Source organism: Crinia signifera, chromosome 9 (assembly GCF_055691185.1).
Source record: "Crinia signifera chromosome 9, ASM5569118v1, whole genome shotgun sequence".
Classification (NCBI taxonomy): Eukaryota; Metazoa; Chordata; class Amphibia; order Anura; family Myobatrachidae; genus Crinia; species Crinia signifera.
Window position 1 is genome coordinate 30,147,505 of NC_139225.1, and position 288,358 is coordinate 30,435,862.

Consider the following 288,358-nt stretch of genomic DNA (forward strand, 5'->3'; position numbering starts at 1 on the left):
CTCTCCCGTCATTCATACGCTACTAGCCCATGCCCCTTGGACAGGGGATGGACTACACCATCCGCACGGGTGGGTTGCGTGGGAGAGTTTGAACACCTACGAAGTGTGAATGGTGTGATGTCATCTTACCCCTCCTTTTTCTCTATGACCGTTCTTTAGGGCCGCCACCCTCTTTTATAGAAAGCAATATAAATAGTTGTCAATTAATAAATTTGACATTCATATTGAAACGCCAGCACTTGTGTCTGTCTCTTTATTTTAGTGTTAAGTTTAGATAAGTTTAGATAAGTTTATTAAAGTGTTGGGGCATAAGGATTACCGATGGTACGTTTATTGTCTTTCCTGCAGCAGTCTTTTGTTCAAGAGGATCCAACTTTAAGAGGTTAAAAACAAACCAATGCAGTAGGATATTGGTTAACTTGCTGTAGCTGCCTCTTCTATAAGCTGTAATCACAGGGGCCAATGATACTTTCACCCCCTGCCACTGAGCAATTCTGGAGTTATTCAATACAGTCTTTTAACATGACAGTCTTTCTTGGTGTGGCTGGTTAGATTTGGGAGAGGGTCAATTAAAGATGAATTCCATTTGCCCAGCTTCTTAAAGTGTCCATTCACACAAACTTACATGAGTGTCCATTCACACAAACTTTTGTGTGCTCAGTCTGACCATCAGGGGTATGGGTAAAAACTGGACCAGGACAAAACCCCCGGACGGCCGGACCAGACATCAAACTCTGCATTTTGGAGCTTGTATTGTCCGGTCCGGGGGGTGTCCTGTCCGGGGGAAGTCACCAGGTAGAGGAAGAGGGGTAGAATAAAGTCTCCCTGTATGGTCTGGGCATGTAGCAAAAACCGGACGGTCCGGACCACATGGGGAGGCTGTAATCTCCCCTCCCCCATGTCCCTGGTGATAGCTATCACAGGGACCCCCCCGGACAAGACACCCCCCAACAGGACACCCCCCCGGACCGGACCCTATAAGCTCCGGACTGCAGATTTTGATGTCCTGTCCGGCAGTCCGGAGTCTAGTCCGGTCCGGTTTTTACATAGTCCCTGACCATCAGTGCTGTGCATCTTCACTCTCTCTCCTCTCCTCACATGAGCACAGCAACTTCATGGGTTTTTTCTCTGACCTGCAACTTTATTTAACAAAGTGCAAAAAGCACAATTTGGCTGGGATAGTCCATTCCCTACATCCTGGAGGGGTATTTACCTTTTAACAGGGTCCAGTCTAATTCAAATAGGCAATTTAATGTATGCATACATATATCACATATACTTGTTATTACACATTACATTATCACAGCTATTTAACCATTTGAGTGCCAAGATCTCTGTGAGAGATGTGCAAAATATCCTCTAAAAATACCAGCGTCGCTCACATTTGTTATATAGATTCAAATAAAAAATAATGAGTAAAAAATTATTGTTTCCTATATAAGGCAACATTACCGGTCACTATGATGGATAGAAATGGTTGTTTGGCAATTTTTACACCTATTTTGACAAATTCACTTGGCATTCAAAGTGTTAACACGTGAATATGGGTCAGACCAGTACAGTAGTACAATGGGAAGACTCACATTAGTGGGAAATAACACATCAGACACTGATCGGCTTGTCAGGCTTTTTATTGATGACAGATTCATATAGAGGCCGCTCAGCGACCAAATGACTCCATAGAAAGTGACAGCAAAATGATGTTTCAGACTTGCTGGATATGGAGAGAGGGAGTTGTGAAGACAGAGATTGGGGGTAGGGGGATTACCCGTCAACGGGACAGGCATGGGTAGGGGTATTACCTGTCAACGGGACAGGCTTAGGGGGATGAGCCGTCAACGGGACAGGCTTAGGTATGGGGATGAGCCGTCAACGGGACAGGCTTTAACAAGTTGCATAAACTGTAAAGATTTAGTTTGATGCAATATATTATAACGTGACACAAGTCAAACATAGATAAACAATTTCCCAGGTTATGGGATACAGATGTTATTTTAAGGACTCAGTGAGTCCGATGTCCAGGATCATGATTAAATGTCCACCCTGGGCATCCCGTCCTCCTCGTCCCGGCAGAGGAAGCCAACGGATACAGGCTTGATGTAGATAACCGTCCTGTAAAAACAAACTTTGATCAGTGACTGTTATTGTAAAGACACAAACGTTTGCCATGTACAAGTCCTCTCATTATTCCCTGGTCTGCTGCTATCTAGCGCCTGCACCATGTTAGTGGCCCTTACTGACTACATTTCTCTGTGTGATTCCTCTTTGGACCAATAAGAGCGCTGATTCTGTGGGTGTGACATGACAAGGACGGCCCCATACAGGAAGCCCAGTGCACAGTGATGTGAGATCCCTGTAATGGGGCTACACACAGAGCGATTGTGGCCTATTTTCTAAGTGATCTGACTAGATTGCCTAGAAATTAAGTAGGGCCCATGAGTGTAGGGCCCATAGCGATAGTGATGTGTGGCCCTGTATGTTGCTATCGCTGGGAGATGTAGATATTGCATGCAGTATAAATCTAGGTATCACCGGTATATGGTCATTAGGTCGACACTATTAAGGTTGCCATACATTGGGTCGACCACTGAAGACACATGAAAAAGGTCGACAGGATCAAAAGGGAGACTCAAGCTTTAGGTCAACATTGGGACCGTCAACCATCAAAAGTTCAACATGTGTTTTCCATGTTATATTTGAGCCGACATGTGCCGACAGGCGGTAGGTAGTTTATTCCCTACCATCCACTAGGGCTTGGAGGGAGAATTTAATACTGCCCGAAGCACGTGAGAAGACGTGGTGCACTTTTTTCGGTGTCCATGTTGACTGTGTCGACACTCGGGACAAAAAGTTGTGAAAACCCCATTTTTGTCTGTCGACCTTCCCAATGTCAACCTAATGATTATGTCGATCTTTTGACCCTGTCATCTTTAGGCATGTCAACCTTTTTCATGTGTTGACCTAAGGTCGACATATATTGCATGTATACTTGTTTATCGCATATGTTCTCTCTATTAAGAACGTGGGCAGTGACAGATCGCTCAGCACCCTGTGCTGTGCTGCGCTGTGTGCTGAGCGATCTGAGTGATCTAGAATCATTCAGATCGCTGACAAAAACGCTGCGTGATGTAGCATTTCTCTTCTTATAGTGATACTCATTAGTATAATGGTACAGATGTAGCCCCTGCCATCCTTGGCTGGGCTCGCCAGCCCCTCCCCGCTAGCGATCACCGGCGGACAGGGGCTACACTGAACTGGGATGCGCGTGCGTCTCACACGCACGCGCGTCCCAGTCTCTCGGCGGGGACGCTGCGTGTCCCTGCCCGTCTCGGCTTCAGGGAGACCAGCAGGGTTAGGGGGGCGCTCGGGTGGCGAGGGGTACCTGCGGCGACGGGCGTTGATGGCGGGGGAGGCGGCGGGGAGGTTGCCAGGGGGCGCGTGAGCATCTCGTGCGTGCGCGCCCCCTGGCGGGAATGGCGCGATTGCGGGGCTGGCGTTAGAAATGCCATCCCTGCAAAGATGGACCAAGCCCCATCTGTATATACATGTATGTAATACTGGGATGCGGTCATGTGGTCTACTGCATTATGGTAGAAAGTCATTAGGTCGAATCCATTAGGTCGACATGCTAAAAGGTCGACATGACTCTAGGTCGACATGGGAAAAGGTCGACATGATTCTAGTTCGAAAGGTCATTAGTTCGACAGGTCATTAGTTCGACAAGGTCATTAGTTCGACATTGTCTATGTCGACATTCACAAGGTCGACATGAAGTTTTTCACTGTTTTTTGAGCCAACATGTGCCGACAGGCGGTATTTCATGCCCTACCATCCACTAGGGCGTGGTGGGAGAATAAAATAGTGTGCCGAGCGTAGCGAGGCACCGTGCCCGACGCATTGCGAGCGCAGCGAGCGATGCGAGGGGATGCAGTGCACTTTAACCCCTTCCCGACATTTGACGTACATTTACGTCATGGTCGGGAAGCACTTCCCGACACATGGCGTAAATGTACGTCATGGATTTAAACTGTCACCGCGTCTATAGACGCGGTGACAGTTTCAACATGTCTGCTGTCCCTGACAGCAGACATGTCCGTGCATGCCCCGGGGGGGCTGCGATGCCGCCCCCCCGTCGGCGATCGCTGTGATTGGCTGTTCAGTGTGAACAGCCATTCACAGCGTTTTCCTGTGTCACCGGCGAATAACGTTCGCCGGTGACACGGGATCAGAGGTGATTGGTGCTGTAAAGTACAGCACCAATCACCGCGGGGTGTAAGGGTGACACTGGTGTCACCCCACCTCACCCCGCCCGCCCCCAAAGGCCGTGATTGGTCCGTCGGTCCGACGGACCAATCACAGCCAAGGAGGGGGATTTAAACTAACGGTGACTGCACTGCAGACGCCATTCCGGTCTGGAAAGCGTGCAGTGCGGTCACCGTACCCCCCTGCCGCCATACTGACCAGAATACTTGCTGCAATACTTACCTGATCGCTGCTGATTGCTTCCTGGATCCTGTTCAATAATTGTGCCTTCCTGTGAAATTGTGCTGCTGCAGTGTACTAGCTAGATAGATAGAGAGATAGAGAGATAGATAGAGAGAGATAGAGAGAGATAGAGAGAGAGAGATAGAGAGAGATAGAGAGAGATAGAGAGAGATAGAGAGAGAGATAGTGTCAGAGAGTGCTATATTTTGTGCTGCTGCAGTGTGATATAGTTATAGATAGAGAGAGAGAGAGAGAGATAGAGAGAGAGGCCTACTGACAGAGTGCTATATTTTGTGCTGCTGCAGTGTGATAGTTATAGAGAGATAGAGAGAGATAGAGAGAGATAGAGAGAGATAGAGAGAGAGATAGTGTCAGAGAGTGCTATATTTTGTGCTGCTGCAGTGTGATATAGTTATAGATAGAGAGAGAGAGAGAGAGATAGAGAGAGAGGCCTACTGACAGAGTGCTATATTTTGTGCTGCTGCAGTGTGATAGTTATAGAGAGATAGAGAGAGATAGAGAGAGAGAGATAGAGAGAGATAGAGAGAGATAGTGACAGATTGTGCTATATATTTTTTATATAACTGACTGCTGCCCCCTCCTTTTGTGCTGATCAGTATAAATTAACTGATCAGCAACTTTTTGGGGGCGCAGGTTTTTTTTAATATATAGATATACCTGTCAGTGCTGCTGCTGCAGTGTCATAGAGTGATAGATAGTGATAGATAGTGAGAGATAGAGAGATAGAGAGAGATAGTGATAGAGAGTGCTAAATTTTGTGTCTGCTGTCCCCGCCTTTTGTGCTGATCACTATATCTGAGGTGATCAGCAACTTTTTTGGGGGTACAGAGGTTTTTTTTTTTTTATATATACCTGTCAGTTGCACCAAAGGTTGTGCACCTGCTGCACCTCACTGGTAATCAGTGTCGCATCACTGATCACCTTTTTTTTTTGTGTGTGTGCTGTGGGGTATTTTTTTAATTTTTTTTTTTACACACACTGTGATTTTGTGGGTGTCCTGTGGCCGCTGTGCGCTGATCAGTGACGTACATCACTGATCATCTCTTTCGGCACAGGGTTGATCTATTTTTTTTTTTTTTTTTGATCAAATTCCTGTTGCCTTTGAGCGCTGTTCAGTGACAGACGTTACTGACCAACATCTGTGCTCAATTTTTGGCGCAGGACCTTTTTTTTTTTAACCCCTTCCTTTTTTTTTTTTTTAACCCCTTCATTTTTTTTTTTTTTAACACCTTCATTTTTTTTTTTTTTTATTGGTATAAAGTATTTTTTTTTTTTTCTGCACCACATACACACTACACACTACATACCCCCCGGATTGAAATAAAGTTTGTGCCCCCCCCTACACTATACACGTGTTGAAACATTTCACTACCGGTAACACAAAAATAAAAATGGCATCCCAAATGTCCTCCCAAATGTCCTCCCAAATGTCCTCCCAATCATCCAGGAGAATGTATTCAGTGGAGGAGGCATATGCCATGCTTGCTTCTGACTCTGACACAGCCAGTGATGCAAGCGGGGAATTTGAAGGATTTGCCTTAAGCTCCTCTTCCTCCTCTGCTGATGAGGGACCCCCTCAAAGACGCCCCCGTAGATCAGCTGAGATTCCCCCCCCAATAATTGATCTAGTATGGACCCCACCACCAGACAATTTTGAGCCCCAGGTTCCTGAGTTTTTGGCCATGCCAGGAATCCAATTTGATTCCACAGGTCTCAGAGAAATTGACTTTTTCAAATTATTTTTCTCTGATGATTTTATAAATTTAATGGTGGACCAAACTAATTTATATGCCCAGCAGTTTATTGCTCAAAACCCCACGTCATCATTTGCTAGGTGGACCCCTGTAGATGCAGTAGAGATGATGACGTTTTGGGGTCTGGTGTTTCATATGGGCATAGTAAAAAAGCCAGAAATTAGGCAATATTGGAGTACAGATGTTCTGTACAGTACTCCATTTTACCGTATGGCCATGCCCCGGACTCGATTTGAGACAATTCTTAAATTCATACATTACACCGATAATGCACAGTGCCCACCCAGAGATGATCCCACCTTTGACCGGCTATTCAAAGTCAGGCCGGTCATTGATCATTTCAGTGCCAAATTTGAAGAGGTGTACATCCCTGAAAAATTTATTTGTATCGACGAGTCCCTTATACATTTTAAAGGAAGGGTTAAATTCCGCCAGTACCTTCCCAGTAAGAGGGCAAGGTATGGCATAAAAATGTATAAACTGTGTGAAAGCACCTCAGGGTACACCCACAGGTTTAGGGTTTATGAAGGGAAGGATTCAAGAATTCAACCGCCAGAATGCCCCCCCTCCCTCGTAGGTGTTAGTGGGAAAATTGTCTGGGATTTAGTGCACCCCTTCCTGGATAAAGGTTATCACCTCTATGTGGATAACTTTTACACTAGCATCCCCCTGTTTAAGGCCCTTGGTTCAAGAGGTACAGCAGCTTGCGGTACTGTGCGCAAGAACCAAAGAGGCCTCCCAAAAACGCACATTGCCCAAGTAATGAGAAGGGGTGAAAGCAGGGGAATATGCACCGAAAATATGTTGTTGGTCAAATATAAGGACAAGAGGGATGTCCTTATACTGACAACAATTCACGGAGACAGTACCACCTCCGTCCCTGTACGAGGTACCAGTACCCACACCTCAAAACCTAATTGTATCCTGGATTACAATAGGTACATGGGCGGAGTGGATCTTTCAGATCAGGTACTGAAGCCGTACAGTGCCCTGCGGAAAACAAAAATCTGGTACAAGAAGGTGGCCGTGTATATCATCCAGATGGCACTGTATAACGCTTACGTGCTATTCCGTTCTACCGGCCAGAGGGGGACATTTATGCACTTTCAAGAGGAAGTCATAAAGGGCCTAATATTTGGGAACCAGCAGGCAGAGGGCCCCAGTACTTCTAGTACTGGCCCCCGTATTGTACCAGGGCAGCATTTTCCTGATGAAATCCCCTCCACTGGAAAAAAGGGCAGGACACAAAAAAGGTGCAAAGTTTGCTATAAAAAGGGAATAAGAAAGCAAACTATTTTCCAGTGTGACACTTGCCCCGACAAACCCGGCCTATGTATAAAGGAGTGTTTTAAATTATACCACACATCTATGGAATATTAGGTTCATAATTTCACCGTGCTTCGGGGGTCTTGCTAATGCCACATAGCACCCACCATTCATTCCACCAGAATCTGAGCCGCAAAATCCAAAAATCACTCCTTCCCTTCTGAGTCCTGCCATGCACCCAACTGGTATTTTTTGGTCACATGTGAGGCATTGCCGTACTCGGGAGATATTGGGGCACAGATTTTGGGGTGCTTTTTCTCCTTCATACCTTCTGAAAATGAAAAATTTTGAGCCAGAACTGCATTTTTGTGTAAAAAATGTAATTTTTCTTTTTCACTGCCCACTTGTATCAAAATTGGTGAAACCCCTGGGGGTTTTAAATGTACACTATACCCCTAGATGAATTCCCTGAGGGGTGTAGTTTTCAAAATGGGGTGACTTGTGGGGGGGTTCCACTGTATTGGTGCTTGGGGGGTCTTGCTAATGCGACATAGCACCCACCAAAATTCCACCAGAATTTGTGCTGCAAACTCCAAATATCACTCCTTCCCTTCTGAGTCCTGCCACTTTTTGGTCACACATGAGGCATTGCCGTACTCGGGAGAAATTGGGGCACAGATTTTGGGGTGCTTTGTCTCCTTCATTCCTTGTGAAAATGAAATATTTTGAGCCAGAACTGCATTTTTGTGTAAAAAAATGTAATTTTTCATTTTCACTGCCCACTTGTATCAAAATTGGTGAAACCCCTGGGGGTTTGAAATGTACACTATACCCCTAGATGAATTCCCTGAGGGGTGTAGTTTGCAAAATGGGGTGACTTGTGGGGGGGTTCCACTGTATTGGTGCAACATAGCACCCACCATTCATTCCACCAGAATCTGTGCTGCAAAATCCAAAAATCACTCCTTCCCTTCTGAGTCCTGCCATGCACCCAACTGGTATTTTTTGGTCACATGTGAGGCATTGCCGTACTCGGGAGAAATTGGGGCACAGATTTTGGGGTGCTTTTTCTCCTTCATACCTTCTGAAAATGAAAAATTTTGAGCCAGAACTGCATTTTTGTGTAAAAAATGTAATTTTTCTTTTTCACTGCCCACTTGTATCAAAATTGGTGAAACCCCTGGGGGTTTTAAATGTACACTATACCCCTAGATGAATTCCCTGAGGGGTGTAGTTTGCAAAATGGGGTGACTTGTGGGGGGGTTCCACTGTATTGGTGCTTGGGGGGTCTTGCTAATGCGACATAGCACCCACCAAAATTCCACCAGAATCTGAGCTGCAAAATCCAAAAATCACTCCTTCCCTTTTGAGTCCTGCCATGCACCCAACTGGTATTTTTTGGTCACATGTGAGGCATTGCCGTACTCGGGAGAAATTGGGGCACAGATTTTGGGGTGCTTTTTCTCCTTCATACCTTCTGAAAATGAAAAATTTTGAGCCAGAACTGCATTTTTGTGTAAAAAATGTAATTTTTCTTTTTCACTGCCCACTTGTATCAAAATTGGTGAAACCCCTGGGGGTTTTAAATGTACACTATACCCCTAGATGAATTCCCTGAGGGGTGTAGTTTGCAAAATGGGGTCACTTGTGGGGGGGTTCTACTGTATTGGTGCTTGGGGGGTCTTGCTAATGCGACATAGCACCCACCAAAATTCCACCAGAATCTGAGCTGCAAAATCCAAAAATCACTCCTTCCCTTTTGAGTCCTGCCATGCACCCAACTGGTATTTTTTGGTCACATGTGAGGCATTGCCGTACTCGGGAGAAATTGGGGCACAGATTTTGGGGTGCTTTTTCTCCTTCATATCTTCTGAAAATGAAAAATTTTGAGCCAGAACTGCATTTTTGTGTAAAAAATGTAATTTTTCATGTTCACTGCCCACTTGTATCAAAATTGGTGAAACCCCTGGGGGTTTGAAATGTACACTATACCCCTAGATGAATTCCCTGAGGGGTGTAGTTTGCAAAATGGGGTGACTTGTGGGGGGGTTCCACTGTATTGGTGCTTGGGGGGTCTTGCTAATGCGACATAGCACCCACCAAAATTCCACCAGAATCTGAGCCACAAAATCCAAAAATCACTCCTTCCGTTCTGAGTCCTGCCATGCACCCAACTGGTATTTTTTGGTCACATGTGAGGCATTGCCGTACTCGGAAGAAATTGGGGCACATATTTTGGGGTGCTTTTTCTCCTTCATACCTTCTGAAAATGAAAAATTGTGAGCCAGAACTGCATTTTTGTGTAAAAAAATGTAATTTTTCATTTTCACTGCCCACTTGTATCAAAATTGGTGAAACCCCTGGGGGTTTGAAATGTACACTATACCCCTAGATGAATTCCCTGAGGGGTGTACTTTGCAAAATGGGGTGACTTGTGGGGGGGTTCCACTGTATTGGTGCAACATAGCACCCACCATTCATTCCACCAGAATGTGTGCTGCAAAATCCAAAAATCACTCCTTCCGTTCTGAGTCCTGCCATGCACCCAACTGGTATTTTTTGGTCACATGTGAGGCATTGCCGTACTCGGGAGATATTGGGGCACAGATTTTGGGGTGCTTTTTCTCCTTCATACCTTCTGAAAATGAAAAATTTTGAGCCAGAACTGCATTTTTGTGTAAAAAAATGTAATTTTTCTTTTTCACTGCCCACTTGTATCAAAATTGGTGAAACCCCTGGGGGTTTTAAATGTACACTATACCCCTAGATGAATTCCCTGAGGGGTGTAGTTTTCAAAATGGGGTGACTTGTGGGGGGGTTCCACTGTATTGGTGCTTGGGGGGTCTTGCTAATGCGACATAGCACCCACCAAAATTCCACCAGAATCTGAGCTGCAAAATCCAAAAATCACTCCTTCCCTTCTGAGTCCTGCCATGCACCCAACTGGTATTTTTTGGTCACATGTGAGGCATTGCCGTACTCGGGAGAAATTGGGGCACAGATTTTGGGGTGCTTTTTCTCCTTCATACCTTCTGAAAATGAAAAATTTTGAGCCAGAACTGCATTTTTGTGTAAAAAATGTAATTTTTCTTTTTCACTGCCCACTTGTATCAAAATTGGTGAAACCCCTGGGGGTTTTAAATGTACACTATACCCCTAGATGAATTCCCTGAGGGGTGTAGTTTTCAAAATGGGGTGACTTGTGGGGGGGTTCCACTGTATTGGTGCTTGGGGGGTCTTGCTAATGCGACATAGCACCCACCAAAATTCCACCAGAATCTGAGCCGCAAAATCCAAAAATCACTCCTTCCGTTCTGAGTCCTGCCATGCACCCAACTGGTATTTTTTGGTCACATGTGAGGCATTGCCGTACTCGGAAGAAATTGGGGCACATATTTTGGGGTGCTTTTTCTCCTTCATACCTTCTGAAAATGAAAAATTGTGAGCCAGAACTGCATTTTTGTGTAAAAAAATGTAATTTTTCATTTTCACTGCCCACTTGTATCAAAATTGGTGAAACCCCTGGGGGTTTGAAATGTACACTATACCCCTAGATGAATTCCCTGAGGGGTGTACTTTGCAAAATGGGGTGACTTGTGGGGGGGTTCCACTGTATTGGTGCAACATAGCACCCACCATTCATTCCACCAGAATCTGTGCTGCAAAATCCAAAAATCACTCCTTCCCTTCTGAGTCCTGCCATGCACCCAACTGGTATTTTTTGGTCACATGTGAGGCATTGCCGTACTCGGGAGAAATTGGGGCACAGATTTTGGGGTGCTTTTTCTCCTTCATACCTTCTGAAAATGAAAAATTTTGAGCCAGAACTGCATTTTTGTGTAAAAAAATGTAATTTTTCATTTTCACTGCCCACTTGTATCAAAATTGGTGAAACCCCTGGGGGTTTGAAATGTACACTATACCCCTAGATGAATTCCCTGAGGGGTGTAGTTTGCAAAATGGGGTGACTTGTGGGGGGGTTCCACTGTATTGGTGCTTGGGGGGTCTTGCTAATGCGACATAGCACCCACCAAAATTCCACCAGAATCTGAGCTGCAAAATCCAAAAATCACTCCTTCCCTTTTGAGTCCTGCCATGCACCCAACTGGTATTTTTTGGTCACATGTGAGGCATTGCTGTACTCGGGAGAAATTGGGGCACAGATTTTGGGGTGCTTTGTCTCCTTCATACCTTCTGAAAATGACAAATTTGGAGCCAGAACTGCATTTTTGTGTAAAAAAAATAATTTTTCATTTTCACTGCCCAGTTGTACCACAATTGGTGAAACCCCTGCGGGTTTGAAATGTACACTATACCCCTAGCTGAATTCCCTGAGGGGTGTAGTTTGCAAAATGGGGTCACTTGTGGGGGGGTTCCTAACTTTTAGCATGTTATGGTGCCTAGAAACCTACATGGTGCCTAAAAAATAATCTCATAAAAAGGAGGCTCCAAAATCAAGTAGGTGCTCCTTCTATTATGAAGCCTGTGGTTTGGTCACCGTGCACACTAGGGCCACATATAGGATATTTATGAAAACAAAAGAATTGGGGGAATCAATTTTTAGTCACATTTCTCTAGTAAAATGTACTGTGTTCCTTAGAAAAATGTATTAAAATTGCAAATCTGCAAAAAAAAAGAAATTTTGAAATTTCACCTACACTTTGTTTTAATTCCTGTGAAACACCTAAAGGGTTAACAAACTTCCAAAATGCTGTTTTGAATACTGTGAGGGGTGCAGTTTTTGAAATGGCATCATTTATGGGGGTGTCTCACATACAAGTCCCTCAAAGTCACATCAGAACTGAACTGGTCCCTAAAAAAATCAGTGTTTGAAATTTTCTTGAAAATTTGAGAATTTGCTATTCATATTGTAAGCCTCCTAGTGTCCCAAAAAATTAAAAGGAAGTTGAAATAATGATGTCAACATAAAGTAGACATATGGTCTATGTTAGTTATTCACTATTTTGAGTGGTAAGATTATTTGTCTCACAAGCAGAAAATTTAACATTTTGCAAATCGCTAAATTTTCCATTTTTTCACGATATTTTGGTATTTTTCACAAAAAAACACAGACTGTATCGACGAAAATTTACCACTAACTTGAAGTACAATGTGTCACGAAAAAACAATCTCAAAATCACTGGGATAAGTAAAAGCAAAAAAAAGTTATCCCCACTTAAGTGAGACATGTCAGAATTGAAAAAAAGGGCTCTGTCAGGAAGGCAAAAACAGGCTCTGTCAGGAAGGGGTTAAACTGTGTCCATGTCGACTGTGTTGACATTCAGGTAAAAAAACTGTGAAAAACCCCATGTCGACCTTGTGAATGTCGACATAGACAAGGTCGAACTAATGACCTTGTCGAACTAATGACCTGTCGAACTAATGACCTTTCGACCTAGAATCATGTCGACCTTTTCCCATGTCGACCTAGAATCATGTCGACCTTTTAGCATGTCGACCTAATGGATTCGACCTAATGACTTTCTACCATAATGCAATAGACCAAATGATCCCAACCCGTAATACTAGTAGGATACCAGCCCATCAGCGCTCCGTGTGGTAGACTTGTGTAGCGGCCCCAGCTGCAGCAGATATGGAGATACACATATGCTGTGATGTAGAAACGGTAAGACAAGAGACCTGGATTCTACCCCAGCGACCAGAGTAGGGAGGACGGGTGTATTGTGCTGGGAACCTACCTGGGGGAGGAGTCACTGCTGGCATCTGAGGATTCAGAGCTGGTGCTGCTGTTATCAGATGAGGAATCTGACCACCGGTCTGTCATATAATAGCAGCCACTGGTGGAGCTATCGGTGATCTCAGACGATATTGTGTCATCCGTTATCATGGAGGACACTGGAGACTCCTCACGCCTCTGCACCTCACTCTTGCAGGCTAGAAAATGATAGAAACAATCTGGTAGATTGCTATGGGCAACATCACCTCTTCAGGGGTAAATTTATGGGTCAGGCCGCCCCTAGGCACATCATTTTTGGCTGCCCCTTGGAGACATCGCGCCAGCTAGAACCCCTTAGACACATTCTGCTATACACCATAATGCCCATTATACATTGTGCCACACATGCCCATTACACATTGTGCCCTACACCGTAATGCCCATTACATATTAAACCTCACAAGTTCTGCTGGATTAAGGCTCTGGGTGGGGTACTGAAAACAAGAGGGCACTGTCGAGGGGGTGGGTTAGGGTTAGGCTCAGAGCCGGATTAACAATGGGCCTGATGGAGCTATAGCTCCAGGCCCACTCTCTAAATAGGCCCATTTTGTAGCTGAGGGTCAGGGCTTTCCAATGAGACCAGCCCCGCGTCGCTAGCCCCCCGGGAACCGGAGATACCGCCAGGCAAACCTGGAACGTTTTCCCCATAGGATAACATGGGACCCGCTAATTCCGACCTCCACCCGGTTCCAACGGCTGCCAGTTCCCCCTCAGGCATCAAAGAAACTCGAGGTAGATCTCAGTTGAACCTAAATCGCTGGGCCTTCAATCTGATACCTGGTCCATATGGGTTCATTGGTTCTAATGATATTGCAGGTAAAACAATTTTTTTTTTCATTTCTGAAATGTAATTTCATGGCTGTTTATGTTTGAGGCAGTGGCGTAACTCCCGGAGGCAATGGAGCCTTTTGCCGCCGGGCGTTAGCCATCAGGGGGGGCACAGAGGTCAGGCAATAGCAGGAAACTCTCTCTGCCCTGCCCCTCCTCCCCCCGCTCTGAAAGGGGCTCCGATCCACGCGCCGCTGCCCCCCTCCTACTGCAGAGCAGAGCACTATGATAGCTGACGGCGTCCCATCAGTGGTGCCGCTGCTGCAGAACTACAGTAGTCTGAGCAGCTTGGACGACGGCTCGGCTGTCCTATGATAATTGAAATTGCAGCCTGCGGCACCCTGACTGGCTGGTGCGCAGGCTGCCAGGACGAAGGAGGCTGGATCCCCGAGCACTGACAGGAATGTGCTACTGTGCGGAGTCTGCTGCTGCTGCGGAGGGACAGGAGGAATACTGTATGTACTCTAAGCTCCCACTCACTCGCACCCATTAAGAATGGTGGAATGTTATGCATTAGCTAATTATATATATATATATATATATATATATATATATATATATACACACACACACACACGTGTATATATATGCATATATATATATATATATATATATATATATATATATATATACACACGAATGTGTGTGTATATATATATGTATATATATATATATATACACATACAAACACACACACGTGTGTATATATATACATATATATATATATATACACACGAATGTGTGTGTATATATATGTATATATATATATACACATATACACACACACACAGTACAATATGCTAGACACAATGACTCCGTGTGTGTGCGACGGGGGGGGGGCACCACTATGTATACCGCCTCCGGGCACCTCATCCAAACTTACGCCTCTGGTTTGAGGACAGATTTCTCTGGAACCAAACGGCCCAGTTTCATGGGACCAAAATCATTTGAAGGCTACATGTAAATGGGTCAGTTGGTTCCGAAGATATAGCTGGTTGTTTAAAGGGGGGCGGGGGTGGTTTTTTCTCCCCCTCACACCAGAAAATACAGGGACTAGGCTGGTGTAAAAGGGGCCAGTCCGAGAATGTCCCTGCATGATCCTGGGACCATATTCCCTGCATTTTCTGGTATGAAAGGGGTATTATTTCAAATAGCCGGGACATGCAGTGCTCTGAATACAGCAGGGCAGCCCCCTGCTCTCTGCCCGGCTGTTAATGGCTGTCATTTCTGCCCGGCGGCGACTGTCCCCCAGTTACCATGAGCATATATTCCCCCTTGGCAATGAGCATGTAATCCCACATGGCAATGAGCATGGAACCCCTGGCAATGAACATGGAACCCCTGGCAATGAGCATTTAGGTAAGCAACACTTATGTAGCATAATTTTTAATAGGAATTATGGTGTTTGGCATAATACGTAATGGAGATTATGGTGTGAGGCTTAACATGTAATGGGCATTATGGTGTAAATTTTTAATGTGCGCCTTTGGCGCGCAATGCCCCTATTTATGAAGCATATTGTGCATTATTGCTCAATCTGTTTGGTATAGTGCAGGCATGTCCAAACTATGGCCCTCCAGCAGTGAAACTACAAGTCCCATCATGCATTGCCACAGTTTTGCAATTAGGGAATGCTAAAACTATGTCAAGGCATGCTGGGACGTGTAGTTTCACAACAGCTGGAGGGCCACTGTTTGGACATGCCTGGTATAGCGTGTATTTTGGCTCAATCCATGTGGCAAAATGTGAATTTTGCCTTAATCTGTGTGGCATAACGTGAATTTTGACTCAATCTGTGTGCCATAGTGTGAATTTTTTCTCAATCGGTGTGAATTTTTGTCTCATTCCATGTGGCATAATGTGTAAGAAGCAAGTACAGTATAAGGGGTTACTATTGTGTTGCATGATTTATATAAGGGGTATCTGGTGTGGTAAACTTAGGTTACCACATAAAAGGTGCAGACATATTGTCTACCAAGTTTCGGTTTTCAGTATTTTTTTATGACTGGAGTGCCGCCTCACCCCACAAGTATCTTAGGACATCGGCGTCCTGCGGGTGCACCTTTGGAGTGCACCCGCCAATATATCTCCCTGCATTTTTCTTATGCCAGCCCCCTGCCTTTTCCAGGCATATATAATTAGTTGAAAGTATTTACACAAATAGAGACACACCCATGAGCAGGCCACCCAACCAGAACACTGGTCACACCCCCCACATTATTAGGTGCTGGCCAGAACCCCTATTATTGCCCATAATAGGCCCTTAATAGTTTTCAGCTCCAGGCCCATTTAGACCTTAATCTGGCTCTGGTTAGGCTGGGGGTTGGTTTAATCACTTAGCAGGGCAGTTTAGATTTAGAATGTGGGGCCAGCTTTAGGCGGGGGTGCATTGATGGGGACAGTTAGGCTGCAGATAAGGCAGAGTTGCCCTGCTAACACCTGTAATACGGGACAGGATGGCTCCTTGCGGGTACCACTCAGCCTGTGCTGCAGTAAGTGACGGTGCACCCGCATAGTTATCTGGCTGTATTCCAGGAGCCCTGCTAACACCTGTAATAAGGGACAGGATGGCTCCTTGCGGGTACCACTCAGCCTGTGCTGCAGTAAGTGACGGTGCACCCGCATAGTTATCTGGCGGTATCCCAGGAGCCCTGCTAACACCTGTAATAAGGGACAGGATGGCTCCTTGCGGGTACCACTCAGCCTGTGCTGCAGTAAGTGACGGTGCACCCGCATAGTTATCTGGCTGTATCCCAGGAGCCCTGCTAACACCTGTAATACAGGACAGGATGGCTCCTTGCGGGTACCACTCAGCCTGTGCTGCAGTAAGTGACGGTGCACCCGCATAGTTATCTGGCGGTATCCCAGGAGCCCTGCTAACACCTGTAATACAGGACAGGATGGCTCCTTGCGGGTACCACTCTGCCTGTGCTGCAGCAAGTGACGGTGCACCCGCATAGTTATCTGGCGGTATCCCAGGAGCCCTGCTAACACCTGTAATACAGGACAGGATGGCTCCTTGCGGGTACCACTCAGCCTGTGCTGCAGCAAGTGACGGTGCACCCGCATAGTTATCTGGCTGTATCCCAGGAGCCCTGCTAACACCTGTAATACAGGACAGGATGGCTCCTTGCGGGTACCACTCAGCCTGTGCTGCAGTAAGTGACGGTGCACCCGCATAGTTATCTGGCTGTATCCCAGGAGCCCTGCTAACACCTGTAATAAGGGACAGGATGGCTCCTTGCGGGTACCACTCAGCCTGTGCTGCAGCAAGTGACGGTGCACCCGCATAGTTATCTGGCGGTATCCCAGGAGCCCTGCTAACACCTGTAATACAGGACAGGATGGCTCCTTGCGGGTACCACTCAGCCTGTGCTGCAGTAAGTGACGGTGCACCCGCATAGTTATCTGGCTGTATCCCAGGAGCCCTGCTAACACCTGTAATACAGGACAGGATGGCTCCTTGCGGGTACCACTCAGCCTGTGCTGCAGTAAGTGACGGTGCACCCGCATAGTTATCTGGCTGTATCCCAGGAGCCCTGCTAACACCTGTAATAAGGGACAGGATGGCTCCTTGCAGGTACCACTCAGCCTGTGCTGCAGCAAGTGACGGTGCACCCGCATAGTTATCTGGCGGTATCCCAGGAGCCCTGCTAACACCTGTAATACAGGACAGGATGGCTCCTTGCGGGTACCACTCAGCCTGTGCTGCAGCAAGTGACGGTGCACCCGCATAGTTATCTGGCGGTATCCCAGGAGCCCTGCTAACACCTGTAATACAGGACAGGATGGCTCCTTGCGGGTACCACTCAGCCTGTGCTGCAGCAAGTGACGGTGCACCTGAATGTGCATGAGTCTGATCCACCGGCCACTCTCTCATAGGGGCGCATTTATCATTATATTGCGATGCCGGCATGATGACATTGCCGGGCATCGCATTGCGGTATAATCTGATACCGCCGAAATGTATAATTATGGGGACGCAGGGACAGGGCTCCGAAAGGAGCCCTGTCCCTGCGAAGCCCTGACCCGGAAGCCGGGGGGTCTGCGCATGCGCGGTTATGCGCTGACCCCCGCCGACCTCTCTGACTGCACTGCCGCTCGGGCAGTTGCGATGTGTAGCCATAGGCTACAATGGGCTATCGCCATAACAGAATGGCGATAGCCCAGGGGTGCGATGCCGGGCTGCCCGATGTTGATACATTGGGCAGCTTCGCATCCCCCATAGAAACCTATGGGGGATGCGGCCGGCGGCGGTGCAGGGGGGAATCGCAGCAGAGAACGGAGCTTCCTGCTGCGGTCCCCTTTAATACATTTCAGTGATACATAATATTTGCAGTTAACCCCCGAAAATGGGTGTTTTCAGGGGGTTTAGCCGCAAATGTTACTTGATAAATGGGCCCCATAGTGTAGCTGGAGCCCTGCCATTCCACTGTGTTCCGGCACACACACACACAAACACACAAAATATTTGTTTTCTTTTTTTTAAGGAGGAGGGCGGCATTAACTCTAACTATGTTGTAATGAACTTAGGCACCTGTGGGAAGCTTACCTTCACTGATCAGGTACTCTAGAAGCTCTGCCACGACTGCTGCCGCGTCCTCTGTGACCAGAGTAGTATCCGGCTCAGTGGGATGTTCGCCAGCCACATTGGGTACGGGGGGCTGCACGCTGGTGGGGTGCTTGGCCACTCCGTTCTTCAGCCTCGCAGACTTGCTTGGCTGTAAGGAGCAGAGGAAGAGACATCATGAGCTGTGACTACAGAACTCTCCGCAGTACAAGCACTTTCTACCATGGAAGCAATAGAACAGATTCGGGCAGTGGAACCAGCTGCGACGTCACCATTGCGAATAAATAAATATATATCTCCTATATATTTGGCTACATCTGTCACTCAAAGTGGGTGTCTGTGTCTATAACGCTCTGTTCCTGGACTTTCCTCTTAATGTGTGATTGCCTTCATCTGTGCTGAACACCTTTCTGAGAAATTAACCTGTTTAAAACAGGTGATGGCAATCATACATTAAGGGGAAGTCTAGAAACAGAGCATTGTGTCCCTCCTGGAGAGGGTCATGTTGGGAGGTATGTGACAGAGAACCAGCCCAGTGAGCCCACAGACAGTGCCAGACACCCACTGCCTTCCCATGTTGCCCAGCACTGCTACTCCACAGCCACCAGGTGAGCGCCCCCCTCCCGCGATTTGCGGCAAAACCTCCCCCCCCGCACGCCCCCCCTCCCGCGATTCGCGGCAAAAACACCCGCTCCCCCGCGACCCCCCCCTACCGCGATTCGCAGCAAAAACACCCCCGCGACCCCCCCTCCCGCGATTCGCTGCAAAAAGAACCCCCCCACGACCCCTCCCGCAATTCGCGGCATAACCACCACCCCGCGACCCCCCCCTCCCGCGAATCGCGGCAAACCCTCCCCCGTGACCCCCCCCCTCGATTCGCGGAAAAAACACCCCCCCGCGACCTCCCTCCCGCAATTCGCGGCAAAAAGAACCCCCCCGCGACCCCCCCTTGCACGATTGGCGGCACCCCCCCTGCGACCCCCCCTCCCGCGATTCGCGGCACCCCCCCCCCCCGCAATTCGCAGCAGCCCCAGGATTAAATGGCACATGCAAAACACTGACATGGCTATGGTTGACAATGAAAAAGGTTGACATGAGTTTTTGAAGATTTATTTTTAATTTTTTTAATTTTTTCATATGTCGACATGGACACCAATGAAGTGGCACACTTATGTCAACATTTACATGTATTGACCTTTCTGTGTTGATTTTTTCTTGTGGCGATTCGCGTCACACCCCCCGCAACTCCCGCGATTCGCGGCACCCCCCGTGACCCCCCACCTCCCGCAATTCGCGGCAACCCCCCACCGGAACCCCTGTGAACCCCGCCCTCCCGCGATTCGCGGCACCCACCCCCGCGACCCCCCCTCCCGCAATTCGCGGCACCCCCCCCATGATTCGCGGCAGCTCCAGAATTAAATTGCACATGGAAAACACTGACATGGCTATGGTCGACAATGAAAAAGGTTGACATGAGTTTTTGAAGTTTTTTTGTCATTTTTTGAATATTTTCATATTCATTCTCATGTGTCGACATGGACACCAATGAAGTGCCACACTTATGTCAACATTTACATGTGTTGACCTTTCTGTGTTGATTTTTTTCTTGTGGCGATTCGCGTCACACCCCCCGCAAACCACCCTCCGGCGATTCGCGGCACCCCCCCGCGACCCCCCCCCTCCCGCAATTCGCGGCAACCCCCCACCGGAACCCCCATGAACCCCGCTCTCCCGTGATTCGCGGCAAACATCCCCCGCAACCCCCCCCCTCCCGCAAATCGCGGCAGCCCCAGGATTAAATGGCACATGCAAAACACTGGCACGGCTATGGTCGACAATGAAAAAGGTTGACATGAGTTTTTGAAGATTTATTTCATTTTTTTAATGTTTTCATATTCATTGTCATGTGTCAACATGGACACCAATGAAGTGGCACACTTATGTAAACATTTACATGTGTTGACCTTTCTGTGTTGATTTTTTCTTGTGGCGATTCGCGTCACACCCCCTGCAACTCCCGCGATTCGCGGCACCCCCCGTGACCCCCCACCTCCCGCAATTCGCGGCAACCCCCCACCGGAACCCCTGTGAACCCCGCCCTCCCGCGATTCGCGGCACCCACCCCCGCGACCCCCCCTCCCGCAATTCGCGGCACCCCCCCCCCCGTGATTCGCGGCAGCTCCAGAATTAAATTGCACATGGAAAACACTGACATGGCTATGGTCGACAATGAAAAAGGTTGACATGAGTTTTTGAAGTTTTTTTGTCATTTTTTGAATATTTTCATATTCATTCTCATGTGTCGACATGGACACCAATGAAGTGCCACACTTATGTCAACATTTACATGTGTTGACCTTTCTGTGTTGATTTTTTTCTTGTGGCGATTCGCGTCACACCCCCCGCAAACCACCCTCCGGCGATTCGCGGCACCCCCCCGCGACCCCCCCCCTCCCGCAATTCGCGGCAACCCCCCACCGGAACCCCCATGAACCCCGCTCTCCCGTGATTCGCGGCACCCACCCCCCGCAACCCCCCCCCCCCTCCCGCAAATCGCGGCAGCCCCAGGATTAAATGGCACATGCAAAACACTGGCACGGCTATGGTCGACAATGAAAAAGGTTGACATGAGTTTTTGAAGATTTATTTCATTTTTTTAATGTTTTCATATTCATTGTCATGTGTCAACATGGACACCAATGAAGTGGCACACTTATGTAAACATTTACATGTGTTGACCTTTCTGTGTTGATTTTTTCTTGTGGCGATTCGCGTCACACCCCCCCGCAACCCCCCCTCCCGCGATTCGCAGCACCCCCCGTGACCCCCCACCTCCCGCAATTCGCGGCAACCCCCCACCAGAACCCCTGTGAACCCCGCCCTCCCACGATTCGCGGCACCCAACCCCGTGACCCCCCCCTCCCGCAATTCGCGGCACCCCCCGTGATTCGCGGCAGCTCCAGCATTAAATTGCACATGGAAAACACTGACATGGCTATGGTCGACAATGAAAAAGGTTGACATGAGTTTTTGAAGTTTTTTTTTTTCATTTTTTGAATATTTTCATATTCATTCTCATGTGTCGACATGGACACCAATGAAGTGCCACACTTATGTCAACATTTACATGTGTTGACCTTTCTGTGTTGATTTTTTCTTGTGGCGATTTGCGTCACACCCCCCCCCCACAACCCCCACTCCCGCGATTCACGGCACACACACACACACACCTCCCCCGCGATTCTCGGCACCCCACCCCGTGACCCCCCCTCCCGTGATTCACGGCACACCCCCGCGACCCCCCCCTCCCATGATTCGCCGCAACCCCCGCCCCGTAACCCCCCCTCCCGCGATTCGCGGCACCCCCCCGCGATTCGCGGCAGCTCCAGAATTAAATTGCACATGGAAAACACTGACATGGCTATGGTCGACAATGAAAAAGGTTGACATGAGTTTTTGAAGTTTTTTTTTTTTCATTTTTTGAATGTTTTCATATTCATTCTCATGTGTCGACATGGACACCAATGAAGTGCCACACTTATGTCAACATTTACATGTGTTGACCTTTCTGTGTTGATTTTTTCTTGTGGCGATTCGCGTCACACCCCCCCCACCCCCCCCGCAACCCCCACTCCCGCGATTCACGGCACACACACACACCCCCCGCGATTCTCGGCACCCCACCCCGTGACCCCCCCCTCCCGTGATTCACGGCACACCCCCCGCGACCCCCCCTACCATGATTCGCCGCAACCCCCGCCCCCGTAACCCCCCTCCCGCGATTTGCGGCAACCCACCCCGCGACCCCCCTACCGCGATTCTCTGCAATCCCTCCCCTCCCGCGATTCGCAGCATCCACCCCCCCACAACCCCCCCTCCTGCAATTCGCGGCACCCCCCGCGACCCCCCCTCCTGCAATTCGCGGCACCCTCCGCGACCCCCCCTCCCGCGATTCGCGGACACCTAAGTTGCAATACAGGCATCTTTCATACAATTCTAACCATATTTCTCATATACAAACGTTCACAAATTAAGGGAGCGCAGCCCCTTACGACGGTGTGAAGAGCGCCCGTAGGGCGCGATGAATCACCTAGTATATATATATCTGTCGTCGGGTCGGCACTCCACATGAAGCAATGTAACTCACCCTGGTGCCTTCCCAGGTAGGGACAAATCTCCACCAACGATATGCAGGGTATTTGGGTGGCACTCTACGGATTTTACAGAGAAATCAAACACCTGGACACAGGTACGTTCAGTTCAACGTTTCAATCCTTCCGGATTTTTATCAAGAACACAAATGACAAAAGGTACTCACCAAACTTTTAAAGAACAAACAGTGCAACCATGTGAGCTGCTGTGCGGTGTCCCTCCCCCATTGGGTTGCGGTGGACTGCCGTGTGCAAACGCATCAGCGTCATACTGTACCGGGAGGAGAGTAGGCTCAAACCTCTCATGATAGGTCACAGGAGAGGCAAAAATCTTAAAAACTGGTTGGTGCACAACGATGTATCCAACAAACAGCACACACCATCCAATTTTTTGACTAAAAAGCCAGGTTGCTACAGGTGCACTGGATGTGCCACCTGTAGTCATCTGGAGGCGGGCTCTTTTTTTACCCACCCCAGATCTGGCAAAAAATTCCCCATTAAACACATCCTAGGGTGCATGTCCCGTTACGTGGTCTATATGATCACCTGAGTGCCCGTGCAGTCTCGTATACGTGGGCAAAACGATTTGTACGTTTAGGGAAAGGGCTGGCCAACACCGTTCTGCAATAAGGTTGGCACTCAGTGGCAAAGATGTCGACCAACCCGTGGCCAGACATTTTGTCTTGGCCAAACACTCCCTTGCCACCCTTAGATACCGTTTAATTGATTATGTGCCAGCTTCCAAAAGAGGGGGAGACAGAGAGCGAGCTTTGTTACAATTAGAAACATTTTGGATTCATAAACTGAATTCAATAACCCCATTAGGGCTCAATGAATCAATCTCTTTTTCATGTTTTTTTTTATTTGCCAGGCCAATCCGTTATGTAACTTCTTTTGCATATTGTCATGTCGACACGCATAGTGGACACACGGCATACTTAGTACATGGTTATTTATTTTGTAATGCCGACAAATGTGTTTTTTCATTGGTTGCATGACAGTCACATTTATACACTATGTCACTGCATTCTTCTTGATATACTTCAGCTTATTCTTTTGTGGAGGTGTTGATCCATCCTTCAATTTCTTCTCATGCAGCAGCACGCAGCAAAATGTATACATGTGCTTCATGTGTCATCATTTTAATTTTTTATATTGTCTTACTACAATTATTGATTTCACGTTTACCTTACACGTATATGGTGCGGCTCTTTATTTATGGACACCGCACCTTAGAGACATCCTTTATATATTGTTTTTCTTTTGTCTCTCTTAATTTATATTGCATTTATTCACTGTATCTGTGCCCTGAATTTCCCCCTTGAATTGCACCGGTCTGCCTAGTCTGTTCTCATCCACACCAGCAGATTCAGCAGCAGTGACGCTGTCGGATTTTGACAGCGCCTGCTAACATCCCCCGGCTACAGTTGCGCAGAAGCACCAGCCGCTTGGGGTTATCCCGTCAGACACGGGTTCACTGGACATTCCACGGATGCCAGTTGGAACATGCGCAGTAGAGCACATTTCCCCGTGAGGTTTGAGCCTACTCTCCTCCCGGTACAGTATGACGCTGATGCGTTTGCACACGGCATTCCACCGCAACCCAATGGGGGAGGGACACCGCACAGCAGCTCACATGGTTGCACTGTTTGTTCTTTAAAAGTTTGGTGAGTACCTTTTGTCATTTGTGTTCTTGATACACTACTATACTATTGCACACACACACACACACCCACAAATGTCACTGTACCATCCACACTATCAATGTACATCTTACTCTGTAACTGCTTTTTAATTAAACAAAACAATACACACCCCCTTCCACATCATATGCTCTCTATTTAACACATTTCACCTATAACTCAAGTTGCAATACAGGCATCTGTCATACAATTCTAACCATCTTTCTCACAATACAAACGTTCACAAATTAAGGGGGCGCAGCAACGGTGTGAAGAGCGCCCGTAGGGCGCGATGAATCACCTAGTACACTTATTATTTTCAATCAAACGAGTGCTGGTCTGTCTCCTTCCCTGCTGCAAGGTTGGGTAAGTGCTGTTGCTATATATATATAGAGAGAGAGAGAGATATCCTGGGGGAGGACAGCACTCAATCCCACGGGGCTTTCTTTGCTGCGGTGCCTTCCAATAAATTACAATAATCCACTGAGAAATGGCGGCACTCCGAGACTTGGTAAAAAAACTTATTTTACATAAACATTATAAAGTGCAAGGATAAACCAACGTTTCGGGGAAACTCCTTGTTTTCAAGGTGAGGACCGCCACTCTGCTTCTTGAAAACGGGGAGTTTACAAGAAACGTTGGTTTATCATCTGGTACATATATATATATATATATATATATATATATATATATACCAGATGAAGAAGTGGCACAAGGAGACTCTCACCTACAAAAAGTCTCCTAGTGCCACTTCTTCATCTTGTATACATTTGGGAGGACACCGTCCTCACTCAAGGAGGCACAGGAGCCAGTACATGAGGAATAGGGGTTCAGCGACTTTTATCCTGCACGTATATCAGACTTTTTTTTATAAAAAGTAATAAATATTTATTAAAAATGTGCACAATAGCACAGCATGGGTTGTAATGATACAAACAGTATTTGGAAACATAGGATAGAAAAAATATACGATAGAACCAATATAAAAAATATAAAAACACAAAAGATTTTTTTTCAAAAAATATATAATTTTTTTAAGAATTAAGGTATGAGAGAAGTACTTATCTAAAAGGCAGGCCCAACGCATTTCGTCTGGTTGACTTTATCAAGGGGAACCCTTGATAAAGTCAATAAAATAGAAGTTGTGGCATCAATCATGCAATTGGCCATCGATAGTGTTAAACTATGCAATGGATGTCCATCGATACTTTTACCTATTGATGACCATCCATTGTGTTTAAACACAGGGGTGGGGCTTTGCAGCTGTTAGGGGTGGAGCTATGCTAGGCACTTTAAAAAAAACAAAAACAAAAGCAAAACATCGGTTTTGCTGTGCCATCGATGGAGGGAAACCATCTGGTTGTCCCCCATCGATGCCAAAAGTATTTAATATCGGCCATGGATGATTTGGAATCATCGATGGTCGATGGCATCCCCGTACTGTTGTACACATATTGTATACAGAGCACAGGCCGGGCTGCAGTCACAGCAGCTGCTGCAATCTGAGCTCTCAGGTGATTGGCAGATAATTGGCAGCACGCCAAAAGGAGAATCGTTACATTTGCAGAACTGCAGGGAGGGAGCAGTAACTCCTGTATAGGGGGAATCCACATTACATGCAATGCTGACATATCTGAGCTCCCAGAACACATGGGATAGACATGAGATAATAAGGCAAAGAGGCAAAAATCATACTTGTCTACTCTCCCAGATAGGCCAGTAGGCTCCCATAAATCCCTAATAGCCCCCAGGACAGCAGGTAAGTCTCCTGCAATGCCTTGCCCCTCCTGCCAGCACATCCCCACTTTGTCTGCTGAGCCCCCTTACCCATGCAAAGTGGGTGGGGCAATGACGTGATACATACCTTCAACTTGACCCAAACAAACAAATGCTCTATTCTTGGATGACCATCGGTGTGGTTGCGGTATCGATGGCGATGTTGCATGTAGTCATCGATGGTAGCCATCTACAGTATGTTACTGTGGTTTCACCACCAATGGTCATCCCTTTTATGTGACAGACTGGATCATGGACAAATCAGTACCATGGGCAGTACCATGCTGATTTTAGTTCTACCAGCTATACCCCTATTTATACTGTATTTTTTCAACACACCCTGTACGTTACCTCGTAATTTTTTTGTTTGCTATGTACGGCGCTGCGGACACTTTGCGGCGCCTTATAAATAAACGTACTACTACTACTACTACTACCACAGGTGTTATGTTGCACCATCGATGAAGGCAAACCATCTGATTCTCCCCCATCGATGGCAAAAATGTGTTATTCTACATCAGCCATAATCCATCAATCACAATGAATCATCGATGGTGGTTGTCCATCCCTGCTCTTATTTTAGGATTACTATCACCTTTCTTAACAAGTATCTAGTTCAACCCAGATGACAGCAATCATAATATCAGAGGGAAGCCCAGGAACAGAGCATTGTGTTCCTCCTGGAATGGGTCATGTTGGGAGAAACCCCCCTCTTAGATCCTGCGTTTCCCCTGGTATGAGGGTCACCAGCAGGGGTGCCAGATCATCACTTTAATAAGCGCACATATGAATTACACAGGTCACAGGAGTTCATACCAACAATCATTACATCCAATAAACAGTCAAGATTTTTTTCACACAGTTTCTGGGGCTAAACTTGACTGCTCATTGGACATAATAAAAGTTGGTATTAACTCTGACTCCTGAGACCTGAGTATTTCATATGTGCGCTTATTACATTGATGATCTGACAACCCTGGTCACCAGGGCGCATGGGCAGTTAGTGGCAGTTATAGTCAGGCAGGAGGCAGCTACTGGCAGGAGAAGGAGCACACTGCACACAGCTAAAAATGGGAGAGGGGTCTCCAGGTGGGACCGTGCGACAGCAGCAGAAGTGCTGCCGAACTACAAAGCCCAGCAAGGTGGCGTGATAGACGCTTCAGTGCTGATAATGTGAGAGCCTGTGAGGCTAATGGTGAAACGTAAGTGTTACTACACAACATGCCCACATTATGTACCCCCTAATACTACATACAGGTAGCGTCACCCACCCACGTACCCCTAATACTACATACAGGGAGTGTCACCCACCTGTGTACCCCCTAATGCTACATACAGGGAGCATCACTCACCCATGTACCCTTAATGCTACATACAGGGAGCGTCACCCACCCATGTACCCCTAATGCTACATAAAAATAATGTCCCATCTGATGGTCACCAGCATGCAAAACAATTGAATTCCCCCATAGAGGTGAATAGCAGTGTTACATGGATGTTCAATACAAGTAAAAAAAACTTAAGTTAAAGAAATTTATATACATTGAGAATAACATTACAATATGCCTATCACCCCATATTTATGCTACATAACTGGACAAATCACCCCCATATCTTGCCCAGAAACACCCAATATCAGGTGAGCTCCCCCTATTACGGCCTGTGATGATGTACAACCCATAAATACTGGAGAACAGCACACTTACCTTCCTGCTGGGTGCAGGGATGCACATTTTACTGCATAGACAGCCCATAATGTCAGCTGTATTAGGCAAATAATCCCAAAAATTTGGAGATAAAGCACACAGGGTAAAATAAGCTTCTTCTCCTGATGCTGCCAGAAAGTCTTCTGCCACAGAGCCTTTGTGATGTCAGCATGATGTCATAGAACAAGATGGCCGCTATGCAGAAAAAATTTAAGAGTCTCATATTGTGTTTAGGGATAAGTGGTGCAAACCTATGGATTTACAATTCAGCGGTTTGGAGAGAAATTGGCAGGTGGATGAAGGCGATATGTAACCATTTCAATAAAAATGTGTTTTTATAATGGAGGAAAGTTTTATGTCCTATTGACAACAATGTTACTGTACATGTTGGTAATTTACTGATATATTTTTTGTATAAAAGGCTATGTCCAATTCTTACTTCAGTGTTAGTGGGTATTACTGTATATATCTCAGTGTCTTCTATCCATAACATAACACCGCCATACACTCACCTCTATATACTGATAAAACATTGGGATATGTGCAGCAGTTTTACAGTTGGCAAAAGCAGCACAAAAGTAGGGATAATACAGTTACTAAAAGGGCGACAGAGAAATGGGGGCGTAGCCCGAGACTAAAGGTGCCCATACACTAGTAAGATTTATCTTCAGATCTGGCTGGTTGGAACAAAAACATGGTTATGGATGCGTGACAGTTTGCCAGTTTTCCAGCATTTCCAAACAAATGGTCAACTCTCATGTGCTCTCATCCATAACCATGTTTTTGTTCCAACCAGCCAGATCTGAAGATAAATCTGCGTGTATATGGCCACCGTTAGACCCTGTGACTCCTCCCATGAGCTGTGAACCCGCCACTATGAGCCGTGACCCCACCCCCTTTTGGCACATTTATATGCTGTTAAGGAGGTAACAAAAATTATTAGTTTTTACTAATTAGTAATTAATATTGCCCCCATGGTAATTAGTTTTACCATGGGGGCAATATTATTTAATGATTATATTGAGGGAGGCAAGTAAATGTATAATCAGAGATAACTGTACTTTATTAGAGTATTAGAGATTAACGGGGCAATATTAATTGATCACTAATGTGGGTCAAACAAATATATTTTTATGATAGGCCAATAATTATTATTACAGAAATATAAATGGTGGTCACATTACCTCATATATTTGGCTACATCTGTCACTCAAAGTGTGTGAGTGTGTGTATAACAGGAGGGACACATTGCTCTGTTTCTGGACTTCTCCCTTAATTAATGATTGCCAGCACCTGTGTTGAAGCACCTTTCTAAGCAATTAATAACATGTGTGAAACAGGTGATGGCAATCATACATTATGAGGGAAGTCCAGAAACAGAGCAATGTGTCCCTCCTGGAGAGGGTCATGTTGGGAGGTATGTGACTGACTCACATGACAGAGAACCAGCCCAGTGAGCCCACAGTGCCAGACATCCTCTGCCTCCCCATGTTGCCCAGCAAAGACACTGCACCAGGTGAGCGCCCCCCCGCCACCCCACCCACGATTCGCGCCCCCCCCCTGTGACCCCCCTCCCGCGATTTGCGGCACCCCCCCCCCGCAATTCACGGCACCCCGCGACCCCCCCTCCCGCGATTCGTGGCAAACCCCCTCCTCCCCATGGCTATGGTCGACAATGAAAAAGGTTGACATGAGATTTTGAGATTTATTTTTCATTTTTTGAATGTTCTCATATTCATTCTCATGTGTCGACATGGACACCAATGAAAAGCCAAACTTATGTCAACATTTACATGTGTTGACCTTTCTGTGTTGATTTTGTCTTTTGGCGATTCGCGGCACCCCCCCCCCCCCCGCGACCCCTCCCGCGATTCACGGCACCCCCCCTGTGACCACCCCCTCCCGTGATTTGCGGCACCACCCCACCCTGTGACCCCCCCCCGCGATTCGCTGCCAACCCCCCCTCCCACGATTCGCGGCAACCCCCGCGACCCACCCCTCCTGCGATTCACGGCAACCCCCTGCCCCCGCGACCCCCCCTCCTGCAATTCGCTGCAACCCACCGCGCCCCCCCTCCCGTGATTCGTGGCACCCACCCCCCAACCCCCGCGACCCCCCCTCCCGCAATTCACGGCACCCCCCGCGACCCCCCTTCCCGCAATTCGCAACCCCCCCTTGCGCGATTCACGCCCCACTCCTGCGCTTTGCGGACCCCGCCCCCTCCCGAGATTCACCGACACCAGCGCCCCCCCTCCCGCAATTCTGCCCCCTCCCTCGATTCACGGCACCCCCCATGCCCCTCCCACAATTCACGGCACCCCTGCTCCCCTCTTTCGTCCCCCGTATGCCCACACACCCCTATCACTACCCAGCTTCCTGCTCTCCTGAACCATAACTTCCACCACTGGGGAGTCGCTGACACTGTGTTGCCCACATACCCCTATCATGCCTCATAGCCCAGCCTCCTGCTCTCATGCACCCTAACTCCCACCTAGTAGGAGGAGACACTGACTCAGGGCCACCGCGCTGTACTCCTGTACTGCCACGCTGGACCCTCACCCACTGGCAGAAGCTGCACTGTGTCTCCCACCCTTCTCTTTAGTCCCCCTTATGCCCACACACCCCTATCACTACCCAGCCTCCTGTTTTCCTGTGTTGTGACCTCCGCCAGTGGGGAGCCGCTGACTCAAAAACACCCTACTATACTATTGCACACACACCCACAAATGTCACTGTACCATCCACACTATCAATGTACATCTTACTCTGTAACTGCTTTTTAATTAAACAAAACAATACACACCCCCTTCCAAATCATATGCTCTCTATTTAACACATTTCACCTATAACTCAAGTTGCAATACAGGCATCTTTCATACAATTCTAACCATATTTCTCACAATACAAACCTTCACAAATTAAGGGGGCGCAGTCCCTTATGACGGTGTGAAGAGCGCCCGTAGGGCGCGATGAATCACCTAGTACAATAATAATTGTGGCTCCCATCATACAGACTATTATTGCCCTTGATAGCAAACAGATAACATTGGGGCAGATGTATTAAGCCTTAACAAGAGATAAATGCAAGGGTGATAAGGAGAGATAAACATCCAGCCAATCAGCTCCTTACTGACTTTTTTCAAACACAGCCTGTAACATGGCAGTTAGCAGGTGATTGGCTGGAGGTTTATCTCTCCTTATCACCGTTGCATTTATCTCTTGTTAAGGCTTAATACATCTGCCCCAATGTCCCTTAATCATTTCTTAATAAATAATATTGCTCTCTGACTCTAGTTATACAACTGGGAGTAGGTTACGTACATTTGTAATAAAGTTCCTGCCCTTAGTATCTGTCACTGACAATTGCACAGAACCCTGTCTGTAGTCATGTGAAAGGGGTGTAATTCTCAGTATATGTTGCTGACAATCGCACAGTACCCTGTCTGTAGTCATGTGAAAGGGGTGTAATTCTCAGTATACGTCACTGACAATCGCACAGTACCCTGTCTGTAGTCATGTGAAATGGGTGTACTTCTCAGTGGGCGGTATTCAATGTGAATACCGGCGAGGTGCAGCGAATCCTTTTTAGGATTCGCTGCACATTCGCCACGTTCCGGAGCCTCGCCGGCTCCGGTATTCAACGAGTCAGGGGCTCGCTGCCCCTGACCGGTGAATATGAGCTCCTGCGGCGAATGCCGCGGGGAGCCTGAGGACGGTGGCAGGCAGAGAGATGGAAGTCTCTCTGCCTGCCCCAGAGCGTATGTGGGGGGGAGGTGGGCTCCCCGGGTGCAAGGCAGCACAGGCTGCCCCCCGGGGGTGCCAGCAGGGGACCGCGTATATTCACTACACCCGATCGTAACGATCGGGTGCAGTGAATATATTAATATGTAATGAGCGGCTCGGCTCCGGCGCCCCCTGCTGGCTGCTGTGTAAAAAAAAATATATATATATATTTTTAAATTAAATATATATTCATGTGCTTACAGCACATGAATAAAAATAGCATGCCCCTCCTCAGAATAAAATTCCTGATTTTTTGACACCAAATGTAAAAAACAAAACACTTTATTTTAAAAGTTCACATTCCACTTCTCCATAAAAAGATAGCGATTGCTACTTGGTGAATCATGGCGAAAAAAACCTTCAAATGTATTCGCCATCTGGTCATTGAATAGGGTGATTCACCGTTTAAGTCAAAAATTCGCCAAACAGCACAAATTCGCCATAAAAACATGGCGAATCAGCCTCATTGAATACCGCCCAGTATATGTTGCTAATCCTCTGTAATAGATTTAGTTCTCAAATGGGTTGGGATCATTTGGTCTACAGCATGATGATCGACAGTCATTAGGTCAACACCATTAGGTCGACATGGGAAAAGGTTGACATGGGTCTAGGTCGACGTGGGAAAAGATCGACATGGTTCTAGGTTGAAAGGTCATTAATTCGACAGGTCATTAGTTCGACAGTGTCTAGGTCGACAGTCAACAGGTCGACATGGGGTCTTTCACTGGTTTTTGATCGGAATGTCAACAGACAAAGTGTAAAGTGCACTGCATCCCCTTGCATCACTCGCTGTGCTCGCAATGCTTCGGGGATGGTGTCTCGCTACGCTCGGCACACTATTTTATTCTCCCACCATGCCCTAGTGGATGGTAGGGCATGAAATACCGCCTGGCGGCACATGTCGGCTCAAAACATAGTGAAAAACCCCATGTCGACCTTTTTGACTATCAACCTCAACACTGTCGAACTAATGACGTAGAACCATGCAACCTTTTCCTATGTCGACCTAGACCCATGTTGACCTTTTCCCATGTTGACCTAATGATGTCGACCATCATGCTATAGACCAAATGACCACATCCCCTCGGTATATGTCACTGACAGCTGCACAGTACCACTTATGTATTCCTGTGCAATGGGTGTAATTCGCATTATATGTCACTGACAATTGCACAGTACCACTTCATGTAACAATGGGGCGGGTGGAGTATACAGCATTATAGAAATGGTACTACAGTATGCAGCTGTCAGTGGTGCTTACTGGGAATTACACCCATTATACAGGAATACAGAAGTGGCACTGTGTAATGTACAGTATAGGAGTATATAGTAACGTGCTGCTGGTCTGTGGTTGCAGCTCCCAGCTCAGCTTCTGCAGATATCAGCAACAATGTAACTCAGGGCCGGCGCCACCACCTGGAGGGCGGCAGGGCAGTTCGCCCCTCACCCCCAGCACTGTGGTACCTGTGTAAAAAAAACTTCCGTCGGCATCCCTACGGCGCTGTTATTGTGTATAAGCTTGTCGCCGCCCGGCGGGGTCCCTACAGTGAATAGAAAATAACTAGCGCTAAGCGTGCGGCGTTATTTTCTATTCACTGTAGGGACCCCGCCGGGCGCGACAAGCTTATACACAATAACAGCGCCGCAGGCTTCCCCGGCGGCAAGGACACCCCTACACCAGCACTCAGCAGGGACGCCGGGGACGGAAGTTTTTTTTACACAGGTACCAACCTTCACAGTCACAGTCACGTCACAGTCAAGCCCCGATCGGGTAAGGAAAGTCTCCTCTCCGGGCTTCTCCCAGAGAGGAGCATTTTAAAGTCGGCAACCCTGCTCTATATACACAGTCACTATATACAGAGCACAGCCAATACCACAGTACAGCACAGCACACAGCAGTGTGCCCCTATATGCACAGTCACTATATATAGAGCACAGCCAATACCGCAGTACAGTGCAGTACACAGCAGCGTGCCCCTATATACACAGTCAGTCAGTCACCATATACAGAGCACAGCCAATACCACTGTACAGCACACAGCAGCGTGCCCCTATATACACAGACACTATATACAGAGCACAGACAATAACACAGTACAGTACAGCACACAGCAGCGTGCCCCTATATACAGAGTCACAATTTACAGAGCACAGCCAATACCACACTACAGCACAGCACACAGCAGCGTGCCCCTATATACACAGTCACTATATAGAGCACAGCCAATACCACAGTACAGCACACAGCAGCATGCCCCTATACACACAATCACTATTTACAGAGCACAGCCAATACCACACTACAGCGCAGCACACAGCAGTGTGCCCCTATATACACTGTCACTATATACAGAGCACAGCCAATACCACAGTACAGCACAACACACAGCAGCATGCCCCTATATACACAGACACTATATACAGAGCACAGACAATACCACAGTACAGAACAGCACACAGCAGCGTGCCCCTATATACAAAGTCACTATATACAGAGCACAGCCAATACCGCAGTACAGCACACAGCAGCGTGTCCCTACATACACAGTCACTATATACAGAGCACAGCCAATACCACAGTACAGTACAGCACACAGCAGCATGCCACTATATACACAGTCACTATATACAGAGCACAGCCAATACCACAATACAGTACACAGCAGTGTACCCCTATATACACAGTCACTATATACAGAGCACAGCCAATACCACAGTACAGCACAGCACATGGCAGCATGCCCCTATATACACAATCACTATATACAGAGCACAGCCAATACCACAGAGTACAGTACAGCACACAGCAGCATGCCACTATATACACAGTCACTATATACAGAGCACAGCCAATACCACAGTACAGTACAGCACACAGCAGCATGCCCCTATATACACAGTCACTATATACAGAGTACAGCACACAGCAGCATGCACCTATACACAGTCAATATATACAGAGGAGCACAGCCAATACCACAGTACAGTACAGCACACAGCAGCGTGCCCCTATATACACAGTCATTATATACAGATCACAGCCAATACCACAGTACAGTACAGCACACAGCAGCGTGCCCCTATATACACAGTCATTATATACAGAGCACATCCAATACCACAGTACAGCGCAGCACACAGCAGCGTGCCCCTATATACACTGTCACTATATACAGAGCACAGCCAATACCACAGAGTACAGTACAGCACACAGCAGCGTGCCCCTATATACACAGTCACTATATAAAGAGCACAGCCAATACCACAATACAGTACACAGCAGTGTACCCATATATACAAAGTCACTATATACAGAGCACAGCCAATACCACAAAGTACAGTACAGCACACAGCAGCATGCCCCTATATACACAGTCACTATATACAGAGCACAGCCAATACCACAGTACAGTACAGCACATAGCAGCATGCCCCTACATACACAGTCACTATATACAGAGGAGCACAGCCAATACCACAGTACAGTACAGCACACAGCAGCATGCCCCTATATACACAGTCACTATATACAGAGCACAGCCAATACCACAGAGTACAGTACAGCACAAAGCAGCGTGCCCCTATATACACAGTCATTATATACAGAGCACATCCAATACCACAGTACAGCGCAGCACACAGCAGCGTGCCCCTATATACACAGTCACTATATACAGAGCACAGCCAATACCACAGAGTACAGTACAGCACACAGCAGCGTGCCCCTATATACACAGTCACTATATACAGAGCACAGCCAATACCACAGAGTACAGTACAGCACACAGCAGCGTGCCCCTATATACACAGTCATTATATACAGAGGAGCACAGCCAATACCACAGTACAGTACAGCACACAGCAGCGTGCCCCTATATACACAGTCACTATATACAGAGCACAGCCAATACCACAGAGTACAGTACAGCACACAGCAGCATGCCCCTATATACACAGTCACTATATACAGAGCACAGCCAATACCACAAAGTACAGTACAGTACACAGCAGAGTGCCCCTATATACACAGTCACTATATACAGAGCACAGCCAATACCACAGAGTACAGTACAGCACACAGCAGCATGCCCCTATATACACAGTCACTATATACAGAGCACAGCCAATACCACAGTACAGTACAGCACACAGCAGCGTGCCCCTATATACTCAGTCACTATATACAGAGGAGCACAGCCAATACCACAGTACAGTACAGCACACAGCAGTGTACCCTATATACACAGTCACTATATACAGAGCACAGCCAATACCACAGAGTACAGTACAGCACACAGCAGCGTGCCCCTATATACACAGTCATTATATACAGAGCACATCCAATACCACAGTACAGCGCAGCACACAGCAGCGTGCCCCTATATACAGATGTAGCGGGATTCATCTTTGCAGGGGATGGCGATGGCGTCGCCATCGCCATCCCCTGCCCCCGCCGCCATCTGTGTGTCGGAAGGGGACGCGCGCGCACGAGGTGCGCGCGCGTCCCCTTCCGACGGTGCTGCCCTCGGTCACCCGGTGCCCATGTGACACCCTGGAAACGCTGACCCTTCCGGTGTACCACACCCACACCGGGCGACCGCACCCCCCCCCCCAGCCCCCCTCGAGCAGGAGGCGGACAGTATTGCGTCCGCCTCGCCGCTCGGCTGCCCGGATACTGAGACGCGCGTGCGTGGGGGGCGCACGCGCGTCTCAGTCAGATGGAGCCGCCGTGTTGCTGGCGGATCGCCAGCAAGAATAAGGCCCGCTCCATCTGTACACAGTCACTATATACAGAGCACAGCCAATACCACAGAGTACAGCCCAGCACACAGCAGCGTGCCCCTATATACACAGTCACTATATGCAGAGCACAGCCAATACCACAGAGTACAGCCCAGCACACAGCAGCGTGCCCCTATATACACAGTCACTATATACAGAGCACAGCCAATACCACAGAGTACAGCCCAGCACACAGCAGCGTGCCCCTATATACACAGTCACTATATACAGAGCACAGCCAATACCACAGAGTACAGCCCAGCACACAGCAGCGTGCCCCTATATACACAGTCACTATATACAGAGCACAGCCAATACCACAGTACAGTACAGCACACAGCAGCGTGCCCCTATATACTCAGTCACTATATACAGAGGAGCACAGCCAATACCACAGTACAGTACAGCACACAGCAGTGTACCCTATATACACAGTCACTATATACAGAGCACAGCCAATACCACAGAGTACAGTACAGCACACAGCAGCGTGCCCCTATATACACAGTCATTATATACAGAGCACATCCAATACCACAGTACAGCGCAGCACACAGCAGCGTGCCCCTATATACACAGTCACTATATACAGAGCACAGCCAATACCCCAGTACAGCACAGCACACAGCAGCGTGCCCCTATATACACAGTCACTATATACAGAGCACAGCCAATACCACAGTACAGTACAGTACACAGCAGCGTGCCCCTATATACACAGTCACTAAGATCTTTTTCTTTCTCAAGGGTCAGAGCCATTACATTTGTCTGACTTTGTGGATCATTATTTTGTGTTTGTGTGTTTATCTGTGTACAGGTGGTGATATATTATCTGTGTATAGGTGGTGATATATTATCTGTGTATAGTTAGTGATATATTATCTGTGTATAGTTAGTGATATATTATCTGTGTATAGGTGGTGATATATTATCTGTGTATAGTTAGTGATATATTATGTGTGTATAGGTGGTGATATATTACCTGTGTATAGTTGGTGATATATTATCTGTGTATAGTTAGTGATATATTATCTGTGTACAGGTGGTGATATATTATCTGTGTATAGTTAGTGATATATTATCTGTGTATAGGTGGTGATATATTATCTGTGTATAGGTGGTGATATATTATCTGTGTATAGGTGGTGATATATTATCTGTGTATAAGTGGTGATATATTATCTGTGTATAGGTGGTGATATATTATCTGTGTACAGGTGGTGATATATTATCTGTGTATAGTTAGTGATATATTATCTGTGTATAAGTGGTGATATATTATCTGTGTATAGTTAGTGATATATTATGTGTGTATAGGTGGTGATATATTATCTGTGTACAGGTGGTGATATATTATCTGTGTATAGGTGGTGATATATTATCTGTGTATAGTTAGTGATATATTATGTGTGTATAGGTGGTGATATATTATCTGTGTATAGTTAGTGATATATTATGTGTGTATAGGTGGTGATATATTATCTGTGTATAGTTAGTGATATATTATCTGTGTATAGGTGGTGATATATTATCTGTGTATAGTTAGTGATATATTATGTGTGTATAGGTGGTGATATATTATCTGTGTATAGTTAGTGATATATTATGTGTGTATAGGTGGTGATATATTATCTGTGTATACTGTAGGTGGTGATATATTATCTGTGTATAGTTAGTGATATATTATCTGTGTACAGGTGGTGATATATTATCTGTGTATAGTTAGTGATATATTATCTGTGTATAGGTGGTGATATATTATCTGTGTATAGTTAGTGATATATTATGTGTGTATAGGTGGTGATATATTATCTGTGTATACTGTAGGTGGTGATATATTATCTGTGTATAGTTAGTGATATATTATCTGTGTATAGGTGATGATATATTATCAGTGTATAGGTGGTGATATATTATCTGTGTATAAGTGGTGATATATTGGGGGACATTTACCAAAATGGATTCGTAGAAAAAAGGTGTATTCGTAGGGAGAAATACACCTTTTTTTTACGAATTTGTATTTTCGGGATTTACAATCCCAAAAATACAACAATTCGTAGTCCTAAAGATGGAACATTCGTATTTGTATTTACAAATACGAATGTCTACACCATCGATAGAATACGTCAGAAATCACCATTCAAAAGAATGGTGGTTTCTGATTTACTAAGCAGCCGTACTGATAATACGGCTGCTTAGTGGTGTAAAACACCCACGCAAATACGACAGGAAAATAGAACACCATTTTCATGTCGTATTTGCGTTTTAGCCTGCACGGATCAGTCAGATCCGTGCAGGCTTCAGTGTAAAAAAAAATAGAAAATTTAAATAAATAAAAAAAAAAACCGGCGTGGGATCCCCACCACAGCCGAAACCAGCACCAGGCTGCCAGAGGCTGGAGTCGGTAATTAAAAATCAGGGAACCCGACAAATAGGGGTTCCCTGATTTTTAACAACCAGCCCCAGGCTTCTGCTCTGGGGCTGGTTCCCAAAATACGGGGGACAAAATGAGTAGGGGTCCCCCGTATTTTAAGAACCAGCCCCAGGCAAAACCAGCCAGCAGGGTAATGCCACAGCCGGGGGGAGACTTTTTATGCAAGTCCCCCCGGCCAAAGCATTAACCCTACCGACCAGTCAGCCTGGCCAGGGGCCCTGGGGGAGTGGGGACCCCCCCAATGAAGGGGTCCCCCCCTCCAGGACTTACCTGACCAGGCTGAAGCCTGGTGCTGTCCTCGATGCCCCTGGGCGGTGGGCATCGAGCTGATAGCGGTGTAAAACATAGAACAAACTATGGTACTTGTTTCCTAGCACGGCCACAATCTTGGGCATCGGGGGTAAATTTGAGTGGCCTGCGACGCGACCGACGCGATGCCCCCGATTTTTCCATTGAAATGCATTGAAAACAGTGAAAAATCGGGTCGGTCGCGTCGTGTGCACCTAAAAATGCTTAAATGGTCCAGACGCGATGCCCCCGATTTCCCCATAGGGAACAATGTTAAATGCCTCAATTTACCCGCGATGACCACGATTTCCCATAGGAAACAATGTTAAATGGATCAATTTACCCAAATCAGCATAGGGAACAATGGTAAATGGGCCAGAAACAGTGGAATGTCCCCCCAAAAGTAGTTGACGCCACCCCGCCATCAACGTGAACCCGAAGCGTGGCGAGCGCAGCGAGCCCGCGAGGGGCGGCGGTACGCGTCCTCCGACCTTTTCATGCCCTACTATCCACTAGGGCGTGGAGTGAGAATAGAATAGTGTGGCGAGCGCAGCGAGCCACCGAGGCCCGAAGCGTGGCGAGCGGACGCGGATACCTTCACAGTTATACGCGTCCCCTCGCGGGCTTCCCAGGTGTCCATGGACAAGCGGACACCTGGGAAGCCCGCGAAGGGACGCGTTTACCTGTGAAGGTATCCGCGTCCGCTCGCCACGCTTCGGGCCTCGGTGGCTCGCTGCGCTCGCCACACTATTCTATTCTCACTCCACGCCCTAGTGGATAGTAGGGCATGAAAAGGTCGGAGGACGCGTACCGCTGCGCTCGCCACGCTTCGAGTTCACGTTGATGGCGGGGTGGCGTCAACTACTTTTGGGGGGACATTCCACTGTTTCTGCCCCATTTCCCATTGTTCCCTATGATAATTTAGGTAAATTGATCCATTTCACATGGTTTCCTATGGGAAATCGTGGTCATCGCGGGTAAATTGAGCCATTTAACATTGTTCTAGCGGGCATCGCGTCTGGCCCATCGCACCCGATTTTTTTAGCGGCCACGATGCCCGCGATGGCCCCGATTTTACCCCCGATCACCACGATTAAGATCGTTGTGGCCGTGCTAGGAAACAAGTACCCAAACTATTGTTTTTTACTGTGGCACTACAAGTGCCAGCAAGCCACCCCAGCAAGCTGGGACTTGGAGAACCACAAGTCCCAGCCTGCTGGGCATTAAAGGGCCCGCTGGGTCTTGTAGTGCCACAGTAAAAAAAATAGTTAAATAAAACACACTGACACCCATTTTAAATAAAAGTTTAATACACACATTACATACATACTGATATTTACCTTTCTTGATCCCGTAGGTAGCCCTGGTCCTGATGTCCTGTGTCGTCCTCCAGGTCCATGTTGGCTGTCTGCGTCGTCCTCCAGGTCCATGTCGACGGTCCGTGTCGTCCTCCAGGTCCATGGCGGTGTCCGGGTCCGAAGAAATCCATGTTGGAGCTGTGGAAGGAAATCCTACTCACCTGGTCCTGCGCTGAAGAAGTCTTCTCTTGATCCAAAGTAATCCAGGTAATCTTCACAGCTGTCGGCGCTCCCCGCTGTCTCCGCTGTCTCTGCATCGCGCTGAGGAGAGATGCTGAGATGTTTCATTTTCGGCGCCTCTCCTCAGACTGAATTCTATTGGCCGCCTAGCAGGCCAATCAGGAGCCGACTTTCCCCTGTATTTTGGGAACCAGCCCCAGAGCAGGAGCCTGGGGCTGGTTGTTAAAAATCAGGGAACCCCTATTTGTCGGGTTCCCTGATTTTTAATTACCGGCTCCAGCCTCTGTCAGCCTGGTGCTGGTTTCGGCTGTGGGGGGGACCCCACGCCTTTTTTTTTTTATTTATTTATTTAATTTTTTTTTACACCTTGCAGCCTGCACGGATCTGACTGATCCGTGCAGACTGCCTACAAATAATTCGTATTAGCAGCCGTATATACGGCTGCTAATACGAATTCCTACGACATCGGAGGGTTACAAAGCAGTCGTATATGACTGCTTTGTAACTGATCCTCCGGAACACGACTTTGCATACGACTTAAACAGTCGTATGCAGTCGTAGGGAAAATACCAATACGAAAAACTAGGTTTTTCATATTGGTAAATTTCCCCCATTATCTGTGTATAGGGGGTGATATATTATCTGTGTATAAGTGGTGATATATTATCTGTGTATAGGTGGTGATATATTATCTGTGTATAAGTGGTGATATATTATCTGTGCATAGGTGGTGATATACTATCTGTGTACAGGTGGTGATATATTATCTGTGTACAGGTGGTGATATACTATCTGTGTACAGGTGGTGATATATTATCTGTGTATAGGTGGTGATATATTATCTGGGTACTTGTGAGTTATCTGGGCGTCCGATTTTTTGATTGTATGCCTTAAGTTAAGGCATACAATCAGATGCGATGCGATACGATATCGCATCGCATCGCATCGCATGCGACCATCGGATGCGATGACCCGATTTTTCCATAGGAATCAATGTTAAAATGGACTGAGTCCATTTTAACATGGAATTCAATGGGAAAAAGGGGTCCTTTTCATACCCCTACTATCCAAGTGGGCATGGAGTTGGATATAAACCTGTGGCGAGCGTAGCGAGCCACCGAGCCCGAAGCGTGGCGAGCGAAGCGAGCCCCGCGAGGGGACGGTATTCCGTGTCCCCTCGCGGGGCTCGCTACGCTCGCCACGCTTCGGGCTCGGTGGCTCGCTACGCTCGCCACAGGTTTATATCCAACTCCATGCCCACTTGGATAGTAGGGGTATGAAAAGGACCCCTTTTTCCCATTGAATTCCATGTTAAAATGGACTCAGTCCATTTTAACATTGATTCCTATGGAAAAATCGGGTCATCGCATCGCATCGCATCGCATCCGATGGTCGCATGCGATGCGATGCGATGTCCCGATCCGACCCGATTTAAAAATCGGACGCCCGGATAACTCACAAGTACCATTATCTGTGTATAGGTGGTGATATATTATCTGTGTATAAGTGGTGATATATTATCTGTGTATAGGTGGTGATATATTATCTGTGTATAAGTGGTGATATATTATCTGTGTATAGGTGGTGATATACTATCTGTGTACAGGTGGTGATATATTATCTGTGTACAGGTGGTGATATACTATCTGTGTATAGGTGGTGATATATTATCTGTGTACAGGTGGTGATATATTATCTGTGTATAAGTGGTGATATATTATCTGTGTATAGGTGGTGATATATTATCTGTGTATAAGTGGTGATATATTATCTGTGTATACTGTAGGTGGTGATATATTATCTGTGTATAGTTAGTGATATATTATCTGTGTATAGGTGGTGATATAGGGGGACATTTACCAAAATGGATTCGTAGAAAAAAGGTGTATTCGTAGGGAGAAATACACCTTTTTTTTACGAATTTGTATTTTCGGGATTTACAATCCCAAAAATACAACAATTCGTAGTCCTAAAGATGGAACATTCGTATTTGTATTTACAAATACGAATGTCTACACCATCGATAGAATACGACAGAAATCACCATTCAAAAGAATGGTGGTTTCTGATTTACTAAGCAGCCGTACTGATAATACGGCTGCTTAGTGGTGTAAAACACCCACGCAAATACGACAGGAAAATAGAACACCATTTTCATGTCGTATTTGCGTTTTAGCCTGCACGGATCAGTCAGATCCGTGTAGGCTTCAGTGTAAAAAAATCGAAAAATTAAATAAATAAAAAAAAAAACGGCGTGGGGTCCCCCCCACAGCCGAAACCAGCACCAGGCTGACAGAGGCTGGAGCCGGTAATTAAAAATCAGGGAACCCGACAAATAGGGGTTCCCTGATTTTTAACAACCAGCCCCAGGCTCCTGCTCTGGGGCTGGTTCCCAAAATACGGGGGACAAAATGAGTAGGGGTCCCCCGTATTTTAAGAACCAGCCCCAGGCAAAACCAGCCAGCAGGGTAATGCCACAGCCGGGGGGAGACTTTTTATGCAAGTCCCCCCGGCCAAAGCATTAACCCTACCGACCAGTCAGCCTGGCCAGGGGCCCTGGGGGAGTGGGGACCCCCCCAATAAAGGGGTCCCCCCCCTCCAGGACTTACCTGACCAGGCTGAAGCCTGGTGCTGTCCTCGATGCCCCTGGGCGGTGGGCATCGAGCTGATAGTTGTGTAAAAAATAGAACAAACTATTGTTTTTTACTGTGGCACTACAAGTGCCAGCAAGCCTCCCCAGCAAGCTGGGACTTGGAGAACCACAAGTCCCAGCCTGCTGGGCATTAAAGGGCCCGCTGGGTCTTGTAGTGCCACAGTAAAAAAAATAGTTAAATAAAACACACTGACACCCATTTTAAATAAAAGTTTAATACACACATTACATACATACTGATACTTACCTTTCTTGATCCCGTAGGTAGCCCTGGTCCTGATGTCCTGTGTCGTCCTCCAGGTCCATGTCGGCTGTCTGCGTCGTCCTCCAGGTCCATGTCGACGGTTCGTGTCGTCCTCCAGGTTTATGGCGGTGTCCGGGTCCGAAGAAATCCATGTTGGAGCTGTGGAAGGAAATCCTACTCACCTGTTCCTGCGCTGAAGAAGTCTTCTCTTGATCCGACATAATCCAGGTAATCTTCATGCTGTCGGCGCTCCCCGCTGTCTGCGCTGTCTCTGCACCGCGCTGAGGAGAGATGCTGAGATGTTTCATATTCGGCGCCTCTCCTCAGACTGAATTCTATTGGCCGCCTAGCAGGCCATTCAGGAGCCGACTTTCTCGGCTCCTGATTGGCCTGCTAGGCGGCCAATAGAATTCAGTCTGAGGAGAGGCGCCGAATATGAAACATCAGCATCTCTCCTCAGCGCGATGCAGAGACAGCGCAGACAGCAGGGAGCGCCGACAGCATGAAGATTACCTGGATTACGTCGGATCAAGAGAAGACTTCTTCAGCGCAGGAACAGGTGAGTAGGATTTCCTTCCACAGCTCCAACATGGATTTCTTCGGACCCAGACACCGCCATGGACCTGGAGGACGACACGGACCGTCGACATGGACCTGGAGGACGACGCAGACAGCCGACATGGACCTGGAGGACGACACAGGACATCAGGACCAGGGCTACCTACGGGATCAAGAAAGGTAAGTATCAGTATGTATGTAATGTGTGTATTAAACTTTTATTTAAAATGGGTGTCAGTGTGTTTTATTGAACTATTTTTTTTACTGTGGCACTACAAGACCCAGCGGGCCCTTTAATGCCCAGCAGGCTGGGACTTGTGGTTCTCCAAGTCCCAGCTTGCTGGGGAGGCTTGCTGGCACTTGTAGTGCCACAGTAAAAAACAATAGTTTGTTCTATTTTTTACACAACTATCAGCTCGATGCCCACTGCCCAGGGGCATCGAGGACAGCACCAGGCTTCAGCCTGGTCAGGTAAGTCCTGGAGGGGGGGGACCCCTTTATTGGGGGGGTCCCCACTCCCCCAGGGCCCCTGGCCAGGCTGACTGGTCGGTAGGGTTAATGCTTTGGCCGGGGGGACTTGCATAAAAAGTCTCCCCCCGGCTGTGGCATTACCCTGCTGGCTGGTTTTGCCTGGGGCTGGTTCTTAAAATACGGGGGACCCCTACTCATTTTGTCCCCCGTATTTTGGGAACCAGCCCCAGAGCAGGAGCCTGGGGCTGGTTGTTAAAAATCAGGGAACCCCTATTTGTCGGGTTCCCTGATTTTTAATTACCGGCTCCAGCCTCTGTCAGCCTGGTGCTGGTTTCGGCTGTGGGGGGGACCCCACGCCGGTTTTTTTTTTATTTATTTATTTTTCTATTTTTTTTTACACCTTGCAGCCTGCACGGATCTGACTGATCCGTGCAGACTGCTAGAAATAATTCGTATTAGCAGCTGTATATACGGCCGCTAATACGAATCATTACACCATCGGAGGGTTACAAAGCAGTCGTATATGACTGCTTTGTAACTGATCCTCCGGAACACGACTTTGCATACGACTTAAACAGTCGTATGCAGTCGTAGGTAAAATACCAATACGAAAAACTAGGTTTTTCATATTGGTAAATTTCCCCCATATTATCTATGTACAGGTGGTGATATATTATCTGTGTATAAGTGGTGATATATTATCTGTGTATAAGTGGTGATATATTATCTGTGTATACTGTAGGTGGTGATATATTATCTGTGTATAGTTAGTGATATATTATCTGTGTATAGGTGGTGATATATTACCTGTGTATAGTTAGTGATATATTATCTGGGGATGCGGTCATTTGGTCTACTGCATTATGGTCGACAGTCATTAGGTCGAATCCATTAGGTCGACATGCTAAAAGGTCGACATGACTCTAGGTCGACATGGGAAAAGGTCGACATGATTCTAGTTCGAAAGGTCATTAGTTCGACAAGGTCATTAGTTCGACATTGTCTATGTCGACATTCACAAGGTCGACATGGAGTTTTTCACTGTTTTTTGAGCCAACATGTGCCGACAGGCGGTATTTCATGCCCTACCATCCACTAGGGCGTGGTGGGAGAATAAAATAGTGTGCCGAGCGTAGCGAGGCACCGTGCCCGACGCATTGCGAGCGCAGCGAGCGATGCGAGGGGATGCAGTGCACTTTAAACTGTGTCCATGTCGACTGTGTTGACATTCAGGTAAAAAAACAGTGAAAAACCCCATGTCGACCTTGTGAATGTCGACATAGACAATGTCGAACTAATGACCTTGTCGAACTAATGACCTGTCGAACTAATGACCTTTCGACCTAGAATCATGTCGACCTTTTCCCATGTCAAACTACAGTCATGTCGACCTTTTAGCATGTCGACCTAATGGATTCGACCTAATGACTTTCGACCATAATGCAATAGACCAAATGATCCCAACCCATTATCTGTGTATAGTTAGTGATATATTATCTGTGTACAGGTGGTGATATATTATCTGTGTACAGGTGGAGATATATTATGTGTGTATAGGTGGTGATATATTATCTGTGTATACTGTAGGTGGTGATATATTATCTGTATACAGGTAGTGATATATTATCTGTGTATAAGTGGTGATATATTATCAGTGTATAGGTGGTGATATATTATCTGTGTATAAGTGGTGATATATTATCTGTGTATACTGTAGGTGGTGATATATTATGTGTGTATAGGTGGTGATATATTATCTGTGTATAGGTGGTGATATATTATCTGTGTATAAGTGGTGATATATTATCTGTGTATACTGTAGGTGGTGATATATTATCTGTGTATAGGTAGTGATATATTATCTGTGTATAAGTGGTGATATATTATCAGTGTATAGGTGGTGATATATTATCTGTGTATAAGTGGTGATATATTATCTGTGTATACTGTAGGTGGTGATATATTATCTGTGTATAAGTGGTGATATATTATCTGTGTATACTGTAGGTGGTGATATATTATCTGTGTATAGTTGGTGATATATTATCTGTGTATAAGTGGTGATATATTATCAGTGTATAGGTGGTGATATATTATCTGTGTATAAGTGGTGATATATTATCTGTGTATACTGTAGGTGGTGATATATTATCTGTGTATAGGTGGTGATATATTATCTGTGTACAGGTGGTGATATATTATCTGTGTATAGGTGGTGATATATTATGTGTGTATAGGTGGTGATATATTATCTGTGTATAGGTGGTGATATATTATCTGTGTATAAGTGGTGATATATTATCTGTGTATACTGTAGGTGGTGATATATTATCTGTGTATAGGTAGTGATATATTATCTGTGTATAAGTGGTGATATATTATCAGTGTATAGGTGGTGATATATTATCTGTGTACAGGTGGTGATATATTATCTGTGTATAGGTGGTGATATATTATGTGTGTATAGGTGGTGATATATTATCTGTGTATAGGTGGTGATATATTATCTGTGTATAAGTGGTGATATATTATCTGTGTATACTGTAGGTGGTGATATATTATCTGTGTATAGGTAGTGATATATTATCTGTGTATAAGTGGTGATATATTATCAGTGTATAGGTGGTGATATATTATCTGTGTATAGGTAGTGATATATTATCTGTGTATAGTTAGTGATATATTATCTGTGTATAAGTGGTGATATATTATCTGTGTACAGGTGGTGATATATTATGTGTGTATAGGTGGTGATATATTATCTGTGTATAGGTGGTGATATATTATCTGTGTACAGGTGGTGATATATTATCTGTGTATAGGTGGTGATATATTATGTGTGTATAGGTGGTGATATATTATCTGTGTATAGGTGGTGATATATTATCTGTGTATAAGTGGTGATATATTATCTGTGTATACTGTAGGTGGTGATATATTATCTGTGTATAGGTAGTGATATATTATCTGTGTATAAGTGGTGATATATTATCAGTGTATAGGTGGTGATATATTATCTGTGTACAGGTGGTGATATATTATCTGTGTATAGGTGGTGATATATTATGTGTGTATAGGTGGTGATATATTATCTGTGTATAGGTGGTGATATATTATCTGTGTATAAGTGGTGATATATTATCTGTGTATACTGTAGGTGGTGATATATTATCTGTGTATAGGTAGTGATATATTATCTGTGTATAAGTGGTGATATATTATCAGTGTATAGGTGGTGATATATTATCTGTGTATAGGTAGTGATATATTATCTGTGTATAGTTAGTGATATATTATCTGTGTATAAGTGGTGATATATTATCTGTGTACAGGTGGTGATATATTATGTGTGTATAGGTGGTGATATATTATCTGTGTATAGGTGGTGATATATTATCTGTGTATAAGTGGTGATATATTATCTGTGTATAAGTGGTGATATATTATCTGTGTATAGGTGGTGATATATTATCTGTGTACAGGTGGTGATATATTATGTGTGTATAAGTGGTGATATATTATCTGTGTATACTGTAGGTGGTGATATATTATCTGTGTATAAGTGGTGATATATTATCTGTGTATAAGTGGTGATATATTATCTGTGTATAAGTGGTGATATATTATCTGTGTATACTGTAGGTGGTGATATATTATCTGTGTATAGGTGGTGATATATTATCTGTGTATAAGTGGTGATATATTATCTATGTATAAGTGGTGATATATTATCTGTGTATACTGTAGGTGGTGATATATTATCTGTGTATAGGTGGTGATATATTATCTGTGTATACACTGGCCCTTATTCTGATCGGTGCGGATATTCCCGCATTCTTACGGTGCGGTCCGCACGCCACAGTGTTTTCCCGCGTGCGGCCATCGTCCGTAGAAACGCCCACGTGTCCTCCGCATTCGGACGGACTCACTCTTTAAGAACAGGGCGTGTTTACGGCCGACATACAAAGCATGCGTGTGCGGGAGAAACACTCCGATTCGGCACGGTATTACAGAGTATTACAGAGTATGCTCGGGAATACCGCATCCGAACGGGAGCCAAGCGGTGCTACCGCACGTAAGCGGAGTATTTACGCCAAACAACCCACTATGAAGTATCTTCTGCTATACATCACATGACCCACTTATTCAATTACCTATCCTCATAAAAAACTGCTTATTTGGAATTGGAATCAATTAGATTCCAATATATCCTTACAAGCATGCCTAACACATGCATTGCACACATTAACCCTTACAGCAATTGAAGTGCAATGGTTTCAATTAAAGCACTGACAAGCGTCCTATTAGTGAGTAATGAGTAAAGGAGTCGATTCTATTGGGTTCAGGTGTTAATGGTTGTAGTCATTAGGCGTACGTTCGCCTACCGCATGAACGAGTGGTGTCCGCAAAGCAATAGTACACTTGTGGACACCGCACATTTCTGCCCTTTTTGATCGCGTGCATTCGGAGTGGTTTCCGAATGTACGCCCCCCAACATAAGTGTACTCCCCCGTGTCCGCCCATGTTTCCGCCCCGTTTTGCCCACTTTGAAACTACGCCCATGTGTCATTCCGCATGACGCCCATAATACGCCCCTATTTCCCGACTGATAGCGGTGAACAGTTTTGGACGGGATTTGCCCGAACTGGTACCGAGTCAAGGCGTGGCACATGCGCGTAGCGTTCTCCACGCATGCGCAGACGCCATAAAGACGCGATCCGTAAGTACGCGGTAAAGTCCGCGTCAATCAGAATAAGGGCCTGTAGGTGGTGATATATTATCTATGTATAGGTGGTGATATATTATCTGTGTACAGGTGGTGATATATTATCTGTGTACAGGTGGTGATATATTATCTGTGTATAGTTAGTGATAAATTATCTGTGTATAGGTGGTGATATATTATCTGTGTATAAGTGGTGATATATTATCTGTGTATAGGTGGTGATATATTATCTGTGTATAGTTAGTGATATATTATCTGTGTATAGTTAGTGATATATTATCTGTGTATAGTTGGTGATATATTATCTGTGTCTAGGCGGTGATATATTATCTGTGTACAGGTGGTGATATATTATCTGTGTCTAGGCGGTGATATATTATCTGTGTACAGGTGGTGATATATTATCTGTGTATAAGTGGTGATATATTATCTGTGTATAGGTGGTGATATATTATCTGTGTATAGTTAGTGATATATTATCTGTGTATAGGTGGTAATATATTATCTTTTAATGATAATTGAGTTACATTTTAATATACTAACACCATCAGAATATTGGCCCTGATTCTGATTATCTTGCAAAGCAGTTTTCCGCTGCTTTGCGAGCCAACAAATGCCACTTGCCAGGTGTGTGAATGCCCCCTCCCCCTGCTGGCTGCTGAATGTCCCCACAGGCTTTGAATAAACATCCATTCGCAGGCTTGTGTCGGTGGCTGAAATCATTTGACGGTCACCAACCATCCAATGATTTCTGAAGCGCTCCCTAACCTAAGTCACTTACTGGCAACCTAGATTAGCGGCGCCCTGCTCCGAGAACATCGCGGGCAGCTGACATCCAGTAACATCACCTGCCCAGCCCTAGAAGGCAGGAAGCCACCCATGTTTGCATGGGGACACACAGTGTTTTCCAGGGCATTTTTGTGGGTACGGCCAGGAAATGCTGGACGTTCATATGTGACTTTCACATACAGAATACATACACCCAAGGACTTTTTTGATTGAGTTCTATTCCCCCCAAAAAAGAGTCTTCTGTTCTACTTGTACAATTTTTAGTTTCTGACTCTGGGAGCACCACCAACCACTATAATACATGGGTAATAAGATTCCTCACACCCTTTATCTTTCCTTGTGAACTTGGGTAAATGTTGTAAATCTGACCCCAAAAATTCATAGTATATGATCGTTTGGGGTGATTCAATGCTGTGAGGAACAGAAAGGGTTTGTTAGTTCTGTGTTGCAGAGTATAGCCAGTGTGCAGTTGGGAATAGGCCAAGAACACATGTACGCTACCTTTGCTAGGTTCATTTAATATATGCTACCCTAGAAACCCCTATGACCATATATACATGTATGGTCACAGCAAAGGGTCCTAGTAGCAACAAGAAAACAAGATTGTCATGTTTCTTGTCCCTTCTGTTTGCCCCCTTCAGTTCCTAAGCGCAAGAAGAAACATAATCATGCAGAGGAATTGGTGAATGCCAGGGCGACAGTCATCGTTGGACAACATTTTGAGATGGATACCGCCATGGAGGTCCACAAAGATAAATGGCAAGAAAGATTCCTGGAAGCAGAAAAAGAATCAAAGCAGTTATTCATCAGATGATGAGAATGCAAGAGCGGCTCAATAAGGAGGCACAGACTATGTATATGGCACTGCTGGAGCGCTTAGCTACAACACAGACACACCCACAGTACCATGCCCCTCCCCCTGAGCACGCTCATCCCTATTAAAATAGTGGGCCAAGTTACTATGACCCTGCTGCCACCCCGTCACATTCCCAACACTACTCTATATGCAGACTACTGCCCTAAGTGCTGCCAGGACAGATTTGTTTGCCTACTAGTATTATATAGTGGTTTTATCTATCTATCTATCTATCTATCTATCTATCTATCTAACACATGTTCATTTGTTTAGCTATGATGTGCAAACAGTTGTCAGGTTCCCATGAAAACCAGTTGTTAGTGTAGGACTTGCAGTGAAATGGGGTCCCTTGGCGATGGGCTGCAAGCTTAAATGCATTGATCAATTCATGAACTAAAACCCCATTATTTATTTAATTGATTATTTGAATGTTAAGGTGAGTAGTTTGTTGTAGTGAGTGCTGGGCCCCCTGTGTTTGTATCTAGATAGATAGATATCTTTTTATTATTATTATTATTTTATACAGGCCAGATTTTATGTTACGGTGTAGTAGCACTAAAGCTGGGTACACATCTATACAATCCCTGTCTTCTTGCGACCGTTCGACCAACCGTAGACGCGTCGGACCATCCACAAACAACAGCCGATACGCGCGTACACACCTGTACAATTTTACTTGCGACGTCCGATGTACTCCCGTCCAAACAGTCGCAACAAAAAGATTGTACCACCATACACACTCTCTCGATTTGGCCTTTTGACACGACATATATAAACAAAATTATCATAATGGGCTGGGTTAAGGGCATAGCAAAACAAAAAGGCGTGAGCACAGAACCTAAACAATATCAGTGCTGGCTGTGCAGAGAACACACACGTACGTTCATTCATTCCATTTGTTTTCTACCACTTTCATCATGAGCTTGAGAAAAAGAAAGGTTCGTGCTTGCATTCTTGCTGCTATGGCCACAACATTGCAGTCTATAAAAGAGGAGCAAGAATCGCGTCAGCCGGCAGGGTGACTAGGGACAGATACGGCGACCTGCTATAAAGATGGGGTGCATGTATAATATTATTAATTTAAATAAACATGGGAATAAGTGAACGCTTCTTGTGCTGTAGGAGAGATCATGCAGCTATAAAACGCCCACATGGGCGTTCCAGCTTTGGCAGCATAGTCGCAAGAACGGCCAGCATATCGATCGAACGTGCGTACACACTGAACTTTTGTTCCGATATGGGCCCGTCCTGTCGGATGAAAATTAAACAGCACTGAACCTTCGACCGACTGAGTATGGACGGACAAGACTGTTCTTGGCCGTTTATCGCTTGTACAGAGGGAGTCGGGACGGCGTACACACATATACAATTGAACGGCCGATCGACCCAGAACGGAAGAACGGCCCGACGATTGTATAGTTGTGTACCCAGCTTTACTTTGCAGCGCATTTTTTTTTGTGTGTGTTTTAATATTGTAATTATTTTTTGCTTTGTCTTTTACTATTTGTGTGTTATCATATTTCTGCAGGAACCCTGCGTCAGATGTAGGAAGCCTGGTGAAGTGATAAAGTTGTAACACACAAGGTAACACAGCTCACAATCACCTCCAAACTGTCAAGTTACAGGCAGGACTGTAAAAAATGACAGTTTCACACATACAGTAACAGTGATTCAGGTCTTCTTCAGTGGCACCCGCTTGCCAGGAATAAGAATGCACAGCATGCTGTGATGGCAGGCGGACCGGATATCGAGGAGGAAGCATGCAGTGAGCCGCACCGTGTTCTACTTGAAATCCTGTAGCTTACAATAGCTGCATGTGACTTCCCACAGTCTCCTTCCTGTGCAGCGGTTGCCACTGAATGGGAACTACACTGCTAGTTGTGTGGCACCAGCCTTAGAAGCTGACTTGCTTCCTGAGCTTATCAACATCACCAGATTTGTCACCCAGGCTTTTAGCACCATTACAATGGCAGCACCTATAGTGCACATCATAGCCGGGTAGAAATCATTAGATGGACTGCGACCATCGAATGATTTCTCCAGCGCTCGCAGACACATCGGCTGCCCCCCGCGCGCACCCGCGTCACCGGCCGATTACTATGGGAACACCCAGCATTTCCATGGGAACTCCTATGAATCGCTGGGTGTTCCATGGGGTGTGCCCCCCGGCGCTACCTCATGCTCCCCGGATGCACTGCTAGGTGCGAGTGGGATGGCGAACATGTAGTACTTCGCCATACTCGCTCGCACCCTGTGTCTGCATATGACGCAAAACATCAGTCTTATAAGTCTTATATGTGGAATGCAATGCAGGATCCTTAACAGGTTTTGGAAATAACATCATGGAGGATTCAGTACTGAAAAAGTAATTCATATAAATAAACTTCATTCATGGTTATATATCATGTCTGCACCTATTTGTGTTTATTACAAATAAAATCATTGTTTCTATCTTCAGTATATTAGTGCATCATTTCAGTTTAATAGTGCAACAATCCGTTCTCAGGGTTTAGGTACCACAACACACACTTCAGAAGGTGAGCGCAGGGCCACCCCCATATTCTGCTTTACTTTAGGAGTGTGGACACACTCCAGCCCCGCAGCCCCTTCGCTCATACTGGTATCTAGAGCGCGGACAAACCCACACCTTACCCTTTTATCGGATCAGGTCAGCCGCATTTGCTTAATGAGAGTTGTCTTATTGGAAACACATCAATTTCCAGTATTAAATCACCATAAACATAGATGCAACCTTTCCATCCGCAGGATTTATAAGGTCAGTAGGGGGTATTGGGACCAGGGCGGAGCTTAGCTTACAGTACTTCATCAGTGGAGATAATTACTAAACTTGGTTCTAAGGGATAATATATTACTACTGCAAAGTATTACATTAGAAATGGTCACGCAAATTACAAAAACATAAATATAGCCATAATGAAATATAATACGGTGCATCTAATTTCTTAAATAATAATACTAACGTACTGTATGTACTTGCCTACTCTCCTGGGCAGCCACCCGAATGGGCAGGAAGATCCGCTGCATCCTAGTAATGTGGGCAGGATTATTTATTTATTACCAGTTATTTATATAGCGCACACATATTCCGCAGCGCTGTACAGAGAGTTTTTGAACAATCACATCAGTCCCTGCCCCAGTGGAGCTTACACTCTATATTCCCTACCATATGAACACGCACACACAGACATTGTAGGGTTAATTTTGTTGGGAGCCACTTACCCTACCAGTATATTTTTGGATTGTGGGAGGAAAGTGGAGTACACGGAGGAAGCCATGTAAGCACAGGGAGAATATACAAACTCCACACAGTCTTCTCTCTGAGCTTCTTGGGGTGAGGAGAAAATATAAATAGGTACGTATGACACATTAGGAGGTACATTTGATAATGCATCTCCTAGTGTTAAATCTAATGATATTATAAGTCCTACACAGGGGATTCCTGAGACCAAACTCCACAAGGTTTTCAGACTGTGGATGGCATTAATGTTTGTGCTGGTGTAAGACACCACAAAAATAACCAGGAGGTGCAAAGACTCCAGGACCACGTAATAGAGCCAATGGGATCACATGACCATTAGGTGGCCCTTAAGCTAGGATTAAAGGGCTGTTATAGTAACACTACTGTTTGTAAGCAGCTCTGAGTTTATGGCCGATTTGAAGAAGGGGCACGTAGGAGACATCTCGGTAAAGAGACACCTCCTCCTCATACTTGCCATACTCCCCGAGAGAGGGCAGCCAGCTCCGGCAAGTGGGAGGGGGCGCTTATGGGGAGCATGGCCAGGGTGATTGTATTATTGTTGATACACACAATCATTGTGCAATGCCGGTATTTCAAGTATTGCACAGCCAGGGCCGAGGCTTATGATGTCATTTGCCCACCTTTCCGGGGGACTGGGAGGCAGACCTGATATTGGGAGCCTCCCGGCCGTTCCTGGAGGGTAGGCAAATATGCACCTCCTGCATGTAACTGCGATCCTAACACTGCGACCTGGGATCCAACATTGCAACCAACAGCATTCTCCACACAGCCAGCCAGCTGAGTAAGTGCGGGGTGCAAGGGCAGGAAGTCTGCATGGTGACACACAGACCCCTGGCTGTCCACTCCCAGAGAACAGGAGAGACCTGCCCCTTGTTTCTTGGAGGCGCCCGTTCTCCCCACTCTGGGAAACATCACAAGGTCACAGAATACCGATAATCTGGAACCTGCTAGGTTATCCAGACCCGATTACTAATCCGTATTCAAAAAATTTGGAATCCTTTTTTGGGATGTTATTTGGGATGCCTAGTTCAGTTATTGCAGTTTCAGGTATGCCACGTTCCATCTAGTATATAAACAGGAGCTTCCCGGGTATCTCCCACTGTTGTGCCACGCTGAGCAGCTCAGCCCGTGGCCCAACACTGCGTGCTAAATGCTTATTGTCAAATCTTAGCAATGCTTAACAACAGGGTCAGCAAAAGTCAGCAAGTAAGATCTGTATGCTACAGTATATAAATGTAATTACTTGCAAAATAGCGATCGATAACTGGACTAAATCAATTAGAAAACTCAATAACAAGCCTGGGTATTGTAACAATATTCTATTTAAGATAGAGAGGAAACACAATGGGGAGTATTTTTGGATTTGTAAGTATTGACTTAACAGCCTTATTTCAAGCAAACGTTGAGCGTTTTATAAGTGTTGAACGTGACAACCACCTGTTATCGTGAAACGATTGAGAGGCCGGCTTCCCCTCTGTCCAGGAACGAGAAGAAGCGCGAAGGGAAAATTGCGGCATATAAGTGTTGCACGCTGGCCACAACCTGTTTGAACTGGTCCCATCAGGCAGATGGTTTAGGTCCATTCCCGCTAAGTTGACCAGAACCACAAAAAGCTTTTTCCCACTAGTTGTCCACCAACTGAACAATGCCCAACATGGCTAATATGTAGGGCCTAACGCACAGAGATGCTATGTACACTGTTATGTATGAAATGTATGCTATGTATTCCCCCTTGTGTTGTTATGCGGCGATGCATTGTTCCTAGTATATGCCAGTATAGCTGGCCAATAACGCTGATTCTGATTGAACAGGAGCATTTTCTGCATGACACAGACCTTGCTTTTGGAGCAGAATAGGGATCCGGCCTGGTAGACTGACCACTATTTGATGACATGGTCAATAAATCGATGTGCTAAAGGTCAACACAAGTTTGTCACGCTCTTTTCTTTATTTATTTTCGTTTAATTGGTATTCGACTAAGACAGAGAGCCATGCGCCACATGTCTGTGATTAGTATTTCTGCGATGATGGACTATCGAGTGAGCATCACAGTAGTGGTGATGGCTCCTCCTCAGATGACTGTATACTGTATATGAAAGACATACTGTATTCAAGAACTTTCACATATAGCCCTAGAGCAGGCCAGGCCACAGGGCCGGTGCAAGGCACCAGAGCGCCCCAGGCGAGTCGGGGTGGGGGCGCCCCGGTGCCGGGGGGGGGGGGAGGTTGGTACCTGTGTCCCCGGCGTCCCTGCTGAGTGCTGGTGTAGGGGTGTCCGTGCTGCCGGGGGAGCCTGCGGCGCTGTTATTGTGTATAAGCTTGTCGCGCCCGGCGGGGTCCCTACAGTGAATAGAAAATAACGCCGCGTGCATAGCGCTAGTTATTTTCTATTCACTGTAGGGACCCCGCCGGGCGCGACAAGCTTATACACAATAACAGCGCCGCAGGCTCCCCCGGCGGCATAGACACCCCTACACCAGCCCTCAGCAGGGACGCCGGGGACGGAAGTTTTTTTTACACAGGTACCACAGTGCTGGGGGTGAGGGGCGAACTGCCCTGCCGCCCTCCAGGTGCCGGCGCCCTAGGCAAATGCCTGGCCAACCTGTGGCTCTCCAGCTGATGTGAAGTTACACATCCCAGAATTTTTAGCATTCCCTAATAGAAAAACTGTGGCAAGGCATGCTGGGACTTGTAGTTTCACAATAGCTGGAGAGCCACAGGTTGGCCAGGCCTGCCCTAGAGCAACAGGCTTCAGGGGGAGAAGGCTAGCAGGCAGGACTTAGGGGGAGGAGGCTGGATGCAGGGGAAACAGGCTGGCAGGCGGGATGCAGGGGGAACAAGCTGGCAGGCAGGCAGGACAGAGGGGAAACAGGCTGTCAGGCAAGATGCAGGTGGAGCAGGCTGGCAGGCAGAGTGCAGGGAGAGCAGGCTGGCAGGCAGGGTGCAGGGAGAGTGGGCTGGCAGGCAGGGTGCAGGGGGAGTAGGCTGGCAGGCAGGACACTGAGGGAGCAGGCTGGCAGGATGCAGGGGGAGCAGACTGGCAGGCAGGGTGCAGGGGGAGCAGGCTGGCAGGATGCAGGGGGAGCAGACTGGCAGGCAGGGTTCAGGGGGAGCAGGCAGGACACAGAGGGAGCAGGCTGGCAGGCAGGGTGCAGGGAGAGTGGGCTGGCAGGCAGAGTGCAGGGGGAGCAGGCTGGCAGGCAGGACACAGGGGGAGCGGGCTGGCAGGATGTAGGGGGAGCAGACTGGCAGGCAGGGTGCAGGGGGAGCAGGCAGGACACAGAGGGAGCAGGCTGGCAGGTAGGAGACAGAGGGAGCAGGCTGGCAGGCAGGGCACAGGGGGAGTCGGCTGGCAGGCAGAACAGGCTGGCAGGCAGGGTGCAGGGGAAACAGGCTGGTAGGCAGGGTGCAGGGGAAGCAGGCTGGCAGGCAGGGTGCAGGCTGGCAGGCAGGGTGCAGGGGGAGGAGGCTGGCAGACAGGATGCAGGCAGGACGTGCATGCTGGCAGACCTCCGGTTGAGCCCCAGGCCTGTAATATGAAACATTCACTACAATTTATATGTCATAAAGTAAGAAAATACATACCTCCCAACTTTTGAAGTTGGGAGGTCGGGACGTTCGCGCGGCGAAGCTGCGCGCGCTCCCGAAAAGGGGCGTGGCCTCGAGAAAATGGGGCGTGGCCTCACGGGATGACGCGAAATCCGGCCACGCCCGTTTTCGCCGCTCGTCGTAATATAACTTCAGCCTCATCGCTTCTTAGGAGGCACTGGCAATTCCCCCACACACACACACCAACCAACCCCCCCCCCCCGTCTGTCCGTACTTACCGCTCGCTGGCTCTGCAGGACTTCAGGCTCCACTCAGACGCGCAGAGATGGCAGCTGCTGGATAGGAAGAGGACGTCACTGTGACCGCCCAGCAGCTTGCGCACATACGCTGGAGGCACAGTGACGTCCTAGAGAGCGTGGGGGCGTGGTTTATATCTCCCAACCGTCTCGGGAAGCCGGGACTGCGGTAAGCAGTACCGGGACGACGGGACATCGGCCGTAAATCGTGAATGTCCCGCCGAATCCGGGACGGTTGGGAGGTATGGAAAATACAAGTAATACAAGACGTGTGATACAAACTTTTATTATGAAAAATGCATTTAACCATACTTGCCGACTCTCCCGCATTTTGCGGGAGGCTCCCGCTTTGGCCACCATTCTCCCGGTCCCCCGCAAAGCCCCCCAATCCCCCGGAATTTCAATGCTGAGCTAAAAAAAACGGACTGCGCATGCGCTAGTCCGGCGCGATGTGGGCGGGACTTGGAACTACTACCCGTGCAAGTCGCAACATCAGTGTGAGAGCCGCACGTGAGAGAGCCTGCCCTGTTAGCAGAAACAGCAAGCAGGGAGACTCAGACTACGAGCAGCAGTGAAGCCCGCCCCTCTGACCTCTTCCCCTCACCGCCTCAACTAGGAGCTGCACGCTGGAGAGACAGAGGAGGGGGAGAGACGGGGACCAGCACAGAAAGCAGCTGTGTGGAGACTGGCTGACCACCAGGCCAGCTGGGAGCTCGGAGGAGAGGCTGGGGGAGGAGCAGGACTAGTGCATGTTGTTCTGCCACAGAAGCTCCATACTGGATGGAACTGTGATCTGTTTGTGTTTACTTAGCTTGGCACTGACTGTAATGTGTGTATTTAGGTGACCTATGGTTGTATCTATTACAGCTGGCAGTGTGTGTGTTTGTGTAGTCAAGTACTGACCCATGTCATTGTGTGTGAATGTACTGTGTGTGTATAGCCTAACACTGTTCTGTCTGTGTGTGTGTGTGTGTGTGTGTGTGTGTGTGTGTGTGTTACTCGCAATGATCCCTATGAATTTTAGGCTGGCACTGAGCATTTGTTCATGTGTAGGTAGGATCCCGGTTTGTGTGTGTGTGTGTGTGTGTGTGTGTGTGTGTGTGTGTGTGTGGGACAGTAGTGACCCCTGTGTGTGTATATGCAGGGACTGGTAGTGACTCCTGTGTGTGTGTTTGTATAGGCTGGTAGTGATCCCTGTGTGTGTGTGTTTGTATAGGGTGGTAGTGACCCCTGTGTTTGTGTAGGCTGGTAGTGACCCCTGTGTGTGGTGTTGTGTAGGCTGGTAGTGACCCCTGTGTGTGGTGTTGTGTAGGCTGGTAGTGACCCCTGTGTTTGTGTAGGCTGGTGGTGAGCCTTGTGTGTGGTGTTGTGTAGGCTGGTAGTGACCCCTGTGTGTGGTGTTGTGTAGGCTGGTAGTGACCCCTGTGTTTGTGTAGGCTGGTGGTGAGCCTTGTGTGTGGTGTTGTGTAGGCTGGTAGTGACCCCTGTGTGTGGTGTTGTGTAGGCTGGTAGTGACCCCTGTGTTTGTATAGGCTGGTAGTGAGCCTTGTGTGTGTGTAGGCTGGTGGTGAGCCTTGTGTGTGTGTGTGTGTAGGCTGGTAGTGAGCCTTGTGTGTGTGTGTAGGCTGGTGGTGAGCCTTGTGTGTGTGTAGGCTGGTAGTGAGCCGTGTGTGTGTGTGTGTAGGCTGGTAGTGACCCCTGTGTTTGTGTAGGCTGGTAGTGAGCCTTGTGTGTGTGTGTGTGTGTGTGTGTAGGCTGGTGGTGAGCCTTGTGTGTGTGTGTGTAGGCTGGTAGTGAGCCTTGTGTGTGTGTGTAGGCTGGTGGTGAGCCTTGTGTGTGTGTGTGTAGGCTGGTAGTGAGCCGTGTGTGTGTGTGTGTAGGCTGGTAGTGAGCCTTGTGTGTGTGTGTGTAGGCTGGTAGTGAGCCTTGTGTGTGTGTGTGTAGGCTGGTAGTGAGCCTTGTGTGTGTGTGTGTGTGTGTGTGTAGGCTGGTAGTGAGCCTTGTGTGTGTGTGTGTGTGTAGGCTGGTAGTGAGCCTTGTGTGTGTGTGTGTGTGTAGGCTGGTAGTGAGCCTTGTGTGTGTAGGCTGGTAGTGACCCTTGTGTGTGGTGTTGTGTAGGCTGGTAGTGACCCTTGTGTGTGGTGTTGTGTAGGCTGGTAGTGACCCTTGTGTGTGGTGTTGTGTAGGCTGGTAGTGACCCTTGTGTGTGGTGTTGTGTAGGCTGGTAGTGACCCCTGTGTGTGTGTAGGCTGGTAGTGACCCCTGTGTGTGTATAGGCTGGTAGTGACCCCTGTGTGTGTGTGTGTGTGTGTGTGTAGGCTGGTAGTGACCCCTGTGTGTGTAGGCTGGTAGTGACCCCTGTGTGTGTGTGTAGGCTGGTAGTGACCCCTGTGTGTGTAGGCTGGTAGTGAACCCTGTGTGTGTGTGTGTGTAGGCTGGTAGTGACCCCTGTGTTTGTTTAGGCTGATAGTAGGTTGCCGACACTCCCGGATTTTGCAGGATGCTCCCATTTAGGCGACAGTCCCCCGATTCCCCGCAAAGCCCTCCCAATACCCCTGAATACTCAATTCCCATCTAAAAATCCAGACCGCACAGTGCGAGTCTGTCCGCCATGGGGGCATCATCAGGCCTAATAGGCCTGCCAAGCACCCCTGGCAGTGGTTAGCATGAGAGCCGCCCAGGCCAGCAAAGCCTGCTGGCGGGCCAGCCACTGGGGAGACCTTACATCACAGCTTTCTCTCTGCAGTGGGAGTGGCAGTAGCAAAGGATCCTCCCCTCTTGCCCTGACCCATGCATGGTGGGAGCTGCACCTTGGAGACATCCAGGACGGTGAGAGACGGAAAGCAGCTTGTGCGGAGGCTGACAGCTGGGAGCCCACAACAGAGGCTGCGGGAAGAGCAGGAGTGCCTGGGATGCAAGTTAGTGTTTCCTCAGCAGCTCCATTTATCCCCTTTTTTTGTGTGTGTTTGTACAGGTGACCCTTGTTTTTTGGCTAGTGTAAGCTGGCCCACAACCCATTTGTGCAAGACACGGTCCCTCATCTGCGGGCCACGCAAACTCTCTAGAATCTCATACCTCCCAATTACAGTTGGACAGTCTCGCTAATTGCAGACTGTCCCGCTGTACCTGAGGGGGGCAGAGATCACCGGTAATCGCTGAAGAGATGCAGTGTGCATGGCATCTCTTTAGTGCAAGGAGGAGGCATGCCCCCAAAATGATGAAAATGGGTGTTTCTACATTGGGCCACGCCCACTTTACTGGAGACCACACTCACTTTTTGTAGCCCCACCCCCATTCTGGGTCGGCCGCTCCTCTGGGGCGGCGGGTCACAATATTAACCATGCACAAGTTGGGAGGTATGGAATCTCCCTGAAAGCAGTTTCAAAAGTAGGCAAGTATGCATTAAACCAGCAACAATGTGGAAGAAAATCGCCCCCTTTGATTCCTCATTATATAAATAAATCCTCTATTCCTCAGAATAAGTCCCGCCGGGTACAGAGCAGCAGTGGGGTCAAAATAAAGACTGATTACAAGACAATGTCAGACCAATGAACAACACATAGTTAGTTACATCACCCATTCACTGTACCAGAATGAGTCACATGCAATTATAAGGAACATCTCATAGAGCAGAGGCAGAGCTGTGGGGGAAATACACCGTATGCTCAGCAATTACTGGAGATGAATGGGTGCACCCAGAGCAGTATGCATGCAGAAGGACCCCCCCCCCCTCCCCACACACACACACCACCCCCCACCTTATGCAAGAGCCGCCATCTTTCATGTGATTTGTTGGGAATGATGGTGCTGTTGGTAGTAAGCTGCCTGGCATTGTGCCGGAGCCTTTTCTACCTTTTGCACTGCAAGCAGGTGGGGTGGGTCCTACTGTATGAGGGGGATATTGCACTTGGGCTCCACAGGTGTTACTGATAAGACCAGTATTTCTACAATAACAAGACGCTCAGCTCAGGGCACTGTCAGGCAAAATAACAAAATATTTGTACATTGCTACGGCTAGGAGTGGAGCTGTAAGAATAAGATGAATACCTATGGAGCTGACATTTATTATTTCTGTGCGCTGGTACAGTATACGCTCTCCTGGTAATAGTTCCTGCTGAAGTAACGGCCCAGACATCATCTAACTAGAAGACTACACAGAGAGTAGCGCATCGCTCTCAGGCCGTCTTCTAGCGTCCCAGTTTCCGGGTGGCGTGGGTTTCAGTTTCAGGGAGACGGACAGGGTTAGGGGTAGGAGCAGGGAGGTGGGATCCGGCGGTGAGGACTATCGGCGAAGCGTCGGGGAGCTCCATAATAAGTGGATGCACGCGCTTCCCCTTCCGCCGGCTGCCGATCTGACCGCCAGCCCCTGCAAGAACCACAGGCGCTCCATCTGTAGTTTGGAATGGAAGTAATGATGAATTTGAAGTATTTATGAATTATATTTATGTGAATAACTATGGCCCTTATTCTGGTCGGTGCGGATATATCCGCGTGCGTACGGCCCGCCGATGTTTTGTGTCTGCGCATGTGCAGAGGCGTCTCTGCGCATGTGCGAGCGGGGCGTACGGCCAAATCCCGCATGATATGTGAACACTCCGAACAGGGGGTGGAGAGGGGCGTGAAGGGCTATTTGGGCTCATTACCATATGCATACGCCCCGCGTTTCATGGGCGTTCCCATGAAAACGCTGGGCGTACGTATGGTAATGCGGCGGTGACGCACGTGTAGGGGGCGGATATATGACATCGCCGGATGTCAGCTGCCCGCCCAGATCCCTGCTTTTGCACGGAAAAATGTCCGTCTGGTCTGAGGTTGCGGGAGCTGGTGGAGCACTCGGTCCTGCATTCGATGGTCTGCGACCATCGAATGATGGGGGAGGTTCCCTTAGATGGAGGAGGCGTATTCCGTGAAAAATACACGTGCGGTCCGTTCGGACAGCTTCTTACCGCATACGGACGGAGTTCGCGATCCGTATGGAAGGCGGGGTTTCGCACGCACGGTCCTGGCCGCATAATCGGCTCTGGCCGCACCGATCAGAATAAGGGCCTATAATCTAAAATTCACACATAATATAAGTGCCAATAGCATAGAATTTCTAGATCTAGTAATAAATACAAAAGATTTCGAGCTGCTGGGACAAATACAAACACATAAACTTTAAACAGGTAGACAGTAATAGCTACCTGGACTTACAAAGTTGCCATCTTAGTAAATGGAAACAAAATATTCCCCTTTCTCAGTTCATGAGATTACGCAGGAACTGCACTAATGTACATATGTTTGACATACAATCAAATATATAGAAACAGATTCAATGAAACGGATATCCAGAAAAGTAAAGGCCCATACACACTAGAAGATTTTAATTTCAAAAGACTTTGCCAAAATCTGTGAAAGATATATCTGTCACCAAAGTAGTGCGTACACACTGAGCTATTTTCCCCTAAGAGCAAGAGATTTTCAGGAGGCGAAAGACTTTGCTAAAATCTTTCATTATGGCTATTTACATAATGGGCTGGGTTTGAATTCCAAGGGTGGGAGCAGGGCCCATTTTATTCAGAGCATTTCTGTTCTTGGGGCCTGATTCAGAATTGATTGCTGAGCTGCATATATTTGAAGCCCAGCGATCAGATAAACACCGCCCCACCCGGGGCAAAATACCACCCATGTGCACAGCTGCAATTTCATTTGGTAGAAACCATTCACCATCAAATGATTTTTCCCCCTGTTCGCAGTGCAGAGAAAGCCAGGACTGATTAGCACTGTGATGGCCGTGGGGCAGAAAAAGGGCGCTGATGACTCCCTAATGACTGAGGAACACCTATATTTTCTGGCAAACTCCCAGAAAATGGCAGTAGCCTGCCCCAAAATGGACAACGGCTGTCAATCAGACGTTTGTCAGTATCCAATTATTACTGGCTAAAAAATAAACATTGGTGGGCAGGGGTACCCAGGGCTGGTGCCACCACTATGCAGCATAAGGTATTTGCCTGGGGCACCGGCCACTGAAGGGCAGCACTTGGGAGCAACCCCCCCCCCTCAATCGAGGTGAGTGGTGCCAGACGCAACTCTTCCCCCACCCCCGTGGAGCGACTCGGTGGCTGCCCCCCCCCTCCCTGTGGAGTGACTCGGTGACCCTCCCCGCATAACCCGCCACCCCCATAGACCGACGCAGCGGCCCTCGCTGCATCACCCGCCGTCCCCCATGGAGCGATGCGGAAGCAGCATCACCACCACCCCGTGGAGCATAAACCTGCTTGCACCGGCCCTGTGGGTACCAGTAATAAAAATAAACATTGGTGGGTAGTTGTACCAGTAATATATACATTGCTGGCATGGGCCAGCAATGTATATATTACTGGCTAATATAAATAAACATTGGTGGGCAGGGGTACCAGTAATATATACATTGCTGGCATGGGCCAGCAATGTATATATTACTGGCTAATATAAATAAACATTGGTGGGCAGGGGTACCAGTAATATATACATTGCTGGCATGGGCCAGCAATGTATATATTACTGGCTAATATAGACATTGGTGGCAGTGTTATATTTATTTATTTATTTATTTACAGGTTCTTATATAGCGCAGCAGATTCCGTTGCGCTTTACAATAGTAGACAGTGATAAAACAAACTGGGTAACAACATACAGACTTGGAGGTAGGAGGGCCCTGCTGCAAGCTTACAATCTATAGATTGGGTGCTGTTATATATTTGGGTGCTGCTGCGGGGGAGCTGGACAGGCTGCTGAACGGAAGAGCCGGCTCCCTGCTCTGTGTGACACTGACACCCTGCGCCCGGCGATCTCCACATTCCCCCATGTGGCGGCGTCAGGCAGACTCCAGTCCCGACTCCCTGCACCATTAAACGTAACTATACAGCAGGGGGACAGAGCAGAGGGAGGGAGAAGGGGAGGCAGCGGGGCGGTCCGCCGGGCTGAAAGTGGCTAATCTTTCAGCCCGGCGGCCGTGGCAGCGTACACACCTAGCGATGATGGATGGAAACCCATCCATCATCTCTAGACATGCTGGTAAAACCAGCCGACAAGAGACTTTGCTAGCGATGATGCGGGAGCGCGCATCATCGCTAGTCGGCAATCTCTTGTGCATACACACTGGGCGATTTTCAGGTGAAAATCGGTGAAAACGCCTTTTTTCACCGATTTTCAGGTGAAAATCGTCAAGTGTGTATGGGCCTTTAGTCCTGGAAACCCAAAATAATTCAAAAGAAGCTAATACATAGGTCAGATCTTTTGATGTATAATAAGAAGGCAGAGAGGGACAATAAAACATTATTTTGTCCTTTTATCACCCAGTACAGTGACACCGAAAGAGATATTAAAAAAGTACTTTGTAAAAACTGCCATATCCTTAAATTAGACCCGGTACTAGCCGGTCATCTGCCCCAACAACCAAGCATCATTTATAAAAAAAGCAAGAGATATAAAGGGGGAAATTTACTAAGAATACGAATACGATATTTCATATTCGTGTTCTTAATACAAATGAATACAAATGTATACGGCTGTTTTAGCCATATGCAAATTCGTGTTCGGGATGGTAATTTACAAAGCAGTCAAATATGACTGCTTTGTAAACCCCGATGGCGTATTCATTCGTATTCATTTGTATTAGTGGCCGTATATATGGGCGCTAATACGAATTCGTATAGGCAGTCTGCCCGGATCAGTCATATCCGTGCAGGCTGCAATGTGTAAAAAAATAAAAAATCAATATAAAAAAACGGCGTGAGGTCCCAACTACGGGGCCGTAACCAGCACCAGGCTCAAAGAGCCGGGGCTGGTTTTAATAGATCAGGGAAACATTTGAGTAGGGTGCCGCTGATTTTTTTTAAACCAGCCCCAGGCCCAACCAGACAGCGGGTTAATGCCACAGCCGGGGGGAGACTTTTTATACAAGTCCACCCAGCCAAAGTATTAACCCTACTGACCAGTCAGCCTGGCCAGGGGTCCTGGGGAAGTGGGGACCCCCCAATAAAGCCCCCCCCCCTCCAGGACTTACCTGGCCAGGCTGAAGCCTGGTGCTGTCCCCGGTACCCCTGGGCGTTGGGTACTGGGCTGATTAAAGTGTAATAATTCGAATGAAAAACTATTGTCTAAAACTGTGAATCTATGAGTCCCAGCAAGCCTCCCCCATATGCGGGGTCTTGGAGAACCACAAGTCCCAGCATGCGGGGCATTAAAGGGCCCGCTGGCACTAGTAGTTCCACAGTAATAGAACTAGTTAAAAAAACACACACTGAAAAATAAAAGTTTAATACAACCAAATCACACACATACTGATACTTACCTTTCTTGAGCCCATAGGTAGCCCTGGGTCAGGTGTCCTGGGGTCCTCTTGGGACCGTCGTAGTCCACGGGATCTTCAGAAAATAACAAACCGCAAGTGTCCCCGTAACCATCGCACTGATGGAAAGGCGCCAAATTTCTCGGCTCCTGATTGGCTGCTAGGCGGCCAATAGAATCATTCGGAGGAGAGGCGCTGAAGATGAAACTTCAGCACCTCTCCATCAGAGGACCGATCTTCGCCGGAGGACCTGGGTAAGGAGAATTTACTTTCACAGGTCCCCCACTGGATTTCTAAGGACCCTGGACCCAGGATTGCTGGACCCAGGATCACATGGAAAAGGTCGACATCATGCACAAGGTCAACAGTGAGAAAAGTTAGACATGAACAAGACTGACACTCACAAAAAGTCGACATGGAAAAGGTTGACACATGGAAATATCGTCATGGGTTTTTCAGGTTTTTTTTATGTCAACACCTGATCGTGTGGATCCCCAATTAGTATAGCGCTCTCCTCACCCTTCTCCACTACCCCTGCGCTCAGCCCACTTTGCCGTATAAAGATTGAAAAAGGCCAAAAAATGAAGAAAAGACGACCCAGGAAAAATTCATGTCGGCTTTTTCATTTGTCGACCATTGTCAATGTGGACCTATTGACTGTCTATCCAGACACTCTCGACCTGTCAATGGGATACTGTGAAATGAGAGTTAGTAGCTGACTGGCTAATACTTTATCTCTCTCTCTACTGAATGTGACAATATACACTGACCAATTAGGCTACTGCTGATCAGGATGACCTCATATAATATACTGTAGTTCCCGAGCACAATCCAGCCTGCGATTTATGGGGATCACTCCAATGTCAGTAAAAGACTGTGCCGGTGTAAGTATGGAACAGGTAACTGTGGTCACATGATGTCAGTACAAGACTGTGCCGGTGTAAGTATGGAACAGGTAACTGTGGTCACATGATATCAGTACAAGACCGTGCCGATGTACGTATAGAACAGGTAACTGTGGTCACATGATGTCAGTACAAGACTGTGCCGGTGTAAGTATGGAACAGGTAACTGTGGTCACATGATGTCAGTAAAAGACCGTGCCGATGTAAGTATGGAACAGGTAACTGTGGTCACATGATGTCAGTACAAGACCGTGCGGATGTAACTATAGAACAGGTAACTGTGGTCACATGATGTCAGTACAAGACCGTGCCGGTGTAAGTATAGAACAGGTAACTGTGGTCACATGATGTCAGTACAAGACCGTGCCGATGTAAGTATGGAACATGTAATTGTGGTCACATGATGTCAGTACAAGACCGTGCCAATGTACGTATAGAACAGGTAACTGTGGTCACATGATGTCAGTACAAGACCGTGCCAATGTACGGATAGAACAGGTAACTGTGGTCACATGATGTCAGTACAAGACTGTGCCGATGTAAATAGGGAACAGGTAACCGTGGTCACATGATGTCAGTACAAGACCGTGCCGATGTACGGATAAAACAGGTAATTGTGGTCACATGATGGCAGTACAAGACCGTGCCGATGTAAGTATGGAACAGGTAACTGTGGTCACATGATATCAGTACAAGACCGTGCCGATGTACGTATAGAACAGGTAACTGTGGTCACATGATGTCAGTACAAGACCGTGCCGCTGTAAGTATGGAACAGGTAACTGTGGTCACATGATGTCAGTACAAGACCGTGCCGATGTCAGTATGGAACAGGTAACTGTGGTCACATGATGTCAGTACAAGACCGTGCCGATGTCAGTATGGAACAGGTAACTGTGGTCACATGATGTCAGTACAAGACCGTGCCGATGTCAGTATGGAACAGGTAACTGTGGTCACATGATGTCAGTACAAGACTGTGCCGATGTAAGTATGGAACAGGTAACTGTGGTCACATGATGTCAGTACAAGACCGTGCCGATGTAAGTATGGAACAGGTAACTGTGGTCACATGATGTCAGTACAAGACCGTGCCGATGTAACTATAGAACAGGTAACTGTGGTCACATGATGTCAGTACAAGACCGTGCCGGTGTAAGTATAGAACAGGTAACTGTGGTCACATGATGTCAGTACAAGACCGTGCCGATGTAAGTATGGAACATGTAACTGTGGTCACATGATGTCAGTACAAGACCGTGCCAATGTACGGATAGAACAGGTAACTGTGGTCACATGATGTCAGTACAAGACTGTGCCGATGTAAATAGGGAACAGGTAACTGTGGTCACATGATGTCAGTACAAGACCGTGCCGATGTACGGATAGAACAGGTAACTGTGGTCACATGATGGCAGTACAAGACCGTGCCGATGTAAGTATGGAACAGGTAACTGTGGTCACATGATATCAGTACAAGACCTGACAGAGAGTAGGGGCCCGGGCAACTCTCCCCAGCAGCAAGGTAGTCACTCACCCCCGCCCCTTCACTGTCTGCCGCTTGAGCCCGCTGCCCGCGCGCCGCCCGGCTCGGAGTTCCCAGCTGCCGCGGTAGCACATTGTGACTGCGCAGTCACATCATCTGATCCTCCACTGAGAAGCCAGCTGCTGGGACTCGGGAAAGGAAGCCATAACCGCGGCGTGACGTAATGACCCAAATCTAATTCTCTCTGCACATTTTACATCTGCCCCCCTGCAGTGCACATGGTTTTGTCCATCTAAGAAGGATTTTGTCAGAAAGAGTGAACTAGAATAAGGCCCATAGTGTTGCAGAGTGGGCACGGCTGTATGTTTTGGTACTCAGCAGGGTACCCCAGTAATAGTGCCATCTCCTCATCATTTATCCTCTCTGTTACCTACAAGAGATGGCCATCGCTCGGCCTAGCTGCGCCCATGAGTAACTGCCGGCTGTTCTGCACAAGCTGTCGCCTCACACCACAAACCAATGACATGTTACATAGTTACATAGTAGGTAAGGCTGAAAAAAGACTTGCGTCTATCTAGTTCAACCTGGTATAGATATCCATTGCTGATTTGGTAGGTTCTGGTATTTTACAGACAAATTATATTTCTTATTTGTACCCATGGATGTTTTTCTCCAGTAAATGTTTGTCCAACTTTGCCTTGAACGCATTTAATGAGCCAGCCGTTACCACCTCTCTGGGAAGAGAGTTCCAGAGTTTGACTGTTCTGACCGTAACGAAATTCTTTCTACTAGCTGAATGAAATCTTTTTTCTTCTATGACAGCTTTTTTCTTCTATGACTTTTTTCTTCTATAACATGTATGACAGCGATGTGCCCGGCACTAGCGCAGAGGATTCCGCAATGCACTACGCTTACGCTACTGGCATAAGCTGCCGCCGTGAAACTACACAAGTACCATATTGTTTATCAAAAAAAAACTAAGGGACAATGGCCCTTATTCAGATCTGATCGCAGTACAAATTTGTTCTCAAAATGGGCAAATCCATGTGCACTGCAGGTGGGGCAGATGTAACATGTGCAGAGAGAGTTAATTTTTGGTGTGGTGTGTTGAAACTGAAATCTAAATTGCAGTGTAAAAATAATGCAGCCAGTATTTACCCTGCACAGAAACAAAATAACTCACACAAATCGATTGTCTCTCCATACATGTTACATCTGCCCCACCTGCAGTGCACATGGTTTTGCCCATTTTGAGAACAAATTTGCACTGCGATCAGATCTGAATAAGGACCAATGTTATGCTTCCGTCCTATGGAATGCCCTTCCACGCACAATAAGACTCTCCGCTAGCCTCCAAACTTTCAAGCGTCCCCTGAAAACTCACTTCTTCAGGCAGCCTATCATATTTAAGTACCACACGCATAACCCTCTGAGGCACTTATGTATTATATAGCTTCCCTTCTGGACTTGTAACTTGGTGGGACTGCTATGCTATTACTGGTGCCTGTCCTTGTGTTTCCCTCCTATGTCCCTATAGAGTGTAAGCTTGCAGCAGGGTCCTCCTACCTCCAAGTCTGTCTGTTGTTACCCAGTTTGTTTTATCACTGTCTACTATTGTAAAGCGCAACGGAATCTGCTGCGCTATATAAGACACTGTAAATAAATAAATAAATGTTATGTTTTTGCTAACAGGGGCAATAAAAGTCTTTATAATGGTAGCAACAATTAATATTTTATTATGTGACCACCAATTATATTTCTGTAAAATAATAATGATTTTTTGCCCACATTAGTGATCACTTCATATTGCCCTTCAATCTAATGAAGTATTGCTACTTCTGATTATAATTTGCCCCCCCCCCCCCCCCCAATATATTAATTAAATAACATTGCCCCCATGGTATAACTAATAATGTTTGGTGACTCCTTAACAGCATATAATTGCGCACAAAAAGGGGTGGAGTCACGGTTCATAGGGGCGGGGTCATGGCTCATGGAGGCAGTCACGGAATATAAGCCTCGCACTACGCCCCCTTTCTCTGTCGCCCTTTTAGTAACTGTATTATCCCTACTGATAATAATGATTTTGCCAACTGTATAACTGCTGCACATATCCCAATGTTTTATCAGTATATAGGGGTGAGTGTATGACGGTGTTATGTGCAAAAACGGGAGGTGTGGGTATATCCTGCGCTAACCTTCACTGCTTAATGCTAGTGGGTGTGCTTAAAGAATGATTGACACAATGTGTTAATAAATAAATTGTTTTCTTTATTATAATAAAAAGTAGAAATAATATATATGGTAAAAAAATATATATATATGTGTTACAATGCTAATGATTCACTAGGTAGTCCTATCCACAAAATATATCAGTCAATTACAATAACATTGTTGTCAATAGGACATAAAACTTTCCTCCATTATAAAAACTAATTTTCCTTAAAATTGTTACAAATCCCCTTCATCCACCCGCCAATTGCTCTCCAAACCGCTGAATAGTAAATCCATAGGTTTGGAGGTAAAATCGCAGGCAAAGGTGATTATTTGTACATTTCCCTATTCCCCTTTGAGGCCTGTGAATCAGGACAGTTGGGATGTGCGCTGTTCTGCCCTCACTTATCCCTAAACATAATTTGATACTCTTTTGCTTTAATTTTTTTCTGCATGGCGGCCATCTTGTCCCATGACATCAATATGACATCACAAGTGCTCTGTGTCACAGGGACTTGATCACCTGAGACTCTGGAGTTGTCAGGACAAGACGTGCATTATATGCTCTCTTGATTTATCGCTAAATTTCAGCAGTTACCTCTGATATTATGGGCTGTCTTTGCAGCAAAATGTGCATCCCTGCACCCAGGAGGAATGTAAGTGCGCTGTTATATGTATGGGTTGTACATTGCAAATAGAAGATGATCACAGGCCGCAATAGGGGGAGCTCACGCAATATTGGGTGTATCTGGGCGTTATTTGTCCAGTTCTGTAGCCTAGATAGGGGGATAGGTATATTGTATTGTTATTCTTGATGTGTACAAATTTCCACACTTTTACTTAAGTTTTTTTTACATGTATTGAACATCCATGTAACAAAAATGGGGGCAATTCAAGTGTTTTGCATGCCAACGACAGATGGAACATTATTGTTATGTAAAATTAGGGGTACATGGGTGGGTTATGCTGCCTGTATGTAGAATTAGGGGGTACATGGGCGGGTGACACTCCCTGTATGTAGCATTGGGGGTACATGGATGGGTCACACTCCCTGTATGTAGCATTAGGGGGTACATGGGTTGGTGACGCTCCCTGTATGTAGCATTAGGGGGTACATGGGTTGGTGACGCTCCCTGTATGTAGCATTAGGGGTACATAATGTGGGCATGTTGTGTAGTAACACTCACGTTTAACCTTTAGCCTCACAGGCTCTCACATTAACAACACTGAAGCCTCCGTCTCCCCACCTTGCTGGGCTTTGTAGTTCTGCAAGCCCTTCTGCTGCTGTCGTACATGTAGGTTCCCCCTGGAGATCCCCTGTCCCATTTTTGGCTGTGTGCAGTGTGCTCCTTCTCCTGCCAGTAGCTGCCTCCTGCCCATTCTCCTCCTGCCTGACTAACTGCCACTAACTGCCCATGCGCCATGGTGACCAGGGTTGTCAGATCATCCCTGTAATAAGCACACATATGAAATACACAGGTCCCAGAGTTCATACCAACTCTCATTGTTTCCAATGAGCAGTCAAATTTAGTCCCAGAACCTGTGTTAAAAAAAATCTGGACTGCTCATCGGATGTAATGACAGTTGGTATGACCTCTGACCCCTGTGACCTGTGTAATTCATATGTGCACTTATTAACGGGATGATCTGGCACCCCTGCTGGTGACCCTCATACCAGGGGAAACGCAGGATCTAAGAGGGGGGTTTCTCCCAACATGACCCATTCCAGGAGGGACACAATGCTCTGTTCCTGGGCTTCCCTCTGATATTATGATTGCTGTAATCTGGGTTGAACTAGATACTTGTTAAGAAAGGTGATAGTAATCCAAAAATAAGAGCAGGGATGGACAACCACCATCGATGATTCATTGTGATTGATGGTTTATGGCTGATGTAGAATAAAACATTTTTGCTATTGATGGAGAATCAGATGGTTTGCCTTCATCGATGGTGCAACATAACACCAGTGTCCGTGGTACTGATTGGTCTATGAGCCCGTCAATCACATAAAAGGGATGACCATTGGTTGTTGAAACCACAAATGCATACTGTAGATTTCCACCATTGATGACCACATGCAATATCACCATCGATGGCAACCACACCGATGGTCATATATAATTAAACTAGTCCAAGAACAGAGCATTTTGTCCATTCTGGAGTGGGTCAAGTTGGAAGGTATTTAATTATATATATCTATACAATCACATACATACACACACACACACATATACATATTCATCTAGTGGTCGTCCAATTAGCAGTGCTGCTCTTAATCTATGACTGTCACTCCCCTGCACAGTGGGAGGGGTTCTGATAAGTGCCTTGAGTCCTATTGGAGATAAAGACCACAGACCCGCTACTCATGTAATTATGCTGTGACGGGCGGGGTCTAGTTACTGAGTACCCCCCCCCCCCCTTTGTGTGCTAGTGCATACTACCTGGTGCCTAGGGACATGGTCACTTGGTCCCTCCAGCGAGTGTTACCCTAACAACTGTTATATATTACTGACAGTATATGAAACTTAGTGAATATACAGTAAGAAAGCTGAGCGGACCTTCTCTCAGTCACTATACATTGCTATAATATTATTATACCTGCTGACACCGGTACGAATAGTTATAACAATAAATTATAAGCCACAATGGTGAAGTTACAGCTGGTTCCACTGCTCTGATCTGTTCTATTGCTTCCATGGTAGAAAGTGCTTGTACTGCGGAGAGTTCTGTAGTCACAGCTCATGATGTCTCTTCCTCTGCTCCTTACAGTCTGCGAGGCTTAATAATGTAGAGGCCAAGCACCCCACCAGCGTGCAGCCTCCGACCTCCGTGCACCCCCCCACCAGCGTGCAGCCTCCGACCTGCGTGCAGCCCCCCACCAGCGTGCAGCCTCCGACCTGCGTGCATCCCCCCTCCAGTGTGCAGCCTCCGACCTGCGTGCACCTCCCCACCAGCGTGCAGCCTCTGACCTGCGTGCATCCCCCCTCCAGTGTGCAGCCTGCCGTGCCCTGCGCCAATGTGTCCGGCGATCTCCCAGCTAAGCCCGACCTGACGCGAGAGGCATATGTGGCAGCAGCGGTGGCAGCAGCCATACATGAAGTGGTGGCATCCTACTTCCCTATTGATGGTAAATTTCCCCCAGGTGTTATGTATGGGCTGCTTGTATCTGATCACTTTTCTAATTCTAGTGTTGCAATGTTCTGGCGCACTACAGAGGAGATTGCGCCTCCGCACAGAACTCACACCCTATTACATAGGGCAGTATTCAATGTGATTATTCTCCGTGCATGGCGAGCATTTTTTTTCGCTCGCCATGCACTCGCTGTGTTTTTGCGGAGATTCTCCATGTTTGGAGATTCTCTGTGACGGCACTTTATACACTATTCAATGTGACTGATACTCGCCGCTGCTTGCGGCAAGTATCAGCCAATCCGGCGTATGAGGTGACGCCGCAGGGAGCCCGAGGACGGTGGCAGGCAGGGAGATGGAAGTCTCCCTGCCTGCCCCAGAACGTATGTGGGGGGGAGGTGGGTTCCCCAGAGCAAGGCAGCACAGGCTGCCCCCCCGGGAGAGCCAATAGCGGGTCGGGTATTCACTGCACCCGATCGTGCATATGCAATGATCGGGTGCAGTGAATATATGAATATCTAATGAGTGGCTCGGCTCCCGGCCCCCTGCTGGCTGCTCTGTGTAAAAAAAAATAAAAAAAAAAATAATTTTTTTTAAATTAAATATATATACATATGCTATAAGCACATGAATAAGACAGATTAAAATTCATGATTTTTTGACACCAAAATTAAAACAAAAAAACTTTTATTGTAAAAGTTCACATTCCACTTCTCCATGAAAAGATGGAGAATTGCTACACGGAGAGACACGGCGAAAATCACTTAGAAAGACGGCGAAAATATCACATTGAATAGGGTGGTTCACTTTTTGAGAGCAAAAGTCTCCATCCAACGCGAGAAAAGCACAAACTCGCCATAAAACACGGAGAATTTTTCTCATTGAATACTGCCCATAGACAGTACGGGGTACATATACTACAATGGAAAGAGGTGATGTTGCCAGAACAATCAATCAGATTCTGTCTCTCATTTTTAGATGATACGAGCAGTGTGAGCAGCAGCAGTGGCTATTCGGGACTAATGTATATGCCCCCAACCAGTGCGCGGCCCCCCTTGCCCGGCAAAGTGCCAGCCAAGCCAGACACCAGGCTGGCCCAAGAGACGAATGTGGCAGCAGCAGTATCAGCAGCCATCACGGAGGGAGTGGCCTCCTACCTGCCCTTTGATGGTAAGTTCCCCCCAGGTGATATGTAAGGGCTGCTTGTTACTGATCACTTTTCTAATTCTAGTGTTACTTTGTTTGGGCGCACGCACCGGTGGTGCCAACATTACTGTTATGTTGTACCGTCATTGTGACAGGCTGGTAACTAGTATGTATGTAATAAGCTGGGAGTTCTGTGACAGGCCGGTAACTAGTATGTATGTGATAAGCTGGGAGTTCTGTGACAGGCTGGTAACTAGTATATATGTAATAGGCTGGGAGTTCTGTGACAGGCTGGTAACTAGTATATATGTCATAAGCTGGGAGTTCTGTGACAGGCCGGTAACTAGTATATATGTAATAAGCTGGGAGTTCTGTGACAGGCTGGTAACTAGTATGTATGTAATAGGCTGGGAGTTCTGTGACAGGCTGGTAACTAGTATGTATGTAATAGGTTGGGAGTTCTGTGACAGGCTGATAACTAGTATGTATGTAATAGGCTGGGAGTTCTGTGACAGGCCGGTAACTAGTATATATGTAATAAGCTGGGAGTTCTGTGACATGCTGGTAACTAGTATGTATGTAATAGGCTGGGAGTTCTGTGACAGGACGGTAACTAGTATATATGTAATAGGCTGGGAGTTCTGTGACAGGCTGGTAACTAGTATGTATGTAATAGGCTGGGAGTTCTGTGACAGGCTGGTAACTAGTATGTATGTCATAAGCTTGGAATTCTGTGACAGGCAGGTAACTAGTATATATGTAATAAGATGGGAGTTCTGTGACAGGCTGGTAACTAGTATATATGTAATAAGCTGGGAGTTCTGTGACAGGCCGGTAACTAGTATGTATGTAATAGGCTGGGAGTTCTGTGACAGGCCGGTAACTAGTATATATGTAATAGGCTGGGAGTTCTGTGACAGGCCGGTAACTAGTATATATGTAATAGGCTGGGAGTTCTGTGACAGGCTGGTAACTAGTATATATGTATGTAATAGGCTGGGAGTTCTGTGACAGGCATGTAACTAGTATATATGTAATAAGCTGGGAGTTCTGTGACAGGCTGGTAACTAGTATATATGTAATACGCTGGGGGTTCTGTGACAGGCAGGTAACTCGTATGTATGTAATAGGCTGCGAGTTCTGTGACAGGCAGGTAACTAGTATATATGTAATAGGCTGGGAGATCTGTGACAGGCTGGTAACTAGTATATATGTAATAGGCTGGGAGTTCTGTGACAGGCTGGTAACTAGTATATATGTAATAGGCTGGGAGTTCTGTGACAGGCCGGTAACTAGTATATATGTAATACGCTGGGAGTTCTGTGACAGGCTGGTAACTAGTATATATGTAATAGGCTGGGAGTTCTGTGACAGGCTGGTAACTAGTATATATGTAATAGGCTGGGAGTTCTGTGACAGGCCGGTAACTAGTATATATGTAATAGGCTGGGAGTTCTGTGACAGGCCGGTAACTAGTATATATGTAATAAGCTGGGGGTTCTGTGACAGGCAGGTAACTAGTATGTATGTAATAGGCTGGGAGTTCTGTGACAGGCTGGTAATTAGTATATATGTAATAGGCTGGGAGTTCTGTGACAGGCTGGTAACTAGTATATATGTTATAGGCTGGGAGTTCTGTGACAGGCTGGTAACTAGTATATATGTAATAGGCTGGGAGTTCTGTGACAGGCTGGTAACTAGTATATATGTCATAAGCTGGGAGTTCTGTGACAGGCCGGTAACTAGTATATATGTAATAGGCTGGGAGTTCTGTGACAGGCTGGTAACTAGTATATATGTAATAGGCTGGGAGTTCTGTGACAGGCAGGTAACTAATATATATGTAATATAATTGTACGGGGCACAATTACTACAATGAAAAGAGGTGATGTTGCCCATAGCAACCAATCGGATTCTGTCTCTCATTTTCAGATGATACAACGTCTCTTGACAGCGCGGACACCAGCTCTTTTACGAGCAGTGACTCCTGCCCCTGGTAGGTTGCCGGCACAATCCGCGCGTTCTCCCTGCTCTGGTCGCTGGGGTAGATTTCAGGTCTATTGTCTTACACACATACTGTGATGTAGAACCGGTATCTCCATATCTGCTGCAGCTGGGGCCGCTACACAAGTTCTCTCACACAGCGCTGATGGGCTGGTATCCTACTAGTATGACCTACATGTATATATCATTATACTAATGAGTGTAACAATATAAGAAGAGAAATACTACAGCAGGAGAAATGAAGTCATGTAAATTATGGGGCCCACACACACATAGCGATATTATCAGTGATCTGAGCGATGCTAGATCGCTCAGCACTGATCGCTAAGCATACAGCGCAGCACCAGTGCTGTGTGCTGAGCGATCTGTCACTGCCCATGTTCTCAATAGAGAGAACACAGACGATGACCAGATTTATACTGCGTGCAGTATCTGCATCTTCCGGCAATAGCGACGCACGGGGCCACGCATCACTATGGGCCCCACACACACAGCGTTGCGTGCTTCATTTCTAGGCAATCTAGTCAGATCACTTAGAAAATAGGCCACAATCGCTCGGTGTGTATCCCCATTACAGGGATCTCACATCACTGTGCACTGGGCTTCCTGTATGGGGCCGTCCTTGTCATGTCTTTACAATAACTGATCAAAATTTGTTTTTATAGGAAGGTCACCTACAAGAAGCGGGTGGATGTCGGCTTCTTATGGCAGGAGGAGGAAGACGGGATGCCCAGTTTTTACATCTAACCTGGACATTGGACTCACTGAGCCCTTAACATCGCTAATCCCATAACCTGGGAACTTGTATTTAAAAGTTTAACATTGATTTGACTTGTGTCACTGATTGCATCAAACTAAATCATTACAGTTTGTGCAAGTTTGGTAAAGCCTGTCCCGTTGAAGGCTCATCCCCCTACCTAAGCCAGTCCTGTTGACGGCTCATCCCCCTACCTAAGCCAGTCCCGTTGACGGCTCATCACCCTAAGCCTGTCCCGTTGACGGCTCATCCCCCTACCTAAGCCAGTCCTGTTGACGGCTCATCCCCCTACCTAAGCCAGTCCCGTTGACGGCTCATCACCCTAAGCCTGTCCCGTTGACAGGTAATACCCCTACCCATGCCTGTCCCGTTGACGGCTTATCCCCCTACCCATGCCTGTCCCGTTGACGGGTAACCCCCCTACCCCCAATCTCTGTCTTCACAACTCCCTCTCTCCATATCCAGCAAGTCTGAAACATCATTTTGCTGTCACTTTCTATGGAGTCATTTGGTCGCTGAGTGGCCTCTATATGAATCTGTCATCAATAAAAAGCCTGACAAGCCGATCAGTGTCTGATGTGTTATTTCCCACTAATGTGAGTGTTCCCATTGTATAACTGTACTGGTCTGACCCATATTCACGTGTTAACCCTTTGAGTGCCAAGTGAATTTGTCAAAATAGGAGTAAAAATTGCCAAACAACCATTTCTATCCATCATAGTGACCTGTAATTTTTGCCTTATATAGGAAACAATCTTTTTTTACTCATTATTTTTTTATTTGAATCTAAATAACAAATGTGAGGGACACTGATATTCTTAGAGGATATTTTGCACATCTCTCACAGAGATGTTGGCACTCAAATGGTTAAATAGCTGTGATAATGTAATGTGTAATAACAAGTATATGGTAGGTCGGTGCAGTACTGTGGGCTATAAGGATCTGTGCAGCCACACCATACTATTATTTGGAAAACAGGGGGAGGGGGCCATCGGTGGGATGTAAAAGGGGTGTGATGGGGGTGGGACTTATGGTAATGTCTCGCACCGTGGGATTGGCCTGCGCAAACACATCATCTTGGCCATGCCCCCTGCTGTGCCATGCCAGTATTACAATTTGCATCATTTGGTCCCCACAGACCCGCCACAAAGGGTGGGTGCGGGAGACTGGCAGCATTGCAGGGGATATAAATATTTAATAAGAAGGGAGCGATTCAAAATATAAAGCCAATTTATTAAAACACATATTTAACCATTAAAAAAAATATTAGACACAACATATAATGAAGAAATGACATATACATCATTATATTCAAAAAATAAATAATAAAGAGGTGTATCTCTATAAAAACACACATACATCAAAATTGCAACTCTGGTGTTTAAGCATAAAGGTCCGCACTTTATATTTAAGTAGGATAGATCTGCACCTATTGGATACCTCAGGTCTGTAGTCTCCAATGTTCCACACAATCTCCCTTGTTGGAAGCAACTGTGTAGTCATTGCAGGATGGAGACTAACTAACTAACCTGCTTCTGCTGAGGCCCCATGGGATGCCCACCATTACCTGTATCTGTAGATGCCCCATGGGATGCCCTCTGTTACCTGTATCTGTAGATGCCCCATGGTATGCCCACCATTACCTGTATCTGTAGATACCCCATGGGATGCCCGCCATAACCTGTATCTGTAGATACCCCATGGGATTCCCACTGTTACCTGTATCTGTAGATACCCCATTGGATTCCCACTGTTACCTGTATCTGTAGATGCCCCATGGGATGCCCACCATTACCTGTATCTGTAGATGCCCCATGGGATGCCCTCTGTTACCTGTATCTGTTGATACCCCATGGGATTCCCACTGTTACCTGTATCTGTAGATACCCCATGGGATGCCCTCTGTTACCTGTATCTGTAGATACCCCATGGGATGCCCTCTGTTACCTGTATCTGTAGATACCCCATGGGATGCCCTCCGTTACCTGTATCTGTTGATACCCCATGGGATGCCCACTGTTACCTGTATCTGTAGATACCCCATGGGATGCCCTCCGTTACCTGTATCTGTTGATACCCCATGGGATGCCCACTGTTACCTGTATCTGTAGATACCCCATGGGATGCCCTCCGTTACCTGTATCTGTGGATACCCCATGGGATGCCCTCCGTTACCTGTATCTGTTGATACCCCATGGGATGCCCTCCGTTACCTGTATCTGTTGATACTCCATGGGATGCCCTCTGTTACCTGTATCTGTAGATACCCCATGGGATGCCCTCTGTTACCTGTATCTGTAGATACCCCATGCGATGCCCTCTGTTACCTGTATCTGTAGATACCCCATGGGATGCCCACTGTTACCTGTATCTGTAGATACCCCATGGGATGCCCTCTGTTACCTGTATCTGTAGATACCCCATGGGATGCCCTCTGTTACCTGTATCTGTAGATACCCCATGCGATGCCCTCTGTTACCTGTATCTGTAGATACCCCATGCGATGCCCTCTGTTACCTGTATCTGTAGATACCCCATGGGATGCCCTCTGTTACCTGTATCTGTAGATACCCCATGGGATTCCCACTGTTACCTGTATCTGTAGATACCCCATGGGATGCCCTCTGTTACCTGTATCTGTAGATACCCCATGGGATGCCCTCTGTTACCTGTATCTGTAGATGCCCCATGGGATGCCCACTGTTACCTGTATCTGTAGATACCCCATGGGATGCCCTCTGTTACCTGTATCTGTAGATGCCCCATGGGATGCCCTCTGTTACCTGTATCTGTAGATACCCCATGGGATGCCCTCTGTTACCTGTATCTGTAGATGCCCCATGGGATGCCCACTGTTACCTGTATCTGTAGATACCCCATGGGATGCCCTCTGTTACCTGTATCTGTAGATGCCCCATGGGATGCCCTCTGTTACCTGTATCTGTAGATACCCCATGGGATGCCCTCTGTTACCTGTATCTGTAGATGCCCCATGGGATGCCCTCTGTTACCTGTATCTGTAGATGCCCCATGGGATGCCCTCTGTTACCTGTATCTGTTGATACCCCATGGGATGCCCTCTGTTACCTGTATCTGTAGATACCCCATGGGATGCCCTCTGTTACCTGTATCTGTAGATACCCCATGGGATGCCCTCTGTTACCTGTATCTGTTGATACCCCATGGGATGCCCTCTGTTACCTGTATCTGTAGATACCCCATGGGATGCCCTCTGTTACCTGTATCTGTAGATACCCCATGGGATGCCCTCTGTTACCTGTCCCTGTAGATACCCCATGGGATGCCCTCTGTTCCCTGTACCTGTTGATACCCCATGGGATGCCCTCTGTTACCTGTATCTGTAGATACCCCATGGGATGCCCTCTGTTACCTGTATCTGTAGATGCCCCATGGGATGCCCACTGTTACCTGTATCTGTAGATACCCCATGGGATGCCCTCTGTTACCTGTATCTGTAGATGCCCCATGGGATGCCCACTGTTACCTGTATCTGTAGATACCCCATGGGATGCCCTCTGTTACCTGTATCTGTAGATACCCCATGGGATCCCCACTGTTACCTGTATCTGTAGATACCCCATGGGATGCCCACTGTTACCTGTATCTGTTGATACCCCATGGGATGCCCTCTGTTACCTGTATCTGTAGATACCCCATGGGATGCCCTCTGTTACCTGTATCTGTAGATACCCCATGGGATGCCCTCTGTTACCTGTATCTGTAGATACCCCATGGGATGCCCTCTGTTACCTGTATCTGTAGATACCCCATGGGATGCCCTCTGTTACCTGTATCTGTTGATACCCCATGGGATGCCCTCTGTTACCTTTATCTGTTGATACCCCATGGGATGCCCTCTGTTACCTGTATCTGTAGATACCCCATGGGATGCCCACTGTTACCTGTATCTGTTGATACCCCATGGGATGCCCTCTGTTACCTGTATCTGTAGATACCCCATGGGATGCCCTCTGTTACCTGTATCTGTAGATGCCCCATGGGATGCCCTCTGTTACCTGTATCTGTTGATACCCCATGGGATTCCCACTGTTACCTGTATCTGTAGATACCCCATGGGATCCCCACTGTTACCTGTATCTGTAGATACCCCATGGGATGCCCACTGTTACCTGTATCTGTTGATACCCCATGGGATGCCCTCTGTTACCTGTATCTGTAGATACCCCATGGGATTCCCACTGTTACCTGTATCTGTAGATACCCCATGGGATGCCCTCTGTTACCTGTATCTGTAGATACCCCATGGGATGCCCTCTGTTACCTGTATCTGTAGATACCCCATGGGATGCCCTCTGTTACCTGTATCTGTAGATACCCCATGGGATGCCCTCTGTTACCTGTATCTGTTGATACCCCATGGGATGCCCTCTGTTACCTTTATCTGTTGATACCCCATGGGATGCCCTCTGTTACCTGTATCTGTAGATACCCCATGGGATGCCCACTGTTACCTGTATCTGTTGATACCCCATGGGATGCCCTCTGTTACCTGTATCTGTAGATACCCCATGGGATGCCCTCTGTTACCTGTATCTGTAGATGCCCCATGGGATGCCCTCTGTTACCTGTATCTGTTGATACCCCATGGGATGCCCTCTGTTACCTGTATCTGTAGATACCCCATGGGATGCCCTCTGTTACCTGTATCTGTAGATACCCCATGGGATGCCCACTGTTACCTGTATCTGTTGATACCCCATGGGATTCCCACTGTTACCTGTATCTGTAGATACCCCATGGGATGCCCTCTGTTACCTGTATCTGTAGATACCCCATGGGATGCCCTCTGTTACCTGTATCTGTTGATACCCCATGGGATTCCCACTGTTACCTGTATCTGTAGATACCCCATGGGATCCCCACTGTTACCTGTATCTGTAGATACCCCATGGGATGCCCACTGTTACCTGTATCTGTTGATACCCCATGGGATGCCCTCTGTTACCTGTATCTGTTGATACCCCATGGGATGCCCTCTGTTACCTGTATCTGTTGATACCCCATGGGATGCCCTCTGTTACCTGTATCTGTAGATACCCCATGGGATTCCCACTGTTACCTGTATCTGTAGATACCCCATGGGATGCCCTCTGTTACCTGTATCTGTAGATACCCCATGGGATGCCCTCTGTTACCTGTATCTGTAGATACCCCATGGGATGCCCTCTGTTACCTGTATCTGTAGATACCCCATGGGATGCCCACTGTTACCTGTATCTGTAGATACCCCATGGGATGCCCTCTGTTACCTGTATCTGTAGATACCCCATGGGATGCCCTCTGTTACCTGTACCTGTTGATACCCCATGGGAAGCCCTCTGTTACCTTTATCTGTAGATACCCCATGGGATGCCCTCTGTTACCTGTTTGTACTAGGGACCTTATTCAGACCGATGTTTTGCGTCTGCGCATGTACAGATGCAGGTTGCTTGCACCCACGGCGAACTTCTGGGTGTATGCACCCTACACCCCGAGCGGGGGCGGAGAAGGGCAGGGGGGGGGGGGGCACCGGGCAGCTCCATTAGCATATGAGAATGCCCAGCGTTTCATGGGCGCTCCCATGAGAATGCTGGGTGTTCTCAGGCTAATGAGGCCGTGACGGGCATGCGGGGGGCGGGCAGCTGACATCACCGGATGTCAGCTGCCCGCCCTGTCCTCACACAGGGCGCCCGCAGTTTAGAGTGACTATATAGGTCTCTCTGACCTGCGTGCGCGGGAGAAATCATTCGATGGTCGGCAATCATCGAATGATTTCTCCCCGCCTGCGAATGGATGATCATATAAATCATCCATTCGCAGCTGTGCGGGGGGTGCTGCGTGTGAGTGGGGGGCGGCCGGCACTGCTAGCGGAGGGCGGCGTCTAATGGACTCGCAAGGCTGCGAAATTCGCAGCCTTGAAAGTCAATCAAAATAAGGTCCTAAGTTTGTTGAGAGCCAATTCACCTACCAGCAGATTTTGGGACTGTGGGAGGAAACCGGAGTATAACAAACCGGAGTATAACACCGCAAGTACGAGGAGAACATACAAACGCTGCACAGTTACGGCCATGGTGGGAATTGAACCCATGACCTCAGTGCTGTGAGACAGTAATGCTAACCATTACACCGTCCGTGCTGCCCATTAATAATACATATATATATATTTTAAACAAAACCCAGTGCACTGAAATGTTTTAAAAATGTGGGTAACCTGTGAGGATGGAACAATGCTGTCGGGCATGAGACTACTCTCTTATAGAGGGATTGCTGTCTTATGGGACAATTTTCATATGAGACAACTAGAGATGTGCTGTTTCGGTATAACTCGGATTTATTGGCTAGCCAAAACATGTAACAGCCAATAAGATCCGGATTTGAGAACCGAGTAAAACGGAACCCGCCCATCACTAGAGACAACACACACAGATCCCTGCAGACAGACGCCGTCCTGTGTGGACATTATTCTAGAACATCTTACACAGTAGCCACATAACAGACCATTTATCAGACATGAGGGGGTTTATTTACTAAGATGAGAGGTCTATTTCAGATGGGATGTTGCTATGGGCAACAAATCAGATTCTAATCTATTATCTACTAGAAGGTGCTAAATAAATAAGAATAAGATTCTGATTGGTTGCTATGGGAAACAGAACTCCCATCTTAGTAAATAACCCGCGAGATGCCTTAGGACAAAGCCTGTTCATATGACGGGATATAATAGTGGTTGGGGACTGGTAGTACACAGACTCAGGCACCACCAGGGAAATGGAAAGTATGTTATGTAACCATCACATGACGCTAGGAAGCCAGGACTATATGGCGGCTCTCGGACATGGTGATTAATAGGTCTGGAAATGAAACCCACCCACATGAAAGCATTGTCATAGACATTCCATGCATAGTGCTCGGTGTAATCCCAGTGTTCCCAATACGGTATTATCGCATTCATGTATTTCTGGCCAAAGGTTGGACAATATATAAATCTGAGCTGTGTACAGGACAGTACTCATAGTAATAATCCTACTTGGTCTATCTGTGTTGTGTTAATACTGTGTTTCAGCTGTGAAGCACAATGTAATACGCTGGTGCTACACAAGCAACAGTCACCCAACCAATTGTCTATGGCCTACCTGCGGCTCACATGAGACGGTGCGGCAGAGAAGGAAACCTCTTCCATATCTGAGTCATTTTCTTCAATTTGCTGAAATCCAAAATGACAAAATACAGAAAGGTTATTATTATACGGTGCAGAGAGCTGTCGGTAACGTTACAGGGAGCACACAATGATCACACAAATAATCCAATGAGATCACACAGACAGCACACAGGAAGGAAAGAAACCAGACAGTTATATATCTCTGTATACACCTGAGAGACAGATCACAGCAAACAGTGGTGCAATTCCCTGGGCGGCCAGAGAGACAGGGTCAGGGCTGCTGATTGAGTAAGGATGTGCGAGTGATATGTATAGTGCAGGTTGAGTACCAAGTGGGCGGAGGGCCCTGCCCATAGGGGGTGGGGCCGGGGGTGTTTACTGTGAATAGATTCCGTGGGAGGAGAGAGGTCATGGAGTGAAGATTGTGATGAGGGTCGGAGAGCTTTGATGATCAGGTGAGTTTGCAGGATACTTTGCAGTTCTGCAGGCTGGCAGAGATATCCTAAAACTCCTGCCTATGAGTCTAACTATGACCTATACACAGGGGTATCTAGGGGTTTTTTGAGTATTTTGAGTCCCGCACCCGGATAGAGTTGATTGCTGCTGCCGCTGCTCATCCGCCCCGCCCCTCTGTGTCACATCGATGGCCATTGGTCAGAAAAGTGGGTGCATGCAGCGTGGCGAGATGATGTCTTTCCACACCTACATCATCACACCCACTCGTCTATCTGTCTCTACGCCAGGCTTCCTGTCCGTATACTCTACAGACGGGCAAAGCGACTCACTAAAAAGAGCCGGTTCTGCATTTGATCACTCCGTGAAATGAACAAGTTTTCTGAACTAGTTCACTAGCTCACTTAGAAAAGCTGTATTCAATGAATAGTTATTTCCATTTTGAGTGTTTTCGTAAAGAAAAGCGAATTTCATATGTTAATCTCCACTTTATCTCTCGGAGGTCTGTTAGATTGGGGCAAAGGGACATTTTTCTTCTAATTACTGTATTTTAAAGGCAGAAAAAAGTGACTTATCAAATGATTCTGAATTTAGGTCTTTTACTGCATATGATGGAAATAAAAATGAGTAACAATGGGATTAACATTGCAGAGCTAAATATGTCACTATAAGGTTACTGGTTAAGTTACTGCTTTCCTAAAATATAATTTCTGATTTATTAAACATATCTGATCATTCTAACAAGACCATAACACCTACAATGAGCTAGTATTAGAACCGTCTGCTTTGTGTAAAAATCTAGACTAGTTCTTCTAGTTGCATTCACTCCTCTCAGTCTCAGTAGTTCACGGATTCATACAGTTCACTGAATCAGGTTGGGGGGCCGGGGATGGTTGCAAGCGTGTGGAGCTCCCGTCTCCCATCCTTGGAGCTTCCACCTCCGTAGAGGGGGGGGCGTTACTGTGCTGTGGCAGAGGACCCCTGGAGGACAGAGCGGGGGTGCTGAGTGGAGGATGGAGCGAGGGTGCCAACTGCCCCCAGCGTAGGACGGGTGGCACTGTGGGATCACCTTTAGACTCCCCCCCCCCACCGGTGGTGGGATGCGGAAGGACCCATCCTGGCCAGCAGGAGCCACGGCTGCAACACCCAACGGCAGACAATGTAAACGACCCTGGCCTGCAGAGACGACACAGGAGAGTCCCGGGCTGTAGGCCCCAGCCGAGATCACCGGTGGGCTGAGAGGACCCATCCATCCGCACAGGAAATCCCAGCTCTGGATGAACCCTGCAGGAAGAACCCCAGGAGAGGAGGTATTGGAGGGCAGCAAGGGTGGACTCAGCCCACTAAAGGACAACGTCTGTCCCCCGCCTCACTGACTCTCACTGATTGTCTCCCCCCACACAAACAAGTGCTAGCTCCCCTGGCACCCTGGCTCACCCCCAGCCTCACAGAGGGTCAGCCTCAGGATCCATCTACGCTGGCTGACCCCTGTGGTGTGCTGAAGGGGAGATGTTGAGCCCTGTGAGCAGCAATGATCAAGATGGCGCCGCTGATGGCTGCCTAGGAACTGTGCCGCTCAGCCTAAATATGTCTCCCCTGTCTTGTCCTTCACCCTCCCAGGGTACCTACCTGGCTGTTCCAATGACCAAGTTGCACCGTTGATGGCTGTCTAGGTGCTGCGGAGCTCAGCAAATATATGTGCCCGTGTCTCCCCATGTCCGTGTCCATGACCCTCCCCAGGGTACATAACTGGGGTGCCGGACGGGGTCCCGACAGTCGGGATCCCGACAGTCATTAACCCGACGTCGGGATCCCGACTGTTAAAACACAGACGGCCGGCGGCTATTTTCCCTCGTGGGGGTCCACGACCCCCATAGAGGGAGAATAGAATAGGTGGCGAGCATAGCTCGCCACCGTGCCCGCAGCGTGGCGAGCGCAGCGTGGCGAGCGCAGCGAGCCTGCAAGGGGCTTTGTTGCGCTGGCCACTCTGTCTGACGCCAGGCAGTCGGGATCCTGACGTCGGGATAATGACTGTCGGGATCCCGACTGTCGGTGGGTCATACCACACCCACATAACTGTAAGTGTTAATACATCTGTACTGTCACTGTTTACATGTTACCTACCTGGCTGTTGCACAGCAATCCAATCCAATTCCTATAAACCGTCTATACATTTATTTGGCTTGAACCTTAACACACACTTTAAGCTAGCTTAACTAAAAATAACTCACGCTGACACAATACAGACACGGACACCATAGCACTTAGATTTAAAGGTCATATGACATATATTATGTGGTATGACCCTTCTTCGTAAAGGGCTGGCAATAAGGCGCCACGGATGCGAAGCTCTAGTCACATCAAAAATGGCGGCAACTTAAACGCCCCACATGGGGACGACTGAGACGCCCCATCCGACTAAGGCACAACCCAACGCTGGGAAGTCTCACCACCCCTTCTCTGGCCGGTGTGGACACTCCGCTGACGAAGTGCCCACAGCGCCCCCCTGCAAAGGCAGGACACCCTCGCCGTCTTTCCAAGGGGCAGTGCTTTCCAGCGCCCTCTCATGCCACAAGTGACCACAACACCCTACCGCCCCTGTTCTGATAATGGTAAATGTACCAATGAATGGACTATAAATTGAGATGCCAAGGGCAAGGGAGTGTGGGTGGGTATGGCTGAAAGACTTCTGTAAGAGGAAGTACTTCCTGTAAGGTCCTGCCTATATACCCCTCTCCTAAGCTCACTCCCCTAAGTTCACCCAAAGGCCAACCACAAAACTGAAACTAACTTTAGATAACTAGCAGTCATTAACTCCTTCCTGCCAACCCAAAAAATGTAAGCCTCTTAAGTACGCTCTGGCTTAGGCAGCCCTCGCTTAATCTTGTATGCAAGTATAGCTGGCCAAATAAATCTGATTCTGATCAGTTCACTGACTCATGAGTCCTTGCAAGTAGTTCAGTACTAGTTCGGTAGTTTAGGGATTCATACAGTTCACGGACACAGCCTAATAAGTCAGGCCAGTACCTCTCTGAGCTACCATGTGTGGCACTGCTGTGCTCAGGCAAATGCATTGTATGAAAATGAAACAGAAGAACATATCATAGCACAATAGGCCTCCAAGGAGAATTATTGTTCACTTTTAGTGAGCATAGCTCACTCACTCTTTCAAAAGAACTGTTTAAAAGAACTAGTTCACTCACGAACGACACATCTCTAGTGAACTGCGCTAAAGTGGAGGGCTGGAGGACAGACCAGCAGCAGCTTTGGGTCCACAGCCCCACAGACACACACACAGACAGACTTCTTCAACAAGAAGGTTCACACTGGATCAGATGTTGGCAATGTGTATTTTTTTAAACCTAGACTCACTTCTGTCTCCTCTTCTCCCCCTCTCCCTCCCCCTCTTTTTTAACCTCTCTTCTTTATCCCCTTCTCTCCTCCCTTTTTTTTGGACTGTTGAGATTATATATTGGCGGCGGCACTCAGCAAGACAATGAGACAACCAGCAAGAAGCCAACGTTTCAATGTTTTTACATTTTCGTCAGGGCAGTAACAAACATTAAGAAACACTTACCACCTTTGTAGTGCTCGCCATCACCAGTCCGTCTCTCTGGGTGCCTTTCTACCACAGCCGTGGTTGCGCCCGGAAGTCGTCACCAAGTGCTCCCTTCACCCCCATATTGTTAACTGGAAACATCTAGATTAACATATATGAAGTACTGGCAAGAATGTTAAACATGTATGTATGTATAATAAACGTGCATAATCCTAACAAAACATCACAGGAAACAATGTAATCCCATAGTTTCATTCAGTCCCTGTGGACTGAGTATATCTAATAAAAAATCCATTTTGCTTCCCTTCGCAGAAGTAATTTAGTTCTATTGCCACCCCTCGTAAGGGGTGGTATACGATCTATGATCATATGTCTAAGTGCTGTTGGGGAATGTCCTGCTTGAACATAATGACGTGCTACAGGTTCCGCGCTTGTACCTGACATAACTGCTGCAGGAATCGCCTGCATGTGCTGGGCCATCCTTACTTTAAATTAACAATCAGTCTTTCCGATATAAAACTTGCCACATGGGCATATCAGGACTTAAATCACAAATGTCGTCGTGCAGGACAGCCTATGTTGTATTTGAAAGGATTTGGGCAATGTAGGATGTTTAATGACATCACCTGTCCGCATATACCCACAGGTAACGCATCCCACATATTTGTAGCATCCCAATTTAGGGGTAACAAAAAATGGGCTTGCTTTGTTCTTGCCCATATTAGTTACATCAGAATGAACTACAAAGTCTCTGATGTTTTTACCAGGTAAATAGCTATTCATGATCCTTTTCTGATTAATAGCTGTGAGACTCGCATCAGTAGATATAATGGGCCAAAAAAATGTTATGCCTTTTTTGCCTCTGTACTAGCTGTGTTATACCTAGGTGGCCAAATGTTGGTATATTTTACATTTTTCTTAGGTCGAGTCACCAATGTACTTTCCCTAGATCTCATAAACACCTTTTCTTTGGTTTTCACAAGCTCATCTCTGTCATGTCCTCTCTGGACACATTTTTCTATCATGAGGTTAAGTTGTAATTCTGCATCCTCCTCATCATTGCAGATCCTCCTGACCCTGAAGGTATCAATTGATGTTATTAGTGTCTAGATAACCAATAGGCTGAGTAATGCTCTGGCTAACAAAATGGCTGCTCCGGCTGTGAGTTAGAAAAGGCTTCTCTTTAGTAGTACATGTGCCAAGTAAACAAAAGTTCTCCCGTGTGTGGTGCTTTCCTCAGATTTTTCCGTGACGGAGTATTGGAAGACCAATGAACTGAAAAATCCTATGTTCCCCCAATCCAACCATTGGGTCTGATTCCAATTTGTACGGTACAGAGAAGCAGCTGTCTAATAACATACAACTGAAATGCTAATCCAGCAGGAGGCTCCTGTAAATGACGGACTCCTGACAGCAACTGCGATCAGAGTGCCGCATCCAAGGACGCAGCATCAGATCAGCCCTTGGCCAGTCTGTGTAAGCCAAAGCACGATGGTCGCAGGCCTCGGCCAGTCTGTGTAAGCCAAAGCACGATGGTCGCAGGCCTCGGCCAGTCTGTGTAAGCCAAAGCTCGATGGTCGCAGGCCTCGGCCAGTCTGTGTAAGCCAAAGCTCTATGGTCGCAGGCCTCGGCCAGTCTGTGTAAGCCAAAGCTCGATGGTCGCAGGCCTCGGCCAGTCTGTGTAAGCCAAAGCTGGATGGTCGCAGGCCTCGGCCAGTCTGCGTAAGCCAAAGCTCAATGGTCGCAGGCCTCGGCCAGTCTGCGTAAGCCAAAGCTCAATGGTGGCAGGCCTCGGCCAGTCTGTGGAAGCCAAATCTTACTCAGACTGGTTGACAGAACTGGTAGACCAAGGAGCCGACACAGAGGTTAGCATGTGTATGAGGCACATTGGCAGGAATATAACCAGTATGGAGCTCCGTGGCCGATTTATAATAAATGTTTTGGTAACCACAGCGGCTTTATAATCCTTGCTTGGTGCTGTGGCATTTACAATATCAGTAGGGGTCACAATGGACGAATGAGGGGCACAAGGCCTGTTGTAATCAATGTGTTGGGCACAGCGGCTGATTAAGAAAATACACAGAGACAGCCTTCATCATCATCCCGATACTCCCATATGACAACTGAACATTAATGAACAACGAATGAAAACTGGCAGCACGGTGCCCACACTGCGGAAATAGCAATCACAGTGCACGGTGGCACCCTACGTCCTGCACTATACAGACAGAGGCAAAGGTCTGTTTGGTTGCTATGGGTTACAACACTTGGGATCTGTGCACATTTAGTAAATAAGGCAAAGGTTTTATTTCTCTTACTCTGTTGTTTTCAGCAGCAAATAGCAGCAAGTCTTTGGGGTTATCCTTCAGATTCTCCTCCTGTGTCTGGTACCGCTCCTCACCCTTCTCCTCATCTTCATCATCAGACTCCCCCAGCCACAGACTGCGGGTCCCAGTTGGAACGAGATGTCTGTGAGTTTCCAGCTGTTTAAAGTCATCGGGAACGTAATGGAGTTTCTCCTTCAATTTATATTCTTCCTCTGGCATGTTCGCTGTGCCTTGGCACTAGGCAGAGGTGACAGAGGCCAGACTGGGAGAGTCCTGTTCCTGCAGGCTTGTCATCTGGAAGAGGCAGGGAACAGGTGTAGAAGGAGAGACTGAGTGTGGTGATTGTGGCTGAGTAACATTGCTCACCTGCATTATCACACACACAGAGAGGATTAAACGTCCCCCATCCATTTCTATCCCCACTTATAAGGACAGCGGAACCTCTATAGTATTATTACATTATATAGTGATCATTACAGCACCCTGCACCTGTCACAGGCCGACACACATTAGGTCAACCACTGAAGACTGACAGGGCTTAGGTAGACAACGGGAAGGTCGACAGTCAAAAAGTCATCACAAGTTTTTCACATTTTTTTTCCATAACAGGCAGTATTTCATACCCTACCATCCACTAGGGCAGGAATGGGGAACCTTCGGCCCTCCAGCTGTTGTTGAACTACACATCCCAGCATGCCCTGCAACAGATTTAGCATGGCCAAATAGCAAAACTGTAGCAGGGCATGCTGGGATGTGTAGTTCAACAACAGCTGGATACTGTCATACTCACCCAGCTGGCAGGGCCGGTGCAAGGCACCGGAGCGCCCCAGGCGAGTCGGGCTGGGGGCGCCCCGGTGCCGGGGGGGGGGGGTTTGTACCTGTCCTGCGGCTGTGTATATAAAGCTTGCGGCGGCGGCAGCGGGGGGTCCCTGCAGTCAAGAAATAACGAGCGCTATCCGCCTGGCTACGCGGAAGCGCTTCTGTTGTGAAAACACTGGCCGCACGGCGCACGCTGATTGGCTGAATCTCAGCCAATCAGCGTGCGGCCAGTGTTTCCACAACAGAAGCGCTTCCTCGTAGCCAGACGGATAGCGCTTGTTATTTCTTGACTGCAGGGCCCCCCCGCTGCCGCCGCCACCGCAAGCTTTATATACACAGCCGCAGGACAGGTACCCCCGCGGCATGGGGGGTGGGGGGGTGGGGGCGAAATGCCGCCCTCCAGTGGCCGGCGCCCTAGGCAAATGCCTAGATTTGCCTAGTGGTGGCGCCGGCCCTGCCAGCTGGTCCACGCCGCGCTGCCCCAGCTCACCACCTTCTTTCTGGATGGCTGCTGCTGCTCCCCGGATGGCTAAGAAGCCTGATGGCCCCGCCCCCTGAGCTGCTCAACATGGAGCAAATACAGTAGCACTGCTCCCCTGCCCATCAACACACCCTGCTGGCCCCGCCCCCTGCCCTGGGGGCCATGGAGCAGATACAGTAGCATTGCTCCCCTGCCCATCAAAACGCCCTGCTGAAAACCATACCATCCGAAAACCATACATTCCAGAAAGTGAAAAAAAAATATTTTTTTTTGCTAAAAACTCACTGGGGACATTTGTAACAGCACTACTGAGGACATGATATGTACAAGAAAATGATTGCTTGGCATTCAAATTCAATATCTGAGATAGTACACAAATTTAGTTTCATGTTTTGAAACCTTCTTTTTTGAACAAATAAAATATATTTGTGTATTTTATGTGGTAATAAAATATATTTGTGTGTATTTTATGTGGTAATAAAATATATTTGTGTGTATTTTATGTGTTTATACAGCATACATGCAAGATACTTCAAATACATAATTGAAATATTAAAATATTCCGAAATACGGAATAATCCGTTATCCAAAATTCTCCTGGTCCCGAGCATTTTGGATACGGGATACTCAACCTGTATGTATGTATGTATGTGTATGTATATATATATATATGTATAGACCTGCAGTTTGTTCTGCCACCTTAACCTGCTGAGACGCTATTCTGAGGTATACATTTGATATCCCTCAAACAATATCTGATTCCCCTTCAAATTGGGGATTTCACTCTTATTGTCTATAAGGACATCCACGGAAATTGATGCAGGCTTGCATCCTTTTACCAGGATCTTCAAAGGATCTATTTTTATGAGGCATTTAACTTCATCTATACCTGTATTCTGTATGCATTTGGAATATTGCCCCTGAGGAAGTCGTTTTAACGACGAAACGCGTTGGGTCCGTTTCCTTGCATATATAGAACCGAATCTATCGAATACTCAAAGATGAAAATGAATTTTATATACTGTTTTTTATGAAGTATTGTAATAAAACTGTTGATCAGTGATTCAAAAAGTTGTAAATTCGGTTTTCTATATTGGAAGTTGGTGGTGGAAGTCTATCTGGGGGCGCACTTTGTTCTCTACTATCTATTTTTCCCATTTCTACCTCCCCTGCTAACAGGGAGGAACAACTTAGTTGCTGCCCATCTAATTACCAATACAGCGCATTGAAGGGGTACTCTTTTTTTTCGTGTATGTATATATATATATATATATATATAATTTGAATTGAAGAGGCACTCGTCAGACTTAATAAGATGCAATCAAAAGATTTTTATTCCTACATGTTTCGGGACAGATACTCCCGTCGTCAGGGCCGGAGTGTGTGAAACCGGCCTTCCACTACATGACCCAGACGAGTGCCAGATCTACCGCTCATATATATATATATATATATATATATATATAGGGTGTCCTGGGTGCGGCACTCAGCTTTTCATACATCCACTCGGGGAGGCAGTAGTAGACTACTGCCTCCCCGAGTGGATGTATGAAAAGCTGAGTGCCGCACCCAGGACACCCTATACAGTAAGCGGATCCCCCGCTTCAGTGAGGGCACCAGCGCCAGTCATTGTACTTAATTTGGAGTGCCGGACCACACAATCTTTATATATATATATATATATCCAACCAAGGAATAGGTCCAGCATTCCCCGCAATGTTAAGCCAACCTGCCTGGGTGCCTTCCTCTGTCGCCAAGCCACTGTATATTACAGGCAATAACAGGCGTCACTGTGCGGTCTTGTGTGGATAACAATTATCACTAGTGCATGCCGTTTCGGGCTTGCGCCCTTCGTCAGGACCAACACTCAAACTGAGTGTTGTCCTGACGAAGGGCGCAAGCTCGAAACGGCGTAGACCGTATGCACTAGTGAAAATTGTCCCATCGCATCAAGTGGTGCCTAGTGTAGCACCCAATGTCGCATGCCAGACGTCGGGTGCTGGAAGTGGCTGTGTGGAGCGCTGGCGGGGAGCGGGGTACATACCTGGCTGGGGACCAGAGCGGTGGAGCTGGAGCAGGTGGATGGAGCAGGTGGCGGGACTCAGCAGCACTTTGAAAGACTGGACGGCCCACTAATTGGCCGAGGCCGCTGAGACTGAGAGCTTTCTCAGCCAATCAGCGGCCTCACATTCAGGTGGCTGCTGATTGGCTGAGAGAGCTCTCTCAGTGGCCTCAGCCAATCAGAGGGCCATCCAGTATCTCAAAGTCATATGCAGCCACTGCTGAGTCCCGTCGCCTGACAGCTCCGGTCCCCAGCCAGGTATGTACCCCGCTCCTCACCAGCGCTCCTGTCCTCCGCCAACGCCAGCTCCGGTCCCCGCTGCCAGCTCCAGTCCCCGCTCCAGTCCCCACGCTGATTGAATTTGAGCAATCGCATGTGGTTAAAAACCACATGCGATTGCTCATGCAATTTGATAGATATGATGTGCAGCACATAATACCTATCGATGCGACATTCGACGGCGTGTCTGCGCATCGTGTCGAATGTCCCCTTCAAAATGCATGCAATCATTCCATTTATCGGCCAGATGTGGCTGAAATCGAATGATTGCATGCAATATCTCACATATGTATTGGCAGCATAATGCTTGTGTCAACCTTCCGACCCCGTCGATTTATTTCATGTGTCGACCTTCATAGTGTCGGCCCTATGACCCATACCTGTCACAACCTGTTCAGTTCCTATTTCCTTTCTGGGGTGTGTCACGATCTTCTCTGGTGCTTCTAGTACACTATGGCCTGTAACTTAGTGCTGATATACAGATCAGAGTGTGCAAGAGGCACCAGAGCAGAGAGAACTGCACAGGGTGTGACAGGTGCAGGGTGCTAGAAGGAACATTATTTTTATACCCCCTGTAGAGTTCACTATAGCATAGCTCCCAATATTGTAATATGCGACAGTGAGTGCACATCGTGGTGTAGAGCAGGCATGTCCAAACTGTGGCCCTCCAGCTGTTGTGAAACTACACATCCCAGCATGCCTTGCTATAGTTTCAGCATTCCCTAATAGCAAATCTGTGTCAAGGCATGATGGGACTTGTAGTTTTACAACAGCTGGAGGGCCATAATTTGGACATGCCTGGTGTAGACGAACAAGGAGCATTGCTTTTACCCAGAGGCGGTGCTTAGCCTGTTGTAGCACACTGCATTGGGCCTACACTACAGCCTCAAGTCCCATTACACCCAAGGACTTCTTGCCCAACCTTAGTACTGCCCGTACCTGGCCTACATACCCATTATTATGCCCCCTGATCTGTACTGTGCCCGCCCTCACCTGTTTCATATGAATTATTGTCTATAGCAGTGATGGAGAACCTTGGCACTCTAGCTGTTGTTGAACTACACATCCCAGCATGCCCACTAACAGTTTTAGCATGGTCTAGGGATGGCCATCGTTGCCTTTGCCATCGATGGTTGCCATCGATGGCAAAAGTGCTACTGACCATCGATAGTGTATAAATATTCAATGTACGACCATCGATGTTTTTATATATTGATGGTCATCCATTTTCTTTGATTGATTGGCCTGTAGGCCAATCAAAATGTGGGGGTGGGGCTTTGCGGGTGCCGGGGGCGGAGCTATCCTCCTTGTCCCGACTCCTTGGGGGAAAAAGCAAAAACGAAACTATTCGTTTAAGCTTGACATCGATGGTGGGAAACCATCTGGTTCTCCCCCATCGATGGCAAAACTATTTGACATCGGCCATAAACCATCGATGATTTCTAATCATCGATGGTCGATGGCCATCCCTAGCATGGTCAAATAGCAAAATTTGCAGGGCATGCTAAGATGTGTAGTTCAACAGCTGGAGTGCCAAGGTTCTCCATCATTGGTCTATAGCATCCTCAAAAAACTGTATTGTTCCTTTCCTCTTCCATAATCTATAGGCCCTGTAGTCCACATCCCCCATTGTTATGTTCATGCACTATTCCTCCATCTGTATGTTCTATATTGTTCCTGCTCCTACACCCCAGCCTCCATGTCTAGTCCTGACTCCAGGTTTTGATAGGGATGGCCACCAGTGGGCTCCTATGAAGGTGTCCAGAACAGGTACTGCTCCGATTTACAGCTGACTGGGCGCCTGCTCCCTCTGAAGACACCTCCATGTCTATGCCACTGAAAAAAAAACGTTACCCCTTGTTCCTCAAATAATAGAACATCTGCGCAATTACTGCTGCAACCCAACTAAAAAGAACCCATTTCTGGGGTATGGCCTACAGTGGACATTGTGAGACTTGTAGTTCCCCAGCAGTCTAGGAGCTAGGCATCTTCATAGCCTGCAACTGAATCATTGTGATAAAAAAGATGCATTTAGCTACCCAGGCTCTCAGTATTGCAAAAGGAAGAGAAGTGATAACAATGATGATATGCATTAATACCACACTGCATAATCTCTGAAGGGAACCAGTCAGCTACAAGAATATAACATACAGATATATAAAGGTCCATGCACATAATAGCCTCCCCCTCCTCAATCGTCACCTCTCCAGTCAGACTCTGATGCTGTTGCTGTTTCACTTTCTATTCTAAAAATTTTGCCTGATGAATGGGAAAACTACCATTCCCATGATGCATTGCTGATGTGACATTTCTTATCCAGTATTGCTTGGAAGCGTATTCCCCCCCATAGGGGGTTAAGGTGGCCATACACACGCAGATTTATCTGTAGATCTGCATGGTTGGAACAAAAACCTGGTTATGGATGAGAGCAAATGACAGCTGACCATTTGCTTGGAAATGCTGGAAAACTGCCAAACTGTCACTCATCCATAGCCATGTTTTTGTTCCAACCTGCCAGATCTGCAGATAAATCTTACTATTGTATGGGCACCTTTACAGTTACTGTGCGTTACTATTTTGCGTATGACACAGGAGCCATTTTGTTGTTGCCCTTTGCAGAAACTTGGCTTTTCAAAGTCTCCGAGATAATGGCGCCCTCACCTGAACTGGAGACTTCTGGTTGAAGACATTTCTTTTTTTTCCAGGTCTTTTGACAGAAACGGGAAGAAATGAAAATGGATTTTTGAAACTAACAAATATAAGCAGCTGTGACTGACACAGAGGAGCCATGTGTTGTTATAGCTAAATCATCATATACAGCTTGGTGCCTTTACTCTGGTCAGAGCAGGGAATGCTGGGAGTTGTAGTACCCTCCTGCAGCTCCCAGAATTTCCCCGGGATCTTGGTAAAAAGCCAGACCAAGTTTGTCCGGTTAAAACCGATGTGCGGAATATAGCTGCCGTGTGTGCGGTGCGGCACCGAATGCTACAGGCAGCAGGTGACCGGTGTCTCCCCAGGTGGCAGGTGCTGGGAGCCCCGATGTCACAGTAGTAGGGCAGCCAGTCTCTCCGGCCACCAGCCCCCCCTCCCTGCCGGTGACGCGATGAGGCGCGCTCCTCTGGCGTCACCAGCTGTGCGACTGTCGGCCGCGTCGCAGTGGCTGCCGGGAGGTGGAGAGATAGTGCTCCGGGGAGACTCGGATACAGGTAACTAACAACCCCTGTTTGTGACCGACAGAGAGGTGACATGGCACTGACCCGCACCCACCTGTCCCTGGTACCTCGTCCCGCGCTCTCCGTCCCCTGTCCCGCACGCCACAGACCAGCATTCCCGATGCCTGTCCTGCACTCTCCACACCCACACTCCTTGTCCCACTCTCCTGAGTCCTGATCCCCTGTCCCGCAATCCTGATGCCCTGTCCTACACTCCACAGACCAGCATTCCTGATCCCATGTCCTGCACGCCACAAACCAGCATTCCTTATTCCCTGTCCTGCACTCTCCACACCCACACTCCCTGTCCCACATTCCTGATCCCTGTATGGGGAAAATTTTTTTGAAATGGGAATAAGGGCGCTCATATACTGGAACAAAAAGAAAAAGAGGCTAGTACTCCCCTGTAACTTCCAATGTGTCCTGATGTAATTTTTCGTTATGCTTCTCTTGTTGTGGAATATGAAATGACAAGAGAAAAGAGAGGGCCGTTCCCCTCGTGTAATCCTGTTTTTGAGTTTCAATCACTCTATCAATATAATATAGACAATACTATGGTGTTATCCAATTCAATTCAATCGGGGTACCTCCCCCTTACAGTAACACTCACAAAATGAGCAGATCAAATCGCATATCAAATGATTCTTCCAAGGTCATAAAACTGCAATCAGATTATAAGAGACGGGGTGCTCCCCCTAAACCATGTACTCACAAAGTAGCGCATAGAACAGGTTCTTTATCCCGTCGGTTTCCTCTCCCGGACAGAATGGATTCAATAAATTCTGGATCCTTGTTTGTAAAAACAGGTCTCCTTTATTGTAAAATAAACAATTAAAATCAACTGGCAAGAATGGGGCTACTGAGCTGTATGGAACCGGTTAGGGCTGGACGGAATGATGTTGAAATTTGTGGAACAAGTTTACCAGGGCCCCTGTTCCTTGTCCACTTCCAGTCCACATCCTTTCTGCTCCACCAGCTGTTTGCCCCCACAGGTATGTGCAAAGGGAACTCCACCGACGCGTTTTCGAACCTCAGTGGCTCTTTTTCAAGGTCCCGTCCCACTCTCCACAGACCAGCATTCCTGATCCCCTGTCCTGCACTCCACAGACAGGGATCCCCTGACCCGCTCTCCCCGCACCCGGACTCCCCATCCCGAGACCTGCAATCCTAATCCCCAGTCATGCACTCCGCATACTTGCATTTGTAGGCAATTCCTGCATTCCACAGACCCGCGTTCCTAAGGCCCTGTCCCGCGCTCCTGATCCCCTGTCATGCGCTCCTGACCCCCACTCCACAGACCCGCTTTCCCGATCCCCCGTCCCGCACTCCACAGACTCGCATTACCGATCCCCTGACCCACACTACATAGACCTGCGTTCCCAAGGCCCTGTCACACACTCTGCAGACCAGCATTCCTGATCCCCTGTGCCGCACTCCACAGATCTGCATATATGGTCTTCTGTCCCGCACTCCTGATTATTCGTTTTTACATTACATTCTTTTGTCTGTGGGCCAACACAGTAATAGATACTATAAAGCTGGCTACACATTAGACAATGTGTACCCAGTGTGATATCGGGAGCGAGGGGACATATGGCAAAGAGGGGACTATGCTGGCTCTTGCTAGTGATATCTTCCATGGTCCTGCATGTACAGAGGACATGACTAACAGCCCAGAAGAAGCAAACATCTTTAAAGATAAAGTGTGTACACGTTAGACGTTCTCCACGAAAGTGTAGTTAGCGATGGTTGTTCTCGTGCATATCTTGTAATATATCTAGTGTGTATGCAGCCTGTCTGCTAAATGTGACTAGATGCAGCCAATAGCGGATTCACCACAAGGCAACCAAAGCTGCTGTTCTGTGGATCTCAGGTGGCCATGCGGCCCTGTATAAAAGGCATTTGCGGTTTACTGCGGTCTCTGCTGAAATTGTCCAAGAGCAGGGCCAGCTGCATTCTGCAAGTGACCCATCATGGCACACGTATTACATCACACACTTCTGTGGATCATTAGATATATAGTATCTTGATAGATAGGCAATAGGTCGACACGTGAAAGGGTTAACCCCTTCCATGGTGGGTTTTTGGTGGGGCATTGACCTCCTTATTCTTTAAGGGGAGGAGACAAGAGATCACGCTTCTCCAACCCCTCGCTGACTCCGGCTGAAACACATTTCAAATATGGTGCTGGCTAGTGAGCCAATCAGAACTCGCGGCCCAGTAGCCAATCGTGAGCCCTTACCATATTTGAAATGTGTCTGCAGGAGCTAAGTGGCGGGCGATTACCTATGCAGGTGGTGCTGCCAGATGGTGCACACTTAGTTACAGTGGTATGCACGGAAATCTTCCGGAGTGGCCTGTGCTGGCACTGCAGCTGGCCCCCGGGCATACCACTGAAGGGGTTACTGAAGACTATACTGTTATAGTATATAATGAGGGCACACAACAAGTAATGCAAGGGGAATAAATCAGTCATGAAAATATAGTGCTATGAAGTTTACGAGAGAGGGCCTTAAATAGGTCTCTTATTTATTGCCCTATGGCATGGGTCTTCAAACTGTGGCCCTCCAGATGTTGTGAAACTACAAATTCCAGCATGCCTTGCCACAGTTTTAACATGCCCTTATAGCAAAACTGTGGCAAGGCATGCTGGGATTTGTAGTTTCACAACATCTGGAGGGCCACAGTTTGAAGACCCATGCCCTATGGGGTATATTTCCACCTCTGGGTATAGCCACCAATCATTTGTAAATAAATGATGTAATGAAAATCATCCTAAGACAAAGACTTACGTTTTTCTTTTCTCATACTCTCTCAGCCTCCAAGATGGTTGGAGCCCAGGAAATAGAAATTCAGACTTCGTCAATACAACAGCAGCCGCTTGTACAGTCAGCAGAAACCAGTAGCCACCAGTACGAGTGCCACGAGTGTGGCAAAGTGTTCAAGTGGTCTTCTAGACTTATCCATCACCAAAGGACTCATACCGGGGAGAGGCCCTACAAGTGTTCAGAATGTCCGAAGGCTTTCAAAGGCTCTTCGGCGCTTCTCTACCACCAGAGGAGCCACACCGGGGAGCGTCCGTATAAGTGTGGGGATTGCGGCAAAGCGTTCAAACGCTCGTCTTTATTACAGATCCACCAGAGCGTCCACACAGGGTTCCAGTCTTTCAAGTGCAACGTCTGCGGAATGGCGTTCAAGTGGTCCTCTCATTATCAGTACCACATGCGTCAACACACGGGGGAGAGGCCGTACAAATGCAACATCTGCGAGAAGGCCTTTAAAAACTCCTCCAGCCTAAGGCGACACAGAAACATCCACACGGGAGAGAGGCCTTACGTGTGCACCGTGTGCGGCAAGGCTTTCACGCAGTCCACAAACTTAAAGCAACACGAGCGCATCCACACCGGAGAACGCCCCTACAAGTGCGGCGAATGTGGTAAATCCTTTACCCACTCCTCCAACCTTCTGCTTCACCAGCGCACGCATAACAGCGGGATCACGTACAAATGCGACCTGTGCGGCAAAGTTTTCATCTCCGACGCTTTCCTGCAGAAGCACTTGCAGTCGCATGCGATTGAGCAGACTTTCGTGCAAGCTGGTGCGGAGGTTTTCCTGACCGCTGCGGGCGACATGGAGACGGTGGAGATGCTTTATAAATGTGGCACATGCGACGGGACGTTCAAGAGCGAGGACTTGCTTCTCGAGCACCAGCAGAGTCACGCTGAGGAGCAGATTTTCTCTTGCACTTCTTGCGATAAGACATTTAAAAGCGCCTCAGGGTTATCGCGCCACCAGAACACGCACTCTAATGAGCGGCCTTACAAATGCTCCATTTGTGAGAAGACTTTTGTGCAGCTCTCCAACCTCTTGATGCACCAGAGGACCCACACAGAAGAGCAGCAGCTGATACAAACGGAGGCCGAGGTCACATGCCCACAAACCATTGAAATAGTCCAGCCCTTCACCGCTACTGCCCCTCCAGAGACTGTTGACCGCCCGTACAAATGTACAGACTGCAATAAAGCCTTCAAAGGTTCCTCAGGACTTCGTTACCACATGCGAGACCACACAGGAGAGCGTCCTTACAAGTGCTCAGAGTGTGGGAAAGCTTTCAAACGCTCTTCGCTGCTGTCTATCCATCAGAGAGTACACACTGGCGTGAGAGCCTTCAAGTGCGCCGAGTGCGGGTTAACGTTCAAATGGTCCTCCCATTATCAGTACCACTTGCGACTGCATACAGGTGAGAGGCCGTACAGTTGTACCGAGTGCGGCAAAACATTCAAAAACACCTCTTGCCTACGCCGGCACCGGCAGTTGCACACGGGTGAGCGCCCATTTGCCTGCGCCATGTGCGGGAAAACCTTCACTCAGACTTCGAACTTGCGTCAGCACGAGAGGACTCACACGGGGGAGAAACCGTATAAGTGTGAAAAGTGTGACAAAACCTTCACCCATTCGTCTAATCTGCAGTTACACCAGCGCACACACTCTAGTGACAGGCCTTACCGGTGCACCGTTTGCGGTAAAGGCTTTGTCATGTCCTCGTATCTTCAGAGACATTTGCGTACCCATGCTACAAACACTGGAGGAGGTGGGGATTTGGCTGTACAAACGTTAGCACCCCAGAATGGACAGGTCACCCCCAACTCACAGAAAGTGCAAATCATACAGGATATGCCTGCAACGCTAAATTTTGAAGTGTGCAACCAACCTAATACCATGAATTCTCAGACTTTTTTCTTGGTGCAGGTCCCACAACAAAACACTCCCAAATTTATTTTGGTGCCCTCTAACCAAGTATTGCAGCCCCAGCAGAAGGTGGTACCCAATACATCCAACATAGTTACAATACAGAACAATCCAGGCCAGAAAATTCAGCAGACCAAGGTTCCACGGAAGAGGTCCAAGCAAAAAACAACAAATAACCTTAATTTTGCATCTCCCAACAAAAATGTTCTCATTATGCCCAATACCAGCCCAAAAATCCCCAATTTGCAACCTCTTCAATTTCAAACAATTCAAAGCTTTCCCAGAGCCCAAACGATGCCCATGGGTCAAAATTTCATCTTTTTACAAAATGTGTCTGAGCAAAACCCTCTGCAGCTACCACCCATGCAAATAAACCCAAATTCTGCACAAAAGACTGCAAACATACAAATCCAACAGGTTCCCCATACACAGGATGTAACCATTCAGAACATATCTCAGGAAGTGTCAAATATTCAGTTTAAAACTGTACCGTCTTCAGAAGACCTGTCCAGCATGCAGACCTTGTCTAGCTCCCCTTCAGTTATACCCAATGTGCATATCCAACAAGAACTACCTAATATCCAGCTCCAGGCCAGCCCAACTACAACGCACATTTCCGACCTTCACATACAAGCCCTCCCAGAATCCCAAAGCGCCTCCAGCTTGCAGGACAGCCAGAATTTAATAGTAGTGCAAAATTCTCCAGGCGAGGAGCTTCTAAGCACCACGGAGAGCGTTGAAAGCTTGCAATCCATGGAAGAAGTTCAGGATGTCCACTTTGAGACCCTCCAGACGGAAGAAGGTTTGCAGAACGTTTTGGTCTTGCGAAATGCCGACGGGGAGCAGACGCGGTTGTGCGTGCAAGGAATGGAAAATATTCAGGGGATACAAGATGTTTCCAATGTCCAAATCCAGGCCATGTCTAATATGCAGGAGTCTGGCAACGCTGCCCCAGAATGTCAAAAAGTATTTATCATCCAGAGCGCTCAGGGGGAGCAGACCCTCCAAGTGGTCGATAACTATCCAAGCGATCAAAATGTGCATGTCGTAGAGAACATTCAAGGGTTGCAAGTTGGGCAAAACCAGCTTCAGGTGGTGCCAAGCGGTCAGGGCCACAACACGGTGCAACTTCCACAGGGATTACAGCTGAGGACTCTGTCAAGTGGTCAGGGGCTGCAAAATATGCAGTCCGTCAATGCAGGCAACCAGAACGTGCAGACCATCCAGTTGGTCCAAAAGAATTCTGTTCAGGGATTGCAACATGTGCTGCCATTTATTCAGATAGTGCAGGCTTCTCCAAAAGTACAGCTGGTCCATACGTTTTAATGTACACTGATTGTAAAAGCTTGACCATGTAACACCTGTATATACCATTATGCTGATCTCCTATTGATCAGAAACCGAGGTCGTGCTGAAGGTTTGGCATCTATACGTCTTGTAGTCCTTCCCGTTATCGGCAAGCCTTATGCAGCATAGGGATGGCCATTGGTGCAACCAGCCATCGATGGTAATAAACTATATGATGGATAACCATTGATTGATTTAGCTATTGATGGTCATCCATTTTCTTTGAGTGACTGGCCCATGAGCCAATCAGAACATGGGGGCAAGGCTTTAGGGGTGTATGCTCCGTGTACAGGCACCTTGTGGGGAAAAAAAATCATTGCTTCTGTTGTGCCATCGATGGAGGGAAATCATATGGTTCTCCCCCATTGTTGGCAAACATATTTGACATCGGCCATAAACCATCGATTTTGAATCTTCCATTGTCAATGGCCATCCCTAGCACGCAGCGTGGGCACCGGGAGAGGAAAGAATGAATTGCTACTTAACCATTTTACGGGCGTCGTCGGTGCAACCGTAAAGATCACAATGAATCCGCATGTGATCAACTGTACTGCAGGCATGTATGAAATGTTCTGTTGATCCGCCTGGTGTCGATGTTTCGTTTCACATGCCAACAAGACCACTGTATACTGAAGATCTAACATCCCTGCTACGATGTCTCTTTGGTACCAGCGGCAAGAGTTGCCCGAAGAAACTTGTGTAAAGCTATAGGCCTTTGTTATATGATGTAATATATTGTTTATAGTCTGTGTCGTGATAAGCTTTTTAGCAATAGTTTGGTTGATAATATAATTACGTATTTTTTTTTAACATACAAAAAAAAAAACCTTTATTGCACTTTCATGGGGAGGCAGGGGCGGAGCTTAATGCTCTGCTTTTGTGACAACTTCTAATGCTATAGCAGGCGCATGGACTTTCCTGTAAAAGTAACCAAGAGACAAGAACTAACACACATAAAAAAAAAAAAGAGTGAAAATAATATAAATATATATATAAATAATTGGAACAGATTATAGTTACACCGGCACATTTTAAAGGTTGCCATAATCCTTTAATATGCATGGTTTGTAGGGGAAGTGATAGTCCTGTGCACTCCTGATTCAGCAAACATCATGTATGGGCTGGACGAAACAGACTTTGTAACACTGTCCGGTTTTGCTGGGGTTTTTTAAAGCGGCAATCATTTAATGGGCAAGGTTATGCCTAGTAAATGATTGTTGCTTTAAAAAAAAAAATCTGTGTGTGGCCAGCGTCTCGCACCTCTGACAAATTCAGACTGCCTTACTCGGTCCTGAGGACCCCACGCATTGCATGTTTTCCAGGTCTCCTCACAGAATCGCAAGTGAAATAATTAGCGCCACCTGTGGATCTTTTAAAATGTGCCAATGAGCAATGAATGCACCTGTGACCTGGAAAACGTGAACGGTGGGGGTCCTGAGGACCGGGAACCTGCGCTTTAAGGCAAACTGGAATTCAGTCCTGTTTCGTTTGCCAGGGGAAACTTCTAAATATATTACTGTTACACAATATTTAACTAGTTAATTCTACAAACCTGCTTTATGTTTGACGGACAGCTGCGTCTATTTAAACGGAAAAAAAAAAATTAGCAATTGTATAATGTAAAGATTAATGTTTAAAATGAGTTTGTGTTGTGACTTGTTTGCTTAGATTAAGATATTAAATGAATTTTAAATATAATGGTTTTGAGTTCTGCAAACAGCATAAAGAAAAAGCGAACATAAGAGTAGCGCTTATTGTGTCCTTGATATTTAAACACAGCGTGATTATTTTTGCAATTGATGCAATGACTTGCACTAGGATTCCTATTTCTGCTGCCTTATGGTGGAAATAAAACACTTACTAAAGCCGTTCTCAGTATATTTAGCCAAATTGTTATGCTCCAAATTTGAAACCAAGACTTCCGTCTATAGGAACTATTGTAAAGTTTGGCGCTACTGATTGTTTATATTTTGGAACAGAGGGCCTAATTCAGAGCTGGACAGAAGTTTAATACCGCATGCAAGCAGCAATGAATTTCCTCCTGATTACAAGAAGGGGCATGCAGGAGATGTTTCAGTAGAAGAGAAGCCTCCTGCACGTAGCTGGATCCCAGCAGCGTCACTGACATCGCAATGGGGATTCACACAGCCGGGTCAGCTGAGTAAGCCTCATATTGCGGGTCTGCGAGGCCAGGAAATCTGTGTGGTGACACACCAACCTTTGGCTCTGCCATCCCAGAAAATTAGGGTGATTTGCCCCCATTTCTAGGAACACAGTTCTCACACCACCCCCTCCCCACGGGTATGGGTCATTGCGTCGACTTACCAAAGGTCGACCACATCCACTATGGTGTGGAGGGAGAACAGAATAGTGTGCCGGAAGCATGGCGAGTGCAGCGAGCCATTCGAGGGGAAGCAGTGCACCGGTGTTGACTATGTCGACATTCGGGACAACAAAAGCCCCATGTTGACCTTTTGACTATCGACCTAATTATTGTGTCGACCTTCCATCCATGTTGACTTCAGGCATGTCAACCTATTTCAGGTGTCGACCTAAGCCCTGTCGACCCAATTAATGTCGACCTTTGGTGTGTTGACCCAACAACTCCCTCAGCACTGTTGTCTGTCAATCAGACAGTGGCAGAGGGGAGCCACAGATGACATCGCAAGTCTTTTTCTGCACATGAGCAGAACAGACCTGGCGCAGCTGCAGATTCCCGATAGTCTACGTACTGCCCCTCACCATCGATGATCTCCGATTCATGGACACTGGGACTAAATTGTGGAAAATTGTTAGTTTTTCAGAGAGTTTTTACTTGTGTCTCAAGAGACCTATCCATGATTTGAAGTTCATTAACTACTGGAGAGAGGTTTCCTTTACTGTGGTCAGAAGTGTATGAACATTTCCATTCCTTAGCGGCACTGGAGAGCGTTGGCATTGGTGTAAACCTGGTAGGTGTTTATAAGCTTCCTTTGTACTACTACCCTAGTAAACGACCGGAGAATTCCTGTTCTGTGTTTCATGCCTTATACTGTATATTGAAGTTCTTAAAAACAGGAAGTTGGCGTGCGCAGGAATATTGCCTCCCTACAAAGACATTTTGAAACTGTAAACTGTTACTGTGTTTCCACATAGCTTTAGGTGTAACCCGTTGAGCAGATTAGGGTTGTATGCTGTAGATATGTACCATGTATGACCTGATAGAAGACTTGCACTTCTTTTGATTAAATCTTTGCACACGTTTTTGTTCTTTGTCTCTTCTAAAAAATTGTTATCTATTAATGACGTTATGGGAAATACATATATTACTGGGAACTGCTGTGGTGACATATCTACTTTTCCCCGCGTTTATCCAATATGCTTCATCAAACAGGAGAATGTAACAACACTGTGGAAATATTTGGCATTCTTAGAATTCCTGTGTAGGACATGTGCTATATGCACATACATTGGGGTTTGTAATACCTCTTTCAGACCACAAATCCTGGGTGATACCTGGGATTAGAGCACTGGTCCGTCCCAGGAGCGACACAGCATTTGCGGCCTGAAAGCTTCGTGTCCTAGCCGGGTTATTACTGGGTCGTGACATGGGGAGGGGGAGGGTGGCAGCGCATTATCGGGGGAGGGGAGGGGGCAAGGCAGTTCTTGGACCTGCCAGCACTGCTTCCTCTATACTACGAACGCTCGACCCGCGTTGCCCGTCTGAGTGCCGTGTTCAACCCTGGTCGTGACAAGGGTTGAACTCCTGGGTTACTCAACCCAGAGTAACCCTTTCACACCGCACCTCCACCCGGGTTGGTGATGTAACCACCCGGCAATAACCCAGGATGAGAGTGCGGTCTGAAAGGGGTATTACTAAGATGAGTTCTGCTGAAGATGGGATGTTGCTATGGGCAACAAATCAGATTATATCTATTATGTTCTAGAAGGTGCTAAATAAATACAAAATAGATTCTGATTGGCATTAATGTAGGGATTCTGACACAGGTCTTCTAGCCGCCAGTCTGTATTCAGGCATCGGTATTATGACTGCCGGCTCCCCGACAGCCGGTATTTTGAACGCATCCCTTTGTTATATCTGTCTTCCTATGAAATGCGAGTCTTTGGGTGGGAACCAAGTGGCGACAATGTAATCACACAGAGCCGTCCTGTCTTGTGGGCAGTTCCCAGCTCTTATTGCATAGGGAGTCGGGAAGTTTCACAGGTGGATCTCTTCGTAGAATGCAGCTAGTTCCTAAACTAAGACAAAAAGGGGGAACACAGTTTTTTCGGTACTCTTTACCTAGCACGGCGCCCATCGCGGCCATCAAATGCACTAAAAATCGGGTGCGCCGCGATGCCCGCGATTTCCCATAGGGATCAATGTTAAAAGTGTGATTGGACGCGATTTTACTGTTCAATGCCTCAATGCCCGCGATTTTTTCATAGAAAACAATGTTAAATGGGCCACAGAGCCCAAATAGTCCCCCTGAAGTCTGAAATGGCCCCCACAATTGTTAACGCCACCCCACGATCAACGTGAACCTGAAGCGTGGCGAGCGCAGCGAGCCTGCGAGGGGCGGCAGTACGCGTCCGCCGACCTTTTCATACCCCCACTATCCACGTCGGCGTGGAGTTGAGAATAGAATAGTGTGGCGAGCCCGAAGCGTGGCGAGCGCAGCGAGCCTGAAGCGTGGCGAGCGCAGCGAGCCCCGCGGATACCTTCACAGGTAAACGTGTCCCTTCGCGGGCTTCACAGGTATCCGCGTCCCCTCGCGGGGCTCGCGCTCGCCATGCTTCGGGCTCGGTGGCTCGCTGTGCTCGCCACACTATTCTATTCTCAACTCCACGCCGACGTGGACAGTGGGGGTATGAAAAGGTCGGAGGACGCGTACCGCCGCCGCTCGCCACGCTTCGGGTTCACGTTGATCGTGGGGTGGCGTTAACAATTGTGGGGGCCATTTCAGACTTCAGGGGGACTATTAGGGCTCTGTGGCCCATTTAACATTGTTTCCTATGGAAAAATCGCGGGCATTGAACAGTAAAATCGCGTCCAATCACACTTTTAACATTGATCCCTATGGGAAATCGCGGGCATCGCGTCGCACCCGTTTTTTTAGTGCCTGCGATGCCCGCGATTTTTTACCCCGCGTTGGACATCGTGGGCGCCGTGCTAGGTAAAGAGTACCGTTTTTTCTCTCAATTTCTGTTTGCCTCTGGGTATGTGTGATAAAAGAATGTGTGTCTAAATATGTCACACAGAAAGGGGAAAAACCCAAATCGGGAGCACAGAAGATATATCGAAAAATAATAATAATGTTATAATTACAAAAGTATCACTTGCAGCTCTGAATGGGGATCTCCGTGTCACTTAATATTAACCGAAAGTAGACCATTTAAACAATCGGGTTAGAGAGCGCACATATGACACTAGAATTAAACATCATTTATAGTTTATTAATTACAATCCATATATGACAATAATAATAAAAATCTTTAGTTCTAATACTAAAAAGTAATGCAAATAACTGGGAGAGACACTAGCCCCCTTTAATACAGTTTGTGCTGACTCATAATTGTTTATAGAAAAGAAAAGTGGATAAACAGGCGCTTATGAGGTGAGTGGTTATGCTAGCTGCTCACACCTGGATGGGGAGGGTCAGTCCCCATAAAACAACATATATGCAAGAAAAAAGAAGGGTGGCGGAGCGCTCAAATCAGAAAAAAGATAGAAAAAAAGATCAATTGGGTATCACATAAAAACGATTTATTTTATGACTAGCATATATGTATAAAATATATTAAAATATGCTCTCCTCTGCATGTTACTTGTATTCCTCCTTGGTGTCCATAGTTAATGGGTATTCGGGTGTCCATATACCTGACAGGATGCCTTGTATAATTTGTCCACTCGTATGAGACAGATTTTTTGTAGTCTCCTGGTATGGATAGGCTCCAACAATTAGCAGGTGGTGGTATCCCGGAATGAAAGTCCAGTTTCAGATGGTATGGTGGAAACCAAAATGGAGGCAATTAGGTGGAGAGCTGGTCCAAGTGGAAAGAATTTTCAACAACAGAGGCTTTACCTGGACTGACGCGTTTCGTTGTACTCGGACAACTTTTGTATCTGTTTTGAGCGCTCCACCACCCTTCATAATCGTTTATAGGCTACTTTATTGTAACCTTATTTAGGGTCACGATTGTCCCCTGTATAGAGCAGGCAGGATATTTGTAGATCACAAAGTTTATGGTTCAAACGGCTTTATAGTAGTATAGTCTTTTAGTGGACTGACTACTACGGCTCTATCAGATACCGAATGGGAGCCACACAAAGAGTCTTTAATGTGAATTAAATACTACCTGTAGGGTTGTTGACTCCAAACTCCATTATAGCTTTATATATATTCCATACGATCATTGGCTCGGGCAGTAGTATTATAACTAAAGATTTTTATTATAATTGTCATATGAATTATTAATAAACTATACATTTTGTTTCATTCTAGTGTCCTATGTGCGCTCTCTAAACAGATTGTTTAAATTGTCTACTTTTAGTTCCTAAACTAAAGATCGTTGCGGCTGTGGATGGCGGAACAGTGGGTGGAGCATAGTCCATTGTGAAGTCCTTGAAGGAGCCCTATGGAAACTAACATTAGCATAACCTGGGAAGTTCAGGCTTTCCTCGGGTCACAGCAAAACAACCGCTTGGAATCTGACACAGAACCAGCCCATTCGGAAGCTGTCAAAAGCAGATGGATGGTAGATACTAACATTTTCGTTTTCACCAATTGATCCCAGCTGAAAAACTGCGAGTGTTCCATATCGTGATTTGTTGGGGAAAATTTACTAAGATGGGAGATCTGTTTCAGATGGTATGTTGCTATAGGCAACCAATCAGATCCTATCTATTCTAGAAGGTGCTAAATAAATGAGTCGATTCTGATTGGTTGACCAAAGGAACGTGCCGTGTGAAATAGAACTCCAAGCTTAGTCAATTTTGCATGGCTATCCCAAGGATTTGTCGTATTTCGAGGAAGTGAATTGCATTACACGATACATCATAATCAAAAGGACCGCATATGCTGTATATTGTTAACCATATTTGCAGTGCCGCGATCGTTAACAATATCGATGGTGCTGCAAAACAAATTATTCGAGGGTAAAACTCCAAACAATCTTCTTCAGTGACATCACTGAGACCCTGCCAGACATGCACTGATGATATCATCAGATCTGACAGCATGTTCAGACAATCAGGGTTATAGTTAACAATCCTTGGGACTGTGAATCGTTAACGATATAGTGGGTACACACTGAGCGATATGCACGATAATATTCATGACCTTGATTTACATTCATATTGTTTGTGGAATCGTATAGCGGGTATCTTTTGGGTGTGGATCGTATTGTCGACCCGACTTAGGTTGACAGTCATTAGATCAACAGGCAAAAAGGTTGACATGGTTCTAGGTCTACATGGATGAAGGTCGATAAGTGTCTAGGTTGACATGGGTTTTTTCACTGTTTTTTTTACCCTAATGTCGACATGGACACAGTTGCAAGTCAACCGCAGCCCCTGCTTTGCTCACAATGCTTTGGGCACGCTCGGCACACTATTTTATTCTCCCGCCATGCCCTAGTGGAAGGTAGGGCATGAAATACCGCCTGTCGTCACATGTCGGCTCAAAAAACAGTGGAAAAACCCATGTTGACCTGTCGCCCTAACCCATGTCGACCTAAAACCATGTTGACATAGAACCCTGTCGAGCTTGTTGCCTGTCAACCTAATGACTGCCGACCTAAGTCGGGTCGACCATACGACCGTATCCCATCCTTCTTAATGACAGACCTTCTACCTCTTACAATAGGACTGCCCCATTTATTAATGCATTGGGGGAAATTTACTACGATCGAATGGTAATTACTACCCAAAATGATTGCTTTGCTAATTTACAGTAGAATCCGTGCAATTTCCCTTTATAAAAACACTAATTCCAACCGTATATTGTTTCACAAAGGAATACACAATCGAAAGAACACAGACGCGTTTCTCCAATCATTTCAATAGGGAAGCCAAATTTGCTAATAATTCCTATTTTTGGAATACGTACGTATTTAGGTCGTAAACCAGTTGTATTTCAAATACGCCAACATATAGTCAAAGTCGACAGTGCAAATCGCACCGTGTGTACACCGCATTACACCCTTTTTAATGCAAATGTAAATGCTCTGTGTCTTCAGCTGCTACATGTTGATACTGGGTGTTACTTAGAAACATTGCACCTAAAATAACATTATATGTAACTAAAGGTGCGTACACACGTACAGATTTATCTGTCCAATCTATCTGGTGGGAACAAAAACCTGGAAATGTATGGGAGCAAATGACCGTCAAAAATTTCCACCCAAATGCAGGAAAACAGAAAAAAATATCTGTTTGATAAATTTGTTATATCAGAATGATTTAAACAATTTGTCTGACTGATCTCTGTCTGTTTTCATGCATTTGGGAACAATTTTTTGATTGTCATTTGCTCCCATATATTTCCAGGTTTTTTGTTCCCACCAGATAGATTGGAGAGATAAATCTGTACGTGTGTACGCACCTTTAGAGATGAGAAGTTTGGGAAGATGGTATCGAGATGTGTAATACATCTCTGAAATGATTTATGTACCTAAACAATAAAAGACAAGGTATATTTCTGTGTATGCCATTTTTCCCCAGTATCTGAATTAGAAGCGTGGCGAGGAGCGGCGGTACGCGTCCTACAACCTTTTCATACCCCCACTATCCACGTCGGCGTGGAGTTGATTTTATATAGTGTGGTGAGCGCATTGAGCCACCGAGCCCGAAGCCTGGAATACATGTAAAGTGATACGCGTTCGCTCGCCACGCTACGGGCTCGGTGACTCGCGCACTATATAAAATCAACTCCACGCCGACGTGGTATGAAAAGGTCGTTGGGCGCGTACCGCCACCCCTCGCGGGCTCGCTGCGCTTGCCGCACTTTGGGTTTACGTTCATAGTGGGGGTGGCGTGTGGGTGCATTTAACATTGTAAGCCCCCATTAGGGTGCTTATACAATTAAACATTGGCTTATACAATTTTAAATCACATCGCAGTGCATCGGGTGTATGCGATGCAATGCGATTATATGTTGTGCGACCAAATATCGTGGGCGCCGTGCTAGTACACAAGTACCCTGAATTATTTAAAACAATTTCGGACTGTTATTTGGTAATCCCTGGATGGAGATAAAGGGGCCAGGTCCAAATCCAGCCCCTCTTCCAATGTTTACCCTTCTGCACATGTGCGTAGGCCCTTATTCTGGTTCACTCGCAAAGGCAAATTCCTTCTCAAATGGACAAAACCATGGTGTGCTGCAGGGGTGGGGAGGCAGATGTTACTTGTGCAGAGAGAGTTAGATTTGGGTGGGGTTTTACTTCAAAGTGAGATCTATATTGCAGTGTAAAAATAAAGCAGTCAGTATTTTCTCTGCACAGAAACAAAATAACTCACCCAAATCTAATTCTCTCTGCAAAAGTTACATCTGCCCCACCTGCAAAGTGCTCAGTGAGGCTCTCTACCCTCACTGCTCCTGTTGGCCGACTAATGCTGGGACACATGCTCACCCCACCACCCTCATAGATTAGATGGCCCAAGAACCAAATGTGCACCTCTGCTGGTGAAGGTCCACCGTTCTCTCTACCCCTCTTCCCCCCATCTCTCTGGCACAATGATAGAGAGGAGGAGGAAAAGAAAATGAGGACGATGGCCAATGAGAGAGGAGAAAAAGCCCTGCAACATCGGGAACAATAGTTTGTGACCGGCATAGGATGGGCCCATAATATTACTTTATCCATAATGGTCAAAGTGACTTTAGGAACGCAGAGGGAACGTTTTCCTTGAAGAAGAGAACAGTAGGGTTGGGATTTGATGCTCCCCTTAGTCCCAGACACCTAAGTACTTGGGCGGCAGAGGGATAACCCTGTGCTGGCATCGCAGAGAGCCTGTAGACACAATATCGTAATTCTGTAAGGAGATCTATATGTCACGATCATGGGACATAGGCGGTTATTCTGATTCACTCGGAAAGGCACAATCACTCTTTAATGGACAAAACCATGTGTACTGCAGGTGGGGCTGATGTAACATGTTAGATTTGGCTGGGGGCTGTACTTCAAACTGATATCTATATTGCAGTGTAAAAATAAAGCAGCCAGTATTTAACCTGCACAGAAACAATATAACACCCAAATCTAACTCTCTCTGCACATGTTACATCTGCCCCACCTGCAGTGCACATGGTTTTGTCCATTAGAGAGTGATTGTGCCTTCAGAGTGAATCAGAATAACCCCCATAGTTACCGACTGTACCTAGCAAAAAATTTTTGCAGATGCCTAAACATCACCCCTGTTATAGAGGCTTTCTTATTCTAAAAACAGCCCCCACCCTCCTGGAAAGTCTCCTCAAGATTTTGGTATAATTCTGGCTATGGAAGTTCCTCTCCACTCATCCATAATTAGAAAGATGTACGGTTGGTAATTTCTCATCTATATACGGTTCATTATACATCATGTAGTGGAAGAATACAGCCACTAGATGGCCCCCTTGTTCCTCAGACAGAGTCTCGGTCCTTCTGATTAGAAGTTAATTCTTCATAGACTTAAAAATGTAAATGCAGCACTGGACTCAAACCAAGGCCCTTATTCAGATCTAATCGCAGCACAAATTTGTTTGGAAAATGGGCAAAACCATGTGCACTGCAGGTGGGGCAGATGTAACGTGCAGAGAGAGTTAAATTTGGGTGGGGTGTGTTGAAACGGAAATCTAAATTGCAGTGTAAAAATAAGGCAGCCAGTATTTACCCTGCACAGAAACAAAATAACTCACACAAATCTAACTCTCTCTGCACATGTTACATCTGCCCCACCTGCAGCGCACATGGTTTTGCCCATTTTACCAAACAAATTTGTACTGTGATCAGATCTGAATAAAGGCCCATGTGTGGCCTATTTCACAATTACTTTTATGACTTATTCTTAATAAGAACAACAACTAGTGGGGGTCTTACACTCTTGTAAGTAGAGTGTCACGCAGTCTCGCTTGTATCGGGAGAAGGGGCTGTGTCTTATCTTTAGCCACTCCCAATCATTTTAAAAAAGTTGGTTTCTATACTTTCAATTACTCACATAAAGAGCCTGATTCTGGTTCACTCGCAACAGGAAAATCTCTCTCTAATGGACAAAACCATGCTGCACTGCAGGAGGGGCAGATGTAACCCACAGCGAGTTAGATTTTGGTGGGGTTTGTACTTCAAACTGATATCTATATTGCAGTGTAAAAATAAAGTAGCCAATGTTTACTCTGCACAGAAACAAAGTAACTCACTCAAATCTAAAGGCCCATATACACTGGGCGACTTTGGGCTGAAAGACTCTCAAAAAAGCCTGTTTGAGCGCCTTTAAGCTCAAAGCCACCCAATGTATATGCCCCAGCGGTGACCGGTGCTGCGGGCTCCCGCAAGATCGCCGGGAAAGCCGCTCATCTGCTGGTTATACCAGCAGATGAGCGGCTTTGGGGACAGCTTTGCATAGCTCTGCGCTATGTAAAGCCGTTCTCCCCCCTCTGTCGGGGCACTGAGTGGCTCCCCCCCCCCCCCCCCCATCAGTGATTGTCATCATTGCTGTCCATACACGCTGGGCATAGTCGCCCAGTGTGTATGGACCTCACCTCTCTCTGCACATGTTACATCTGCCCCTCCTGCAGTGCACTTGATTTTGACCGAACATTTATTTTGCAAGTGAATCAGAATCAGGCCCAAAGTCTGCCTTTCCACACCAACTGGTAGAGTGTTGTTCAATGTGTGGCATATACGTAATCGGCATTAGTGTTTTGGCATTATGTATATAAGGGCATTACTAGTGTGCTGCATAATGTGTAAGGGGAATACATCTGGCATTATGTGTAACAGGGAATTACTTTTGTTTGGTACTGTATATGTGTAAGGGGCATTACTGTGTGGCGTTATATGTATAATCGCATTACTAAGGTTTGGCATAATGTGTAAGATACTATACTGTGTGGCATAAAGTGTATGTGTTGCTACTACTGTGTGGCATAAAGGGTGTGGCATACTACTGTGTGGTGCAGCATGAATAAAGAGCAATATAATGTGAATAAGGAGCAATATGGTGTGGTGTAATGTGAATAAGGAGCAACTGGTCAGGGCTGAACTGGCAACAGTCCTAGGGGCACCAACCATAATCTTGCCTAGGGCATCAAATTAGCCAGAACCAGTTCTGAATATCAATCTGACAGTGTCAGTGTTTCGTACTCAATCCGTTTGAACAGTGTGACTCACTCAGAGTGCGTAGGTTTAATATGGCTGCCGCTATCTAGCGTCTGTGCTTATGTGCCTTCTAATGAGGAGTTTTACCTGCGTGGACAGTGGGATTATGACAGAACAGCTTCTTCATTCCCAGTACTAGATTTATATATTCATAGACCAGTGGCAGTGTTATTATGCATTGCATACATCAGCGATAGCTTTGTACCTGACTCCTTTTTATGTGCCTGCCAGGAGCGTCTGTGTGCATCATGGCTGCCAATCACTCCAGGCTGCCCATGCTTCACCTTTCCAAGTTCTCTTCCAGGCACAACACATTCTCTTAAAAGAGTATACCATTATTAATACATTCTTTTTGATACTCAGTCTTTGCGTATGATTTCTCCTTTGAGTAAAGGTATAACACTGTAATAGCTAGCCCATGGCTCTCCACCTGTCATTAACCCTCCCAACATGCTTTGCCATCTGTCTGGGGGAATCAGCAGCGTTTGTTGCGGTAAAAGTACAGATATTTAAACTCACCAGAAGCCAAGAAACCAAATATTATTTCTTAGTTAGAATAGGCAAATGCAGTTCTTGCTAAATACAAACAAAAGGAAGTCATAGCCAAATAAGTGGGGATTGCATCCAGGATAGCAACTTTGGAAAGGATAATGGTGACGCCACATACACACAAACAGCAACTGTTCTCAAAGGGAACAATGGGGGGAGATGTATAAAGCCTGGAGTTGTGATAAAGTGAAAAGTGATGTGGAAGTCGAGTTGCACACACGCCATTTTAGGATAGTATGGCCGCCATTTTGGTTCGCAGAGTTGCGCTAATAAAGTTTCCATACCCGATTCTGTGTGACAAAGTGGACCAGAAGAGTAGCCATACTATCACACATAAATTCATAAATACATACTGACACTAAGTAAAATGTAGTTAAAGGTTTAGAACGCCACACATAGCTTAGTTAGCCCTGCATACATCTGTCTGTATCATGTTTAGTACTGTTCCGTTCCGTTTCTTATGCGTAGTATTCCGGTCATTGCGAATATTTCGCAATAGACACGGCCCGATAGTTATGGACATAATTCCATATTCCCAAGACAGTTTCGGTTGAAAGTATATAACAAAGGAATCTAGATGTAACCGGTTTCTACAGCTGTTTACAATCCCTGCCGACGATACTAACGAACAAAGGACTCCTAAAGTTCACTCCCCTGCACCTAGTCAAACCAGGTGTATCATCTTACCCCCCAATCACAGCGGACCTGACATACGATCTCTGACCAATAGGAATGGCCTTTGACCTCCCCTTTCTGACCCTATAAGATAGGAGACCCAGGGCTGCCTCGGTCACTTCGGCACATCTTTCTTTTCCCTGACCTTCAACCGGGCTATAGTTCAATCCTGAACGATAGCGAGCTCTGACCGGACTGCGCTTCGCATATTTGATGAGACGGTAACGGTTGCATTCACGGTACTTATACTTATTGTATTGTTGGCTGATTGTATCCTGTATCTGTTTTTCTTCCCTTAGTAGAGTCTAATTATTGTATTCATTGTTAGTCTATTGCATTACCTGTTATACCTGTATCTTCTATTCCTGTAACCCCCTTTTGTCCATTAGGGACTTAAATACAACCTTTTACGGAGTTCTTACCTCCTTATTTCTATACAGTGGTTTGTGTCTGTTATTCGCACTTAGCGATAAAGGTATATTACGGACACAGTCCTTAAAGGTATATTCGCAGATTAGAGACAAAGTACTGCGAAGGGATCTCTTATTAAGGTATTGGTTCTTGGGTGTATAATACACAATAAAAGGTACGCTACGCTGCGCTACGCTTTGTTCGCACGTAGTTAGGTATAAAGGGTACGCAGGTTACGGACATAATACGTAACCTGCGCTTTTCACTTATTGTTTCTTTGGTTATAATTCATCGGCATTAACAATTGGGGGCTCGTCCGTCCGTTTCACATTCCAGAACTCAGTACCAGGCGTGCGAACCGACCTATACCAGCAAAAGGGTGGAAGTATTATTATCCATTGCTGGATAGGCCGGGTCCGCGGCGGTGCGGGGTTCGGGAAGTGCTAGCGTTGAACTCGAAGCACAATAAGTGAAAGCCAAGTGTTTTAAAGCATATCATTTCTAAGTGTTTAGTAAACTGTACTTCTGCCTGCCACAAGTAGTTTAACGGGGTATAGTGTCTTGGGTTGCTTGTTTATTACAGTATATGTGCCACGTGCGATAAAGTTCGCACACGTGGAGACAAAGGCCTGTGTTTTATTATAGTACATAGAGGATCCCTTCTGTGCAAAACTATAACTTTTATTGTTAGTTACTGCAGGGTCAGGGACTCCGCCACGTGGAGACAAGTTCTGGGCCTTTTACAGTAACGTAAAGCGTCTATTGTGTATTACGCAAGGTGCGCGCGCACGTGCCCATATCGGAAATTTTCGCATCTTTGTACGTGATTTACGGATTAAGTGCTGGATTTATTTCGCATCTTGATACGTAACTTTCGGACGGAGTTAAGGGATTTATTCCACATTTAGGCGCAATTACTGCGTATAGCGAAACCCGAGTGCAACCTTGCAAATACACTATAGAACACGTGGGTGGCCGATTTCATCGGTGGCCTGTGAACAACGCATGTACACACGTGGCTGTTCATTGGCACTGCACATGCAGCACACATAGGAACTCAAAAGGTGAACAGTGTTAAACCACTAACCTTATTTAAAACAGTATAGTAATATACTGTGGATAAGGCGGTGATTAATAAAAGAAAATAAGTTTTTTTTTCTTTTTGTTCATTTTTCAAAAACAAGCAACTCAAGCATTATTTTAATATATTCCTATAGCTTTTTATAAGGGATTTATACCTGCATAAGTATCTAGTGAAAAGCTACCAGCCTGGGAAGATTTTCTGTACAGAAATATTTCAACAATAAGCATAAGACCAAGGTGTAACTAGCGCCCAGTGTGAAAAATAACTGAGGCGAACGGGTGTGTGACGGCACGACTCAAGCGCAGTGTAGTCCAGTGTAGGACAGTCCAGTTAGGACAGGGTTCACGTGACGACGTGCCCATAGGAACTGCCCCTTCAGTGGAACTGATCCGCTAGGAGGGTACAAGAAGATACATCGGAACCCAGTGATCCGATTAGCTACTTTAGAAAATCCAGTTTTTGGGGGTACAGGAAAACAAGTTTGTTGTACCCTGGAAAAATTAGGCCGCACCTTGCAAGTTGACTAGAAGTTCGCTGCTAGTTGAAAGACTTGGTGATTGAGTATCATACCTCGTATCCTTCGCACCCGCTTGATTGTGGGACTGTTCTAGGAAGCTGTAGAAGTGAGTGTTTGGGGAGCTCTCAGACAAGTAATAACCCACCGATATCTATTAAGCTGTGAACGTTTATTCCTGTAATTATGGGTAATAACGGGTCACGATGTGATAACGTGCATGTTAGGGAGGAAGCAAGCCGACCAAAAGGATCGGCGGCTTTTATTATGTGCTGTAAGCACGGTGAACGAGCAGTTGTTTACCAAAATAAATGGAGAAAAATGACACAAGGCAGCAAATTAGAATTTCCCAGTGTTGGTGGCTTTGATCCAGAAATCTTATCAGCAGTAAAAGATGAAATATGTCTACTCTCCAGTCGTAAGGAGAGAATGAAGCACATAGATAATCTTAAATTGTGGCAGAAGGAAGGACAGGAACAATGGGGAATCAGAGGTCTGGCAATACCAGATACAATCAGCCACAATAAAAATGCAACCGCTGCCGCAATAGAATCAGCTCCCCCACCCCCATATGTGCCGAAGGGGTTAATGACTCATAAGAAAGACATGAGTAATAATGTATCCATTGCTAACTTGTACCCTGTCTTATCCCCTTATAAGGAAACCCGAGAGGAAAACGAGCAGCTGTTGGCACTGGCCGTCTCCCATGCACTTAACATGCTTGAGGGAAAAGCTCAACCCGCTGCTGGGGCTCCAGCACAGGAGGAGGAGACGGCTGATGCCAACAGCATAGTATTAGACACAGGTAAGTACACACAACACAGCACAGAGATAGTTGTTCCTGGGATGTTGTCCAATGGTGCAGGGGGGATACAGATCCACCCTCTGCACACAGTGGAACCTCCTTGTGGACGGGGAGACGGGGATGAGGTAATGCCTGTAAAGGATAGTGACATGCACAATACATGGACACGATTGGAACGTCATTCAATCATCAAAAATTTCCCTGATCCCAGCAAAGATCTGGCAAAGTGTCAGAAATTTGTAAGGGAGCGAGGAAATTCAGATGAGCCCACCAATAAGGATTGGCGATACATGATGAGAGCTTGCCTCCCTTCACACATAGATGTCCAGAAGTTCATTCGAGACAGTGGTGTGGAGGGCGATAAGATTTTAACTGAACAGGGCAACCAGGAAAATATACGCCTAATAAATATACAATTGGGTGTATATTTCCCAGCGATGGTTGAAAATACCCTAGGGTTCACCATCACACAGAAAGATGGTGAGTCCACCAGCGGATATTTCAACCGTGCCTTACAGGCGTTGCCAAAACACTCTGGTATCCCCAGCCCCAGGGACAACATACATCTTAAGGGAGGGATTGTCTCTGTGCTGACACAAGGTCTTAGGGAAAATCTGAGAACCAACATAGAAACCATTCACCCCAACTGCAGACAGATGTCAATACACACTTTAAAGAAATCTGCTGTTGATCTGGACAAACGATTTATGACAGAAAGACAAAACCAAATGGTATGTTTCAAATGTGGAAACAAAGGACACATAGCCAGACGTTGCAGGGTAAGTAACCATAGGAAACATAACACATATGTAAGTAACTGGGAGGCACAATGGGAGAAGACAGGTAGGTCTCAACACATAGCCATAGCCCCACCTAATAGCCAACGCCGCCCTAAGCATGACACATATATGCAAACAGGGAGTAGGACACACATACACCCCACATCCAGGTAACATAAGACAATATCTGAGGGAGGAGCCTCAGATATGGGTAAGTGGAATAGTTTAAATATAAAGTTTTTTTTTGTATCAAACCCGTTAACAACATTCCCTCCTGGTCTAGGTTGTGCCAAGCAATTAGTAGCAGCAATTGGGGTAACAGGAAAAATACAGCATTACCCACTGACGAAACCAGCAGATGTTACAAGCGGGCCTCTGCATACCAAACACTCTTTTCTGTTGGCTGCAGCGGCCCCGACTAACCTCCTGGGTAGAGATTTACTATGTAAAATGGGATGTGTCATCTATTGCACCCCTGATGGGGTATTTCTGGACACTCCTAGAAATCTTACACAAGAAGTGCAAGATATGCTGGACAGTCCTCAGAGGCTAATGTTGTATTCCACTGTTATAGAGTCAAATCCATCTAAGGTAGCTAAAAACTACAGCACAAATACCGAGTTCCCTTTGAACTAAAGATGGGAAGGACACAGGATCAATGGCAACCATAGCTTCAATAGAAACCCTGTTAAAAACAGAAAGTATAGCGCCCCAAAGTACAGCTTCACCATTTGAAATCTGAGGTTGAGCTGGAAAAATACCCAGTGAAATAACAAGGTTCCCAAAAGAGAACTTTGAGCTAAATACCCCTAGACACAGCCCATAGTCACAACCACACTGGGAAACAGAAAGAAAGGGAGGGCTTACAAATCAGAACAGGAGTTGAAAAGGGTAAGAACCAAATAGTTGAGAGCCAATTCCCCCATAGTGCTAAATCCTGGTGTCATAAAAATAAAAGAAAAATTTCCTGTTGAAAATAAATGTACACATTACTGTCATAAAAATTTTCTACTTTTTTTTTTTTAGTTTTTCTCTCTCTCTTTTTCCAATTTTTTCTCCTTCCCCTACTCTTCTGTTCCAGAAACCTCAGAGAGCCACCAAGCCCCTCCCCCGGGTCTTGCAAGATCGCACACTGTCCTTACGGCCCACAAATGGGTAAATACCAATACAATGGGTTAATGATCTATTGTTATGTCCTTTCCTCATCCACAGCACCAGCAGTTGGCGATAGACAACTTCTGGTGTATCCTCCTGAGGCAGGACATAAGGTATCTCAGGACGGATTGCGGTTGCGCCTGAACAGGAGGGGGGGGGGAGGGGGGGAAATCTGGGACACATTAGTAACCATAAACCCACAAATCATAGAAAAATAGTTTGAAAGATCTGTCGCACTCCCAGCAGAGAAATACCCATTGTGAATATGCGGTACCCCATAAAGCGAGTAGTCAATATATATTTTTCAGTAAATCTTGAACAAAGTCCCAGTAACTTTAAGCATTGCTCCTAATGTTACCCAGGGCAACCACAGCCACCATCTTGTGAAAAGCAGTCCAAGTAATGCACAAAGCATTCCCCTTCTACAAAGAATGAAAAGGGTTGTAAAACGCATTTACATATAAATAGGTACAATCGCAAAACCCATGTCTTCACAGACAAATGTGGATAGTAAAGAAGAAGAAACAGGCCTGATTACAGCCTTTTGCCATGGGTAAAACTGACACAAGAGACCATGTGATTTAGAATATTAGACCTGCTGAGGGGGCGACAGATATAGTGACGTAAGAAACCTGGTGATGCCAGCCTGACCAATGTCGTACTGCAGTGTGCAATTAAACCCTATTACTTGAGCACTTCATACTTGTCTACACAGTGTAGTTGCCATAGCACTACTGGTAAACAAAACTGAGAATGTGGTGTTGGGGTGTGTTTTAACTGTTTATGCTCCTCATATAGGGGGTTATTCTAGTTCATTCTTTCTGACAAAATCCTTCTTAGATGGACAAAACCATGTGCACTGCGGGTGGGGCAGATGTAACTTGTGCAGAGAGAATTAGATTTGAGTGGGGTTTTTCTTCAAAGTGAGATCTATATTGCAGTGTAAAATCATGCAGTCAGTATTTTCCCTGCACAGAAACAAAAAAACTCACCCAAATCTAATTCTCTCTGCACATGTTACATCTGCCCCCCTGCAGTGCACATGGTTTTGTCCATCTAAGAAGGATTTTGTCAGAAAGAATGAACTAGAATAAACCCCATAGTCTGGACACTCCTAAAATTCTGCCTAAACATGTGAAAAATATTCATCAGCCAAGTTCACTAAATGGGAACTTGCATTGATGCTACCAGTAAAATGGGTAATATTGTAAACCCAGCAACACTCTTACTAGGTGTGCCCGCCAAGGCACAAAGGGTGGATTGATGCTGAGGTTGCTGGAATGGTGGAATTTAGTGGGAGCCGAGACGAATATGATTGCATGACATGTTTGAATCAGACCTTTGCAGCATGCCCCCAAAGGGTGGTAACAACCCATTGGAAGAGGTAATTCATTTTTTTTGGTACTTGTTTCCTATCTGGGCGCCCACGATTTTAATCGCGGGCATCGGGGGTAAAATCGTGGCCATCGCGGGCATCGCGGCCGATAAAAAATCGGGTGCGATGGGCCAGACGCGATGCCCGCGATTTTCCCATAGAGAACAATGTTAAATGCCTCAATTTACCCGCGATGACCGCGATTTACCATAGGAAACAATGTTAAATGGATCAATTTCCCCAAATTATCATAGGGAACAATGGGAAATGTGCCAAAAACACCCCTAAACATAAAAATGTCCCCCCAAAAGTAGTTGACGCCACCCCGCCATCAACGTGAACCCGAAGCGTGGCGAGCGCAGCGAGCCCGCGAGGGGCGGCGGTACGCGTCCTCCGACCTTTTCATGCCCTACTATCCACTAGGGCGTGGAGTGAGAATAGAATAGTGTGGCGAGCGCAGCGAGCCACCGAGCCCGAAGCGTGGCGAGCGCAGCGAGCCCCGCGAGGGGACGCGGATACCTTCACAGGTAAACGCGTCCCTTCGCGGGCTTGACACCTGGGAAGCCCGCGAGGGGACACGTATAACTGTGAAGGTATCCGCGTCCCCTCGCGGGGCTCGCTGCGCTCGCCACGCTTCGGGCTCGGTGGCTCGCTGCGCTCGCCACACTATTCTATTCTCACTCCACGCCCTAGTGGATAGTAGGGCATGAAAAGGTCGGAGGACGCATACCGCCGCCCCTCGCGGGCTCGCTGTGCTCGCCACGCTTCGGGTTCACGTTGATGGCGGGGTGGCGTCAACTACTTTTGGGGGGACATTTTTATGTTTAGGGGTGTTTTTGCCACATTTCCCATTGCTCCCTATGATAATTTGGGGAAATTGATCCATTTAACATTGTTTCCTATGGTAAATCGCGGTCATCGCGGGTAAATTGAGGCATTTAACATTGTTCTCTATGGGAAAATCGCGGGCATCGCGTCGGTCGCATCGCATGTCATTATAATGACATGCGATGTACCCGCGATGCCCGCGATGGGCGCCCAGATAGGAAACAAGTACCTTTTTTTTTTTTCCCTCTCTCTCCCTCGTTCTTTCCACAACACCGAGAGGGGAAAATTGTACACTGGCTATACCGTAATAGATGGAAAAGGCATAGTAGAGGCTGAACCCATTGGACGTCTCACTCAGCAACAGCAGTCTCATTAGTAGTACTGCGGGCTGAGAGAAAAAAACAGCCAATATTCAAGCCGACTCCAAGTATGTTTGTTGGGGTAATGCAGAAGATCTTAGGCCCTATGGCGCCTCAGATGTTTTGTTTCAGTAGCTGGCACTCCAGTGGCGCAAGCATTGTAAGTTTAAAAGATTCCTGACAGTCACACAGCTGCCGGACAGAGTGGCTGTTATCAAGTGTAAAGCCCACATCTTCGATGAGGATTCAGTGTCACTTGATAATGAACATGCTGGCAAGGCAGCTGGGTGAGCCATGCGCTCTGCGGATAATGTTTGTGTTCCCCCTGTAAATGTCAGTATATTCACATAGAAATACAAGATTTGTGTCCCCTGCAGGAGAAGCAGTCTGGAAGCCGAAGGGATGTGGACAGGAATAGAAAGATGGACAAGGAAAACCAGTGACTCTGAGAACATGCCAAACTGTCAGGACAGAGATAGCCCATGGCCTGACGTGTCTTGACAGGGAAGGTATGGGGAAAATTAGTCCGAAATTACTGGTGTGCCCACAGACAGGTAAGACGACAGGATCATGCCTTACTTGTCTGGGGGAAAGAAACTGCAACGGCTGTTCCCACAGAGCCATCTCCACATCCCTCCTCCAGCAGGATCCTCTGCAGGTAATACAAAATTGGCTTTGTACAGTCCACTCTAGAAGCATTCTAGTTATTTATTTATTTATATATATATATATATATATATATGTGTTGACGTTTGTGTGTATAGATATGGCAGCCCAGAAGCACCCTTGAGTATGCAAGTATATATATATGAAAGGTTTAAGTCATGTGTGAACCTTTAGGGACTGATGGTACACCCCATAATCTCTTTTTATAGTAGTAGAATCACTCTCAGAACTCCACCTCATTTGTCCCCATCGAAACATTGCTTGGCGGGCAGCCACAGGTTATGGTAATCCCACAAGGAGATCCTAGACCACAAATGCAAGTGATGTATCCACACCTGGAAAACTGCAGCAAAAGGACTTTGTTGACACCTGTTGTGAACTGTCATAACCATGAACCAGGAGATGTTGTTGTTTCCCCTGCTTTGCCATATACAGGTTGCTTGATAGACCTTTGGAAAGAACCACCGCAAATCTTGTTGACCAGCACTTCCTCAATAACAAAGTCGCAGAGAGAGATTCGGGTACGTTCGTCCTACTGCCAAAGGAACAGAAAGCCAGAAGGTCCTTACACTCGAGGGCGAAAGAAAGAAATCGCTAAGAGGCACCATTTCGGGAGGACTGGAGAGCAGCTAAGGTCAAGCAACCTGTACAAGCTACAAAAGGGACTGTGACACACCCCACTGGTAACAGGTTGGAAGGATCACTAACAAATTTTTTTTTTCCTTTCTCAGTTTTCTCTATTGTTGTGGGTCCTATTCTTGTCTCCCCCCCCTACTATCCGTTCTTATCTTCAAAATCAAGGACAGCGCCGCCGCACTGCTGCCAGGCATTGGACGGACGATACAGAGTTCTGAGAGTGTGTTACCCGTCCCAGTTTAGGTCAAGGTAGAATCTATAAACTTGACACATTACCCAGGACCGGATGTTTGATAGTGATAATACCATCATACTTAAAAGCATACCAAAAAAAAGAGAGACAACAAAGAGTTCAAGGGTCTGTTGTCACAAACAATACCTACCAAAGGATGCCATATCTGAAAAAAACAATTGTATATAGTGTAACCACCCCTGTTTTTATTTTTATCCCAAAATTGTACATTATCCTTCGTGACCCTGAGTAGATTGTTCGATAAATGCGGCCCATCGTTTATCCATGATCCTGGATCGGCCAAGAGCAGATGGTTTACTCCCCTTATATAGAAAAAAAGAGAGGGGGAGAACCACAGACACAGCCAAAGCTGCTGTACAGGGAGTGTGTAAGTCTCCCGATATTTGATATGCAAAAAGAAAGAGTGGTGTACAGCGCTAGGTTAAACTGAAAGAAATGTACACTACCACATGTACATAATTATAACATTTATTAATACAGAACACTAATAATGAAATGAGAGCTCTCATAAAAACATATATAATAAAATTATATAATAAAAACAATGATATGACAGAGGCTCTCTGATGAGAATAAAACTCCACAATATATGCACCAGCACATTAATAGTTACCAGGAGGAGACAAGAGGATGTGAGCGGTCTCCTAGGTGATGTAACTGCATGAGAAATGTCCCAATCCGGATAAAATGCCCAGTGGAGTCCAGGTGTCAGGTAAAGGTTGAATAGGCAGTCCTTATGGTATAGGTATACCAAGCATGGTTTTGCAAATGGCTGCTGGGAGGTGGACGTCCTGGAGTGAACTCAAAAACTGGTCCGGAAATAAAGTGCGGGGTCTTAGTGCAGTCCTGGTCTGGTGCAAAGGAGCAATAAAGTGCAGTGGAGTGATGCTGGAAGCTGCTCAACGCGTTTCGACGCTGTCACACGTCTTCATCAGGAGCTGGGGTATGAGGCCCTGTCCAGGGACCTTATATTTATACCCTGAATTGATTGTTCCCATGTTTGCAGGTGTGGGAGCTGGGTTAATCATTACGTTAAATACTATTAAAAACATACATCAAATACATACAGAATAAACAATGTGGTAGGTATGCACAGGAGGAGTATGCAGAAAACTAATATTGTACACAGTAAAGACAAAAAAGATGATTAAAAAATAGTGTGATGGTCATATGACCTTATCACATGATCGGAACCGATCACATGGTCCCAGAGATAATATCAGTATTCATTCTTAATTGGGTTCAATACTGCAAAACAGCTAGCGTTATATATAGAGATAGATAGCGTTATAGACAGGGATGTGGTTAGTATCCATTAGGTAGATTTTGCCAGATTATGCTTATGGTCTGCGCTCCGTGGTTCATGGAGGCATGCGACCCCCATACTTCCGGTTGGCGACAATACATATGGTTGGCGGAAGTATCTGGGTGTAGTCAGACTCAGCCTCCGTGGTCAGTGGAGGTGTCCGGCTTCCGTACTTCCGGCTGGCTGAGTTACATATGGTTGGCGGAAGTACCTGGATAGCTCTGATTGGAATCAGGGGTATCGCGCGGTGATGGATGTTTTTATATCAGTATTGGCCGGAAATGACGTCTTTGGATGGCGGAAATTCCAGTACAATATGTGTATTGGTTGGCATTATAATTCGATAGGGAGTGAGAGCTTAATGGTTTTTTGCATATAAGAATAGATACATTGTAAAACGATAATAAATATTAAAGGAAAAGGGAGGAGAGAGGTATTACTAAACAGATACATAAATAAATATATTTTAAAAAAGGAAATTAATAATAATAATAATAATAATAAACCTGGCTGCATGAAAAATAATATAGTAGAGATAATAATGCTATTTGTTTATTTATTCATTCATTTATTTATTTATAAGGAAAGAGTATAATGGATAAAAAGACATTATAGAGAATGAGAGACCTATCCTATATGCATAGTGTATAATATATATAGGAACATAGTAAATTCAATATAAATTTATCTACAGATATAGAACAAAGAGCTGTATATTGCCATTGTTGGCTTATTAATACATATTTTACGTATAGATATGATTATCTCGAGGGGTTCTCCACAATGGTGATATATTCAATATGTGACCTATGCAATTAAGCATCATGCACATAAATAAAATGAATTGTGGTGAGAGACCTAAGTAATAAAATGGTATATATCGTCCTATATAGCACAGAATATTCATTAATCGGAGGGAATATGGTCCGCAGAAGGAAAAATAAGTGGGATAGGGGAAGGAATGGCGAGAATTGAAAGGACTAGGTAGTAATCATAATACACTGTTCAACTCCAGAGCCTCATTGAGGCCATCCGGATGTAGACAATTTAATTTAAAGGTCCAAAAGACCTCTTGACGGCAGAGGGTCTTGTACCTATCCCCTCCCCTCAAGGAGGGGGGGATATGTTCAAGGCCGATAACTTGTAAACCTTTGGGGTTACTTTTATGGAACTGAAGGAAATGTCTAGAGAGACTGTGATGGGTTATGCCCTTAATAATGTTGCGACGATGCTCCATGAAGCGAATTTTTAGTGGGCGTGTGGTCCGCCCCACATATTTCAAGTTGCATGGGCAAATTAGTAAATATATGGTAAATTTAGTCTCACAGTTGATAAAATTTCTTATTAGGATAGGTTCATCTTCAGTTAGTATTTGTAGAGTTCTATTAGCGGAAAAATCACATGTAGTACAGCGATTCTTGCCACATTTATAGTACCCCGCAGGTCTAGAGATCAACCACGAGTCAGTGCTCGGATTCTCTATTCTTTCTTCACCTGTTGTCTTTAGATGGCTGGGAGCCAATATGGTTTTTAAAGACTTATTTTTTTTATAAATAATGGTGGGTTTATTGGGCAAAAGGTCTTTCAGGATCCTATCATGTTTCAATATACCATAGTTCTTGTTAATTATTTGTCTAATTTGGTAGTGTGCCGTGTTATATTTGCAGATGAATACCATTTCATAGGGTTGATCCTGTTGTTTTTTGGTTCTAGGAACTAGGAGGTCTCCTCTTCTCATTTTGCGAACCTCATTGAGGGCTTCTTGTAGGAGGGGGTCTGGGTATCCTCTTTCTTTAAAAGAGGTAATGATATCTATAGCTTGTTCATTGAACAAGTCTAAAGTTGAACAGTTGCGGCGGATCCGCATTAATTGTCCCTTGGGGATATTAATCTTCCAAGGTTTATGGTGGGAGCTTTTGTAATGTAGATATGAATGCGTATCCACAGTTTTGGTGTAATTTGAAGTGGTAATGGTAGAATTGGCTATGTTCAGGGATATGTCCAAAAACTCAATGTGGGTGGGATTAAAGTGTGAAGTGAAAGATAGATTAAATTTATTGTTATTAAGTGAAGTGACGAAGAGTTGTGCTGTGTGGTAGTCCCCATCCCAAATTATAAAAAGATCATCTATATAACTGCCATAGAACACCAGGTTCGCACCGAACTCGCCGCCCCACACATGGGTGTCCTCGAACTCACCCATGTATAGGTTGGCATAGCTCGGCGCAAACCTGGTGCCCATGGCCGTCCCCATCACCTGTAAATAATGTGTATTGGAAAACAGAAAATAATTGTGGGTAAGAATGAAAGAAATGGATGAAATGATAAAAGACTGTTGTTCCTGTGTCAGGTCGCTATCTCTCTCTAATTTATTGGCAAGATGGAAAATGCCAAGATCGTGTGGTATATTAGTGTATAAGGCCTTGACATCCAAGGTCATAAAGGCATAGGACTCCTTCCAGGTGATGGTTTGAATTTTTTGAAGGAAATGGGTTGTGTCCTTGAGATGCAATGGTGCATATATGCTGGTGCATATATTGTGGAGTTTTATTCTCATCAGAGAGCCTCTGTCATATCATTGTTTTTATTATATAATTTTATTATATATGTTTTTATGAGAGCTCTCATTTCATTATTAGTGTTCTGTATTAATAAATGTTATAATTATGTACATGTGGTAGTGTACATTTCTTTCAGTTTAACCTAGCGCTGTACACCACTCTTTCTTTTTACTCCCCTTATATGTTTATTTCATGGATCCCAATTTCTCTGTTAGGATTATGAATTTCTGTATTGTTGTGTAAAATGTTTTGTACTGTAACAGTTTTATATTTACTGTTAAAGGGTGGACTGTGGAAGTCGAGTTGCACACACGCCATTTTAGGATAGTATGGCCGCCATTTTGGTTCGCAGAGTTGCGCTAATAAAGTTTCCATACCCGATTCTGTGTGACAAAGTGGACCAGAAGAGTAGCCATACTATCACACATAACTTCATAAATACATACTGACACTAAGTAAAATGTAGTTAAAGGTTTAGAACGCCACACATAGCTTAGTTAGCCCTGCATACATCTGTCTGTATCATGTTTAGTACCGTTCCGTTCCGTTTCTTATGCGTAGTATTCCGGTCATTGCGAATATTTCGCAATAGACACGGCCCGATAGTTATGGACATAATTCCATATTCCCAAGACAGTTTCGGTTGAAAGTATATAACAAAGGAATCTAGATGTAACCGGTTTCTACAGCTGTTTACAATCCCTGCCGACGATACTAACGAACAAAGGACTCCTAAAGTTCACTTACCTGCACCTAGTCAAACCAGGTGTATCATCTTACCCCCCAATCACAGCGGACCTGACATACGATCTCTGACCAATATGAATGGCCTTTGACCTCCCCTTTCTGACCCTATAAGATAGGAGACCCAGGGCTGCCTCGGTCACTTCGGCACATCTTTCTTTTCCCTGACCTTCAACCGGGCTATAGTTCAATCCTGAACGATAGCGAGCTCTGACCGGACTGCGCTTCGCATATTTGATGAGACGGTAACGGTTGCATTCACGGTACTTATACTTATTGTATTGTTGGCTGATTGTATCCTGTATCTGTTTTTCTTCCCTTAGTAGAGTCTAATTATTGTATTCATTGTTAGTCTATTGCATTACCTGTTATACCTGTATCTTCTATTCCTGTAACCCCCTTTTGTCCATTAGGGACTTAAATACAACCTTTTACGGAGTTCTTACCTCCTTATTTCTATACAGTGGTTTGTGTCTGTTATTCGCACTTAGCGATAAAGGTATATTACGGACACAGTCCTTAAAGGTATATTCGCAGATTAGAGACAAAGTACTGCGAAGGGATCTCTTATTAAGGTATTGGTTCTTGGGTGTATAATACACAATAAAAGGTACGCTATGCTGCGCTACGCTTTGTTCGCACGTAGTTAGGTTTAAAGGGTACGCAGGTTGCGGACATAATACGTAACCTGCGCTTTTCACTTATTGTTTCTTTGGTTATAATTCATCGGCATTAACAGTGATAACCCAGCCAGCAACTTGACACTTAGGAGCTGTTGACAGTTAGGAGCTGATTGGCTGCTGCATTATCACCTTCCACTTTATATCTTCACCAGGATTAATAAATCTGCCCCCAAAGTCGGCTGCAGGTGGAGTCTTTCTTGATTAATCCACAGGGTGATGTGTCAGCTTAGCCATGAACACCGATTGCCGTCAGTGTCTTTGCCGCCAATAGTTATCATCGATATTGAAATTGACCATTGATGGTTGCACCGTATATAATGGATGACCATGGCCACTTTCTGTTCTTTCACTGACTGGTTGATGTGCCAATCAGAACCTGGGGGCATGGTCTCAAAGACATCAGAAGCTGAGCTATGCTAAGTTTCCCAAAAGAACCATTGGGTGCTTCTTTACTATCGATGGTGGGATACCATCTGGTTCTCCCCATGGAATGCAAAAGTATTCTCTGTTGGCCAAAAACTATCAATGATTTAGAAACATCGATGGCCATCACGACCCACATGCCACACTGCTCAATAGCACAATCATAGAATTCAGCAGCTTAGGGAAGGCCCGAAAAAGACTGAATTCATGGTGCCACGCCCCTTGCACCTTCCTCCGCCCATATATCGACCAGCAATGTGTGAAGGGGCACTGTAAGATGCTGCGTGCTTGCATACAGCCTTCACAAGATAACCAATCAATGGTGTAACCATCGATAGTTATTTATTTATATTTATATGGCACGCCAAGGGTTACACAGCACCTAACAATGGGTCTAATTCAGACCTGGTCGTATTTTGTTCTCAAAATGGGCAAAACCATACTGCACTGCAGGTGGGGCAGATGTAACATGTGCAGAGAGAGAGTTAGATTTGGGTGAGTTATTTTTGTTTCTGTGCATAGTAAATATTGGCTGCTTTATTCATACCCTGCAATTTAGATTTCAGTTTGAACACACCCCGCCCAAATCTAACACTCTCTGCACCTGTTACATCTGCCGCACCTGCAGTGCAGCATGGTTTTGGCCATTTTGAGAACAACATTGCCCTGCGATCAGGTCTGAATTAGGCTCAATATACTGACATAATTGTTACTACTTTATCCTGACAGACCCCCATGAGTTCACAGCGCTTTTAGAAAGAAGTTAAAGTTGTTGCACTGCTGTTCCTGCGCCAGGCAGACGAGACAGGTGCAGGTTATAGTGCTGACATTGGCCCTTATTCTGATTGCCTCTCTCCCCTGCGTGTTCACAGGGGAACAATGGCGAGCGTCTGTGCATTTATGTGCAGATGCTTGATGCAACCGGGACGTGAACTGCTTGTTCGCCATCCCATCTGCACCGGGCAGTGTGGGCGGGGGGCTGCGTCCATGGGAACACAGATGTCAGCTGCCCTCCCACTTCCCACACAGGGCGCACACAGATCTAAGACACCAGAGAGGTATCTTACATCTGCGAGCGCTGGAGAAATCATTTGATGGTCGGTGACTACCAAATTATTTCTCCCCCACACCCAAGGCTGCGAATGGATGTTTATGCCATACTTGCCTACTTTTAAAAACTAGTTTCAGGGAGATTATAGTTGGTAATAGAATTTTGAACAGCGCCCCATTGAATACGTGTGTCATGCTCCTCCCAAGGGCATGTCTAGCTCCATATATGGAGAGATTGTGAAAAGAGATTGTGAACGTGGCACCTAGAAGCGTGGCTGTGTACTGCTACATCTGAGAGGAATCTTGTAAAATGACTTATATCTAAATGTAGATGAGCCCCAAAGCAGTTAGTAAGAGCTACTATACTTGGTAAAGTGCTGGGAAATGCTGCTGATGATTCAATGTAAATGTATCTATCTCTCATACCTGTTTTCCCCCAAAATGTAACAGTGTAATGTGGGCTAGGTGACATGAGGGAGATTGTTAGACTAATGAGGGAGATTGCTGTTATTTCAGGGAGTCTCCAGCAGAATGCAGGAAGGGAGATAACTATGGTTTATGCTAATTCGGCGTGCGAGGGGAGGGGGGGGGGGCGGCATTTGGTGGACAGACAAAGCTTTGCAAGTCAACCAGAATAAGGCCCACTGTGTATGCATCCGGAAAATATATTCATGTCCCAAATCCTTCCTTTCTTATTGCACGAAAGGAGCAGTCACCCGTTTATGTGGAACTTCATAATAATCCCCTCTTCTTTTATTCCTTCCACGCAGAAATACAGCTTAAATAAGTTCCCTTATCTGTTGTACCTGTGACCCAGGGAAAGCCGGGCATGCAGGATTACAGGTGGAGTGGTTCTTTGTGTGTGCTGTCACTGCTCCGTGGGAGTGAGCGTGTCCTCACATGACTTATGTAGGTCAGAGCCTGACTCTTATCTGGGAACCTGCTAAACCACTAGGCCCTTATTCAGATCTGATCGCAGTACAGATTTGTTCTCAAAATGGGCAAAACCATGTGCACTGCAGGTGGGGCAGATGTTCCATGTATAGATTTGTGTGAGTTATTTTGTTTCTGTGCAGGGTAAATACTGGCTGCTTTATTTTTACACTGCAATTTAGATTTCAGTTTCAACACACCCCACCCAAATTTAACTCTCTCTGCCCATGTTACATCTGCCCCACCTGCAGTGCACATGGTTTTGCCCATTTTGAGAACAAATTTGTACTGCGATCAGATCTGAATAAGGGCCTAAATCTGTTCTATAACTCACAATAACTACAACAAATTCTCCAAGGAAAAAAAATAATATACTTATATATGGGATACGGTCACTAGGTCTACAAGCATTAGGTCGACATGCATGAAGGTCGACAGGGTTTTTCACTTTTTTTGAGCTGACATGTGCCGACAGGCGGTATTTCATGCCCTACCATCCACTAGGGCGTGGTGGGAGAATAAAATAGTGTGCCCGAAGCATGGCAAGGGGACGCGGTGCTACAATTAAGTGTCCATGTCGACTGTGTCGAAATTCGGGGCAAAAAAGTGAAAAACCCCATGTCGACCTAATGACCTTGTTGACCTTACCCATGTCGACTTTCAGTCATGTCGACCTTCCTGCATGTTGGCCTAGTAGTGTCGACCTAATGCTTGTTGACCTAGTTGCTGTCTATCCAATGACCCATACCCTTATATACAGATGTGAGGAACTCTGACCCTTCCACAACTCTGCGATAGAATCAGGCTGCGGACATCGCAGTCCCTCCTTTAATACGGCTGGACACGCCTACGTTTTTTAAGACACTCAAAGAAAACGTCTGGTTACCACCCCCAACCGGCGACTTCCTGTCAGGCAAATCGTGAGGGGATTACGGTTAGATATGTTTGCTAAGGTTTGTCGCTATATTAACTCGCACCCGCTCGCATCCATACTATGCGCATTTATTCGATAATCGAACGGATCAGCCATCCGCCCTGAATCAGGCCCCAAGACCTTTCATTTGGTATATGACGTGCCCTGCTCCAACAAAGGCATGATAGAAATATATATTTGCGATGATAAAATACATCCTACTGCTATTAACCCTTCGTGTGCCAGGGGAATTTGTCAAAATAGGCATGGAAATTGGCAAGCAAAGTTTTTTTATTTTCATTAACCCTTTGAGTAGCAACATTGCTGTGAGTGGTCCTTTAAACATCTGTTAAAAATGCCAGCGCCGCTCACAGCGACTGTTCCTTTTTGGGGGTGCAATATTTCCCTGAACTTCAATGAATTGACTCGGCTGTATTTGTAATTATACTGAAAAGAACAGTGGCTGTGAGCGGCGCTGGCATTTTTTCCGTGGATATTTTGAGGATGGCTCAAAAGCAACTTTGGTGCTCAAAGGGTTAATATATATACTAGATATAACGTTTATATGTATGAAATAGTAATAAGAGGAATACACTACAGCCAGGGCCGGTGCAAGGCACCGGAGCGCCCCAGGCGAGGGGGGGTGGGGCGCCCCGGGGCCTACGGTGGGGGGGGGGGGTACCTGCGGCGCTGTGTGATCTGGCGGCGGGGTCCCTGCAGTGATGCGCGCTATCTGGCAGCCAGGCGGCGGCGCGGGAGGCGCTGATGGGTTTGAATCTCAGCCAATCAGCATGCGGAATGTTTTCAAACCCAGCAGCGCTTCCCGCGCCGCCTGGCTGCCGGATAGCGCGCATCACTGCAGGGACCCCGCCGCCAGATCACACAGCGCCGCAGGTACCCGGCACGGACACCCCTGCAGCCTCCATGCGAGAGGCGAGGGGCGAAGTGCCGCCCTCCAGTGGCTGGCGCCCTAGGCAAATGCCTAGATTTGCCTAGTGGTGGCGCCGGCCCTGACTACAGCGTGCTAGAGGTCATGCTTATGTAATGACGTATAATGGGACGTCAGAGCTATCTATACATCTGGCTTGTGCTGATAAGTGTGTGGAAGCGCGGTGAATATGACGCTGTATTCTGCAGGGACATTGGCGGTTATGTCAGTAAGACGCAGGCTACTGTAGCGCTTACTGCGATAGGAAGCATATTTTTAGTTTATCAATCAGTCTAAATCAAAGAGTAATTTAAGTGCTCTCTCGGGACGGTGGAGATATCGCTGCCAGGGATTAAATATAGAACCAGTTTTTTCTTGTATCAGGGACGGTAGTTTTATGTACAAACCTATTCCATAGGAGGTTATTCAGACTTGATCAATGATGGGCGAATGTGCCGCCACCAAGATGGTGAAATCCCACCCTGTACAAGGCGGCAAAAGATTTGCGAAAATATCGCCGATTGCCAGGTAAAATCCGCCACTGTTTCTGCCTAAAGTGAAGCAAGATGGTGTCTGTGAGACTGCACTGGCTTCACTGTGACCTGCCAGTCACTCAAGGCATCCCATTGGGAGGTGTTCCCTCCCTCCGGGATGCCTCTCTCTGCGCAAATGCGCAGCAGTCCCCAAAACGGGTTCTGCGCATGCGCTGGACCCGGGAACCCGATCAAGCCTCCGGGGGCTGCTGCAAAAGTAACTCTTGTGAGTGTGCGTAACTCTGACACCTCCACAACTCTGCGACAGAGACGGACTGACTGCGGCCACACTGACGTCACACACCCTACCAGACAATGCCAAAGCATGCCTGCGGTTTTCCTGACACTCGCAGATAACGACCGGCTACCGCCCCCAAACCCGGGCTTCCTGTCAGTCAGACTGCGGACAGCTTGCAACTAAAGAAATAGCTGATTCTTTCTGCTTTGTGCCATTGTGCACACGCGCTGCAACCAGAAGCATGCTCAGTCATTCGATAATCGATCAACTTGTGAAACCGGGTGTGAATAACCCCCTTAGTCTTGCTGCTTGCATGACTGCAGCCAGTTATTATGCCAATCTTTCTCTTATGCCAACATTCTAGATGCTGATAGGATACATGATGCAATATTGCCGCGAGCAGTCATGTTGTGTAAATATAAAGCCAGGAGCATGTTCATATTATTCCTAATAACTTATTTAGGGTGGGGGACGGGATCCCGGAGCTGAGTATGATGACTGTCAGGAGGCTGACTCTGCCATCCCAACATTTCTAGTATTCAAACACCCCCCCCCCATCCTCCGTTCCCACAGCCTAACCTTACCCCCCCCCCCAGCCTTCGTTCCCACAGCCTAACCTTACTGCCCCCCCAGCCTCTGTTCCCACAGCCTAACCCTACCCCCCCCCCCACAAACACACACCATACAGCCTAAATGAAATCTTACCCCCCATACCTCCCAACTTCTGTGTTGGTGAAATAGGGACGAGCGCCCGAAAAGGGGGCGGGGTGTATGCAAATGAGGACGTGACTTATGCTAATTAGCCGCAACCTCATTTTCATACGAGAATAGATGCTGTGCGCATGCGCACAGCGTCTATTCTATTATATTGGGGGGGGTCTCCCAACTGCCACCCCCCGCAGCGGGACAATGCCTGCCGCGGGTGGGACAGCGGGACAGGACCCGAAAATCGGGACTGTCCCGCTGTAATCGTGACAGTTGGGAGGTATGCCCCCCTGCAGTCTAACCTCCCCCCCACAACCTAACCTTGCCCCCCCCACAAACACATACACCACACAGCCTAAACACAATCTTACCCCCCCTGCAGTTTAACCCTAATCCTCCCTTGCTGCAGCCTAACGCTAACCCACCCCCCACGCAGTGTAACCCTAATCTCCCATCCCGCAGCCGTGCCTCAACCACCCCCCCACACACACACACACACAATCAGGATAGGGTCACTAGGCCGACACTATAAAGGTCAACATACATTAAATCGACCACTATAGGTCAACGGGGCTTTGCTTGACACAATAAATAGGTGAACATAGCTAAGGTCGACAGGGTCGGAATGTTGACACAAGCATTAGGTTGACACTGGGAAGGTCGATATGAGTTTTTCCAGTCCCCCCATGTCGACATTGTCCCATGTCGACCTTGACACCTGTCGACCTTCACCCATGTCGACCTAGACACCTGTCGACCCAACGGTGTCAACCTAAGTGGTGTCGACAATACGACCGTATCCCCCTATATTATGGAGCTGATTGGTTGCTCCTTTATCTCCATTTACTTTATTCCTCCCTAAATCTTAGTATATTGACCACACAGTGTACAGTGTATGATCAGCTGCACATCTGTCTTAGCATATATGCATCTATATATTTTTTTTGGTACTTGTTTCCTGGCACGGCGCCCATCTCGTTGATTGTATGCCTTAAGTTTAAGGCACTTAAGGCATACAATCAACGCGATGGACCCGATTTTATGTCAATCACCAGCTAATTTGCCGGTGAAAGACAAAATCGCGTTTATCGCGTCCATCGTGGCCCCTAATAAGGGTCCGCAATGCGACCGACGTGATCAACGCGATTTTCCCATAGGGAACAATGTTAAATTATTTTTGGTACTCTTTACCTAGGGTGTAAAAAATCGCGGGCATCGCATGCACTACAGTAACGGGTGCGACGTGACCGACGCAATGCCCGCGATTTCCCATAGGGATCAATGTTAAATTTTTCAATGGACGCGAGTTTTCAGTTCAATGCCTCAATGCCCGCGATTTTGCCATAGGAAACAATGTTAAATGGGCCACAGTGCCCAAATAGGCACCCTGAGCAGTGAAATGTCCCCCACAATTGTTAACGACACCCCACGATCCACGCGAACCCGAAGCGTGGCGAGCGCAGCGAGCCCGCGAGGGGCGGCAGTACGCGTCCTCCGACCTTTTCATTACCCCACTATCCACGTCGGCGTGGAGTTGAGAATAGAATAGTGTGGCGAGTGCAGTGAGCCACCGAGCCCGAAGCGTGGCGAGCGCAGCGAGCCCCGCGAGGGGACGCGGATACCTTCACAGGTAAACGCGGCCCTTCGCGGGCTTCGCAGGTATCCGCGTCCGCTCGCCACGCTTCGGGCTCGGTGGCTCGCTGCGCTCGCCACACTATTCTATTCTCAACTCCACGCCGACGTGGATAGTGGGGGTATGAAAAGGTCGGAGGACGCGTACCGCCGCCCCTCGCGGGCTCGCTGCGCTCTCCACGCTTCGGGTTTGCGTTGATCGTGGGGTTTCGTTAACAATTGTGGGGGATATTTCACTGCAAAGGGTGCCTATTTGGGCTCTGTGGCCCATTTAACATTGTTTCCTATGGCAAAATCGCGGGCATTGAGGCATTGAACTGAAAAATCGCGTCCATTGAAAAATTTAACATTGATCCCTATGGGAAATCGCGGGCATCGCGTCGGTCGCGTCGCACCCGTTACTTTAGTGCATGCGATGGCCGCGATGCCCGCGATGGCCGCCGTGCTAGGTAAAGAGTACCTTATTTTTGGGTTTATAAGTGAAAATTAACCCGATCAACCCGATTTTACAGGTGACAATGTGAAATGGGCCAAAATGGCCCATTTCACATTGAATATGGTTAAAAAGTATGTTTAATGGCCCCCCCCCCCCCATTGTTAACGCCACCCCACTATTGACGCCAACCCGAAGCGTGGCGAGCGCAGCAAGCCCACGAGGGGCGGCGGTACGCGTCCTCTGACCTTTTCATACCCCCACTATCCACGTTGGCGTGGAGTTGAATTTATAAAGTGTGGCGAGCGCAGCGAGCCACCGAGCCCCGCGAGGGGACACGGATACCTGTGAAGCCCGCGAGGGGACGCCGATACCTGTGAAGGTATCCGCGTCCGCTCGCCACCATAGGCGTGCACACGGGGGGTGCCAGGGGTGCACAGGCACCTCCTAATGCCCGCCGGCACCCCCCACAGAATTGCATGCAAAATACGCAGTAGCAGCCCCCGGTGGCCGGCCGCGGTGCTCCATTCAAGTCAGCTTCCAGCTCCGGCTCTATAGACATCACAGCGCACACAATGTGGTGATGTCACAGTGCGCATCCGTCCTCCCAACTGTGCTCCCAGAGAGTTACTGTCAGCAGACTCTCAGCAGCACCACCTCCTGCACCTCAGGCAGGCAGCGAGTGATAACCACGCTGAGCAGGAGTCAGCGTGAGCTGCATCCTAGGAGGAAGCAAGCTACTGTAAGTTAGGTATTTTCTTTGCTTGGTGAGGAGAAAAATAGCAATTCAATTGTAAAGTAATACATTTCAAAATGACATGCACATTGAGTAGTGTACAGTACTAGTACTGACTGATGGTTGTGGGTAGGAGCTGCTGCAGCAGTCACTGAGTGTCTGCTGCAGGCATCTGTTAGGGGAGAGAGGGCCAAGGGGGGAATATATTGTAACAAACTTACTGCTAGATGGACCAAAGGTGCCCATACATGGTGCGTTTTTACCATGCAATGCAATGCGCGCTTCCGCGTGCATTTCATCGCACCGTTCAAACAGTATGTGCTGGTTTGCATCGATGCCCAGTAGGCGGTGATAGGCATGCCCCTCCAATTGTGCACCTACTAATAAAATGGGCTGCGCACGCCTATGCTCGCCACACTTTAAAAAATCAACTCCACGCCGACGTGGATAGTGGGGGCATGAAAAGGTCGGAGGACGCGTACCACCGCCCCTCGCGGGCTCGCTGCGCTTGCCACGCTTCGGGTTGGCGTCAATAGTGGGGTGGCGTTAACAATGGAGGGGCATTTAAAACATGAGGGGGGGGGTTGGTTATAAAATGGGGGGTTTGGGGGCTTTTTACATTAAAATCAATGTAAAAATAGGGTCGATCGCATCGCATGCGATTTGGTTGGCATGCGATGCAATCGACGCGATTTTTCCGACCCGATGGATACAATCAAAATCGGTGGCGTCGTGCTAGGAAACAAGTACCTTTTTTTTTATTTAACTGTTATTATTAATAAATATAATATACACTATATAGTATAGAAACATTCATAGCACCGTGTCTGGCTGCAGGTGAGGTGACAGTGTGCCACCTGCAGTACACGGTGCTGTGTTTGTATACTATATAAGTCATATCCGAACTATGGCCCTCCAGCTGTTGTGAAACTACACATCCCAGCATGCCTTGACATAGTTTTAGCATTCCCTAATAGCAAAACTGTGGCAAGGCATGATGGGACTTGTAGTTTCACAACAGCTGGAGGGCCATAGTTTGGACATGCCTGATATAAGATATTCTTTATGTTATGCAGGATATTTGGAACCTTAGGGTATATTTTATAAAGTGCATTTTACAAATAATCTTCTTTCTTAACCCCTTCCTGACAGAGCCAGTTTTTGCGTTCCTGACAGAGCCCTTTTTTTCAAATCTGACATGTATCACTTAAGTGGGGATAACTTTTTTTTGCTTTTACTTATCCCAGTGATTTTGAGATTGTTTTTTCGTGACACATTGTACTTCAAATTAGTGGTAAATTTGGGTCGATACAGTCTGTGTTTTTTTGTGAAAAATACCAAAATGTCGTAAAAAAATGGAAAATTTAGCAATTTGCAAAATGTTAAATTTTCTGCTTGTGAGACAAATAATCATACCACTCAAAATAGTTAATAACTAACATAGACCATATGTCTACTTTATGTTTCCATCATTATTTCAACTTCCTTTTAATTTTTTTGGACACTAGGAGGCTTACAATATGAATAGCAAATTCTCAAATTTTCAAGAAAATTTCAAACACTGATTTTTTTAGGGACCAGTTCAGTTCTGATGTGACTTTGAGGGACTTGTATGTGAGACACCCCCATAAATGATACCATTTCAAAAACTGCACCCCTCACAGTATTCAAAACAGCATTTTGGAAGTTTGTTAACCCTTTAGGTGTTTCACAGGAATTAAAACAAATTGTAGGTGAAATTTCAAAATTTCATTTTTTTTGCAGATTTGCAATTTTAATACATTTTTCTAAGGAACACAGTACATTTTACTAGAGAAATGTGACTAAAAATTGATTCCCCCAATTCTTTTGTTTTCATAAATATCCTATATGTGGCCCTAGTGTGCACGTTGACCAAACCACAGGCTTCATAATAGAAGTAACACCTACTTGATTTTGGAGCCTCCTTTTTATGAGATTATTTTTTAGGCACCATGTAGGTTTCTAGGCACCATAAGATGCTAAAATTTAGGAACCCCCCCACAAGTGACCCCATTTTGCAAACTACACCCCTCAGGGAATTCATCTAGGGGTATAGTGTACATTTCAAACCCCCAGGGGTTTCACCAATTGTGGTACAACTGGGCAGTGAAAATGAAAAATTTAATTTTTTACACAAAAATGCAGTTCTGGCTCAAAATTTTTCATTTTCAGAAGGTATGAAGGAGAAAAAGCACCCCAAAATCTGTGCCCCAATTTCTCCCGAGTACGGCAATGCCTCACATGTGACCAAAAAATACCATTTGGGTGCATGGCAGGACTCAGAAAGGAAGGAGTGATTTTTGGATTTTGCAGCTCAGATTCTGGTGGAATGTTGGTGGGTGCTATGTTGCATTAGCAAGACCCCCCAAGCACCAATACAGTGGAACCCCCCCCCACAAGTGACCCCATTTTGCAAACTACACCCCTCAGGGAATTCATCTAGGGGTATAGTGTACATTTCAAACCCCCAGGGGTTTCACCAATTTTGATACAACTGGGCAGTGAAAATGAAAAATTACATTTTTTTACACAAAAATGCAGTTCTGGCTCAAAATTTTTCATTTTCAGAAGGTATGAAGGAGAAAAAGCACCCCAAAATCTGTGCCCCAATTTCTCCCGAGTACGGCAATGCCTCACATGTGACCAAAAAATACCATTTGGGTGCATGGCAGGACTCAGAAGGGAAGGAGTGATTTTTGGATTTTGCAGCTCAGATTCTGGTGGAATTTTGGTGGGTGCTATGTCGCATTAGCAAGACCCCCCAAGCACCAATACAGTGGAACCCCCCCACAAGTGACCCCATTTTGCAAACTACACCCCTCAGGGAATTCATCTAGGGGTATAGTGTACATTTCAAACCCCCAGGGGTTTCACCAATTTTGATACAACTGGGCTGTGCAAATGCAAAATTACATTTTTTACACAAAAATGCAGTTCTGGCTCAAAATTTTTCATTTTCACAAGGAATGAAGGAGACAAAGCACCCCAAAATCTGTGCCCCAATTTCTCCCGAGTACGGCAATGCCTCACATGTGACCAAAAAATACCATTTGGGTGCATGGCAGGACTCAGAAGGGAAGGAGTGATTTTTGGATTTTGCAGCTCAGATTCTGGTGGAATTTTGGTGGGTGCTATGTCGCATTACCAAGACCCCCCAAGCACCAATACAGTGGAACCCCCCCACAAGTGACCCCATTTTGCAAACTACACCCCTCAGGGAATTCATCTAGCGGTATAGTGTACATTTCAAACCCCCAGGGGTTTCACCAATTTTGATACAACTGGGCAGTGAAAATGAAAAATTACATTTTTTTACACAAAAATGCAGTTCTGGCTCAAAATTTTTCATTTTCAGAAGGTATGAAGGAGAAAAAGCACCCCAAAATCTGTGCCCCAATTTCTCCCGAGTACGGCAATGCCTCACATGTGACCAAAAAATACCATTTGGGTGCATGGCAGGACTCAGAAGGGAAGGAGTGATTTTTGGATTTTGCAGCTCAGATTCTGGTGGAATTTTGGTGGGTGCTATGTCGCATTACCAAGACCCCCGAAGCACCAATACAGTGGAACCCCCCCACAAGTGACCCCATTTTGCAAACTACACCCCTCAGGGAATTCATCTAGGGGTATAGTGTACATTTCAAACCCCCAGGGGTTTCACCAATTTTGATACAACTGGGCAGTGAAAATGAAAAATTACATTTTTTTACACAAAAATGCAGTTCTGGCTCAAAGTTTTTCATTTTCAGAAGGTATGAAGGAGAAAAAGCACCCCAAAATCTGTGCCCCAATTTCTCCCGAGTACGGCAATGCCTCACATGTGACCAAAAAATACCATTTGGGTGCATGGCAGGACTCAGAAGGGAAGGAGTGATTTTTGGATTTTGCAGCTCAGATTCTGGTGGAATTTTGGTGGGTGCTATGTCGCATTAGCAAGACCCCCCAAGCACCAATACAGTGGAACCCCCCCCCACAAGTGACCCCATTTTGCAAACTACACCCCTCAGGGAATTCATCTAGGGGTATAGTGTACATTTCAAACCCCCAGGGGTTTCACCAATTTTGATACAACTGGGCAGTGAAAATGAAAAATTACATTTTTTTACACAAAAATGCAGTTCTGGCTCAAAATTTTTCATTTTCAGAAGGTATGAAGGAGAAAAAGCACCCCAAAATCTGTGCCCCAATTTCTCCCGAGTACGGCAATGCCTCATGTGTGACCAAAAAGTGGCAGGACTCAGAAGGGAAGGAGTGATATTTGGATTTTGCAGCACAAATTCTGGTGGAATGTTGGTTGGTGCTATGTCGCATTAGCAAGACCCCCAAAGCACCAATACAGTGGAACCCCCCCACAAGTGACCCCATTTTGCAAACTACACCCCTCAGGGAATTCATCTAGGGGTATAGTGTACATTTCAAACCCCCAGGGGTTTCACCAATTGTGGTACAACTGGGCAGTGAAAATGAAAAATTACATTTTTTTACACAAAAATGCAGTTCTGGCTCAAAATTTTTCATTTTCAGAAGGTATGAAGGAGAAAAAGCACCCCAAAATCTGTGCCCCCATTTCTCCCGAGTACGGCAATGCCTCATGTGTGACCAAAAAGTGGCAGGACTCAGAAGGGAAGGAGTGATATTTGGATTTTGCAGCACAAATTCTGGTGGAATGTTGGTGGGTGCTATGTCGCATTAGCAAGACCCCCAAAGCACCAATACAGTGGAACCCCCCCACAAGTGACCCCATTTTGCAAACTACACCCCTCAGGGAATTCATCTAGGGGTATAGTGTACATTTCAAACCCCCAGGGGTTTCACCAATTGTGGTACAACTAGGCAGTGAAAATGAAAAATTACATTTTTTACACAAAAATGCAGTTCTGGCTCAAAATTTTTCATTTTCAGAAGGTATGAAGGAGAAAAAGCACCCCAAAATCTGTGCCCCAATTTCTCCCGAGTATGGCAATGCCTCATATGTGACCAAAAAATACCAGTTGGGTGCATGGCAGGACTCAGAAGGGAAGGAGTGATTTTTGGATTTTGCAGCTCAGATTCTGGTGGAATGTTGGTGGGTGCTATGTGGCATTAGCAAGACCCCCGAAGCACGGTGAAATGATGAACCTAATAATCCATAGATGTGTGGTATATTTTAAAACACTCCTTTATACATAGGCCGGGTTTGTCGGGGCAAGTTTCACAGTGGAAAATAGTTTCCTTTCTTATTCCCTTTTTATAGCAAACTTTGCACCTTTTTTGTGTCCTGCCCTTTCTTGCAGTGGAGGGGATTTCGTTCGGAAAATGCTGCCCTGGTACAATACGGGGGCCAGTACTAGAAGTACTGGGGCCCTCTGCCTGCTGGTTCCCAAATATTAGGCCCTTTATGACTTCCTCTTGAAAGTGCATAAATGTCCCCCTCTGGCCGGTAGAACGGAATAGCACGTAAGCGTTATACAGTGCCATCTGGATGATATACACGGCCAGCTTCTTGTACCAGATTTTCGTTTTCCGCAGGGCACTGTACGGCTTCAGTACCTGATCTGAAAGATCCACTCCGCCCATGTACCTATTGTAATCCAGGATACAATTAGGTTTTGAGGTGTGGGTACTGGTACCTCGTACAGGGACGGAGGTGGTACTGTCTCCGTGAATTGTTGTCAGTATAAGGACATCCCTCTTGTCCTTATATTTGACCAACAACATATTTTCGGTGCATATTCCCCTGCTTTCACCCCTTCTCATTACTTGGGCAATGTGCGTTTTTGGGAGGCCTCTTTGGTTCTTGCGCACAGTACCGCAAGCTGCTGTACCTCTTGAACCAAGGGCCTTAAACAGGGGGATGCTAGTGTAAAACTTATCCACATAGAGGTGATAACCTTTATCCAGGAAGGGGTGCACTAAATCCCAGACAATTTTTCCACTAACACCTACGAGGGAGGGGGGGCATTCTGGCGGTTCAATTCTTGAATCCTTCCCTTCATATACCCTAAACCTGTGAGTGTACCCTGAGGTGCTTTCACACAGCTTATACATTTTTATGCCATACCTTGCCCTCTTACTGGGAAGGTACTGGCGGAATTTAACCCTTCCTTTAAAATGTATAAGGGACTCGTCTATGCAAATGAATTTATCTGGGATGTACATCTCTTCAAATTTGGCACTGAAATGATCAATGACCGGCCTGACTTTGGATAGCCGGTCAAAGGTGGGATCATCTCTGGGTGGGCACTGTGCATTATCGTTGTAATGCAAAACTTTAAGGATCGTCTCAAATCGAGCCCGGGGCATGGCCATACGGTAAAATGGGGTGCTGTACAGAACATCTGTACTCCAATATTGCCTAATTTCTGGCTTTTTTACTATGCCCATATGAAACACCAAACCCCAAAACGTCATCATCTCTACTGCATCTACAGGGGTCCACCTAGCAAATGATGACGTGGGGTTTTGAGCAATAAACTGCTGGGCATATAAATTAGTTTGGTCCACCATTAAATTTATAAAATCATCAGAGAAAAATAATTTGAAAAAGTCAATTTCTCTGAGACCTGTGGAATCAAATTGGATTCCTGGCATGGCCAAAAACTCAGGAACCTGGGGCTCAAAATTGTCTGGTGGTGGGGTCCATACGAGATCAATTATTGGGGGGGGGGTCTCAGCTGCTCTACGGGGGCGTCTTTGAGGGGGTCCCTCATCACCAGAGGAGGAAGAGGAGCTTAAGACGAATCCTTCAAATTCCCCGCTTGCATCACTGGCTGTGTCAGAGTCAGAGGCAAGCATGGCATATGCCTCCTCCGCTGAATACATTCTTCTGGATGACTGGGATGACATTTGGGATGACATTTGGGATGCCATTTTTATTTTTGTGTTACTGGTAGTGAAATGTTTCAACACGTGTATAGTGTAGGGGGGGGGGTACAAACTTTATTTCAACCCGGGGGGTATGTAGTGTGTAGTGTGTATGTAGTGCAGAAAAAAAAAATACTTTATACAAAAAAAAAATTGAAGGGGTTAAAAAAAAAAAAAAATTGAAGGGGTTAAAAAAAAAAATTGAAGGGGTTAAAAAAAAAAAAAAAGGTCCTGCGCCAAAAATTGAGCACAGATGTTGGTCAGTAACGTCCGTCACTGAACAGCGCTCAAAGGCAACAGGAATTTGATAAAAAAAAAAAAAAAAATAGATCAACCCTGTGCCGAAAAAGCTGATCAGTGATGTACGTCACTGATCAGCGCACAGTGGCCACAGGACACCCACAAAATCACAGTGTGTGTAAAAAAAAAAATTAAAAAAAGACCCCACAGCACCCACAAAAAAAAAAAAGGTGATCAGTGATGCGACACTGATTACCAGTGAGGGGCAGCAGGTGCACAACCTTTGGTGCAACTGACAGTGCAACTGGCAGCAACTGACAGGTATATATAAAAAAAAAAAAAACCTCTGCACCCCCAAAAAGTTGCTGATCACCTCAGAAAGAGTGATCAGCACAAAAGGCGGGGGCAGCAGACACAAAATTTAGCACTCTCTATCACTCTCTGTCACTATCTCTCTCTATCTCTCTATCTCTCACTATCTATCACTCTATGACACTGCAGCAGCAGCACTGACAGTTATATATATGAAAAATAACCCCTACACCCCCAAAAAGTTGCTGGGGGTGCACAAAAGGGGGGCAGCAGACACAAAATATAGCAGTCTCTATCACTCTCTGTCACTATCTCTCTCTATCTCTCTATCTCTCTATCTCTCACTATCTATCACTCTATGACACTGCAGCAGCAGCACTGACAGGTATATATATATATATATATATAAAAAAAAACCTGCGCCCCCAAAAAGTTGCTGATCAGTTAATTTATACTGATCAGCACAAAAGGGGGGGCAGCAGTCAGTTATATAAAAAATATATAGCACAATCTGTCACTATCTCTCTATCTCTATCTCTCTCTCTCTATCTCTCTCTATCTCTCTATCTATAACTCTATTACACTGCAGCAGCACAAAATATAGCACTCTCTGTCACTAGGCCTCTCTATCTCTCTCTATCTCTCTCTCTCTATCTCTCTATCTAATAACTCGCAGCAGCACAACACAGCACAACACAGCACAGGATGTCACAAGAAGAAGCAAGATCCAGGCAGTGATCGGGTAAGTATTTAGCAAGGTTCTGGTCAGTATATGGCGGCAGCTGGGCACGGTGACCGCACTGCACGCAATTCCAGACCGGAATGGCGTCTGCAGTGCAGTCACCGTTAGTTTAAACCCCCCTCCATGGCTGTGATTGGTCCGTCGGTCCGACGAACCAATCACGGCCTTTGGGGGCGGGCGGGGTGAGGTGGGGTGACACCAGTGTCACCCTTACACCCCGCGGTGATTGGTGCTGTACTTTACAGCACCAATCACCTCCGATCCCGTGTCACCGGCGAACGTTATTCGCCGGTGACACAGAAAATGCTGTGAATGGCTGTTCACACTGAACAGCCAATCACAGCGATCGCCGACGGGGGGGCGGCATCGCAGCCCCCCCTGGGCATGCAGGGACATGTCTGCTGTCAGGGACAGCAGACATCGTCCCTCTGTCACTGCGTCTCTAGACGCAGTGACAGTTTGAAGTCATGACGTATATATACGTCATGTGTCGGGAAGTACTTCCCGGCCATGACGTATATATACGTCAAATGTCGGGAAGGGGTTAAGGAAACACAGTCACAATCCTGACTGATAAATTATACTTTATTTTTATAACCGCCATTATATCACTTTAATTAATAGGGGCCTACACAAGTTTGTTGTGCCCAGGGCCCCCACAGACATAAATCCGTCCCTGTTGCTAATCATTACAACCCACCATCTGTAAAGTGAGGCGGAATGGGGGTGTAAGCTGTCACTGACTCTTTATTGCAGCTTGTGGTTGTTCCACCCCCCCAACGCTGGGGGTACCATGCACGTGCAGATTTAAGCCGTAAAGATGTGCACTGATGATATAATAAATATCTGCACCACTGTTTCATAGATGTTCTTTACTGTTTTACTTGCTTTGAAGGGGATTACATAGAAAACACCAGGACACATTTGTGCACCAGAAATCCACGAGTTTATGGCATTCCAGAGTTCCAACAGAGATGTGCAGTCTTCCCCATGAGAGGACCAAGCATGTGTACATGTACGGCCAGATGTACTAAGCCTTGATAAGTGACACAGTGGAGAGAGTATGAGTACCACCCAATCAGCTCCTCACTGTTGAGGTAGTAGTAGTAGTAGTAGTAGTAGTACGTTTATTTATAAGGCGCCGCAAAGTGTCCGCAGCGCCGTACATAGCAAACAAAAAAAACAAATTACAAGGTAACGTACAGGGTGTGTTGAAAAATACAGTATAAATAGGGGTATAGCTGGTAGAACTAAAATCAGCATCAGTTCTACACAATCGACACTATATAAGATTAAAAGAGTCTTTCACTGATTTTGTTAATCCATTGACACATAACACTCCTGCAAGACAATAAAATGCTCATCTGTATACTAATATGCAGGTTCAGAAGCATAGCATAAACATCAGATATTTTGGATATCGGGCCCGAATATTTGCATAATGGTTCATATAGTTGTACTTAGACGGATTATACCAAGCAATAGGCTATGTTAGCTATCCAAAAGGACATATAGCCAGCTCTAGAAAACACACTGGTATACACCAGTCAGCCATCCAGATTTGACCGGCAACCATGCCCCATCTAGTAAATGTCTTTTAATAACAACATTTTTGTACCGCAGCACATTAACCCTTGGCCCCAACTACGATACAGGCCACTACATCACTTAGCTCATCCAAATGCACTGGACTCAACTGTCTGTTGTCTTTTTGTATAATGGTATGTCTTTTGCCCACCTGTAAAATTTGTATGTAGTTTCTATGGCCCTTATTCTGGTTGGTGCGGCCGGAGCCGCATATGCGGCTCCGACCGTGCAGGCGAATCCCCGCCTTCCATACGGATCGCCACGGCCGTCCGTACGCGGATATGTGGCGATCCGCATGAAATTGGACGGGGATACGCCTCCTCCATGGTGGGAGCAGCCCCTGCATTCGATGGTCGCCGAACATCGAATGCAGGGCCGCACGCTCCACCAGGTCCCGCAACACAAGACCACACGGACACTTGTCCGTGTGAAATCTTGTATGGGGGCGGGCAGCTAACATCCGGCGATGTCAGATGCCCGCCCCGTACCAACGCGTCACGGCCTCATTACCATGCATACGCCCCGCGTTTGCATGGGAACGCCCATGAAACGCGGGGCGTATGCATAGGGTAATGAGGATAAGTAGCCCCTCACGCCCCTCTACGCCCCCTGTGCGGCGTATAGAGAATCCTTGCGGCGAAATCGCCTGCACATGCGCAGAGTGACCTCTGCACATGTGCAGAAGATAAACATCGGCGGCCCGTACGCAAGCGGGAATATCCGCACCAACCAGAATAAGGGCCTATGTTTGTGCTCAAATCTATTTTTAAAACCCAATAAAAAGTATTTAAAGGAAAAAAAAAAAAAAATCAGTATCAGTTCATAAGTAGGTGTCAAAATTGTCGAGGAGACTGAAGATGAAGTAGAGGAAGGGAAGAACAGGACAGGAGCACAGGTGAGGTAATGAGGTAGGGTGAGTACGTGAGGAAGGAGGACCCTACTCATAAGAGTTAACATACTAAAAATAGGTGGCTGGACGAACGAGGTACAGTCTGTGTTTGAATAGCTGATTGGTGGGCACTTTATCTCTCTATCAATTTTAACGCTTTGAGTGCCACCATCTCTGTGAGAGATGTTCAAAATATCAGCAGAAAATGCCAGCGTCGCTCACATTTGTTATATAAATTCAAATGAAAAATGTTGTGTAAAAAAAAAAAAAAAAGATTATATTTCTTATATAAGGTAACATTAAATGTCATTATGATGAATACAAATGTTTGGCAATTTTCACACCTATTTTGACTAATTCACTTGGCACTCAAAGGGTTAAAGGCAAACGGCTTTGTACAAACAGGGAAGGACCTGGTTCTGTTTTCTGTTCTTGGTACTGTTTAAAACGTTTTGATTGGCCACCAATTCCCAGATGCAATTTTCCTTGGCTTTGTCCGTTAGTAAGGAATCTTTATCTTAATGGAGGGATGTTTCACCCAGTTGGGAATCATTTGCGCTTCTTTGTCAGCGACTTCCATTTGCGGTGTTATAACCGCACTGCTTTGCGGAGCAGACAACGTGCTGACATAACGGTGAATGTTAAAAAAAAACATGCAGAATAACATAGTAGCCTCTCACTCGCAGTCCCTTCACCATGTCAGCAAAACAATATTCTTCAGAGTTTCAAAAGAACTTCTCCCCAGGCCAAATATTCAGTTAAGCTCAGACTGTGAGGAACTTGCTGACAACAAAAATATAATGGCCCCCACCCTAGCACCGTCCCTGTTTGCCCAGGAAAGAGTCCAGGATGTCAGGCACCCGATATGTCTAGCGCAGTTTGAGAGCTTTCGCCCTCTCTCCTTACGGACTCATGTCTAGAGAATTCCCATTGGCTTCACCTATAATTAGTGGTGGATTTCCCACTAGGCACTTCAGGTACATGTTTAGGGTGACACCTACTGGGGCGGGGGGGGGGGGGGGGTGCAGCGAGGAATGCTTACTTGCACAAGAGCCATGCTAGGCCAATAGCCAGATGAGACCAGGTAATTTTATTTTTGTCATTATGACTGTTTTTTGTTGTTGTTTTTTGTATATCATGATGGGGAGGGGAGTGGGGGGTAACCAGTAATGTCGTGCCCAGAGGTCCCTGACCCCTAAATTCACCTCTGCCTATAATTGTGCTCTGTTTTGGAGCATACTTGCCTTATTTTGAGAACCAGAATGAGGGAGATTACAGTAGGATGTGCCACCGAAGGGGCTTGACATGCCCAAAGGGCATGTCTACCTCCAAATATAGGCGTGCCTAGCTCCACATATAGGCGTGTCTACCTCCACATATAGGCGTGCCTAGCTCCACATATAGGCGTGTCTACCTCCACATATAGGAGTGTCTAGCTCCACATATAGGCGTGCCTAGCTCCACATATAGGCGTGTCTACCTCCACATATAGGAGTGTCTAGCTCCACATATAGGCGTGTCTACCTCCACATATAGGAGTGTCTAGCTCCACATATAGGCGTGTCTACCTCCACATATAGGCGTGCCTAGCTCCACATATAGGCGTGTCTACCTCCACATATAGGAGTGTCTAGCTCCACATATAGGCGTGCCTAGCTCCACATATAGGCGTGTCTACCTCCACATATAGGCGTGCCTAGTTCCACATATAGGCGTGTCTACCTCCACATATAGGAGTGTCTAGCTCCACATATGGGCGTGTCTATGCTTACATGCTTGTGGTTGCAAGCTATTTCTATATAACATTAGTAAAAATAAATGTATGAAGCTTTGCAAGTATTGATACTTTGATACTAATGTTGCTGTCTGCAATATTCGGTTTCTTGTCTACAACTATATATGCGCTGTGATAATTAGTTTCTGCTCACTCAGCACAACATACATGATAAATGTAATGCCTATGCAATAAATTCCAAATGCAATGTGACCTTGTGTGACTTCACCCCTAAGCATATAATTATGTTTTCAGTGTATTACGTGGTATTTTATTGTAGACACTGGACTGCGTGCAACTTGTAGGCACTACCTATATTTATTGGATGTGTTTTCAATACCATTATAGCATTAGCCAAATCATTCTGGACACCCTATACTATAATTAAACAACTATGTTTAACTAACCAAAGATTGCTAGCAAAAACTCTTACCCTAAGTAACTCACTAGCATCAGCAGCAGCATGCTATGGATGAGTGCACACCAGCACAGACAAGAAGATCCTCTGTGATCACTTACTTCAGTCTCTCCCTCTCTAACCTTTGAGGGGTTCCCACAAGGGCAATAATGAGAATTATCAGCAGGAACTCATAAGCAGCTACTGCAAATGACAGTGATTATAGCTAATCACTGTCCTTGCAAAGAAACTCTTTAGTGGCACCCCTGGCTGAATCTTATAGGGCCTACACACAGGCCAATTTTAGACCTATTTCTAAGCAATATGACTAGATTGCTTAGAAATTAAGCATAGATTGCTCAATGTGTATACCTCCGAGAGACAGCGATGTGCAGTCCCGCACATCGCCATCGCTTGACTAGATAGATACTGCATGCAGTATTTATTTAGTCAGATCACCAGTGTTCTCACAAGAGAGCACTGGTCAGCACAGAACACTCAGCACACGTCACTGGTGCATTGCATGTGTGTCAGTGATGGGTGCTGAGCGATCTACAGTATGCTTAAGCACCTTGTTCAGAATGGAGCTCTGTCACCCTGTGTGTCGGGGCTTATAGAATCTTGGAGATTCGAAGTACAATACAGGGCAGCAGGTGATTTAAGACTGAAATGGGAGCCTCCTGCAGGATGTGGGAGAGTAGACAACTATGCTTCAGAAGCTTATGAAGTAGCCTCTTAATTCGAACTGATATATCAATATTTATCATTTTCAATGGCCAACACATTTACAGGTATCAAAGGGCTGGAAACAAAGAATGTACATGGTTTACACCTTTTCTGTGTAAGTTTAATGAAGTAAAATATAAGAATATAATCATGCATTTATTTTAAAGAAACATGAACAAGTTGTCTATTTTAAATAACCCCCCCCCCCCCCAAAAAAAAGAAAAGAGAGAAAGAAAGAAAGAAAAAAATATTCACATTTGGTTCATAAAGGGTAAACCAGCTTGTCTGAATTTTCATATTTAACTATCCAACATAAACATCTTAACTCACTCAGTAAGCAAAACACCGCTCATGTAAGCCAAAAAGCTGAAACGGTAAAGCAGAGCATGTCAGTTTTTCCTATTCAATATAACACGACTATAGTGACTATAACTCCGTATGTGAAGCCACCAATCAGGAGAGTGTTGCTTTTTCCTAGAAGCCTAGAAGTCAATAACTATGGGCATCTATATAGTCCAAAGTGATGAAAGATGAACTTCATGAAAGTCGACATACATTAGGTCGACTACTAAAGGGCGAAAGGTTGATACATGAAATAGGTCAACATGGCTAAGATCGACAGGATTGGAAGGTCGACACAAACATTAGGTCGACAATAGGAAGGTCGATGGTCAAAAGGTCGACACGGACACCGTTTCAGTGTACCGCTGCACTCGCCATGCTTCGGGCACTGATAAATTCTCCCTCCAGGGGTGGGCAATAAGCGTCCCTCCAGCTGTTGATGAACTACACGACCTAGCATGCCTTGCATCAGTTGCAGCATGGCCAAATAGCAAAACTAAGGCAAGGCATTCTGGTATGTGTAGTTCATCAACAGCCGGAGAGCTGCTTATTGCCTCCCCCTGCTCCACGCCGTAATGGATGGTAGGGTATGACATACCGCCTGCTGGCACAAGTCGGTTAAAAAAACAAACATGAAAAAACTCATGTCAACCTTTTCACTGTCGACCTTCCTATTGTTAACCCAATGCTTGTGTCGACCTTACGACCCTGTTGACCTATTTCAGGTGTCAACCTAAGCCCTGTCAACCTTTAGAGGTCTACCTAATGTATGTCGACCTTTATAGCGGGCTCCAGTTGTCGATGCCAGAACAGCAATCTGATTGGCTAATACAGACCTGCCTCTGCTGGAAGCTGGAGATCTCCTGGATACTCGGCAGGAGCTGCAGTGATCATGGTCACACGGACGCTGCACTGGCTCACATGCATGCAGGAGGCGTCTCTACTTATACCTGATGCATTACCGTATCTGTGCGCTGCTGTTGCTTCCAAGTAAACGTCCCATAAGCTTGTGTGAGGTATTGCTTGCTGCCTTCCTCACATGCGTTACCTTGGCAACTACCCACCAGGCTCCCTGGCAGCGAGGATAGATATCATACATTGTAGGCGGTCGTCTTGCATACGATGTAAATTGCATATGATATGGCACTTTTACACGATTTGTCACCCATTCAGTCAAAATTGTGTGAAAAAGGGAAATTCGCTGCAGTGTATGGGCATCTTTAGTCCCAGCGTTACACCAGCCAGCCACACCCAAGTTGGAGGAAGGGACATTTGAGTAAAAGATGTCAGGGCAGGGTGCACTGAAGTGAAAATGCGGTAAAAACCCTGTTTTGGGGATTTGTACCGCATTTTTGAATGCACTAAAACCTACATGAAGGGGTATCGTTGCAGAGGAGTATTGCCACCAAAGGCTGGTTATATCCTATATAAGCCTATGGGGTTCTCTCCACAGTGCTGTCAGAGGAATCCATCACCGATATCTCCCAGCATGCCACCGCTTACGCATCACTGCGCACAGCGTCTATTCCTGCAGCCAGAGGGACTGGGGGCATGGCTAGAAGCTCACAGAGCATCTGGGCCATGCCCCCACAGCATCAAAATGGGGGTGTGGCCTCGCAGGATTATGCAAATTACAGGTCACGCCCCCTTTCTGGGAGGCCACGCCTAACCCTCTCGACGCCACTGTCTGTGATCAGTGAGTTCCATGTGAACACCACCGAAGCTGGGTGAAGGGGAGTCCAAAAACAGAAAGGGGAGATTTGTTGATAATAGCAAACCATTAACTAAATTTAGAGGGTAAATTTACTAAAGCTTCTATAAATCAAAAAGTGGTGATATTGCCCATATCAACCAATCAGGTCTAGCATTTTCTAGGAAGCAATAGAGAAATGATAGACAGAATCTGATTGGTTGCTATGGGCAACATCACCACATTTTAGTTTTAGAAACTTTAGTAATTTTACACCTAAATGTCTATAATCAATAAGGTCCACTTATAATATTAGCTATATAATTATAACATCATTATAATATTAGAATTCTCAATTTTTTTTCTTTTCGTTCATTATTGCTAGTTTTTGGGTCAACAAATCTCCTCTTGCCCTTTCTGTTATTCAATCCCGAATCCGACTATCGGGACATTCCAGACAGTCAGATTCCAGGATGTTCTTGACCCATGTTTTTTTTACGGAAACGACCGCTAAATTGTCGGAATTGGCCGCAAATCTGACAATGACAAAGCTAAATCTGAAAGCCTTCAATACTGTCCAAAACGGCAGCATTGCCTAGGCGGAAATAGCACCATAGTTTGAATAACCCCCTTTGTCTCTTTGGCCCTTATTCTGATCGGTGCGGATATTCCCGCATGCGGACGGCCCGCCGATGTTGATCGTCTGCGCATGTGCAGAGGTCACTCTGCGCATGTGCAGGCGATTTCGCCGCACGGATTCTTTATACGCCGCACAGGGGGCGTAGAGGGGCGTAGAGGGGCGTGAGGGGCTACTTAGCCTCATTACCCTATGCATACGCCCCCCGTTTCATGGGCGTTCCCATGCAAACGCGGGGCGTATGCATGGTAATGAGGCCGTGACGCGTGGGTACGGGGCGGGCATCTGACATCGCCGGATGTCAGCTGCCCGCCCCCATACATGTTTTCACACGGACAAGTGTCCGTGTGGTCTTGTGTTGCGGGACCTGGTGGAGCGTGCGGCCCTGCATTCGATGTTCGGCGACCATCGAATGCAGGGGCAGCTCCCAAGACGGAGGAGGCGTATCCCCGTCCAATTTCATGCGGATCGCCACATATCCGCGTACGGACGGCAGGTGGCGATCCGTATGGAAGGCGGGGATTCGCCTGCACGGTCGCGGCCGCATATTCTGATCGGGCCGCACCGATCAGAATAAGGCCCTTTATACCAGGGATGGGGAACCTTCAGCCCTCCAGCTGTTGTTGAACTACACATCCCAGCATGCCCTGCTGCATTTTTGCTAATTGGCCATGCTAAAACTGTTGCAGGGCATGCTGGGATGTGTAGTTCAACAACAGCTGGAGGGCCGAAGGTTCCCCATCTCTGCTTTATAAGATAGATATGTGTATGTGTAATTTTCTTGAGCAATTTACATGTGGCAAGACAAGTGCTAACAAGTTCTGCCCGATCAATCATGCTTATAGAGACAGCATTTATTTCACTAATAAAATATGTTTATGGGTGCATGTGTGAGATCCTATTCACAGGTGCACAACAGGCACCAGTGATTTTGCATGACAACCATGCAAATGCGTTATTCACTATGGATATGCAACAAAACAGAATCTGTACATTGAGTGCAGCTTCCCAGCAGTCTACAGGGATTCACATATTTAGGGCAGAAGGCTGACATCTGTAATTGCAATTTATACGGCCACCTTAATAAAGGTTAAATATATAATCCCCCTTAACATCCTGACAGACAGAGATTTCTTTACTGCCGTACAGGCCTCTCTGGCAGCAAACAGTGATCAAAGGAGCATAATTAAAAGTAATTTATTCTATACACGATAAGCCCTGTGGTAGGCTGCACAGATCACGGAGATTCCATTAAATATACACTGTGTAGATTAATTAACAATTTGTGATGAAAAAAATAAAACATTGGTTGTGAGCGCAGTTCATTCCGTACTCAGTAAAGTCATATATATATCTCATAGTCACAAGTGGGAGAATGTTCACAGAGCAAATAAATATAAATCAATAATACGTCTGTCTTCATATATTACAGGAGTTTGAGAGCGATTTCTTTTTTTACATTATAAGACTATAGCTTTAAAACTGTTATGAGACACATTGTTCGCCCATCATACAGTGTATCACGAGTGTACTGTAGACATGTATTGTATTCCCATAAAGTATTTGATACTGTTCGTAGAAATAGATTCTTGCTCTTGGGAGCTCCATACAGCAACACTTGATTGATTTTGCTTTAGACAGTACAGTAAGGGGTGCAACGGTTGTCCTTTGTTGGGCTGTTGGTTGCTCCCATGGCCAGTCCTTTTTTCTATATGCATGATATGCTATTCCTCAGAATAACTGTTCTTTTAACACCTGATATCTGCAAACTAACGTCCTCCATGACATAACAGATATATCTGTTTCTGCCATGTTATGGACATATAAGGTGCAACTTGGTAATAAAAAAATGTGCTTACAGATACTATAAAATTGCGATCACGTACACATCTATTCATACTTGATTCTTTTATCTCAGATAGATATGAGAACCCATTTGGAAATAATAAATGACGTCTTCATCACTCCTTATTTCTTTGCCACAGACTTTCTACCTGTCCTGTGCGCACATAGCATGTCACTTATGGTACATTATGCATTCAATTGTCTGCCAAACTTAATACAGTGACTCCTTGGGTATGGTAGTGGAACCAGTGAAACAAGAATCTTCAGGCAAAGAGTTCTTGCGTTGTTTTGTCCTACAGCCACAACACAAGATGGCTTGAACATCTTTGGAGACGCTGCTGCTGAAGATGGTATAGATCCAAGGGTTGGTACAGCTGTTCAAACTAGCCAAAATCATCAGGATCTGAATAGCAGAATCTACGGAAAGAAGACAACAGGTCCGCCCATTATACAACTGTATGTATATCTTTACAACTGATACATATATGCCATTGAATTTTGAACTAGGTGAATTCTGTATAAGGCTTCCTGGCACCCTAAAAACTTCAAGAACTGATAGAATTAATGGCTTAATCCAAATCATGTTGCACAAAACCGAATAGGAGTTATTTAAGTATTACATTTCATATAAAAATCAGATGTCAACTATGCAGGGTCGGCGCAAACTCTGTGAGCGCCCGAGGCAACCTACCCATGCCCGCTCCCCCCCCCCCGCTCCTCTCTGGAGGGGTGGTTTCAGCGGGCACTATCACCGCGCTTCAGGGAAGGGGGGGGTGTGGGCGATACATGGGGATTGACGCTGAGGGGGGGGGGCGCAACCCTCAGGCGTGCCGCTGATGAACAGCCATGGGGGGGGGATCACGGATGGGAGTCAGGTGCGGGGAGGGGGGCTCACAGACTCACCTGCTGCGGACTGGTCTCACAGTCACCTGCTGCCGGGTGGGCTCAGGACAACTGAGACAGGCAGCAGCAGAAGACAGGGGAGAGCCGGTCATCTAGTGTTATGACCGGCGCCGCACCTCCTCCACCACTTAAACTGAGCGGTTAACGGCACATGGGGAGTTAGCAAATTGCAGGACTATTCTGGGGGGATGTGGGCTATAATAGTGGAGAGAGAGCTGAGCTGTACTATTGATTGGCAGCGTGCGGTGCCGCCCTCCGTTGGGCTGCCTAATGGTAGCTCCGGCCCTGCAACTATGCACATCCACTAGTGCAATGGGACGTATTTGAAGAAATAAGATGAGAGATTTGTGGACAGCTTATCGTACTAGATGGAACTGGTCAGCTGAGAGATTTGCAGCAAATATTGACATCGGAATTTATTTTGGAGTTATGTGGCAAAATGTCCCTCTCACATTTACAATGCATCACCATTGTGCTATGAAAAATGTAACAGTTGTTGAACTCTCCCTATGCACCTGCTGGGTGACCTGGAACGTGTGACCAGCCGGGTGGTCTGTGGAAATGTGACAGTTATTTGCAGACACCCGCTAAGCAGAGATTTTTCAAAAATGGATGAACAAGGGGCTAAATGTTTAGATTAGTTTCATTTTGTACAGTGAGCTAGATAAATGGCAGCTATTATATTGGTTGTTGCTATGGGTAACAGCAAATATGTGATATATACATCATATATCTTTTTCTTGGTGACATATACAGTATGTCGGAGTGGTACTGGTGCCTTTTGCAGGTGATAACGCCAGTGTAGGCAGAATGGTAAGTATGGTCTGAAAGAACAGGGTGAATGGTGTGGCTCAGAACCCGCGTGTACAGTACCCCCCCCATACTTGCCTACTTTTGAAAACCAGTTTCAGGGAGATTATAGTTGGTAGTATAATTTTGCACAGCGCCTTATTGAGGGTGCGTGTCATGCTCCACCCAAAGGGCGTGTCTAGTTCCATATATGGAGAGATTGTGTAAAGAGATTGTGAACGTGGCACCTAGCAGCGTGGGTGTGTACTGCTACATCTGAGAGGAAACTTTTAAAATGACTTATTTTCAAATGTAGATGAGCCCCAAAGCAGTTAGTAAGACCTACTATACTTGGTAAAGTGCTGGGAAATGGTGCTGATGATTCAATGTAAATGTATCTATCTCTCATTCCTGTTTTTCCCAATAAATGTAACAGTGTAATGTGGGCTAGGAGAAATGAGGGAGATTGCTAGACTAATGAGGGAGGGAGGGAGATTGCTGCTATTTCAGGGAGTCTCCTGCAGAATGCAGGAGGGTAGGCAACTATGAGTACCCCTCTAGTGTTCATTCTAGCACCCTGTTCCTTGAAAAATCCTTAAAGACACCCCAGGCAGAAAAGAGGAACTACAAGGATTTTACAAGGAGCAGGGTGCTAGAATGAAAACTACCCCCAACACTCTTGGATCCTGTGAGGTTTTCATTAAACTTCCATATTTTTCCAGATAATCCACTTACTGCTTCACTAGTTTATTTGTAGCTGGAGTTAATCCTTACATGGTTGGTCCCTCTGTTAGCATTGTGCCCTGTCACAGAACATCTTATCATATTTCTGTTTTCTGTCACTCGTCTACATTTGTCTGCATCCTGTGGCAGTGTCCTGACAAAATATAAATCCTCACACAATCCCACACTGTAATACATATGATATAATGAGCTCCTCTGCAAACATTGTTGCTCCTCCTGGCAATAACAGAGGCCCTGATGAATCTGGAACAGACCACAAAGACCCTTCAAACATCTCAGGAATTTGTGGACAGTTGATCGTACTAGATGGAACTGGTCAGCTGAAGTGTAGGCGTGAGTAAAGATTACATATTCACAAGGCTGCATCTTGGACTGCAGCTGAAGCCAAACCCAACAGGAACACCTACTGAGTGTTTGGAGACAGACATGTATGTTTATTGGGGTTTCGAGGTTCAGAGTTTTGACTAAAAACATACAGGGGTGTGGAACTTTTTTCTCACCGATGCACGATATAGGAAATATTTCTTAATAAAATCAATCAAATTCTGCATTTTAAATATAATGCATACAGTCACTATATCAGATTTTTTACAAATATTAATTTTATTGATTGACCATTTATCAAAGCAAAAAGCTTGTTTGCAATAATTTTCTTCTGTTCTGTCCGTAGGAGCAAATGATGCAAATCGCGTCTTTGTATCCCTGCCCCCCCCCCCCCTGCTGTGCAATGCCTTAAATACCGACATTGCACCGCGGGGGTGTGGCCACGAGGACACAGGATAGTGCTGAACACCCCCCCATTCCGGATGAACTGCCGCCCCGCCCCCAGTTTATTATTGGCCCTGGGGCCAGCCAGTCAGAGAACAGGAATGACCATCAATAGGTCAAACCATCTATGGCCATCCATTTACATAGGGGGGACCAACGAAGGATGCTTGCCACTATCAATGGTAACCACCGATGGCAGCCACAACAATGGCTATCCCTGCTGGCATTATGAAAGCTGTTTTTGCTTTGACTGTGTGCAGGCTTTGACCATGACTGTGTCCAGTGTTCACTGAGGGGTACATTTAGTGAGATGGGCGTTCTATTGAGGGAATACGATTACAAGGTCGACCCTATTTAGGTCGACATGCATTGGGTTAACCACTGAAGGTCGACAGGGCATAGGTAGACACCTGAAATATGTCAACATAGCTAAGGTCGACAGGGTTGGAAGGTCGACACAAGCATTCGGTTGACAAAGGGAAGATCAGTAGTTAAAGGGTCAACATTAGTTTTTCATGTTTTTTTAGTCGACATGTGTCGACAGGCGGTATTTTATGCCCTACCATCATGCCCTACCACAAAATAGTCTGCCGAATGTACATGGTACACTTAAACGGTCTAGACTATGTCGACCTAATGCTTGTGTCAACCGTAGCCATGTTGACCTATTTCAGGTGTCGATCTAAGCCCTTTCCACCTTCAGCGGTCAACCCAATCCATGTCAACCAAAAAGGTCGATCTAATGACCCATACCCCTATTGAGGATGGGATGTTGCTCATAGCAACCAACCAGACTCTATCGATCAGGCATGTCCAAACTATGGCCCTCCAGCTCTTGTGAAACTACAAGGCCCATCATGCCTTGCCACAGTTTTGCTATTAGGGAATGCTGAAACTATTGCAAGGCATGCTGGGATGTGTAGTTTCACAACAGCTGGAGGGCCACAGTTTTGACATTCCTGTTCTAGAAGGTGCTTAACAATAATAATAAGAATCTGATTGGTTGCTATGTCCCATCCCATCTCATCTTCAATAGAACTCTCATCTTAGTAAATTTCCCCTGAGTGTCTACCTAAAGCTATTTCTATGGGGTTTATTCTAGTTCATTCTTTCTGACAAAATCCTTCTTAGATGGACAAAACCATATGCACTGCAGGGGGGCAGATGTAACATGTGCAGAGAGAATTAGATTTGGGTGAGTTATTTTGTTTCTGTGCAGGGTAAATACTGGCTGCTTTATTACAATACACTGCAATATAGATCTCACTTTGAAGAAAAACCCCACCCAAATCTAATTCTCTCTGCACAAGTTACATCTGCCCCACCTGCAGTGCACATGGTTTTGTCCATCTAAGAAGGATTTTGTCAGAAAGAATGGACTAGAATAACCCCCTATGTTTGGAACTGCATTCATTTGATTAGAGCACGTACTGTACAGTCTTCTGTTCCATATTACTGAGAAGCTTGGTGAATGCATGATCAGAATGCAGGAGCGCTTACATGTGTAGGTGTCCACAGTGTAGAGCAGGCATTCCCAACCACGGTCCTCAAGGCACACCAACAGTGCAGGTTTAAGTGATATCCAGGCTTCAGCACAGATGGTTTAATCAGAATCACTCAGGTAATAATTAAGTCACCTGTGCTGAAGCCTGGATATCTACAAAACCTGCACTGTTGGTGTGCCTTGAGGACCGTGGTTGGGAATGCCTGCTGTAGAGCATTGTTCCACAAATGGATGCACATTTAAACATCAAAATAATATAATAACTCGTGCACACAGCATGAGTGTTTACTGAGCTTAGTTCAAGCTCTCTAGAATATAATGTTAATTAGGGGTAATATAACCAACTGCCATACTTGCCTACTTTTGAAAACTAGTTTCAGAGAGATTATAGTTGGTAGTAAAATTTTGCACAGTTCCCCATTGAGGGGGCATGTCATGCTCCACCCAAAGGGTGTGTCTAGTTCCATATATGGAGAGATTATGAAAAGAGATTGTCACGGAGGCCCCTAAAAGCTTGGGGTGTGTACTGCTACATCTGAGAGGAATCTTTTAAAATCCAAATGTAGCCCCAAAGCAGTTAGTAGGAGATACTATACTTGGTAAAGTGCTGGGAAATGGTGCTGATGATTCAATGTAAATGCATCTGTCTCTCATTCCTTTTCCCCCAAGAAATGTAACAGTGTGATGTGGGCTAGGTGACATGAGGGAGATTGTTAGACTAATGAGGGAGAGAGGGAGATTGCTGCTCATTCAGGGAGTCTCCTGCAGAATGCAGGGGGGAGGTAACTATGATGTAACAGTGTAATGTGGGCTAGGTGACATGAGGGAGATTGCTAGACTAATGAGGGAGAGAGGGAGATTGCTGCTATGTCAGGGCGTCAGCTATGCCAACTGCTGAACTGCAACTCAGTAACTGGGAGAAAATCGAACATCAAAATAATTGCCAGCAATACATTATATAACAATACAAACTGAAGCACGGCACACTTATCTATTTACAGAAATCTGTCATACAGGAGAAGTTATTTTAAGTTTTCAATGGGTGTAAGGGATCATTCTGGTTAAAAAAAGACATGTATCCCACTCCCATCAGCATGCAGTTATTATTCTCCTAACCGATGGTTACCTGCGTGATCAGTCCAGCACTGATTAATGATTGTTATTATATAACTAACTGCCGTCCCTGCCCTCCTGCTGCGTCATACCGCCGATGTCACTGTCATTGGGAGGAGTTTGTTGCAGTTATTGTAAGTGACGTCTCTGGTTCATTTGATCAAAGAGAAGTTACCTGGGGTCCAGTGTGATTACCCGACATTCAAAATCTTGACATGTTAAAAATTTCGACATTCATTATGTCGACATGGTCAAAATGCCGACATGTATGAAATGGTGACATTTAAAATGTCGGCATGTCAACAATTCAACCTTTTTCAATGACTTTGTCGACAGGTTGACACGGACAACGTATAAGTCTCCCTGGTTGGAGATTGGTGGGGATATAGTGCTGATTTGCACCTGGTCCTTATAATATTATTTGCTGAGCGTTATGATTTGGTTTTTATTAAAGAGGAATATTTTAAATACACAACAGTAAGGGGGCGATTCAGACCGGTGTGGGCCGAATTCGCTACCCCGGCCTTTGTTGGGGTTTGCGCATGTGTGAATATGTGCATGTCCAAACCCCTGGAGCGAACGCCTTCAGCGAGTTTGACACTCGCGGGGCATTTGCTCACCGATGGGCGGGGCCATAGAAATGCTGGGCGTTCCCCTGCGAATGCAGGTGTGTTCATGCCAGCTTGGGCCGGCCCCCATTTCGGCCATCTCTGTCCATGCTGGTCGTCGAGGGAGACAGGGAACATATTCTGTCTAGCAAACAGGTCTGAATCAGGCCTCGAGTCGTATAAAGTTAAGGAGCCCCTGTCTCAATAATTCCTGAGAGCCACCTCTCCACATCAGCTATTCAGTTTATGCCCCATAATGGTGCCCTAGCTCATTTACTGAAACATAATAGTAGTGCCCTAGTTAATGTGGTTCCCCATAGTAGTGCCATAGTTTATTTGATGACCCAATGTAGTTCCCTAGTTTACATGATGTCACATTCTAGGGCTGCCAGTACACATTATGACAATGTCCCCAGTTCATATTATGTCACACTCTAGTGCCCTAATTTTATTTTTTGCCACATTAGAGTGACCCAGTTGTTATAATGTGACATTATAGTTCCCCCCCCACACACACATTACAATTAACAGATTACAACACATTACAGTTACCTGCAGTGTGATTTGTGATTTGCTTATAAATCAACTATGAGAATATTGTATGCAAGTTTATAACCTACTGTAGCTGCAGGGCTCCCTAAGCATCTGGGCCCGATAGCAATGGCACTGCTTGCACCTACTACAAATACGCACATGGACAGTGGCATCAGTTTGTAAGCATTATATGGTGCCAGGAGCATTAATGTTTGTGGCATAATATGGTTCAAGGGGCACTACTGTGTGTGGCATAAAAAGGTACAAGGGGCATTACTGTACATGACATAATATGGTGCAATGGGCATTACTTTGTGGGGTATAATATGGTGTAAGGGGCACAATTTTGTCAGTGTATGGTAGTCTTTTACTGCACGACCATGCCCATTTCAGCGAGGCCACAGACCCTTGCTGGCGAACACACAAATATAACATTTGTAGAATATCTATGGGAGGGGGGGGTTGTCTAATGAAATTGGCACCATTGCCTTTGCAGAGTCCCTCGACAAGGAAAGCTACAGAGTGTGTTCCGAGAACACACCGGGCAGCTGCCCTGCTACAGCTCCACCCGTTGCATGCTGTGTGACATCATGATGTCATACATGCTAGAGGGTGCTGAACAAGGATTCACAGTTGCCCTGCTATGCACCACCCCAGTGCACCACCCCAGTGCACCACCTTTCGCCATACCTGTTGCTGGCAGATAGTATGTCCGAGCGGAACCTACTATCCTTGCTCCCAGTGGTGTCAACTTTCTAACAATATATTTGGAAACATAGAGCGCATGCAGAAGATTGCCAAGAGTCTGGGACAGTGCCATCTCATGTGCCACTATCATATGTCCAAATACATTGCGCACACTGACAGAATTGTCATACAGTCAACTTACGGCTTGTTCCCGAGTCTTCATTCCAGACGTTCCAAAGCTGAGCACTGAAGAATGGAGTCCAGCATAGCACATATATGAGCACAATAGCGAGCGTCATCCTCACAGTCTTGGACATGGCATTGGTCACCCCAGAGTCTGACACTGGCGGCATGCCATTCATACCGCCAATCAGCTTTCCTTTCCTCCTTGACCCCGGTGATCGCTCTGTCCCCAAATAAAGGCTGCGATGAATCTCTCTGAAGATCAACACTTGGCACGTTGTAATGAACATAGCGGGCAGGATAAGGACGGCCAGTGCTGTCCAAGTGACGTAGGCTCTAACACCCCAGGGCTGCACAAAATTGCCCCAACAATCGTACACCCCCGGGTGGACCTCTGTCCTGGAAAATATAAATATCTGTGGAAGACTGAGGATTGCAGAAGCCGCCCAAGCCAAGCATACTGGGATGTTCCATCGGGCAGATCCCTTTTTAAAAGTCATGAGCGGCCGACAAATGGCTTGATGGCGGTCAAATGTCATCGCCACAATCATGTAGGAAGAGGCAAACATCCCTACCACCTGGAGGTATCTAACCGACCGGCAGAGGAAATCTGGGCCTTGAAATCGGTCGATGATATCCCAGATCAGCTGTGGTAGGACCTGGAAGAAAGCCACCACCAAATCCGCCAGACAGAGGTGAATCATGAAGGTGTGCATGAGGGCGTTATGCTTCCGCCGCCTCAGGAGAGTGAAGAGGACAAGACAGTTGCCGAAGGTGGCGAACCCGAAGACGATGGTCAGAAGAGCAATGTTCCATTGTGCTACGTAAGGGTTTCTTTTGTCAGAGTCTTCTCCGGTGAGATTGGTGCTAATACTGGCAAAGGGGCTTTGGGTCACCGACATCTGCAATAAGGGAAAAACAATGTAACATGAGGATTCTAAGTTGTACAGATGCAACGTACATAAATAGGTACATCATTCAACACCGGAGTAACCTATTAGAACACGATATGAATAAACGTTTCCACTTTACTGTTTGAGTTTTACGAACACTTTAAAGTTTGTTCCATGTTGCTAAATCACCTGCAATCAATTGAACAGACTGACATAGCAATTAATTTTATTATAGGCACGTTAAACGTATTAAGAAGGGAACATTTAAGTTATAACATTTTAATTGCCAATTCTGTAAGTAGAATAATTTCTGCTTCATAAAGAAGTATATAGACAGTATACACACATATGACCGATATTGGGGAGGCCGATGGTAAGAATACCGGCACCGTTATTCCGATGGAGGGAATCCCTACAGAAGGTACTGCTCTCAGTAGCTCACGCCAAAACAGGGGTTTGTTTAATAAAAAATTCCATAAAACACAATATAAAACATAAAATCAATAACAAGCAGAAAAAGTCTCCACAGGTAGGACCAACTACACTGCACACTGACATCTGTTCATCTCACCCGGAATGAGTTGGCAACAAACCCCTATTTTGAAAAGAACTATTGAGAGCAGTACCTTCTTTATAAGGATGGGAATTAAAGAAACCTTTACGTGAACATCGGGATTGAATCCCAGGTCAGTATACGTCTACTGCATATGCGAGCCTTGTCTTGTCTGTGGGAGAAGAGTTTCTGAAGTTTACAGATACCCTTATGGCAGGCTGGTCCAAACTATGGCCCTCCAGCTGTTGTGAAACTACAATTCCCATCATGCCTTGCCACAGTTTTGGTATTAGAGAATGCTAAAACTATGGCAAGGCATGCTGGGATGTGTAGTTTCACAACAGCTGGAGGGCTACAGTTTGGACATGGCTGCGTTATGTGAAAATTTGGCTTTCCCCCAAGGTCAGTGTATTACAAAGGACCCTCTGCATTGGATTAGGTGTATCTTAAGACAAAGAAACCTTTGATGTGAATGTAGGGACCAACATCAAGGTCAGTGTGGCTCCTAGTGGAGACTCCGGAGAAGAACACTTGATTTTGGTCACCTATTTTGAGACAGCGCCTTTGGGATAACGCATTTTTTGTGAAGGGCTCCTGGCTGCCAGAGGTGAGCAAGTCTCCCGAATCATCAGTCAGCCGAATGCACGCCCATCTCCACTGCCTACTTACAGACAAGTGGGTGGTCCAATGGGAAATTATTATGCTGAATAGTGTCATCATAGCCATGCCCCCTATACAATGCCCCCAATACAATGCTACTTTATAGCGAGGAGTGAAGGGTGGAGCCATGATGATGCAATCATGCCACCATTTCCCACTGACCACGCCCCTCATGCACTGACCAGGCTGCAGGGGGCAGCAAAGCAGGTATGGTTTTTACTTATATACTACTCACTTTTAAGTCCATCATAGTGAAACATTCCCAGTGTGACTGAACAGGCTTTGCTCTTATTAGGGATAACCATTGACCATCGATAATTCATAATCATCGATGGTTTATGGTCGATGTAGAATAGTTTTGCCTTTGATAGGGGAGAACAAGATGGTTCCTCTCCATCTATGGCACAGCATAACCACATAGTTTTGTTTTTTTCCCCAAGGTGCCAGGATATGATGCATAGCCCCACTGCCGACTCCAATGAAGCCCCACCCCCAGGTTATGATTGACCTGTCAGTCAAAGACAATGGGTGGCCATAAATAGGGAAAACCATCGATGGCCATCCATTCCATAGTAGGATATCATCAATGACCGTTTGTACTATCACTGGCCACTATCGATGGCGATGAAGCATTAGCCATCCCAAGCTCTCTTTTGCCTGGCCAGCAAAGACTTCATGTGTAGAACTTATATAAGCCGGGATGCGCTACTCAGTTGTCACATACATAAATCACATTTTCCATTTGATGTTTACGCTCCACTTTGCTTACTGCGCATTTAAATGTTTCACCACCAAAGCATCCGCTGCAACAAGACGTTCTGACCATAGATGTGTCACTTTGCATATGTTAATCAGGGAGAAGTTGCTGGCACTGAAGTATAATTATCCATGAATCAGGCATTTCCTCTGGGTGCATCATCAAAACTGTGCAAGTACCTATTAGATATAGCTAATTATAAACACGCACGCTTACTTACATATCACTAGCTACGGTGGTGTGTGTGCAAATGCCAATGTTGTCTACATCCTCACCAATGATTTTCTATTTTTGCACATAATTACTAAGTGCACTGTGACAAACATTTCTCAACATCACTTCCAAGAATAAATTAGCTACATAAATCATACACACCGTACTGTACATGGCACAACGCCCTCGCAGCATGGCGTGACCCCCACAACACACTATTGATGTAATGCCGGTGTGTTTGACATTCTTCAGTAAATCCAAAATATTACTATATACATTTTACAAACACCCACTGGTGAGTTTAGTAAGAACAGTGCGATTGTACAAGACCATCGCATTCATCCAATCATATGCTTGCTTTGTGAGTGCCAACATCTCTGTGTGCGATGTGCAAAATATCAACTAAAAATACCAGCGTCGCTCACATTTGTTATATAAATTCAACAAAAAAAAGTTGTGTAAAAAAATAATTATATTACCTATATAAGGTAAACATTACAGGTCCTTATGGTGGGTAATAATGTTTGCTTGTAAATTTTTACACCTATTTTGACAATTTTACTTGGCATTCAAAGGGTTAACTATTTTATCTACCTCTGGGAGGTAAGATGCATGTGGTCAGCGCAGTGGGCGTGGTGACTGGCTTCATCATGACTTTACTCGCTGCGGCACAAGAACGCGAGTCATGACACTAAGAATGTCTCATTCTGCCTCTCGTGCTGCCCATTTCACTAGGAAGTAGGTAGGATTGGGGAGGGTGAACTGCACCCCTGGGAGTTCAGCATTTCTAGACAATTTGGCTCCCAATGCGAACACAGTAAAAAAAAAAAAAAATACCAACCCCCCAACAGACATTGTAAAAATAATATATTTGCGAAAGCTCCAAAAAAGGGATAAAGGGATGTGGTCTGTCAACCTAACCCCATGTTGACCTTCAGGTGTGTCGACCTTGATGCATGACCGTATACCGTCTGATCACTTTTCTACGTTGACCATGCTGAATTCAGAACCCGGGAAATGGACCCAGGATGGATCCCGCTGCACCACCAGCACTTACAGCACCGTGCCCCTGCGGGATAGACCGCACTGCCTCCCCACTGCCCAGCACCCATCAGCCGCAGGGAGGGCCTCGAAGTACCGTGCCCATTCTGGACCTCACTGCCTCCCCAGCAATGCATGAACCCCGCTGCCTGGATCCCCCACGCAGGTAAGTACTGGAGGAGGGCACGCAGGGCAGGTACCGGGATACCGTTTCAGACCCATTCCCACTGCCAAAAAAACGGGTCTGAAACGGGTAGGACACTGCTTTATACCCGTTATACCGGTATTTGTTAAACGGGTAAAGCACCCTGGAGCTTTCCCACTGCAGCTCTACCCGTTTAAAAAGGCTAAAAAAACGGCAATATACCGTTTTGAGCTGCAGTGGGAAAGGGGCATCAGTCACCCAAAGAGGGTGCATAATGTAATGACAAGCCACGAAATGAGACAATTCCCTGCACAGTGTTATCTTTGAAGATACAAATGAGTGAACTGGTTGTTGAGCAAACAGACAATGTAGCAATAAGAAAAGCAAGTCTAATAACATGTGTCCATCCATCATAACATTTGTTCATTCACAGAACTGCTCAGCCACATGGACTGGTGTGCTGTGCTCTATTAGTGCATTTCTCTTAGGTTGCCCACCTGGTGGCGCTGTTCTATTGCAGACATGTACTGTACTGCAGCAGAATTATTTATTTAAAGTTTCTTATGCAGCACAGCAGATTCCGTTGCGCTTTACAAATGTTGACAACACTGAAAAAACAAACTGGGTATAACAGACAGACAGAGGTTAATTTTAACCCCGCCCCCTCTTTCAAGACTTGCAAATTGCATCATTTGTATAGTATGTTGGTGGGGCTTCTTGACATCACCTCATCCCTGCACATTCTGACTCTATGGGTGAGATTTAATAGGATGAGAGATTCAGAAAATGAGAGATTTGCTAAGAAATCTCCAGTTTTTTTTAAAGCAGCAATCCATTGTTGCCGACCCTCCCGGAATTTGCGGGAGTCTCCTGAAAATCGGGTCCTTCCTCCCAGCCCCCGGAAGGGTGGGCAACCCTCCCGGAATCAGGGGGACCCCCACTGAGCCCCCCCGATCGCGGCATTTATATGCCGCAATCCGCGGGTCTCAGGGGATGGGGCGGAGCTAAAACGGCACAATCGTGTCATTTTAGCCCCGCCCACTCCATGGATATCAGTTAATTCTGCTATTTCACGTAATGGGGGCGGGGTTTAATGACGTCACTGTTAAGCCCCGCCCCCAAAACCTCGTAATGTAAAAGAGGATTTTTTGAAAGTCGGCAACCCTGCAGCAATCATTTACACTGCTAAACCAGTTTGATTTTGCAGTGTAAATGATTGCCGCTTTAAAAAAACCTGTAGATTTCTTACCAAATCTCTCATTTTCTGAATCTCTCATCCTTTTAAATCTCACCCTGTCAGGGGCGGATTGGCCTACCGGGAAACCGGGCTGTTTCCCGGTGGGCCGGCATATTTTTTGTGTGAACGGCCGCCCTCCCTCCTTTACAGGGCCGGCCGCGGCATCTACGTGCATTTTTCCCTAAGTAAAGATGGCCGCGGCCGGCCTCAAGCTTTGCCAAAGTTAAAATGGCCGCGGGAGTGCTGGTGCGCATGCGCGGCGCACGCAGCTGCTCCCGCGGTCCAGACAGAGGCTGCCGCTTGTTCTCCTGGTCTGGCCGCCCTCCCTCCCTTCTTCACAGGGCCGGCCGCGGCATCTACGTGAATTTTAGCCTGAGTAAAGATGGCCGCGGCCGGCCTCTTGCTTTGCCATAGTTAAAATGGCCGCGGGAGCGCTGGTGCGCATGCGCGGCGCACGCAGCTGCTCCCGCGGTCCAGTCAGAGGCTGCCGCTTTGCGTCCTGCTCCAGCCGCTCGCCCGCCCTCCTTCCTTCCCTCCCTGTCTCCTTTACAGGGCCGGCCGCGGCATCTTCTTGAACTTTGCCCTGAGTAAAGATGGCCGCGGCCGGCCTCGACTTTGGCATAGTTAAAATGGCCGCGGGAGGGCTGGTGCGCATGCGCGAGCGCACACAGCCGCTCCCGCCCGCAGTCTGTAGGAACTATGGCAGCGCTGCCTGCCCACATGATGCTCCCCAGCAGCAGCAGCGCGCAGGAATGTTTGTGCGCTGGGCTGGGGAGCCGGATCTGACGGGCAGCAGCCAGCACCAGACTGACTGACTGAGGGGCAGCCACAGGTGGCAGGTAAAGTGCCACAACTAATAATGATAAATAATACAGCCTGCCTCATATTATATATATATATATAGATCTATATATATATAGATCTATATATATATATATAGATCCTATAGATATATATATATATACATATATATATATATATATATATATATATATATATATATATATATATATATATATATATATATTGCATCAGGACAACCAGAAACATAGAAAATACACAATTTATACTTACGTGTCAGAAGAACAAACAAAGATATGATCCCCGGCCAGATCCCACGCCGCCGCGTCCTCCAGGCCGCCTTAAGATGACATCACATAGTGACTGGGGTGTGCGTCACTGGCATGCGCCAGGACGCTGCCTCGTTGCTGGGCTGCACATCAAGCTCAGGCATAGACACCGGGCGGAGGGAGAATGGCTGCGCTGCCCTGCCCACATGATCCTCCCCAGCAGCAGCAGCGCGCAGGTCTGTTTTGCGTGCTGGGCTGGGGATTCGGGATCCGATGGGCGGCGGCAGCGGTAGAAGCAGGGCAGGTCTGAGGGTGCTGGCAGCCACAAGAGGCAGGCAGGTAAATGGCAATAATTTTTGGCCTCAGGAAAGTGTATATATATGTATGTATACGTGTGTGTGTGTGTGTATATGTATATATATATATATATATATATATATATATATATATATATAAACTTGCAACAGGTCCGGCACTCTCTCCTCCAGTACTTACTGCGCCCGGTGCCCTCACGGGTATAGAATCAGATAGAGAACACAGTGTGTGGCACTCGGTGCAAATAAATCAAGTTCAGTCAGGTAGCTTGAAAGTATAGCAACGTTTCATTCAGAGTTGAATTTCGTCAGGATATAACAATGCAATAACTCATCTTATATCCCCCCCCTGATGTCACAGACAATCTGCTCCCCACGGCGTCCGTCCACGCTGGGCAGCATCCCGGTGACGTCACTCTGTCAAAGCCCGATGGTTGCTGGGCGCACATCAGTGACGTTACCACGCCGGGATCTTTTTAGGATTAGTTTTCAAACATATAGATCCTAGAAACTGATAGTTGCATTATGTATATATTTAACATTGTGGATCTTTGTGTGCGTAGGTGTTTATCTACATTCTTTGTAATATGTCCACTGCATATGGTTTTTAAACTTTAAACAGATGCCGCATCTCCATGGCGACAGGACGCTGTTTGTGGATCCCGGCGTGGTAACGTCACTGATGTGCGCCCAGCAACCATTGGGCTTTGACGGAGTGACGTCACCGGGATGCTGCCCAGCGTGGACGGACACCGTGGGGAGCAGATTGTCTGTGACATCGGGTGGGTATATAAGGTGAGTTATTGCATTGTTATATTGTTATATCCTGACGAAATCGATGTGTACGATCAGGGAACACCGCAACAGTGCGGCACTCACTGCATAAGGCCATACCTTTGCCTCACCCCTGGTTATCACCTCATGTGACTTTCAAGTTTTGCTTTTCAGTTTTCAAACATTGCATCAATATTTCATTAATAGGATATATAGGTGACCATGGCTTTGTCCCTTCCAATGATATTATTCCATGTGACCCCCGTACTGCCTGGATAGACACCGCCATGTGTCGCTATTTATTTATATATTGTTTTGTATGCCATGACCTTTTCTGTGGCAGACGCCGCTGTGTGTCTTATATGAATCGTTACCTTTGGCCAATGTTGGTATATATGTGACTTATTTGCACGCCAGGAGCTTTTATCTCTCTCTACGCTATCACTCTCTGTGAGCATTGTATTTATGTATTAGATGCCTATTCTGCAGCCTGAGGGGCCGGGGACATAGCTAGCAGCTCAGAGAGCCACTAGCCATGCCCCCACAGTGGCAAAAATGGGGCGTGGCCTCATTGGAATAGGCCACACCCCAAAATTGCTAGGTCACGCCCCCAAAAAAAATCTGGCGCGCCTGCGGCGCGCAACAACACCCTGTCCCCCCCCCAGGGCTGCCTTAAGATATTTCCCGGGCTGGTTTTAATTCCCAATCCGCCCCTGCACCCTGTGTCTCCTCTCCGGGGAGAAAGCCACATTGACCAGAATTACAATGGTGTGAAACCTGCCCTTTGTGACGATGCTTCTCAGCCTAGTGTCTCCTTCCTGCTGTAATGCATGGGATCTATCACAAGATGTGTTGTGTGTCTCCCTCCTGCTGTAATGCACATGCATGGGATCTCACTACCATCACAATATGTGTTGTGTGTCTTCCTCCTGCTGCGCTGTATATACGGGATCTCCCTATCACAAAATACGCTGTGTCTCCCTCTTGCTGCAATGCACACGCGCGGGACCTAGCTACTATCACAAGATGCGCTGTGTGTCTCCCTCCTGCTGTGCTGCACATACACAGGATCTCACTACTATTACAAGATATGCTGTGTGCTGTGTCTCCCTCCTGCTGCACTGCACACGCACAGGATCTCACCACTATCACAAGATGCGCTGTGTCTCCCTCCTGCTGCACTGCACACGCACAGGATCTCACCACTATCACAAGATGCGCTGTCTCTCCCTCCTGCTGCACTGCACATGTGCAGGATCTCCCTACTATCACAAGATGCACGGCGTCTCCCTCCTGCTGTGATGCACATGTGCGGGATCTCCCTACCATCACAAAATACGTTGTGTCTCCCTCCTGCTGCGCTGCACATGTGCAGAATCTCACTACTATCACGAGATGCGCTGTATCTCCCTCCTGCTGCGCTGCACATGCATGGGATCTCCCTACTATCACGAGATGCGCTGTGTCTCCCTCCTGCTGCACGTGCACGGGATCTCCCTACTATCACAAGATGCGCTGTGTCTCCCTCCTGCTGCATTACACATGCACGGGATCTCACTACTATCACAAGATGCGCTGTGTCTCCCTCCTGCTGCAATGCACATGCGCGGGACCTTGCTACTATCACAAGATGCGCTGTGTCTCCCTCCTGCTTTGCTGCACATATGCAGGATCTCACTACTATCACAAGATGCGCTGTGTCTCCCTTCTGCTGCAATGCACATACACGGGATCTCACTACTATCACAAGATGCGAGGTGTGTCTCCCTCCTGCTGCTGCTCGGGATCTCACTACTATTACAAGATGCACTGTGTGTCTCCCTCCTGCTGCTGCTCAGGATCTCACTACTATCACAAGATGCGATGTGTGTCTCCCTCCTGCTGCTGCTCGGGAGCTCACTACTATCACAAGATGCGCTGTGTCTCCCTCCTGCTGTGCTGCACATGTGCAGGATCTCACTACTATCACAAGATGCACTGTGTGTCTCCCTCCCATACCTCCCAACAGTCCCGATTTTAAGGGCCTGTCCCGCAGTGTGGGGGGGCTGTTGGGAGTCCCCCCTGTCAGCTGCTAAGCAGCGGGGAATAAACGCTGTGCGCATGCGCACAGCGTCTATTCCCGCAGCCAGGGGGCTGGGGGCATGGCTAGAGGCTCATAGAGCCTCTGGGTCATGCCCCCATAGCGGCAAAATGGGGGCGTGGCCTCGCGGGGGAGCCGTGAGTATAGGCCACGTCCCACATTAGGCCACGCCCCCCGAAAATTTCGGCACGCCTCCGGCACGCAGCAGCAGCGTCCCGCTTGCTGACCTACAAAAGTTGGGAGGTATGCCCTCCTGCTGCTGCTGCTCAGGATCTCACTACTATAACAAGATGCGATGTGTGTCACCCTCCTGCTGCTGCTGCTCGGGAGCTCACTACTATCACAAGATGCACTGTGTCTCCCTCCTTCTGCAGCTCAGGAATTCACTACTATCACAAGATGCGCTGTGTCTCCCTCCTGCTGCTGCTGGGGATCTCGCTACTATCGCAAGATGCACTGTGTCTTCCTCCTTCTGCTGCTGGGGATCTCGTTACTATCCCAAGATGCGCTGTGTCTTCCTCCTGCTGCACTGTACATGTGCAGGATCTCACTACTATCACAAGATGCACTGTGTCTCCCTCCTGCTGCATTGCACATACGCGGGATCTCACTACTATCACAAAATACTCTTCTAAATTGGAAATGTTTTTGTTTCTTCTACTTGTTCTCCTTTCCACTCTTATAGTAGCAGACTGGGGGCGATGTGTCCGTCAACCGAACATGAAGGGGTATCTGATTGCATGGAGCAAATCTAAAGCCGTAATCAGAGAGGGCACTAATAACGCCTTTACAGACATACACCGGTACTTTGTAAATGTTTACAAGGACTTGAGACCCAAGCGTAGGCCCAACAGGATGTGTTATAGGAAGGAGGTTGAGAAACCCTATTAGATAATAAAGATTCCCGCAGCTTTGCAGCAATATTTGTGGATATTAACACACAAATGTTTTCCGTCCAGTCTTGTAAACGTTTCCCCAATGACCGGTTGGCCAATCCTTGCTCTAAACTACCGGAAAAATGTGTTCAAAGCAAAGCAAGGATCCTGGGGTTCCGTGGGATTCAGGGCTTGTAAAACCTGAGAGCCTGCATAGTTGTAACCCCACTGAGATGGTTTATAAGGAAGAATCTCAGGAACATTCTAGTGTCAGTGAACATGATGAGAGGTTCCAGCAGTTGTGTCAAGTATGATACACCGAGTTTCAAGTGTAGATGGAAATAGCAATACAGATGTTCCCAGCGGCAGTGTGCTACTTAGGTCAACACCTGAAATAGGTCGACATAGCTATGGTCAACAGGGTTGGAAGGTTGACACAAGCATTAGGTCGGCAATGGGACGGTTGGCATGACTTTTTCACAATTTTGTGCCGAATGTCGACACAGTCAACATGGCCACAGTTAAAGTGTACCACGTCCCATCACATGGCTAGCTGTGCTCTCCATGCTTCCATTATTCTTCCACCACCATAGTGGATGGTAGGGCATGATATACCACCTGTCGGCTAAAAAAAAAGGTGAAAAACTCATATGGACTTTATGACTGTCGACCTACCCATTGTCGAACGAATGCTTGTGTCAACCTTAGCTATGTCGACCTATTTCAGGTGTCAAACTAAGCCCTGTCGACTGTTAGTGGTCGATCCAATGCATGTCGACCTAATTGGGGCATGCTTGCCTACCCTCCTGGAATTGGCGGGAGGCTCCTGAAAATCGGTTCTGCCTCCCGCCCCCCCCCCCCCCCCCCCGGGAAGGTGGGCAAGTCTCCCGCTTGCTTGCACCCCCCTCCCCCTGGTTCAATTACTGCAAATCACGGGTCCGAGGAGAGGGGGTGGGGCTACCATGAATCACTGATTTTATGGCATGGGGGTGGGGCAAAGTGAAGTCAGCTTTGTCTCCACCCCCCCCCCCCCCTGGCATGTTGCCTTTCTGGGCTTTATCTGTAGAGGTGAAAATCAAAGTAGGCAAGTATGAATTGGGGTCAACCTAGTGACCATAACCCCCACGAGCAGGGTCCGCTTCACTCCTGTGCCTTTTTCTCTCTAAGGGGCGCATTTATCATTGCATTGCGATGCCGGCGTGATAACACCGCCGGGCATCGCATTGCGGTATCATCTGATACCGCCTGGATGTATCAATTTGAGGGCGCAGGGACAGGGCTCCGAAAGGAGCCCGTCCCTGCGAAATCCTGACCCGGAAGCTGGGAGGTCAGCGCATGCGCGGTAATGCACTGACCCCGCCGACCTCTCTGACCGCACTGCCCCGCTCGCAGTGCGATCCCGTAGCCATAGGCTACAATGGACTATCGCCATATCAGAATGGCGAAAGCCCAGGGGTGCGATGCCGGGCTGCCCGATGTTGATACATCGGGCAGCTTCGCATCCCCCATAGAAACCTATGGGGGATGCGTCCGGCGGCGCTGCAGGGGGGGATCGCAGCAGGGATCAGATATTTTATCACTTTTGAAGCTTAGTGCATCTGGCCTTAAAGCTGGGTACACACTGGGCGATATTTACCTAACGATACGGATGATATTGGTATTGTTTACAATATCATGTACATATTGGTCAGTGTGTATGGTCACTATTGCTAACGATGCACGCAGCTGCAGGTCATTAATGACCACCCCATCATCTGTACATGCAGCTCAATCTTGCAATCTCATCAGCAACTGCATGTACGGAGTGAGTGACATCATTGACTGATATTGGGAAGGATATCTGCCAGTGTGTATGCCCTGTATCATTCTCCCGCAGTGCCACTGATATAGAAAACTATATCGGCAGCTGCAGGAATCGTTCCAGTGCGGGCCCAGCCTTTAGAATATATATTTTTTTTTTACATCATACTTATGTCAACGCCACCTAACCCCAGTACTCTGCCACCCTAATAATTATCCCAGTGTCCTGTCCCCTAATGCAATGGTCTTTATTTACCATGTACTAGATCTAAATTGCCTTGTACTGTAAAACTAGATTTTCTTGTTTTGCTCGTTTTTGTTTTCTGTCAGGCGCTGCAGAACCTTTTTGGCACCAAATAAATAAACAATAATAATAATAATAATAAAAAAACTGTCATGCATAAATCTATGGTACTATGGTGCTTTCTCATATATGGGCCAGATGTACTAAGCCTTAAAAAGTTATAAAATGAAGAGTGATAAACCACCAGCCAATCAGCTCCTAACTTCCATTTCCCATAGGCAAATTCCCCGGCCCGGCTCCCCACTCCCCGGACTTCTGTGTGTGAGCGCTGTGGGTGCTCGCACATAGCGGCTGCACATAAAAACCTATACGCAGTCGAGAACAATCGGTCCCCTATGCGAACGCGTGGGGGACCGGTTGATTCAGAATAACCCCCACTGTGCAATTATATACAACATTCTTTGCAAGTGTAATTTCTAACACACATTAACCACCTTGCACTGTTGGACAAGTGTAATAGCCTTCGAGTTTGGCAGCCATGTGGGACAGGACAGAAGAGGACCGGAGCCGGGATTGGGACGGGGAGGCAGATACCGGATCCATTCTGTAGTTCTGAATAAAATGACATTGCCTGGGGATGACCCAGTGTTATACTTCTCTCTTATTTCAAGGGGACAGTAGGCTGAATGGGAGGAAGTTTTGGTTACAGCACAGATTGCAGTACATGACAACATGCTGCTTGTTGGAGCCTACAGGGGCAATCTATCAACCCGTCTAATGAGGCCAGGTGAAGACGTTCCCTAACTCTGCCTTACCTTGCTCTGTCAGGTATCTCCGCGCTCTGCCTCCCCAGCTGGAGTTCTGAGATGTAGGAAAGATCTGCTCTTTCACTCCCCTGCATGGGCTGCTGTAATCCTGTATCATGTGGCAATACCTATACGCCAATACCTTCACCTTCCTCCACCCATCCCTGTCACTGACAGCTGACCTCATTCTTCCCTCGCTGCTCCTCACAGCCCTTCAGTCGGTTCCTATATGCCGATTCCAGATTCATTATTGCATTTCGTTCTCACATTTTTCAGAATTTTTGTTTCTGCAAATGTGTCACGCAGTTTTATATCACATGGAAATTATATGGTCCCCACTCTCACATAATGGGGGGGATTCAATTAGCCACTGTCATTTACCACAATGCATAGCCATACGCATAGCCATACGCAGGGATCGGGGCAGGCCGTGGGCAGATGCGGTGAGGATGGGTGTCGCCCCTGGGGAAGGCCCAGTGTTTCATGGTTGTCCCCATGAAAACGCTGGAAGTTCCCATGGCTACTGGGGGGCGGACATCCTTTGGCCAGGCACGCGCAAATAAAAGTAATTTGGTTGGTGACCATGAAATGATTTCTACTGCTGCAGAGGCATGCGAGGGGATGTTGCATGGTAGCGACTGGACTCGTGCGTGGGGGGGGGGCGGGGCTTTGGCGGGGGGGGGCTCTCTGGTGCTCGGTAAACTGTAATCTTCGCAGTTTACCGTGTCAACCAGACTCAGTCATTAAATTCAGTAATGATTGTTAATAAAAGTCTGAAACTATGTGACAGTATGGCAGTAAAAATGATAGTGCCTCACCTGTCACCTGTCAATCACTTTTTAATTCAAACTAGTTAAAAGCCTGTCATGATGGTTTCTGCAATGTACTTTCACTTTGAGCTGTGACAGTCCCCCCCCCCCAGTCCCCATCTGCTCCTACCTCTTATCTCTGTCTTCACTGCTCCCTCTCAATATCCAGCAAGTTTAAAACAGACCAGTGTCCCTGCAAAAATTGCTTTCACTTTCTGTTGTGACATCTTTTAGCACATAAAAGTCATATGGTCTGTCAAGTGGCCTCTAGTGGTCACCGGTGGTACTTCACCTCATAGAGGTGAGGAGTAGTTAGCCTTTTTAAAATACAGTATGTAGAGGTCTGACCATATAAATCAGATCCGAATGGAAAAGACGCGGATAAAATAACGCAAATCACATTATTTTAGCCCCGCCCGTTCCCCACGAACTTGCAATTCCAAGTAAAATGACCAGATGCATCTCCTCTCTGGTAGAAGCCTGGAGAGGAGAAACACAATGTTGGCAAGTGTCTTACACATCCCAGCATGCTGGGGCTAATTCAGCTAGCCCCGTAGGCAGTGACTGATCGTTTGCGGAGCGTTTTGTAGGAGCGGTCCAGATGATTCAGGTGTGTCCGGACTGTCCTGATTCATGTTTGTGAGTAAAGCAAAAAAAAAGCCAGCAACTCGGCAACTCAGCTCCTGGAATGGCTGAGAGGCTCCCGAAAATTGGGTCCCCCTCCAACCCTCCCGGATACTGATGACCCCCCCCCCTCCCCCCATCTTCCCCTTGGGAGTGTTATTTGCAGCTCTTCTGGGGAGGGGGCGGGGCTTAAGATGCATATCGCGTCATTTAGCCCCACCCCTCCTTGAAGACCCACAAATTGCGGGATTTGCAGTACTGGGGGCGGGGCAGGCAACCCTGGTTGAAACTAAAATATAAATTACAGTGTTAAAATAAAGCTAACATTTGTGGGCTACATGCAAAAGCATCCAGTATTCACCCCGCATAGAAAAAAATATAAATGTGTTTCCTTCCCTTGCATGGCAACATGGTATGTTCAAGATGCAACATTACTTTTTTTGATTTACTTTACAAAAATTATTGTATATAGGTTTTCCCATGGTAAACTGGCAGATTTATTTACTTATTTATTATTAGCAGTTTCTTATATAGCGCACACATATTCCACAGCGCTTTACAGAGAATATTTGATCATTCACATCAGTCCCTGCCCCAGTGGAGCTTGCAATCTATATTCCCTACCACATGTACACGCACACACAGACATTCTAGGGTTAATTTGTTGGGAGACAATTAGCCTACCAGTATATTTTTGGATTGTGGGAGGAAACCGGAGTACCCGGAGGAAACCCACGCAAGTATGGGGAGAATATACAAACTCCACACAGTTAGAGCCATGGTGGGTATTGAACCCATGACCTCAGCGCTGTGAGGTAGTAATGTTATCCAGTACACCATCCGTACTGCCCACAGATCACTTATACCCCTTTTATACCGCTGCAAAAACCTGTGTTTTTCCCTTGTGGTGGTGTAAAAGGGGTGAACCCGTGTCCCTCTACATGGGACTTCTACCCAGGTCCTAACCTGGGTAGAACACGGGCAGGACCTTGGTAGAGGTCAGTGTTAACGGGTATGCCGGGTCATCGGACCTGGCTCCCGTTTACATCAATTAGGGTAGCCCAACCTATGGACCGCAGCATCTGCAGGTTGGACAGGGCGGCACACACAGCCTCCGCTGCTGTTTGCTGTACTCTGTAGACAACAGCGGAGGCAGGGAGGAGGTGAATGGATGCCTGTGTGCGGCATCCATTCACCACGTGGACGGGGGCTGTGGTGGGGGGGGGGGTGCAAGGGGGCTGGGGGCAGCCCAGCAGCTTACCATGCCCCCAGCGCAACGATCGGCAGTCCCAGCGGGGTGATAGTCAGTCCCTGCGCTTGGAGATGATGTCATCACCGCTGCGCTCCATGGGGGGGGGGGGGTGTGATCTGGCCGTCGCCGGGAGATGCGAAGTAGGGAGATGCGGCGGGGGGAGGGGGTTGAGAATGCGGCACCGGGCGGGCTCCAGGGGGGGTTACTCACCTGCTCCCAGCTCCATTCTTCTTCTTTGCCGCTGCTGCCCTCTTCTGCTGCACAGTACCGCCCTCTAGTGGCAGGCACCCTATAAAAATGCCTAATGCTGCCTAGTGGTGGCGCCGGCCCTGTATGGGGCCCAGTTGCTACATCCCTGACTACCGTCATTTCAACAACCCATGTATACAAATAACTCCTGACTGACATTACTACTCCCTGGTCAGAAGGGCTGCGTTCTCTGTCTTCTAGGAAAGGTGTTCCTCTCTCTGTCACTGAAAAGCAGCATCAATCTGGTTTGCATCATAGCACTGCTAAATGATTTGTCTGTCAAGATTTATTATCTGTGGCTCTCATCTGGTCGACATCCCGCAGCCTGAGCCAGAGGACGTGGCACATTTCCAAACCTCTGTAAGATGTTACACGCATGATATGGCGGCGATGTGACTAACGCGGAGCACTCGGGAGGGAACCACGATACTGGTAGCCGAGTGTGTACACAGAAGCGGCAGCTGGGGTTTGCTGGTTGGGTGACTGCTTTCATTGTGCTGGTCAAGGGATCTGCAGCATAATATTTACCCCTCCATCATGAAAGGGGTCAGTATACAGGCACTACGAATCAGTTGTCAAGGAAGTCGCACATGGCAACCGCACCGTCTGTCAATCATTCTATCCTGAAATACTCTTAACATGTATTTCTCAATTGAAAATTTGTTTTCTATGGGTTATGTAAGAGCTCACTCTGGGGGGGGTGAATCCCCTTGGTACCAGGTGTACGCAAACACATCCCCTCGCAAGAGGCCGAAGAGGAGAGAAATCATTGATGGTTACTAATGTCAGTGTAGGCATCGTCCCGTCTGCGTTCGAATGCCCAACGTTTTTATGGGGACACCCATAAGACGCTGCCTGTTCTCCTGCTGCCGCCCCTGCAATGCCCCCAACCCTCCCTCCCAGCAGCAAGTGGCCTGAGGCGCGTGTAACTCGCCAAAGAAATGCACATGCTCAAACCCCGACCAACGAGCGGTCCTGAATCGGACCCTATATGTATCCCATCTGGGTCATATTCAATTGTGCACAGATTTATTTCACAGCCGCAGGATTCTGATTATTCAACTAAAGCAAATCTTGCTCTAGAACTCCTTGGACACAGCACTTAGTTACTATTTAAGCAATTAGAAGCTTTCAGTTAGATGAATTCGTCCTCCTGAAGCGCTGTCCTCTTCCTCCGGATCCCCACAGGCTGGTCTTCTGCAGCAGTGCTGTGTGTATGTGTGTATGTATGTCATACTTGCCTACCTTTTGAAAACTAGTTTCAGGGAGTTGGTAGTATAATTTTGCACAGCGCCCCATTGAGGGTGCGTGTCATGCTCCACCCAAAGGGCGTGTCTAGTTCCATATATGGAGAGATTGTGAAAATAGATTGGGAATGTGGCAAATAGAAGTGTGGGTGTGTACTGCTACATCTGAGAGGAATCTTGTAAAATGACTTATATACAAATGTAGATGAGCCCAAAGCAGTTAGTAAGACCTACTATACTTGGTAAAGTGCTGAGAAATGGTGCTGATGATTCAATGTAAATGTATCTATCTCTCATTCCTGTTTTTCCCAGTAAATGTAACAGTGTAATGTGGGCTAGGAGAAATGAGGGAGATTGCTAGACTAATGAGGGAGAGAGGGAGATTGCTGCTATTTCAGGGAGTCTCCTGCAGAATGCAGGAGGGTAGGCAACTATGATGTATGTATGTATGTATGTATGTATGTATGAATGTGTGAGACCAATGTGAGGTGGTGTGTGGGTGAGCTCTACGGATGGCCACCGACCATCGATGATTCACAATCATTGATTGTTTATGGCCGTTGTTGAATAGTTTTGCCATTAATGGGGGAGAACCAGATGGTTTCCCTCCATCGACACAGAAAACCGTTGTTTTGATTTTTTTATTTCAAAGTGCCAGTACACGGAGCACAGCTCCGCCCCCGACACCTGCATAGCCCCGCCCTTCGTGTTTTGTTTGGCGTACAGGCCAATCTGTCAAAGTAAATGGATGACCATTGATAGGTAAAAATATCGATGGCTATCCATTGCACAGTTTAGCACAATCGATGGCCAGTTTAAATATTGCCATCGATAGCAATAGCAATAATGGACATCCCTAATGGGCTCCACTGTACAGGTGTGACCAATGTCAGCTGCAGGGAGAACTACATCTCCTAGCATCCGCCTCCTCAGTGAAAAGCGAGAGAGGAGATGACAGTGATCCAGATACCACCAGAGGTATGTTATTCTGTGGGGGGGGACATTTCCCCCACAGACAGGATTTTGCCCACAAAAACCTTACTTTTCTCATACTTATACTATGTAGTGCTATCCCCGCGTGCGGTACATTTTTGCCTTTCTCAATAGGAGTCCATGTTAATGATAAAACATGAACTAGTTAAAAAATAAATACATTTTTTTAAAATGCCCTTATGTTGACCTTTTCACGCGTCGACCATTGCCATTTTGACCATGTCGACTTTTTGACCAACTTAACAATATGCATGTCAACCATAGGGGGGTCGGCCTATCATCCATAGACCCTCAATGGCATCTTCCATAGTGTTGCTGGAGGGTATGCAGTCCCTGGGTTGACAATGTCTAGGCCGACAGTCGCTAGGTCGACCACTAATGGTCGACAGTGACTAGTTCAGTACCTATGAATGTTTGACATACCCTAGGTCGACATTGAAAGGTCCGACATTGAAAGGTCAACACAAGCTTAAGGTCAATATAGGAATGGTTGACATGAATAAGGTGAGTTTTTCACTTTAATAAAAAAAAAGGTTTTATGTTTTACTACCAAGTGGGCATAGAGTGAGAATATAGTAGTGTGCCGAGCGCAGCGTGCCATGCGAGGGGACTACGGTGTCCAGTGACGTGGGGTGGTGGCTGTGAATGGAGAGGCACTGTCACAGCCATCACCGCACCCCCCCCCCCCCCCCTCCCGGCCCTCGTGAATGGCTGCAGCCGACACCTGCTGCCCCGATTCCAGCAGCCGGCCAGCAAACTTTCCCCGCCGCCATCTCCGTTCTCCCCACCAACCCCTCATCCCGCACCTGGCCACCGATGACACCAGCGCCATTCCCCGCCGCCACCTCTGTCCCCCTTCATAAAGTTGTACTTACCAGGCAGGGGAGAGGGACACATCGCGCGGCAGGGAACCGGGACTCGGGAGCCGGGGAGCAGGGGAGGGGGGGAACAGAAGTGACACTGTCACGCTTAAATGACAGGGGCTGCTGTGATTGGACAGCAGCTGGATCTGCTGTCCAATCACAGCAGCCCCTGTCAATTAGGCACTTCTAGAAGTGCCGCTTTTGGCATTATTTTTAATGGCTTTTTTTAGCCAACAGCTTAGCCCCGCCCCCCGCTTCTTCCCCTTGCCATTCTTTGTGGGAGGCACGCTTATCGGTGCCTCCCAAACTAGGTTAAATAATTAAATGTAGTAAAATAATCTAAAGAAAATACTTATGACACAGAATATGTGTCATAGGTATATTCTTTGTATTATTTTGAAACAAAATGACAGGGGAAGCACTGCCTCCCCTGCCTCCCCTGACTGCACGTCCCTGACGGTGTCCATGGCAACATAGTTCGACATCAATTTAAAAAAAAACAGTAAAAAAACACATGTCGACCTTATTCATATCAACCATGTACATGTCGACCAAAAGCGTATGTCGATATTATGTCAATGTTGACCTAGGGTATGTCGACCATTCTTATGTGTCAACCTGGTCACTGTCAACCATTAGTGATCAACCGAGTGACTTGTCGACGTAGACATTGTATCTATACCGTTACCTTGCAGGAGTAGTTCTGCTCAAAACTATAGAACAGCACCACCTACTGGCCAGACTGTGAAATAAACTGGTGGATTGTGATTGCCATTATTCATCTGTACAATGCTCAATAAAACATTGGTGTACTTATTGAGCAGTCATAAAAATAGTCTTCAAAATCAAAGTATCACTATAATTCCCCTGTAGTGAAATAGAATATCGTAACTCTAGAGCCTGAACCTCAAGAAGTGGCAGACGATTCCCCTTGAGCCGCCCGGGTGGGCAGTACATTGCAGTTTTGACTAGTGTGCCAAGAAGCCTTAAACCGCCCCCTTGAGGAATGGCAATGTGATTCTGCCTTGGGCAGTGGGTTCCTCGTCCCTGGTGACAAGATTAACTAGTTACAAATCACTTTATCAGATACCCGCTCACTTTTGGTAGGATGGCTTACTTGCCCAAGTCCAGGAGTATGGTAGGAGACAGTGACAGACTCGGGCTGCTTCCTGACCCTGGTAATCCGTGCGCGCACACACACACACACTCACACTCTGTGCTCATGGGGGTTGGCATTATTGCACAAACCCATCTTTTTCGGAGCCACAAATGAAGAGAGGAGATGACCAAATGACTCCTTTGTGTGCTAAATAGGTCATAACAGAAAGTGAAAGCAATTCTTGCAGGGACACCGATCTGTTTCAAACTTGCTGGATTTGGAGAAAGGGAGCTGAGAAGACAGATATTGATCTCCCCTTCCTGGCAGCACTGACACATTCATCATCACTGGCAGCTAACAGGGCCTGACGTGTCCGCTGCTATTCACACATCCAATAGGGAAGACTCTAGAACAGATGGGGAGGTTAAAAACAAACACTAAATTTACCAAATTTTAAAAAAATGAGAAGAGGTGATGTTGCCTATAGCAACATCATCTCGATTCTATAATTTTCTAGGATACAAACAGTAATATGATTGGTTGCTCTGGGCAACATCACAGCTTTTCATTTTTAGAAGCTTTGGTAAATTGACCCCATTCCTGGTGGTATACGGTCAGTCGGTCGACACAGTGAAGGTCGAAATGGGTCGGCTTACTTAATGTCGACACGGTTGGAAGGTCAACACAATTATTAGGTCGACAGTGTCTAGGTCGACAGTCAAAAGGTTGACATGGTAGGCTTATACTCGAGTATATATGGTATATATATATATACTAGGTGATTCATCGCGCCCTACGGGCGCTCTTCACACCGGCGTAAGGGGCTACGCCCCTTAATTTGTGAACATTTGTATTGTGAGAAATATGGTTAGAATTGTATGAAAGATGCCCTGTATTGCAGCTTCTGGCAGTGGGTGAGGGTCCAGCGTGGCAGCACAGGAGTACCGGACGGTGGCCCTGAGTCAGTGTCTCCTCCTACTGGGTGGGAGTTAGGGTGCATGAGAGCAGGAGGCTGGGATATGAGGCATGATAGGGGTATGTGGGCAACACAGCGTCAGCGATTACCCAGTGGTGGAAGTTACGGTTCAGGAGAGCAGGAAAAAAAAGAGGTAGTGATAGGGGTGTGTGGGCATACGGGGGACTAAAGAGGGTGGTGGACACTGTGCAGCTTCTGCCAGTGGGTGAGGGTCCAGCGTGGCAGCACAGAAATACAGGAGTGAGTGTCTCCTCCGACTGGGTGGGAGTTAGGGTGCATGAGAGCAGGAGGCTGGGCGGTAAAGCATGATAGGGGAATGTGGGCAACACAGGGTGAGCGGGTCTCCACTGGCGGAAGTTACGGGGCAGGAGAACAGGAGGCAGGGCAGTGTCCTCCCACATTGATGGCAAAAGTATTCAACATCGGCCATAAACCATCGATTATTTGAAAATCATTGATGGTCGATGGGCATCCCTAGAACTGGAGGAGGGTGGGGGACAGTATGCAGCTCCCGGCAGTGGGTGAGCGTCTCCTCCCACTGGGAGGGAGTGAGCGTGCATGAGAGCAGGAGGCTGTATAATAGTGGTATGTGGGCAAGACATTGATAAAAGTTGTGGCGCTGGTGCAGAGGGCAGTGGGGAAACCTGCAGTGCGGCAGCCAGGGCCGGATTTTCCACCTAGGGGCGGTACCTGCTTGTGGTGGTACAGGATCCCCCATTGTCACGGGGGTACGTGAAATGCGGGAGCGGGGGCCGCGGTGGTCCGCTGGGGGGTGGAATTGCCGGAAGGGGGTCTGGGGGGTCTGCAAATTGCGGGAGGGGGGGTGGTGTGTGGGGATCCGCGGTTAGCGGGAGGGGGCGGGGGTCCGCAAATCGTGGGCGGGGGTGCGGGGGGGCTTGAATCGTGGGAAGGGGGGTCCGCAAATTGCGGGAGGGGGGTTGTCGGGGTTAGTGAATTGCGGGAGGGGGGGTTGCGGAGGTCCGTGAATTGCGGGAGGGGCGCGTGGGGTGCCGTGAGTCAAGGGGGGTGGTGCGGGGGTCCGTGAATCACGGGAGGGGTCATGAATCGCAGGAGGCGGGGGTCGTGGGGGGGCTGCGAATCGCAGGAGGGGGGGTGTGGGGGGTTGCCGTGAATTGCATGAGGGGGGCGTGAATCAAGGGAGGGTGGGCGCAGGGGGGTGGTGCGGGGGTCCGTGAATTGCGGGAGGGGGCATGAATCGCGGGAGGGGGGGTCGTGGGGGGTTCCGAATCGCAGGAAGGGGGGTATGGGGGGTTTCGTGAATTGCGTGAGGGGGGCATGAATCGCGGGAGGGGGGGTCCCCGAATGTGTGAATTACGGGGCGGTCGCAAATCGCGAGAGGTGCCGAGGGGGCCCGCAAATCGCGGGAGGGGGGCGCTACGGGGGGTTTCGTGAATCGCGGGAGGGGGGGTCGTGAGGGGTTGCGAATCACAGGAAGGGGGGTGTGGGGGGTGCCGTGAATAGTGTGAGGGGGGCATGAATCGCGGGAGGTGGGGTCCCCGAATGTGTGAATTAGGGGGCGGTCGCAAATCGCGAGAAGTGCCGAGGGGGCCCGCAAATCGCGGGAGGGGGGCGCTACGGGGGGTTCCGTGAATCGCGGGAGGGGGCGGCGCGAATTGCGGGAGGGGGGTCGCAAATCATAGTAGGGGGGGGGTGCCGTGAATCGCGGGAGGGGGGGTCGCGGGGGGCCCTTTTAATGCCGGGAGGGGGGGTCGCAGGGGTCCCGCGAATTGCGGGAGGGGAGGATGCAGGGGTCCTGCGAATCGCGGGAGGGAGCTCGCGGGAGGGAGGGGTCGCTGGGGTCCCGCGATTTGCGGGAGGGTCGCGGGGGTCCCGCGTTTCGCGGGAGGGGGTGGTCGCGGAGGTCCAGCGAATCGCGGGAGGGGGTGGTCTGGTCTGGGACGGATATTAGACAGCACTTACATCGACAGCCATTACATCGACACCATTAGTTCGACAGCTCAATAGGTCGACATGGTTTTAGGTCGACATACCATTAGGTCGACATGTCATTAGGTCGACAGCTCATTAGGTCGACAGCTCATTAGGTCGACAGCTCATTAGGTCGACATGTTTTTAGGTCGACACTGCCATTAGGTCGATAGAGTCTATGTCGACAGTCAAAAGGTCGACATGGGTTTTTTCACTGTTTTTTGGCCGAAATGTCGACACAGTCGACATGGACACAGTTTGAAGTGTACCGCAGCCGCTCGCTATGCTTCGGGCACGGTGCCTCGCTGCGCTCGGCACACTATTTTATTCTCCCACCACGCCCTAGTGGATAGTAGGGCATGAAATACCGCCTGTCGGAACATGTCGGCTCAATAAACAGTGAAAAAACCCATGTCGACCTTTTGACTGTCGACATAGACACTGTCGACCTAATGGCAGTGTCGACCTAAAACATGTCGACCTAATGAGCTGTCGACCTAATGAGCTGTCGACCTAATGAGCTGTCGACATAATGACATGTCGACCTAATGGTATGTCGACCTAAAACCATGTCGACCTATTGAGGTGTCGAACTAATGGTGTCGATGTAATGGCTGTCGATGTAAGTGCTGTCTAACAATAGTCCGGATACCGGGGTGGTCGCGGGGGTCCCACGAATCGCGGGAGGGGGGTCGCGGGGGTCCCGCGAATCGCGGGAGGGGGGGTTCGCGGGGGTCCCGCGAATCACGGGAGGGGAGGGTCGCGGGGGTCCCGCGACTTGCGGGAGGGTGGAAAGCGGGGGTCCCACGAATCGCGGGAGGGGGGGTGCGGGGTCCTGCGAATGGCGGGAGGGGGGGTCACGGGGGTTCCGCAAATCGCGGGAGGGGGGGTCGCGGGGGTCCCGCAATTCGCGGGAGGGGGGGGTCGCGGGGGGTCCCGCGAATCGCGGGAGGGGGGTCGCGGGGGTCCTGGCAGAGGGTAGGGATGTGCATGAGTAATGGTGGATGGTGGCTGTGGAGTAATGGTGGGCGTGTACTGTAGCCCTGGCTGGGCGGGGGGAGGTGATGTCAAGGGGGTGGAACGTCAGACACATGAAAGTGAAACTGTCCTACACAGGAACGTTCTCCACAGGGGTTGAGTGACAGATCTGGCTAAATATATAAGAGATATATATATCCACACACACACACACACACACACACACAGATTGAGTATCCCTTTTCCAAATATCTGTTATCCAAATTATTCCGAAAACCATAGTTTTTTTAATGAAATGTTTATTTTCTTTTGCTAAAAACCAAATGATTACACCTCTAACTGGCACTACTGGGAAAATGATATGTAACTGGTACGAAGAAAATTATTGCTTGCCCGAGATACAAAAACTAAGGCGTCTAATGCATTATTGAGATGAACCTTTTCTTTCAACTAAACCTTGATTACCCCTAGCAGTAAATCACACGGACACATGACCTGAAATAACTCACACGGACACGTGACCTGAAATAACGACACGGACAACCACTGCATAAGTTTAAAAAGGTAAAGGGTATTTATTGTGGTATGACCCTATTGAAAGGGATGGCCTAGAGAGCGCTTGACGACCAGCCAGTCATAAACGTTAGCAATGGCGGCGACTACAACGCCCCAACTTGTAACTAGGGCGAAGAAACGCCCCCATTGAATTCAAAGCCAGCCTGCGCTGTGACTGTCTTGCCGCCCCTCCTAGGGCCTAATGAGGACAGTTCTAAAAGTGTCCTGCGTCCCCCCTCGGGGGCAGAACTCACCAGCCTTCCTGGCAGAGGGTGGCAATACCTCACAGTGACCACCTGTACTTCAAACTGGACTGCTGATCGAGAGCGCCCTCCCGCCAATTAATATTAAAATTGCTGAGAGCCAAATTTGGGTGACGGCCGAAAGGCCATGTGGTAGGTTAGCACAAGGGAGGGAGGGTGGGAATCCAGACTCAAGAGGAAGATGGATCACCTGACTACCTCTTATATACCTCCACCTAAGCTACCACCCCTTCTACACCTGATTGGCTACCCCATCTATACTGCACTTCTATGGGTAAGTGACACTCTGATTTCTATCTTTGTCATACCATCCCAAACTGCACCGACTCTTATATTCCCTCATGCCTAGGCAGCCCTCGCTCTCTCTTAGTTTCATGTTTCAAAACCTTGTTACATGCACAAATAAAATATATTTGTGTGCATTTCATGTGTTTGATGTGTTTATACAACATAAATGCAAGATACCTCACTGAAATATAAAAATACTAGTTCAATAAAAATGGACTAAATATATTATGTTACAGTATTTATTAGAGATAGGCGGGTTCTGATTTACTAGGTTTATTTTCCACCAAAGTAGCTCGAGCTCAGATTTATCTGGATTTATTTTATTGGCTATACAAACCACATGAGAGCCTGTAGCCAATTAAATACAGTTTTTGAGATCCAAGTAAATCAGAGTAAATGAACATGAAGGGGGAATTCGGTTGTCTTTTGAGTACCCTGGGCCCAGCGGAACAATTCAATTAAATGAAATATCTCTGGAGCCCATTATTTTTGCTCATACCCTCCTGCGGTGGAGAGCTGAAAACTGCAAAGAGTGAGGGTTTTCGCACATTTTCCACATCACGCCCAATAGTTCCCAAGGATGCAGCCATTTTGCTTGTCCAAAATCAGATCTATCCCAGTTCCGCAACAAACAATTGAATATCACCCCGTCTAAAAAGATAGGTGATTGGGCATGCTAGATCAATTAAAACGCCCCCACAGGATGGAAAATACTTTTCTTACGCATGATCATTCTGCTACAGTTAAAGTTGTGTAAATCTTCAAATATTCAGATATCCACTTAGTAAGTGGATATAAGAGCAGTAATTGGAAGAATTCAACCAGAGGATCTATGAGGGGTGGAAAGGGGGTAATTTGGAAGCAAGAGGAATTGGTAAGGGGTAAGGAAGCCCGGAGAGGTGAGAAGACAGCCAGGTATGGTCATCTGTGCAATGGATCTGGCTGCTACGGACAGATGCCGCTGGCGACTGCACATACGTAAAAACTGCAGATTCTATGAACTGCATAAGCTGCAGCCCATAGTAGCTGGCTAGAGCTGCACAAAAGGCAGAGAGAGAAATCCTACAAGAAGCATGCTTTCTGCTAGTGGCAGCCCGGACTGTCAGTCCCAAAGGGAGGGAACACCTGACAAACCTGACTGCCTTGTCTGTCTGTGCCGGACCGGTGGAAAATCCAATTGGAAGTCACTGCCAGTCACAGACTGTCAGTCCCAGAGGGTGGGAACACCTAACAATGGGATTGCTTTGTGTGTCTGTGACTGACAGGTGGAACATACAATTGGAAGTCACTGCAAATTACATATATTTTTCACTTTGACTTTAGGAATATTGGATGAAGCTTATTTATAACTTCTACAAACCCCTGAGAGTGGGGGAAGCGCAGTCTTCCATGAGTCATATCTATGCATGTAAATGCTGGTTTTTATTGCATTCCTTGTAGCATTTCCCCATTGATCCCAGCACTGGTCCTGATTTCACAGCTCCAATGCTATTTAAAAGAAAAGATCAATGCAGGCCCACTGTGGGCCTGGAGCCGCGCTCGCTGCTCGCTTGTTAAATGTCTCCTGATTGATAATTCCACCTGGTTTACATCCTGTCCATGTGCGCACTTCTGGGACAACATTCCAGGCTACATATATAGGGGCTGAATCAGCCCTGATGGCATGGCTGCTGTGCTCATTTTTTGTCTTTAACACTGAAATTGCCATTTAAAAGTAAATTAGCATTGTGCTTATGATCGCCCAGTGAAGTGCCATCAGGGGGAACTGCAGAGACTTATGTGCTGGGTACTGACAGGGAGGGGGCTCCAGCCAACTCCACAGCTGTGGACAAGTGCTTGGTGTATACAGTATGTGTGACATTTTTGAAACTGGTTCATGTGCCAATTTATGCCCCACCCACACTATAGCTCCACCCCCAGGGTGGGCCTGAGTCATCTGTCAGTCCTGGGCCTGAGTCATCTGCCCACAGGACGTGGATGGTAGGGTATGAATACCGCCTGTCAGCACAAGTTGGCTCATGAAATCCATGATAAACTCATGTCGACCTTTTTTACAGTTACCTTAGCCATGTTGACTTAATGCTTGTGTCGACCTTCCGACCCTGTCGACCTTAGCCATGTTGACCTATTTCAGGTGCTCCTTAGACCTCTTTTCACAACCAACCCCTACTTAAGTAACAGAGGAGACCCCAGTGCACGGCTTCCCAGGATTCCCGCCCTGTGACGGCCCGAGGCGTAGGCAGGCTCGGGCAGCACTAGGGTGTATGGCTTTCGCAGGCTTGTTTGGGGTTACGCTTATTCTTCATTTAAAACAAGTAAGACAACATAGGGCCTTATTCTGGTTCACTCTCAGAGGCAAATTCCTTCTCAGATAGACAAAACCATGTGCACTGCAGGTGGGGCAGATGTAACGTGTGCAGAGAAATTAGATTTGGGTGAGTTATTTTGTTTCTGTGCAGGGTAAATACTGACTGTTTTATGTTTACACTGCAATATAGATCTCACTTTGAAGAGAAACCCACCCAAATCTAATTCTAAGGGAGATCTATATTGCAGAGTAAACATAAAACAGTCAGTATTTACCCTTCACAGAAACAAAATAACCCAAATCTAATTCTCTCTGCACATGTTACATCTGCCCCACCTGCAGTGCACATGGGCCCTTATTCTGATCGGTTCGGTAACGGCCGCATGCGGCCGTTCCGCCGATGTTTTCGCTCTGCGCATGTGCAGGCGGAAATTGCCGCACACTTTTTTTGACCGCCGCAAAGGGGGCGTATAGGGGCGTGAGGGGCTACTTAGCCTCATTTCCCTATGCATACGCCCCGCGTTTCATGGGCGTTCCCATGCAAACGCGGGGCGTATGCATGGTAATGAGGTCGTGACGCGCGTGTAGGGGGCGGGCAGCTGACATCGCCGGATGTCAGCTGCCCGCCCCAATACAAGATTTCACACGGACAAGTGTCCGTGTGGTCTTGTGTTGCGGGACCTGGTGGAGCGTGCGGCCCTGCATTCGATGGTCTGCGACCATCGAATGCAGGGGCTGCTCCCAAGGTGGAGGAGCGTATCCCCGTCCACTTTCATACGGATCGCCACATATCCGCGTACGGACGGAGGTGGCGATCCGTATGCAAGGCGGGGATTCGTCTGTGCGGTCGGAGCCGCATATGCGGCTCCGGCCGCACCGATCAGAATAAGGGCCATGGTTTTGTCCATCTGAGAAGGAATTTGCCTCTGAAAGTGAACCAGAATAAGGCCCAGAAAGTGTAAAGTATGTAACAAAGTGGAAGATATCAGAGTTATATACGGGCCTCACAGGAGCAGTCCCATTAGTTGGTGTTAGCTGTTCCCTATGGGGACATTCGACCGACCGCAGGAGGGCACCAGCTGTATCCTGCATATCTGACATATGGGGTCAACGGGAGACATTTCTCACAGAAACAAAACCCAAGACTGTCATAGATATATATATATATTACAAAATCTCAAGAATTACGCTAAACCAATAAATGTCCGGTCGCCTATAACACTTGGCCTTCTACTAGCAAGACCCCACAATCGAATTCACCACACAATAGTGTTATATGTCGCCCTTTACAAAAATACAATGCCCTTCCCTGTCTTTCCTTATTTTATCAATCAAGAAAAATATATATTTTTTCTTTTTAAATGCACAATATTTATTAAAACATAGACATAAAAACATTAAAACAAACTTTTTTTGGCACAATCTTGTTTTTAGGAGTTTTATCCTTAAATTGTGATGTCATCTACAATTTAAGGATAAAACTCCTAAAAACAAGATTGTGCCAACTATTCCGACATTACCCACATATTTTTTTTTGTAAAGGGAAGAATGGTATTAAATTGAAATCGTATAACAGGACATTGGCTACTAGACCATTTTCGGTATGTGTGTGTGTGTGTGTGTGTGTGTGTGTGTGTGTGTGTGTGTGTGTGGAATGCTCAGTTACAATAGAATGTTGGGTTTATCAAAGCACTAATTCTGCTGCAGCCAGGGGGACAGAAATGCTTCTCATCACATCAAGTTCTAAAAGAGAACCAACTGCTACGTAAATACATCAATGGTTTTCTTTCTGATCAGTGGTGAATTTCCCATTAGGTACGCAAAGCACTTTTTGGGGGGCGGTACTTGTTTGGGAGGCAGCACTTGTTTGGGAAGTGGCACTTGGTGGAGGGTGGCACTTGTATTTTTGTTCTAGTACTGAATACCTGTATATCCAAAACAATGAAATTAATTCCACTGAAATGAGAGGGGGGCATTACTGTTATGCCTAGAGTCGCCCAAACCTAAATCTACCCCTGTTTGTTACTTGTGAGGATTTAGCATACCGTCATTTGCGGAGATGTTGTGTTCCACCACTGTTGTGTTGTGCAGTCATACTCTGAGTGCGTCTGGTCTAAAGTGTGGTACCTAATGCAGGTTTGCCTACCCTCCCGGAATTGCCGGGAGGCTCCCGAAAATCCCCCCCCCCCCCCCAGGAAGGTGGGCAATCCTCCCGCACATCGTTTGACTGCCATGGGGGCGGGGCTCGATGACGTCTCCCCTGACATGTTGCTGTCGGGTCTCCTCTCCGGGCTTCTCCGAGGAGACAAAAAAAAGTCGGCAAGTATGACCTAATGTGATGTGAAAGATTTCAGCCATGAGGAGGAGAAGAGGAACGTCCATTCATGAGGAGGGACGTATGGTATTCACTACAGTTTTAAGCATTCTTATTGGTATCAGTCTACATCAATAGCGCCAGTGGAGGGAACACTCATTTCCTGTCTATATCAGAGCGTTGGCCATGCCCCCACAGTAACGGAGAATGGGGCGTGGCTAGCGAGAGTGCCATCCCTGCAAAGCCACTCCCCACTTAATGAGATTACCCCCTTTTTGGTCATCCATGCAGCAGTGTCCCGACTCCCAACTTGAAGGTTTTAAGATATGTAATAACATTGGATGAGTATATGAGGCAATGGAGGATTTCCTACTAGGCACATGTATAAAGGCAGTATTTTCTGGGGGCGTGTTTTTGGTGCTACTTTGGGGTGATGGGTAGGTGGGGCCAGTCAATAATGTGTTGAGGGACGGCCTGAACTCTAAAACCGCCCCTGAGAATAGGGGGTAAAATAAATTACACAAAGTCGCAGTCATGATTGAGTCCAGTGGTTGTTTTTACTTATGGGCTGCAGCCCCCCCAGGTAAAATCTGCCACCGTCTATGCCTAAAGTGAACCCAGATGCAGTCTGTGAGACTACTCTGATTTCAATGTGACTAGCAGTGACTTCCTATAAGTCCGTCCTGCCAGTCACTCAAGGCAGTCCATTGGGAGGTGTTCCCATGGCCCATGGAGCCTTGGGCCAGCGCATGCGCAGCATGTATGAAGTTACTGCGCATGAGCTGGCCCTGTGCAGGGGACCGGCAGATGAGGAGCACGGCATTGCGGCAGCCGCCCTCCTCCAAAACAGTAAGAGCCACCACTGATTGAGTCGCAGTGCTTGAAATGAATAGGGCATTTCTGGGCGGCAAATGGGAAAACCAGAGATTTACGGTCTTATGGGCGCTGGTGGAAGTCCAAGTGTTGTGACTAAAGACGCTCAAAGGGGATGCTAAAGTGGACCACCGAGCCCTTGCACAGTCAGCCGCAGGGTTGGACACCATTGAAATGCTTTATCCTAGCTTTAACATAGAATTGCCAAGGCATCTATAACAAACCAATGTGAGTGCGATTGCAGCTGATGTACAGTATAATGAATGCCTTTATCTTCTGATTGGCCAAGTTTTTTGGTTGCCTCTGACAACCACTTCAATTCTGCTAGTAATTCTTCTTCCAGTTCCTGATTGGACAGATGCCCATCAGACAGGGTTTACTGCCGTTTGCGGTGGTTCGCAGGAAAACTGACGGCGGTTCATCCATTTCTAAACGAAGACCATCAATAGTTTGAGAATCATCCTCCAAACTGCTGAATCCCAGAGGTTTGGAGTCAAAACCTTTGTCAATGCGAATCTGCCTCACAAACTGCCCTTTAGGGAATTTTATAGGAAAATTAAGCAAAAATAAACTTTTAACTGCGATATATTATCTTATTACCACTGGCAATGAAAGAAGCATTTTTTGATTGTAATGTTTACTTTCTCGTCTCTATATCTGAGATGAATAAAAAGATTGGGTCGTTCCAGGCAAAGAATAAAATGTGTTTTTTTGTATGGGAATGGTCACAATGGAAAGTTTATCTTTTATCAGATTATGTGGAATTATACCGCAGGAGTCTGTGCTTCAGAAGTAAATTTCCATTTTTGTATGTAACAGAGATGTCCGACAGATATCAGCTGAAGCCAGCAATGTTACGAAAAGGAACGTGTGGTGCACTATCCAAAGCCGCTGGTAAGGGTGTAGTCAGCCCTCTTCGTAATGAAACAGTAAAGAAAGTGTGCCGGCAATGGCTGAAAAAAAAATATATATATATAATAATAATAATATATATTTTGCCTACTTTTGAAAACTAGTTTCAGGGAGATTATATTTGGTAGTAGAATATTGCTCAGCACCCCATTGAGGGGGCGTGTCATGCTCCACCCAAAGGGTGTGTCTAGTTCCATATATGGAGAGATTGTGAAAAGAGATTGCGAACGCGGCACCTAGAAGCGTGGCTGTGTACTGCTACCTCTGAGAGGAATCTTGTAAAATTACTTATATCCAAATGCAGATGATCCCCAAAGCAGTTAGTAAGAGTTACTATACTTGGTAATGTGCTGGAAAATGGTGCTGATGATTCAATGTAAATGTATCTCTCTCTCATTCCTTCTTTTCCCCAAAAATGTAACAGTGTAATGTGGGCTAGGAGACATGAGGGAGATTGCTAGACTATTGAGGGAGACTGCTGCTATTTCAGGGAGTCTCCTGCAGAATGCAGGAGGGTAGGCAGCTATGCATTTAGGGCCAGATGCACTAAGATGCACTAAGCGTCAAAAGTGATAAAATGGAGAATCACACAATCAACCAATCAGCTCCTACCTGTCATGTAACAGACTGTGTTTGAGAAATGTCAGACAGGAGCTGATTGGCTGGTTGTATATCACTCTCCATTTTATCACTTTTGAAGCATAGTGCATCTGGCCCGCTGTAGAATAAATCAATAATTCAGGAGTCTGATGCATATAACATATCCCAGGACCTTTTCCAATAAGGCTAGGCAGCCCATTTGTCCAATCCTGTAATGCTTTAGGAACAATGCTGTAGTCCCAAGATGGTGGCACAATGGATGATGTTAGTCAGATGGAGGTCAAGCGCACATTAATGGAGCAAGGTCTCAAAATAATATCCTTGGTCTGGTGTATATATTCCTGAGGAGTCGAAGGCGCAGCGCGTTTTCTGGTTAGCTTGTAGCCAGCAATGTGTAAGGTGTTTCCCTTACAGCAGGTGCTGGGCCTCAGGCGCACACCCAAACATGTGACCTTTACATGTTGGAGAGAACCAGACAGACATGTCAGGGGAAGCTAAAGAATTCCGTCAAATAAATGACAGGAGGGGACTCAGGGGAGGATGCGAGGGGTGTCAATAGGTCACGCTAAGGGGTAAATGTACTAAGATAGGAGCTCCATTGGAGAGTTTATGTTGCCCATAGCAACCAATCAGAATTTATTTAGCACCTTATAGAAAATAATATATAGAATATATAGAGGTTGCTTTGGGCAACAGCCCATCTTCAATAGATCTTCCAACTTAGTAAATATATGTGCTCTGGTCACATGTGGTCCATTCCACAGTTATTATTAGATGCAACTGAATTTCCGAGTAATCACTATGCTCTTTTCTCTGCCAATACATGCATACTGAAGGGGCGGGTCCAATTCCTTTCTGGAAAAAAAAAAAAATCAATGACCAATAAGCTGAGCGGAGTGTCTATCCACAAGCACGTGGATGGATGTGTATTGTATATGTGCTGTGTGCTGAGCACAGGCTGCACCACCCTGTTTACATCCTTGCTCATTGATACAAGATGTGCGATAAAGGTGCCCCCATTGAACCATAATAGATCAGCCTCTGCATTGGTTTAACTGCAATAACTAGCAACAACCCGGGATGACGCAGTCCGTGTACGCCCCAGGCGGGGTCACTTTGAGAGTGCAGTGACTAACAACAGGAGCAAGGAAGGAAAGCATGCGTCCTTTCCCGGTATCAATAGATGGAAAGAGTTAATGTAATTATGAGAAAAAAAACACCCATCAAATAATACAGCAGATGGAAATGGCTCGCTGAAGTCGAAAAGGCTTTCGGGAAACTCCATTGTCACAAAATCGCGCGACGTGGAATAAACAGGAAATAAGCAGTGACAACTTTATGTAATAAAATTGTGCGGGAGACCATGTGAAACAGAAAATAACTGGGACATTAGATGTTGTGCAAAGGTACAGCTGCTGAAGGGTTAACAAAGCGGAGAGATGTGTCCCTTTAACTCTGGTGCCAAAACTCTGTCTGATAACCCATCTCTCACAATCTGTACCATTGCACAATCTCCTTTATCTGATATAGCGAGCAATGCAGCCTGACCACCCTCCCAGTTTCTGCCAGCTGTCCCCTCTCCCCTCTCCGACTTGGTGTCCCTGGGTCAGAGCTTACCCTGTCTGCACACACTGCCAGCACCAGCGTGCTTTGAAGTGGCAGGGCACTGAGCTCCCACTGTCCCAGGTGTAAGCGCACTTGGATTTGGGGAAATGTCATGAAATGTGAAAGTAATACCCCATGCAGTGAGTGTTGGTAATTTATTTACCCCATGCTGTGTTAGCCTGACAACACTCTGCCGATAGCATATAAAAATAGTCTTAACTCAGATCTCATATACTTGCAAACATTGTAAACAGTTTACAAGGACACTAGGTTGCTTGAAAAACTCATATGTTTGCGATTGAAGCATTGGATTTGATTTATGGAGGTGCAGATTTCCGGTAGTTTTTGCTGTCGGATTTAAAGAGTCAAAAATCTTCCATAGAAAACACTCCTGGTCTGCATTTAATAATACCACCACTTTAAAATCCTGCCGAGGAAAGCCGGTACTTAAAAAATGTATCCATTAGCGTTGTATGCAGTAAACTAGTAGGACTGAGAACATAATACAATGCCCATTATGACCACTAGACCAGGGGGTATCTAGGGGACAGTGTGCGCTGAAGTGCCAAAAAAAGTGGAGTGTTCATATGGAAATCGGATGTACCCCTAATCCAAATTACGCCACACAGCATTGTCCCTTACTCATATTACACCACATAGTATTGCCCCTACTGTCTGATTGACAATGATAATATATCACCATGTCTAACTTAACTGGTAACTACTACTGACCTTTAATGTTTCTAGGTCATTAAATGGGTGTGGTATGCGCCTCCGACAGTGGGGATCCTAACAGTCAGTATCCCGACTGCCGGTGCTCCCACCGGGGGGGCGAGTGCAAAGAAGCCACTGGCAAGCTCGCTGCTCTCCCCACACTGCGGGCACGGTGGCTATTCTCCCTCTCATTGCTGTTACTTCCACAGAAACAGGCTGAGCAGGCATGGCATAAACTGCCCTCAAAGGTGCAGAGTCCTGCGATTACCACAACATGCACATCTCACTAACAGCACTCAGATTCTCATTATTTCCACAGCTTCGGTTAATGGATTGATGCACTAATCATAGGTTAGAAGACAAAGACTTGTTAAGGTAGAGATTTATGTGTCGGTTACACATTGGCAATGTTTTTCTAATTGTCTCTAAGTCACATTGTAGATTTCCCATGGGACCGGTAAGGTAAGACCCTCCCAGTAACAGCTGTACAAAGAGGATCCTGAGATCTCTGGCACTGTCCCACAGCTTCAGCTGAAAAAGCATCCCAGAGTTATGCCATACTGTTCTTCCATTACAAGGATATGACTGCACCACAGCCTGTAGTTAGTGCCGCACTCAGATAGAAGCTGGGGCTTAATCATGGACACGTTGCAATGTGCACATAGGGTCGCTAGGGCGACACTCTTAAGGGTTGGGCAATATTGGTAGATAGTAGCGCTCAACCTGGGTACTGGCAGCTTGGTCGAGTTGTCCAGGCTCAAAGGAGTGCAGATAAATAGATAGATAATGACCAGCGCACTAGCGCTATAACTTTGTCCCCAAATAAGTGGGATGGTGTGTTATGTCGGCGGTAAGAAAGATGCAGATATGAGTGGGTGGAGCACGAAGAATTTATTGGTATTGAACACAGTGTATAGGTATAAACTGCTCTGCAATCAAAATATTCTGACAGTGCTGGTGCTGTGGGGGGAGAGTACCGCTGCACTGTGTGTCTGCGGTCTGGTATGACTCTCCCTCCGGTGTGATACTGGGAGACGGGTGGGGGATGATGGGGTCTCCAGGTATCCAGTGGGGGTGGGCTTGCACTGAGTCCAGTCCACCGGGCTAGGTGTTCTGTGAATATTGGCGGGGGGGGGGGGGGTTGGCAGTCAAAGTTACTTGATACCGTTGATACCGTTGATACTCCAATAGTGTCACCAGGGGCTGAAGGCATGAAAAGGGTTGACATGCCCAATGTTGACATGGTCAAAATGTCGACACACACATTAACTCGACATTGGAAATGTCAACCTTGTGACAGTCAAAAGGTTGACATGGGTTTATCACGTCTTTTTGAGCTGACATGTGCGAGAGGCGGTATTTCATGCCCTACCATCCACTAGGGTGTGGAGGGAGAATAGAACAGTGTGCCGAGCGTAGCGAGTGCAGCGAGCCATGTGAGGGGACAAGGTGCACCGATACGCTGTCCATGTCAACATTTGGTTACAATAAATGTGAAAAAGCCATGTCGACCTTTTGACAGTCGACCTTCCCAAAGTTGACCTAATGCTTGTGAAATCAGGCCCTATATGCAGGGTGGTCTGAACAGAATACCGGGACAGCCAACCCCTGTCTATCTGTGTGGTCCCTCCTCCTCGGCTGGCGCCATCTTCCGAGTGATATTCGGGAGGATGGCTCATGGGCACTAGAGAGCACAGTACCAGAGTCTTTGCTTTCACTGTGCGGCACCATTTTCCTGAAGATGTCAATGTTAAGATGGCACTGCAGAGGAGGATGGACCTGCCTTATGGAGAAGGGTAATTATACTCAGAGGAAAGAGTGTGGCAGCTGAGTCCGTCCACCAATACCGGGCCCACGTAGTTAGTACCAGGAGTATTTTTATTTCTTAGAACTGACGAATAAATAAACAGGACATTCCCGTATATCAACTATAATTTGTATTTATAGGGAAATGAAAATACCTCATTAAAATATTTGTAGATCTTATCACTGGCTAAGCTGGCGCATTACCGCTTCTTCTCTGCAGGCTAATGGATGAAGGTCTGAGGCGGAACTACCATTGGTGCAGTTGCACTGGGGCCTCTGAGAACTAAGGGGCCCACTTTTGCCCAGACCAGCAATGAGTTATCCCGTGGGCCCCCCACAGACCATTTTGAACAATGGCAGATGAATGGCCCAGTGCAGACTGCAGGGTGGTCCGTGGGCCCCATTGCCTGGGTCAGAGTAGAGACCACTGTGTTCCTGCCCCACCAAGGTACATGCCCCAATCAGCTCATGCCTGTCATTTTTCAAAATCAGTCTGTAACATGGTAGTTAGGAGCAGATTGGCTGGCTGTTTAGAACTCTACATTTGATCACTTTTTGAAGCTTGATACATCTAGCCCACAGTCTGGGCGGTGGCTCTAGTCCACTGCGAATTCACTAGGCCCTAGGAGCACTAGGAATGCCAAGCCTATGGGCAGTGTTCCGTAGCACAACAGAAAAGTCATATGATTGTATGTATTGAGGACGGACGTGTAGACCTTAATGACGCCTCCATAGCTCATTGCTCCACTCTGCACTTCATGATGTTCCCAGGGTACCGCAGGACAGTATACTAAATTATGTATGTCACAGATTGTAAGGGTCAATTCACCAGCGACCTTTATTTATTTTTTATAACTAAGGAAAGCTGAACATACCGATTTCCCAGAGTCTGGAGAATCGCTTTGAGATGAGCGATTGGTACTGGGAATACACAGTTGCGTTATTAAATTCCCATGATGCAGTATAGAATAAAACGTATCCAATAGTACCAGGACATAGAGGTCATATCCTCCTCCATGCGCTGTATGCACATCTCATTCTATCCTCCATGGTAATGTAGCGGAAAGAACTTCCAGTGAATATAACAGAGGCCATTTTGCTTTATAACTAACTGGATTTCCTTTGTAGCCACATACAGGGAATTAAATTGAAGACAATAAAGACTGTAGGACCCAACAACTGAACAATGGTTAGCATTAATGCCTCATAGTGTGGTGGTGGTCATAGGTTTGATTCTGAACAGGCTGTATCTATGTGGATTTTATATTTTCCCTGTGTTCACTTTGTTCCCTCCAAGTTCTCCGTACTCTTTCCACAGTCCAAAAACATACTGTTAGCCTAACTGGCTGTTGACAATAACGGGTCTAGTTGTAGCTTGTGTTTTCCAGCCTTTCTGTGCGATATCATTCATTATATTACCTTGTGTATATGCTATGCGCGACAAGCAATGCGTGCTCCTGTGGGTCATTAACAATCCCGCGTTATCTGTACTTGTACAGATGAGGGAGCACATTCTTAATTTTGTCCCTCTTCCCCTTCCTTCCACCCACCAGCATCAGCAAGTGTGTTTCAGGTGCAGGACAGAAGAATTCTCCTGGAAAGCTACAGACCTGTGATTGCTCTTGTCCAAGATCGGACGCAGGACATCTGAATTCTCCTGGAAGCCTACAGACCTGTGTTTGTTCTTGTCCATGATCGGAAGCAGGACAACTAAATTCTTCCGGAAGCCTACAGATCTACATTTGCTCTTGTCCATGATCGGACACAGGACAACTGAAATCTGGAAGCCTACAATTGCTCTTGTCCATGATCGGACGCAGGACAACTGAATTCTTCTGGAAGCCTACAAACCTACAATTGCTCTTGTCCATGATCGGACACAGGACAACTAAATTCTCCTGGAAGCCTACAGACCTACAATTGCTCTTGTCCATGATCGGACACAGGACAACTAAATTCTCCTGGAAGCCTACAGACCTACAATTGCTCTTGTCCATGATCGGACACAGGACAACTAAATTCTCCTGGAAGCCTACAGACCTACACTTGCTCTTGTCCATGATCGGACACAGGACAACTAAATTCTCCTGGAAGCCTACAGACCTACAATTGCTCTTGTCCATGATCGGACGCAGGACAAGTGAATTCTTCTGGAAGCCTACAGACCTACAATTGCTCTTGTCCATGATCCGACGCAGGACAACTGAATTCTCCCGGAAGCCTACAGACCTGTGATTGCTCTTGTCCATGATCGGACGCAGGACAACTGAATTCTCCCGGAAGCCTACAGACCTGTGATTGCTCCTATCCAATGGAGAACTAGTGGCCCAGAACATATGGATTGTCAGGGAAAGTGTAAAGGAGTCTTCTAATTGTGTACTGCACATTTGGCACTAAGGCAGACATATTCTTCTTTTTATGAGCTCAGCCAATATTATGTCAATAACATACCGCAACGTATTTGTTGGTGTAACGCAGTATATTGATGTTGATTCCCTGTAATGATAGTGCAGGTCATGAAATTACAGGATGGGGGTACAGGCTCCTCACTGACAACCAGAGGAGCGGAGACATTTGGAAGAAGGAAGATGTTATGCATAAGATATTTATAGCTTTCCCTTATAACCTGTTCTGATGTCACTGGGAGGGATGCGGTCATTTGGTCTACTGCATTATGGTCGACAGTCATTAGGTCGAATCCATTAGGTCGACATGCTAAAAGGTCGACATGACTCTAGGTCGACATGGGAAAAGGTCGACATGATTCTAGTTCGAAAGATCATTAGTTCGACAGGTCATTAGTTCGACAAGGTCATTAGTTCGACATTGTCTATGTCGACATTCACAAGGTCGACATGGAGTTTTTCACTGTTTTTTGAGCCAACATGTGCCGACAGGCGGTATTTCATGCCCTACCATCCACTAGGGCGTGGTGGGAGAATAAAATAGTGTGCCGAGCGTAGCGAGGCACCGTGCCCGACGCATAGTGAGCGCAGCGAGCGATGCGAGGGGATGCAGTGCACTTTAAACTGTGTCCATGTCGACTGTGTTGACATTCAGGTAAAAAAACAGTGAAAAACCCCATGTCGGCCTTGTGAATGTCGACATAGACAATGTCGAACTAATGACCTGTCGAACTAATGACCTTTCGACCTAGAATCATGTCGACCTTTTCCCATGTCGACCTAGAGTCATGTCGACCTTTTAGCATGTCGACCTAATGGATTCGACCTAATGACTTTCGACCATAATGCAATAGACCAAATGATCCCAACCCCACTGGGAGATCATGGACTGTATTATGTAGAACAGGCAGATTTATCTGTTCTGCCTGTCTTCAGTCTTCTGCTGCATTTACACTGTGGGCCTTATTCTAGTTCACTCTGACAAAATCCTTTTTAGATGGACAAAACCATGTGCACTGCAGGGGGGCAGATGTAAAATGTGCAGAGAGAATTAGATTTGGGTGAGTTATTTTGTTTCTGTGCAGGGTAAATACTGGCTCCTTTATTTTTACACTGCAATATAGATCTCACTTTGAAGCAAAACCCCACCCAAATCTAATTCTCTCTGCACAAGTAACATCTGCCCCACCTGCAGTGCACATGGTTTTGTCCATATAAGAAGGAATTTGTCAGAAAGAGTGAACTAGAATAACCCCCTGTATTCCCTTTGCTCTCTTATATACCTGCCCTCCTCGCCGACTTTTAAAAATGTTTTCGTGTACCAATACCTCATTCGCGCAGACGCTAAATAGTTATATGTGTTGTTTTAGGTCTCTCATTCCTAGTTATTGTTTTGTCTAACACAAAGGGCGGGATGTTCTAACATCCACCGCCTCTCTCCGCCCCACTTCGGCGACACTAACATATGCGATTAGTAATGCAAAGGGCAGCTCTTGCCATAAGAACTGTCCTATGCGGGGCCGTCCCTGGACTTCCCGAATCTGAGACCCGGGAGTCCCTCTGGGCATGCGGAGAGTGCCGGTACCGGCCGCGGGGCATGCTGGGAGGGATCCTTCACACAGCGCTGTGAAGAGAAACCCATAAGTTTATATTGGGCATTTCCAGCAAAAGCTGGCATTTCCCTCCGCAGCGGTTCCCCGGGTGGAGGGGCTTTAGTGTGTACGAAAATTGGTAAAAACCTCGATAACAGGGTGTCAGGTCTGGGTTCTGTTGTGTTCCCGACTCTGACCGTGGTGGACCAGTGGGGGGCGCTGAGTAGCGGAAGGCCGGAGGCCTGATGTATGACATGCACAGGGGCAGGACCTTGCGTACCAGAGTGTTGACGGAGACCAAAAGCAGAGGCGCAGAGTCTAACCTGCCAGCGGTATTCACCAGGGACCCCCGCAAGGGGATATGGACTTGGCTGCGTCTGACAGGCAGGTCGCGGCCCCCTGCCCTGGCCCTCTGGACGTAGGCTGGGACTGGAGCTGTGAGGATCGGAGATGACTGTAGGAATGACACTGGAGACACTGGCAGGTGGAACAGTCTCTAGATGGCACAGTGTGAAAGTGTCAACACAGATGTCGACAGCGAGGTCGTCGGGATCACTCAACTGCAAGATGGTAACTGCAGGAGGCTTCTGGAGATGGTATACCAGGTGAGTATGATTAGCAGGAATCAGTTACTCGACTGCAGAGTGGATAGCAGGAGTCTTCTGGGGATGACAAACCAGGTAGTAACCGCAGGTACTGCGAGAGGTACACGGGGAATCCGGATAACCAGGAGCCTTGGAAACAGCTGAACACAGGAGGTACTGGGAACAGATGAACACAAGTTCAAGGCAATGACTGACTATCAGAGGCCGGAATATATCCCCCCTGCTGGGTGCTGATTGGTTAGCTGCAGCAGCACCAATCAGTACAGGGAAAGAGTGAGCATACCTGAAGGTATGCAGGTGTGTGGGTCAGAGGTTACCCTGGCTGAGCAGCGGGATTGGACCCTCTGGTCAGCTGAGCGCATGTGTCATGGCGGCGCCCATGTCGCGCGGACTCCAGCGTGCCGGCATGTCTATTACACGGGTCAACACCAGCTAAACATGGGACATCTCGCCAGACACTGACACCGACCAGAGGCCTTACTCTCAGCGCTGACCACCGGGAAGGTAATGGACGTGGTCTCAGACGGGGCTGAGACCCACGGTTTGTGACACAGGGTTTGTACCTTATTTTCTCTTCAGAGCATCCCTCCCATATACTGTGATACTGATCAAAGTATTAGGCATGGTCACCGCCCATCGACGATTCAAAATCACCCATGCTCTATGCCTGATGTCAAAAACTTTTCTCATTGATTTGCCAAAAAAGGTTTACATTTCATTTGCAGCCATGTGCATTTTTTTTTTTTGAATCTGCACAAATGTAAATCCGGTCCATGGGGCCAAAGGTAATAGGGTGTGAGAATCAGAAAGTGAGAGATTTTGGGAGCGGCAATCATTTACACTGCAGACCCAGGTTGATTTTGCCATGTAAATGATTGCCGCTTTAAAAAAATTAGGAAAACTCTCCCCAAATCTTTCACTTTCTGATTCTCACACCCTAATACATTTGGCCCCATATCTCTCCAGGAAATCCAAACGGAATTCCGTTTCAGATCCTCCCGCAGTCCAGAACTCAGATTTTAAATTCACCTTCACTGACCTGTGACAACAGGACAATGTCCCATCTCTTATATTTGCGCACGCTGACGCATACTTAGAACACACAAGATACATGTGCACATACGCTACAACACCTCACCGCCATTATTGGATGGCTGTGGAGGGCCGGTACCATTAGCTAGTGGGTATAGAACACTAGTATATATGTAAGATAATTCTATAGTACATTGACGAGACCTGCAGCCCACATGTGGATGGGTTGGAATTGTTTCTCCTATCCTCACAGGCACCGTCAGTTCTTTTCCACTCATCCCAGATCCAAAACTCACTGATGTGTTTCTATGGACACAAAGATATGCCTCTAAATATGTTAATAACAAAACCACTCTTTGTATAGTAGTTGTGTAGCGAACAGTTGCTCCCCCCCCCCCTCCCCCCAATTCTCCGCGCTGAGAAAAACATTTGGTGGGAAATGTTCTAATAAGCCGTAAATCAGAGATACGTTCTGCTTGTCAGTCGCAACCTAAGCAGTGATCAGAGAAGACTTTCATTATGTCATCATTAACCATCCACAATCCGGTTGTGGTCATTTGGGATTACCACCAAATTGATAAACCCAGAATATATTAATATGTAGGGGTCAATCCTTTTAGCCGGAAGCGAATTCTCGTGGTCGTACTTTACAGCAGGTGAGATTCGCACAAAAGGTCTAATTACCCCTTAGAGTTCTGAAAACTGCAAAGGTGCCCTGATTAAAGCCCACGGAGGGTTCGAGACTGAGTGTCGTTGGCGGTGTCAAAATGCCACATCAATGGCCAAGTGCACCCTTCGCACACAATAGGATTGAACCCATAATGTTCAACTCAACAGGTGCCCCCTGCGCATCCGTAGAGTGACGCGGTGGCCGCAGGGGATTCTGGGAGGGATCGATGGCACGGATGCGAAGAGAGACCCATAAAATTCTAACTCCTGGAATGGGTCATGTTGGTATTGACAATATCATTAACGTATTCAGCATCATCGTACCACACACATTCAACACAATTAGCCCCTTAAATCATTAAGCCCTCCTCCTAATCAATTAATCCTCCCCTGCATCATCAATTTAATTACAATTCATTAACAGTTTCATTACCTCACTCAGGAGGTTATTCTGATCGGAGCGGCCAAACGTGCGTACGGTCACTATTAGCGTACGCTCTCCGTACGCGGCCGTTGGGGTTAAGTCCACCCACAACTCAGCCGCATACGTACGGCCAGAAACAACGTCGAAGGGGAGTGGCGTACAATTGAGCGTACGCCAACGTACACGGACGGATCAGCCCTTAGACTCCGACAACTGGCATACAACAGAGCGTACGCCACCGTTTACGGACGTCTCTCGTCCGTCTTCCCACCGACTTCTTGCGGCTATCTGAGCGTACGCCAGCTTGCACGGACGGGTCCCTATTGTTTTCAATAGAAAACTCAGCTTATGTCACCGCTCGTGAGAGTGAGCGTACGTCCGTGTACGCTGGCATACCCTTCACATATATGGACCTGCAAATCTTGCCTTTCAACTATAATTATGAAAATTAATTAATTGATTGAATTAATTAATGTGCAAAATAGTGGGCATGGGCTTAAAACATTGCTGAAACATCCTTTGTAGGTGTTAGATGTGGTTTATGTTATTGTATCATAAATACAAAACCTATGTTTGTATTAGAGTGAACACGTTGACACATGTCGACTTGTGTAGATTGAGTGTGCTACTGTGTAAAGTCTATGAAAGCACGTAGTGAATGTGTATAACTGTTTAACAAATAGCTACCTTAGCATATATAAGCAGGTCTTAAAAAGATTCTTACCTTAAATTAAACAAACCTTTAAATGTAGAGAAGTATAGAAAGATAAGCTTCCAATGTGTTTGAGTGCTGTGTGTGGCTTGCAGGTAGTGAAATCATGGTTTGGACTTAATAGACTGCAGCATTGCTTATTACATTCAGGTGTATGTGTTTTAGTAGTAATCAGCGTAAATTAGCAAACACAGGCGCACGCTGGCATGCGGTATCTGTAGGGGTGGTCTGAGGTGGCGGTTGGCGGCCGCCTGTTTTGTGTCCGAAATGAACGGTGCTTTAGGCGATCGTGCGGTAGTAGCACCGTTCATTTTTGGTGCACACCCCCGTGTACGCCCATGTTTACGCCCATTTTCCCTCATTATTTCGGCCGCTCCCCTCAACACGCCCCTATGCCGCCCCCAATGCCCGTACTCTCGCGTACAGGTTTTTTCGCACGGAGAGACCCGTCCGTAAGCGTTGTGGAGTGTTCGCGCCTGCGCATTAGTGAATGTACGCATGCGCAGATCATGAAAAACCCCGGAACGTATGCGTACGGCCCGGCCGCACCAACCAGAATAAGGCCCTCAGTCTGATAACAAAACTTTAATTAACCCCAATAAATACCCTAACCCTTCATCATAATTAATTGTTTAAACTCACTATATTAACCACTTCACCGCCTCATAAAACCCACCTAAATCTTAAACCCTTCTTATTAAAGTCCCTATGGGTTCCAGGTCCCAAACAGCCTGAGCATGCAGACAGCCAGGTGGGTATGGCGTAAATAGGGGGAGGGGCAAGCACGGGACTCACATGAGGAGGCTGTACAGAGGGCATGGCACATGTGATTGCATCTCTAGATTGTAAACTCCTTAGAGCAGGGCCCTCTTCCCTCCTGTTCTCACAGTACTCTTCTGGCATTTCAATGACAGCTTTCTTACTCATCTACAATCTATCCCCGCATCTCTTCTCACTCACTTCCCTATATCTCAGCTGTGTTATGTACTAAGATTTGTGCTGTTTATAAACCTCTGAGCGTCTGATGCTCCCGCCATACTTTTCCCCTTAAAGAGACTAAGAAACCCCACCCCCTTAAACATCCTCCATCCCTCCCCTTCCCTTCCCTTTGCACCTGCTCCCCTTTCTCCTGAAATAACCAAAACTGAGTCATTTATTTATGGCGAATTAAAGGTCACATTTATTAATCAGATTACAATATAATCGTAATCGCCCATGTGGCAAAGAAAGCACTGCGGTCCACCAGCCCTCGAACGTAACTGAATCAAGCCGACCATGGGGGGGTGCCCATGGACCCTTTCTCGCAACTGAAACTGGTAACCGACCTGGGTCCCCAACTTGCCCGCCCCCCGACGCCAGGCCTTTGGAGATCTGCACCCCCCTTTTTGGGTGCCTCCGCTTCCTGGCGCCACACTTTGGCTGGCCCGCAGGTACTTCCGCCCTGTTAAAAACAAACATTGCTGTAAACAGATCCTTCTTGGATGTTCCTCCTTCTTCGTCCAAGGGTGGGTGGGTGGGACAATCCTTTCTGCCTCACCTACTGCAATTTCTAATCTTCCCCCTATACCTGTCCTGAACTTAAGTATGGGTATACACCCCGGGGAGGGGCCTGCACCCTATAGCCCTCTCCTACCTTCCCCCTTCTATCTCTTCCTTACTATCTACTTGCCTCCTACCTACAGTAACCCCAGCTATACGATGGGGCACACCTCCTGGCCTCGGGAGCCCAGACTAATAGTTTACGGTCTCTCCTGGCTAGTCGCCGCTCGCTCCTATTTGTGCTCTGTTTTTGATCTTCTGTCACTGTTATGTCTAGTTCTGTGTACCCTGTACTGTTCTAATGTGTTCTATATGTACGGCGCTGCGTACCACTTGTGACGCCTTATATATAAAAATATAATAATAATCATTGTGGGGCTTGGGAGTGACTTGCCCACCTTTCTGTTCAGGCAGAGCAGGCAAGTAGGGTCTACCCTGGAAAATGGCTGTTTTGGGGGACATATCAATGAATATTTTTTGATAAATAGGCCCCATAATCTCTGGCAAAACTCTGGTACTTATTGTGAGTATTTATTTATTTATTACTAGTTTCTTATATAGCTCACACATATTCCGCAGCGCTTTACAGAGATTATCAGTTGCTGCCCCAGTGGAGCTTACAATCTATATTCCCTACCACATGTACAGGCACACACAGACATTCTAGGGTTAATTTTGTTGGATGCCATTTAACCTACCACAATATTTTTGGATTGTGGGAGGAAACCAGAGTACCCGGAGGAAACCCACGCAAGTACAGGGAGAATATACAAACTCCGCGCAGTTAGGGCCATGGTGGGTATCGAACCCATGACCTTATATTTATTATCTTTCAAGACTGCAAGTTGCTTTGTTTGTATTCTGCCATTGTTCCTTCCTTCCTCCTCCTGCACGCGTGCTCCATTCGATCCTTCCTCCTCCTCCTGCACGCGTGCCCCATTCTTTCTTCCTTCCTCCTCCTGCACGCGTGCCCCATTCGTTCCTTCCTCCTCCTGCACGAGTGCCCCATTCGTTCCTTCCTCCTCCTGCAGGCGTGCCCCATTCTTCCTTCCTCCTCCTGCACGCGTGCCCCATTCTTTCTTCCTTCCTCCTCCTGTACGCGTGCCCCATTCGTTCCTTCCTCCTCCTGCACGCGTGCCCCATTCTTTCTTCCTTCCTCCTCCTGTACGCGTGCCCCATTCGTTCGTTCCTTCCTCCTCCTGCACGCGTGGCCGATTCGTTTCTTCCCCCTCCTGCATGCGTGCCCCATTCTTCCTTCCTCCTCCTCCTCCTGCACGCGTGCCCCATTCTGCCTTCCTCCTCCTGCACGCGTGCCCCATTCTTCCTTCCTCCTCCTGCACGCGTGCCCCATTCTTCCTTCCTCCTCCTCCTGCACGCGTGCCCCATTCTTTCTTCCTCCTCCTGCACGCGTGCCCCATTCTTTCTTCCTCCTCCTGCACGCGTGCCCCATTCTTTCTTCCTCCTGCACGCGTGCCCCATTCTTTCTTCCTCCTCCTGCACGCGTGCCCTATTCTTCCTTCCTCTTCCTGCACGCGTGCCCCATTCTTCCTTCCTCCTCCTGCACGCGTGCCCCATTCTTCCTTCCTCCTCCTGCACGCGTGCCCCATTCTTCCTTCCTCCTCCTCCTCCTCCTGCACGCGTGCCCCATTCTTCCTTCCTCCTCCTCCACGCGTGCCCCATTCTTCCTTCCTCCTCCTCCTCCTCCTCCTGCACGCGTGCCCCATTCTTCCTTCCTCCTCCTCCTGCACGCGTGCCCCATTCTTCCTTCCTCCTCCTCCTGCACGCGTGCCCCATTCGTTCCTTCCCCCTCCTGCACGCGTGCCCCATTCGTTTGTTCCTTCCTCCTCCTCCTCCTGCACGCGTGCCCCATTCGTTCCTTCCTTCCCCCTCCTGCACGCGTGCCCCATTCTTCCTTCCTCCTCCTCCTGCACGCGTGCCCCATTCTTCCTTCCTCCCCCTCCTGCACGCGTGCCCCATTCGTTCCTTCCCCCTCCTGCACGCGTGCCCCATTCGTTCCTTTCCCCTCCTGCACGCGTGCCCCATTCCTTCCTTCCTCCTCCTGCACGCGTGCCCCATTCTTCCTTCCTTCCCCCTCCTGCACGCGTGCCCCATTCTTCCTTCCTTCCTCCTCCTGCACGCGTGCCCCATTCCTTCCTTCCCCCTCCTGCACGCGTGCCCCATTCCTTCCTTCCCCCTCCTGCACGCGTGCCCCATTCCTTCCTTCCCCCTCCTGCACGCGTGCCCCATTCCTTCCTTCCCCCTCCTGCACGCGTGCCCCATTCCTTCCTTCCCCCTCCTGCACGCGTGCCCCATTCCTTCCTTCCCCCTCCTGCACGCGTGCCCCATTCCTTCCTTCCCCCTCCTGCACGCGTGCCCCATTCCTTCCTTCCCCCTCCTGCACGCGTGCCCCATTCCTTCCTTCCCCCTCCTGCACGCATGCCCCAAATCCTGCTAACACATTCTGGTCACACTGTCTCCAAGCTCTGCAGCCAGGCTGTGCCATCGGGATATGGTCATTAGGTAGACCCTATTAAGCTTGACATGTATTAGGGTGACCACTGACAGGGTTGGAAGGTCGACACAAGAATTAAGTCAAAAATGAGAAGGTCAACAATCAAAAAGGTCGACATGAGTTTTCACTTTTTTTTTTAGTCGCCATGTGCCGACACGCATGGTGAGAGAATAAAACTGTGCCCGAAGCATGGGGAGTGCAGTGCCCCATGTGAGGGGATTTGGTACATGGTTTTCATGTTGACATTCGGGACAAAAAAACAACAACATGTAGACCTTTTGACTGTCGACCTTCCCATTGTCCACCTAATGCTTGTGTCAACCTTCCGACCATGTTGATCTTAGCCATGTCCACCCATTTCAGGTATCGACCTAAGTCCTTTTGACCTTCAGCAGTCGACATAATGCATGTCGACCCTATGTCCCATACCATAGCAATCACCTTTCATGCTGTAACGCTGGTTGCTTAGATGCCCTTGGATTGTTTTTGAGTCTACCTCTGACATTGCCATTATACAGAGACAGCGTCGTCTAAGAACAATATTACTGATGACTGCAGCGGGATAATGCCTGGCACTGTCACTTGTATTCCTACGTGATACGGGCCGCTAGTTTCTCCTCTTTGCAGTACATCAGGACACAGAGGTAAAATGAGACTTTATAATAGAGAAACTGCCACAGATTTATATCTGAAGACAGAGGTCAGCCGGCTTTGTAGTAGATGAGAACATCTATCTTTTTCTGCATTACCTGGCTACAAATGGAACTGTACCAGTAGTCAGGAGCGGGAGGCCATGGGTCACCTGAATAAGAGGGATGGGAATACGTGGCAGCATGTCAGAGAAATAAATATAGAGGTCACACTGTAAAATAAGAAATAGCTGACAGCGTTAAAACTATAAATAGTATATTCTATTTGGGATGCACTCAATTTACCGACGGTCAAAATACCGACACTCATTGGCAGACAGTCAAAATACTGACACGCATTGCCAGACTGTCAAAATACCGACATGTTCAGAATGTCGCTCTATTACCATACCTCCCTACTTTTTTCCATTTCCAAATCGGGTCCTGCAGCACCAAAGCACGGCCAGTCTGAAAAGGGGATTGGGGCAAGATCCTGATGGGCGTGGTCTTGGGTAGAAGGGCGTGGCCTGTCGCTCTCCCAGCGACCATAAAGCCCCTGGTCCTGGCTCCCTCAACTCCCTTCAGGGACTGCAGCACATGCGAAAAATACACAGGATGTGTCTGCAAAACTACCCTGCATTCAAATTTAACACCAGTCCCTGTGCCTAATTCAGACTGGATCACAAAAGCAAAACCTTTCTCTAATGAGCAAAACTATGCTGCGCTGCAGGTGGGGCAGATGTAACATGTGCAGAGAGTTAGATTTGGGTAAATTATTTGGGTAGGGTAAATAGGGGCTGCTTTATTCTTACACTACAATTTAGATTTCAGTTTGAACACACCCCACCCAAATCTAACTCTCTGCACACGTTACATCTGCCCCACCGGCAGTGCAGCATGGTTTTGCCTATTTGAGAAAGATTTTGCTTTTGCATTCCTTTCTAAATCAGGGCCCCTGTGTGCTGTACCACAATGACACATTCCCAATGAAGACTAATAGGACGTGCACCAGAACACAGTTTTTCTGATTCAGTTACATGTAAAATATGACGTAGGCAGTGGTAATTAGACTTTGATGCTTATAATACACATCTAAAACTGCTAAACTCCCCAGTGTGAAGACATACGGTGTCATATAACCAACAAGCGCGGCCAGGCGTTATACCTCTACAATCACAGCATTATATTTTTGTCAGAGGGCGCAGAAATCATCGGGAAAATGGCGCTGGAGAGAGAGGAGGGGGCACACATGCAGATTGCACATAGGCCCCTTCCGCTCCCGAACTATCCTTGGTTACATGGAACAGCGCTGCCCACTATAATAAATTTAGGGCCTAAAGCTGGCCATACATCAGAAAGATCCATCTTAAGATCGATTGCGCTCATGATTGTGTACAATTTCCCTTGAAATCCCCGGCAGTCCTTGGTGGTTTTTGGACACACAATCTACTCACAATCCAACATACAATCAGTCATACAATCCATCTGCTGCATGATTGTGTACACAAGATGTGAACACAAGCTGCATACAATCCATCATACAAGCTGCATACAATCCATCATACAATCAGTCATGCAATCCATCTGCTGATTGATTGTATGATTGTGTACACAAGATGTGCACACAATCTGCATATAATCCATGCTGGGTACACACCAAAACAATTTGGATTGGATGCAAATCGGATGCAAATCAGATCGTACAATTTGCATACAATTTACATACGATTTGCATACGATCCGATCCCCTCTGTATTCAGATGAATGGATCTTTTACAGATCCTACCTGCAGCAGGTAGGATCGGATTCGGATCCAATTCAGATCCAACCAAACGATTTTGACCAAATCTGCATCCAATCTGTCTGAATTGGATCCAGATTGATGGGATTGTGCCAAAATCGTTTTGGTGTGTACCCAGCATAACAATCGGTACTTGTGTATTTTGGCGGCGCCCGTCGTGGGCATTGTGTGCCTTAACTTTAAGGCACAGGACGCGACGCGATGGACCCGATTTCTCCATAGGCTTCAATGTTAAAATATTTTTAACATTGAACCCGATGGAGAAATCGGGTCCATCGCGTCGCGTCCTGTACCTTAAAGTTAAGGCACACGACGCGACCGACGCGACCGACACGATTTCTCCATAGGCTTCAATGTTAAAATATTTTTAACATTGAAATACTGTCGGTCGCGTCGGACTTGTGCCATTATAATGGCACAAGATCAAATGTAGTTGTTAAAATCCATCTAACATAGAAAACAATGGGAAATGGGCCAATATGGCCCATTTCTCATTGTATATGGCCCCGTCATGTCCAAATATAAATGCCCCCCATTGTCAGCGGCACCCCAGTATTGACGCCAACCCGAAGCGTGGCGAGCGTAGCGAGCCCGCGAGGGGCGGCGGTACGCGTCCTACGACCTTTTCATACCCCTACTATCCACGTCGGCGTGGAGTTGAGAATAGAATAGTGTGGCGAGCGCAGCGAGCCACCGAGCCCGAAGCGTGGCGAGCGCAGCGAGCCCCGCGAGGGGACGCGGATACCTTCACAGGTATCCGCTTCCCCACGCGGGCTTCACAGGTGTCCGTGGCCACGCGGACACCTGTGAAGTCCGCAAAGGGACGCGTTTACCTGTGAAGGTATCCGCGTCCCCTCGCGGGGCTCGCTGCGCTCGCCACGCTTCGGGCTCGGTGGCTCGCTGCGCTCGCCACACTATTCTATTCTCAACTCCACGCCGACGTGGATAGTAGGGGTATGAAAAGGTCGGAGGACGCGCACCGCCGCCCCTCGCGGGCTCGCTGCGCTCGCCACGCTTCGGGTTGACGTCAATACTGGGGTGCCGCTCACAATGGGGGGGCAGTTATATTTGGACATGACGGGGACATATACAATGAAAAATGGGCCATATTGGCCCATTTCCCATTTTATTCCATGTAAAATGGACTTTATCAAGTCCATCTTATCTTGTGCCATTATAATGGCACAAGACCGACGCGACCGACACGATTTCAATGTTAAAATATTTTAACATTGAAGCCTATGGAGAAATCGGGTCCATCGCGTCGGTCGCGTCGTGTGCCATGTTAATGCACACGACGCGATGGACCCGATTTTTCACACACGATGGACGCGATCCTCATCGTGGGCGCCGCCAAAATACACAAGTACCTGACAATCAATTGAGGTTGTATGATTGGTTACAATATCTTTCTGATGTATGGCCACCTTAACTCACAAAAGCAACCTTTCTCTCTAATGGGCAAAACTATGCTGCACTGCAGGTAGGGCAGATGTAACATGTGCAAAGAGAGTTACATCTGGGTGGAGTGTGTTCAAATAATTCAGTGTAATAATAAAGCAGCCAGTATTTACCCTGCACAGAAACAATATAACCCACCCAAATGTAATTCTCTCTGCACATGTTCCATCTGCCCCACCTGCAGTGCAGCATGGTTTTGTCCATTAAAGAAGGAGTTTGCTTTTGTAAACCAACCTGAAATCACCCCCTTAATGACAGATCTGTCAGAGAAGGAAAAAACATATTGTACAATACTGGTTGTGACAGTAGAACGCTCACATGTATCACTTTGACAAGTCCTGAGTTTTCTTTCTTGCCTGAACCAGTGGAACAGTCACAATGGGGTTTATTCTAGTTCATTCTTTCTGACAAAATCCGGTACTTGTGAGTTATCTGGGCGTCCGATTTTGGTACTAGATCGTATGCGATATCGCATGCGATATCGCATGCGATTTGCGATTTGCATGCGATTTAGCATGCGATTTGCATAAGATTTGCTATTCATTTCATTACCCCACTATCCCCAAAGTGTGTCTATCAACGTGAACCCGAAGCGTGGCGAGCGCAGCGAGCCCGCGAGGGGCGGCGGTACGCGTCCTCCGACCTTTTCATGCCCTACTATCCACTAGGGCGTGGAGTGAGAATAGAATAGTGTGGCGAGCGCAGCGAGCCACCGAGCCCGAAGCGTGGCGAGCCCCGCGAGGGGACGCGGACACCTGTGAAGCCCGCAAGGGCACGCGGATACCTGTGAAGGTGTCCGCGTGCGCTCCCCACGCTTCGGGCTCGGTGGCTCGCTGCGCTCGCCACACTATTCTATTCTCACTCCACGCCCTAGTGGATAGTAGGGCATGAAAAGGTCGGAGGACGCGTACCGCCGCCCCTCGCGGGCTCGCTGCGCTCGCCACGCTTCGGGTTCACGTTGATAGACACACTTTGGGGATAGTGGGGTAATGAAATGAATAGCAAATCTTATGCAAATCGCATGCGATATCGCATGCAAATCGCAAGTACCCAAAATCGGGAGCCCGGATAACTCACAAGTACCCAAAATCCTTCTTAGATGGACAAAACCATGTGCACTGCAGGGGGGCAGATGTAACATGTGCAGAGAGAATTAGATTTGGGTGAGTTATTTTGTTTCTGTGCAGGGAAAATACTGACTGCATGATTTTACACTTCAATATAGATCTCACTTTGAAGAAAAACCCCACCCAAATCTAATTCTCTCTGCACAAGTTACATCTGCCCCACCCGCAGTGCACATGGTTTTGCCCATCTAAGAAGGATTTTGTCAGAAAGAATGGACTAGAATAACCCCCAATATCTCTAACGGTCAGATGATGTAAAAGCTAAACAAACGCAAGCAGGAAGTGCAGGTTATTTAAATAGATGCTTAATCTAAACAGACTATAGCGGTGGACTCTGTAAATCAAGACGACTGTAAGACAATGGGCCTGGTTCAGACGTGTTTGGCAAAACCATGCTGCACTGCAGGTGGGGCAGATGTAACATGTGCAAAGAGACTTAGATTTGGGGGGAGTTATTTTGTTTCTGTGCAGGGTAAATACCAGCTGCTTTATTTTTTTACACTGCAATTTCTATTTCAGAAGGCCGGAGAGGAGCACCAACTCACTGCAGGGGGAGGGGACAAGGCTGGTGTCACAAAGCCCCGCCCCATGCCACACAAACTCCCTGATTTGCGGGTCCGCGAGGAGGGGATGGGGCTAAAATGACGCAATTTGACGCGTTTTTGTTCCACCGACGGACACGCGAATTCCGGAATTTGTTTCAGCCGGTCCGGGAGAGGGCAGAGGCTTTGGGCAGCATGCAGGAGACTTGCCCACCTTCCCGGGGTGCCATGAGGGGGACCTTATTTTTTACAAGCCTTCTGGCCATTCCAGGAGGGTAGGCAAGTATGACCCTGGTGGCGCTATGATGATGCAATTCAGTGTGAATCGTGACATCTCTTCCTCCTTGAACCGCCCACTTGTGCTCTGTACAGGGCCAGTGCCACCACTAGGCAGCTTTAGGCATCTGCCTAGGGCGCCGGCCACTGGAGGGCGGTACTGAGCCACCGAGGAGACCAGGAAGTCGGAAGAAAGCTGCAGCAGCTGGCAAGTATGTGACACCCAGCAACTCAACCAAGCAGGGAGTAGGTGAGTACACCTCCCCCCCCCCCCGACCTGCCCGCCCATGGATTACGATCGCGAGTGGCGGCAGCCCCCCAGCTAGTCAGCGGCAGCCCCCCCCCCCCCCCCCGTGCTCGACAGCAGCAATCCGCTGCCCCTGCCCCTGGAGTGCGGTGATCTGCGGGAGGTGCCCGCTGAGCCCTCCCCCCCCCCCCCCCAGTGGACCGGGTCGGAGTGGTGAGTCGGAACGGGTGAGGGGGCGGGCGGGCGTGCTGGTCGCCTGGGGCGCTGACAGGGCTTGCACCGGCCCTGGCTCTGTAAGTGGGCAGTTGAAGAGGGTGCTGTGCAGGGAGTCCAGGGGGATTTGGGGGACTTGCCCACCTTTAATTTGGGACACAAACCAGGAAGAAGCTATTAACTTACATAAGTCTCCAGCAATTACTGTAATACCAACTAATCTCTCATCAAAGATAAACATATAATAGTAAAGTCATACAAACTCTTGGGGACAGGCGGAACTGCATTACATTAGTAACACATTTCTGTCACACACTATTAGTTAAATCCCAGGGATATACATACCTCCCAACTTTCGGTGCTCACCAGTCGGGACGCTGCTGCAGCGCGCCGGAGGCGCGTCGAAATTTTCGAGGGGCGTGGCCTAATTTGGGGGCGTGGCCTATACTCGCGGCTCCCCGCGAGGCCACGCCCCCATTTTGCCGCTATGGGGGCATGACCCAGAGGCTCTGTGAGCCTCTAGCCATGCCCCCAGCCCCCTGGCTGCGGGAATAGACGCTGTGCGCATGCGCACAGCGTTTATTCCCCGCTGTTTAGCAGCTGACAGGGGGGACTCCCAACAGCCCCCCCACACCGCGGGACACTGCCGCCCGCGGGTGGGACATCGGGACAGCCCCTGACAATCGGGACTGTCCCGATAAAATCGGGACTGTTGGGAGGTATGGATATATCTAAGGGTAAGGGTCATAGGGTCGACACTATGACATACTTGCCTACTTTTGGAAACTGGTTTCAGGTAAATTACATCCCTCACAACTTGTGCATGGTTAAAATCAGGACCTGCCGCACCTGAGGTGTGGCCGACCTGGGATGGGGTGGGGCTACAAAGAAGAAGAGTGTGGTCTTCATTAAAGTGGGCATGGCCCAGTGTAGCAACACCCATTTTCATCATTTTTCCATGGCGGCTGGTCACTAACAGACTTTGCTGGCTGGGTGGCTCTTCTGCTGACCACAGCCAGCGGTGCTTGGCAGGCCTATTAGTATTCTGGGGGTATAAGAGGGCTATGTGGGGCCTGTGGCTAAAACATGAGCCTCCTGCAAAATCAGGGATTGTCGGCAAGCCTACTAATAAACCACAGTCGGCTGCACAGTCCAGATTATCAGACTGGGCGCTAAAGTGGGAGGCTCCGACAAAATGCGGGAGCATCGGCAAGCATGCACTATGACAGTCGATATACATTAGGTTAACCACTAAAGGTCAAAAGGGCTTAGGGTGACGCGGCTATGGTCGACAGGGTTGGAAGGACAATACAAGTATTAGGTCGACGGTCAAAAGATCAACATGAGTTTTACAAGGTTTCTTTGTCCTGAATTTCAATGTAGGTTGACATGGACACTGTATCAGCTGCGCTCGGCACACTATCATATTCTCCGTCCACGCTCTAGTGCAGGGCTGGGCAACACCGGCCCTCCAGATGTTAATGAACTACACATCCCAGGATGCTTTGCATTAGTTTTGCTATGTGGCCATGCTGACACTGATGCAAGGCATGCTGGGATGTGTAGTTCATCAACATCTGGAGGGCCGGTGTTGCCCAGCCCTGCACTAGTGGATGGTAGGGTATGGAATACCGCCTGTCGGCACATGTCGGCTCAAAATAAAAAAATAAAGTGTTTTGTAAGTAGGTAGCGTATGGCTAAGTGCATGACTGCGAGAGTTTTGCACGACACTACATCTATATCAGGCATGTCAAAAACTTTGGCCCTCCAGCTGTTGTGAAACTACACATCCCAGCATGCATTGCCATAGTTTTAGCATTCCCTAATAGCAAAACTGTGGCAAGGCATGATGGGACGTGTAGTTTCACAACACCTGGAGGGCCATAGTTTGGACATGCCTGATCTACTGTATATGCTATGCATTTACACATGGGGTAACACAATCTTATGTTGTGGTTTTCAGAAGTTCTTGATAAATAGGTGACCTGAATTAATAAAATATTTAACAAAAATTTAGGGATTAACCGCTTCAGTGGTGGGGTTTTTTTGGGGGGAGCGCACCCTAAAACCCCCCACCTCCCTCCAACTGCGTTTCCTGGGGCCGGGCAGCACCGATGAGCACTCCATCAGCCGCCACCCGACCCTGCCCCCCGGCTGTGTACGGCATACCTCCCAACTTCTGATCAGATGAAATAGGGACACTCACGCGCCCGAAAAGGGGGCGGGGCGTATGCAAATGAGGGTGCGGTTTATGCTAATTAGCCGCGACCTCATTTTCATACGAGAATAGAAGCTGTGCGCATGCGCACAGCGTCTATTCTATTAGATTGGGGGGTCTCCCAACTGCCACCCCCCGCAGCGGGACAATGCCTGCCGCGGGTGGGACAGGACCCGAAATCGGGACTGTCCCGCTGTAATCGTGACAGTTGGGAGGTATGGTACGGCGTGATGTTAGCAAGGCACACACCCGGGGGAAGGAGGCGGCTCCGTGCAGCAGAAGCCGTACAGCGACTGAAGCTGAGCGCAGCGCTGATCTCAGTGCTCAGCGGCGCTGCCTGGCAGGAGGGAGCGCAGGCAGTGGCACTCCAGAGAATTTTCTGGGTTTGCCAGTCTGCGCACTGGAGCATAACCCGGAAAATTCTTGCGAGTGCCAATGAAGGGGTTAATGATGACTAGTGAGGGGTAGATTTACGGCATTTTCTTAACCATCCAGATTGTAGCTGTCATTTCTCTGTTGTTGTAGAAAATGATAGAACCTGAATTGTTGCCTGTATAACAAGACTTAGTAAGTCTACCTCGCAGTCCGGTTATATAGATTAGGATGGGCAGGCTGTAATTCTTCCTATTATCTGATGCTGCTTTCACATTGCAGAAATGGGTAATGACACGGTATTCTTAAATGGGACTTTAAAACGGGTCTGAGCCTTGAGACCTTTCACATTGCAGGTGAAAACCGTTTTAAAAATCATTTAATACCATTCAAAATTCACCCCGTTTAACCCCCAAGGGACACATTTCAAGCCATTGAAATAGAGCTGTTCACACTGCCTAAAAAACGGCTTTAAAACGTGTAGGACTCTGCTTTTTAACCGTGTTGAAATACCGGTTATCTTTAACCGGTAAATCAACTTTGGCACTTTCACATTGCAGCCTTAAACGTTTTAAAATGGGAAAAAAACGGCAATATACCATTTTAAAAGTGCAATGTGAAAGGGGTATGAATGTTTGCTTTCCTGTTTACAAACCCTATTACCCCCGAGTCTGACAAGTATCTCCAGGTGTCAAAACACGAAAAGCTGCGCTTACAGTTGCTGCTCATCTGGGATATTAAATAAAGTATTTTCATGCATTGTGCGATTTATTACCGTCCGTCAGCCCTTAGGTATGCGTAAAACAAGCAGCGCTCAGTCTTGCTGTAACTCAGTGATAGGAACAGCCAGATGGGTTAGACAGCTCAGTTTGGCAAAAAAAAATGATGGGGTCGTCTGCGACATTCTACCCACCATAAAGTTATTATATATGTACATCAACACTAAACTGGGAGTTCCTTTTTCTCTATAGGAATGTATTTGCACATTGGCAGCCCATAGTACCTTACCCTTTTGTATTTTGCAGGAGACTCCCTGAAATAATAGTGATCTCCCTCTCTCCCTGAATAATCTATTAAATCTCCCTGATGTCACTTAACCCACCTTATGCAGCTGTTACTTTTTGGGGGGGAGGGAGGGGGAGATAATAAGTGAGAGATATATACTGTACATTCAAATAGCATTTCCTTGTATTGGTTATAAGGGACAGGGATCCCTATGGCGACATGTATTTTAAATATGTTTATCATTATATGGAACCATGTGTAAAACACAATGGATCTGGGGTAGCCAACCCTAGTCCTCGAGAGCTACCAACAGTGCATGTTTTGCAGGTCTCCTCACAGAATCACAAGTGAGCTAATTAGCTCCATCTGTGTATCTTTTAAAATGTGTCAGTGATTAATGAGTGCAGCTGTGCAGCAGCTAGGTTGTCTGGAAAATGTGAACTGTTGGTAGCTCTCGAGGGCTAGGGTTGGCTACCACGAACCAGCCAGAGGCGGAACTACCATTGGTGCAGCAGGTGCATTGCACCGGGGCCCCTGAGGACTAAGGGGCCCACTACTGCCTAGACCAGCAGCTTGTACCTCTGTCACCCACTGTTGTGGGGCTCAAATTGTACTTTTGCACCTGGGCCCACCACTCACAAGTTCCGCCACTGGAACCAGCCCTGGCATATATCACTGTCTTTCCTTCAACAAGTACAGTAGGTCTTACTAACTACTTTGCAGGGACGTGTAGTCAGGGGAGGCAGTGCCTCCCCTGTCATAATGATGAAACTAATAAAAAGAAGATATTTATATATCTTCTTTTATTATTTTTATAATTTCTACCTCTCCCGCTGTTAACATTAAAGCATTAATGCAAATTAAAACATTACATTTACGACAATTCTTGGTCCAAAACTCGTATCCACAGAAGGTCGGGATGGATTTCTTGGAAATACAAATGGGTAGTGCAGTGCGGGGAGGTCAGTGCTTTCCCAGGCAATGACCTCACCGCTCGTCACTACTGCTTTGGGGCTCATCTACATTTGGATGCAAGTCGTTTTATGATGCGCCTCTCAGATGTAGCAGTACACGTCTGTGCCTCTAGGTGTCACCATCCCAATCTCCCTGACATGCTTATTCAAAAATAGGCAAGTATGCTTCCGTCAGAGCACCCCACTATCTCTAATGCTCATCCAGGTACCTAGTCCCAAGTTATCTTAGGGTTGCTCAGTAAAGGTGCGTACACACAGAGCAATATGATCACTAGCAATATATTGCTCAGCGTCCCGTTTTCATCAGCGACAAGAGATGGTCGCAGATGAAAATGTCACACTGCCGGGAGAAGAGGAAGGGGAAGTCGCTGGTCGGAGGAGACCAGCGACCATTCAGGGGCTGAAAACGGGAGCGCGCACTCGGCAATCGCCAGTGCACACTCCAATCACATTCAATATGGTCGCTCAGCGATTATTGCCTGTGTGTACGCCCCTTAAGAGAGGGAAGAAGCACTGCTTGGGCTCCTATAGTTGGCTAAAGTTGGTTTCCATGTGTTTGCAGCAATTGATGGGAGTGGTATTTATATTAAGTAGAGATGGCCACCAGAATTTGGGGGATCCAAGCCGAACGGAGTCCCTGTTTATATCTCAAAACTGCAGTTTTGAATCTTCCTGTAGTGTCGATTCTCAGATTTGAAATCCAAATTTCAGGTTTCAGATTACATGTAGGAAATTTTTCAGGAGCCATTCCAGTGGGCAAAATTGAATGTAAATGACTGTGATTGAGGTCATTAATATTATAAAATATAATATAGAATATAATTCTCTAATAATAGAGAACTAATTCAATGAAAGTAGATCGCTATGCATATTATCAAAAAGAAATGTGCACAGAAAGAAAATGTTTACATTTCACCCATATGCAGAGCAGTAGGTTGCATGCTTGTGTATGCATTGCGTTTCTGTGTGCAGCCATTTCATTGGTCAGTACATACACCGACCCTATACTAGGTGCTCTGCTTTGCATCCTTTATGTGGCCTACAGAATTAAAAAAAATTACATGTTGTTCAGTAGGGCCCAGACCACATCAACTGAATGGGCAGAGCACATCTACAGGCAGGCATGGTCAAACTGTGCCCCCCAAGTTGTTGTGAAACTACACATCCCAGCATGCCTTGCCATAATTTTAGCATTCCCTAATAGCAAAACTGTGTCAGGGCATGATGGGACTTGTAGTTTCATAATAACTGGAGGCAATAGTTTGGCCATGCCTGGTATACAGGGAACAGGTTGTGCTGATGTATCCCCTCCTCCTAATTTTCCTGGTAAAAGGAGAACAGCCCAAAACTGGTAATATAAGTGACGTGCGGCGCTTATCACTGAATCATCAGTTAAGCATCAGAATCACAGAACTATAAAATAACTATGACATCAGCAGAAATTTATGACATGTTACTGTCAGAGCATCAGGAGGTCAAACAAACATTAATTCTGTATTAGGAAATCATTTCCCCTTATTATTAAACACTACAGTAATTCCTAAGATTTTACAGGAGGTAGAATTTCAAGTGTTTTCTAGAAACTATCTCCACCAAACTCCCTCCACCTATAACATGATCAAACCCACGTACAGATGGAGTACACTTTATTGCAGAAAACGGTGCCAAAATGCTAAACTGGACGTTCCGTGTTATTTAGACTCAGATCTGTGGCTTATGTTGGGCACACACTTGATGATATATCAGTAACGATATGGAAGATAATCGTTAACGATATATATTGCAAACCGTCTAGCATGTTTGAAAACTGACGTTAACGATGAGCGCTTGAGCACAGCTTTAACGACCTTCCCCATCTGCAGCTCAATCTATATAGTAAACAATGCATGAACAGGGCACGGTTCTGGTGATGTCACAGACGGTCTGATTGTATGCACAATACCTTTCCCCCTAGGCAACGGAGATAACAATATCACCGTGCCGGGAATTGTGCTGGGAATTGTCCAGTGTGTACCCAGTTTTAATCTTTATGTGGGAACAGTTGGATATTTCAGGTATTTTTGTAAAAAAAATTGTTTTACTATGGCACCGTAAATCACTGCAAAACACTACACTGCAGGGGGTCCCTTTCTTATATTGCAGCATTCTAGAGTATCAGGATAAAAGTTTTTTTGAAATCCATTTGGGGGGGGGGGGATATTATATTAAGTAAATTGTCCCTATTGGTCATGCTTACTGCCAGTTATGTGTTAGGGTACGTTTTATGATTACACTGGTTTTGCCTAGCACTTTGACCATAAATAATTTGATTTGGACCTTGACCACCAACCCAAGGCACCCCTGCAAGTGCTCCGAGGCACCCCAGGGTGCTTAGGGACACAGTTTTGGAACCACCGCCATATGTACAAATCAATGATAGCACATGATTCCTTTTTTTTTTGCGGTGTTAGCAAAATCGCTCTTTAAAAAGCTCCTTAAGTAAAAATATCGCTGACAACAAATTTAACACACCGGGCACTGAAATATGTAACAAAACTGTATATAAAAAGACAAAACAACAAAAGAAGACATAACATTAAAACCTACAAAAAGCAAATAATAAAACATAATGAAACTAAATAAATAAATGTGATTATAAAAGTTAAAGTAATAACTTACATTAGGGGTGGAGAATCGCATGCAAGACCCCAGTTACTGACCTGACAGCCCCACGGCAGCTGGAACACATGCGATACATCGCACGTGGCCCTTTTGTATACGATGTATCGCGTGTGATCCCAGTCATAACTGCGGGATCTGACAAATCCTTGGAGCAGCAGCGACAATTTCCTGATCCGATCCAATTCTCACGGGACAACCCATCGGATTGAAATAGAAAGTAAAATACATACAATTTAACACTTTTTACTCATCCAAATCATGTAAATAGAGCCCAAATTGCACTAGTGTATGGTCACCTTTAGAATCAGCACCCATCAGGGTTAGATGGTCAACACAAGCATTAGGTCAACAGCCAAAAGGTCGACATGCGTTTTTCACATTTTTGTGAGCCGACATGTGCTGACATGCAGTATTTCGGCTTGGTGGGAGAATATAATAGTGAGCGATGCACAGAGAGCCATGCGAGGGGACTCGGTACACTTAGGCGGTGTTGACTACAGTATGTCGACATTCGGGACAAAGAAAAAGGAAAAAAACATGTCAACACTCCCATTGTTGACCTAATGCTTGTGTCAACTTTCTGACACCTAACTCAGCCCTGTTGACCTTCATTGAGTCGACTCAAGCTTTTTGCATGTAAAAGGCTTCATCCATTTATACACGTGAATTTATAACTGTCATTGCTTAAGAGAATTGCACGCAGCCCGCCGTAGGGTTTCTGTTTACGGTCCAGTTTTATATACTGTATCAGGTTTTTTTTTGTTCATTTTTTATTTTTTTAAGTTAGGCTAAGATAACCACAAGACTACTCTAGAAACAGCCTAGATATACAGTACTTTATTATTTTACTTAATTAACCAGTAGCACTGTCCATGATATAATAATAATCACTGCGTACAATGCTTCTATAAACATACCGTACATTTATAGGTAATGAGGTCCCTGCCAGCCTTGGAGTGCATTTTAATGATTGTAGAGGTAATTTATCACGGCAAAAATATCACAAAACACTGGGTGTATCGCAACCTCTCACAGCTGCCAAACTGGTTTCTAAAGCAGATTCAATTAGGGGCAGAGCAGTGTATATACACATACAGTACTATAACAGCTTTGGTAGGAAGCAAGAACACATGGAAAATTAGTATATTTATATATTACCAGTTATTTATATATCGCATGCATATTCTGCAGCGCTGTACAGAGAATATTTGAACATCAGTCCCTGTCCCAGTGGAGCTTACAATCTATATACCCTACCACATGTACATACAAACATTCTAGGGTTATTTTGTTGGGAACCAATTGACCCACCAGTATATTTTTGGATTGTGGGAGAAAACCAGAGCACCCAGAGGAAACCCACGCAAGCACGGGGAGAATATACAAACTCTGCACAGTTAGGGCCATGGTGGGAATCGAACCCATGACCTCAGCACTGTGAGGCAGTAATGCTAACCATTACACCTTCCTTGCTGCCTGTTATTATTATGTACTATACATAACAGGGGATCGCTTGCAATGATGTACAAATTGGATCACTGGGAAATTGGTACCCCCTTTTTATTGGGACTAAGTAAAAACCGGACCCGGATAAGACACCGGAACGCCGGACCAGACATCAAACTCTGCATTCCGGAGCTTATAGTGTCTGGTCCGAGGGGTGTCCCATGCGGGGGGTGTCTTGTCCGGGGGGATGCCTGTGATTGCTCACACCAGGGACATGGGGAAGGGGAGATTACAGCCTCCCCGTGTGGTCTGGACCGTTCCAGTTTTTATTACACCCCCGGACCATGCGGTGAGGCTGTATTCTCCCCCCTCTCCTCTCCCAGGTGACAGGTGCGAGAGCAGCCTCATCAGATGGAGCACCCCCGGACAGGACACCCCCGGACCGGATACTACAAGCTCCGGAATGCAGAGTTTGATGTCCAGTCCGGCATTCCGGTGTCTTATCCGATTCCGGATTTTACCCATACCCCTTTTTATTCTGTAAAACATATGGTAACTTGAAAGGTTACTTAAACCTACAAGACTTGGGAAGAATATTCTACATTCTCAGCTGTTTAGCTGTCTATTGATCTCTGCTTTTAAAGTGCAGCTGAGTGCAATAATGTCACCAATCCTGTTTATGCCATGCCTGACCCCAGGCGGATAAGACCGAAACAGATTTTTACCCCCTACTGATAAACATTTCCAATGGATCTGAAAGGACAGGCGTCACCCACGGCAACAATATTCAGCATGATACACTATAGTACATTGAAGTCAAAGTTGGGAAGTGCACAGGATTCAGTGTGTCAGTGATCAGCAGGACCCAGCGTCTCCTTACCTTGTGATGGAAATTGGTGCAATTAAGGTCCCCCTATCCTGGCATCTGTCAGCTGGTTCTGTTAATCCAAAGTTTTACAAGACTGTCCTGAAGACCCTGGAAGTGCAGAGCAGGTTTTCCAGACTTGCAGCAGATACTGAATAAAGGCAGGACAGAGGGGGCTTTGGAAGCTGGGATGCAGCAGGCAGGCTGGACTGGGGTAGTTGTGTGTTACAGGAGCTGGTAGCTCTTACTTGTGCATTGTGAGCTGAATGAGGTGGAGGGGGGAGGAAGGTTGGGTGGATGATCACACAGAGGGGCTGGCAGATGCATCACAAAATCTCAGCACTTGCTGTGCTTTTTTTTTTTGGCAACTCCCATGAACACCAACAAAACTGTATCATTCTTATTGTTATTAAACTAAACAGATCATTGGTCTGACCTGTCAAGATTAACATCTTTCATTGCAATCTTCTGGGAGCTGGACAGAAGCCAGAGGCTGGGTACCCAGGGCACTTACCATGCACTGCTTTACAGGAGTGTACTGGCTGCTTCCTATGCATCTCAATGAGAATAATATACATCTGGTGCTAGATAGGAGTGACTGTCTCCTGCGTTCTGCTTGTCTGGGGATGCCCTTATGTCATCTTAAGTGACTGGTTTGCTGCCACTGGCAATTTGCAGGGTATAAGTAAAAACCGGTACCGGACATAAGCCTGGATCGCCGGACCGGATCGGCTCCATTGATCAATTTCTGTCATTCCTGAGCTTGTATTGTCCGGTCCAGGTTTTTAATTAGTGCACAATTTGCGTATGCATAACTGATGCTGTGTATTTATATTGCTATAGCTAACAATTTATATATTATTTATACCCAGTTATTTATGTAACGCCCACGTATTCCGCAGCGTTGTACAGAGAATATTTTGAGGATATTTTCCCTTCCCCAGTGGAGCTTACAATCTATATTCCTTATCACATGTACATGACATTCTAGGGTTAATTTTGCTGGGAGCCAATTAACCTAACAGTATATTTTTGGATTGTGGGAGGAATCCAGAGACCCGCACAAGCACGGAGAGAATATACAAACTCCACACAGTTAGGGCCATTAGGGGGAACATGAAATGATTTTTCCAGTGTGCAGTCTGTGCCCTTATTCTGGTTCACTCGGAAAGGCAAATTCTTTCTCAAATGGGCAAAACCATGTGCACTGCAGGGGGGGGGGGGGGGGCAGATGTAACACGTGTAGAGAGGTTTGGGTGAGTTATTTTGTTTCTGTGCAGGGAAAATACTGACTGCTTTATTTTTACACTCCAATATAGATCTCACTTTGAAGTAAAACCCCACCCAAATCTAATTCTCTCTGCACATGTTACATCTGCCCCCCTGCAGTGCACATGGTTTTGTCTATTTGAGAAGGAATTTGGGAAATAAGGGCCATGGCCCAGAAGCTACTTTGTCTGTGTGATAGAATCAGGCTGATCGGGGTCAGAGCTGAGGTCACACGCCCTCCCTGAAAACCCCTGGGCACTCCCAGATAACGGGCGGTTACCACCCCTAAACACCAGCTTCCTGTCAGTCAAACAGCAGCCGGTTTGCAATTACAAAAAAATTATGATTTTTGTTGCTGTGTACAATGATGCAAATACACAGCTGCACCCCCACCAAAAACCTGTTGTCCCACATCCCCCCTCTTTGACACATCTAATGCTGGGTACACACCAGGACGACTAGGGCCCGATCCCCTCAATCTAGATCCAATTACGACCAATTGGATGTAGATTGTAGGTAGATTGGGCCCTTTTTCCCCTGTTCTGGTCCGATCCCGATCCGATGCGCGGCCCCGCGGGTCGGTCGGTCGTTATTCAGATCCTAACTGCTGCAGGTAGGATCTTAAGAACGACCATACAGCCGGGTGCGGGTCGCCATCGGATCGGACCCGCTCACGGTGCACATCGTGAGCGGGTCGTGCCCCCCCCGCGTCACCGTGAGCGGGTCGGACGAGACACTGCAGGTCGGACGAGATGTGCATCGTGAACGGGTCGTCGTGGTGTGTACCCTGCATTACTTGTGTCTACTGTCCATTTAATACATAGTAAAACCTATGGTGGACCCAAAGGTGCAACAATACGGGAGCTCCGTTATAACAAGTTGCAACAGAGTTTAGAATTGTAGTGGTGATGTCATTAAAGTTGATGTCAAATGCTACTATAATAACATTATTCACTATCACCACTATTGCATACCAATATAGATATTAATCCACATTAATTATTACATACAATGTATTTCGGCAAATGTGCGGTTGTATTTAAGGGATACGGTCATTAGGGGTATTAGGGCATGGGTGTTGAACTTATTTAGATCGAAATGCATTGGGTCAACCACTGAAGGTCGAAAGGGTTGGAAGGTCGACACAGGCATTAGGTCGACAATGGCAAAGTCGACAGTCAAAAGGCCGACATGAGTTTTTCAAGTTTTTTTTTGGAGCCGACATGTGCCGACAGGCGGTATTTCATGCCCTCCTGGGGGAGAATAATATAGTGTGCCGAGAGCAGCGAGCCATGCAATAGGCCAAGGTACACCTTGTTCCTGTTGACATTTGGGACCAAAAAAAGTGTCAACCTTTGGACTGTCTGCAAACCCTGTCGACCTTAGACATGTTGACCTATATCAGATGTCGAACTAAGACCCAATGGCCCATACCCCTATTTAATGTATTTTAGCTGAAGGTGACCTGATTGGTCCAGAGCATATACAGTACCATGCTTCTCTGCTCTTATATGAAGGTTACCTAGGTTACATAACTGAACGCTCAGAAGATGAATCCTATTTACTCCACACATTATTACTGAGTCCAGAAATTCCCAGAGTGGAAAGTATTCCACCTGATGACAGTGATTAGAATATTATTAGGCATTGTTTGTCATTCCTCCACACGGTATTCCCATATTCCGGACCAGCAGCCCTTCCAAATATTCCAAAAAGTTTGATGGAGTTAAATAAAAAAGATGCGCATTTCCGGAGTGAAGAATAAACATGATGCTGAAATGTACTTTAGAAACAGTGCGAGTATCTGATATCTGGGAGCACAAAGCTGCCAGATAATGTCTTGTTTTTGTGGTTTGATGCTGGCAAACTTTCACAGTCTCAGTGACCAGGCCCTCCCTAAGGACACAGTCTGTGACCCCTCAACCCTTGTCTTTCTTTAACTCTTAACATAGGTTGCTTTTACAGAGTTTGATTGTACTGGGTTGGAGCTGGGATATTTATATGATGCTGCAACTGAGAGTGTGTACAGTCCAGTGATAGACATACATTATTATTATATTTTATTTATAAGACGCATTATCAGTTTTTATGTATCTGGGCTAGGAAGCCCAGACAGGATCTCGGTGGCTGTTAGGCTGCAGGAGGGGTGGGTTAGATCTAAAATAACGGGATTGATTAGGATGCCGCCAGGTACGATTTTAACTGATGCTCTACCTGTGCTGTCATGCCCCCCCCCATTACTTCCACCTTCCACCTATAGTTCTTTGTTCTCACGGAAGGGTGTGGCCTTGTGATGCTGTGCTTTCCTTCAAGCCCAGCTCACCCCTTGTGTCTCTCCAGCCCACACAAGTGTCTCTCCGGCCACCAGACTTACATTCTTTGATGTCTACTGTCTGCCCATCACTGAGGCTCCTCTGCCCTGACTGTCTTAGTGTTGCTAGATGACATTATGACACCGCACTTGCTGCACTACAATGAACAAAATACTTTATTGCACCACCCACACCATTGCAATAAAGCTATAGCGGCTGCAATACAGTTACAGCACAAACGTAATAATTAAAATCTAGACACTCAGCCTGTAAGGCCTTCTCGTATCTTGTATGGGCTTAATAGGTATTTTCCCAAGGGCCCCACAATCCAAGAGGGTCCCTCATTTAAAGGGCTCACCCCTGAGCTAGCAGCCACGGATTGAAACTTGGACCAGGAACAATTCTATTCATTATGTGCCCCACACTGTCCTTACTCAGGCCAGAGCTGTCCAAAGGGATCTGCTGTTTGGCCTATAATTATTCATGGTCCAGGCTGCTAGCTCAGTGAGTAAGGGAAGGAGCAGGGCTGGCCACTGAGCCGCCTAATCACTATATATAAAAGCCAAAATCCTCCTCACCTTTTTGAGGTGAAGTACCGCCAGTTACCACTAGAGGCCACCCCTCGAACAAAACGACTCCTTAACACAAAGTGAAACTAAAGTGATATGTTATATACTTCCTAGATATGGACAGAGGGAGCTGTGAAGACAGAGATTGGAGGTAGGAGCAGACAGGGACTAAGCCGTCATTTTGATGGGCTTTTAACTAGTAAAGAAATAAATGAAGAATCTCCCTTAAAGAGATATTCTTCATTTATATGGTGGTGGCAGCATTAGTGCCGGTCCCAGTGGTGCTGCCCACCCCCTTCCCAAACACAACAGCGACGGAACAGTCTCAGTGAGTCACTGGATCTGCAGGTAAGCACACATGTGAAAATCTTTAAGTTATTTTCTATTAATAACTGTAATAAATCTACTGCCATAGGACCTAAAATATTGTTAAGATGGCCCTGCCACATAACTCCAACTTTTGGGTGGCGGGGCTCGGGGCCACGTAGCGTGCTCCTGAAAAAGAGATGTGGCCACAGGAAAAAGGGGCATGGCCACAGTCACAAGGCAAAGCCTCCATTTTGCAACTGGGGGGCATGGCCACAGCACGGTGAGCTGCTAGCCATGCCACCTGTCCCTCTGTCTCCAGGAATAGCTGCTGTGCTCTATTCACTGCTGACAGGCAGGGGGATTCCCAACTGCCAGCCTGCCCAGATGCCCGTAAGCTTTTCAGATGTCCCAAAGCATTTTCCTATACTGCCTATGCCTAAAGTTGGTACAATAACTATATTGTTAACGAAGCCTGCTCCAGAGGGTCACTAACCCTCCTGTCATCTGAACATGCAGTGAAATCAGCCTATATGGTCATTGACTTCATATTCAGCAGGGTTAGGTCTAAATTCAAGTGGGCTAATGGACCTTATCAAGTGACAGGGGAGGAGAGGGGGCGGAGAGAGGAGTAACGAGATCAGAACAATGGGACCCAAATGGACCCTTGCGGGCTCGCTTCACTTGTCATGCTTCGGGCATGAGTTACTAAAGACAACCAGTGGTGGCGTGGACAGGACCTGTGCAAGCCATGTAAGTGCCCCAGACAAAGCTACAGTTTTGCACGGGCAGGGGTGCTGCCACCGTTATCCAGCTCTAAGGGGGAGGGGTGCTATCTGTGGCCGCTGCTAACCTGCATGGGGGAGGGGGTGCTGCCTGCGATGGAAACTCCTGCCTGTTGTCGCCGCTGACCTGCGCCAGGGGTGTGAGCTTCTGCCACTGCGTCGGTGGGGGGGGGGGGGGGGTTGGGTGCTAGCAGTGTGAGGGAGCTTAACATTCACTGGTCGGCTGGGATGCTTATGTCTTTATGTCTTTTGCGGCTTCTGCGGCAGCTTCCTTCCTCCTGCTTCTCTCCTCTCTCGCTGCCGCCCTCCAATGGCCACCGCTCATAGGCAGGTGCCTAAAGCTTCCTAGCGGTAGCTCCAGCCCTGGCCGTGGATAGAGCAACCCCCCCGGCCTTGTTCCCCCCCCCCTCCTTTAACCCACTAGAATTTAGCAACTACCTATTCAGCAGGGTCACCCAGCACCCCATCGTTAACATTAATCGTTCAGTGTTTTAAAGCTAGGTCGTTCGTCCGGAACCACCGCAAGTTGTATAAACCAATGCGCTTGGTATAAAAACACTGAGTATTGCATGCAGGGCATGCATGGACTTGTAGTTCCACAACAGTTGGAGAGAGTCACCGGTTATCTACCTTTGACAAACTGTATTAAGAACACAAAAAATTCTAGAAATTTCGAAAAATTTCAAGAATGAAATACCATCGAATTAATTCTCTTCCCTTCGGGCGCCTACGAGCTGGTGTGTTCTTGTACACATCACCTCGCATGCTAGCGAGGGGATGTGGGGGGGGGGGGTGCATTCTGCGGGGCGTCGCTGACCTGTTTGCAAGTATACGCAGCCTAGCAAACAGGTCTGAATCACCCCATTTTGTCTCTCTCCAAGATTTCCTAAATCTCCCCTCTGTCCGAATAATAGCTTGAGACTTATATGAAGCCTGAACTACATATCAAGTAGCAGCAGCGACACGCTATAACAGCACAACAACCTTCCCTTTGGGTTTATGGACAGGGAATCTGCTCAAGGCTATTGCGTTACAGATCAGACTGGGGAGGATGCAGGTCTGGGTGTTCTCCTCTGAGAGTGAGACCCTATCCCTGGTAGTCTGTAATGTAATCCATCCCTGTGACCTGTGTGACCTGGCCCAATAAATCTCATGTCACTTGTCACTCAGTACACCGCCCCAGAGGTAGCCCAGTGTGTTATGCAGGGCAGCACGGCGTAGAGTAATGTGTTAATAAGGGAGATCTAGTTCCCGCTCGCCTCTGTATCTGGCCGAGCCGTATTCTGTATTTATATTTGGGGAAATCATTTAATGGGTTTCTGTGTCTGGGACATTATCAACAATAGCAAAAGATAAGAATCAGACACAGATACATTCAGCACATCCCTGTACTGTACATCTTCCAACCTTTCCCCTACTTATCCGTACTGTTATCAGGTTTGTGGACCTGGCCATGCACCCTCTGATATTCTGCGACCCCCTGATATCCCCCTACCCCCTGATATTCTCCAAACCCATGATATTCCACTACTTTTTGATATATCCTGACCCTCTTAAGTCTGATAACTTCCTATAACCCAATATTCCCCATGTTCCTGAATTTCGAGTCCCACCCCCTGTTATACCCCATCTCTGTTATTACCCTTTAAGATTCCCCTACCCCAGATACCTTCCTTCTCCCTGATATTCCCTTACCCCCTGATATCCCCCTTAGCCCCGGATATTTCCCTACCTTCTGATATTCCCAGGGGTACCGAGAGGGGTGTGGGGGGGTTGAATTTACTGGAGCCCAGACTTGACTAGCAGGCCTGGAGAGGGGGGATAATCTGCCATGTAGCATAGTATTTTACTTTCATGTTTTAAATAGTGCATACTTGCCTACTTTTGAAAACTAGTTTCAGGGAGATTATAGTTGTTAGTAGAATTTTGCAGAGCGCCCCATTGAAGGGGTGTGTCATGCTCCACCCAAAGGGTGTGTCTAGTTCCATATTTGGAGAGATTGTGAAAAGAGATTGTGAACGTGGCACCTAGAAGCGTGGGTGTGTACTGCTACATCTGGGAGGAATGTTATAATATGACTTATATCCAAATGTAGATGAGCCACAAAGCAGTTAGTAAGACCTACTATACTTGGTAAAGTGCTGGGAAATGGTGCTGATGATTCAATGTAAATGTGTCTATCTCTTATTCCTGTTTTCCCCAAAAATGTAACAGTGTAATGTGGGCTAGGTGAAATGAGGGAGATTGCTAGACTAATGAGGGAGAGAGGGAGATTGCTGTTATTTCAGGGAGTCTCCTGCAGAATGCAGGAGGGTAGGCAGCTATGAAATAGTGCGTGTGGTCACACCTCTGTTTTTTGGCCCCGCCTCTTCCATATCCCAGCTTCTCAAATAAGGCCACATTTGTGCAAGCTGTCATCGTCGGGGCATGTCTCCATCACGATGGAGTATGGCCATAACCCAGGGGTATGCCTAGTGCTTCTGAAAGTTAAGTCCGCCCCCTATACACCATTTCCTGCCCGCACAACACTCATACATCGACATACACTCCAGGGTCAGAACAGCAGAGAACTGGATATAGCCCACAATGGTCCAATCTGCGCGACAAAGGTTTCATTAGCGGACTGTGAGGACAGAGCACTGATATCACGGGAGGCCAGGAAGGTTGGAAGGTTTGCACCACTGAGTAATTATGAGACAGGAGACAGGAAGGATTTCCATAAAAAGAGATGATCTGTTTCCCAATCAGTAATCATGTATTCGGCTAAAATATAATGCAAAGGACTTAAAAGGAAACATTTTGAGATTTTATCAGAGATGTTTCAATTCCGTTTGAAAAAGATAAGAAACATAAAAGACAGAGACTGTGTCATGCAAATGGCAGTTATAGATAACTGCGCTGTATCACTTCTGCGCCATCACTCCCACATAGCCAAAACATTATACATGCCGTGCCCACACACTAGAAATCTGTGATCTTAACCCTTTGAGTTCCAACATCTATATGAGAGATGTGCAAAATATCAGCTAATATCAGCTAAAAATGCCAGCGTTGCTCACATAGGAATACCTTACCACCGGCCCTGGCAAGGGCAGACAGAGAGCCAGATGTATCAAGCTTCAAAAGTGATAAAGTGTAGAGTGATAAACAGCCAGCCAATCAGCTCCTACCTGCCATGTCACAGGCTGGGTTTGAAAAATAACAGGTAGGAGCTGATTGGCTGGCTGTTTATCACTCTATATTTTATCACTTTTTGAAGCTTGATACATCTGGCCCAGAGTGCAAAAACAATAGTGATAAAAAGCGCCCTAAATAAAGGCCGTGAATTGTATGCAAAAAATAAGCATATTTTAGATGCATTCTTACTGGGAAAAAAACCACTTGTGGGCTCTGCGTGGGACTAGACTACAGAAAAGTTGAAGAAATAAGCATTAATGAGAATGACTATGGCATTAACCTGAAAGTAATCTCAATAAACATTTAATTATTTTCTTTGCAATGCTGATGACTGTGGTAAGGGCCACCGAGAGCAGGTGTGGGCCCATGTACTGGAGGGGGTGTGGTAAATACTGGAGGCGTGGCCACACAAACTCTCAAAATTAGAAAAAATACTCTGCTCTGCAAGACGGTGCTGTGAGCTGTAAAGGGGGGGGGGGGGCATTGCAAGCTGCAGAGGAAGACTTCAGACTCATCTGAGAATGTTTGCCCCCTCAGCAGCGATGCATATGGTGATGATGATCCCAATCAGCCACTGACCCAATGATGGGCATCTTCCACAAGCTCGTGTCTGGGGAAAAATCCCCCCTCTTTCTCAGCGACACTGACTGTGATAGAGGTCAGTGTATGCAGACTGGATACAAGTCCGTGTATAGTAAGTGACTGATTATCAAACTGGGCCCACCAGAGAAATACAGTGGCATGGATCTGCTGATGGGGTGTGCTCATCAACTGGAGGGACTGTCTTATTTCCCGGGGGTGTGCTTTTTTTTTTGCAGGCCTCACACTCCCCAAAGGAATTCCAAAGTGGGCGGGCATCCTCCTAGTCTGCAGCCAGACAGTGATTGGCTGCTAGTAAGCTGATTGGTGGATGGCTGCAGCTATCCACCAATCAGAGTGTTTACAGCCGTTCACTATTTGGCAACATGTAGAAAGAAGGCAAAGACCGCATGTAGGACATGTTTTGATTTTTTCATGTATTCCTGTGAATGGGGGGGGGGGGTAGAGGCCCCAGTGGAATGCTTGGCCCAGGGCCTACAATGCTGTTAAGATGGTCCTGCTCTGAAAATATCAGTAACCAACCCATGCTATGAGAAACTATGGGGTGATTCAGCATGGTTCGGTAAGCAGAGTACCTGCCGGGCCAGAGAATCCCCCCCCCCCCCCCGCACTACAGTGCGAATGTCCGCCCCGGCATGCAAATGGATGTGTACAACCATTTGCATGCGGCAAAAAAATCATTCGATGGTCGCCATCAAATTTTTTCGCCCGCTCGCAGATGACCAAGCAGGGGCCGTGCGCTGACGTCATGTCACATCACCCACCCACCCCTTGCAGGCTTTGACCCGCCTGCATTTGCCCAGCGGTTTCCTGGGCGCACCCAACATTTCTTGAGCGTCCCCTTGCACCAGCCCTTGACCGCCCAGTGCCCGCCCCTTCTGTGCAAACGCCTCGGCAACTATGATTGTCAACAAAGGCGTTCATACAGCGGCCCTACAAATGCATATAATCGCCCATACGCATGCACAGAGCTGCACCATCGGTCCCTGGCGGGAATATGCTGGGGACCAATTCATGTTGAATCAGGCCCTATCTGCATTACACTTTTGTATTCAGTTTTTATATTTTGTCTTTTTCTTGTTTTCTTTTTCAAATCTCCAACTACAATAGTAAGAAACCTTCAATGATCATTTCTAAAGAGTCCTATTGTTTTAGCAATTACGTAGAATCATCTCACAATGACTTTCCCTTAACCTGCTAATAAAAAAAAACCTTCAGAAGTGTCTTATTATTGCCGTCTTGTTCTGGTTGGTAGGATCCGGCATCTCTTCCTTTCAGGGTCAGCGAAACGCTTGGAATATAGACATCAATACAATCAATACAAATCATCGCTTGACGAGAGTATTACTAGTGGAAAATATTATACGTACGTATAGGGGCTGATTTATCACCATCTGCATCCTCAGCTGCGGGTGTGATCATATCGGCCCAATCCGCAATGCGATAATTGATTACATAGCATGGATGTATCAATTATAGCACGCAGGGACAGCGCTTTGCAGCATCACTTGATACTGCATCGGAGGATACAGTTAGTAGCAGGGAGTCCCCTGTTACCCGATCCCTGGGTACTTATGACTTTTATTAATTGAATTATTATACACAGGTATCAGCTTGGAAACACATAGCTAATTACATTGGCCCAGTCTACACACTGCTTACTCTGTATGGCCAGAAAAAGCGGGTGTAGTATATGGTCCCGACAGTCGGGATCCCAACAGTCATTAGCTCGACGCCGGGATCCTGACTGGCCAGACTCAGACAGCGGGGAGAGCGCAACAAAGCCCCTTGCGGGCTTGCTCCGCTCGCCACGCTGTGGACACGGTGGCTTGCTACACTCGCCCATTCTCCCTCTATCAGGGTCATGGACCCCCACAAGGGAGAATAGCCGGTGCCCGTCGGGACCCCGAGTGTCGGGGTTTTGACTGTCGCGATCCCGATGTCGGAGTAATGACTGTTTTGATTTGTTCATATATTTGTTCAGACCGCATTTCCCAAGTATTAGAAATGTGATCTGGTTACTTAGAAAAATGCAAATTAAAGGCTTTCAAACAGCTTTTCACAAAAACTGCTCCAAAAGCATTTTAATACATTCAGGTGATGCTAAAATAATGTGAAATGGGCATGAAAACACGCTTTTTCACATTTTATTATAAATGTTGTTTATAAATATGCCTAATAGATTGTATTATTCTTTACAGGTGTTGTAAGTGTTGCTTCTTGGTATTTAAACATTTTTGACATGTGTCTGTGTTCTCAGCGGAGATCGTTCAGAACGCCACTTAGCATCCCCAAGTGTGTAGGCCCTAGTAATTTACAGGTTTGTCTGTGTTACTTTTAACAAATAAGTAGTATGGTATTATTGTCTTTTTTTTGTAATGGCAAGAACCATGAAGAGGTGAGCATAGAATGTTACTTATTATTAGTAACCTCTTCTTATCTCTTAGCATTTAAGTTCATTTACAGTAATCAATTCACTGACATGTGAAACACTATGTTAGGACCCTGGGGAGACTGACCACACACCACACCTGACTCTGTTGTCTCTCTCAGTGGTCGATTGATGCATGCAGTGCTAGACTTCACCTATAGCAGCCGCGTCCGAAGGAGCGAGATAGGCCCGCTCCAACCCTGACGCCCCCAGGTCTTATGTAGGACAATGCTTCAACCGAAACTGAGAGATAGACAAAAGTATTGCTTACTAAAACCCTTGAAAACAAACAAACAGTGATACATTTTATAATCGGTGGTCAAAAACACCAGGGAGTTGAGTGGATGAATATGGGAGCAATCCTCCACTCAACTCCCAGGAATGCAACAATGCAAGAAGATGTTATACAAATAAGTAATTCCTCACACCCACTCTTATAACTACAGAGACACAGCAGGATGTAAACACAGTATGTCCTGGCTAATGACATAAATGCAACAATGCATGAAGATGTTAATAATAAACAATATATAACCTGTGTGAAGCTGGATAGCAAAACCCCTAATAAGAGAGGACATATACTCCACACAGCTAAACTCTAACAGGGATCAGCTGAATTACTGAAGGTGGAAAAACCAGCACTTATCTCTGTCAGACAAGGTATGTGTTCATACAGGGTCTCATAGACTGCAGCTATGGTTCCCTGACACAGGCAGGATTTCACAGGACACCTGGCAGGAGTGATTGCTTGAATAATCAGGACTATGACAGGACTCTGACAAGACTTTAACCAGACTCAGACAAGGCTTAAACAAAACTCGGACAAGACTTAAACAGAACTCCAGCATGCTGGAAGCATAGCTAAATAACCTAGCATGCAGCCACACCCAAAGACCAGGAAATGCACGAACACCAGGCAAGGTGGATCAGCAAAACCCAGAGCACTGATCCAGTGAACAAATACAAAACCCACACAGAACATATAAACTGCAGAGTTACACCGACCCGCTGGAGGCAGATCGTAACACACTCCAGTATCATCAATGGGGTGCATTCAATGATTTTTGCGAGCTGTGACAGCGAGCAGTGCTGACTGCTCACTGTCACAGCTCACACGTCAGTATTCAACTGACCCCCTGCACATGCCGTTTCCCCGTCGCTAGGTTTGTGCAGCTACGGGGAAAAGGCATGTGCGGCCGCTAAAACAGCGAGGCTCACGGCTAAATGCAGCAGGCTCCCTGCATTAGCCTCGAGCCTCATTGTTTGGGAGAATCCTCTGATAGCGAGGGTTCCCCCAGAATGTAGAATAGGATGAGCGGCCAGCGCGGGGGTTACGGCGAGGATCGATTGTTTTCGGTGATCCCCGCCGTTAAACCGTGGCCCAATGTGATGCATTGCTGTGTTACTCTATGAGCATATTATCTACTAACTAGCGTTTGCCCGTGGCTTCACTCACGTGGGTGTCTGTTATTGCTCAGTGTCACTAATTTTACATAGACAGTAGTGCCATTTAATAGACAGTAGTGCCATTTAATATTGTGATGTTATATTTTTTTAATGTACACATCAATCACCAAATTTCTTTGTAGACAATATTTGCAGTTTTTCCTTCAGGGATTAACACAAAAAGATGCCTGAGGCTACAAACTCGTGGTCCAGCCATGTTATACTGCCTATAGTAGAAGCAGCTGGTCCTGAGATTTACCCCTGCAGCTCTAAGCATTGCTCGTCATAGGAAACTGCATTCACTGTGACTGAAAAGGAAAGGGATAAGGGGTATATATAGTACAACACACACATCACTTGCACTACATCTCTGTCTCGGTTCGGTTCCTCCATGCAGCAGTCACTTTAAGTTGGGTTTTGTTACCTAACTGGCGGAGTCAGGTTCCACAGAAGCAGGATCGGAATGTCAACTTTCAGTTTATATACATTATATTTATATACATATAGGACCTTATTCATGTCCCTTTGCTCCCCCGTGCATTTGCACAGGGGAGCGATGTTAGCGCCTGCACATACGCCAGGTGAAACAGGAATGGTGAATTGCAAGTTCGCCGTCCCATTTGCACCCACTAGTGCAGACGGGGGGGGGGGGGGGGGGGGGCGTGGGTGGATGGGAACGCCCAGTGTTTAATGGGTGTTCCCATGAAAACGCTAAGCGTTCCCATGGAAATAAGGCAGTGACATGGCTGCCAGGGGCATGCAAAGCTAAGACACCTGAGAGTGTCTTCGTTTTGCGTGGTCATTCGATGGTCGGCGACCATTGAATGATGTGGTCCTTGCCCCTTGCCCCTTAGGCTGTGGATGTGGTCCATTCGCTGCCCTGCAGGTGAATTCAGCATGCGAAGGGGTGCAGGCGAGTTTTAAATCACAAGCATCGCTGTGAACTTCGCAGCACTGCATGTGAACCAGAATCAGGCCCCTAGTCATTTTGGACTTGAAGAGCTTGTCAAGGGTCTCCCTGGTGTCACACTGGGATCATACACACCTCAGTGTCTTTCTAGGTCACTATGGTATACATCAGGGGTGTCAAACTCAAATTCATCGGGGGCCGCATCAGCAGTTTGGTCACCCTCAAAGGGCCGCTGTATAATAATAATTCAATGACACCACAGGCTGCTCCCGCTGTATAATAATAATGCAATGACACCACATGCTGCTCCCGCTGTATAATAATAATGCAATGATAGCACAGGCTGCTCCCGCTGTATAATATAACAATAGTAATGCCATGACACAAACTATTATACAGGGGGAGCAGCCTGTGGTGTCATTGCATTATTATTATACAGAGGGAGCAGCCTGTGGTGTCATGGCATTACTTTTATATTATACAGGGGGAGCAGCCTGTGGTGTCATGGCATTATTATTATACAGGGGGAGCAGCCTGTGGTGTCATGGCATAATGCCATGACACCACAGGCTGCTCCCCCTGTACAATAATAATGACACCACAGGCTGCTCCCCCTGTATAATATAAAAGTAATGCCATGACACCACCACCAGATATATTGTTTTTTTTTATGTAACTTACTGTATTTTATCCCTCAGGCTCCTTTACTGCTGCTGCGGCTCCAGTAATTTCAATTCCACTCTCTGCGCCGCGGCCTGTCCTGCTGCGGCCCCCCGACTCGGCCTGCCTTCCTTCCTCTCTGCAGACGCGTGGGTGGGAGGTGTCATCGTCATGACGTCCCCACCCAGCGTCTGGCACTGCCTCGATAAGAGGGAACAGGCTGCCGGGCCCTCCTCCACGTAGCCGTCGAGGCCGGCGGCCATGTTCCTGTGGCCGCAGACATCTTAAAAGACCACAGGAACATGGCCGCCGGCAGTGCAAAAAAAACCTCTCAAAAAAGATCTAAAAAAAGAGAATAAAGGTGAAGGCTGGCGGCGGCTGTGCGGGCCACATGACGAGGTCTGTCGGGCCAGATTTGGCCCGCGGGCCTTGTGTTTGACACCCGTGGTATACATGAATGAAAACCATATCCAAATTCATCCAGTAATGTTTGCGTGTTCCCGGAATACACAGACAGACAAAAGTTATGAATATTATTTTAGTTCATAAACAGGGCACCGGCCCTGTAAACAGCAACCAACCTTCAATGGTATTAAACGTATTCCATACTGATGTATTACACATGCTCTGTGCCATATGCGTCAGGCTGTACATGCCACAGTATATTACTGCATCACCTCTGCATAATGTATATACCACACTTGGGGGGGAACCGTTCTTTTCGAAATGTTTGATTTCTGGGAAAACTACAAATGCATTTGGAACGTTCAGTGCCTCCAATTATATGTTACCAGGGAACACAATCATTTTATCAGTAACGTACCTAAGATGCTCGTTAGCTTTCAATAACCTTCTGTGATTATATGCTATAAAGTACACAACACAAAAGGGAGAAAAAACAATGTAAGACTGCAACCAATTTCTGTCTGATTAACAAGGTCAGGGTTATTTCTATACTAACTAGTTAAAAAAAAAGCCTGGCTTCTGCAATGTACTTTGAGCTGTAACAGTTTTGACTTACTCTTTGAGCTGTGACAGTTTTTATCCCACAAACCCTCCACGCAGGGCCGGTGCTAGGGTGTCCGGTGCCCTCCTGCAAACCATACATTTTGCGCCCTTTCACATTGCCATTGCAACAAGCTGCAGCCCAATTGTGGGAGTGTATGCAACATGCGATCCTATGGAGGATCTTGGGTGCATGTACATGTATGCATACACCATCTCAGTGCTGTGTCCGCAAAATGTTGCAGGCACTAAAGGTGCCCATACACGCATACGTTATGGGCTAGATCGCATCGCACGGCATGCATGCAATGTGTGTGCGATGTGATCCGAATGCAGTACAAAAAGTATGTGCAGCACTCGTGACTGAGGGGGAAAGGAGTGGAGAGAAGGAGGAGATGGAAGAAGAGGGGGCGGAGTGTTGAGGATTGGCAGCGGCACTGGCACAGCACACTGAGAAGAGGGAAGGAAGGGGAGGCAGCTCTGCTGCCTGTTCATCATTTGATTGGCAGCTGACAGGCGCAGGGAGCAATGGGTTGGGGGTAGATGACTGTGACATGTCATCCAGTCATTCACAGACAGTGCTACAAGCCTCAGCACAAGTGTCCGTGAGGAAGAGGGGGCAGGTCGCAGGAGGAGGACAGTGTGTGCGTGGTGCAGGGAGCTGCTCAGCCTCTCCATACTGCCGCCCGCTGTCAGACAGGCGCTGCGGGCGGCGTGCAGGAGGCAGTGACAGTGAGGGCTGAGGCAGCTTTAGCAGAGCAGGGAGGGAGACAGCGCCTTTTTAGCATGGCGCCTCCCTGCTTTGCAGGAGCTGCTGAGTGGGTAGCGCCGGCCCTGCCTCCACGCTTCCAGTACCGATCTGCTCCTACCTCCAATCTGTCTTCACAGATCCCTCTCTTCATATCCAGCTTTGAACTCTTGCAATAATTGCTTTTACTTTATGTTATGACACCTTTCAGCACACAATGGAGCAGCCGCCAGCCAGCCTGCTCCATCGCCAGATCTCCTGTGCTGGCGCAGGCTGGTGGACGGCAGCTCCATCTCACACACTAGCGCCTCAGCAAGGAGGCGGGGATCGGCTTCCCTGCCTGTCTCCACTTCAGGGAGCCAGGCAGTGGGCTGCTACAGCCTCCGACAGAATAGGGCGCGCAAGCGACTCGTGTGCGCCCCCTTCTGTGCTCTGGCGGTGGGTGACGATTGGCGATACAATTGCCAGCAGCAGCTCAAATGCTCCATCTGTAATTTGTTCCATATAAAATATGGGTCATGTGACTGTGGATAGTTTACTGTCACACAGCACTCAAAGCCCTTGTGCTTTTCCCATGCGTTGTAAAAATGATTAGTCCAATAGTAGAGCAACGTGTTCACTTGCATGTTATAGATAACATGTACAAAATCCCCAATAAGTCTTTCCGTATGCTAACCGAGGTTGGCGGGATAGATTGTACAGGACAGTATGTCACATCCATGTCTGTCTAAGTGGCACAAAAGATTAGTGATGGGTCATGAGGATAAGTGTCCTGGAAAGGCCTCGCATCAAAAACACAGGAAAATGTGACACAGAAACAGTGACAAAGAAAGTTTTTCATCATTACAAAAGTTTGTGCGTAAACGGTTCCGAGGCATCTCGAGCAGAAAGAAAACCCAGAGTGAACAGACATTTGTTAGATAAAGTTGGTTAAAGGGCCTGATTCAGGTCGTAACGAGCTGAATTCGGTCCGAGGACCGATGGTGCAGCTCTGTGCATGTATATAGGCGAATGTTCGCATGTGCAGAGCAACTCTGCAAAACCCTTCAGTGACTAGGGATGCCCAGGGTTTCCTAGGTGGGTCGGCGACCATTGAAGGATTTTTCACCCGTATGGCCGCATCCGACTGGTACTGTGGGAATTTGCTTGGTTCCAGGGGGCGGGCATTTGCTCACCCCGTGTGTGGCGTTTAGGCGCTCAGTGAGCTGCGAATTTATGCAGCTTACTGAGCCAACCTGAATCACCCTGAAAGTTAGATAAGTTATTACTGTTCCTGTGATGAAACATGAATCATCCGATTTAATCCTGAGACATAACGGCAGTCCATGCGCTGCAAAACACCGACATCACCAAGAAAGAAGAAAGCAGGTCAAAGCAAAGCCACATTCAAAGCTGTGTTATTGTGTTTTTTGATATCAGGGTGTTATATTTGGCAGACTGGGTAGGTACAACAGTGATTCAACATTACTACAGAATGTTCTAGAAACATTGTGGGAAAGAGACATAAGAAAGAGGCCAGAGTTGTGGAAAAATTATTTCATTCTCCATCAGAACGACAAACCAGTTCGCACAGCTTTCTCCGTGAAGTGTTTTTTGGCCAAGAAACATATTGCAGTGCTAGATTAACCCTCCTTACCCAGACTTAACCCGTTTTGCATCAGTTACAGAGAAAAAGAAGAAAATGATGGGGTTTGTTGAGACAGCTGGCAGATATCGAGCTACAGCAAGACTTGGACTAATGGGAAATAAGCATGCATTGGTGTGTGGATGCAGAAGAGGAGGACATAGAAGGTGAATGCAATAAAATGTACTTAGTATGATTGAACTTAGTTTATAATAAACTACCTGAGAACATGCCTGCAGGGGCGGATTGGCCCAGCGGGAAACCGGGCCATTTCCCGGTGGGCCGGCCCAAAACTCATTAAAAATCCAAAATGGCCGTGGGAGAGCTGCTGCGCAAGCACGCGCAGCACCTCCTAGGCTCCCATTCCAGCAGCAGCAACAGCAGGTGAGCGGTGAGCCGCCCGCCGCCCCCCCCCTCCCCAGGCACGCATTATTGTATACTGCCGCCGCAAACCCCCCCCCCCACACGGCGCGCATTAGTGCATACCGCCGCTGACACCCCCCCCCCCCGGGCACGCATACCGTTGCCGGTCGGTCACCCACCCCCCGCTCCTGGGCCGGATTCGAGACCCAATCTGCCCCTGCATGCCTGTACTGTAGATAAGCAGGCCCACCCATGATCACAATTTAAAGTTCACCTGTTACCTACTGTACCTCCAGTAGTAATGTCAATGATGTCAACTGAACCAGTATAGAACCTACACCCAGTGGCGGAAATACCGCTGGTGCAGCTGCTATGGGGTCCGGCGGCTGGGTGAGCCCCATGGACAGCAAGTTTTTTTTTTACTTTTTTATTTGGTCAATGCTTTAAAACAATACAAAATAGCAAGTACAATACAATATACACCATATATGTATGAAAGAGTATAAGGATCTAATAATCTAGAGAAGCCTTATAAATGTAATCAGATATTGTGCTGCTGGTGTAATATATGTACAAGGAAATTATTCAAAAAATATTAGAGGGTCATTGAGTGGAACACGTTCTTCGTACCAGAGAGTTCCTCGAAAGCATTGATGAATGGCTTGTCTGATTGACAATGGTAATGTCTCTGTATAGCTGCCCCAGGTATCAAAGAGTTTTTTGGTGCAAGCTTCCTTTTGAAGCGAGTCTTCCAGCCAGTCCATATGAAAGATAAAGATTAATTTAACACTAAAGATTTTCAAGGTTTGAATGTTTTGAATCCATACTTGCAAAATGCAGGGCCGTCTTTTCGTTTTCGTATGGGCTTAATGGGCACTTGCCCAGGGGCCCCAGGTGTATAAGGGCCCTATGCTGATAGCTGAGGATCCCCTTTTTCCAGGGATACCAGAATTTTGAAATCCGGCCATGGGGAACTGGAGATATCCAACTTCAAATCAGCAGTCTTGGCTGCATAGACTATATAGTGCAGATCTGCACTATATAGTCTAAATTGTATGTAGATAGACTAAATTGTATATATTGTATGCAGATAGTCTAAATTGTAAATCTCATCTGGATCTCATGCAGATTGTACATAAGAAATCTATTTCCAGATAATGGAGATATCTGCAGTCAAACAAGCTGCCCTTCCACCTGAAAATTACGAATATTAAGCCCACTCCATTATCCAACCCTCCCCTGCGTATAAAACACCCCCTACCTCCCTGGAAGTCATTTACAAGGGACCCTTCATTCAGCTCAGTACCCGCTTCCACACGTTAGTGTTCTCCCTCCCACCACCTGTGCAGTAAAGGAGTAATTAGCAGAAGTTACTGCTCCAGGTCCTACATGTTGAATGGAAGATAGAGCATCCCCTGCCACCCGTGGGACATCAAAGCTGCTGCTGATAGCACCACCCACCCCTAGGAGGGGAGAATGGGTAAGGGCCACAGTGCATTGCTTTGCCAAGGGGCCCACATTGCTGTTAAGACGGCCCTGGCAAAATGGTCTTACGGGCAGCAGATGAGATTGCTAGGAGCAGTTTTTTAACTGCTTTGGGGGCTGTTATTCGCTCAGGGAGACCCTCGGTAGTTGTATTATTATTCTATTAGAGAGAGACAGGTGGACGGTGGCGCCGCACAGAAGGAGCCGGGCGGGGGGTGGCGATGTGCGAATAGAGCGGGGGTGGCGCCATGCAGGAGTTCGGTGGGGGTTGGCGCCTCGTGGGAGAATCCGGGCGGGGGGGTGGTGCCATGTGGAAGGAGCTGGAAGGGGGGTGCTGCTGTGTGGGAGAAGGCGGGTGGGGAAAGAAGCAGGAATGACACGCACGGAGCCTGCTGGTGCCCACCCCCCGTCCTGCTTGATAGATGGGTCATCCTCCCGCGCTGCCAGCCAAGTGCCTGGAACAGAAATCAAGTGAGTAGACCAGGCTTGGCCAACCTGTGGCTCTACAGATGCTGTGAAACTATATATCCCAGCATGCCATACATATCCCAGCATGCAATAGTTTTAGCATTCCCTAATAGCAAAGCTGTGGCAGGGCGTGCTGGAATTTGTAGTTCCACAACAGCTGGAGAGCCACAGGTTGGCCAGGCCTGGAGTAGAGGGCCCTGCTGGCTACTGCTGGTGAGATGGGCTACTGTACATAATAAGTTTAAAATGTTTTGTTCACATTTTTTCTTTTTAAATGTGTTTATGTGACCTATACAAATGTAATGTTTACTGCCATCCAGGGCCGGCGCCACCACTAGGCAGCTTTAGGCATTTGCCTAGGGCGCCGGCCACTGGAGGGCGGAAGTTGGACAAGGTGTCGTCCTCACCTGCCGCATCGCACGTGCCCGTCGTCCCTGCCCCCCGTGGAGTGACTTGGCAGCAACAGCAGCACGGCCACCGGCAGCAGGAGGTGAGTGGACACACTCCTCCTCCCCCCGTGCTGCCGCCGCATCGCACATCCTCCCCCTGCCTCCTGTGGAGATAATCGGTGGCAGCAACAAGGGGACAACCGCAGCCTGTGCCCGGCCAGCCTCCACTCCCAGCTCTGCCTGTGCCCGGCCAGCCTGCACTCTAAGCTCAGCCTGTGCCTGAGCAACCCAGTCCTCCATCCAGGCGGGGTCCAGGGAGAGCCGGAGAGCCCTGCCCGCAGCCAGGCTCAACCCCGGCTGTCAAGCACAGCAAGGAGCCGGAGTCTGGCCAGAGCCCTGTGCCCCGGAGCTCCCCGCAGATTCAGCAGCACAAGCCGGAGTGACACTCTCTTCCTCCCCACGTGCTGCTGCCCCATCGCACATCCTCCCCCGCCCCCCCCCCTTCCCCGGTGAAGATACTCGGTGGCAGCAGCACGGCCACCGGCAGCAGAAGGAGGTGAGTGGACACTCTCCTCCTCCCCCCCATGCTGCCGCCGCATCGCACATCACCCCCACCCATAGTCGCCCGGTGTGTATGGACCTTAACCCTGACACATCTCATCATAGATTGGTTAAAAAATCCAACCAATCATATCTAAAGATTGTGCAACATTTTGCTATATTATAGCCACGATACATTTTAAAAGTCAACCTACAATAATTACTTCTAGTCATAGGTAGTTGTATCCACCTACTGGAGGTTCAGGGACAGCAGCATGGGCGCACCTCAAAATAATGATCTATCAGTCAGATCTAAAAATGGACGACGTTGCATTCAGATTTCATCCATAATACAGGGAAATGAAGTGCTCCACCTAGTGGCAGAATGCGATACAGGGCAAGACACTAGGGAACTGATTCAGACCTGCATGCTAGACTGTGTATATTAGCAGCCTTGCGAGCAGTGGTGGAACTCCCGGAGGCAATGGAGTCATCTGCCGCCAGGCGCAAGCCTTAAGGGGGGCACTGGCTCCATTGCCCCCTGATGTTCCAAGCCAGCAGGGTCCCAAGTGTACCGGTAATTGTATGCTGTGCTGGGTCCCCGCTGATTAGATACAGTATGCACGAGCGGCGACCCAGGCAGCAGTGAACCGGTCCCCCCCTACCTATCTAATGACCTGGACCTGCAGCCGCTGTTTGCCTTACAGGAGCCAAGAGGAACCGGAGACATGGATTGGTAATTGAGCAGTCTTCCTGCCATTGGTACTCGCAGCCCCCAGTGCCTGCCTCTGCACTGTCATCTATTGACCCTGTGTCCCCGGCTCACAGCGCACCCGATGACAGTCACAGTCTGCCCGGCCACGCGTGATATGCTACTGCCAGCTCTACTGTCATCTAGTGAACCAATATCCCCTGCTCTGTGTCACAGCACACCAATCAGTGCCTGTCTGACCCATGGCTAATCTGCTGCTGTGCAATGTACTATAACGCCCAGTATCCCCAGACAGTCAGAAGTAATCTATCACATGCTTGGTCAGCATATCATTCCTTCGCTGCTGTGGAACTACAGATACCAGTATTCCTGGACAGTAAAAATCTAGCTGTTGAATACATGGGTTAGTGTGTAGTTCTTTAGCTACTGTGGAACTACAAATACCAGTATGGCCCTGTAGTTGGGATTAGATGTTAGCCTAAACCTGGTGCATCCTGTCAGTTTGTCTGTGGTTTTGCCTTGTTGTAAATGATTGCCCCTTTAAAAATACGGCCATTCTCTGACAAGGTCCCGTAAGGCTCCGGCTTTTCACACACATTACATTTATCCCTTGGTGTGATATTTACACAGTCATGAATTACACATGTTCTGTGGCACTCCACCCATCTGCCTTCTTCCTCTCCACCTGTCCGTCTGTGCCCCCTTTTCCTTTACCTCTCCATCTGCACCCCCTTCCCCTCCACCCATCCGTCTGTGTCCCCTTCCACTCCACCCATCCGCCTGTACCCCCTTCCACTCCACCCATCCGCCTGTACCCCCTTCCACTCCACCTTTGCCCCTTCCCCTCCACCCATTCACTTCTTTCCCTCCACCCATTCCCCTCCACCCGTCCGCCTGTGCCCCCTTCTCCTCCACCCTTCCGCCTGTGCCCCCTTCTCCTCCACCGGTCTGCCTGTGCCCCCTTCTCCTCCACCCATCCACCTGTGCCCCCTTCTCCTCCACCCGTCCACCTGTGCCCCTTCTCCACCGGTCTGCCTGTGACCCCTTCTCCTCCACCCATCCACATGTGCCCCCTTCTCCTCCACCCGTCCACCTGTGCCCCCTTCTCCTCCACCCTGCTGCCTCCTTCCTCTCCACCTGTGCCCCCTTAGCCTCCACATATCCACCTGTGCCCCCTTTATCTCCACCCATCCCCCCTTACCCCGTCCCCCTTTTCCCCGAAACCTTCTCTTCCTTGATACTCTCTCTCATATCACTAACACCCTCTCTTCCTCTTTCTCTCCTGTTTTCTCTGTCCTATCCTCCATGACACTCTCTCACTCCCATTTGTTGCCTTCTCTTTTGCACCTCCCTACCTCCTGAAACCCTCCCTCTGTTGTCCTTTCTCTCTCATCCCTTTCTCCCCGAAACCCCCTCTCTTTCTTTTCCTTCCCTCTTTTTCCATGTGTGGCACCCTGCAGCGGGTCCCACTACCCAAAAGGCGAAACATGGACCCCACCGCAGAGGGAGGGTAAAGCACCTTCACCAACCCTGCGTGCGCCGGGGGATGGAAGGCGGGACCCCCCCCCCCCCCCCCGAGTGATGGACAGCGGGGAGGCCAGCCGGGATTGGTTGGCTGGACGGCGCGAAGGAAAAGGACGGGAAGAGAGGTCAGGGGGCAGAAGGAAACGGAGCGGCGGCGTGGAAGTGAAGAAGAGAGCTGGAGCAGACGCCGGGGTCTGCAGAAGTGTTTGTAGCAGACGGCAGGGGGACAGACGCATGACACAGCACCAGGCACCAAGACTGCGGTGCCGGAGACAGCAGCGGGGGCCGGAGCAGGCTGAGAGAGACGGCGGTGGGGAGTCACCTCTCCCTCCCTTAGAACACAGCCGGGCGGAAGCACCTACCAGCCGCACCAGTACAGCAGCAATTGCAGAGGCGCAGCACTATCAAGGTACCCTGACTGGAGTACCCTTCCCCCCCTCCTTTGAGAGGAGCCTTCACCATAGCAATACAGCAAAACAGGGAATCTGGTCATGGTGGCCACTAATGGGTAGATATGTAACCCCTGAAGCCAGGGAGATCTAGTGAAGTCCCACAGCTACAGGGCAAGCTATATAGGGGCATTCGCTCCCCCATCTTACATACTCTTATATAGAGGGGACCCTCCTGTCTAACTACCGCAATACTTTCATTTAGTCCCGGACAGACTCCATCACGCAGGCCAGACAACTACACCACCCAGGCTATTTATCCGTAGGAAGGCCGGGCCACTACACCACCCAGGCTATTTATCCATAGGAAGGCCGGGTTGTCCTTTAGTTACACTATCCTGGGAAATTGTACATTGATTCCTGTATGCAGGCCAAAGTATTAGTTGGGTATCGGTACCATTGGTTTAGATAGTGTTAAGTATAGCATACAGTATCTGATTAGTAGGAATAAGTGAGACATAGAGTGGTTTGGAGGAGAGAGATAGTTATTCACCTGAGGTATGCAGAGTAACTATGATGTTGGTTAACCCCGTGTAAGCTTTTTGTCTAACGTAGCCTGTATAGTTAAACTGTTTTGCTATTGTAAGTTGACTGTGCTCATTCTACTATCAGACAAATTCATTTATTATTACAAATAATAAATCTGTATCTGTTCTTTAAGTCCCACTCGATTGTTGCCTCTTTAATACCCTGGATTAAAAGATCCTCCGGACCGTGTATACCACACATGTAACCCTCTTTCTTTCTAACTCCCATCTGTGTACTATTCTCTTAAGAGGAATTGTACTGACAAAGGATGGGGTAGGGGCCTATCAAAATTTTGTATGGGGACCACAAAGTTCTAATTATGCCCCTGCTGCTAAGGCAACAGTGAGCAAGCAGTAGTGAGCAAGCTGGCAAGATTATTATTATATTTTTTTTAATGAAGTGGGCTCTGATGTTATTGCAGGGTGCGGGGTATATTTGTGAATGAGTGTAGGGCAACAAATAGCTTAGGATTGGCTCTGTGCATCATATTTAATAAAGTAGTGGTGATGGGGGGCACAAACAAAAATCTTGCCTCCGGGCACCTGGGACAAACCTACGCCACTGCTTGTAAATGCTGAATGCCTCCCCCCCCCCCCCCCCCCCCCCACTGAGCAAATCCCCTTACTAGCATATGAGGGGATTCGTACCAGTGGCGTAACTATAAATTTTGCTCCCCCTGCCAAAAACTCCTCTCCAGCGTGTTTCCCCAGCGTGTGGGAAGAGAGACCGGCAGACACTGCTGCTTCCCTTGGCTCCGACGCATCCCAGGCCGCCCTAGCACACCCATCCTGTACACAGTAGCCAATAGTAAGCTCTTTGTACAGTCAATTAAATCAATGGGGGGATTTGTCGTATCTGCCATGGCCGCCTCCAGTGCTCAGCCAGTGGGCAGCGGCAGGCAGCAGCATGTGCGTTGAGTGGGTGCCGGCACCCACACAGACCCTGCTGCCGCTTGCTCCCCCAAGCGGCAGCTGGGGCTGCCTTACAGTAGTTACGCCACTGATGCGTATGCTAACGAATCCCCTCCCATACATCCACGTGGGTTTTTTTTTTTTTTTTTGATGTTGATGGTCACTAACCATCTAATGATTTTTCCACTGTTCGCTAAGAAAAGTCTGACTTTTCCAGCACCCACTATCCTTGAATGCCTCAGCGAGTGTGAAGCCCGACCACCGATCTGAATCACCCCTCAAGGGTAGATACCCAGTTGATAGTAAATAGGTTAACATCAAAAGTTCAACATTGACCAAATATCGACACAAGCCCAAATTTGACATAGCAGTGACACATAACACGGTAAACATGCATTTTTCATGAACTTCTTCATACTTTAACATTCAGGTGAACTCCGATTGGGAACATTAGAGTGCGGCAGACGTAGTGCGAGACAGGTACCGGAAGCATGGAGAATGAAGCAATGCATTTGATGATACCGGCACATTGATGGTTCTTCAGACCTGATTGCTGCTGTGCAAATTCGCAAGGCATTTGATTATCGAACAACTGCACATGTGTACAGATTGTAGCGCGCATGCATGAGGCCAAACAGCAACAAAAATCAGCGATGAATCTAATTACAAGCCAACTTGATTGACAGGAAACCGGCGCTTGTGAGTGGTAATAAAATAGTGTGCCCGAAGGGAGGGGATGCGGTACACTTTGACGGTGTCCATGTTGACTGTGTAGCTATTCGGGACAAAAAAAGTGAGCACTGACTACCTCCAGTCGTTGACCCAATGCGTGTTGCCTAAATTTTTTTCAACCCAAATGTGCACACAAAAAGCAACCAAAATCATTTCATTTATCGCTAATTAGACAATTAATTAAAGGAACATAATTTTCAGTTAACAAAGGAGTAGCAATCTCTGCCAGCAGTGCGGGGTCATTAAAATGAATAGATAGGAAAACTGAACAAACATTATATTTCCCAAAGGAATACAAATAAGATTTCATGTAAAAAAAACATGAAAATTAATAATCAGAAAGTGCAGCCGCAGCAGATAAATAGTTCTGTATAAACCAAACGTGTCGTGGCTAGAGCGTTATTAAAATAAAGTTTGATTTCGATTGAATATAAATCTTTACAAGCAATATGCGCTCGGAACAAAAAATTTACATAACAAAGAGCGATAAACAATTACACTGAAACAGAGACAATTAAAAGGGGGTGGGGCAACAGTATTACAGATACAACACAACACCAAGTGGAAGGATATGGTTCTAGCGGGTGGTAAGCGGTCGATACAATTACAGTAGGTGGAGCCCTACTGGTCGACAGGCATTATGTCGACACATGAAAACGGTTGACAGGCATTATGTCGACACGTGAAAAAAGTCGACATGGTCAAAAGATCAACATGAAAAATTACATATGATACCACACAGTGTAAATGCCCATTACATATGATACCACACAGTGTTATGCCCATTACATATTATATCACACAGTGTAATGCCCATTATATATTATACCACATAGTGTTATGCCCATTACATATGATACCCCACAGTGTAATTCCCATTACAACTGTTGCCCATAGCAACTAATCATATCCCTGCTTTCTGCAGTGTCCCACAAATAGCAGCGCAGGATACTGCAGACAGGGGTTTGTGCTGCTGTTGTATGAACGCACAGAAGTCATTGCAAATGTTCACATTACGTTTCCTACCTGAGAATCTACTAGCTGATTACATTCACATTGCAGCATGATGAGACATTGGATGACACATATACATGACAGCCAGGTGACTGACAGATAACTCTGGCACGCTTTCTACAGTCATTCTATTCTTCCTCCAGGCTGTATCTGTGAACCAGGAGACCAAGAGAATGGTGACAATAATTGTATTGGCGGCATCTACTTCTTCAATGACCTATTTTAGTTTTGCCTTACCAGCCGTTCTCAGACAGTACCTGTCATAAGTGATAATGAAGGAGCCCATACACGGTCCGTTGTGTATGGCTCCGTTCTGTACTATGCGATGCGCGCTCCCGTCCATCACATAGTATGGTACAAAAAGTATGTGCTGCACATACTTTTTGTACTAGCTATACATCGGATCGGATCGCAGTGCATTCACACTGCATGCACTAGGCATGCGATCCGATCCGATGTGTGCTGTTTAAGCACACAACGGATCCGATTAACGGACCGTGTATGGGGGGAAGCATGCGACTGATGGGGCGTATAAGGATGTAATAATCACCATTACAGCATGCATGTGGCTATAATACAGGTCTCTGTACTTGCACTCTCAGACGCACGCTCGTACACCAGAGAAAGACTAAGGTGAGAATGGAATAGGGGGTGAGAATCAAAAAGTAAGAGAGAAGAGTTTTTTTAAAGCGGCAATCATTTACACTGCAAAACCAACCTGGTGTTGCAGTGTAAATGATTGCTGATTAAAAAAAATTGGAGAATTCTCACCAAATCTCTCACTTTCTGATTCTCACACCCTATTACATTCCTCCCCATGGGCCAGATGTACTTAGCTTGAAAAGTGATAAAATGGAGAGTGATAAACCACCAGCCAATCAGCTTCTAATTGGCATGTTATTGGGTTAGTTAGAAAAATGACAGTTGATTGGCTGGTTGCTTATCACTCTCTACTTTATCACTTTTTGAAGCTTGATACATCTTGCCCTAAGAGAGTGATCCCGGCGGTCAGTATACCGACATTGGAATCCCAACTGTTCAAATGACTGTGATGTCATTAAGCCCCGCCCCATTATGGGAAATAGCGAAATCACTGATCTCCATGGAGGGGGCGGGGCTAAAATGACAGAAGTGTGTCATTTTAGCTCCGCCCCCTCCTCTGAGACCCACAGATTGTGGCATTTAAATTGCACTGCGGGGCTAAAATGTTGCTTTAGCGTCATTTGACCCGCGGGCCCCACACCGAGGGGGGTTGATTCGTGGGAGATGGAGGGCAATGCAGGAGGGGGATCCGTAGGCAACCCTGGCCCAATATTCCTTACCACATGTCTGCACAAGAGAATTATTTTGTCACAAAACATTGGATCTACCAGCATGACCTCAGTGCTGTGAGTCAGCCAGGGGTGGATCCAGGATAAAATGACAGGGGGGGCACCATGATAAAAGAGGGTTTAGGTAGGGCAGGGCCAGGGTTAGTGGTGCCAGTGTACATGCTAAGAGAGCGGCAGAGAGAGGGTGGCAATGGGATTAAAAATAGACCCTCAGTGGCAAACGCAGGATTTTCAGAAGGGGGTTTCCAGAGGGGCGGAGCAAAGCACGGAGATGGACACTTAGGTGACCCAGTATATGCCGGGTCAGTTAAAGTATTATAGATAGACCAAATGTATATTAATAATAATAATAATAATAAAAAAAAAAATATATATATATACATACAGGGGCGTCAACAGCCGTGTAGACCCCTGGGCATAGCAATGTATTGGGGCACCTACCGATCTTTCAGCGGTAGGGGTGGGGGAAGCTTTGATGTCCCGTGGGTGGTATGGGGTATTATATCAACCGCTCAGCATGTAGGGCCTGGATCAGTAATTTCCACTAATTACCCCTTTACTGCACAGATGGTGGGAGATGGGATGGGAGAAGGGGGCATTGGGCTGAATGAAGGGGCCCTGATACATAACTTCCAGGGTGGTAGAGGATGTTTAATATGCAGAGGAGGGGTGTATAGTGGAGTGGGCTTATTATTCATAATTTTCTGGTGGGAGGACAGCTTGCTTGACTGCAGATATCTCCAGTTCCCAGAAATAGATTTCTTAGATTTTAATGGAATTAAAAACTAGAGGATCCCACCTACCAAATGGTATTGGGGACTAGGGGATCAGAGTTCAGGAGGCAGAGCAAATCTGCCAACGAGTATATAAAACTACATACCAGGTGTGTGGAGCTGGAGCAGTAACCAGCTGCTGGAAGGCTGATATTTCTGGTTCTGGGAACAGTAGAGACAAGCTACTAGTGTCCATCAAGGGGGGAGAGTCTCAGCTTTTGGAATATACCCTCAGATAAACTGTAAGTCAGACAGAACCTGAAATATCTGACTGGGAACAGCAATTAACAGGCTTGGATGGGGACCACTGCTTTGAAGTCAGATATCTCCGGTTCCCAAGGGCCGGTTTTTAAAATTCTTGTACCCATGGAAAGAGGGGACCCTCAGCTTTCAGCCTAGGGCCCTTAGACTCCTGGGGGGGGTTTCTGGGTACTCAGAAACCCCCCCTGCGTGCGCTACTGACCCTGGCATTTAAAGTACGCAGGCCCACCATGGCAACAAAAGTGAAGGATGTACTTGTGCACGCGCCAAAGGCGCGCTCTGGAAAAGGGTGTGTGGCCACTCAACAGGGGGCATGTCCTTGAGTGTAGTGTACAACACCATATACAACTTCTACACATTATGCAACAAAATACTAGACCCCATTATACTTGCCCCTTACACATGATGCCAAATGGAATGAGCCAAAATTCAAACAATGCCACATGGATTGTGTCAAAATTCACATAATGCCACATGGATTGAGACAAAATTTACATAATAACACACGGATTGAGCCAAAATTCACATAATGCCAAATGGATTGTGTCAAAATTCACATAATGCCACACGGATTGAGCCAAATTCATAAGATGCCATATAGATTGAGCCAAAATTCACATAATGCCACATGGATTGAGCCAAAATTCACATAATGCCACACGGATTGAGCCAAAATTCACATAATGCCACACGGATTGAGACAAAATTCACATAATGCCACACAGATTAAGACAAAATTCACAATACGCTTCATAAACAGGGACATTGTCCACCAAAGGCGCGCATTAAACATTTACACCATAATGTCCATTGCACGTTAAGTTATACGGCATGATGTCCATTATGTATTATGCCAAACACCATAATGCCTATTAAAAATTATGCTACATACAGTACATTCTGCTTATCTACATGCTCATTGCCAAGGGTTCCATGCTCATTGCCAGAGGTTCCATGCTCGTTGCCATGTGGGATTACATGCTCATTGCCAACGGCGAATACATGCTCGTGGTAAATGGGGGACAGCTGCCGCAAGGCAGAAGTGATAGCCACTGACAGTGGCAGAGCCTGGCTGTATTCCGAGCACTGCAGGTCCCAGCTATTTGAAATAATACCCATTACACACCAGAAAATGCGTTCCCAGGTTGGCCCCTTTTACACCAGCCTAGTTCCTGCATTTTCTGGTGTGAGGGGGAGAGAAAACCACCCCTTCCCCCCCTTCCCTCTTTAACCAGTTATCTCATTTAACCGGCTATATCTTCGGAAGCAACTGACCCATTTACATTAGTATCATATTGAAGAACTTTTGAGTGGGCTTTGAATGATTTTAGTCCAGTGAAACTGGAACGTTTGGTTCCAGAGTAATCTGCCCTCAAAGAACATGAACAGCCATGAAATTACATTTCAAAAATAAAAAAATCGATTTACATGCTATATCTCTGGAACTGTTGACCGATATGGACCATCCTGGTATCATATTGAAGGCCCAGCGATTTGGAATTGAATGACTTCAACCACAAGCTCCTTTGATGCCAGGGGGGGAACTGGCAGCCGTCGGAACCGGGTGGGGGTCGGAATTGACGGGTCCCATATTATCCTATGGGGAAAAAATGTTACAGCTTTGCCAGGCGATATCTCCGGTTCCCGGGGGGTTAGAGACATGGGGCTGGGCTCGTTGGAAAGCTCTGGTCCTCATCTACAAAATAAATGACAGGGGGGGCACGTGCCCGGGTGCCCCCCCCCCCTGAATCCGCCACTGGAGTCAGCTAACTCCTGCCTCAACAGTGCTGCTACGAATAATACTGTATGTACTGTATGTGCCTCAGGAGAAGTGATGTGCACTCCGCCAATCACAGCGTCAGCGATAATAATGATGATGATAATAATGATTATTCAGGTATTTTAAAAAATGCTAACGCCATTTGTTTTTCATGCAGTCTATAAGTTAAGATATATAAAAATTTTAGTCAAATATTTGAACTATGAGGATGTCTCAGCTTGAAAATATTCTTTCAAGCATTGCCAGTGCCGCGAGTCTGCAGTTCTCAGCTAAATGCTTCTGTGTTCTCCACTTACTGTAACCGTGATAGAAACCCCATATTTAATTATGCGCTTGTTGTTTTTTAGGTGTTTAACATTGTTTTACTTTTTTTTGCATTTTTATGGGCGTAAAATGACCACCTATTTTCTACCGGTCTTAACCAGTCCATACTGTTTTTGTCAAGAACTGATTATTCTGCAAAGAAGGCATTAACATGAAGACACTTCAGAGTATTGTGTAGCCTATAGTCAGTGGTGCTGCACAGGAGATCTGTGTCATTTGCAAAGTGTACTGGAGAGGTCCCTGGGAACAGGGTGTGGACGCCATTTTTCTGAAGACCTGCACATGCCCAGTAGATTGTGGCAGAGTAGGCGTTGGGCTGCCACCTCATCTGCATAGGAATTAGTAGTAACGATGTATTAAAGGTCGCAGATGAAACACAACGGACTTTGGAGCAAGGAAAAGCGGCGCCTCTACATCATAACTTCTTGTATACAGATACACACTTAATGGCATACAGATGTACTAATACCACACATCACATTGATCAGTGTAATCTAATGTGTAATTGTACAGGCACCCTGATGGGTTGATTTTATATAGTGTGGCGAGCGCAGCGAGCCCCGCGCGGGGCCGCGGAATACATGTGAAGTAATGCGTGTCCCCTTGCCACGATTCGGGCTCAGTGGCTCGCTGCGCTCGCCACACTATTTAAAATCAACTCCACGCCAACGTGGATAGTGGGGGTATGAAAAGGTCGGAGGACGCGTACCGCCACCCCTCGCAGGCTCACTGCGCTCGCCACGCTTCGGGTTGGTGTTCATAATGGAGGTGCATTTAACATAGTAATCACCCATCAGGGTGGCTGTACAATTAAAAATCAGGTCTGATCGCATCGCATGCGATTGGGTCGCATGCGATGCGATCAAAACGATGGCATAAGATGAAAATAGTGGGCGCCGTGCTAGGAAACAAGTACCGTTTTGTCACTTCCAGTTGTATCATTTGTGCAAATACCACATACATTTGGTTTGGCTGAATTGCCCAGGAGAGGGTATTCGGCACAACATGAAGCTACAGTGTATGAAGATCTAAATGCCTCATTTACTACTTTATGTAGCCACCCCCAGAAAAATTGCCCCCCCCCTCCCAGTTTGTGAGATGCACTTTCTTTACTGTAACTAGCAGTAATTTCCTATTGGACGTTCCATCTGTCAGTCACAGACAACCAGGCAGTACCATTGCATACCTCCCAACATTGTACTATTGAGAGGTGGGACTTGGAATGCGTTTCCGAATAGAGGCATGGACTGGGAGAAGGTGGTGTGGCTTTTTGGGAATGACCGCTATTGTGAGACCAAGCCCCCTGAAACGCGGCATTTGGCATGTGCATGGTGTGTGGGTATGCTTCCGCAAGGCCATGCCCCCATTTTTGCCACTGTGAGGGCTTACAGAGCCGCTGGCCATGCACCCAGCCCCTCTGTCTACGGGAGACTCCCATCTGCCCCACCACCACCGCGGGACACTGCCGGCACTGGGCGGGATGCGGGACCGTCCCCCCAAAAAATAGGACGGTCCCGCAAAAATCAGGACAGTTGGGAGATATGCTTTATTAGCCCAACACTCTGCATCACTTCCCCCAATATTGCTGCATTTCTTCATAGATGAACGTAGCAGGGGTGGAAGGGAGGGAATATTTACTGTATGGACAATGTTACTGGCGGCCTGTGACTGGTAAACTGCACCTACCAGCGCTCTACTGTTGCAACCATCTGACACATTTATCTTCTAATTGTTTACATTCAACAGTTTGTACTTATTAATCAAGAACACTATGTTCATTTTAGTCAGAAAGTTCCCCCACTACTATCCACATGTAAATATAAAGGGTCATTATGTTACAAACGTGTCTGAAAATTAGATATCATCAACAAAATTTATGGCTCAGTATTAGCAAGGGTGGGAACATTCTATTTATCATAATACGGCCATTCATTGGTAATGTCTACTCATTTACGGTTTATTTATTTACAGTTTCTTATACAGCGCAGCATATTTCATCTTGATTTACAATTGGAAACAATGATAAAACAAACTGGGTAGAAACAAACCGACATAGAGGTAGGAGGGCCCTGCTCGCTAGCTTACAATCTGTAGGGATAATAGGAGGGATACATAAGGATAGGATTCCATAGCATGACAGTCTCAGCAGATTACAAAACTCCTGATGGGATGCAAATATACAGTATATGAATGCTACTGGAGGTTGTGTGGGTGTTCCTGAATATGATAGGCTGCCTGAAGAGGTGAGTTTTCAGGGGACGCTTGAAAGTTTGGAGGCTAGAGGAGAGTCTTAATGTGCGTGGAAGGGCATTCCATAGGGTGGGTGCTGCCTGACAAAAGTCCTGCAAGTGTAAGTGGGAGCGACTAATGAGTGTGGATGAGAGACGCAGATCTTGTGCAGAGCGGAGAGTTTGGGTGTGGATATATTTTTAGATAAGCGAAGAGATATGGTTGGTCTTTCAACAAACTGGAATGCTGTTACTAAATAATATATGCAATATGCTTTTTGTGTTTATCCATGGCCGGATTGGGGGGGGGGCAACAGGTGCAAAGTCCAGAGAGGAGATATGCAGCGGGCGGATGGTCACATAATTAGGCCCCGCCCTCAACATAGGAAGGCACCTGCAATTTACCATCATTTAGCCCTGCCCCCTTTTCCACAATTGCAGTTGAGAAACATACAACCCTGCCCGCCTCATGGAGACGGTGCATCAGTACACATGAAGGAACTATGGACCGACACGGGTGCAGCCTGTCACACAGTATTGTACACGTAGCACATTTAACTTTAGCTGGCAAATTGGAGATGACAAGTCAATACTACTGGCATGAAGACCCAACATCAATCTGTGCTGGCATAGATGGTATATATACTAGTAGTTCTAAAACTTATTCCACAGGACCCCAAACAGTCCAGGCGGGATCTGTAGAATGTGTCGGGTAGGAATGAATTCCACATGTTTGACATTAAAACCGTTAGTAATGACTGTTAAAGGAAAAAGGTATTTTTAAATATGAATATAGGCGCTATTGAATAAGAGGTTGGTACTCCCCTGAAGCTTCTGGAAACTCCCGATAAGGGCGCCCTTGATGTGGTTTCGTAATGAAATATGAAACGAAAAAGAAAAGAGAGAGCCAAGCTCCTCGTGTAATCCTGTTAGGTTATAAGAATCACACTTTTTTATGAATTAGGTGGTGATTCAATTCGTTAGACAGAAATTCATTTGTTGGGGTATCTCCCCCTTACAATCTCACTCACACAAAGAGTAGTTTAAATCGCATATCACAATATCAAATTTTCATAATTTATCAGGAGGCGATATAGATTGTTATGTACTCACGACAAAATGGATGTCAAAGCGCATATATCATGGTCTTTCACCTATGGATAGGTTTCTTCTGGTCCAATAAAATAATTTCTGGATTCTTGTGACATTAAACAAGTATCCTTTATTAAAACATACAGCTTTAAAAACAAATGTGGTATATGAGGGACTTTGGCTGTATGGAACCGGTTGAACAAGTCTTACCGGGGCCCCCTGTTTATTGTCCACCTCCAATCCACGTCCTGTTCCGCTCCACCAGCCGTTTTGTCTCCTCAGATGTGGTCAAAGGGAACTGCACCGACGCGTTTCGAACCTCCGTGGTTCTTTTGAAAAAGAAACTGTATGTTTTAATAAAGGATACTTGTTTAATGTCACAAGAATCCAGAAATTATTTTATTGGACCAGAAGAAACCTATCCATAGGTGAAAGACCATGATATATGCGCTTTGACATCCATTTTGTCGTGAGTACATAACAATCTATATCGCCTCCTGATAAATTATGGAAATTTGATATTGTGATATGCGATTTAAACTACTCTTTGTGTGAGTGAGATTGTAAGGGGGAGATACCCCAACAAATGAATTTCTGTCTAACGAATTGAATCACCACCTAATTCATAAAAAAGTGTGATTCTTATAACCTAACAGGATTACACGAGGAGCTTGGCTCTCTCTTTTCTTTTTCGTTTCATATTTCATTACGAAACCACATCAAGGGGACCCTTATCGGGAGTTTCCAGAAGCTTCAGGGGAGTACCAACCTTTTATTTAATAGCGCCTATATTCATATTTCAAAATACCTTTTTCCTTTAACTGTCCTTTCTAAGGAGACGAGGTGGTCTCTTTATCTTTTTGAAATTATATTGGCAGCTCTAGAGCGCAGACCAAATTATTCCCTAAACAAACCTATTACAGTTAGTAATGACTGTACCTGTGCACAAACTAGAATAGGTGGTCTGGGAAACGAGCTAGATCTGGAGGAACTGGTTCTCCCATACCTGCTTACTTTTTTTTACTCCTCTGTGGGAGAAGCCCGGAGCGGAGTGAAAGGGGGGCGGGACGAGGCTACATGTCGGGGCGGGTCGAGGCTGACTGTCACCCGTGGCAAATCGCAGGTCCACCCATTGGTGGAGGGGCTAAAATGATGCGAAATGATGCTATTTACGTCATTTTAGCCCGCGGACCCGCAAAATTCAGGATTTTATGGAAGGGGGAGCGGCAGCTGCAGGGGTGATGTTGAAGACTTGCCCACCTTCCTAGGGGGTCTGGGAGCGGGACCCAATTTGCGGGAACCTCCCGGCCATTCCAGTAGGGTAGGCAAGTATGGGTTGTCCAGCCCTGCAGTAGACCACATCTTGATCCACTCTACCCTGCCTGCAAAAATCAAGATTACATCCCAAGTTTATCAGGACAATATTTCATTTTACCAAGGACTATTTCACATTACAAAAACGCCTGGACTCATCTGGAATGAGCTGCCTTTGGCACACGGGGCACATGGGAACCCTAAGGGGTAAATTTACTAAGATGGGAGTTCTAATGAAGATAGGATGTTGCCCATAGCAACCAATCAGATTATATTATCTTCTTGAACAGTGAACCAGGGTAAATTACCCTAAATGGGGTAAAAATTAAATTCCTGGGGATAATGGATGGTCACACTGCCGAGACCCAGCCGGGCATGCACTTCTGCTGCAGCAGCCCGGAGCCACCAGATGTCTCCTCCAGTTCAGTCCAGCGCGTATGTGGCCACATCAGTAGTCATGCGGCTGCGGAGGAGTTTGAAGAGCGGCACAATGGCACCACATCACATCTCTTTCCGGGCGTGAGGCGGACTGATGCGCGCAAAGGAGGTCAGAGGATGCGGACACTGCCTGACCCACCACATGGTGCGTAGTGCATGCTGCAGTGCCACTCGGCCACTGCCCCCGGTCATGGGAGGACACATTTGACCAGGTGGGGAGACACACTGGGAATGCTGGGAAATACGGTTATGGAGGAGTTAGAGGTATGCAGCTCCTACTCGGTTGGGTACTAACAGCATATATATATGTATATATAATTTCCTTACTTTCAAATCAAGGGGTAACATCGGCATATCCAGTGGTCGAAGTGGGCCGGTATACAACGGTATGGTATACCGGCACTTCTCCACTGTGAGTAATTTATTTTTTTCATAAAGTAATAGGAGTGTGCAGAATAGCGTCTGCACACTGCTACTACTATATGTAGCGTCTAGGGATGCAGCGCCGGCTGGGAGAAGGCAGGTGTCCAGGTGGGATAGAGACTCTCAGCGGTCGCTGACTTTCAGTTCCACTGGCCAGAGATGGATGCTACCATAGGCGAATCTAGGGGGTGGTCCGGGGGTGCACAGGACCACCCATTAGCCCATTTTGTAGCTGAGGGATGGAGCTTTCCAACAAGCCCAGCCCCATGTCTCTAGCCCCCTGGGAACCGGAGATACGACCAGGCAAAGTTGGAACATTTTCCCTATAGGATAACATGGGACCCGCTAATTCCGACCCCCACCCAGTTCAACGGCTGCCAGTTCCCCCTTCGGCATCACTGAAGCTCGAGGTTGATCTCAGTCGAACCCAAATTGCTGGGCCTTCAATCTGATACCAGGCTGGATCCATATGGGTTAATTGGTTCCAGGGATATTGAGGTTAAACCGTTTTTTTTTTTTTTTTCTTTTTTTTCATTTCTTAAATGTAATTTCATGACTGTTATTTTCTTTGAGAGCAGATTTCTCTGTAACCAAACAGCCCAGTTTCATGGGACCAAAATCATTCGAAGCCAACTCAAAAGTTTTTCAATATGATACTGGTCTCATGTAAATGGGTCAGTTGGTTCTGAAGATATAGCTGGTTGGTTAAAGGGGGGTAGGGAGAGGGAAGTGGTTGTCTCTCCCCCTCACACCAGAAAATGCAGGGACTAACTAGGCTGGTGTATAAGGTGTCAGCCTGGGAATGTCCCTGCATGATCCTGGGACCATATTCCCGGGTAAATCCCTGAATTTTCTGTTGTGAAAGGGGTATTATTTCAAACAGCCGTGACCTGCAGTGCTCTGAATACAGCCGGGCAGCCCCCTACTCTCTGCCCAGCTGTCAATGACTGTCACCCCTGCAGCTTCCACTCCAATTCTTCTTCCCGCTTTCACCTCAGCCTCCCCCCCCCCTTTTAATCATGTGGTGCTGGCGCCCGGCGTGCTCCCCCGACATCACGCACAACAACAGCGCGCACAATATTTCAAATTCCCACTCGGATAGAGGGGACACCAGGAGGGGAGTGTCAGCGTGCTCTGCGCTGCGCTCTGCTCCTCTCCCCATAGAAGCAGCTGCACCGCTCTCCATCTCTCCCTGCAGCAGCAGTGAAGGCTCATATAAAAATTTACAGTAAGTGGCACTTTTGGGGGCATTGCTTAGGGGACGCTACAAGTAGCGGTATGTGGGGGCATTATGCATAATGTGTGGCTTAATGTGTAAGGGGCATTATGGTGTGCAGCATCATGTGTAATGGGTACTATGGTGCGCGGCATCATGTGTATGTGAGGTTATCATACTCACTGTAAATCTGTAATTACTATATTTTATTAGGTGTAGTAATTAATGTACTATTTTAGTCCGTCGGTACCCTCATATTCCCCATAGATGTTTCTATTCCCCATATCTGTGTGTACCATAGTATTAGATGCTGTTAAGCAAATCTGGTCGGACAGGAAATAACCTTGTGGTGAATTCTTTCCTGTGTATGTCCAATTACCATACTTTTGTTCCTGCTATCACAGGAGGGTGGAAGCTGAGGGACAATCTTCACAGGGGGTGATCAGCCCATAATGTAATCAGCCGATTATTGTTCCTGCTGTTTACATGAGGGGGATAGCTGAAGGACAATCACCACAGGGGGTGATCAAATTCCCCTACTATCAACAGGAGGGTTGTCCACAGGGGGTGACCACCACATAATGTAATCAGACTGTGTTTTCTATCTTGTGTTGACTCTGCTATGCATATCCTGGCCACTTCCAGACTTACTGGAACCGACCCAGCAGGGGGGCTACAGCAGATGGCCAGCTGAATAGTACCTGGGAGGGGGGATAAACCTGACTTGAATCCACCAATCAGGAACTTGGGCAACCCCACAGATGATGCGATCACCGTGGGAAATTGGAAGTTTTTAAAATGACTTGTACACCTGCCAGCTCAGTATGTTAGTCGCAATCCGGTCTCAGGGGTCCTACCCTTCACTGGATCTTGTGGAACACATCGTTTGCCCGGGAAGGGGGCATCCTACCAAGCTCTGGTGTGGAGCGTCTGTGTTGTGTGGATTTACACAGGTTTCGGCTATCACTGCTGTGTGGATTAAGTGATAGTTCGTTATTTGGACTGTGATGCTATAAGGACTTTGCTACCCGGATGTTTTTATGCTACATTTGCCTCTTTTTCCTGTCTTCATCTACTTTCGTGTGCTGTGATAAAAAATAAACCATATTTTGGTTTCATCTGCTCGGTGTCTGAGTGATTGAGGAACCTTGTATCTTCACATTTGGCGGCAGCAGTGGGATCATTCAGACACCAACCATCGAGCACAGAAAGCACAGAGGACAGAGGATCAGACCATATGTAAGGAAACGGAAAATGCAATAAGGTGAAGTTCTGCAAGTGAGCAGGTGTCATTCCTGTGGAAAGGGAAAATGTTTCCAAGGAAAGAAAATCGATGCCTCAAGACCCCTGGAGCAGAGCAGCTCAGGGACGGAGGTTCTTCAGTGTATCGGCAGGCTGGGAAGCCGAATCTGTTATTTATTGTCAGTAAAATGCAGTATATCTGGAAGTACTGGGAAGAAGCTCAGCAGATGATCAGCGGGTGGAGAGTATCCAGCATACAGGACAAAGTGTGTTACCTGGGGGATGCATTCCTGCACTGTAAAGGTGAGGCCACTTCTTGGAATCTGCTAGGAGAGCCAGAGTTTGTAGAATTTACAGAGGAAGTGATTGCTACAGTTACCCAGATGCTACAAAGAGGACAATATTCTGAGGCTGAAGGACAAGTCCAGAATAAATTGATGCCCCAGATAGAACCAGAGGAAAGGTCTAGAAGGGGGCTACTGCAATCTGGGCAGACAACCGAGGGGTCTGCCACAGAATTAATTGTTACCGCAAGAGAAGGGTCGTTGTCAGGGGGGCCCCTAACTGCCCTTGAAGAAATGAGTATGGAGGAGCTGATAGCAGAAGGTCAGCTGCGAGGTATACCCATCCAATCCTGCACTCGCGGGGAAATCCTTCAGCAGATCCTTCACGATCAGGGAGATCCTACAAATGCATTTGCTGATTACCGAGCATGGATTCTCCATTTCGGTGCACAGTTGAGTGTGTGGGAACAATTGCAGTGTCTGGAGGAGTGCTTCGTGGTGGCAGAGGAAGAGGCGATTGATCGGGGGCTCCTGGATACCCCAGCATGGCAAGATCAGTGTCGCAGGGGGCGTGATGAAAGGCACCGTTTGCAACTGCTTCTCCCCCATCCTAGGGAGGAAGCTGCTCCGTGTTCTATACAGGGGGAGGTTATCCCCAAAGTGAAAGAGGTTATTCAGGAGGAGCTGCACTACAGCTTCCCTTTTGCTGAGATGGAAGATGAAGAGTTATTATCCTGCTGCCAGGGGATCTATGAGGACTGCGTCCAAGAAGAGATCGCCGTGGTTAGAGGAGTGTTCGACAACATCCAGGCCACAAGCATACCAGTCGCAGATGATGTCGTGTTTCGGGCTGCCCAGCATACTCAGCTGGGGAAGGAGGCTATCGCGGAGAAGGAGGTGTGCGCAGAAGTAGCTGCAGGTGAGCATCTGGCTTTTAAGGGGACAGAGCTGACACAGCCTGTCCTGCAGCCACCAGCGGAATTGTTTGTGATGGAGGGTCCCTCCTCAGCCCTGGACATTGAGACCAAATGCTGGACTGAAATGTGCCATGCCCCTAGTTTGGGTTTGGGGGAGGAAGGACATGACGGGGTGGTGGAAGTGCCAGGGCCAGAGCCCCTATATTGGCCTGCTGTTTGGCCCCTGTTCCTTGGGCAAGAGGGGGAGGTGGAAAGTGGTCCCTGCCCCATTGTGCCCGAGGCAAAAGTATTAGTAGGTTACAATGTTGCAGAGGGGGGGTACCCAGAATCCGAAGGAGAGGAATCGCTACAGCCCTTGTTAGTTCCAATGTATGACTTAGACTGTAATCATGCCCTTGCTGGTTCTGCAAACCAGCCGCCTTTTACAAGATGGGTTTGGTATGATGTCACCCTGTGGGACTCAGGTGGTATATCCAAACCCCAGATTCTCGGCTCTGCATCCCGCTATTCCAGGTTGTTATTGGTTCCTGAACAGCTTGGTACCGGGACTACAATAGTAGGGGAAGGAATGTGAGGTTATCATACTCACTGTAAATCTGTAATTACTATATTTTATTAGGTGTAGTAATTAATGTACTATTTTAGTCCGTCGGTACCCTCATATTCCCCATAGATGTTTCTATTCCCCATATCTGTGTGTACCATAGTATTAGATGCTGTTAAGCAAATCTGGTCGGACAGGAAATAACCTTGTGGTGAATTCTTTCCTGTGTATGTCCAATTACCATACTTTTGTTCCTGCTATCACAGGAGGGTGGAAGCTGAGGGACAATCTTCACAGGGGGTGATCAGCCCATAATGTAATCAGCCGATTATTGTTCCTGCTGTTTACATGAGGGGGATAGCTGAAGGACAATCACCACAGGGGGTGATCAAATTCCCCTACTATCAACAGGAGGGTTGTCCACAGGGGGTGACCACCACATAATGTAATCAGACTGTGTTTTCTATCTTGTGTTGACTCTGCTATGCATATCCTGGCCACTTCCAGACTTACTGGAACCGACCCAGCAGGGGGGCTACAGCAGATGGCCAGCTGAATAGTACCTGGGAGGGGGGATAAACCTGACTTGAATCCACCAATCAGGAACTTGGGCAACCCCACAGATGATGCGATCACCGTGGGAAATTGGAAGTTTTTAAAATGACTTGTACACCTGCCAGCTCAGTATGTTAGTCGCAATCCGGTCTCAGGGGTCCTACCCTTCACTGGATCTTGTGGAACACATCGTTTGCCCGGGAAGGGGGCATCCTACCAAGCTCTGGTGTGGAGCGTCTGTGTTGTGTGGATTTACACAGGTTTCGGCTATCACTGCTGTGTGGATTAAGTGATAGTTCGTTATTTGGACTGTGATGCTATAAGGACTTTGCTACCCGGATGTTTTTATGCTACATTTGCCTCTTTTTCCTGTCTTCATCTACTTTCGTGTGCTGTGATAAAAAATAAACCATATTTTGGTTTCATCTGCTCGGTGTCTGAGTGATTGAGGAACCTTGTATCTTCACATGTAATGGGTACTATGGTGTGTGGCATCATGTGTAATGGGTACTATGGTGTGCAGCATCATGTGTAATGGGTACTCTGGTGTGCGGCATCATGTGTAATGGGTACTATGGTGCCATCAAGCAAGAACCCCCTAGCAATGAGCACGTAGGTAAGCAGCACTTATGTGGCAAATATGTAATGGGCATAATGGTTTGTTATATAGTATGTAATGGGCATCATGATGTGTGGCACAATGTGTTATGGGCATTACTGTGTATGGTCTAAAGTGTAACACCACACCCCTTTTTGTGATGCCACGCCTCCTTCCCACGGGGCCACGCCCTTTTTGGCGCGCGGCTTCGCCGCGCTAAGGTCACCCTACTGTTATGTCTAGATTTGGGACCACCCATTACCATAATTCTAGATTCGCCTATGGATGCTACATATACAGTAGATCACTGCCGGGCCACAGCAGGCACAGGGCGGAAGTACTGTACAGCCAGCCGAACAGTACTTCCGCCCTGCGGCCGCCGCGGCCCGGCAGCGATCTATCTGCACCATCCATCTCTGGCCAGTGGAACTGAAAGACATCCACCGCTGAGAGTCTAAATCTAATTAAGAGGTGAGGGAAGGGGAGTGGAGGAGAGGGGGAAGCTTCACTTGCACTGCGGGGCACATGTATCTGGCACTGAGGGGCAGGTGAACCTTGTACTGTGGGGGCAATGTGTATCTGGCACTGGAGACATATGTATCTGACACTGGGACATATATGTATCTGCCATTGTGGGGACATGTGTATCTGGCAATGCTGAGGGCACGTAATGTGTATCTGACAATGTCGGGCATATAATGTGTATCTGGCACTGTAGGGCATTTAATGTGTATCTGGCACTGTTGGGCATATAATGTGTATCTGGAGCTGCTGTGGGCATATAATATGTATCTGGCACTGCTAGGGGCATATCATGTGTATCTGGTACTGTGGGGGGCACGTATGTCTGTCAATGTTGAGGCATATTATTTATATCTGTCAATGCGGTGACATATAATGTGTATCTGGAGCTGCTGGGGGCATATAATATGTATCTGGCACTGCTGGGGGCATATCATGTGTATCTGGTACTGTGGGGGGCACGTATGTCTGTCAATGTTGGGGCATATTATGTATATCTGTCAATGTGGGGACATATAATGTGTATCTGGCACTGTAATTCAATGGGCTGTACTTGGCGTACAGTGTGCAAAAGGCTGTACTTGGGGTACCGTGTGCAAAGGGCTGTACCTGTCGTACCGCATGCAAAGGGCTGTACTTGGCGTAATGAGTGTAAGGGGCTCTACCTGGCATAATGTGTATAAGCGGCTGTACCTGGCATAATGTCTAGAAGCAGCCATTGGCATAATTAGAATTGTGTCTCATTCCGTGTGGCATAATGTGTAAGGGGCTCCTATTGTGGTGCATAATGTGTATAAGGCATATATGGTGAGGTACACTACACTTAAGGACAAGCCCCTTTTTAAGTGACCATGTCCCTTTATAGATGACCACGCCCCCTTTTAAAGTAGGCACGCCCCCCTTGCCTGAGCGCACCTTCGGCAGGCGCATAATTACATCCTTAACTTTTCCATACCCCCACTTCTAAATTTCCACTTCGACCACTGGGCGTATCTAAATATATTTTGGGGTAAAAGGTAAAAAAGTTCCCTGACCCCTGTTCTAGAAGGTGCAAAATAAATAAGAAGTAGAATCTGATTGGTTGCTATGGGCAACAGTCTTCAATAGACCTCCCATCATAGTAAATGTACCCCATAGTATCTCAGGCGTTATGCAGGTACAAAGGGGAGAGGAGACAATTTAGCATCTTCCTGTAATCCCGCTCTGGCTCTGTGGAAAGGGAAGTGATATAGGAGATAAGAAAATGAAGCCACTAACTATGAGTATCGCATTGGGAGCAATGCAAATGGCTGGATATATGGTAATGTCACCACTTATAGTAATTGTGCTCATCCGATAGGAATCTGAATATCAGCATCAGGTATAGTTAAGGAAAATGCTCTATAGGAAAATCCCACTCATCCACTCATGTACATATGAATGCATATTATAATGAGACGCTAAAGTACGCTGTAATATGTCAGATTACGGCTTGTCAATCAGCTCCTGTACCCTGTGGCAAATTCTGCGCAAGTTATTTCTGGCTCATTCCTGATCTGGAATAAATGAGTTTTACTTTAGAACATAAACTTTGCAGCAGAGGCGTGAGTGACAGTAAGTATTACATGAATGTCCCCAGGAATATAAAAGGTGAAAGTGAGCACAATAAAGATGGGTTCCATTAAGAGCTGGGATACAACTGCCCCCACAGATCCTGCCGAGATGTACAAAAATGTTCTGTAATTGCTATTTTACACTGCTGTTATATAGGAATAATACGCACAGCGTTCCCAGTCCCGGTGGGTGATAATGAGCCAATGCGTAGATGTGTACCCTGCACGCACATGTGGGATCGAGCACATACAGACTGTGACACAAGAAATAAAGTTGCACAGTCTCAGAATAAAGGGGGTTATTCGGACCTGATCGTTTCTCTGCTATTTTGCAATGCGTTCAGGTAATCGCATCCCAGCCAGAATGACGTCCTGCTCTGTGCAAGTCTGTGATCAGCTGCAAATCATAGAGAGGGCAGCCAGCTTAGTGAAGCAGGCGGGCGGGCCCATCGCTGGGAGGAAAAAAGGGGTGGTTTGGGGGCGGTGCCACAGAGGGGCTGCCCTATTGGGAGCATGTCTAGAGTAGACGTGTCATTTTAGCCCTGCCCCCCCCCCCCCTCCCCACCGTGCAATGCCGGTTTTTCAGGCATTGCACTGCAGGGGGTGGGGCTAAAATGCGGCAATTGCGTCATTTGACCCGCAGACCCCCCCGTGCGCGCGCCGGGAAAGGGGGTTCACGGGAGATGGAGGACAATGCGGGAGGGTTGCCTCCTTTTCCGGTAGGGTAGGTAATCCTTCTGCAAATCCATTTGCGAGCTGCTCACCATGGAATGATTTCCCAGTCTGTGCGTAGCCCAGGACTTACTCAGCGCCTGCGATAGAATCAGGCTGATCAGAGCCAAAATAGCAGGATATCATTGCAGGATGGCTTTGCACATGCATACTGCAATCTGTACGCATGTGCAGTCTATTGATTATCGGTCAGCCTGCGAATTTGCAGCTGTGCGATCAGGTCTGAATAACCCCCAAAGTTACGCAGTCACTTACTTCAAGGCATGCTACTTAAAGTATGTAAATTCAGATTCGGAGAGGTACTTGCACAGTTGGTTTGCGCACATGTCCAAAGTGAGCTGAACTACATGCGCATGGTGTGTACCGGGCAGCACGGGTCCTGCGGCGTCAGACAGTGGTACCTAAGCCGCAGCGTAATTAAAAGGCTTTGGTCGTTTGGTGGGTGGGGATAGGGAGACGACAGCAAGCCTCTTCCTAAACGATGGTTACAATACCAACATATTCAAAATGCCAACATTTGGTATGCTGACATGGTCAAAATGCTGACATTAAAAATTGTCGACAGGTCAAAAAGTCGACAATTTTAATTTTTATTAATACTAATAATGGGAAGGTTATACTATGTTTCTCAGGATAAAATAATGGCTCTAGTGCGCTTTGTGATTAAATTATAATATTGTTCCCTCAACACAAATATTTCAGCACCTCGAGTGCTCTAGTGTGACCCCCCTTCCTCACATTCCTGGACATTTATGTGCCAGTGACTTTGCAAGATGGATTATTGAAATCCAAGCAGAAAGTACATTTCCTAAAAACACATTATTTTCCTGCCAAGAACATCACTAAATATATGTACTGACAGCAGGGCCAGTGTCAGGGATGATTCAGAGTTGTTTGTAAATGCAAAATCTTTCTCAAATGGGCAAAACCATGTGCACTGCAGGTGGGGCAGATGTAACATGTGCAGAGAGACTTAGATTTGGGTGAGTTATTTTGTTACTGTGCAGAGTAAATACCGGCAACTTTATTCTTACACCGCAAGTTAGATTTCAGCTTGAACACACCCCACCCAAATCTAACTCTCTCTGCACATGTTACATCAGCCCCACCTGCAGTGCAGCATAGTTTTGTCCATTTGAGAAAGATTTAGCAATTGCGATCACCTCTAAATCAGGCCCTAAGGCTTCTCCAGGCAAAACTTTAACCCACTGCCCCCTCCCCAACCCCACACTGCCACCAATACACGCCTTCAGTGAAAGTGTGCAGGTGGCGTTGTAGAAGTACCACAGTCACCACCTGTATTACGTACAACAAGAAAGTCTTCCTCATAAAAACCCTTTCTGACCGTATCAGGTCAACGGCTCTACGTTGTCTAGATCACAGGTTCTAAAGACCTCACACAGTGCATGCTTACCAGGTCCCCTTACAGAACCACAAGTGAAATAATTAGCTCCACCTGTGGCTCTTTTTAAAATTTGTTAGTGAGTAATAATTGCACCTGTCGGGTGACTTGAAAAACGTGAACTGTTGGGGGTATTTGAGGACCAGGGTTGGGAACCACTGGTCTAGTCAACCACTTCTAGATCAACAGTAACGGAAGTTAGACGCAAGCGTTTGATCGACGGTCACATTGCCGACATTAGTTTTTCATGTTTGCCGAGTGCAGCGTGCCATGTGAGGGGACACTGTGTCCAAGGCAACCTATGTCGACATAGCAACCTATTTTTTTTTTTTTAAACTCATGTCGGACACGTTCCATCGATCTAACAATTGTGTCTAACTTTCGTTACTGTAGAGCTAGACGTGGTCAACTATTTTTAGGTGTCTAACTCGGCGGGTTTGACTAAGGGTGGTCTGCCATAACCATAACATGCCCGATCTAGACGGCGTTGATCCACTACACCATAACCCTTTTATTGCTATAACCATACAGTTACATAAACACTAGTGAAAATCTGATTTTTGTTCTTAAAATGCACAAACAAGATGCACAGTGATTCTGCCACTGAAATATCCTGATTTTTTAGAACACACTTAAATAAGTTGCTTCTGGGCCCTCAGGGATTAGGGCGCTTGAAGCTTAAGCTTCATTCGTTTTATGGTAGATCTGCCTCCGGGCTACATGGGCCTGGGACTAAAAATGTTCAATGGCTTATACTGACAAGGAAAGGAGCGATGACCTCTGCTGTATGGGTGTGGCCAGTGCTGTGTGGTAGTGGGAAGAGCCTTGTGGGTGTGGTCAAAGCCATGTGGGTGTGGTCAGAACCATGTGTGCATGGTTAGTGCAGTGTGGTTGTGGCAAGGGGCAACATTCAAATGACTGGCAGTTAGGAAGCTGACAGTCAGGATGCCAGCAGTCAGGGCAGGGGTCAGGAAAATATACTTACCTTCCTCCTGCCCCCCCCCCATTCCAAACCCCGCCCCCTCCCGCAGCTGAACCTTAACCACCGCCCCCCCCCATAGCCTGACACTAAACCTCCCTGCTAGTGCCTTACCCCTGCCGCAGCCTAACCCTATCCACACCCCCTTCTAAGTGCCCAACTCTAACTTTTCCCTGAACTTTAACTAAAAAAATGTTTTCCTTTGGCTCTCCTGAGCTCCACAGCACCGCCAAGTGTCAGCCTCTGGTACTACAAGGTCCATAGGCTACAATGGAAGCTAATGGTATCACGCATTTTTCATGGTGTTTAAAAAAACAACAACAGCTTTATCAGGCATGCTGAGGTGTGTGCGTTCTATAGCTGTCCTCAGGCCACTACCACACCCAATGACCTTCTCTCCGTGATGCCTGGTGATGTATAAGTACAGTATGTGCTTAAAATATATTGACTGGTCTCAGCCAATGCTGATACACACTTAACTAATTACTGACTGCATTTACTGAATGTATTAAAGGAAAACTGCAGTAAAAACCCTGTTTTCAGCAGTGCAAAGAGTGTGGTAGTGAACAGGGTAAATGGCCATATGGCAACTTCCCGCTTCCCACTTATTACAACATACCGGCACTGGCTGTCTTCTCAGTGTTGGCAGAACACCGTCAGCAGCTAAGATATGTTCCCGGCAGGACACGTCTCTGATTAGGTTCTGGTGCCAGTGCAGTTGGTGACAGCCGTTTAAACTTGGCACTGTCAGTCTGCCAATGGTGGTTTGCGGACCACCAACCAATCCAAAGTAGGCAAGGATCAGCTGCTTCTTATTTGCTACTGGTACTCGCGGTCTACCAGCGGTGTATAGATGCTGTGCGCATGTGCAACTTATACATTATAGCTTGTGCCAGCTGTTCCCCAAGGTGCTTACAACAGGTGGGCTGGTATCTGCCTCACCTTTAATAGCATAGTTTCTGTGAGCTTTAGACCAGATAGCATACCTGAAGTCTTATGCTTGGCACACACCCAGCGATTCCCACGGCCACCGATATAGTTGACTATTTTATTGGGGTCACAGGAGAACGATACAGCGCATACACATGGACCAATGATGTTCACGATATCGGTCAGTGACATCACCGGGACCCCTGCTCCATACTTGCATTTGCCTGCGAAATTGTCAGATTGAGCAGCATGTACAGACCTCAGGGTCACATATATCATTAATGATATTGGATGTACACTCATCATTAACAATATCGATATCGGTCACATCATTACCGATATATCGCTTAGTGCATACAAGCATTACACTAATGTGATAGCTAACGTAGAGTCCCGTGCCGGGGGCTGCAGACTCAAATGCATTAATCAATACGTTTGTTATTATGGTGAGTGCAGAGCCCTTGTGATATATATATATATGTGTATGTAAGAGAGGAAGGAATAGAGTGCGTCTCAATAAGTGCCACCACCAGCAAAAACTTGATTCTAAGTATTAATACTACAGTAAGCTGGATACAATTATGGACAATTTTTAATAACAATAACATCATTCATGTTTAAAAGGCAGACTCCATTTGCAGCATATGAGAGTCCAATGATTCCGATTTTATAAATTCATAGGCATGAATGTCATACAGAAACCCGACACGTTTCGTCATCAAGACTTCATCAGGGGTAGTCCATCAATGGTATAGAAATAGTCGAGTATGTGGGGAACAAAAAAGTGTCCTCTGAAACTTCTGGCAATAGTTAAGAAAATTCACTCGTATCGAGTATTCATTATTGAGTTCCTCACCACTGAACAGAGTGTCAAAGCAGTAACAATCAAAGTGTTCTTGCTTGTTTAACACAAGTCAATCAGAGCCAATCTCCAACTGCACGTGCCAAACACAGACGCTGCATGCGTCTATTTATAAAACATTTTTAAAGATACATATTAGTTGTTTATAACAATTATATAACAATGAATATTATTATTATACTGAACCATCCTGAGAGTTAGGACTATATTCAGGTCCGTTTGCTTGCATGCGATTTCGCTTGCGAGCTTGATATTTTGCGTTAGCGCAGCCGCATTTCTGCACATGTGCATACGCCAGGTGCTTGCGGCCACTGCAAACAAACTGTTCACCGGGTGCACGCATCCTACGTTGTGGGCGGAGGGCATGGGGTCGGCGGGCCAGGGTACTCACCCATGGGAACATCCATGGTAATCGCTGGGTGATGTGCCCACTCATTTCAGTAAAAAATGCACGCATATATAAATATAAGTGACCTGAGAGTCACTTTATATATGCGCGCACGCACCACGTCTTTCGATGGTCGGCGACCATCGAAAGATGTGGGTGTTCCCCCACAGCCTACGAATGGATGTTTATGTTAAACATAAATTCGCAGCCAGTGCGTTTGAACACATGCTGCGAATGGGTGACGGATGGGTTTGTTGGACTTGCAAGGCTGCGAATTTGCAGCCTTGCGAATCAACCAGAATAATCCCCTTAATGTAAGGTACCTAATATAATTAGTTTCTGCAGCGCCAAAATACCTTGTCTGTCACCCAAATGTTAGCTATATCTGACTGTCCCCAGGTAACTGTCACACCCAGTGCAGTTATCTGTGATACCTGGAAACATGGTGTAGAAGAATGTGTGTGACACAAGGACACGTTTCATCTACTTCTTGTATACAATAATTGTAAAAACACTTCCTCAAAATGATACGCATCAAAAACAGAAGAACTAATTATTAATGCGCAAAATATAAAAATCACTGAATTTTTAACCTGCAGTTGAATGCTCATTAAAGAAATGGTACATCGGCCGCACTACGAGACCATTAAAAACAAGGATAGCAGAACAATTTAGAAACATTAAAGGGCATTGAAACGCATCCTTTAGCCGCACATTTTAAAAAACACCACAGATGCTCAACTGATCACGTGGTGGGATTCTGGGGAATCAAATTGGTACTAACTACAGAAAGAGATAAAAAATGTTCTTAAAAGACTGGCTAAAAAAGAAATGGAGTTCATCTTTAACCTAAAGACTTTAGAACCAAATGGACTGAACAAAGACTTTGAAATTAAATGTTTTTTATAAAAAAAACAGCAGAATATTTCATTAATTATTTTAGCATTCACCAATCTTATCTTGCACCTTCATTTAAATCCTAGTATTATACTTGTATAACCTTTCAAATCATCCGATACATCGCTGCTACTGTATATATTTTTATTTCATTTAGATTATTCTATATCGACATAATGTAAAATCATTATGCCAATCATAAGATGGCCGGACATACTACATATCCTGAATGATCATTAAGACTCCTATATGGCCGCGGGTATACAGAATCGCAGGAGTACAAAGATGGCCACGATCTACAGAAACACAGAGAGAACCAAGATGGCCGTGGATGGTGGGAGTACAAAGATGGCCGCCGATACTACGATATAATGAAATCAGCGGGATCTGGGACAATACATCACTACAGGGAATTCAATTACACACACATGGACTGAATTAACCTATTAGGAGGTCTATATAAACCTTATAGAGAGCTGGGTTTAGACACCTTGAAAAAGATCTTGTTATGAATGAAACGCGTTGGTGGACTCAGCTCACAGCAGACTTTTGACCTCATCAAGTAGGAGTGAAGAAGGACCAGAGGGACATTTAAACGGGGCCCCATTTTTATCTGTAAACATCTCGACCTCTGGACTTCCTGAACCTAAGAGATGAGTACTTAAATTGCTTTTTATTATTCACACATACCCCATTGTAATAAAGGATCAATTTTTCAATTCATTTGTAGTGGAGATCTACATTGTTTTAAGAGAAAGGATTCGGGGAGATAAAAGGACGTGTGATACGCCTATTTACACACCATTAGTGTGAGTACCCAGAAAAGGGGTATCCCAAGAACATACATATCAATATTACTAATTCCCTGTTGTCATAGTCAATTGATATATCAATATCACACAAGGGTGAGGCTCTTTCTCTCTTATTGGTCTTTTATATCAAGCAAAGATACCCACAAAAGGACCACAATTGACATCTTTGAATTTAGCAGGGAAGTAATATTTATTTTTAGCGCTGTATGATTGGTGAAGGGCCACTTTGTTCTTTTCTACTGCTTGTATACAGTCAGTTATATTCTAACTGCAGCTACAGTAATGTAATTATTCACATTTGCTGTAAAATTAACTAATATTAAGACGCCTATTAATTTACTGTGATTATATCTTAATACCAATTTAAGCTAGCTTATTAACTAAAATAAAGACTCGAACACCACTGCATAAGATTAAAGTCCATTATTATTAGTGGGTATGACCCTGTTGGTAAAGGGATGACAAGGAAGGCAACCAGCTCCAGTCAACCAGGTGTTATGAAATAGACGCAACTTAAATAGCCCATCTGGCTAAAGGCATAGAACCAAGCTTAAAATCACCCTTTCCTATGGCATGGCATGAACACTCCCACAGAGAAGTAACCCCCCCCCACACACACAAAGGCAGGGCTCACTAGCCGTTCCTGAAAAGGGTATGTACCCACAATGCCCACATATGCACCTTGTGACTGCTAGTCATTAGTGTCTTCCCACCTGAGAAAACGAATTAAATGCCGAATTAGAAACATTGAATAATGTACAAGAGGGTGGGAGGGCTTCCAAAACCTCAAGAAGAAGTGCTGTTATTCAAATCACCCTTAAAACATACTTTCCTACCCTCCCAGAATAGCTGGGAGGGTCTTGACAATGGGGTCCCCCACCCGGCCCCCCAGAATGGTGGGCAAGCGTCCCGCATTTAGCGAGGCCCTCCTGCACCCCCTCCCTCTACTGGTGAAATATCAGCATTCGCGGCTTTCTGGGGAGGAGGAGGGGCTAAAATGATACAAATCACGTAATTTAGTACCACCCCCTCCCCGAAGAGCTGCGAATCACCGCATTTACAGGAAAGAGGGCAGAGCTTAATTACTGTAAGCTCCGTCCCCGGAAAGGTTGCAGAGAGTCTCCTCTCCAGGTTTCTCCCAAAGAGTAGACACAAAGGAGGCAAGTACTGTATGCCTTAAATACCTAATCAAAGCAAATCACCCACATTCTTACCTATAGGCTAACCCATCTAACTAACCACCCCTTAAATACTGTAGGGTGATTTGGCAAGCAACCAAGCAATCCCCAAAATTTCAAGACTCTTAAATAGTTTCACGCCTATGCAGCCCTTACTTAATCGAAACCCAATTAGCTCTGTCACCTACAATCTGCCCCATCCTATCTGCTCCCCTAAATTCCCTACTTTACCTATTTTTTGAGGAACCCAATACATCTAGCACTTCTACATTTTCAGCCTGATTCTGGTTGACTCTGTAAGCTGCAAAGATCGCAGCTTGCCGAATCCCAGAGTGCCCGCCAAAAACCCCCCCCCCCCCTCACCACAGTATGCCCATGCAACTATCTCCTTGCGTGTTCCCGCAGCAGGAGCAATCATTTGATGGGCGATGAGCATCAAATGTTTTCTCCTGGGCTTACAGTCAGTGGAGACTGATTTATACTTGCGAGCTCCGGGTGCCCACCCCCGGCATACTGTGTCACTGACGCATTTGCATGGGAAAGACCAGTGTTTGCATGGGGACACCCATGGAATGCTGGCCATTCACATGTTCCACCAACGTTGCCGCCCCCATCCTGCCCCCCACCACACCCCCTATTCGAGTGCTACGCCGACTGTGCAGGTTGGTGAAGAAGCCCGCACAGAAGCCCTGCACATGTGCATATGATGTCAACCACTCACAAATTCTTGATTTCTTCCTCCAGCCAGTGGTGAAGAACACAGAAAGCTTTATAGAAGATACCACAGATTTTCTCAGAAAACTCAACACTATCACTGAGATACCACCTGGAACCTTGTTGGTCACTTTAGACATGACCAGTCTTTATACCAACATCCCCCACACTGAGGGCATAAAAGCAAGCCAAGAAGCAGCTTAAACAAGAACTATTTTTTATTCCAGAACCTGTTCTATCTCCAGTGGAAAGGTACTGCAATGGGGTCTAACATGGCCCCTGCATACGCTAACCTGTTTATGGCGGCGTATGAACAGCAGCACATCTATGACAACAAAACTTACAATCAGTATGTGAAGTTCTATGTCCGCTAAATAGATGACTTATTCATGCTATGGAGTGGAGGTGAAGCCAAACTATTGGAATTCATTGACTATCTCCTTGTGGGCACGATCACATTCACCATCAATTTCAGCCATCAGCTGATCAATTTCCTGGATGTGACCATCACCATGGACAACCACAAGCTCTCCACGTAAATTAACACAAAATCAAAAGACAAGAACACAATATTACATGCAGAGAGAAGTGTGAAGATCTACTTCAGCCCAAAGAATGCCCTATATCTGGAAAAACGGACCGATTGAATTTTCGCAGTACTTACACGGTGGCCTCAAAATTCATCAAAAATAAAATACTTGAACACTGGCTTCTAATTGCCAGTGACCCTACTTTAGCACCAATTCTATCTACTCCTCCACGCTTTGCCTACAGAAGGGGTCCTAAACTAAAAGACATGTTGGTTGTCACGGACTGTTCTCGCAGCAAGTCTTCAACAACCAACTGGCATTCCAGAAGTAATGGTGTCTACAAATGCTCCGGGTGTTTTGCCCTTTTTTGACACAGGTGACAACTTCACCAATCCACAAGATGGAAAAGCCTACAAAATAAGACACAAATTAGACTGCAATAGCAAATTTGTTGTGTATGCACTCACTTGTCCATGCAATTTAATCTACGTGGGCAAGACTTCACGGATGATTAAGGAAAGAATAAGAAAGCACAGATCTGCCATTAAAAGGAGTTTACAACCTTTCAACGCAGACTTGGACCTGAAATCCCTACTAGTCGCAAGACATTTCCAGGAGAAGCAACACAAAATTAGTGACCTAAAATGTTCACTAATAGACCACATTCCACCATTTAACAGAGGAGGTGACCGAAATAAAATACTGTTACAAAGGGAACTTCAGTGGATATTCCTTAAACTTTGCACCGCCGTGTGCCCAAGATGTTATTATAATATATGATGCACATTTGAATAATAGATTGTCTGTTAACCTTGCTGCAAATGGAGAGTTATCACTCTACTAATTAAGCAAGTGTGTTTTACTCCATGCACGGTACCTGAGTGTGCCCCTAAAGGGTTGTTTGTCAGCACCGCTGGGTACTGACATATTATTCCATGATTAGCAGTTAAGACACCGCTGTGTGTCATAATCATGCTCTATTATATTGCCGGGTATAAAACGCTACTCTATGTCTTGTTTTATATTGCATCTTTACCACGTTAATCAGCACACAATGTTGCGGATGTTGCAACTATTACATTGTATCTGATCATTTATTTGTGCTAACTTTGTCTCAACTGATGGCCGGGGAATGTGTTTACTAACATCCACTATCCTTGTTGCCCTCCTCAAATCCTCACTGGTGTCCACAGATATGGATACCCGCACTCTCCTTCCACTGTAGCCTGCGTGTCATAATCACACATGACACTGACAGCAGAAGAGGAATCTCAGGGAATCTCCAGCAGAGAGCAGGGGATTCCCTGTGATGCACCTCATGCGCACACACCCCCGCCACTGCCCCCGGAGCCGCACGTACCTTAGGTGCCGAGTGACAGCTCCCAGCCGGCCATCAGTTTCAGGGCGGTCTTGGCGCCTTTTCAGATTATGTAAACACCACTGGGATGCACTGTGAATTACTCCTGACGAAAACTGGCAGCCTTCCAGTTGAAATGGCTGTTGGGTCGGCCGGCAGTCTTGTGAACATGACCTGTCTTTGAAATACACTTTTTTTGATTCAAAAACATGAGTTCTGGTTCTTCCCTACTTAAAAGATTCATTATTGCCATATGAGACTATGCGCATGCACCATCGGTCCCCCGTGCCATCATGCGGAGGACCGAAGGAATTAGAATCAGGGCCTACATTTCAGGTCACCTATCTCCACCCAAAGCTGGAGCTTGGTTAGCTTTTAAATGTGATGTTGGAATACTGTGGGGGAAATTTACTAAGGTAAAAGCGTATAAAAAATTTGTATTCGTACAGCAAAATACAAATTTTTTTATGCGTATTCGTATTTTCAGGATTTACTATCCTGAAAATATGGTGACGTGTATTCGTATTCATTGTCTATACATGATGTATTCTTATTTTTGAATACGAATGAATACGACATCGATAGGATACGCCTATTTTTAACATCAAAACAACGTGCTTTAGTAATTTACTAACAATTCGTATTTGTAAAAAATTTAAATACAAATTGTAAAAGCATATGAATCGTAAAAAAATACACCCAAAAAATACACCTTGATTGGAAATGTATTTCACATCTTCAAACATGGCACAAGGTTTGCATTCACAGACCATTTCAGTGTGGGCTATGAGATACCTGGGCCGAGATTTAATGGAATGTGAAAAAAAAAATAGAATTTACTAAAATCGAAACCACTTTGTAAAATTGCATTTTTTTCTGCTAATTTGCATATTTAATGAGATGTGAATTTGTGGCAAGAGTGCAATATGGTGTTTTTTTATGAAATTGTGCAATTTTTAGTCCTGAAAATGTGCAAATTTGAGGACATGTGGATACTATCCACTAGGGCATGGTGTGAGAATATAATAGTGTGGCGAGCGCAGCGAGCCACCGAGCCCGAAGCGTGGCGAGCGCAGCGAGCCCCGCGAGGGGACGCGGATACCTTCACAGTTATGCGCGTCCCCTCGCGGGCTTCACAGGTGTCCGTGGCGAGGCGGACACCTGTGAAGCCCGCGAGGGGACGCGTCTACCTGTGAAGGTATCCGCGTCCCCTCGCGGGGCTCGCTGCGCTCGCCACGCTTCGAGCTCGGTGGCTCGCTGCGCTCGCCACACTATTATATTCTCACACCACGCCCTAGTGGATAGTAGGGCATGAAAAGGTCGGAGGACGCGTACCGCCGCCCCTCGCGGGCTCGCTGCGCTCGCCACGCTTCGGGTTGGTGTGGATCGTGGGGTGGCGTTAAAAATTTGGGGGGACATTTAAGGGTTAATGGGCTCTGTGGCCCATTTAACATTGATTCCTATGGCCAAATCGGGTGGATTGAGCCATTTAACAGTAAAATCGGGTCCATCGTGCGTTTTAACATTGATTCCTATGGTAAATCGTGAGCATCGCGTCGCGGGCATCGCGGGTACATTTATAGCCGTCCGCGACGCGACCGACACGATTTCCATGTTTAACATTGGTTTCAATGGGAAATCACGTGCATCGCGTCGGTCGCGTCGCGGCCATACATAAATGTACCCACGATGCACGCAACGGGCGCCCATCTAGGTAAAGAGTACCAAAAAAGTTTATAAAGAAAATGGCGTGGGGTCCCCCCTGCTGAACATAACCAGCCCCAGGCTCATTGAGCTGGACCTCGTTCCAAAAATACGGGGGACAAAAAGTGTAGGGGTTCCCCCTATTTTGGGAGCCATGCCCGGCCCTGGGGCTGGTTTTAAAAAATCAGCGGAGCCCTATTTAAATGGGTTTCTGATTTTTTAAAACCAGGCCCGGGTCTTTGAGCCTGGGGCTGGTTATGCCCGTGGGGGGGGGGACCCCACGCCATTTTTTAAAATTATTTATTTTAAAAAATTTTTACAATGCAGCATGCACGGATCTGACAGATCCATGCAGGCCAAAACCAATACGAATTTGTATTTTAAAATACAAATTTGTATTTAAAATGACGAATTTGTATTTAAAATACGAATTCGTATCAGAAAAAAATATGAAACAGTACGCCATCGGATAATACGAATCAGTCAAATACGACTGATTAGTAAATTATCTTTCGGAATATGAATGAAAATACGACTACGCCAGTCGTATTCATTTGTATTAAGAATACGAATATGATTTTTTGTATTTGTATTTTTAATAAATTTCACCCAGTATGTCCAAATTTGCATACAAATGTACTTAATAAGCAC

General features: G+C 46.8%; 3 protein-coding genes across 7 annotated transcripts; 1 reads left to right on the top strand and 2 right to left on the bottom strand.

Annotated features, from left to right (window-relative positions):
- Positions 1-1,613: 1,613 nt before the first annotated feature.
- LOC146035311 (ankyrin repeat domain-containing protein 49-like) lies at positions 1,614-155,655 on the bottom strand. 4 transcript variants are annotated; one of them, XM_083158673.1, is made up of 4 exons: positions 27,977-28,505; positions 18,644-18,812; positions 13,226-13,421; positions 1,614-2,112 (listed from the first exon to the last, which is right to left on the bottom strand). In XM_083158673.1, exons 1-4 carry the CDS (start codon positions 28,022-28,024, stop codon positions 2,031-2,033), a joined length of 495 nt encoding a protein of 164 aa, XP_083014799.1. In that variant the 5' UTR covers positions 28,025-28,505; the 3' UTR covers positions 1,614-2,030. The 4 variants fall into 4 exon arrangements, with proteins under 4 accessions (XP_083014799.1, XP_083014802.1, XP_083014801.1 ...); XM_083158676.1 differs by lacking the exons at positions 1,614-2,112; positions 13,226-13,421; positions 27,977-28,505 and adding exons at positions 85,333-85,403; positions 91,689-91,991; positions 98,000-98,424 and having other exon boundaries at positions 18,679-18,812; XM_083158675.1 differs by lacking the exons at positions 1,614-2,112; positions 13,226-13,421; positions 18,644-18,812; positions 27,977-28,505 and adding exons at positions 62,121-62,616; positions 85,333-85,403; positions 91,689-91,991; positions 155,596-155,655.
- ZNF628 (zinc finger protein 628) lies at positions 98,398-107,889 on the top strand. The gene is made up of 2 exons (XM_083158672.1): positions 98,398-98,544; positions 101,369-107,889. Exons 1-2 carry the CDS (start codon positions 98,442-98,444, stop codon positions 104,623-104,625), a joined length of 3,360 nt encoding a protein of 1,119 aa, XP_083014798.1. The 5' UTR covers positions 98,398-98,441; the 3' UTR covers positions 104,626-107,889.
- A 2,612-nt stretch (positions 155,656-158,267) lies between the features above and the next one.
- Positions 158,268-231,477, bottom strand: AVPR2 (arginine vasopressin receptor 2). 2 transcript variants are annotated; one of them, XM_083158677.1, is made up of 3 exons: positions 231,346-231,477; positions 166,784-167,666; positions 158,268-159,348 (listed from the first exon to the last, which is right to left on the bottom strand). In XM_083158677.1, exons 1-3 carry the CDS (start codon positions 231,346-231,348, stop codon positions 159,143-159,145), a joined length of 1,092 nt encoding a protein of 363 aa, XP_083014803.1. In that variant the 5' UTR covers positions 231,349-231,477; the 3' UTR covers positions 158,268-159,142. The 2 variants fall into 2 exon arrangements, with proteins under 2 accessions (XP_083014803.1, XP_083014804.1); XM_083158678.1 differs by lacking the exon at positions 231,346-231,477 and adding an exon at positions 230,847-231,235.
- Positions 231,478-288,358: the final 56,881 nt, after the last annotated feature.

Bases quoted from the DNA above. Each gene is read 5' to 3' on its own strand.
- LOC146035311 (XM_083158673.1), bottom strand. From the start codon at position 28,024: ATGGGCTGTCTATGCAGTAAAATGTGCATCCCTGCACCCAGCAGGAAG. The intron at 18,813-27,976 runs GTAAGTGTGCTG...TGCTCCTTACAG, and splicing joins TCCCTGCACCCAGCAGGAAG to CCAAGCAAGTCTGCGAGGCT. The intron at 13,422-18,643 runs GTAAGCTTCCCA...ATCATTTTCTAG, and splicing joins AGAGTACCTGATCAGTGAAG to CCTGCAAGAGTGAGGTGCAG.
- AVPR2 (XM_083158677.1), bottom strand. The intron at 159,349-166,783 runs GTAAGTTGACTG...TTCTTTCCGTAG, and splicing joins TGAAGACTCGGGAACAAGCC to ATTCTGCTATTCAGATCCTG.
- ZNF628 (XM_083158672.1), top strand. From the start codon at position 98,442: ATGAGGCGCGCTCCTCTGGCGTCACCAGCTGTGCGACTGTCGGCCGCG. The intron at 98,545-101,368 runs GTAACTAACAAC...ATACTCTCTCAG, and splicing joins CCGGGGAGACTCGGATACAG to CCTCCAAGATGGTTGGAGCC.